The sequence below is a fragment of the Oncorhynchus keta genome, chromosome 5, assembly GCF_023373465.1.
Source record: "Oncorhynchus keta strain PuntledgeMale-10-30-2019 chromosome 5, Oket_V2, whole genome shotgun sequence".
In the NCBI taxonomy this organism is placed as follows: Eukaryota; Metazoa; Chordata; class Actinopteri; order Salmoniformes; family Salmonidae; genus Oncorhynchus; species Oncorhynchus keta.
Window position 1 is genome coordinate 12,701,640 of NC_068425.1, and position 247,849 is coordinate 12,949,488.

At 42.2% G+C, this 247,849-nt stretch overlaps 5 protein-coding genes across 5 annotated transcripts; 3 read left to right on the forward strand and 2 right to left on the reverse strand.

Annotated features, from left to right (window-relative positions):
• The first annotated feature begins 32,343 nt into the window (after positions 1 to 32,343).
• Positions 32,344 to 40,222, forward strand: LOC118365292 (beta-1,3-N-acetylglucosaminyltransferase lunatic fringe-like). Its single transcript, XM_052518740.1, has 7 exons — positions 32,344 to 32,894; positions 37,183 to 37,231; positions 37,543 to 37,645; positions 37,762 to 37,915; positions 38,058 to 38,309; positions 38,422 to 38,507; positions 38,651 to 40,222. The coding sequence occupies exons 1-7, from the start codon at positions 32,463 to 32,465 to the stop codon at positions 38,715 to 38,717; spliced, it is 1,143 nt and encodes a 380-aa protein (XP_052374700.1). The 5' UTR covers positions 32,344 to 32,462; the 3' UTR covers positions 38,718 to 40,222.
• A 7,913-nt stretch (positions 40,223 to 48,135) lies between these two features.
• Positions 48,136 to 115,359, reverse strand: LOC118365782 (protein tweety homolog 3-like). The gene is made up of 14 exons (XM_052518741.1): positions 114,310 to 115,359; positions 93,925 to 94,094; positions 79,066 to 79,177; positions 78,615 to 78,835; positions 77,709 to 77,804; positions 73,765 to 73,837; positions 73,086 to 73,161; positions 69,509 to 69,564; positions 68,177 to 68,269; positions 67,116 to 67,208; positions 60,118 to 60,254; positions 57,931 to 58,107; positions 57,178 to 57,256; positions 48,136 to 51,825 (listed from the first exon to the last, which is right to left on the reverse strand). The coding sequence occupies exons 1-14, from the start codon at positions 114,433 to 114,435 to the stop codon at positions 51,655 to 51,657; spliced, it is 1,680 nt and encodes a 559-aa protein (XP_052374701.1). The 5' UTR covers positions 114,436 to 115,359; the 3' UTR covers positions 48,136 to 51,654.
• Positions 115,360 to 116,214: 855 nt separating this feature from the next.
• Positions 116,215 to 133,154, forward strand: LOC118365293 (sorting nexin-8-like). Its single transcript, XM_035747391.2, has 13 exons — positions 116,215 to 116,495; positions 121,878 to 122,005; positions 122,701 to 122,830; positions 126,203 to 126,393; positions 126,909 to 127,029; positions 128,680 to 128,816; positions 128,952 to 129,032; positions 129,129 to 129,289; positions 129,538 to 129,667; positions 129,753 to 129,821; positions 130,135 to 130,284; positions 130,789 to 130,938; positions 131,125 to 133,154. The coding sequence occupies exons 1-13, from the start codon at positions 116,474 to 116,476 to the stop codon at positions 131,212 to 131,214; spliced, it is 1,560 nt and encodes a 519-aa protein (XP_035603284.1). The 5' UTR covers positions 116,215 to 116,473; the 3' UTR covers positions 131,215 to 133,154.
• Positions 133,155 to 133,381: 227 nt separating this feature from the next.
• LOC118365295 (oxidized purine nucleoside triphosphate hydrolase-like) lies at positions 133,382 to 138,341 on the reverse strand. Its single transcript, XM_052518742.1, is given in 5 exon segments — positions 133,382 to 137,807; positions 137,989 to 138,050; positions 138,052 to 138,075; positions 138,077 to 138,128; positions 138,194 to 138,341. Coding segments are annotated over 5 exon segments (456 nt in total). The 3' UTR covers positions 133,382 to 137,637.
• Positions 138,342 to 139,202: 861 nt separating this feature from the next.
• On the forward strand, positions 139,203 to 146,906 carry LOC118365294 (rRNA methyltransferase 2, mitochondrial). The gene is made up of 2 exons (XM_035747392.2): positions 139,203 to 139,610; positions 146,468 to 146,906. The coding sequence occupies exons 1-2, from the start codon at positions 139,310 to 139,312 to the stop codon at positions 146,899 to 146,901; spliced, it is 735 nt and encodes a 244-aa protein (XP_035603285.1). The 5' UTR covers positions 139,203 to 139,309; the 3' UTR covers positions 146,902 to 146,906.
• Positions 146,907 to 247,849: the final 100,943 nt, after the last annotated feature.

A 247,849-nucleotide genomic window follows, 5' to 3' on the forward strand; every position in this document is an offset into this window, starting at 1 on the left:
GTGTAATGATCATGCTGTTTAATCAGCTTCTTGATATGCTACACCTGTCAGGTGGATGGATTATCTTGGCAAAGGAGAAATTCTCACTAACAGGGATGTAAATAAATGTGTGCACAACATTTGAGAGAAATACGCTTTTTGTGCATATGGAAAATGTCTTGGATCTTTTATTGAAGCTCATGAGACACGGGACCAACACTTTACATGTCGCGTTTATATTTTGGTTCAGTTTATTTTCCTAGGCATGTTCTGGACTACGCCAACATGACAGAGCAAGACGTCTTAAAATGAGCTGCAGTGCTGGATCCTAAAATAACCATGGCTTTAAAACCCCGTTGTCATAGCAATACAGTGGTGAAGAATAACCTCTAAGTTGCTCCTCTCTATTGTAATACTTTAGTCTGTATTGTAATGACACAGTAGGAAACAAACCCTGGCGAAAGACTGTTGTCAGTTTGTCTGTGAGGAAGGTCATATCTCAGAGGTGAGAACCAGAAACTGCTGTAGGGTTTGTGGTTGTGGTAGAAAACGTGAAAGTCGGACAACAAAAAAAACAGGTACTGTAGATGCCTGTTTTAAAAGTCTTCATTTAGACGTGAAGAAACCCAGCTCTATTTGCAAAAGCCATCAACATAGTCTGTTTGTTTTAACTTTGTGGCAATGTGCCTTATATTTTAGCCTATTTTCTATAAGATGTTTTTGGTGGTTACTGAGAGCTGAAAGTGATATGTATATACATTCTATAGAAATTGTAATGGTTTTCTGGTGAAAGAGAGGCGGACCAAAATGCAGCGTGGTTATTTTTGTAGATGAAAATACAACAATCTACAAAACAAGAACCGTGAAAAAACCTAACCAATCCTATCTGGTGCCACAAACACAGGAACACCCACAAAACCCAACACAAAACAGGCTACCTAAATATGGCTCCCAATCAGAGACAATGACTAACACCTGCCTCTGATTGAGAACCATATCAGGCCAGACATAGAAATAGACAAACAAGACATCCAACATAGAATGCCCACTCAGATCACACCCTGACCAAACAAAACATAGAACATACAAAGCAAACTATGGTCAGAGTGTGACAGAAAGAGCTAGCAGAGCTACAGAGTAAGTTGCTGCAGCAATTAACTGGGAGATGAATTCCCCTTCCAGCAGGACAATAACCTAAAACACAAGACCAAATCTACACTGGAGTTGCTTACCAAGAAGACAGTGAATGTTCCCGAGTGGCCGAGTTACAGTTTTGCCTTAAATCTACTTGAAAATGTATGGCAATACCTGAAAATGGTTATCTTGCAATGATCAACAACCAAATTGACAGAGCTTGAATAATTTTGAAAATAATAATATGCAAATGTTACATAATCCAGGTAAGAAAGCTCTTAAAGACTTACCCAGAAAAAAGACAGCTGTAATCACTGGCAAAGATGCTCTTTAAAGTATTGACTCAGTGGTGTGCAAACAAATGTAAATGAGATATTTCTGTATTTCATCTTCAATGCATTTGCACACAAAAAAATATAACATATTTTCACTTTGTCATTATGGGGTATTGTGTGCAGATGGGTGAGAAAACCCCCCTCTATTTAATGTAGCAAAAACATGTGAAAGAAATCAAGGGGTATGAATACTTTCTATATATTTGAAATCAATTTCTTGTTCATTAAATGTATTTGTATCTATCTATTTGGCTACTGTCAAATGTATTGCCTCAATATATATCATGATATTGAGCCTTACATGTGCTCAATGATGTGTCAAATCTTGTTTTAGTGCAATGTTATAGGGTAAGCATTAGAATAAGCCGCCTCAATATTTGCAGCCATAGGTTTAATATATTTCAAGGAGCTGATCTGTCGTCAGCATTGTGGAATAATTATATTGTTAAGGTAAGGCTTTAATGGAGAAAGCTGGCCCGAGAGCTGCCTTTCTTTCCATCCTATCTGTATCGACACATACATTTTTTAAATTTAACTAGGCAAGTCAGTTAAGAACAAATTCTTATTTACAATGATGGCCTACCGGGGAACTGTGGGTTAACTGCCTTGTTCAGGGGCAGAACGACAGATTTTTACCTTGTCAGCTCAGAGATTCGCTCCAGCAACCTTTCGGTTACTGTCCCAATGCTTTAACCACCACTACGCACTACGTCCATACAATTGTACTACTTTTGTCAATGCAAAAGGTAAATAAATAAAGTGGTTACAATTAGAAGAAGAAAATGGTAGACCTCATATTGTACAAACTGTACATCATCCCTATAGGTTTGGAAGGGGCTTTCTTTGGTGACCTTCTGCAGACCTTTAGCAGCAGCTGCAGCCCGATATCTCTCCGTGGGAGATGATGACCATGGCTTTTGGGGCAAAACTTTTAAAGCAATAATCTTTAGATCGTTTCAAAGACTTGATCGCCGAGCTAAAGCCAAGATGCGTGTCTAAGGGTTGTTTGACCTGTGCTTTCTTTCTGATGGCTGAAGTTCACGATTTATCCTCAGGCCTGGCCTTGGCTCTTTCTTTTCCCTGGGTCACTTTGACCCCAGGCTGTGAACCCAGTAATGTTATACAAATGTCATGCGTCATTGGACTGACATCTCCCATACAAGGAACCAGCGTTTACCCTCCGAACATTGTCCTGGAGGCCGAGAGGAGCAGAGACCCCTGGAAAAATGAACAAAGATATTTTATAGACAAGGTCATGTTGAAAAAGGAAAAAACACACTAGCACAGTGAGTCGATGTTTTCTACTCACAGCAGCTTCCTTTTAGAACTGCTTCCTAAGACTTTTCTCCTCGGTTCCTGCCCGATTACCATTTATTCTTAAGAGGTTGCCTGTTCTCCCTCCATTTCCCCTTGAGCAATTCATGTGAAAAACTCCCAGTAAAATTCAATGCAACAAAAACAGGTCAGCACGGAGAAAAGTCAATGCAAGGTCTGCCCACAGATTTGTCTGAGTGAAAAGTCATCCTGTATCACTCACTGGGGAGTGCTGAACAGCTACAGTTTCTCCATGTATTATCCCCCATGTCTTTCATGTATCTTTCATCATTGTATTGTTTTGGTTTCATGACCTTCCACGCACCTTCCATTCCAATCACCCTCATCAATCTTGGGCTCCGAGGGGCACAGAGGTCTAAGGCACTGCATCTCAGTGCTAGAGGTGTCACTACAGAGTTTGATTCCAGGCTGTATCACAACCGGCTATGATTGGGAGTTCCATAGGGCGGTGCGCAATTGGCCCAGTGTTGTCCGGGGGTAGGCCGTCATTGTAAAGAAGAATTTGTTCTAACTGACTTGCCTAGTTAAATATAGGTACAAAAAATATGTCACTTCCAAGATCATTTTATGGTGGCCAAGCTGGAGAAACTAGATCTAGACTGGCTGCAGAGACTTTCTCCTGTCCATGAAGCTTTACAACAGTAATGATGCAATGTTCTTGTGTGCATTACTACTCAATTGGAAAGAGCTGTCAGCGATTGAAGTGACTGGTTTACTGCCCATTTGTTGTGTACTATGACCTGATTAGGCCGTGAATTGATCAAAGACAGTGGCAGACTCTCACATTCCTCTGCAGCAGCCATCTCCTTAAAGGAAACGACCCAAGCGCAGTAAACAGACAGGACAACAAGCTGTGCTGTCTGCTACACCCCACTGCTTTGAAGCTTTAGCAATTCCATGTTGGAATTGTCCCCAGACACAGTGCATTCCTCAGACACTCTGTCCATGTGCGTTGGCCAGGATTCAAGATGGAGTCTATTACAACTATAGGACCTGGGCCTGTTTTCATAATTTGGCTGATCTAGGAACAGGTCCCCCCTTGTCCATATAAGCATATGATCTAAAAGTAGAGGTCGACCGATTATGATTTTTCAACGCCAATAGCGATACCGATTATTGGAGGACCAAAAAAAGGCAGATATCGATTAATCTGCCAATTTTTTTTGAACATTTGTAATAATGACAATTACAACAATACTGAATGAACACTTATTTTAACTTAATATAATACATCAATAAAATCAATTTAGCCTCAAATAAATAATGAAACATGTTCAATTTGGTTTAAATAATGCAAAAACAAAGTTTTGGAGAAGAAAGTAAAAGTGCAATATGTGCAATGTAAGAAAGCTAACGTTTAAGTTCCTTGCTCAGAACATGAGAACATATAAAAGCTGGTGGTTCATTTTAACATGAGTCTTCAATATTCCCAGGTAAGAATTTTTAGGTTGTAGTTATTATAGGAATCATAGGACTATTTCTCTCTATACGATTTGTATTTCATATACCTTTGACTATTGGATGTTCTTATAGGCACTTTAGTATTGCCAGTGTAACAGTATAGCTTCCGTCCTTCTCCTCGCTCCTACCTGGGCTCGAACCAGGAACACATCGACAACAGCCACCCTCGAAGCAGCGTTAGCCATCGCTCCACAAAAGCCGCGGCCCTTGCAGAGCAAAGGGAACAACTACTCCAAGTCTCAGAGCGAGTGACGTTTGAAACGCTATTAGTGCGTTAGCCATTTCTCATCGGTTACACCAGCCTAATCTCGGGAGTTGATTGGCTTGAAATCATAAACAGCACAATGCTTGAAGCATTGTGAAGAGCTGCTGGCAAAACGCACGAAAGTGCTGTTTGAATGAATGCTTACGAGCCTGCTGGTGCCTACCATCGCTCAGTCAGACTGCTCTATCAAATATCAAATCATAGACTTAATTATTACATAATAACACAGAAATTGCGAGCCTTAGGTCATTAATATGGTCGAATCCGGAAACTATCATCTGGAAAACAAAACGTTTATTCTTTCAGTGAAATACGGAACCATTCCGTATTTTATCTAACGGGTGGCAGCCATAAGTCTAAATATTCCTGTTACATTGCACAACCTTCAATGTTATGTCATAATTACGTAAAATTCTGGAAAATTAGTTCGCAACGAGCCAGGCGGCCCAAACTGTTGCATATACCCTGACTCTGCGTGCAATGAATGCAAGAGATGTGACACAATTTCACCTGGTTAATATTGCCTGCTAACCTGGATTTGTTTTAGCTAAATATGCAGGTTTAAAAATATATACTTCTGTGTATTGATTTTAAGAAAGGCATTGATGTTTATGGTTAGGTACAGTCGTGCAACGATTGTGCTTTTTTCACAAATGCGCTTTTGTTAAATGACCCCCCGTTTGGCGAAGTTGGCTGTCTTTGTTAGGAAGAAATAGTCTTCACAGAGTTCGCAACGAGCCAAACTGCTGCATATACCCTAACTGTTGCAAGAGAAGTGACACATTTTCCCTAGTTAAAATAAATTCATGTTAGCAGGCAATATTAACTAAATATGCAGGTTTAAAAATATATATTGTGTATTTATTTTAAGAAAGGCATTGATGTTTATGGTTAGTTACACGTTGGAGCAACGACAGTCCTTTTTCGCAAATGCGCACCGCATCGATTATATGCAATGCAGGACACGCTAGATAAACTAGTAATATCATAAACCATGTGTAGTTAACTAGTGATTATGATTGATTGTTTTTTATAAGATAAGTTTAATGCTAGCTAGTAACTTACCTTGGCTTCTTACTGCATTCGCATAACAGGCAGTCTCCTCGTGGACTGCAATGTAAAGGTGGTTAGAGCGTTGGACTAGTTAAAAGCTAAGGTAAAAATCTGTCGTTCTGCCCCTGAACAAGGCAGTTAACCCACTGTTCCTAGGCCGTCATTGAACATAAGAATGTGTTCTTAACTGACTTGCCTCGTTAAATAAAGTTGTAAAAAAAAAGAAATCCAAAAATACCGATTTCCGATTGTTATGAAAACTTGAAATCGGCCCCAATTAATCAGCCACTCTGATTAATCGGTCGACCTCTATCTAAAAGGCTAAACTGATCCTAGATCAGCACTCCACTCTTAGATGCTTTATGAACAGGGGCCCAGGAACCTCCAGAACACAGACTCTCTGACTGCCCAGTGGACACAAAACTGTTTGTTTGTCAGAGACGGTTCAAATGCAACCGATCTTCTTTCATCATCCCACATAATGGAAATGATTCTACAATTGTGGCACAGTTAACCATATTGTGCAACCTCCATTTTGGTTTTATACAAATGAGTGGTGCAGGCATAATCTATTCATGAAGTCACATGCAAACAGATGGTGAGAGAGATGATGAAACCATATGGCTTCAACATTGCTCTATGTGAAGTGTTATCTGGTTCATCATGCTGACTTCACAATTTACAAAAACATTGTGGGTTTTGACCGTATCAAGGGCGTTGAGTGAGACGATAAGCAGATACATTTTGTGCGATTCTAACTAGAACAGACATGGTTGTATGATGGCAGTAGTGGAATAAAGGCATATTTTGTTTTTGGGGATCCCGGATCCCAGGGCATAATTAATGTCACAGTGAACACACGGGTCTTAGTACTGCTGCCAGAGCAACAAGCTGCCATGGAAACCTGGAGCTTGTGTGTTGTGTGGCTGCTTGTGTCAGAGATCTGCCTTATTGTTCTGCCCTCCCCTCTTTAGTGACGGCACACTTTCCCTGGACGTTTTCACATACAACATCTGTCCTGTGCAGGCCCCTCCTCCCCCACCACTGACCCGCCCCCTCTAGGAAAGGCCAGAGGGGGCGCCTCTCTCAATAAAGCCTGACCACACACACCTGCTGAGAGGGTCAGGGGTCGCCGACCAAGGCATGCGCACATTACCCACAACACAGCAGGACTCCAGCCTCCTGTCAACCAATGGCGGGCCTGGGGTTTCCCTCTCTCCCAATGTTCAGGAGAAAGTCATACACTCTAGTTCCTGACTGTGTCTTTTACAGTCAATAAAACATATTTTGGACGATTATCAACCAATAAAGTCATATGTCAAATTGATCAATCAATCAATCAAATGTATTTATAAAGCCCTTCTTACAACAGCCGACATCACAAAGTGCTATACAGAAACCCAGCCTAAAACCCCAAACAGTAAGCAATGCAGATGTAGAAGCACGGTAGCTAGGAAAAACTCCCTAGAAAGGCAGGAACCTAGGAAGAAACCTAGAGAGGAACCAGGCTCTTTGTTATCGACTAAGGTTCCCGAAAGGTCACTCACAAAACAAAAAAAACACACCGATCAAAAACATGTTTCACAGAGAATGACCGTGCACTGCTGGAAAGATCTGCTGTCGGGCATTAACAGGGTTTATAACAAGGAATTCACTTTGAAACTTATGATGGGTTCAACCATTCTACATGTAAGAGGATTAATTCTCTTAAACTACTTTCATCTATCAACTTTGAGAAATTGCTCAATTTCAATGGGTATTACGAACTACATTTACAAACCACAAAGCATCTGCTTAATCTCTTGTGGTATGTCCACAATGTTCCACTGAAGTGGAAAATGACCATTGAGAGCACTGATAACCTTGGTTTTATGTAGGCTAACTTCACATTAAGTACATTCCCTCTATATTTACAGAGCACAGAAAGCCCTGCTGCTGAATCCTCCTGTGATTGGTGGATGTGTGTGTGGACAGGGACAGGGAGAGGGAGGGAGCCAGGGTTTGCTCCCTCTGGTGTGCTCTGTGGTGTGCCCTGTGGTGTGCTCTGTGGTGTGCCCTGTGCATGGTGTTCTCTCTGTGCTGTCTGCTGCCTCGGAGAACCATGAAGGAATCACCCTCATCAATCTGGCCACACATTCCACAATGACTGACAATGGGACTCCACTCTTTCCATGGCAGATGGCTTGCCTTGGGCAGTCCACGCCAAGCTCCCATTGTTAACCCCTGGGTTTAAGGTCCCGGCTACAGCGCCAAAGAAGGGACATTTAAATGTTGAAGACGAAATATAGGAGTTTGTTTTTTCTCGAACACCCGGTTGAATGTTTAGGGATATGATTAGCTTTTTTTGAAGATGAGATTTGAATTTAAAGAAAGTTAAAGATTGACACAACACAGGGAGTGTTGCTTTGTGTGGTTGGATTTACATTGTGGAGTAGGCTGCATTCCCACATGGATAGTGCTAAACCTTTATTCCCACGGGAGTCTCTGACACAGTAGGAGCCAGGCTAGGCTCCAGCACTAACATGGCTTCAGGCTGTACGTAGCACCATAGTAAAACATGTGATCCTGACTACACAATGTGTCTGTCCCCAGACTACAACAGCTCAATATAATGCTACGTGTGAAAATGAGGATAACAATCTATTGATTTTAAGATTCTATACTAGGTTTATAGATTTAACAGATGGAAAAACAGGACAGTATGGTGTGCACTACTTTTACTGAATGAAATGGATACCAAGAAATGGAGGGAAGAGACAGCTACTCTTTTTGCTTTGTGTCATGGGAGTCCTCGGATGTGCTCACCAAAGGCATCAGAGATGAACCAGCTTTGAGCAACTCTATTCAGCAATTAGCATAAAGCTGCCCCTCTTAAAGGACACAGAAGTCCCCCTTCTGAACTCTTGTCAGAGGGTTCACTGTGTTTAACACATCTGTTGTGTCCCATGTCTGTGCAGCCCATGGACAGGTCTGTCTAAAGCGGACCCTTTAGTCTTCTGTGAAAAGAGCTATACGGGCCCCTGATTGCCTTCATTTCAATGAAAATGGCAGCCCCCAGTGAAAGAGAATAATGGAGAACCACCACTTCAGACCCCCCACACACACACACACACACAACATAAGCCCCTAAAGCTCCCTTTAAAACGCTCCTCTTAAACAGTCTGATACGGAGCATAATCACGTAGAGAAAAGAAACCATGTCTGACCAAGTTTTATGTTCTCCTTTTAAAAGCTGGCCCCTTTTTTTTGCGTGAACATGTCAGCAACCTCAAAGACAACCGTTATGGCGTAGGACATGGGTATCTAAACCCAAGCGGTGCAATGAACAGCGATAACATTAAAAGAGAAAAACATGTCAATGATAAGTGTAAACAAAGCGTAAAGATATACATTTAAAGCCAAAGTTGGTTGTTTGGAGGCTGAGGTTTATTTGTAAAACACAACAAGCGATGGATGAGGTTTGACAGGATGATGCCATGTTTATTTCACTTAACTGACCACACGATGAAAAGTGATGTCAAGCAACTGATGTTCTAGGACATTGTTTTCATAAGTGCCAGTTACAATTAGTTGCTTCAAGCTGTCCCACCAGGAGAGTGACCAAACAAAACCAAACCATGAAACAGTCCAGCACTGTAAACTTTCCTTGAAGTTTTTCCCAAACACATTCAATCATGTGGACTACTGTTGTCCATGGTTACGCCCAAACATGTTAATAACAAATATTATTTCACTACACATCAGATAGGAATAGCTCTGGTCATAATCCCAGCTTTATTTTCATACGACAAAGAAGACACTTAGTTTGACAGTTCATTTGACCATATCTTCATGATGAAATCCCCGTTGAGACAAAAAGGACTCTCATCATCCATGTCAGTGGTAATAGGTCAGTTAGATCGGTTCGCAGGATGTTTACCGGAGAATGGCAGAGACGTGAGCATTAAGGGTGAGGACAGTACCCGGATGGGAACACAATGGACAAAACATATTTTTGTGTGTGTGTGGGTTAGTGCCATTAATAAACCAACTGAAGCCATAGGTCAAACAACATGAGACAAGGCTTTAGCACAACAGTTGAAAGTGAATATTTATATTCAATTGATTTTAAGGCATGGCTCCCACATTCTGTTTGTATGTCTTTGCTACGCTGAATTAAAGACCAATTCAAAAGAGTGTTTTACTGTGAGCGTTTCTTGTCTTAGGGTAACCTGAGCGTTCCACTCTTGCTAGAGACAGTGTAGACCTACTGCTATCAGAGAGGAAACCCAGGCCGGAATCCTGTCCTGTCTCTCCCCGCATCCATTTGTCACAGTTAGCCCTTGTTGTGACATTCACTTGAGCCCGTTACATCAGTTCTAAGTAGAATCCATCTTGTCACAACAACAACAGACTGACTAAAGGGACCCCCTTCAATAAGGCCAGACTCCAGTCAATAGCCTGCTGATATGTTTACTTTATTTCAGTAAGCTTCGGAGAGCATCACGTATGCATCAACGACAAGTATAACTTTTGTTCTTCTGAGTGACAATTTTTTTTCCCAGAATAGAAGACTGTCATTCATAATGTTTCCTGGACAAACATTAGAAAAGAAGGATATGAGTCATTTGACATAACAAATCCGAAACGTTGAAGCAGAGTGCTCTTTTGATTTTCTGATGCCGTGAAGTCCTGTCCCAATAGTGTACTGGTGTATTGGGAACAAATATAGTCCCTCTGTATTGTCTATCTGCTGGAAAGAGCCACTCTAAATCAAAATGGACAGTTCTGCACCAAGACAATGGGTGCCATTGTTTCCTGCAGAAAGGAGAGCATGTGCTTTGCTTAATGCCGCACTTGCAGCAGCCAACCTCCGGGACAACTTCTACATTCAGTCTTTGATTAAGGAGCACAGTTAGCCATGGATGACTTCCTCCAAGGTGCCTGGAGGTTGTGGGAAAGGCCCAGTGAGCGAGTGTGGCCTCGATTGGGGCTGGCACTGGTCACAGTGAATGGCTCTGTGGAGGTTAACGGTATTGGGGGGTGTCCAACAGAACCAATGGGCTCAGTGTGGGGAGATGACATCATCACAGTCTCGGTCACAACTTGTCTTGGGGACAAAAGTGTTCGTGTGTTTGGGTTACTGTGTTTGCATGTGTGTTTGCTAATGAGGCCTTAGTGAGGGAGCTTTAGCGATCGTGCCCTCCCCCAACACATCACCAGGTCATATGAGCACAGATGTTACCTGATCTCTCGCCCTCTCCTTGGTCCCCAGATAGAGCTGCCTTAAATAAATATGCATTGAGGGGAAAATGACAGTGTTTGATGGGATATTTTACGTTGACAAACTTAAGCTGATATAGTTAAATGTTCTGTCAAAAAGGAAGAACCAAAATGTGGGGAAATGACAGTTGAAGATACAGAGGTATGCATGCTGTAGGCCTATATCCCAGTTGAGGCTAATGTTGCTCCCCATGATCCATGCCAAGGGGGTGTTAGCTAAACACAGGCTAACCCAGGCTCTACAGCCTAGCCCATACCCAGACTTCTGGGCTGGCCTGGGCCGGGGTGTTTATGTTCAGTCTGATCTCAGGCACATCTGTGTTGGGCCGTGTGGCTGGCAGGCAGGGCTGTGACTGTGATTAGCATGGCGCCCGTATGGAGCAGTCTGGGGGGGGGTCACTGCCTTGTGAAGGAGATTATTATACAAGCATAGGGAGGGAGGGGCACCTGCTGCTCTTCTACTCTACAGACTAGCCTACCAGAGACACAGGCTCTCCTAAAAACACCCGGCGTCTCCATAAACGAACACTTTCTAATCTGGCTTTGGGACTGTAGTCTCCCCATGCAATGCTGCAAGTCTGGCTCACATACTATTTCATCACAATACATTGCATCTAATTACCCGCGAGGAATTCTTAGTTGACAATTGTGCAATGTCATAGTATAACAAACTAATATATTATAACATCGTTGTGATGGTAGTCTGTGGTTATTAGTGTTTATTCTAGAGAAATTATTATTTTTCTCATTTGACTGACCTGCTCCATGGGATCTTGCCTAATGGTAATTTGATCCGTTCTGTCCAGTCATATAATGGACCATATAGTTGCATCAGGATCTTGACCAAACCTGGTCCTCATTGATGCTCCCTGAGGGAAATCAAAATGCTTGTAACTTGCAATAATCCTACAGTTTCCCACGGTTTCTATGGGGGTTTAAGCAGGTCTGATTCCCCACAGGGGTCAGATATGCAGTATGTTTTCCTAATACCACGTAGGTAATGAGTCGGAACCATAGCCAAATGTAAAAGCACAAAATACAAACAATACAACAATTCATAATCTATTTACTACTTTCAATTAATAACAGGAATTTTGCATATAATATGAATCATATGCATTCATTTCATATATTTCTTTATGTTATAAAGGGTCAACTTAGATAAGCCCCTGTTGCATTCAGTAAAGGCTGACAGTCAAACAACATTTAACATTTACATTTGAGTCATTTAGAAGACGCTCTTACCCAGAGCGACTTACAGTTAGATCATTCATCTTAACTATAACTAGGTGGGACAATCACACATCACAGTCATAGTAAGTCCATTTTTTCTTCAATAAAGTAGTCATCAGCAAAGTGAGTAAACTTAGACATGCCCCTGTTGTATTCATTAAAGGCTGACAGTTAAACAAGGCCTTGGATAATCCACTTATTACGAGAGGATCAGCTCTGTTAGACCCTCCACAACGGGTAGACTGCTGCCTCGTGTGATGGCGACACGGAGGTGCTATTGTTTTCCCTCGATGGAGCCGTGCCAGGAATGAACCTCCCCCAGCAGCAAATAGAGCAGAAGATTCCCTCAGCTGACTAGGATGAACAGTCTGGGGAGCAGAAGGCTGTGTGTGTGTCTGTCTCTCTGTGTTTGTGTGTTTTTGGGGGTTTTACTATCCTTGCGGGGACCAGAAATCCTCACCAGGATAGTATAAAACATGGTGCCCACGAGGACAAAGGCTATTTTAGGCTTAGGTGTTAGGTTTAGGTTTTGGGTTTACAATCAGGGTTTATCGTTAGAATTAGGATTAGGGGTTAGGTTTAGGGTTAGGGATAAGGGAAAATATAATTATGAATGGAAATAAATAGTAGGTTCCCACAAGGATAGTAAAACATATGCGTGTGTATGTGTTTGTGTGTGTGGGTGTATGTGTGTATGAGTGTCGGTGAATTCACTTGAGTGCAGACGTGTGTGTGTGGGGGACACCTCGTTATCATTCTGCTCTGCTGATATTCCAGACTGAGGGACAGACTGGCATTTCTGCTGAGCAGGTTGTACCCTCAGCATGTAGCATGTGGCCAGGCCGGCTCTACCCCAGTCACACAGACGGCCAAGCATGACTGCAGTAAGCCTTGTTTACGTGTAGTCCTTGATAGTTGAATTATTAATGAAGAATGGCTAATCAGTATTGAGCCATATGCATGTCTTGCATTAAATTATGCATCACAAGATGGCAGTGGAATAAAACAAGTTTGGCATAACAACAACCACAAATATTTATGTGATTATGTTGGACTCAATTTGCTAATGGAGGAGCCAAGAAGTGGTTTGTGTCATTTATCACAAGGATAAATGGGAGTAACTTGACATAAATTATATGTGGGTTCCAACAGGAAATGCAGTCTTAGTATCCCATGGCAGTTCAATTACCAGTTAGTCCTTAGTAATTAGCTAGTCCTCTTTGTGTCGTCTCTCACTGGTTTTCACAAGGCAGTAAAGTCATTTAACAACCTTACAATCACATCTGCTTTACATTGTCGGCTGGTAATTCCCCTGGCTTCCCATCGTGCTATCCATTAAACCCTGCTCTCTGCTCAGCGTCTCTGCTAGGACATGATAGAGGGATGCTACTCTCCAGATTGGGCTCCCGAGTGGCGCAGCGGTCTAAGGCACTGCATCTTAGTGCTAGAGACGTCACTTTCGACCCTGGTTCTGATTCCAGGCTGTATCACATCCGTGATTGGGAGTCCCATAGGGCGGCGCACAATTGGCCCGGCGTTGTCTGGGTTAGGGTTTGGCCAGGGTAGGCCGTCATCGTAAATAAGAATTTGTTCTTAACTGACTTACATAGTAAAATAAAAAATACCTTACAAGACACAAGCCAGACGGTTATCGATCAGGAACTGCTTGATAAACAACATCAATGAAATAATATTTTAGTCATTAAGCAGATGCTCTTACAAGTTAGTGCATTCATCTTAAGGTAGCTAGGTGAGACAACCACATATCACAGTCAAGTACATTTATCCTCCATAAAGTAGTTATCCGCAAAGACAGTGCTAGTAGGAAAAGACAAGTGCGAGTGTTGTTGTTTTTGTATGAAATTAACAATCCTTTTTTTAAGCCTGAGTATAATGAAAAAATTAAGTAGACTCCCAAAATGATGAGTGTGTAACGGACACTGTGGAGATGTATTAAAAGTATCTTTGAAGCTCTAAATAGAGTACAGATGTAGTATAATATCACTGATTGTGGTGATAATTGACCCAGAGAACCTGGCCCATCCGTCATTGTTCTCTGTGGCGTATTATGAAGGACATAATGATAGAGCTCTGGCAGGGCGAAGGCCCTCGGCATCACACACGTTACAGACAGGGCCTCTGTTGATGTAGACAGTGTCTCCCCTCTGCCTGCTGGGAGCCCCAGGGCCCCTGAGGGTAGGCAAGTTAGGGACTCACACAGAGTTGGTCATTTCCAAACAGATCATGTATCAGTCCCTTCTGAAGAGTGAGACTCGAGGGAAGATTTTTTTTACCTGTGGTCGGAAGGAGACTGGTAGGAAGACAAGTTACACGATTCAACGAAGAATCGGGGGAGGGGGCGCGGTAGCCCAACAAGTTTCATTGCTAGTCTGAACCGAAACCACCTCAGATAAATTGTTAATACTAATCCAACATGTAGTTGTTCCCATTTCATTTAACATTTACATGTTAGTCATTTAGCAGGTACTCATATCCAGAGTGACTTACAGTTAGTGCATTCATAATAAGGTAGATACAGTCATAGTAGGCAAAGTTTCCCTCAATAAAGCAGCTATTAACAAAGTCAGTGAGTGCAAGAAAGTCAAAGGTGTTAGTGTTTTTATAGATTTTTTTCAAGGGGGGGGTGCTATGGAATTAAAACTAATTTCCATTTGGGATGATGTAATTCACACAATATACATATCCACCCACACCTAACCTCAGTAGTGTCCCATCTGAATCTCTCCCAGGCCAGCTCAGCAGTCAGTCCCGTGAGATTCTCACACATTGGCATGCCTGGTCGTTTATACAGTATCAGTTCCCAGAGCTCCATTCTTCCACCCTAATACACAGGCAGACCGGGTCCCCAGCCTGCATCTCTTCAGATTGCACATCATACAAAACACAAAGCCCTCCCAGGAACATGGGTGACAATTGAAAACAATCAAAACAAATTCAAGACTTGACACTCAGTGGTCCCCTCCAGCATCCATAATTAGAACTGTCCAACTAAAGACAGTTGAAGTTCTCACTATTTTCCTATGTCCCTCCCCCTCCCCCAGAACCCTATAGTCTTATGAAGGGTAGACTAGATCTCTCCCAGTGTAACCTGTCAATCAGCAGTGGTTCCCAGGACAACATGGGGTTAGACAAAGGGAAAGTTATGGGAAGCGCTAGTTAGGTTGATAGAGTGGAAGTAGGGCAGGGACAGGGGGGGGACGACGACGACGACAGTGGGAGTCTGAACAGTTATGCAAATGGTCTGTGTACTTCTATAGTTGTGGAAGAGAAGAGGAGGGTTGAGGAGAGAAGCGCTCACTCTATATAATACACCGGGGACAGGAAGCTCGACTTGCTCTGCGGCTGCTCTGTTATCAGGACCAGCTGGGGGTCCTGGGTGGACACAGCTCCTGATTTCACCCCTTGAAAAGATGTGGATTCTGACGTCAGAGCATCGATACAGTGCTTTTCATCTTGCTGACATTGTTTTTAACGCAAGTAATAGTAGACCACCCCTAGGACAATCACCATACTAAAGAGACAACCTAGGATGGTCATAATGTAGTGGATAGCTGTTGCATGGTTCTGTAACCGCTAACCACTTCAAGAGAATAGCATACAAGTATAATTCACTCTAAGAGCATTGCTTATAGAAGCGACACAGTACGTGTATTCAGTATGGGGTTTCAGCTTTTTAAGTTCAACGTCCTCATTCTGAATTTTGAGGTTTTGAGTATCAGTGTAAACGCTGTTATTGTAGAAACCCAGGCTGTACATCCTCTTGAAGTGATGGGGAATCTGAACAGTGATGTTAGCCCATGTTTCAGAGACTTGTCTCAGCCTCATACTGGGCCAATCAAGGAGTCTGGACTCTGGTGGGAGGGTGGTGTTCTCAGGAGGCACAGGTATGTACGGTGTCAGATAGTAGTCTGTACACACAGTGGAGAGCATATGGAGAGGAGGAGGCGGCAGTGGAGCTATTGTTCTGGTGGCATTTGTGGAAGGGTGGGTAAGCTCTGCACAAGGAGATAGCTGGAGCTTGGCATCATCGCTGTTGGGCTTGGCGGTGGTTTGATGCTGGTGCTCATCACTCTCCTTCTCCTTTGTTTTGGTACTTTGACGTAGCCAATTTCTGAACTCCATTATGGCAGATTAGCCGGTTTCGAGCTAGCTAAATAGGCTAAGGGTAATAGCAGTCTTGCTTTTTACAGATAGCTAGCTAAGAGTGAAGCAGCTTCAATGGTAAACTTGACCCCGCCTTTAAAAATCTAGGTGTATCACGTTATTCACTTAGCCAAACACAAAGAAGAGAGAGGAGAAGCATTTTCCCACTCTTTTTATGGATAGGTGATACACACACACCACAGTGCACCCTGTCCATTATATAGAGACATAAAACTAAAAGTGAGGGTGCTAAAGTTTGACTGAAGGGGCTAAGCGCCCTTTAGCCCCCTCGTCGGGCTGAACCGGTCATAGTAGATTGTAGTTCAAACCGTTCTACTTTTACAGACATTTCCGTGAGAACAACTGCTCTCACACACACCGCTCTTGCGCAGACCCCCTCATTCCAGACACTGTCTGCGATTCAGTAACCTTTTGTAAGACAAATGAATGGTTGAAATTCCCCAAAACAAACATGTATTTTTTTTTTAAATCACACATTTATGTTAAAATTAGATGTTTAGAAATAGACAGGTTTTCGTGTTTTTAACAGTTATTTTGATCAATTTCATCCATTGCAACTTCTAATGAAAATGTTTCTGTTATTCATTTAAAGTGCTGTGTTTCTGTCATACTCAGAGGAAGAGTAATTGGCAATTGAGCTTATCTGACAGCCTACTGCAGGGTCATGGACAGACCTTCTAGGGCAACAGGTGCTAAAAACAGGGCCTTGCATGGCCACCGTATGCAAGTCAGATGACTGTGCACTTGTGGTGGGGGGTATTTTCTGAGATTCAAGAGCTCATGAAATTAGCTATTTTGATGTGCAATTCGTTACATTAAAAATAAAAATCCTAAGGTACTCAAAATGACTAAATAATTCATAAAATTACACAAATCCACCGAGCTGAGAGGGCACTTTTTCATAGGGGGGCACAAGGGCAGGTGCTCGGGCACTGGTTGAGCCCTATCTGTGCACGTGCCTGGCCTACTGGTATGACCGAAGATGGTTGCCTTTATTGGATATTTGGCTGCCAGTGCCATATACGACTTTTAGCTCTAACTTTCAACTCAGTTTCAATTGCTTCATCTGAGTTTCATCTGAATAATGACATTCTCAACTTGGTATAGAGCAATTGATAAAATGTTGTATTTATAAGGGTAAATATGTGTTTATTTTTCAGATATAGTGGCAAACTATGGGTACTATAATTTGACAAAGAATGTGCCCAAAATAGGGTACAAATTGAAGCATTTTAATCAGTGTCTCTTGAGAAATACAGTCTATCCTCTAGGGCAGGATAATTAAAATCTTACCCTATGAGGTCCAGACTACTGATGGTTTTCTGTTCTACCTGATAATTGTGTCCCAGTTATAAATCAGTCCATGAGAGAGTGTAAAAAAGGAGTGGAACTAGCTTCAGGGTCCATTTTTGAATTTAAGGGCTCTAGGGGTTTAGTGGAACCTCTACTACATAGGCATCTCCTTTAGAAGGGGAGCCAGAGGACTGTTGGTGCCTGAGGGCTATTGAATGCAATGACAGTGGGCTACGACAACGAAACAAAAATCTAGCTATCGGAGTCAGATTTACTCTATAGCTAGACTTTGCTCTCCCCATAAATCTATCTCTGTGACATATACCAAATATCTCTGTGACATATACCAAATATCTCTGTGACATATACCAAATATCTCTGTGACATATACCAAATATCTCTGTGACATATACCAAATATCTCTGTGACATATTTGGTGCCTTTCTCTCAAAATAGTCCTCCTCAATTGTCCAACAATGTTACCATAGAAAAACAGCTGCCCAGGGGCCAAATCCAGGGTGGTTCTTTATTTCTACCTCTTTTCATTCCTCCATATTTACACAGAAATCATTTTTACTTAACTAGGCAAGTCATTTAAGAACAAATTCTTATTTTCAATGACAGCCTAGGAACAGTGGGTTAACTGCCTGTTCAGGGGCAGAACGACAGATTTGTACCTTATCAGCTCAGGGGTTTGAACTTGCAACCTTCCGGTTACGAGTCCAACGCTCTAACAACTAGGCTACGCTGCCGCCCCATAGCAAATTGTGGGGGGTTTGTTAGTAACTACTTACTTGACAAAGACCTACCAGTTTAGAAGGATAAAATAAAAGGCTTTAAAAATTATTACGTTTTTAAGTTGGCACTTTTATGGTTAAAGAGATAGTTCAACCAAATGACAAAATGACATATTGGTTTCCTTACCCTGTAAGCAGTCCATGGACAAGGTGTGACATCAAAATGACATATTGGTTTCCTTACCCTGTAAGCAGTCTATGGACAAGGTGTGACATCAAAATTACATATTGGTTTCCTTACCCTGTAAGCAGTCTATGGACAAGGTGTGACATCAAAATGACATATTGGTTTCCTTACCCTGTAAGCAGTCTATGGACAAGGTGTGACATCAAAATGACATATTGGTTTCCTTACCCTGTAAGCAGTCTATGGACAAGGTGTGACATCAAAATGACATATTGGTTTCCTTACCCTGTAAGCAGTCTATTGACAAGGTGTGACATCAAAATGACATATTGGTTTCCTTACCCTGTAAGCAGTCTATTGACAAGGTGTGACATCAAAATGACATATTGGTTTCCTTACCCTGTAAGCAGTCTATTGACAAGGTGTGACATCAAAATGACATATTGGTTTCCTTACCCTGTAAGCAGTCTATGGACAAGGTAGGACATCAAAATGACATATTGGTTTCCTTACCCTGTAAGCAGTCTATTGACAAGGTGTGACATCAAAATGACATATTGGTTTCCTTACCCTGTAAGCAGTCCATGGACAAGGTGTGACATCAAAATGACATATTGGTTTCCTTACCCTGTAAGCAGTCTATGGACAAGGTGTGACATCAAAATGACATATTGGTTTCCTTACCCTGTAAGCAGTCCATGGACAAGGTGTGACATCAAAAGGACATATTGGTTTCCTTACCCTGTAAGCAGTCTATGGACAAGGTGTGACATCAAAATTACATATTGGTTTCCTTACCCTGTAAGCAGTCCATGGACAAGGTGTGACATCAAAATGACATATTGGTTTCCTTACCCTGTAAGCAGTCTATGGACAAGGTGTGACATCAAAATGACATATTGGTTTCCTTACCCTGTAAGCAGTCTATGGACAAGGTGTGACATCAAAATGACATATTGGTTTCCTTACCCTGTAAGCAGTCTATGGACAAGGTGTGACATCAAAATGACATATTGGTTTCAAAGCAGTCTATGGACAAGGTGTGACATCAAAATTACATATTGGTTTCCTTACCCTGTAAGCAGTCTATGGACAAGGTAGGACATCAAATGACATATTGGTTTCCTGTGTAAGCAGTCCATGGACAAGGTGTGACATCAAAAGGACATATTGGTTTCCTTACCCTGTAAGCAGTCTATGGACAAGGTGTGACATCAAAATTACATATTGGTTTCCTTACCCTGTAAGCAGTCCATGGACAAGGTGTGACATCAAAATGACATATTGGTTTCCTTACCCTGTAAGCAGTCTATGGACAAGGTGTGACATCAAAATGACATATTGGTTTCCTTACCCTGTAAGCAGTCTATGGACAAGGTGTGACATCAAAATGACATATTGGTTTCCTTACCCTGTAAGCAGTCTATGGACAAGGTGTGACATCAAAATGACATATTGGTTTCCTTACCCTGTAAGCAGTCCATGGACAAGGTGTGACATCAAAATGACATATTGGTTTCCTTACCCTGTAAGCAGTCTATGGATAAGGTGTGACATAAAAATGACATATTGGTTTCCTTACCCTGTAAGCAGTCCATGGACAAGGTGTGACATCAAAATGACATATTGGTTTCCTTACCCTGTAAGCAGTCCATGGACAAGGTGTGACATCAAATGACATATTGGTTTCCTTACCCTGTAAGCAGTCTATGGACAAGGTGTGACATCAAAATGACATATTGGTTTCCTTACCCTGTAAGCAGTCTATGGACAAGGTGTGACATCAAAATGACATATTGGTTTCCCACCCTGTAAGCAGTCTATGGACAAGGTGTGACATCAAAATGACATATTGGTTTCCTTACCCTGTAAGCAGTCTATGGACAAGGTGTGACATCAAAATGACATATTGGTTTCCTTACCCTGTAAGCAGTCTATGGACAAGGTGTGACATCAAAATGACATATTGGTTTCCTTACCCTGTAAGCAGTCTATGGACAAGGTAGGACATCAAAATGACATATTGGTTTCCTTACCCTGTAAGCAGTCTATGGACAAGGTGTGACATCAAAATGACATATTGGTTTCCTTACCCTGTAAGCAGTCTATGGACAAGGTGTGACATCAAAATGACATATTGGTTTCCTTACCCTGTAAGCAGTCCATGGACAAGGTGTGACATCAAAATGACATATTGGTTTCCTTACCCTGTAAGCAGTCTATGGACAAGGTGTGACATCAAAATGACATATTGGTTTCCTTACCCTGTAAGCAGTCTATGGACAAGGTGTGACATCAAAATGACATATTGGTTTCCTTACCCTGTAAGCAGTCTATTGACAAGGTGTGACATCAAAATGACATATTGGTTTCCTTACCCTGTAAGCAGTCTATGGACAAGGTGTGACATCAAAATGACATATTGGTTTCCTTACCCTGTAAGCAGTCTATGGACAAGGTGTGACATCAAAATGACATATTGGTTTCCTTACCCTGTAAGCAGTCCATGGACAAGGTGTGACATCAAAAGGACATATTGGTTTCCTTACCCTGTAAGCAGTCTATGGACAAGGTGTGACATCAAAATTACATATTGGTTTCCTTACCCTGTAAGCAGTCCATGGACAAGGTGTGACATCAAAATGTCATATTGGTTTCCTTACCCTGTAAGCAGTCTATGGACAAGGTGTGACATCAAAATGACATATTGGTTTCCTTACCCTGTAAGCAGTCTATGGACAAGGTGTGACATCAAAATGACATATTGGTTTCCTTACCCTGTAAGCAGTCTATGGACAAGGTGTGACATCAAAATGACATATTGGTTTCCTTACCCTGTAAGCAGTCTATGGACAAGGTGTGACATCAAAATTACATATTGGTTTCCTTACCCTGTAAGCAGTCTATGGACAAGGTAGGACATCAAAATGACATATTGGTTTCCTTACCCTGTAAGCAGTCCATGGACAAGGTGTGACATCAAAAGGACATATTGGTTTCCTTACCCTGTAAGCAGTCTATGGACAAGGTGTGACATCAAAATTACATATTGGTTTCCTTACCCTGTAAGCAGTCCATGGACAAGGTGTGACATCAAAATGACATATTGGTTTCCTTACCCTGTAAGCAGTCTATGGACAAGGTGTGACATCAAAATGACATATTGGTTTCCTTACCCTGTAAGCAGTCTATGGACAAGGTGTGACATCAAAATGACATATTGGTTTCCTTACCCTGTAAGCAGTCTATGGACAAGGTGTGACATCAAAATGACATATTGGTTTCCTTACCCTGTAAGCAGTCCATGGACAAGGTGTGACATCAAAATGACATATTGGTTTCCTTACCCTGTAAGCAGTCTATGGATAAGGTGTGACATAAAAATGACATATTGGTTTCCTTACCCTGTAAGCAGTCCATGGACAAGGTGTGACATCAAAATGACATATTGGTTTCCTTACCCTGTAAGCAGTCCATGGACAAGGTGTGACATCAAAATGACATATTGGTTTCCTTACCCTGTAAGCAGTCTATGGACAAGGTGTGACATCAAAATGACATATTGGTTTCCTTACCCTGTAAGCAGTCTATGGACAAGGTGTGACATCAAAATGACATATTGGTTTCCTTACCCTGTAAGCAGTCTATGGACAAGGTGTGACATCAAAATGACATATTGGTTTCCTTACCCTGTAAGCAGTCTATGGACAAGGTGTGACATCAAAATGACATATTGGTTTCCTTACCCTGTAAGCAGTCTATGGACAAGGTGTGACATCAAAATGACATATTGGTTTCCTTACCCTGTAAGCAGTCTATGGACAAGGTAGGACATCAAAATGACATATTGGTTTCCTTACCCTGTAAGCAGTCTATGGACAAGGTGTGACATCAAAATGACATATTGGTTTCCTTACCCTGTAAGCAGTCTATGGACAAGGTGTGACATCAAAATGACATATTGGTTTCCTTACCCTGTAAGCAGTCCATGGACAAGGTGTGACATCAAAATGACATATTGGTTTCCTTACCCTGTAAGCAGTCTATGGACAAGGTGTGACATCAAAATGACATATTGGTTTCCTTACCCTGTAAGCAGTCTATGGACAAGGTGTGACATCAAAATGACATATTGGTTTCCTTACCCTGTAAGCAGTCTATGGACAAGGTGTGACATCAAAATGACATATTGGTTTCCTTACCCTGTAAGCAGTCTATGGACAAGGTGTGACATCAAAATGACATATTGGTTTCCTTACCCTGTAAGCAGTCTATGGACAAGGTGTGACATCAAAATGACATATTGGTTTCCTTACCCTGTAAGCAGTCTATGGACAAGGTAGGACATCAAAATGACATATTGGTTTCCTTTACCCTGTAAGCAGTCTATGGACAAGGTGTGACATCAAAATGACATATTGGTTTCCTTACCCTGTAAGCAGTCTATGGACAAGGTAGGACATCAAAATGACATGTTGGTTTCCTTACCCTGTAAGCAGTCCATGGACAAGGTGTGACATCAAAATGACATATTGGTTTCCTTACCCTGTAAGCAGTCTATGGACAAGGTGTGATATCAAAATGACATATTGGTTTCCTTACCCTGTAAGCAGTCTATGGACAAGGTGTGATATCAAAATGACATATTGGTTTCCTTACCCTGTAAGCAGTCTATGGACAAGGTGTGACATCAAAATGACATATTGGTTTCCTTACCCTGTAAGCAGTCTATGGACAAGGTGTGACATCAAAATGACATATTGGTTTCCTTACCCTGTAAGCAGTCTATGGACAAGGTGTGACATCAAAATTACATATTGGTTTCCTTACCCTGTAAGCAGTCTATGGACAAGGTAGGACATCAAAATGACATATTGGTTTCCTTACCCTGTAAGCAGTCTATGGACAAGGTGTGACATCAAAATGACATATTGGTTTCCTTACCCTGTAAGCAGTCTATGGACAAGGTGTGATATCAAAATGACATATTGGTTTCCTTACCCTGTAAGCAGTCTATGGACAAGGTGTGATATCAAAATGACATATTGGTTTCCTTACCCTGTAAGCAGTCTATGGACAAGGTGTGACATCAAAATGACATATTGGTTTCTTACCCTGTAAGCAGTCCATGGACAAGGTGTGACATCAACATGACATATTGGTTTCCTTACCCTGTAAGCAGTCTATGGACAAGGTGTGACATCAAAATGACATATTGGTTTCCTTACCCTGTAAGCAGTCTATGGACAAGGTGTGACATCAAAATTACATATTGGTTTCCTTACCCTGTAAGCAGTCTATGGACAAGGTAGGACATCAAAATGACATATTGGTTTCCTTACCCTGTAAGCAGTCTATGGACAAGGTGTGACATCAAAATGACATATTGGTTTCCTTACCCTGTAAGCAGTCTATGGACAAGGTGTGATATCAAAATGACATATTGGTTTCCTTACCCTGTAAGCAGTCTATGGACAAGGTGTGACATCAAAATGACATATTGGTTTCCTTACCCTGTAAGCAGTCTATGGACAAGGTGTGACATCAAAATGACATATTGGTTTCCTTGGTCTATGGACAAGGTGTGACATCAAAATGACATATTGGTTTCCTTACCCTGTAAGCAGTCTATGGACAAGGTGTGACATCAAAATGACATATTGGTTTCCTTACCCTGTAAGCAGTCCATGGACAAGGTGTGACATCAAAATGACATTTTGGTTTCCTTACCCTGTAAGCAGTCTATGGACAAGGTGTGACATCAAAATGACATATTGGTTTCCTTACCCTGTAAGCAGTCTATGGATAAGGTAGGACAGCAATCCATATTTTGGTTTTGTTTACTTGGCCACTGTTACAAATGCTAACTTTTAACACATCATTTGTAGCGATCAGAGTACCAAATGCTCCAGGATCCGGATCATACAGGGTATATGTGCCCTGGGCCTCCAGAGTGCTAGCTGCTAGTGCTAGCTGTGCCACTATAGATCCTGGTTCGAATGCCGCAGCCGGCCGCAACCGGGAGACCCATGGGTCGGTGCACAATCGGCCCAGCGTTTTCTGGGTTAGGGGAGGGTTTGGCCAGCAGGGATATTCTTTTCCCATCGTGCACTAGTGACTCCTGTGGCGGGGAGGGCACAGTGCATGCTGACACCGTCACCAGGTGTACGGTGTTTCCTCCAACACATTGGTGCGGCTGGCTTCCGGGTTAAGCAGGCATTGTCTCAAGAAGCAGTGCGGCTTGGCTGGGTTGTGTGGCTCTCGACCTTCGCCTCTCCCGAGTCCGTACGGGAGTTGCAGCGATGGGAGAAGACTGTGACTACCAATTGGATACCACAACATTGGGGGGAAAAACAATAAAAATACAAATGCATTTTTAAATGGACGGTTCATTTTTATTACAACAAAGTCTTTCAAGTGGCTTGGGGAGGGGTCAAAAAGCTTCCAAATAGAGCTCCCCGACAGTGAGAATGATCATAAAGTAGTCTAATGTTAGATCATCAATGTAAATAGTTACGATCATCTATTTCATGTTTGAAGACATAAATCACCCAAGGATTACAACATGCCTTACTTGATGGCTGTAATAGATCAGACTGGAAAAACCATCCACCCAAAAAAATATATATATATTTTTTTTTAACTCTAAAGTCTAAACACACCTTTCGACTGCTATACAGTAGTTGGCCCTGGTTCCCACATAGGCATGCAGCATTGGGACATTTGAATGAGAATAGGCCTGATGAGAGCACTGGGCAGTAACACTTGAGTACTTAATGGAATCCAGTCATCCCAGTGACATGTTGCATTATCCTCTGGATCTTCCATTGTGAAGACCCAGCAAGGTAGCTAGTGGCCGGCTGGGGACAAAACGACACTGTACAGGTTGAAGAAAAGCAATTAATTCCAACAGAGACCACTTGTCTTCAGGCCCTAGCTGCCACAGCCAGCACCCGCACAGTTCAAATGAATCATTTCCAACTTTCTCATCACTTATAGTTCCATGAGCATAAAATATAAATTACATTTGTCAACAGGTATTGGAAGTTCTGACCATTACAGAACAATTAAAACTATGGATGCTGTAATAAATCTCTTTATTCTCACTTTTCTCCCTCTTTCTAACGCTTTCCAAATATCACAATAATTGTAGCAGTAATGCAGCAGTAACTTCTGGAAGAAGGCTGTTTGGGGTGTAATTGAGTCGACAAAATGTTTTCACTCTGCCCGACATGGGTACCATAGCAATATGTTAGTGTTGCAAGCTGAATAGAAGAGTTTCACCCAGGCCTTTATGGCAGAACAAGATGGAGTCAGTTGAACATGCCTGGACATGTCCGAGTGTAACCTGACCTGGAGCTGTAGTAGATCCACTGTCATAGTACTGTAATCAATTAGATTAGCTGGAAATATAGCACAAGCCGCACACAACAACTGCAACTGGCAACCACACAAGGCACCCACTGCCAACGCATGCAGAAAATGACTTCCAAAAATCTAGAAATATTCCGTCATGTCCAAAGAATTCAATGTATAAATCAAACTTGTTTTAAAACAAAAATAATTCACATCTGCATAATAGTCTGCATGCAAGTTTAAGAGAAAGTTGAGAAAGTGGAAGATACACAATATATACAAAAGTATGTGGACACACATTCAACTTAGTGGATTTGGCTATTTCAGCTTCACCGGTTGCTGACAAGTGTATAAGATCAAGCACACAGCTATGCAATCTCCATAGACAAACATTGGCAGTAGAATGGCCTCACTGATGAGTTCAGAGACTTTCAACGTGGCACCGTCATAGGATGCCACCTTTTTAACCAGTCAGTTAGAGCCACCCCGGACAACTGTAAGTGCTGTTATTGGGGGGAAAGGGGATACCTAGTCAGTTGTTCAACTGAATGCATTCAACTGAAATGTGTCTTCCGCATTTATCCCAACCCCTCTGAATCAGAGAGGTGCGGGGGGCTGCCATAATCAACATCTACGTCTTCGGCACCCGGGGAACAGTGGGTTAACTGCCTTTCTCAGGGGCAGAAAGACAGATTTTTACCTTGTCAGCTCTGAGATTCGATCCAGCAACCTGCCCGAATGCATAGTGCCAACAGTGATGGTCTGGAGCTGTTGTTCATGGTTCGGGCACTTATTTCCAGTGAAGGGAAATCTTAACTCTACAGTACACAATGACATTCTAGACGATTCTGTGCTTTCAACTTCGTGGCAACAGTTTGGGGAAGGCCCTTTCATGTTTCAGCATGACAATGCCCCAGTGCACAAAGCAAGGTCCATGCAGAAATGGTTTGTCGAGATCAGTGTGGAAGAACTTGACTGGCCTGCACAGAGTCCTGACCTCAACCGCATCGAACACCTTTGGGATGAATTGGATTGCCGACGGCGAGCCAGGCCTAATCGCCCAACATCAATGCCCGACATCACTAATGCTCTTGTGACTGAATGTACGCAAGCCCCCACAGCAATGTTCCAACATCTAGTGGAATTCTTTCCCAGAAGAGTGGAGACTGTTATAGCAGCAAAGGGGGGACCAACTCCATATTAATATCCATGATTTTTGAATGGCATGATCAACGAGCAAGTTTCCGCATATTTTTGATCATGTAGTGTATCTTAGACTTATAACTGCAAAAAAGTAAATATGCTATCTTTTAGAATAGTAGTTATACACTGAGTGTCCAAAACATTAACAACACCTGCTCTTTCCATGACATAGACTGACCAGGTGAATCCAGGTGAAAGCTATGATCTCTTATTGATGTTAAATCCACTTAAATCAGTGTAGAAAAAGGGGAGAAGACAGGTTAAAGAAATATTTTTAAGCCTTAAAACAATTGAGACATGGGACTGTGTGTGTGTGTGCCATTCAGAGGGTGTATGGGCCAGACAAAAGATGTAAATGCCTTTGAACGGGGTATGGTAGTAGGTGCCAGGCACACCGATTTGAGTGTGTCAGATCTGCAACGCTGCTTGGTTTTTCATGCTTAACAGTTTCCCAGGTCCACCACCCAAAGGACATCCAACCAACTTGACACAACTGTGGGAAGCATTGAGTCAACATGTCCCAGCATCCCCGTGGAACACTTTCGACACATTGTGGAGTCCATGCCCCAACGAACTGAAGTTGTTCTGAGGGCAAAAAGGCAACTCAATATTAATGTTTAGTACGTTCAGTCTAGTATGCCTATAAAATATGTGACAGTGAACGGTTGTATCTCTCTCTCAGAGAAGGCATGTGGGCCTGGGCCAGAGAACCAGTACATGACAAACGGGCAGTAGGAGAAGCCCCTGCCTCTGCTTATTCTCCCAGCATGGACACACTAGCAGTGATAGGATTACAGGTCACACCAGAAGTGAGAGCCAGGGGACGGGTCGGCCCCTCAGAAGAGGGTTTCAATTTCCTTGTCCCCCATGCAACATTAGAAGATGCTCTCCGCAGGATCATAAGAGGCAGAATGGCTCACTGCTTGACAGACAAATAAATAGAGCCTGTTTTTCTATATCGGTCCACAATACACAGATAGATTTACCATTAAGTTGAATAGAAATGCTCCAAAGAGACATACATGGGTTGGATTTCTCTGTAAAGTAGGCCATAAGTCAGGTCTGGGTCTGGGACACTCCCTCTGTGGGATAGTAGTGTTTTCCTGCTCACCCAGCAGAGAACAGAAAGACACTCTATCAGCAGGGTGTATGAGCAGGTCTGTGTCAAGAAACAATGAATCAAAGGCAGGAAAATATGGATTTTATCACTGTGGCTACTACCACTAATCCATTTTTCAAAGAGACCGAAAGAGAGAAGATGACAAGAAGACAGAAGAGTGGCTTGAGAAGGTCTTCCTGTCAGACTCAGAGCTGTGTTCATTTCCGCTTATTGGTACCATATTCAGGAACAACAGCACGACCGTGCCTCAAGGCTTACAGGAGGCTCAACGTTTTCCAGACCTCACAGAGAATCCAGAGGTACAGAGAGCTCATAAAATACTCAAATACAGCACACAGTTCATTCAATAAAAGGCAAGGATGCATTCAATTGTGGTCAACTACAACACTGGTATAGTTATATTCACACAAGACATATTCAGTTGTCAGTTCTTTTCGAAGTGTGCGATCCCTTTGACTAATGAGTTGAAGTCTTTGGCCAAGTCTAAGCATGTGATTGATAGATGATCTCCTCAGAGAAACATTATCATTACTGTATGTTTCCGTTACTGTAGAGAGCGTTCTGAAAGTATTCAGACCCCATTTTGTTATGTTACAGGCTTAATCCAAAATAGATGAAATAAGTCAAAATCCTCAGCAATCTACACACAAAAGCCCATGAAGACAAAGCAAAAACAGGTTGTTAGAATGTTTTGCAAATTTAAAAACAGAAATACCTTATTTACATATGTATTCAGACCCTTTGCTATGAGACTCGAAGTTGAGCTCAGATGCATCCGGTTTCCATTGATCACCCTTGAGATGTTTCTACAACTTGATTGGAGTCCACCAATCATTGATTGTCCGTAGAGCTCTGAGACAGGATTCTGTCGAGGCACAGATCTGGAGAAGGGTACCTAAAAATGTCAGGATCGAGGGAAATATGAACAGAGCAAAGTACAGAGAGATCCTTGATGAAAACCTGCTCCAGAGCACTTAAAACTTCAGACTGTGGTGAAGATGCACCTTCCAACAGGACAACGACCCTAAGAACACGGCCAAGACAATGCAGGAGTGGCTTCAGGACAAGTCTCTGTAATCAATTTTAGAATAAGGCTGTAACGTAACAACATGTGTACAAATCAAGGGGTCTGAATACTTCCCGAAGGCACTGTATGTGTCTGTTCATAGTCAAGAGCAGCACATTTTGTCAAATGCTGAAGGGGATGTGAAGCGAAGATGTAAATGAAATAAATAGAAAACGTATGAGTACAGGAATTGCCCAGAGCGATATGCAGCCTCTTTACCATGTACAGATGCTTCCTATGACGCACAGAGCAAGGTGAAACTGTATGTAGTCCGTTTCAACAGTGAGTGTGCAATCTTTCAGCGCTGAGTGGATGTGTTTTGTAAGTTTCAGTGGTGAGAACAAGGCCGTAACAATAAGTGGTCTGACAGAGACATTTTTGTGGCTAGATACAAACATAGAAAACAACAGTAATATTTCTGAAACTGACCTCAGAACTGACGTGAATGCTTTACCTCCCCTTTGTGCATCCATCCGACAGTAAATGAGGAATATAAATAGCACCCTTCTAATCATAACCACCCCACTCAGGCCCCCCAGGCCCTCTCTATTCAGATCCCCAGAGATGTTCAGAGAGAGATCAAGCGCTGTTGTGTTTATTGGTGGGTCTGTGGGCACTCTCTGGTGGAAGTGGGATACTCTTTACAAAGGGGATTTCATTTCATTGGAATTCAGCGGTAACATCGTTAGAAGGGCTCAGGGATGGAATGGGGTGCCGTTTAGTGTGGTGGGTAGTTTAAAGGGGAAAGAAGGTTTTATGTTTCTGTTGTTGCTGTCAGTGGAGGGAAGATAGGAGCAGAAAGGGGGATGGCTGGCATAAAGCTGGTATAGAAGAAGGACTTTCACTGAGTACATTTCACCCGCCATTTTAACAACTGTCATTGTCCCAGAAGTCTGACCAAAAGCCTTTTTAGAGGTTGGACGAATCTCCTGCAGAACCAGGAGAAAGAGCCTGTTGATCCAAGAAGAATGGGGGCCAGGGAGACAACCCCCTATCCCTGGTTATATTTGTTTTTTTTATCTGCCTTTTGGTGAGCAGTTTTAAAAGATGCACAAAATAACTTGTCCATAGGAACAAATCGAAGTGAAAGGATAACTTCTCAGCAACGTTTTGTGATTTATGTTTGATAAAAAGCCAACCTTTCAGTTTGTTTTATAGGGGTATTTAAGGAGAAAGGCTTATTGGTTCTTCTCCTCCATTTTACAGTGTGTTCTCTTACTGGTTCTTCTCCTCCATCTCACAGTGTGTTCTCTTACTGGTTCTTCTCCATCTCACAGTGTGTTCTCTTACTGGTTCTTCTCCTCCATCTCACAGTGTGTTCTCTTACTGGTTCTTCTCCTCCATCTCACAGTGTGTTCTCTTACTGGTTCTTCTCCTCCATCTCACAGTGTGTTCTCTTACTGGTTCTTCTCCTCCATCTCACAGTGTGTTCTCTTACTGGTTCTTCTCCTCCATCTCACAGTGTGTTCTCTAACTGGTTCTTCTCCTCCATCTCACAGTGTGTTTGTTCTCTTACTGGTTCTTCTCCTCCATCTCACAGTGTGTTCTCTAACTGGTTCTTCTCCTCCATTTTACAGTGCGTTCTCTTTTGTCTCAACCAGTCCTTGTGATGTCAGGTAAAAAAAGAGGACAAGAAGTATAAAGATTGTATCCATACAAATTTACTCTGGTTTACTTAGCTCAACAATAGAAGTGGTGGGGTAGGGCTTTAGCTAGACGACTTTGCAAATAAGGACAGTGCGTGTTGGACTATTCTCCATATGACTTTCACATGATTCACATGCTTTTTCACATCAAACTGTTTTTTAAAAATGTATTGAGAAACATGAGATTATAATTCTCATCCAATAGTTTGATTGGTCCATTGGCCATTCTCTGGTCTGAGACTGAGACTGGTGGGAGTGAGTGTGGGTATTCAGACCTGTCATTGCCAGCTGCATGGCAGTCGGTATGCTGGAACTCATGTCACGTCCAGGGGTCAGCCACCCCACTGGTTGAGAGACAGAATTTAAATAATAAGGGCTGAGGAATTGCCAACTGTTTAAAGCCCTTAAAAGGTCAATGCAGAATAATTGCATTTGCTTGGCTGGTGAACAAGCTGTCCACACTTGGCAGAATTTGAATAAATTCACAAAGAATTTCAATGAGGAGTCCAACTTTTTATATCTGAGAGACATTTGTAAGACGTGGAACGTAGCCAAATGCTACAGAATCCACCGGTCCTAAATGGAAGTTTCCAATGGTAGGCCTAATCAATCATTGTAAACTCAGAAGCCTGCTCTGTAACCAAACAAACAAAACATCACAAGGATGTATGTATAAGTAGCCTAAATATAATCAAGATTTATTCAATTAGGCACCATCTCTTGTAGATTGTGAGGCTCTGATGACAATCACAAACAGGCCAACTAAAGACAGATAGGGTTGTTAATTATTCAAGCCTAACTTGAAAAAATGCTACTTTTCACCACCACCTGCTGCAGACAGAGTGCTAACTGAAAACATGAACAATGTCCACCTGCTGCTTTCTTAAAGAAAATCTTTCCCTCTTATCTGTAGCTGCCATGGGACTTCCCTGATAAGGAAAACCATAGGATCTGATGCCATCCTTAATCTCCTCCAGATAACAATACTTCTTTATTCAAACTTCTATGTCACATGCTCACACAGCAACATATTTTTATGTTATATCTACCAAATGACTATAAAGGCCTAACTATGTTAGATTCAAGAACAAGCAAAGTACCTAAAGAAAATAGTTAAGGCAGAATGTGAAAAGGCAGAATGTGAAAACTTTGGCGGGCAAGGAAATCAAAAGTAACAACGGGCTTACAAAAATTAATTTCACACACACACACACACACGCACGCACGCACGCACGCACGCACGCACGCACACACACACACACACACACACACACACACACACACACACACACACACACACACACACACACACGCGCGCCCTCCAAACGTGGGCGTGTCTACGTGGTAGAGCCCGCCCGGGGGAAGAGTCTTTTCTCAGCGTCCCCACAATAGAGCGCAATGGCACATCACAGACCGCCCATGAGGCGTGGCTAGCTTGGCGGGTAGGTTATAAAGTTGGGTTAGAACAAAATTGCATTGTATTATAATAATGCAGACGCACGGGACGGCTGTTTGATTTCTTTGTTCATTCTGGAGAGAATTACTATATGGACTTTCAATATACGTGATTCTCAGTATACAACTACATGTTGTAGTTTTGAAATATATCAACATGTCGAAAAGTTCTGGTAAGAAAACGGTTATCTCTATAACCAGTGCAGGATTCACCTGCCTTCTGTTGCTCTTGGTGGTCGCGCAGCATCAAAGAGTTCAGGTAGATGAGGTTCCAAACCAGAGAGAGATGGGGACGCGCTCACTCCAGAGCACGGACACCTTGGCTACGGACGGAGTGAAGGCTGCTCAGCAACAGGTCAACTCGGAGGCGCAGGCAAAAAAAGGATTCTCTGCGTATTTTTCCAAGTTGACCCGGGGACGGAGAGAGGCGGACAAGCCTGCAGGGTCCGCTCAGTCAGCGACAGATGCGTCCCCCGCAGAGGACATCAGTGCAGATGACATCTTCATCGCTGTCAAGACCACAAAGAAGTTCCATCAGTCTCGACTGAATCTCCTTCTGGATACCTGGATCTCTAGAAACATGCAGCAGGTAAGCCAACACTACTACATTATTATCAGAAGAATACTGTTAATTTGAAATCTTCCATGGATAAAGTCTAGAATAAAACAATCACATATTTTCACTGGGTTTCCTTTTAGTAGGCTTAGGCTAGGCAATTTACCATAGCACACAATGCTTTTACAAAAATGGGCAAAAGGCCTCATTTTCTCCCATCAAAGATGCTTTACAACAACCCACCAATGAGAGTTAAGTGTTACTGCTGACCCACTGAAACATCTGTCCCACTCATGTCAGGTGAGGTAACTGTTTGTTTCCGAACTGTCCATATTACCCTCTTAATTATTCAGAGTTCCTTAGGCTCTGTCACTTTGTATTTTGCCTTGAGTGATGCCCCTGAGAACACAGGGAGCAATTTCAGGACTCTGCACCCCCTCCTTTTCCCCCTCTCTCTATTATCCCACTCTTTTTGGGTGTCCCTGTGAATGCCCTGGTGCAATGTATGTCTCACAGCAGCAGTTCCAGTGCTGTCCCCTTTCCAGGGTCTAACAAAGCGTCTTTCTGAGGGGGAGAAAAGCTTTCCCAGCCCCCTTGTCTCAGCCGCTCCATGGGAACGTGGGAGCTGAGTCTGGGTCAAGCAGCCAAGGGATGGGAGAACGGGGGCTTCGTTAAGGGGATGCTTGGGACAAAGGGGTGCATCTATAGGGAGGTTTGTGCTGGGAGTAGCACGCTGAGTTTGAACATTCAGTCCTGAGAACCAAGCTCTTTTAGACTGGTGCACAAAGGCAGTCACAGCCATCGCCGAGAGGAAACCGAGGCTAGTCAAAGTGATTTTATCCACTACCCAGAGTTGTCACGCATGTTTTTCAAAAGTCAATGAAATTCTCCTCGGGCACAATCACACATTCTTCATCCACCTTCTTTTGGGTACTCTTCTCTCCATCCCAAGCCAAACCCCACTCTGTGTCGGGCGTTTTGAAAATGGCAAGGTTAGTCATGGCAACACTGTCCCTCTCTCTGTATGCAGAGGAAGTGGAGTGAGTTGAGCCTGTTGCCATGAAAATGGAACTTTGAACACATAAGATGCATCACATTATCAAATACATTACAAAATCAAATACATTATCAAATATATACCCCATTGAGTGTGTTGTGCTTACCGTAGTGGATGATGTAAGTGAACTCTCTCGCTCTGAGATGGGTTAACAGCAGGGTTTAATCAGGCAGCTGGTGGGAGCCAGTGCAGGAATAAAGGCCAGCCTGGGCCCACAATACAAATGGGAGTTCCTGGAGGAAGGCTGACAGGTGGCCAGAAGTTAGAGAACAAAAGATGGTTCTAATGCCAGTCATAGGAATCCGGTCTCAGCACATATGGACATCTGCACCCAGGTTAAATGATAATGCTCAACTGACGAACACCTGTGGAGCTCAGCTGACTGCATCCAGTTGATCATGTCTGTAGCTGGTAGAGAGATCATGGCATTCTGCCAGCAGGTGAGGCCTGACTAGAACTGTGCACTGGTTCACTGGGCAGATCAGAGCCCTGATGAGTATTTCCACACTTTCTGTTTCCTTAAGCCAACGGACTTGCTATCAGATCATGTTTATATGTAAATAGAGAGGGTAGATCCAATCTGTTATTACCATGATAGAATTGTGCCTGTGGCTTACTGTCTGGCAGAATAATACATCTGATTTAGTATTATGGTCAGAAGTTAGTTTTTTTATTACACCAAATTAATAAGTAAGTTATTGTGTGGGGGGGGGATTATTTGGTTCAGAGAATCGCTGTAGTGAAAGGCCCAATTTTTTTTTTTCATGAGTCATAAGTTAGTGAGTAAGCAAAAGTACTGTGACATAACATGATAAATACAATGTTTTTTTTATTTTTTACAACTTGCTATTATGCACGGGTTGTTCAAATAGTAGGCCCTTGTTTCCGGTGTTTCAGCAGATTTCCCCCTGGAACAATGCAGCTTCCCTAGTGAGTGAGCCTCAAAACAATGAGAGAACAAACTGGGCAGCAACAGCATTCTCTGGCTTGTAGTACTCTGGGCTCTGCAGTATATAACTAGCAACCAAAGACAGGTTGAAATCTAGCTCTAAACGACACATCAATGGGCATTATAAAGGTATTGACTTTGATTGTGTCTGGACAGGACAGCTGGTAGCCTGGCACTGGCAGTGACATCATAGTGGTTTGATATGCATTCCATTTTTAATTGAGATTATATTAATTCGCCAGCACTCCCAAAACGAGCGTCTGTACGTCTGGTAGTTTGGAGAAGACTTGGCTCCATTGTTGAGTTAATCAAATAGCCCTGCACAGTATGAAGGAATGAGTGTGTGAATATCCAGCTGGTCAGAGTGGGAAAGTGTCATTCTGTGTCTGTAGGTGGCCTGTTCTCTGTCCTGTACTGTAGTCCACACTCCAGTGACTTTAGTGCTGTGCTAAAGGGAAGGGAGAAAGCGGCCGGCATGGTTGAGTGAGGGGAGGGGTGGGGTGGGGGGGGGTGTAGGTGGTTGTTGGAGGGAGATGAGTGGAGGGGGTGTAGTCCGTGCCCTTCCTTCCCGGGGATCTTGAGACAGCCAGCCAGGCACCATGCTCAGACTGGGCCGTGCCAGGCCTTTCCTTAGTGGGGAGGAGTGCACTAACCCCCCATCTGTGGTTCAGACAGTCATCATAATTTTAATCTCCTCACGGGACAGGATTCATCAAACTACGGGGGTAAATGAATTAGTATTCCGTTTGAGTGACTACTTTTCTTTAATGTTTCAGTTAAGACAAAAGCCATTTAGCCCTTTGGAGACTTCTCTTTTAGTTAACTGCTGCAGCTGTATGCAAATACAAGCAAACATAGTTAGAATTTACCCAGTGGAGGACTTTAACCAGCATGAAAACACCCGGCATTGTTCTATTGAAGAGGGCCAGCGTATGGGGTGGTGAGAACGGGGGATGGGTAGGGGCTTGAAGTGGGGGTGAATGACCACACACAGATTTCGATTTTACTAATCAGCAGTGAGACCCCCCCCCCTCCATCAGCCCCTCTCGACCCCTTTCTGTCAGTACCCGGGCCGCTCTGGCAGCTGCCTCAGTGATTAGGCTGTCCATTCAGAAGGAACTTAAAGCAAGCAGCGCCAGCCTCTGATCCCTTTACCAGTGAAACCACCACCCTTCCTTAAACAAACACAGGCCCAGGGCCTTGCAGCATCCATCGCACAACATCTGCTCCCAGTTTGTTGTGCAAACCAATCAGATAAAGCTTTGGCACCGATGGCAGATAGTACTGAAGTGTAGAAATGGGAGGGGAGTTATTAGAAAAGTGAATGTCTTTGCCTTATCGCCCTCTGGCATGAACTTAGCCAGCCCCACGGTTTAGATACACATCTCAGATGGCTGTTGCTGCTCAACAGTCAGAGGCAGCAATCAATTAGTGGGAATGTGGGGTTGGTTCAGTTGTCATTAGCTGTTGGGAGGTCGCGAGCAGCGAGAAAGGGAAGGAGTGAGTGGGCCTGAGTGCGCGCTGCTACCTGGCGTGTTGGGGCACGCGGCGGAGATAAGGCAGGTGCTGTCTCACAAGAGGGGAAAAGTAAACGGGCAACGGGCAGACACACACACACGCACACAAACAGGCAACGGCAGACACAAACAGGCCATGGGGGCCCTTTCATCAGCCCTGTCTGCCTGGGGGAGGGCTGCCTAGCACCTGCTAAGCCCAACCCACCATAAAACAAGTCCTAATCCCTACCTGCTCTTTTAAGTGTGCCACTGAGGCTGCCTTTTGTTGTTAACTAAACACCAGCCTGCAGGGTTCTAACCTTGACAGTTTTATTCTTTGGCTGCCAAGACCTTTTACTGTGTGTCACACAGGTGGTGCTGAAATGATCATTGGTGATGTCCCCATTGATATCTGTATGATGGCCATCGATTTCTACTTCTAGTCAACATGTTGGAGCTAGGGAGTGGGTACAGATCCAGAATGGTGTTGGGTCTTAAGGGTGTTGAGGGTCCGTGGGGGTTGCCTCCCTCTCTGTTCTGTCTGGGATATTTTTGGGGGGTCTGCACAGTTGCTATGGAGAGAGGGGAACATTGCATAAGAGGCCTTTATTAGAATGGGGCTTGTTTAACGCCATGTGTTTTCCACGTGCATAAAAGACTGAATTCACACTGAGTTCGCTGTATGGTGAATAAGGACATCAGACATACTGTAGTTTGGAATCCAACTGACTCTTGTGCCACCACTTGTTCTGTGAGGGCTTTGATTTCACGGATTTCCACTCTCACAATGTGATCTGATGTATTTTCCCTCCTTTTCAGACATACATCTTCACAGATGGAGAAGATGAGGAGTTGAAGAAGAAAATGGGTGAGTTTTGGATTTTTTAAAAAAGAAATATTTTAGTTATCATTTTACATTTGTCTTAACCTGAACAGTAGCTGGGATTAGTTCACCATTAAATGTCCAGATTTGATAGTGAGAAACCAAGCCCCTATTTTAATCCCCATGGAATTTGTTGCTTTGAGCTCCTGGGGCATGTAGTCTTAGTGGCAGATGGGGTTAAGGCTCTAACAGCGCTATAGTTACAATTACTTGCATTAGCTAGCTTGTAAGGCACTTGTTTGTAACTCACTATCACCTCACTCACTATTAACTCACCTCCCTCATTGTTCCTACAGGGAGTCACGCCATCAACACCAACTGTTCAGCAGCACACAGCCGCCAAGCTCTATCCTGCAAGATGGCTGTGGAGTACGACAAGTTCATAGAGTCTGGGAAAAAGTAAGTGTCTATTTAAAGTGCCGCATTTACCCAGGCTGTATGTCATTCTAGATTTGACAGTGATTATTGTTCTAATTGAAATATTAGAACGCTTTAACAGTGTTTTCCCCTCTTAGGTGGTTCTGTCACGTGGATGATGATAACTACGTTAACACGAGGACTCTGGTGAAGCTGCTGTCCCACTACCCCCACACCCAGGACATGTACATTGGCAAGCCCAGCCTGGACCGGCCCATCGAGGCCACAGAGAGGCTAGGAGACAACAAGATGGTAGGTGGACTTAGCCCTCCTGGCTTATAACAACTTATAACAACTTTTCAATTGGTTATTAGAAGTTTGAGATGCTTCAGTAGGGTTGCATAACAACAACTTAACATGCTCGTTGCCTTTTTTCTTCTTTATTTCTCTCCAGCGACCAGTAAACTTCTGGTTTGCTACTGGGGGAGCCGGCTTCTGTGTGAGTCGAGGCCTGGCTTTGAAGATGAGCCCATGGGCCAGTGGCGGCCATTTTATGAACACGGCAGAGAAGATTCGTCTGCCTGACGACTGCACCATCGGCTACATCATCGAGTCGGTGCTGGGGGTGCCTCTGACCCGCAGCAACTTCTTCCACTCCCATCTGGAGAACCTGCAGCAGGTGTCCAGATCTGAACTTCACAAACAGGTGAGATGGGCACGTGTGTCCGTCTGTTGTTTCCGTGAGAATAGAGTTTCAGCATTTATCTGAACTTATTGGGCAGGGGTGCTAATTTCTTTCTTGTATTTGCTTATTCCAGATCACATTGAGTTATGGAATGTTTGAGAACAAGAGGAACATCATCAATATGAAAGGGGCTTTCCCAGTGGAGGAAGACCCATCAAGGTGAGACATGACCTCTGCATGACAACTAATACACACATGGCGATCCTACTCTACTTGCACTATCTTGACTGTAAAGAGGGTATATATATATATTTTTTTCTCTGTTAATCTAACCTCCATGTCTCTCGCTCCTTGTGTTCCAGGTTTAAGTCTGTGCACTGTTTGCTGTACCCAGACACCCCTTGGTGTCCGCTTCAGGTTGCCTACTAGGTGACCGGTTCCTTTGGTATCCTCGTCCCCGCCGTGCCTCGGTATCTGAAAGGCTGGTGGGGACCCGTGTTTGGTATCGGACTGTGATGTCACTGTATTTTTGTTTCAGTGGCACACGGACTCTGATAGTTTTACTGGGCTGCTGTGCGGCCCGTCTTGGGACATTTCCTTCCTGTGTGGTGTCTTGGCTTCCTCCCCTGGCATAGGGGCAGAGGAGCCAGGCAGGCACTTAGTGGGAAGGAGCTTTCAGCATTATGGCTTTGCAGGCAATCAGTGCTTTGTTTTAAATGTTGCTTGTAAATGTATTTGCAATTCTTATAGAATATACTACCTATATATCCAAGCCTTTTGCCAGCTTTACATGATTCATTTGTTGAATTTCCGCGGAATAATTTCCCTTGTTGTTCAATTTCTTTTTGTTTCTTCTGGGTTTTGGAAGCCATTCAAGACAATCCTTTTAGGTTCTATAGAAATAATCATACGGTCAGCATTTCTGAGATTGTGGAGGAAATGGTTTTCATTTTGGGATTTTTGGTTGTAGTTTTATTTTTTTGTTCATCTCAGACTCCGGACAAAAACAATAATATGAAGATATTTTGGTGCTTTTTGTTAATGATTTGTCCGTGTTATTACTAATATGATTTGAGCTGGCAGAAGGCAGTTTTCCGAATGTGCCGTCAGGTTATAAAACCTGAGGTATATCAGGAACAAGCACTTTCTCCCTTATTGATAGTTTTAAATGAATGAATTGACGTCCTCATGTTTCACAGCTGTGTCAAAAACAACAGATGTAATGATATAAGCCCCAAAATATCAATATCTCTAGATTTGATTGTATTTAAGAACATTCCTTGCATTTGATAGAATCAGGGAAAATAATATATAGCAAAGACATCGATTTTTTTTTCTGTTACAATCAACTGTTGATTTGTTTGAAGATGGTCTTGTTTAAAAATTGCACAGCTGGGTTTCAAATGAACTTTTGCTTGCTCTTGTGAAGTAGCTAAATTACCTCCAACTCTTCCACTGAGAGTTTATTTACTTTTTAGATTACCATCTACACATGTAATACTCCGATACTTTTTTGCACAAAATGGATTGACGGAGAGCCATGTACACTAGTCTAGCTTATTCCTCAGTGAGTATGCCAGTTGGTTTGGTATTGAGCTTTGCAAGAGCAACACTAGTGTTTACACACACAGAGGTGTTCTTCCTCTGTAAATGACCCATATTGGGTCGGCTTGTATATGTTGATTAAAAAGCAGTACTTGTGTACTGTGGCTTTTTCTGTTGAAATGCTAAATGTGTATATTGCGGATTAGAATGTAAATGATTTTGACGACCTGGACCTGTTTTTTTTTTTTTACTGCTTGTTGTAACTGCGCTAAAGGGCTGTTATTTATCCTCCAGTGTCTGGATGGTTCTGTTTGCTTCTCAGGGAAGCCACCACTGTGGTGCCTGAACACGACGCTTTGAAATAAAGTTGGATAACCACTGAGAAACAATTTTTGTTTCGTATTTTGTTTTCATTCATAGCATGAGATTACAGATCGACTTCTACATGAAAGGTTAGAATTGTATTTGTGTGTGTGTGTGTGTGTGTGTGACCAAGATCAGCCTATTCAATCACGTCATTATTTAGAAGAGATGAAATAGGGTGTCGTACCTTGCTATGGTTTTGTATGTAACCGTCTGTTAGAAGGCACACCCAGGCATGATGATTAAAAACTATCATTGTAAACTCAGTCATCTCTCACAACCATGCCATAGAAAAAGGCTGTGTAGAAATGGCAATGCGCAAATTCTTATGTACTCTAAAGCTCTGTGCTTGTCTCGCTAAATAAAGCATTTGGGCAAACAACCTCTCCCAGTGAGTCTGAATGTTGGCAGAGGCCCAGCGTGTAAATTACACTTAAAAGCCACAACGCAGACTTTATTTATTAGTCTACAACACTGGGTATGGGAAAGGACATTGTTGCGGTCGAAAATGATTGCGAGGAAATAAACAGACCCACAGTGTGGAACCACCGTTCTCCATGTGTCACAATCCTAATTCCACTGGTTGTGATCAGACGTGACATTCCTGTGTTTCTGACAGACTGAGCCACTGCTTTTCTTCAGACATTAGAATTCTATGCAAAAGATGGAGGAAATCATTCATCACACAGTGTGGGAAAACTGTTTGGCAACGAGGAATTGTGGGTAATGCATTGTACCCCTCTTACAGTACATAAACAGCCCTGCCTGATCTGAAAGGTATTAGACCCAACGTCCATCACTCAACCAATGCAGTCTCACCTATAGCGCAGAAAAGCTTCTCAGAAGTTTCCATCTCTCTAGGTTTAGAAACGACTGACCAAGGTAACATTTCTGTAACCCTGTGAGTCAGACCAGACTTTGGAGCCCAGAAGCTGTAGGAAATCACATTACTCTTCAATTAAGGATTTGTTATTCATGTAAAACCTGTTTTTCGAAGTGAAAGATCAAACCGCTCTCGGTGCCGAAGAAGACGTGTTATTACGAGGACACATCCGCGACTTACCCCTTAATTGTACAAGAGTTCATATAATTTAGCCATTTTGATGCTGTTCACATGGGTCCAGTGCCAGTAAAGGAACCCGTTCCTTCTTCTGGGTTAGTCTGGATAAAGTTTTACCCAGCTAATAGCCACTGGTTAAATGGATACAGTTACTAGTGATGGCTTATGTCATATAATACATTTCACACCTCCATAAAGATTGGGGGTGGGGGGGCAGTTATCATTTCATGTGTCACTGGAAAGGAGAGAACAGAGAGAGCTTGATGACAGATGTCTGTTTGAAACTGAGCTTCAGACACATTAAGGGCCTGTAACTTTTCCCACTACATAATCACCAAGCCAAGCTACGATTATGGCTTCGTGGTCTGGATGTTTTCTCTGGTAATTTGTCTCACATGCTCAGCTTCACTGACGGGTCCTTCATCCCTTCACATGAAATGTTTTCTAAATGGACAAATGACTGTAAATGTGGGTGAGTCAAAAGATTACAATATGCTTTGAGAGAGAGGACTTCCATTCAGTGGGACTGTAGCCTGATTGTAAGAGACAGACGTGTAGTTACAGACACAACAGAAGGTGACGGATGACAAACAGAAAGACATGTAACTGGTGAGAGGATTATCAAAGAGCAACAACAGGATGCTTACAGCCCTGTAAACCTCATCTCTTCTGGTGACGAGACATCATGTTGAAATAGAACCAGGGGTGTTGTGTCACATCCTGTTATCACTGATAAAGGCTTTGGGAACCAAACCAGTCCTCTATCCAAATTCCGTTTTTAAATGATGAATTATCTGCATTGTTGTTGTTTCCCCACACACTGATGCCAGTTGACACTCGATCTCCAGTCATCCTTGTGTTAGCTTCTCCAGAATCGTGTCAGTCAAACTGTCCGCTCTCACCCTCGCCGTACTTGTGGCTTTAACCCTGGGCGTCAGTCATCATGAATAGCTGATGTATCTAGACTGTCTGTCTGTCTGCTCTGCCACCCTTTTAACGATAGTTAGTCCTGAGAATTCCCATGTGGCAGTTGACATGAATTCATAAGTACTTTAAACACACATGGACTTAAAGGTTTGTTTTGACTGGTCCCCTCCACTTCAGACGCTACAGACGGTCTGAGTTCCGCCTTTTCCCAGACGGTCCATTTAATGGGTGCTTCCTGTCTAAAAAAAGCTCATAACCTACTTGAGAATGTGTAGGCCAATAATAGAGCGAGTAGGGTTCCAAATATTACAACTATAACTATATTTAAATCATGAAACCCCCCCCCCCGACAAATGTGCAATGTAAAGGCCAGAACAACTGGTGCCTTGATAATGAAATGTGAAAGCAAACCTGTTAAACACTCTTGAGGTAAGGTAGTTGCATGTTGATTCACTCAGACTCATTTGGTGGACACATTCATCAGTTAACCCAACGATCATTTTATCTACAGAGAAGTGTCAGAGATGGCTATAGACGGTGAAGATCTGGAACTGTCTGTATCCTGCTGACAAGACACTTTAACACCTCGGAGAATCTATAGCCTCATAGGTGTTACATCTCGCACCTCCCTGCTTGCCGTTGGTTCAGATGTGTCAAAGCACACACAAATAGTATGTTTTATTAGGGAGGTCTGCCTCGTTTTCATTCATACCCACTGGGCACACACTGGTTGAATCAACGCCGTTTCCACATCATTTCAATTCCATTTTTTTAAAAGTATTTTTTGAATTGAACCTTTATTTCACCAGGCAAGTCGGTTAAGAACAAAATCTTATTTATAATGACGGCATACACTGGCCAAACCCGGACGACGCAGGGCCAACGGTGGGGCAGTGGTAATAATAATAATAATATAATAATAATAATATAAGTGGTGGTGGTGGTGTGGATTAGGAAACTCCTGCAGTGATGTTCATGGTGAATCCTGGCACAAGGCTCAAATCTGGCGAGGTATGGGAGGCGTCCAACATGGGAACAACTGCCAGGGGACAAACATTCCACAGCGTGTCCCGGGGATTGCGGAGACGCTGGTGACTCGCACGCTGTCACCGTGGCTTTCCCCTGCAGATCACCCACCCAGACAGTCTCCAATTAACAGCCCACAGTGTCTGTGGGATTAGGAGCGGCTGGAGTGGCAGGACAGTTCTGTATAGCCCCACTGGGAGGGAGCACTCACAGCAACTGGCTGCGGGCTTAATCCGCATTCTCAACATATACTCAAAAGCTGGGAAGGCTGTCTTTACCATAATCCAGGTGTCACATATCTCTAGAAGTGAAGGCTCGCTTGAACTTCAGAGTGGCTATTACTTGTGAAGACAGTGTCCTTGAACAGACTATAGTGAAGATCCAGCCTCAGTTCCTGCGTGTTCAGCCAATAGCTTGATCCCCCCCATCCATCCCACATTGACTCGGAAAGGCTGTGCCTGTAACTCATGTTTATAGAATTATTTGATCTGAGTGCTGGGCAATTCATTCCTGTTGGCACAAGCTGTAATTGAATTATCCACCAACAGTCTTAAGAGAGTGACAATGATAATGTACTCAAACACTTTCCATGACATTGTCCTAATTGAATCATTTGAATGATCTGAAAACATCCACTTATTTCATCAAAGATATGAAAGGCTGCCCCGCCCATTCCTCACTCATATACCATCGCTGCCCAAGGCCCAAAGTACTTTCCTACACTTAAAGAAACATACACAGAGTACACAAAACATGAGGAACATCTTCTCTTTCCATGACATAGACTGACCAGGTGAATCCAGGTGAAAGCTACGATCCCTTATTAATGTCACTTGTTAAATCCACTTCAATCACTGTAGAGGAATGGGAGGATGTACTAAATGTATCACTAGTCACTTTAAACAATGCCACTTTATATAATATTTACATACCCTACATTAATCATCTCATATGTATATACTGTACTCTATATACCATTACTGCATCTTGCCTATGCTGTTCGGCCATCGCTCATCCATATATTTATATGTACACATTCTTATTCATTCCTTTACACCTGGGTGTATAAGGTAGTTGTTGTGAAATTGTTAGGTTAGATTACTTGTTAGATATTACGGCACGGTGGGAGCTAGAAGCACAAGCATTTCGCTACACTCGCATTAACATCTGCTAACCATGTGTATGTGACCAATACATTTTGATTTGATAGGTTAAAGAAGGATTGCGTCATTCAGAGGGTGAATGGGCAAGACAAAGGATTTAAGTGCCTTAGAACGGGGTATGGCTGTAGGTGCCAGGCGCATCAGTTTGTGTCAAGAACTGCAACGCTGCTGTGTTTTTACCACGCTCAACAGTTTCTCATGTGTATCATGAATGGTCCACCACCCCAAAAGGACATCCAGCAAACTTGGCACAACTGTGGGAAGCATTGGAGTCAACATGGGCCAGCATCCACTTTGGAACGCTTGACACCTTGTAGAGTCCATTCACCGACGAAATTGAGGCTGTTCTGAGGGCAAAGGGGGAGGGGGTACAACTCAAGGTGTTCCTAATGTCTGGTATACTCCATGTACAAGGGAGCTCCACTGTGAGGCAGGAACACGAACTCCATTCTACTTGGGGAACAAGGATCATCTCGTACTGTATGCCCTGGGGTCTAATACTCTTCCCAGTCCAGTGATCTACAGTGACAACATTGGCACCTGCAGGGCTGTTGAGTGACACGTGGGCCCACACCCTCAGCGTTAACATCATAACAGTAGCACCAGAGGAGATCAGCATTTCAATATTGATGCTACTCTCAGATATGCAAATATCACCGTCAGCTCTTACACCCCAGGTCGTGTCGCGTAAAAGACATGCTAGATGTCGGAGAGATGAAGACCCATCAGCTTTACCAGTTGGACACTATAGGTTGACACGCCTAAAGTCATTTGACCCCCATGACAACACATTCTGGAAATGTACACAAGGAAGAAGGCCCCGTTCTTACTGTGGAACACCAAAGAGATCTTCAGCAGAGATATGCAGGAAAGGTTCATTTGATAGTGGATGCAACAAAATAGAACATTTCCTGAAAACATTTAGGGAAAGAACAGCCCTAACTTAGGGACTCAAGCACATATCGAACTGAAGAAATAGTTTTTTTCTTGTGTGAGTGTCTCAGGGGTGTGCGAGACACCAAGCTTTTGCATGGAATGCAAATCAGGAGGCACATTTATTCTCCGGACAGACAGGACCTTCTCCAGGCCTCTGCCCCGGCAGACACTCGAGAGATATGACTCCAAGCTACGAGTGTTGACTGAAGCTTGATTACTGCCATGTATGCCTCGTAGCCACCTGTCCGGAGATTTTCAGTTAAATACAGTATATTACAGCTATTGCATAATGATGTTTATTCATAACCTACTGTATACCAAATCCAACTAATGAATCTGTGATCTAGGATTACTGTTATGGGTGTGCCCACACTTCAAATGGGGCTCAGTTCAATCATTCCATTGCAGTATTAGGCCTAAGAGCCAACCAGCAACCAACCAGCAACCAACCAGTAACAAGACAATCGTCATCACAGAGGAAGACCAGTTCTTTGTAGCGATATACAAGTCACCCTGCCTTCTAACACAATAGCTCATTCTGTAAATGCCATTTCCAGCCATTGTTGCTTCTACAGGAGGAATGTGGCCACATTCACGGCAAGTGTGGCAAACTAATGTGAAAATGTACCTGTTAAACCGGAGGTGGTGGAAAAACATTGGTTCGAGACAGTAGTTTTGCCCAGGAGGCAAGACTCTCCTAAAAAAGCCTAGGAACGAAGATGGATACGGTTTAGATCAATGTAAAAAGTAGGACAGTGAGAGGGAGGAGGAGATTTGCTTGAGAAGATAACTACCCTGCACCAATACCAATGCTTGCTTTTCAAAATGACTGGCTTTGAGCACAGCATTGGAATAAAAGGTTAGGGAGGGGGCAACAGGGTAGCTCTAGCGATCCCTCATTCCCCCTCCTAGTGTGTGGGGGATGTGTGTAAAAGAGCTGCTGGGATGTGAGTAACACAGACAACCCCCCCCAGGATACAGCTGCCTCTCTCTTTTGAGTCCAGCCACAAAGGAGGGACAAGCAACAGACCCCATCTCCTTGACTCCCAGGCCCTCCCATGACTCCAACTACAATGTGCCTGGTAGGACGTCCCTCCAGTCAGATGCCTGGGACCTGCATTCACTGCTCTCTGCCTGGCTCAGTCCCACAGGACACTACTGTACATTGTGAATCAGAATACAGAGACATCCTCTAGAATTAGACCTTTCTAATTCAAGCTAAAATGGATGAAAATTTAGAGAGGCATCTACACTAACAGGCTTCTTCTGTCTGGTCTGTCATGCAGCTGCTCTGAGTCCTAGAGAGATAGCTGAGGTTAGAATCCTCCAGAGGAGAGAGAGCTGTGCTAGTGTAGGAGCATCTGGCTGCGCGCCCAGGTCTGACTCAGGAAGTATCTGTTAGGGGTCAGAGGGCCCTGGCACCATCTCGCCCAGCTCCGCCATTCAGCCCTCCACCTCAATGCATTAGCAATGCATTCCTCCAATTCAACAATGGGGAGTAATTCAATTTCCTCAAGAGTAAGACTGTGTGAAATTTCATTAGCGCGCTCCTTCTCGCTGAATACATTTCCGGTTCATTTGCGAAAAACTTGGCTGCCTCTTCAGGAGAAACAAGACTATTTAAACACCGTTCTGCTTTGTTTCTTTACTTCTCCGTCAAACTGAAACGTTTGAGAAGCAGGAAAGGAAAGGGGGTAGATGTGATCGCTACATATTCAGACAAGAATTAGAAAAAGTAATTTTGAAATATTATCGAATATCGTAAGCATCATTAACCATTTACATGTAAGACCAAAATAAGATAATCTGATATGCATTGTTGTCTCCATGCATACTTAACGTATACCCTAAAGAGTTACCAAAGTTCACATCTGGAGCGAGATACTAAATGGACCTTCCAAACTGATGACAGTGCAGTGAGTGGCCAGAAGGAATGGACAGCTGCTGAGTTCATCTACTTCTCCAGCTGTTCACTTATCATCATCCTACAATCCAGGAAGAAGTGTTGACCAGTTTTCTTTGTTCATACTATGTTGGAAGAACACGTGACAAAACCGATTTGATTTAAAAGGATTTGTTGGACATTTCTGGCATGTTTGTTAAATTCATGTATCGTAAAGGCTGAGTCCCTAACGTCACATTTGTAGTAAAATGGTATGAACAAAATACTAGGATTAAAGTACTTAGGCTCATGATCATTCAGGATTGAGGGACCATTCACTCATCCATCCCCGTTCCCATCCCTCCAACCCCCCTTAGACGAGACAGGACACCAGTCTTGGAGAGACAGCAGCTGCCTGACGTTCTGCCCTACAGGAAGGAGACAATGCTGGACGCCTGTCCTGTTTGTGACACTGGCCTCTCGCCTGCCGTCGGCCCAGTGAGGTTACACAGACAACACAGCCTTTCTCCTCCAGTCAACAGGACATCCAGGCCTATAGCCTTTCAATCTGCACACTACAGAGAACAATAGCACAGCCCAGAAATACATTTCAGCTATATTACTGCCTGTAACAAAGCCTGCTGTGTTGAATATCAAAATACTTGTATCAAACAACCATCACCTCAGATTACTATAGCGCAGATATATTTACTGAGACACTGTGCAGTTCTGCTGCTGCCTAGTGCTACTAGTCACAATGTCAGCCAAGTGGAGCAAGAAATCTTATCTTTGTTCACCATTGGTAGCTGCCCATAGGCTACATTATTTTACAGTGGAAGCCTGAGTTAAAATCAAACTCTCATATAAATCATGCATTTCTGTCCATTTGAAAACAGTTATAATCAACATGGTCTATTCTTCACTACATGTAAAGACAAGTCAGGGTTCAACAGTTAAGGTTGGTTTAATTTCAAAACACTGAGTTCAAGCTCAATAAAATCACAGGTTTAACATGTACAATATTTTAGTAATTGCTTTAAAATAATATGAAAACAAATGAGTAAATCAACAGGGAAATGTTATCAAAACAAAGCAATGAAAGACAAAAACTATATCGTATTCCCATTAAAAGCAACAAAAATGTTCCGCTTGCTACACATTGTAATATATGCAATGAACACTAAAAATAATCAATGGTAAATTACTTTTTTTTTTAATGCAGCAAAAAAGATTTCATCACAACGACAAAAAGGAAATGTCAACTTCACCAGCTCATTTAGCAAACATGTTTTAAAGGGATACTACAGCATTTTTGTAATCAATCCCTTTATCTACTGCCCCATAGTCCGATGCACTGGTATATTCATTTTGTTTGTCTCTGCGTGCAGTTTGAAGGAAGTTTCTAACTAGCATTAGTGCATTTGCTAGTAGATACCATACACTTCCACTCATTCAGCTATCGCTAGTTAGCATTGGCTCGCAGATCTACCTCCAACTCATACTGGATGCAGAGACGGTGGTCTATTAGTCCTTCTGACTCTGGGGAAGTAGATAAAGGGCTTAATAGCCAAAATCCCGAAGTATCCCTTTAAAGTCTGTACATTGGTCTAGCATTACAACATTAACAAAGAGAATATGACTACTCTAAAAACAGTAAAAATGCATCGTTACTATAATAAATGGTCTTTCACACAGAGAATAAAACAATTAATTTTCAGTTCAAAATGTAGGGCTCATTCTCCTCGTTTGGTTGCTCAGGCAACCGCAGTGCTGTGAACTGTACAAACAGGCCTACGTGAGACATTGAAAAAGATCCTCGTCAAGGTAAGGTGTTGTGTTTGGTTATTGGCACAGTCTGAAGAAAGGACCACACCTCTCATATTGATTACAACGCAGAACGAAGGGGCGCCAAGAGAAGCGTCGGTAGCAACAGCGTGCAACAATATTTCACTCTACGTTTTGAAGGGGCACCATGCTTTAAGAGTCCACAGGAAAGCAGGATGTTCTTGCTGAAAAGGTAAATGGTACAAGGGAACCCGTGTCACCACAGCATTCCTTCAATTCACCCATTGTGAAACAACTACCGCAGTTGTATTTTTTTCTCTCTCTCCAAAATCATTCTTTATGCTAAAACACATCTTTGTGACCATGAAATGCTGGTGCATTAGGACGTCCATTTTGCAGTTGTCTTGGCTGTTGTAACATGCATAACTGTATACTAGAACACATGAATTCTACACCTCTTTAGAAGAAATACATACTAATACATGTACACAGCCTTACTGGTTGTAAGGTGATGTTACAGTCTGTGACTATATCCATAGGGTTCAGCAGAGGAGAACTGTGCGAGGCGGTCAGAGATCTGTTGGGAGGACAGGAGACTGGCAAGCAAACACACCGACCACTGTACGCAGACGAACACCAACACCAGCACAAGATACCTGGCTAATAGAAGAGCACTGCAAATGATCTTTTAAATGAGTCTTATAATGGTGGAGGAAAACTCCTCTTTTGTTTGGTCTCTCAGCAACCTGGAACCAGTCCTCATATCTGTGTGTTGAACAAAAAAAAAGCTTGTGCTTCTGTTAGTTTCAAAATGTTTCCTCTCCTGGTCTGAAGTCTCCCGGTTTGGGAACAAAACCTTCCCATAGAAGTGTGAACCTTTTATTAAGCATATCCTCAATTGACCAAACTCTTGGATGTAATGAGAATTACAGTTCTGATAACAGCGGTCTGTGGTATTGATGAGAGGACAGCGGGTCCCGCCGTTCACAGCTCCTCGTCTTCAGTGAGCTTCATCTGTCTTTTCAGTTCACGTCATCCAAGAGCAGACGCTGGAATCGAAAATAAACTTGATTTTTTTCCACAGCAAAACTCTCCAGTTCAAAATCCATATAGCTTCAGTCATTTTTCAGGAATAGTGGCATACTGTATCACTCCCCCTGGGGGAGGGGAACGGGGACGGGACAACAGCCACAAACATGCAGGTCAGGACTAATGTAAGAGTTAAGAGAGCCCAGTCTTTTCCAGTCATAGACCTACTACTAAGACATTATGAAACGAGATAACTGGTCCCACTCACAGTCTGAGACAAATGCAATAACAAGCTGATGTCTACGTGGATAAGAAATCAGCGGTCTCAGCTGGTTAGACGGTAGTAATGATATATCAGTGTGATCTCGTCAGACACGTGGATTGAGAGAACGGATAATAACACTGATGTTAATGCCCTTTCCTCGATCCGGCGTTCTACTGGTCGTGTTGCCAGTCCTCCAGATAACAGGATTACATGAGGAACTGAGATGTTTCACTATGATGAAGAACACTCACACGGAATGCTTGAGAAACACTGGTCTTTGTCTTTCAGACATATCATGGCCATAGTATTGTTGAGGTACATCCGGCCGTTGAGGAACCGTGCCTGGATCCCAACTTGCTATGACAGAGGCCTAGTTCTGTAAAAGGGTGTGAGAGAACAGTAGTTTCTAGGCCTTTCCACAGCTCTCTGTGTAAGGCATTGCTCAACATCTCCTACAGCAATGAGAGAGAGAGAGAGGGAGAACAGTACGTAGCAACATATTGAACAAAATCACTATCAATAGTCATCAGTGCTAGATATTCCCATAACTGTCTCAGTCCTCACCAAAGCAATGGCAGTTTAGTTTCATTATCTCGTCAGGTGTTCTCTCCTTCACAGCACCATAACCAGTGGTTTTTGCAGTGGTTAACATGGAGACCATTTGATGGTGGATGTCTCTTTCATACAATATCAAATACAGGAAGACTCCACAAGTGGCAGACAAATAAAACCAAAAGATGTTGTATATCCTCACGTAAGACAATATCACTCCGTTCAAGATTATATTTGGTGGACTGAGCAGACGGAGGAGTGGAAAAGGAGCAGAGATTGTTCACGAAGAGCTGGAGGCCAGTTGCCTCATTAGTCTGTATTGTCCCTGGGCCCCGAGGGTGGCCCAGCACTGAGGCGAGGCGGTGGCAGGGGAACAAGGGCCACCACTCAGTCAGTCCACTAGCAGCCCATGAAGAAGATGACAGAGATCACACAATGCTGGAAATAACCTCCCATGCAAGGTTATCACCCTGCACTGGCTAGCTGCTCCGCTGTGGCCCAGCTCAGACTGGCCATCTGGAAACATCATGAAAGGGCCTACGGAAAACATTGTAATGACGACAGAACTATTTACACGATGCGTCTGCTTTGCGCGTTCCTTTCTTTGCTCTGCCATCAAGCACACTTCAAATGACATATTTGGCTCAGATGTTTGAAGTTGTTGCTGGGGGAGAGGGCTAATAAGAGCGAAGAGGAAAGGAGATGGGGACTGTAGCCTGGATGAGGATGGCGATGACGTCACAGAGATGTTGAGGGGCATTGGAGAAGAGTTTCCAGAGACTAGGTGGTTCCACACTGGCGTGTCTGTTGGTCGGTCACGCCCCCGGTGTTGTCTAGAGCTGCGCCGCTGGGTGATGTGGTGGGCGGTGTGGAGTGTGCTGTCGTGAGTGGTGTGCCGATTCGTGTTCTTGGTGCTGTGATGGGTGCTGTGGAGGTACGGGGGTGGAGGTACTGGGACCCGGTCCGCTGTTGGCCAGGTACTTGGCCCTCATGCTGGAGGTGTACTGTTGAGAGAAAGAGACATGCAGGCGTAACAAAACAGCATGTGATGACCCGTGTATTCACAGATAAAACATTTTCATTCAATAGAGAACTACACAAAAATTGAAAAGTCATGAAAGGGCCTCTGGAAAACATTGTAATGAAGACAGAAGTCTTTACATGCTGCCTCAGGGGTGTATATTTGATATGTTCTATGTTTGAAAGTGCACATCTTTTCCCTGACATCAAAAAAGCATGACTAATGTAACAAGCTGAGAACAACAGGTCACCTTAACAAATCAATAGAGAGTGTTTGGCTGTGAGGGCTGGAGAATGAACAAGCTCCACACATCACAACACCAACAGAGAAAAAATTCAGTGTCCATTAATTCATTTTAAATTGAGTCACTGAGCAGAGTCCATTCGCGATACAGCACCGGGGCTTTGCATTGTGGGAATGTCACCCTGGGAGTCATTTGGACAGCCTATTGTGGACACCTAGGATCAGCAATATGTTCAGAATATCTCAGATTCCCCTACCCTCAGATTTGGCTCTGAACAGTCTGTGTGTGAGATCAGAAATCTACCTACAGTATCAACCTATATACTATAGGTAGAACCTGTAGGTAGATACTAGTGGTAAATACTGTAGGTAGATACTAGTGGTAAATACTGTAGGTAGATACTAGTGGTAGATACTGTAGGTAGATACTAGTGGTAAATACTGTAGGTAGATACTAGTGGTAAATACTGTAGGTAGATACTAGTGGTAGATACTGTAGGTAGATACTGTAGGTAGACACTAGTGGTAGATACTAGTGGTATATACTAGAGGTAGATACGAGTGGTAGACACTAGTGGTAGACACTAGTGGTAGACACTAGTGGCAGATAGTAGTGGTCGATACTAGCGGTCGATACTAGCGGTAGATACTGGCGGTAGATACTGGCGGTAGATACTGGTGGTAGATACTGGTGGTAGATACTGTAGGTAGATACTGTATGTAGATACTGTATGTAGATACTGTAGGTAGATACTAGAGGTAGATACTGTATGTAGATACTGTATACTAGGTAGATACTGTAGGTAGATACTGTAGGTAGATACTGTATGTAGATACTGTAGGTAGATACTAGAGGTAGATATTGTATGTAGACACTAGTGGTAGACACTAGTGGCAGATAGTAGTGGTAGACACTAGTGGTAGACACTAGTGGTAGACACTAGTGGCAGATAGTAGTGGTCGATACTAGCGGTCGATACTAGCGGTAGATACTGGCGGTAGATACTGGTGGTAGATACTGGTGGTAGATACTAGCGGTAGATACTAGCGGTAGATACTAGCGGTAGATACTAGCGGTAGATACTAGAGGTAGATACTAGAGGTAGATACTGTAGGTAGATACTGTAGGTAGATACTGGAGGTAGATACTAGAGGTAGATACTAGAGGTAGATACTGTATGTAGATACTGTATGTAGATACTGTAGGTAGATACTAGAGGTAGATATTGTATGTAGACACTAGTGGTAGACACTAGTGGCAGATAGTAGTGGTCGATACTAGCGGTCGATACTAGCGGTAGATACTGGCGGTAGATACTAGCGGTAGATACTGGTGGTAGATACTGGCGGTAGATACTAGAGGTAGATACTAGAGGTAGATACTGTAGGTAGATACTGTAGGTAGATACTGTAGGTAGATACTAGAGGTAGATACTGTAGGTAGATGCTGTATGTAGATACTAGAGGTAGATACTGTAGGTAGATACTGTATGTAGATACTGTAGGTAGATACTAGAGGTAGATATTGTATGTAGATACTAGTGGTCGATACTAGTGGTCGATACTAGTGGTCGATACTAGAGGTAGATACTGTAGGTAGATACTGTAGGTAGATACTAGCTGTAGATACTAGCGGTAGATACTAGAGGTAGATACTGTATGTAGATACTAGTGGTAGATAATATAGGTAGGTACTAGTGGTAGATACTGTATGTAGATACTAATGGTAGATACTAGTGGTAGATACTGTAGGTAGATACTAGTGGTAGATACTGTAGGTAGATACATTTAAACTAAATTCCTGACATTTAATCCTGGTAAAAATTCCCTGTCTTAGGTCAGTTAGGATCACCACTTTATTTTAAGAATGTGAGATGTCAGAATAATAGTAGAGAGAATGATTGATTTCAGCATGTATTTCTTTCATCACATTCCCAGGGGGTCAGAAGTTTACATGCACTCAATTAGTATTTCGTAGCATTGCCTTTAAATTGTTTGACATGGGTCAAACGTTTCGGGTAGCCTTCCACAAGCTTCCCACAATAAGTTGGGTGAATTTTGGCCCATTCCTCCTGACAGAGTTGGTGTAACTGAGTCAGGTTTGTAGGCCTCCTTGCTCGCACAAGCTTTTTCAGTTCTGCCCACAAATGTTCTATAGGATTGAGGTCAGGGCTTTGTGATGGCCACTCCAATAACTTGACTTTGTTGTACTTAAGCCATTTTGCCACAAATTTGGAAGTATGCTTGTTGTCATTGTCCATTTGGAAGACCCATTTGTGACCAAGCTTTAACTTCCTGACTGATGTCTTGAGATGTTGCTTCAATATATCCACGTAGTTTTCCTTCCTCAATATGCCATATTTTTTTGTGAAGTGCACCAGTCCCTCCTGTAGCAAAGCACCCCCCAAACATGCTGCCGACACCCCTGTGCTTCACGGTTGGGATGGTGTATTTTGGCTTGCAAGTCTCCCCCTTCTTCCTCCAAACATAACGATGGTCATTATCGCCAAACAGTTCTATTTTTGTTTCATCAGACCAGAGGACATTTCTCCAAAAAGTACAATCTTTGTCCCCATGTGCAGTTGCAAACCATAGTCTGGCTTTTTTATGGCTGTTTTGGAGCAGTGGCTTCTTCCTTGCTGAGCGGCCTTTCAGGTTCTGTCGATATAGGACGCGTTTTACTGTGGATATAGATACTTTTGTACGCGTTTCCTCCAGCATCTTCACCAGGTTCCTTTGCTGTTGTTCTGGGATTGATTTGCACTTTTCGCACAAAAGTACATTCATCTCTAGGAGACAGAACGAATCTCCTTCCCGATATGACGGTATGATGGTACCATGGTGATTATACTTGCATACTATTGTTTATACAGATGAACGTGGTACCTTCAGGTGTTTGGAAATTGCTCCCAGTTCTACAATTTTTTGGCTGATTTATTTGGATTTTCCCATGATGTCAAGCAAAGAGGCACTGAGTTTGTATTTCAAGGCCTACTTTCATCGACAGGTACACCTCCAATTGACTCAAATGACGTCAATTAGACTATCAGAAGCTTCTAAAGCCATGGCATCATTTTCTGGAATTTACCAAGCTGTTTAAAGGCACAGTCAACTTAGTGTATGTAAACTTCTGACCCACTGGAATTATGATACAGTGAATTATAAGTGAAATAATCCGTCTGTAAACAATTGTTGGAAAAATTACTTGTGTCATGCACAAAGTAGATGTCCTTACCGACTTGCCAAAATAATAGTTTGTTAACAAGAAATTTGTGGAGTGGTTGAAAAACGAGTTTGAATGATTCTAACCTAAGTGTATGTAAACTTCCGACTTCAACTGTACCTATCTACCGTACCTACCTACCCATCCATCTATCCAGTGTATATATAGTATGTTTCTACATGGGAAAGTAAGGGCTTATCATACTGTACTTAGAGATAATAAACCATACTGGAATTGGGTTGGGTTGTCACATCTGTGTACATTACAATGTATTTATTGAAAAGGAAGGAGCAGACACAAAACCAGGTGCACTTGCAGTACATACTCTGTGAAAGGAAGTGACAGGTTTACAGAACAAACAGGACTTATTCCACTTGCCTATAACTCCTATAGAATATACATGCCATTCAGCTTTTATCCAGAGCGACTTGCAGTCATGCGTGCACCTATGATCATCAGCGTTGCCAGCGCCATGCTCGGCCAACTGGATATAACCAGACGTTATATCCTGCACACGGTTGTACTGAAAAGTGGCCTTGCCAGCTCATCATGACTTTCAATGGGAGTCTCTTAGACTTAGAGGTAAAGTGAGGTGGAGATCATCCCACTCCACACTCAGTAGCCATTCTACCCTTTATTGTGTTCATCTATGAGCTCTGAAGGCCAGGAGAGAGACGGAGACATAGGTGGAACAACCTGACAATAGCAGAAAGATGTTCTGGCTCACAGAAGAACTCAAGACTTCCAAAATGAACCAGTACAAGTCCTGGACCAGGGGAATCTCCTGGCAACAAACTGGATAAAGTTGTTCTCTTCTATAGTAATAAACTCGTTACTTTTTCAAAACCCGTCAATCCCTAAAAAAGTCCACTCAGTCATTCACAGTGTCCACTCCTTACCAGACCCTCCCTGGTTCAGGTGGAAAGGGGAATGCAACAGTCTGAAGGGCTCGGCAGACTGCAACGCAGTTACGTGAATGCCGTTTCCTGTCGGACGTCGGCTTAAATGTTCCTGAAAGAAAGGCCATGGTGGGCCTGGAGGCAGGACAAGAACGTGACGTGTACCACCTAAAACAGCTGCAGTGCTGGGGGATAGGAAGGTATGCTGCCCAAGGCCACAGTCGTTAGGTGAGGGGTCATACTAGCAAGACACAGGAGGGCAGTGGGGTGGCAGGTAACTCTGGATAGGGCGTGGGTGGTTGGGGTTGGGGTAGGGGGGGTAGACTTGGTTTGGGGGGAACACAGGCCAGTAAGTGAAGGTGGGTGGGTGGGTGGGAGGGGTGGGCATTCTCTGTACCTGTTAGCATAGTGGTGGTTACCAAAACGATCTCTCACTCGCCGAGGGCTTTAACTGCCAGCTGTTGCGGCTGTAACTGTCCATGTCGGCAGTCAAATACAACTGTGTGGGTTTGCAGGAAAGAAAACAACAGCGACAAGACAGTATAGAGAAGATGCACAGCGCAGAGTCTAGGCCCAAGCAGACACACTGACACCAAGGAGGGGCTCAGCCTCCAGGACAGGAGGGCGACCGGCCAGGGAGGACCAGGGACCACTGACAGAGGGATTCAGGTTGACTTACAACACACAACCTGTGGAGACTGGTAGCTAGGATCGTCATGTTGACTCTAGCTCTTACTGTGAGCCAAACTTGAATATGTCAAAATAAGAGGCAAAAACAAAACGCCGACTACACCGAGACATCAGTTCCAAGACCAGACCCCGTTGGCAGACTGTTTACTTTAAAACAAGATCTCGTCTGAAAGATCTTTCATTATCATCATTATCGTGTCCTACACAATGGCTGCCAAATGACCCAGTCAGTGGAGGTGTTCTGTCCATCAGTGTATAACGTAGACATTGGGACACTTACCGAGGGAGGAGGGGACTCTCTCTCTATCAGTGGGGTGTTCTCACACCGCGGGTTCTGGAAGGCATTGGCATTCTGGGTCCTGTGTAACAGAACAAACACACACTCCCAAGGTTAAACACAGGCGGGGACGGAACTACAGCTGCAGGACCTGCGCGCACACACACACACACACACACACACACACACACACACACACACACACACACACACACACACACACACACACACACACACAACTAACTGACCCTCAAAATATACTTTCCATGCCACAGAAGCACATACCCACATATACAAATAGTTCATGATACCATTTAAACCCCTACAGGCACCACAGACACAGAACCCCACAGAACATCCATGGCTGTACTGTACTGTACAATCCACCAAAACCAGAGTACCACCAAATCCCCTCCCCCAGGCCCCATCCTAAATCCTAAGAGGTCCATTCATAAGGCTGTTGGGTTTCAAAGAACCACAGCTGGAGAGCAACAGCTGCATCACTCATGGCCGCCAGAATGTGACCCTCTACGGGGGAGCAGAGCACCGCTCCTCTCTTTCTCAGCAGTGCCCTAAACGTGGAGACTGTGTTAGTACAGCCCTGGGTCACATGGTATCTCACATTCCTCAACCCTCAACACCACAGCCTGCTTTGAACCTTTCAACACTGAGAAAGTGGAGGGGAAGTGCACCCACCGCTGCCCAACGATTCTCTTTGAGACGAGTGTTTCCCGGGACTGGTGTTACTGTACTCACATGTACTCTGTGACGGGGGCGTTGCTGACGGTGTGTGCTGCAGCAGGGATGCTGGTCTCGCTGCCGTAGCTGCTGCCACAGCTGTACAGGCTGGGCATGTGGACGCGGTACAGGTTGTCATGGTTCTGCAGTCTGCCTCCGTGGGACACGGACTCCTCCTCGCTGTCCGCATCGTTCCTATAGAGACACAGAGAGAGACACTGCTGAGTCACACATCCACCAGGACACATACTACCAGGGTTGGCGTCAATTCCATTTCAATTCAGGAATAAAACAGAAATTCCAATCTGACTTCCACATTTTCTCATAGAAAATCATTGAGGAAAAGGCAACAGAAAACATGTCATACCCTAAGGATGCAGCACCCCCTGCTTGGACCAATTGGGATATTACATGTGACTAACACATTTCAGTTAATTACTAGAGTGCATGCCTTGGGCAAATCACTGTCATTTTGTAAGATCTCAGATCTCTATGGAAAGACGCATCATTCACCCAAATTGTCAAACTCGGGCTATTGCATGTGACGAACGTACAAACAGACAAGGACACATCCACAGTCCCATTCTCAATTTCATCGTGGGGGACAAAAATTGGAATGACAGTTTATTTCCAAAATGAAATGGAATTGACTACAACCCTGCAGAGTGACAAACGGCCACAAGGTGGAGCCCCTCTCCCACTGACGGGGAGAGCAGCAGCAGCAGCACAAAAACAGGCACATTCACAGTCACGTTTTGCATTCATCCACGGCCACGTTTCTCGTCAATTTCTTCACTGCCCAATGGGAGACGAAAGTGTGTTCTCTTTGAGAAAGGGAAATGAGCAAATCGCCACTGAGCTTAAGGAATAAAACCACGCTCCACTAAGATAAACATGTATTCAGTTTTCCACACAAATATTACAGATTGATCTGCTACAATACGGATTTGGTTTACTTTCTGTTCAAACAGGAGCTGTGATCGTGACTAGTGCAAGGGCACCACTGAAAGCCCACATCGTCACATTTCCCCCTGTAGCACAACGGTCAAGGTATAAAACATGGACCACAAAAGAAGACAAAAAAATAGCCCTTGTAGCGCTGCAGTGAATAGCGCTGATGATGATGATGATGACATGGTGGTGCTTGTCTCCCTCTAGTGTTCAACACACCACCCACAGCGTTCTCCTCCACACAGCTAATTAATGACATCATCCCATTCAGGGCAGCACGCATTCACCCATACAGAACATTACAAAGACAGAGTATGTAGTAGGGAGGGGAGGGTATAACTCATTTCCAACATTACCGTGTTCATATATAAAAACATACCAACGGAATGTTTTATGGCATTAAAAGCAGTAAAGCTTAATGTTGGGTTATTAAGAACTACATGCGTCATTAAAACAATGAGTTATTACTCAAACTGTCATTTAGAAGATGCATTCCTACGCAAAACCCTTTGCTGTATAACAGGAACAGCGAGCTGAGATCAAACTGCAGCACATAACATATTCGCCAGTATCCTCAGAACTCTGCTAATTACATAGTGGAGTTAAACTGGAGGCGTGGCCTGGGACAGCTAACTCTCATCTCTCTTACAAGGCATTATGATTCATCCTATCCATCTGCTGCTGATAGGGGCACCCAGCGGAGGGAAATCAGACGGATTTCATAAAGTACAACGTCAACCTCCAAAATTACACCACTCAAAGCTTTGCACGATTAGGGAGAGGGGGATAACAGGAAGTGATATTTCTGGGGAAGCAGCTGGGCCCTCCTGGCCAGGTCTGATGGAACACGCTGCCAGTGTTCTACACACTAGCAACGGAAGACTTAAAGCAGCTAACACATTTAGTCAGGGGTTTAGAAACTCTTCAGGAAAAAAACCCAGATTAAATTCTATAATAGTATTGTCTCTGTCTGTCTACAGGCAAATCATTATCATTTGAGTCATTTCTGTGTAATGTAAAAATGGGACTCAAGAGGCTACAGTTTGTGGTTCAGGCAAAAGCTCTATTAACTAATGTATGAGTTCTATTGGAAGCAATTCTAGATGGTTTCTCTAACCCTGAAATACTTAAAACAGTTTATTTTCTGAACCATTTTCCTCAGACATGGAACACTAAACAGAAATAGCATCGAGGTCCAATTGGACTGTATGTGGTACTGGAGGATAGTGGTGTGTACGGGAGAAGGGTTCTGACCTCTTGTTGTTCCAGGTGTGAGGTAGGCTGCAGACGATGGAGCTGAACATGAGAGCCGTGACGAAGGAGAAGAGCACCAGGTAGATCAGGCCCTCCAGTCCATCATAACACAAGCCTGTTATAGCCTGGACATAGTCCTGGAACACAACACAGCAACACAGTTAATAACACAAGCCTGTTAAAGCCTGGACATAGTCCTGGAACACAACACAAGCCTGTTATAGCCTGGACATAGTCCTGGAACACAACACAGCAACACAGTTAATAACACAAGCCTGTTAAAGCCTGGACATAGTCCTGGAACACAACACAAGCCTGTTATAGCTTGGACATAGTCCTGGAACACAACACAAGTTATAGCCTGGACATAGTCCTGGATAACACAAACCTGTTATAGCCTGGACATAGTCCTGGAACACAACACAGGAACACAGTTAATAACACAAGCCTGTTAAAGCCTGGACATAGTCCTGGAACACAACACAGCAACACAGTTAATAACACAAGCCTGTTAAAGCCTGGACATAGTCCTGGAACACAACACAAGCCTGTTATAAGCCTGGACATAGTCCTGGAACACAACACAAGCCTGTTATAGCCTGGACATAGTCCTGGAACACAACACAAGCCTGTTATAGCCTGGACATAGTCCTGGAACACAACACAGGAACACAGTTAATAACACAAGCCTGTTAAAGCCTGGACATAGTCCTGGAACACAACACAGCAACACAGTTAATAACACAAGCCTGTTAAAGCATGGACATAGTCCTGGAACACAACACAAGCCTGTTAAAGCCTGGACATAGTCCTGGAACACAACACAAGCCTGTTATAGCCTGGACATAGTCCTGGAACACAACACAAGCCTGTTATAGCCTGGACATAGTCCTGGAACACAACACAAGCCTGTTATAGCCTGGACATAGTCCTGGAACACAACACAGCACTGTTAACACACAACACAAGCCTGTTATAGTTAACAACACAAGCACAAGCCACAAGCCTGTTATAGCCTGGACATAGTCCTGGAACACAACACAAGCCTGTTAAGCACATAGTCCTGGAACAAAGCACAAGCCTGTTATAGCCTGGACATAGTCCTGGAACACAACACAAGCCTGTTATAGCCTGGACATAGTCCTGGAACACAACACACAAGCCTGTTAAAGCCTGGACATAGTCCTGGAACACAACACAAACACAGTTAATAACACAAGCCTGTTATAGCCTGGACATAGTCCTGGAACACAACACAAGCCTGTTATAGCCTGGACATAGTCCTGGAACACAACACAAGCCTGTTATAGCCTGGACATAGTCCTGGAACACAACACAAGCCTGTTATAGCCTGGACATAGTCCTGGAACACAACACAGCAACACAGTTAATAACACAAGCCTGTTAAAGCTGGACATAGTCCTGGAACACAACACAAGCCTGTTAAAGCCTGGACATAGTCCTGGAACACAACACAAGCCTCCTGGACATAGTCCTGGAACACAACACAAGCCTGTTATAGCCTGGACATAGTCCTGGAACACAACACAAGTTAATAACCTGTTAAAGCCTGGACATAGTCCTGGAACACAACACAAGCCTGTTATAGCCTGGACATAGTCCTGGAACACAACACAAGCCTGTCCTAACACAACACAAGCCTGTTAGCCTGGACATAGTCCTGGAACACAACACAGCAACACAGTTAATAACACAAGCCTGTTAAAGCCTGGACATAGTCCTGGAACACAACACAAGCCTGTTATAGCAACAGCCTGTTAAAGCCTGCCTTATAGCCTGGACATAGTCCTGGAACACAACACAAGCCTGTTATAGCCTGGACATAGTCCTGGAACACAACACAGCAACACAGTTAATAACACAAGCCTGTTAAAGCCTGGACATAGTCCTGGAACACAACACAAGCCTGTTATAGCCTGGACATAGTCCTGGAACACAACACAAGCCTGTTATAGCCTGGACATAGTCCTGGAACACAACACAAGCCTGTTATAGCCTGGACATAGTCCTGGAACACAACACAAGCCTGTTAAAGCCTGGACATAGTCCTGGAACACAACACAAGCCTGTTATAGCCTGGACATAGTCCTGGAACACAACACAAGCCTGTTATAGCCTGGACATAGTCCTGGAACACAACACAAGCCAGTTAAGCCTGGACATAGTCCTGGAACACAACACAAGCCTGTTATAGCCTGGACATAGTCCTGGAACACAACACAGCAACACAGTTAATAAAACAAGCCTGTTAAAGCCTGGACATAGTCCTGGAACACAACACAAGCACAGTTAATAACACAAGCCTGTTAGCCTGGACATAGTCCTGGAACACAACACAAGCCTGTTAAAGCCTGGATAGTCCTGGAACACAACACAAGCCTGTTATAGCCTGGACATAGTCCTGGAACACAACACAAGCACAGTCCTAATAAACACAAGCCTGTTATAGCCTGGACATAGTCCTGGAACACAACACAGCAACACAGTTAATAACACAAGCCTGTTACACAAGTCCTGGAACACAACACAAACCTGTTAAAGCCTGGACATAGTCCTGGAACACAACACAAGCCTGTTATAGCCTGGACATAGTCCTGGACATAGTCCTAACACAACACAAGCCTGTTAAAGCCTGGACATAGTCCTGGAACACAACACAAGCCTGTTATAGCCTGGACATAGTCCTGGAACACAACACAAGCCTGTTATAGCCTGGACATAGTCCTGGAACACAACACAGCAACACAGTTAATAACACAAGCCTGTTAAAGCCTGGACATAGTCCTGGAACACAACACAAGCCTGTTATAGCCTGGACATAGTCCTGGAACACAACACAAGCCTGTTATAGCCTGGACATAGTCCTGGAACACAACACAGCAACACAGTTAATAACACAAGCCTGTTAAAGCCTGGACATAGTCCTGGAACACAACACAAGCCTGTTATAGCCTGGACATAGTCCTGGAACACAACACAAGCAATAGCCTGGAGTCCTGGAACACAACACAAGCCTGTTATAGCCTGGACATAGTCCTGGAACACAACACAAGCCTGTTATAGCCTGGACATAGTCCTGGAACACAACAGCAACACAGTTAATAACACAAGCCTGTTAAAGCCTGGACATAGTCCTGGAACACAACACAAGCCTGTTAAAGCCTGGAACACAACACAAGCCTGTTATAGCCTGGACATAGTCCTGGAACACAACACAAGCCTGTTATAGCCTGGACATAGTCCTGGAACACAACACAAGCCTGTTATAGCCTGGACATAGTCCTGGAACACAACACAGCAACACAGTTAATAACACAAGCCTGTTAAAGCCTGGACATAGTCCTGGAACACAACACAAGCCTGTTATAGTGGACATAGTCCTGGAACACAACACAAACCTGTTAAACAAGCCTGTTAAAGCCTGGACATAGTCCTGGAACACAACACAAGCCTGTTATAGCCTGGACATAGTCCTGGAACACAACACAGTTAATAACACAAGCCTGTTATAGCCTGGACATAGTCCTGGAACACAACACAAGCAAGCCTGGACAGTTAACACAACACAAGCCTGTAGTCCTGGAACACAACACAAGCCTGTTATAGCCTGGACATAGTCCTGGAACACAACACAAGCCTGTTATAGCCTGGACATAGTCCTGGAACACAACACAAGCACAAAGCAACACAGTCCTAACAAACACAAGCCTGTTAAAGCCTGGACATAGTCCTGGAACACAACACAAGCCTGTTATAGCCTGGACATAGTCCTGGAACACAACACAAGCCTGTTATAGCCTGGACATAGTCCTGGAACACAACACAAGCCTGTTATAGCCTGGACATAGTCCTGGAACACAACACAGCAACACAGTTAATAAAACAACCCTGTTATAGCCTGGACATAGTCCTGGAACACAACACAGCAACACAGTTAATAACACAACCCTGTTATAGCCTGGACATAGTCCTGGAACACAGCAACAGACAAGTCATTTATAATGGTACCTGACATTATTTATGATCACAGTATGCACAGGGTGGTACAGTGCATCAGTCTCTTCAATTACGTGACGGTGCATGACGTTAGATCATTAGTAGATGTCATACAAACAGACATGTTGAAGTCTGAAGTTTACATACACTTTAATCAAATACATTTAAACTCAGTTTTTCACAATTCCTGACATTTAATCCTAGTAAATATTCCCTGTTTTACGTCAGTTGGGATCACCACTTTATTTTAAGAATGTGAAATGTCAGAATAATAGTAGAGAGAATAATTTATTTCAGCTTGTATTTCTTTCATCACATTCCCAGTGGGTCAGAAGTGTACATACCCTCAATTAGTATTTGGTAGCATTGCCTTTAAATTGTTTAACTTGGGTCAAAGGTTTCGGGTAGCCTTCCACAAGCTTCTCACAATAAGTTGGGTGAATTTTGGTCCATTCCTCCTGACAGAGTTGGTGTAACTGAGTCAGGTTTGTAGGCCTCCTTGCTCGCACAAGCTTTTTCAGTTCTGCCCACAAATCTTCGATAGGTGTGGGGTCAGGGCTTTGTGATGGCCACTCCAATACCTTGACTTTTGTTGTCCTTAAGCCATTTTGACACAACTCTGGAAGTATGCTTGGGGTCATTGTCCATTTGGAAGACCCATTTGTGACCAAGCTTTAACTTCCTGACATGTCTTGAGATGTTGCTTCAATATATCCACATTATTTTCCTTCCTCATGACGCCTTGTCAGGAAATGTGAAAAAATGAGTTGAAATGTATTTGGCTAAGGTGTATATAAACTTCCGGCTTCAACTGTATGTACAGATTAATGAAAACATTCTTGGCAAATGCTTTCGCTCTCGTCCGTCTTGGGCCGGTCCAAGAAGAACCTCTAGCGGCACAACACGAATGCGAATATATACACATTTTCCTTCCTCATGACGCCTTGTCAGGAATTGTGAGTCAGAAAAAATTAGTTGAAATGTACATACATACATACATACATACATACATACATACATACATACATACATACATACATACATACATACATACATACATACATACATACATACATACATACATACATACATACATACATACACACAGTAGGCCTGTATGACAGGACAGTGATGCAAATGTGAAGTTTTGCAATGCCTGCATACAATACCACTAAAATGGTCACAGATCTGTCTGCACATAGTTCAACTCCACTGTCTAGTAGGGCGTTACTTAGGTGCCAATACGGTTCTCACAATTCTATTATGTACTGCGGTTCGATACTGTGACGTTATTGCGAGTCGATCATTCAAAAATATTGCTGCTGCAGAGGGACAAGACAGAGCCATGAGAAAATGAATTGATCAAGTCACTTAAAAAAGTTGAAAACAAAATGGGCTCTCTATTTAAAAAGAAGATGGAGAACAAGCTATACTGGAGTTTTGGTGCAGGTACAGCCAACTAGCTCAAAAATAATATTGCGATATTGTGAAAACTATGAGCTATACCTTCAAAAAATAATAACCCGATATGTAACGGCATGGAACTTTCCTCTCATCACTGCAGTCTGGTTGCCATGTCATATACATGTATCTATGACAACTAGTGCACAGGCTAGAGGTTCACATCACGTCATAGAAACACAACTAACCTACCAAACAGATGCTACAATTTGCCTGTCTGCTACACAGGGTTACTGTACACAGCGCCCTATCTGACACACATGCTGGGGGGAGGGAGGTTAGACATGACTATTTAATGATACATCGCGTGGAGGAGTGAGAAAGCAGGCCAAGACGGTGCTGCTTCAGAGCCAAGCAAAGTACAGTCATTATCGAGAGGAAGTAGCGTGACAACATTTACATTTACATAACATGCGCAATACCCGGGAGTGCTATTCAACATGACCAAAGCAGAGTAAGTTGGGAATAATATTGGCCAGCTTTTAATGAAAACACTTCATGACGACCACTTCTGCTTCCTGCATTTGCACTGAGAGACGTCTTGGTTGTTCCCCCTAGGTACAGCATGTTTACATGTGATGTAGAGGCAGGCGCGTTACACCATCCTCCTGGGTCACGCTCAGCATGTTCAGAAAGAAATATACGATGCAGAACAAACATCCCTCTCTGTAGAAGAACAAACCACGTCAGCTCTATTCACGTCATGACATTTCTATCTGCTACTGAAAGTGGCCCTGGTTTAGGCCGAATGTAAGCTCCTGGGCTACTGCTTGATTGGCTCAGGAGTGGTGGGGATGAGAGTGGGAGTGACAGTAGGAACAGTGAGACCCAGACAGGGCACCGGCCACATAGGGGTTAACATGGGGGGACGTGAAGAGCTATCAGGGACGGCTGCTACTACAGATCAGAGAGATATGCAGCTCAGCCCAGGGCCCTTGCCACATAGGGGTTAACAGGGGGGGACGTGAAGAGCTGTCAGGGAGGGCTGCTACTACAGATCAGAGAGATATGCAGCTCAGCCCAGGGCACCGGCCACATAGGGGTTAACAGGGGGGGACGTGAAGAGCTGTCAGGGAGGGCTGCTACTACAGATCAGAGAGATATGCAGCTCAGCCCAGGGCGGCGGATGCACTGCAGGCAGAGAGGAGCATGTCTGAATACAGGGTTGAACCAAGAGCAGTGGAGCAGAGTTGAGCTCAGCTGAGCGGAGCACAGACGCACGTGCACAGGAGTGTGAACCGTGAACGTGGTCCTCTCCATCACACAGGCAGAGGGAAAGCCAACTGCGGGTCACACAACGACTCACTGGACCGCTTAGACACAGCTTGCAAACACATCTGCCAACATCATCGGACTGGACATGCACCGAATGGACCGTACATGCTAACAACCACATCCCAGAGAGGGATATGTACACATGTAGACCGTGACCACGCAACACAGAGACCATACGGCATCCCCTGTGGAGTAAGGACGTTAGCCATGGTCCCCCTGGTGTCCCAGGCAGGAAGGCAGCTCACCATGTGCAGGCTTCGGCAGTCCACCAGGGCAGTGAGCTGATGCAGGCCGATCTCTGTGGTGTTCAGCACCCCCTGGATCTGTTCTAGATTCCCCTGCAAGACACACACAAGCACACAAACGCTTTAAAACAGGGCCACGTCGACATTTAACACAGCAAATTAGGCCAGACCACTGTCTCAGTGAGTGTGTGCGCGAGTGTATGAGAGAGATACTGGCAGTACTTAATTTTGGTGTCCTACTTAAACTAGTAAAGAAGGTTGGTATGACGTTAACAAAAGTAGAGAGTCGGCGAAACTTTGAGGAAACACGCAAACCAGAACAGAGTCAGCAACCCTGACGCCTTGTGCAGACAGACTCCATGTTTTTAATGGTGCGCACCACATTCCATTGAAATGAGGGTACTTCCTCCGAAACCTCAAACTTAGGCTATACCGCCGTCTGTCTGCACGAGGTGTAATAACAAACCACGTCCGGATTCTCCTATGGACTGTAACGGCCGGCAGAGAACAGCGTCTGTCCAGAGCTCTATTTTAAATGACTAAATGGGACACGAGGGCTGGAGTTCTCAATCTCTGGTAGCCCAACAGTACATGAAATGTTCCCATGAACTCAGCATTTTCTCTCTTCACTCTGCCACTGAAGTTGGCCTGCCTTGCCTCTCTCGATTTTCCAACACGTCCCAAATGTCAGGCCTCATTTGTTGCTCTGTGCACACAGCGGAAAGATCAGCGCTGGACAATACAACACAGGGCTGTGCACAGAGGACGGCAGTGAAAGTAACATGAGCATAACGCAAAGGTGAAGTGCCAGCAGACCTTTTGTGGCCAGGTGCACTCGTCTCCTCCCTCTCTCTGCCTCTTGGTCCACTGGTTCCATTCAGTGGACTGTTCAACCCTTAGAACTGCTACAATGGTACAGCCGGTGTATTCAGACCAGGGGGAAAAGGCTGGGTGTGTTTGTGTGGCGTGACTGAGCCAGCAGGTTATACAGTAGTATCAGTGCTCTGGCAGGTGGCGTTCACAGAAGTAAAGTGATGGATGTCAGGAGTCAGGACGCTCACCTTAGTTTGGGGGTACTCTCTGGTGGCCGAGCGGAGCAGCTCAGACACGTCGTCTTGCATCTCCACTAAGGCTTTGTGGCTCCCAGACAACTTCTACAACACAAGAGGGGAAACACGACCGCCTGTATCAGACATGGCACCGAGTACTGCGCTACTTGTTCAATGTCTTCGGTAAGAAAAACTCCTGACCCGAACACAGAAAATGTAAAAAAACAACCCTGCTAACAAACTCTAGTCCTTTCTGATAGTCAAATATGTCCCTTTACGCTCAACCCAATGTCGGCACATTCACACCCTGGTACCGGTCAGATATGTTACATTCATTATGTATCAACCCTTTTTCTTAACAGACGTGCCTGTGATAGCTAGGCTGGGCTTGTGCTGCACTGAGAAGAGGAAAGAAATACTACAGTCCATTAAAAGCAGGTCACGGATAGGCTCTTATGGGCAGGGTCTTCAAATCACGTTAATATTTGACACTGGCAATGGCCTTAGTGGCCGTTTCGCAGTTGTACATTTAAACCTCCAGGAAAAGCTGACATTTGGCCTAAAAGATGAAAGGCACAGAGAGCGTGTTCTCTCTCTCTCTCCCAATAAGACTCCTCTCTAGTTGGACTGGTACAGTGAGTGTATGTCATATTACGATTTTTGTGACCCCCCCCAAAAAACAGTCTTGCAGCCTTGACCAGTATTCTTTGGACAAAAAGCTTTTCTGGGAGATATGTTTATTCACTAAGATCTATGTTTTGCGACACTTTAATTAGCCAATAAAAAGCTACAAAGTCTAAGTGGAAAGACAATATTTTCCCTCTGAAGTAGCGGTTGTTGACTAGTCTTACTCCTCTTAAGACTGTATTTTCAGCCAGAACAGGTTCTAATGACGTCATTTCCACCAACTTCGCCCGCTGGGTCCGAGGTGTTGGTGTGAAATGCTAATCTGGGACGGAAGTCCACAGAGGAATCTATAAAGGCTGCGCATGATCACCATCTCCCTTCCTTTCATCCAATGGGATCGCCTCATTTACACGCAGAGGTCATTCGGAGGTCATAGATGAGAGAGAAGATAAGTGCATACATTATACAAATGTACGTACGTGGGGAGACACATCAGCTAGATGAGTCACCTCACGGTTCAGCCTCATTAGATCGGATAAATTATAACCTGCATCAAAGGTACAGACTAGCCTGAATCACGCATATACTGTATACTGAAAAAGATATGAATACTAAACATGTTACAAAACCAACACATCCCTGGTGTCTGTGAGGCCTATATCAAAGCGCTTCGCTAAAATATGATGGCCAGTAAAACATCTGTTTGAAGTAGCCTACCTGTTGGAATGGGTTGGTTTGGCCCACACTGCATGTCATGTAGTACTGCAAAATGTCTGTGGAAAAACACACACAACAGGCCTGGATCAGATGATGTGAGCAGTACCGCAGACAACCTCAGTCTAGTTAGTTCTTGTAGTACGGTGACAGTCACTGCTACAAGGTGAATTGCATGAACACATTCTCACAGAGGCCATTATGTTTTCTCTCCAACCATTTCCCCTGTGAAAGCAGGTCCTTTAGAAGCTGCAGTATGTGGGAGCGGTCATTCACCACCATGGTGACTTACTGGATGGTATTTCTATTCCCTGACCTTGACATCCCATAGCCTTTAATATGCCACTGCCTGAAGCAGTGCCCAGCCTACTGAATGTCAGCTGGTGAACCCCATAACCTACAGTGATGTATGTAAATGTAAATGTATCATCTCAGGTCAGCTTCCCCAGAGACAGAGAGAGACTGGGTTATTTTTTGGGGTTGCTTTTCTGAAGGAGGGTGAATAAATTATCTTTGGGAGGGCATGCAGAGTAATCAATGGCTTCTGATTAGCTGGTGGCTTGTTTCGAAGAGGAGACCGGGGGCTCGTGAGGAGACCGGGGGCTCGTGAGGAGAGGAGACCGGGGGCTCGTGAGGAGACCGGGGGCTCGTGAGGAGAGGAGACCGGCGGCTCGTGAGGAGAGGAGACCGGCGGCTCGTGAGGAGAGGAGACCGGCGGCTCGTGAGGAGAGGAGACCGGCGGCTCGTGAGGAGAGGAGACCGGCGGCTCGTGAGGAGAGGAGACCTGCGGCTCGTGAGGAGAGGAGACCTGCGGCTCGTGAGGAGAGGAGACCTGCGGCTCGTGAGGAGAGGAGACCTGCGGCTCGTGAGGAGAGGAGACCGGCGGCTTGTGAGGAGAGGAGATTGGGGTTGCATCTCTAATGGCACCCTACCCTTCACCCTGGTCAATAGTAGTAGAGCACTATATAGGGAATAGGGTGCCATTTGGGACAGAACCTGGGTCGATGGGGCCAGTTCAGAGCTCCATAAACAATGCTAATGGGTTAGCTAGCAGCACGCTCAGGCACACTGTACCAGTAGGATTAACAGTATCCTGCTTTAGGGAACTCAATCTGGGACGGTGTGAGAAGGAGACATGTATTCTCACTCATGCAGTTTAATAAATAATGATATTTGGGAGTGTGTGACTCAAACACAGCACGGCAGAGGTTTGAATCAGAGTGGCTCTCCTTCTGGTCCCCAGTATTAATCACAGAGAATAGCACCAGCACCACCAACATAACACATGGCATCCTATTTCTGATGCCACACTGGCCTGTGACGTTCACTGATTACCACACAGTCAAGTGGGCACACACAGAGTGGTAGAGAGAAGAACAAGTCTGCTCTGGTTATGGATGCGCCAGCTATCTGCCATAGCTCCTCTAAACTCATAAACAGTGTAATTATGGCACTGACGAAGGAAATTAACTGCTCGTTCAATGATATCCTTGAGATGGCCAGATACAACAGGCTGAATAGAAGACCTCTCATTTTACGGCTGGTAATAGTGTATAAAGCAGCCAGTCAGAGATGACTGCAATAATTAGGTTTGGGATTTTACTACCACAACGGCAGAGTGATGTAAAAGAGAAACAACGGGCTAAAACATTCAGCAGAAAGCGGGAGAATAGAACAGCCTTTCTGTTGGGGCTCGGAAGGGCAGTAAAGACAGACATATTACAGCCAGCGAAGAACAACAGATAAGATGAAGAATGGAACCAGAGCTGCTGCAGAGTGAAGTATAACCTGTAGGGTTCATTTACGCGTGCAGTAATAAAACCAATGGCTTGTCCAGGACGGACACCTTCAGGTTTGAATTAAGGACAGAACGGAATAAAGGTAACGTAAAGGGGGACCTTTTCAAAGGCTGCCGTTTGCGAATTGAGAACAACAACCTTAGGGGCGGAAGGCAAGGTCATTCTTAGGGGTCACAAACATGTACTGGGCACCATGTTGAAGAGAGAGAGAGACAATTTAAAATCTCACAATGCCATGTAAATGTTCAGCTCCCTCCTCTATTATTCCTATTGAGAGTAGACAGAGAGGCATTCACAATGACAGGGTAGAGAGCTCTATTCTCTCCAGCAAGGACTTGACAATTGACTGGTGATTTAGAAAGAGGATGACACTAACTGGACACTAGTGTCTGGGGAAAAACTTTGTTAATCGATACAGTTACATATCAGGGTATTTTTGACCATGTATCGTTTTGACAATATGGCAAATATTATTTTTGTGCTAGTTGGCTGTACCTGCACCAAAACTACAGTATTTTTCCTTCATAGCTTCTTATATGAAAAATGTAGCCAATTTGTTTTCAGCACATTTTATTTCCATGACTGATAAAAACTTGTTTTCTCATGGCTCCCTTGTGAGAATCGCAAGGCACCTAAGTATCGTGATTATATCGTCCCTGGCAATTCCCAGCCCTACTGGTGACCGTGTTAAATTACGCAGTACTTATCCACAGATACCGTCAACTGCAGTAGAAACACACACACACACACACAGACACACACACAGCCTGCCGGCCTTCTTCTCGCACCATAACATGTCTCTCCTCACCCCCCTCCCCCACTGGTCTTACCTCATTCACACACAAACTACCCCACTGGTCAGTCATGTGTGCATACATTCTACGTATGGGTGGTCCCGGGGATCGAACCCACTACCCTGGCGTTACAAGCACCATGCTCTACCAACTGAGCTACAGAAGGACTTCACACACCCGTGGCTCCATCTCTCTCTCCTCATCATGGGACCAGATTGGCCAATTACGCCACGGGCCGTATTAGTCACTTAAAACGCAGCGCAGCCCGTCCCCCCTGGCTTGTCTGCCCGGCCACAGATGCTCTGGGGGTAATTTATTGAGTCCTATTACATGTTTGAGGAGGTAGCTCATGCACCCCAGCCCTGGTCCATAAATCTGAAAGCAATACATTTCACCAGTGGCCAGAGAATAGAAACAGGTTTATCTCTCTCCCCAGGGTGGGATGGGGGATTGATTGAGCATCACAGTGATTGGGCTTGTCTGGCACATATTAAAGCGCTTTTGGCATTTGTGTCGTTGCTCTGTCATTATTTCCGCATCATATCCCAGTGTGTATGCTGCTGAAGGGAATGAATCTAATCATTTGTTAGAGCTATCAAAAACATCCAGATGACAGTACCCCACGACAAAAGAAACACTTATATTTTATCACAGACAGACAGTGTTAAGAGCCAGACTTGTCATTGGTGTTATGCATTTCCCCCTACAACGATTTTCTACAACTGCTGTAGTGTTCTGTCAAGTTGAAGAGAGAACGCAATTCATAGTCAGCAGACGGTTCTCCTCCAAAACAAACAGGATATGAAAGCTTGTGACCGAGAAATTTAACAAACACTTGCCTCTCAGCGTTCTTGCAACAAACAACTTAAAAAGTAGCGTAAGATGTGAATCTCACAGAGAGCAGTGTCTGTATTTCACTTTATGATCGATCTCACAATAAACGCGACAAATCTCAGACACTGGCGATTCCTCTTAATGAATCTTCACCTTTATTGAGCACTCCATACTGTTCGGTCATTTGGGTGACGAACATGTCAGGGGCAACGCAGAAGTCACTGGAGGTCTGCAGAGAGGGAGTAAAACACATTCACACGCTGGGAAAAACCAAACAGTCACAAAGCACAACAGGACATTTCCCAACAACACAGTAGTTAGAATAATGAGAATGCTCAGTTTTGTAGGATAATCAGTCTCACTGGAGGATTCCATCAGGAGATGATAAAGATCACATGCACCATCGTGTCCCGGAAGGAAGACGAGGCAGGGGGTCATCTCTGATTCATATGCAGGGGAGGGAATTATCCATTTGAAATGGTGTGGGAGGGGGATTTGCATAAAGACAGATCCCACTGGGTCCTAAATATTTGATAAAGGCATGCCGCGCACAATGAACGGCACACTGTACCAGCTATAAATTGTAGTAGCTAGTCTGCCTCGCAATTGTCCCCAGATAAACTTGGCAAGTGTTAACAAACCTAACTCCATGAATCATACTGATAATAGTACCTCATGCCAAACATTATTTTTTGTTCAGTGTCAGCTGGCCCACTGCAGTGATTCAGGTATAAGATTGTACAGGTTCTAACTCCCACACTACTTGGACTGAGCTCTGGGTTACGAGCATCAACATAGAGATATAGAGCCATGTTCCCATGGAGACACTCACGGCAGACACAGCCAACTCCAGGCCCAGGGAGGCCCAGCTGATAACCAGAGCCAGGATGCCCAGAAGACACACTCTGGGGAAGGAGACAGAGAGAGGGAGGACAGAGGTTAGAACAGGACTGCTGCCCAGAAGACATAACAGCCCGCACAGAGGCACACGAGATGGAACTTCACTCAACTTTACGACAGAATCACCCGGTTAGTTTACACTTGCAACGTTTCCCTCTACTGTGGGAATTGTGATCGAATCAACATAATATTTGTCCCTTTCAATGCAACATACCAGGAAAAAAAGTGAGATTTTGTTATAGGCAGAGCGCATCGGAGGAGGATTCTATATTGCATTGACAGGCACCAGCGACCTCAAGTCGATGCACTTTTGAGATGCAAAGTGAAGAATCGCATGTATCCGCATTCACATTTTAGGGATTTCTTTCGTTTTTATTTATCATCATTGTCTACAAGACATCGGTCTGATTGGCACCTGTCTGTGTGGACTAATCCATTGTGGAAGCAGTTGGGGATGGCACAGTCCATCACTAAGACGTGCTACTGAAATTGTATATGGTTATATTACCTAAGAACAATGGTGCAACACTAATAAAAATAATATTACTTTACAACAAATGCACTTTCTCCCGCGTTGGATAGTGGTCGCTGTCCGTGGTTCTGAAATATCAGTACGCTGTTGAATTGGTGCTTTTCCTAAACCTTGTTGCTATGTGCATAATAGCAAAGCCAGCATATGTGGGAGGCAGCAGCAGAGTTTGGAGACGAGAAAACAGCTCTTGCCTTAATTGACTAAGAAAAGTGAGAAGAAACTTAATTAGGTCTATAATCAATAGCCCTAAATGTTAAATGTGATTGGCCTTATATATATATATATATATGTGGATGATTTATATCTACATAAATAAGACAGATCCTGTTTCTGTTGCCTGTTTGAGTGTTTGCTTAATAGCCTACTGAGTCCGTGAGCACCAAGCCTCACGCAACCACAACAAGTCAGATAAACAATTTCACAGATCCGGCTGTTTTTTAATCTTTGCTATGCTGTAATAAAGTCTTTGCATATTTTTTTTCGTTAGAACAGCCTCTCTGGTATTATTTATCATTTATTTAGTGTTTACACAGTTCCAAATTGTCAGGAAAATCACATTCAACCCTCCCTTTTCTTGATCTCCTTGTTATTATTACTATTATGATCATCATTATAATAATAATAATAATAAGTAATGTCATTAGAATGCTTGCCTAAGAGCACCTCCTGTTTAGTCTTAATACTGTAACTTAGTTAGGACTATATTTCAATAGTTAAATAGGCTACAGTACTGTATCAATCAATCAATCATTCAGCTGTGCATGTCATCGCACAGCATATAGGTCATTAATTATTTGAAATGCAATCAAGCATTTTAGTTAAAAAATAAAATAAAGCACTCAGTGCTTGCTCCTTACCTTCTTTTTCTTGATCTCTAGTATTTTCCACAACTAGTCACATTTATTCCACACATCTGACTTCCCCTTTACCTCCCGAGCAACCAGTAAACATTCCTGTTTCAAGTTTATTTGTCACGTCCTCTGCATCCCTTTTGCTGTCATGTGTTACGGTGTTCAGAGTTTGTTATAACTAATTGATTGATGTAATTATGATATGCTATAGGTTAGGCACTATTGGTCACATGCATCCGATGCATACACGTGTCACGTTAAGAGCAAGGGTCAAGCAAGTAGGTAATGTTTTTCCTAAACAAATTAGGGATTTAGGTAACAGAACTTTTCAGTCAGAAATGGTTGTAATTATGTTGCATCTTCAACAACACGGACAGATCGATAAACTCTGTTGATGTTAGAGCAGCAAGTCTGGCACAATGCATATCGTTGATTTGATTAACACACATAGGACGTGTCTATTTATGAAAAATACATGTTTAAAAATCCTGACCAATAGATTGGTCGAAAGAACAGGCAACTCTCGAGTGACAAATTTATTATAATCCCCCCCCCGTCGTCGTCGGGGATAGCTCTAGCACATTTGTTCATAGGCCTATACTTTGATAGTGAGTTTTTTTGCCAAATAATACTGTAGCACATTTTTGGTAAGCAATGAAGGAGTGATTGTTTCCTACAAGAGCACAAAACTATTGATGGGGGGGGAAAAAATAGATAGTTACATATCCGATATATTATTTATGATATTTCGTATCGTTTTGACAATCGCAATTATTATTTTTGCGCTAGTTGGCTGTACCTGCACAACTCCAGTACTTATCCTTCATAGCTGATTCTCCATCTTCTTTATTAACAGGGAGCCCATTTGTTTTATGCACTTTTATTTCCATGACTGTTCAAAACTCATTTTCTCATGGCTCTCCCTTGTGAGCAATATGTTCTGAATGCAATAAAATGACAATATCGAATCACTAATACATATAGAATCGTGAGAATCGCAATACATATCATATTGGCACCTAACCATGAAACATTGTATTGTGAGGTCCTTGGCAATTCCCAGCCTTCACAAAATGTGTACATTTCTAGCACTCTTTGAAAAGCGAGTCAGGTAAAGATCTATTTTTTTTTATGGCTTCAATATTGTATTTTAAGACAGGCTTGAATAAGCTAAGTAGGCAATATTGCAAAGGGTAGCATACATTTTTGTCTAATCCATTTTATTTTGTAAAGTGGCCTTTTGCATCAAACATAATACAACAACAGTTCCAGTCACCTCCTTGTCTGAAGGACAAGTAGCCAAAACAGGTTAATGGCAAGCCCTGCATGTTTTCAAAAGTCTCATGGAATGTAGGCCTGTATGATAGAACAGGTATTTCAATTGTTATTCCCATGCTAAAATGTTATGGGATGCATTTTCTCCATTGTTTTTTTAATGGTAGGCCACTCTGGTAGGCCAACATTATGATCAAACAGCCACAGTAGGCCACAAGTAGCCCACTTGGCCACAAGTAGCCCACTTGGCCACTGTTAAAATTAACCAAAAAACTGGGTACAGCCTCAGTTCACACAGTAAAAACGCACTGGAAGTTGCACAGAATTTTCAAAACATTCAAGTTTGCACCAAGGAGACAAAAATGTTCTCAATGCTGCAAAGAAAATGAGGGAACATTGCCTTGGACTGGGAGTTGCTTAGCCTTAACCCCAAACGAAGGCTATTACACATTTTGACTGATCTAAATAAAATGCTGGTGGGTTTAATGTTGAGCTATAAAAAAGGAAACCTTGATTTCAACCCTGAACACCCACAGGGACTTGGGATAATGTTTCCCTCATCTCACAAGGAGAGTTAGGTTTAATTATGTCAGAGGAAGTACCCCTTCATTGGTCTCTGGGCAGGGCTTGAGGATGACCTGGGTCTGATTCACTGAGGATGTGTGAGATGAAAGGACATAGGAGGGATAGGAGAGGGGGACCTGGGGGAACCATGAAGCCCAATGCTCTGGAACTGACTCACATGACAATGAGCCACCCAAACTGACCCCACTGTATCCACAGACACAGATCATTAAATGAAATAGAAGGGGAGGGACTGAAGAGGAGGGCAGGCAGCGCTGAGCTTGTGTCCTTGATGCCTTTTAAAAAGGATCTAACATACGGTCCTGCAGAGTTGTCAAGAGTTGAGACAGAGGAATTTTCTGAGAGGTTAGTTTTAAAGCCCGTGCCAAATGGACTGTGACTGGCTGACACTTTGTGAAGCGTGAATTCGTCTCACATAATCGCAATGACAAGGTTATTCAGCGTACAGTCAAACGTAATTTGCAACGGGCGTACAAAGTGATACATGAGATAAAACCTCTGACACAATGGAGGCTTTCATTTGATTTAAATATTTCAATAGCATGACAATTGCTATAAATATATGGCCCAGCAGAATATGGTCCCGCTCCCCACAGTTCTTTTTGGTTCACTCCCTCACATGGTAGGACTCACCCAATAAGTGTTCCCTTGGAGTTGCGAATGAGGCCAAACAGCACCAGCAGGCAGATGAGGATGTTGAAAAGCAGCAGGCCTAAGTAGCCCAGCCACCTGAGGTGGAAAAACAACAACAGTCACAAAACCAACACTCAACCACAAACACAACAGAACTATAGACAGACTGACTGAAGAAACCCAAACACCTGCTGACAAACGCAGCACAGTACAGCAAGAAAAAAAACGAGAAGTTATCTATGACCAGTGTACAAATGACATCGGTACTGCTAAAGAAATCAAAAGGATACAAACATGGGGATGGCTTCAAACATACATCAAACAAAAATATGTGATCTGAAGACCACTTCCCCTGCGAGATGCTGAGGGAGGAAGTGTTTGAGATGTCGAGAGGAAGTAGCAGGTAGGGCCGGCTGCTGGATCAGACTGATTTAACTGTAAAGGTGTTTCCACTGTTGAGTATCAACTGAGATGATTCTTTCTCTAAAAGGCCTGGCAGTAGAATTATGCAGCACGACACCAGCATAAACATACATCTACGAGGGATGACGTACTGGTCGCGTAAATTGCTAATCCTGTAGTGCAGGATTCCTGTTAGAGTGGAAGCTGTGTAGTTCTGTTCACACTCCATTAAACCCAGGTTGCTGTGAGCTCCTGTATGTAAATGAGGCAGCAGCAAAAGTAGCAACGGTAATAATAAAAACTCCCTCATCCCCAACTTGAAATACAAGCAATGAAAAATACAATAAGACAGGAAAACAAACACCCAACTACATTCACCTACAATAGACAAAAAATGTACTAAAACAAACAGGCCTCAGTTCTGGTAACGGTTTTGGTGAACAATAGACATTTTATGTCCTGAGATGTCATATATTGAGCCTCCCAAGTCTGTCCATCTCTCACCTGTACCAGTCGTAGAGCTCGATGTTGACGGCCAGCTCCTCCAGGGAGATGTCTCTGTTTCCCCAGAAGGGGATCTCCACCATCTGCCTCACCAGCTCATCCAGCTGGCCCTGCAGCTTCTGAATGATAGACAGATAGTCTGTGTGCTTGGCGTACTGGCCCTCCAGCTGCCCCAGACTACCATCCACCGTCTGCTTCAGGGAGCCCGTGCCGTCTGATACCTAGGTAGTAGGCACAGGGAGGGACATCACAAACAACCCACTCCTTAGGGGGATAGACAAAATCAATAGTGTTTATTATATCGTATCTACGTGGGGTTAGCAGGGGAATCACTGCTCCTTATAGTGACCAACAGTATGATGACTGAATGGTGGACCCAGCCCATGTTATGGCTGTGACAGTAGAGATTTTGCTGGGGTGTCATTGTTTCAATCAGAGTTCTGAGCATTACCAGTTTCTGCACTCCTGCCACCGTGCGGTTGGCGTGGCGCAGGGAGTACGTCAGCCTGTTCACTCCGTCACAGGTCTCTCCGTTCCCATAGAAACCAACAGCAATGCCGGCGCTGAAGGGAGACAAAGGGGAGGAGAGGAAGCGGTTAGGAGGAGGAAGAGAGGTCGGCATAGCACGGCAGACAGACAGACGAAGCGGGTAGGCATGTGAACCCTGCGTCAACTCCTGCCAGGGATAGATGCCACTGAACAGGCAGCATTGAGCTCCAGCAGAAAGCCTCTCTATACAGAATCCATAGCAACCAAGAGGAATGGGTCAGCAATGCCCAGAGCCCCGCCATAGAGCTGACAAAGGCTGCACTGACACAGGAGATCAACCCTTGCCCATTCATGGAGGCCGGAGATTATAGGGGGAGCCGCCCTGGCAATCACAAAGACCTACTGCCTCCCAGCTAGTGCTAGACCAGTGGTTCCCAACCAGGATTACCAGGAGCTCTGGGGGTACTTGGTCTATCCACAGGGGGTACTTGAGAAGACTCGTGAGACCATAGGTCTACTGGTAAAATGCACATTAGGGGATACTTCAGGGCAGAGCAAAATTCAGATGGTGGTACCGTAGCCAAAAAAGGTTGGAAACCACTGGTCAAGACAGGCATGGGGACCAATGAACTAACCTATAAACAAGTGGAATCAAATGCATTAGAGGTGGCAATATCCAACGCTGAATATCTAATTACTTACATTAACATTCCAAATATTAGCTACCTAGTAAAAACTACTACCAGCTGGCTTTTAGAAGTCTGTGTTGTCCTTTAGATTAGAATGCAATTGAATGTTGCTCAACAGTGAAACCCAAGAAACTCGTAAGGAACTGAAGACCTGGTGAGAGTGAGACTGTTGCTCAATACGTGTGTGTGTGTGTGTGGGGGGGGTAATTATTTGAATCAACAATGAGAATGATATCAGGGGGTATCCTTGTCTAAGGAGGAGTTGTCACTACTTTGAACCTCTTTCCCCTTTGGGAAACAAATACCTCACCACCAGGGGTCACTATATCTCTCTCAATTCAATTTGCTTTATCGGCATGACGTAAAAATGCACATATTGCCAAAGCTTACTTTGGAGATTTACAATAATAACATAATTAAAATAATAATCAATATTCTCTAATTCCGTCCCCTTGTGAGCAGTTGAATAGGCGTCACAATCACTGCCTCCCTGCTAACTGAGAGACTGCCGAGCCACACAGCCAGCCCAAACAATAGCCTATTGACCATATGGCCACTCTCAGCTGAACACATGCAAACTGGAGGAGCGTTCCATGTGAAGGACAGTCCATTTACAGTTCACACACGTGACATCAGATGGAGGACAGGCTCCATACAGAGAGTCCTTCAGCGCTATAAACTAAAGCAAATAGGCCAATATCATGATACGGCAGTTGGAGGGACTGTACAAGCAAGATGGAAGGTCTGAGGGCAGTGTATCAAAAGAGACGTTCTGGTCAAACAGACTGGCTTTTAACATTGTATTGCAGGATTTCAAAGCTTCACTGTAGATTATCCTACAGTATGTTAACAGCAGGTACGTTCAGTTGATCTTCCTAAGGCTATGGTTACATGGTTTCCTGCAGCCGTAGCAGAGTTCCCATCATTCCTGCAAGGCAGTACATCTGCCAGGATGATCTGTATAGGGTGTGAGTCTGGGGTAAGGCCAAACAAAGGGTTCCTCTGGCATTGATTAACATCTAGCTTGTTCAGCACCAATGGAGCCAAGACCAGGCCATTGCAGTAGTCGTAAACAAAACCTTGAACATTTCAAAAGAGAAGTTTGCGTGTCATGCATTTAAGGCTGCAGCAATAACTAGACTACATCAACAGACACTAGGCTTACTCAACATAATGTCTCAGTTGAAGTAGAGAATCTTCAAGGACAGATCAGGAGAATATCTCTAAACACAGAGTCGAACTGAATTCTACGATTCAGCCACAGCAACAGTGATATCACATTGACGCACCATCAATGACTTATGACATTGCCATGGCAACCACTTTTGAGCAAAGTTAAAGCTGTACAATACGACAATTACCTCAGGGAGGAGAGAAAGAAGCAGAGTCAATCATTATAGACATAAGGCAAGGTAAACTACCTCAGAACAAACCTGGAGAAAGACTTTCAATCACCCCCTGCATAAAATCACCCCCCTTCATGCCTGTGACATAACATCCCCAGTCCCTCTCCCCAGTCCTCTTTACACAAGAGCATCTGACGTCAGAGGGGATTAAATCAAATGGCATGTTGACAAGGGAAACATCTCCTGTTAAAATGGGAGCCAGTCCGCTCCTCTTCACCCTGCATCCAATGAGTGGATGGGATTGGCAATTTCCTGATCTGTTGCTAACTAGGGCAATCTCTTCCTCTCATACTCTGAAGGATGGAAAGGTGAGCTGGAGCTATTGGTTTGTGATCAGGGCAAACAAAGCACATCTCCCTCTGGGGACTGGTAAACTGTGGTGGAAACTTCGAACAGAAAAACCAGACAGGGATTAAATACACAACAGCCCCACTAGTTTGTTGGTTTAGTGTTCTCTTCGACATCCCTGATTAGAGGTCGACCGATTAAGATTTTTCAACGCCTATACCGATTATCGGACGACCAAAAAAAATCTGACACCGATTAAATCGGCCATTTTTTATTATTTATTTGTAATAATGACAATTACAACAATACTGAATGAACACTTATTTTAACTTAATATAATACATCAATAAAATCAATTTAGCCTCAAATAAATAATGAAACATGTTCAATTTGGTTTAAATAATGCAAAAACAAAAGTTTTGGAGAAAAAAGTAAAAGTGCAGTATGTGCCATGTAAGAAAGCTAATGTTTAAGTTCCTTGCTCAGAACATGAGAACATATGAAAGCTGGTGGTTCCTTTTAACATGAGTCTTCAATATTCCCAGGTAAGAAGTTTTCGGTTGTAGTTATTATAGGACTATTTCCCTCTATACCATTTGTATTTCATTAACCTGTTGGTACTAGGGGGCAGTATTTTCATTTTTGGAAAAATAACGTTCCCAAATTAAACAGGATATTTTGTCAGGACAAGATGCTAGAATATGCATATAATTGACAGCTTAGGATAGAGAACACTAAAGTTTCCAAAACTGTAAAAATATTGTCTGTGAGTATAACAGAACTGATGTTACAGCCGAAAGCCTGAGAAAAATCCAATCCGGAAGTGACTCATCTTTTGAAAGCCCTGCGTTCCGATGCATCCCTATTGAGCTGTGAATGCCCTATCAACCAGATTACGCTTTCTACGTATTCCCCAAGGTGTCTACAGCATTGTGACGTAGTTTTACGCATTTATGTTGAAGAATACCCGTAGGCGGCTTCATTGCGCAAGTGGTCGTCTGATGCTCCCAGAGAAATTCTTGCGTAAAATACAGAGGTAGCCATTATTCCAACCGCTTCTACTGAGAAACCAATTGTCCCGGTTGATATATTATCGAATAAATATTTGAAAAAGACCTTGAGGATTGATTATAAACAACGTTTGCCATGTTTCTGTCGATATTATGGAGCTAATTTGGAATCTTTTTTGGCGTTGTCGTGACCGCAATTTCCAGTCGATTTCTCAGCCAAACGTGAAGAACAAACAAAGCTATTTCGCCTACAAAAATAATCTTTGGCTATCTACCTGGGAGTCTCGTGAGTGAAAACATCCGAAGTTCAAAGGTAAACGATTTAATTGGATTGCTTTTCTGATTTTCGTGACAAGGTTGCCTGCTGCTAGCAAGGCATAATGCTATGCTAGGCTATTGATAAACGTACACAAATGCTTGTCTAGCTTTGGCTGAGCTGTGTTCCAATATATTTCACTTGTGATTTTCATGAATAGGAATATTTTCTAGGAAGATTTATGTCCGTTGCGTTATGCTAATTAGTGTCAGATGATGACAACGGTCCCGTTCACGGGATGGGGTGTCACTAGAGGTTAACCTTTGACTATTGGATGTTCTTATAGGCACTTTAGTATTGCCAGGGTAACAGTATAGCTTCCGTCCCTCTCCTCACTCCTCACTGGGCTCGAACCAGGAACACAACGACAACAGCCAACCTCGAAGCAGTGTTACCCATGCAGAGCAAGGGGAACAACCACTCCCAAGTCTCAGAGCGAGTGACGGTTGAAACGCTATTAGCGTGCAACACACTAACTAGCTAGCCATTTCACATTGGCTACACCAGCCTCATCTCGGGAGTTGATAGGCTTGAAGTCATAAACAGCGCAATGCTTGACGCACAGCGAAGAGCTGCTGGCAAAACGCACGAAGGTGCTGTTTGAATGAATGCTTACGATCCTGCTGCTGCATACCACCGCTCAGTCAGATACTTGTATGCTCAGTCAGATTATATGCAAAGCAGGACACGCTAGATAATATCTAGTAATATCATCAACCATGTGTAGTTAACTATTGATTGATTGTTTTTTTATAAGATAAGTTTAATGCTAGCTAGCAACTTACCTTGGCTTACTGCATTCGTGTAACAGGCAGTCTCCTCGTGGAGTGCAACGAGAGGCAGGTGGTTATAGCATTGGACTAGTTAACTGTAAGGTTGCAAGATTGGATCCCATGAGCTGACAAGGTGAAAATCTGTCGTTCTGTCCCTGAACATGGCAGTTAACCCACCGTCCCTAGGCCGTCATTGAAAATAAGAATGTGTTCTTAACTGACTTGCCTAGTTAAATACATTTTAAATAAAGGTGTAAAAAAATAGAATTAGGCCAAATCAGTGTCCAAAAATACCGATCTCCGATTGTTATGAAAACTTGAAATCGTCCCTAATTAATTGGCCATTCCGATTAATCGGTCGACCTCTAGCCCTGATAGTTTGAGTTTGTAACATGACTTTTTAAGTGCTTTACGTTTGGGTGTTCAAAAAGACAATGCCAGAAATGACAGACCTGAGTTCCATCTCCCTGTCATCGACCAGCACAGTGCATTTACAGCAGGCTGAAGACAAACCAGAGAGATGTTATTGCATACTCAATGTCAAGCCTAAAAACGGATTTACATGAAAGGCAGTTCTGCTTCCTAGGTTATTGCGTGGGATTTCCATCATCTTAAATTAGGCAAGCAGCAACAACTCCTTTAATCTCGACATCCTCAAGTTACGCAGCCAAAACGTAACAGGAGTGAGAGAGGATGGGCATGTGACTGTGAGGACTCCCTCAAATCATGAGCTTTGTGCAAGACTTCAGAAAAAAAGAGAAAAAAATGCATCAAGATTCTCTCAAGTTTCATGACAGTTGGACAATAAACTTATACTGCCTGTCATTCATGTCAATTCAGTTTAATGCAACATACCGCACAGGGCATTTTTACTCACTGCTCTAATCCCACTTTGCTTGCGCTCTCACCACACACACACAACGACGACACAGTCGACGACACACAGGGAGAGAGTAATTGTCATGCAGCCCACATGCTCATCAAGTCTCCATGCTTTTGTGCGCCGCTCTGCAGTGATTTCAGCTGAATCCAACAAGATGGCTCTGAACTGATCCAACTCAGGGGAAGTGAAAACAGTCGGCGAAGCCCAGTGTTACAGTGACAAAAACAGGAAGATTCCTCAATTGAGTCAGCAAAGAAGCTCATGCTTGGATTTCACAAGCTCTCCCATATAAATTAACTCTTTATTGGGGATATGGAATCTTTTAATGTCTCTCTCTCTTGGGCATCCTCCATTTGTAAAGACATTTTTCAGTTTTCTGTATGCGTGGGAGTTCTTCGCTCTGCTCTCATGTGGTTCTTCCCTTTCTCATGACTCCTCTGAGACTGCATGCTTATACAAGTATCTGGCCTAACAGTCAAATTCCAGAGGATTACTTAAATAGTAATTATTATAGATATTTTTTTATTTATTTAACTAGGCAAGTCAGTTAAGAAGAAATTCTTATTTACAATGATGGTCTCATCTATACATGAGAGAATAGGCTTTGTTTCCAGGCAGATTTGTAGTGGATTTTCTTTTTTTTAAGGCTGTGTTTTCACACCTCCACAATGCTGAACATAAACTGCACAAAGCAGATGGTTGGATTCTTAAAGGTGTCCTTGAACGCAGTGCAATACATTAAACAGACTTATTGCATTTATTTGGGTGGATCCGTGAAGAGCCGAGGCCTCTTTTTCCATGTGGTCAACAGGCCGACAGGAAAACACTGACTAAGATCATGAGCAGAAGATATCGGCCCTTTTTAATATCTCTCCGTCTGTCTGTCCGTCCTTCTTTCTCCTGCCACGAGGCCATTTTTCTCTGCGTTTGCGGCTGCTTTCCTATTTCCGCTTTGATCATCTATGTACGAGCTACAGACAGTGACTGTCTACAGTTTGCTGTCTGTGTGTGTGTCCGTCTGTGCGTCCCTAGATGAGCAGAACGACTTCCATTTCAGCGCCTTGAGACTCCTGGCTGGGCCTCTGTGTAGACAATGATGCCATGACCTGAGAAGTACTAAACAAATAGAGGAAACAGACTAAATTGTTTACTTGATTGGGTGGTCTGGGGGCTGAACCCACAACACAAAGCTCTTCTAAATTAAAGCTGAAGGAGCAGTTTCCTCATCCTCTCAAATTTTTATTGGCAGATTATTAAACACACAACACAAAGTGCATATGACAGTTAAGATTCACTTTGGCTCCACAGTGGGTCTCTGTTACAAAACCACCCACTACTTTGGTTACTGTTTCTATCATTAATGGAAGAATGGATTTGTTTTCTCCCCTTCCAAAAAGGCTTCCATGTACACAGACTAGGGATGGGCATTTTAAATATTTTCACTATTCAAATAATATAATATATGTACAGTGGGGCAAAAAAAGTATTTAGTCAGCCACCAATTGTGCAAGTTCTCCCACTTAAAAAGATGAGAGGCCTGTAATTTCCATTAAAGGTACACTTCAACTATGACAGACAAAATAAGAAAAACAAAAAAATCAGAAAATCACATTGTAGGATTTTTAATGAATTTATTTGCAAAATATGGTGGAAAATAAGTATTTGGTCAATAACAAAAGTTTCTCAATACTTTGTTATATACCCTTTGTTGGCAATGACAGAGGTCAAACATTTTCTGTAAGTCTTCACAAGGTTTTCACACACTGTTGCTGGTATTTTGCCCCATTCCTCCATGCAGATCTCCTCTAGAGCAGTGATGTTTTGGGGCTGTTGCTGGGCAACACGGACTTTCAACTCCCTCCAAAGATTTTCTATGGGGTTGAGATCTGGAGACTGGCTAGGCCACTCCAGGACCTTGAATTGCTTCTTACGAAGCCACTCCTTCTTTGCCCGGGCGGTGTGTTTGGGATCATTGTCATGCTGAAAGACCCAGCCACGTTTCATGTTCAATGCCCTTGCTGATGGAAGGAGGTTTTCACTCAAAATCTCACGATACATGGCCCCATTCATTCTTTCCTTTACACGGATCAGTCGTCCTGGTCCCTTTGCAGAAAAACAGCCCCAAAGCCTGATGTTTCCACCTCCATGCTTCATAGTAGGTATGGTGTTCTTTGGATGCAACTCAGCATTCTTTGTCCTCCAAACACGACAAGTTGAGTTTTTACCAAAAAGTTATATTTTGGTTTCACCTGACCATATGACATTCTCCCAATCTTCTTCTAGATCATCCAAATGCTCTCTAGCAAGCTTCAGACGGGCCTGGACATGTACTGACTTAAGCAGGGGGACACGTCTGGCACTGCAGGATTTGAGTCCCTGGCGGCGAAGTGCGTTACTGATGGTAGGCTTTGTTACTTTGGTCCCAGCTCTCTGCAGGTCATTCACTAGGTCCCCCCGTGTGGTTCTGGGATTTTTGCTCACCGTTCTTGTGATCATTTTGACCCCACGGGGTGAGATCTTGTGTGGAGCCCCAGATCGAGGGAGATTATCAGTAGTCTTGTATGTCTTCCATTTCCTAATAATTGCTCCCACAGTTGATTTCTTCAAACCAAGCTGTTTACCTATTGCAGATTCAGTCTCCCCAGCCTGGTGCAGGTCTACAATTTTGTTTCTGGTGTCCTTTGACAGCTCTTTGGTCTTGGCCATAGTGGAGTTTGGAGTGTGACTGTTTGAGGTTGTGGACATGTGTCTTCTATACTGAAAACAAGTTCAAACAGGTGCCATTAATGCAGGTAACGAGTGGAGGACAGAGGAGCCTCTTAAAGAAGGTCTGCGAGAGCCAAGTCTGTGAGAGCCAGAAATCTTGCTTGTTTGTAGGTGACCAAATACTTATTTTACACCATAATTTGCAAATAAATTCATTAAAAATCCTACAATGTGATTATCTGGATTTTTTTCCTTCTTGTTTTGTCTGTCATAGTTGAAGTGTACCTATGATGAAAATTACAGGCCTCTCATCTTTTTAAGTGGGAGAACTTGCACAATTGGTGGCTGACTAAATACTGGTGGCTGACTAAACAAGTGTAGACTTTACCGTGAAATCGCTGTATGCTTTCTGTGACTAGTTGCTGACCTAACATAATGATATGTTTCGCTTTTTTGAAATCGGACACTGTTGTTGGATTAAGGAGAATTGCATCTTTAAAATGGTGTCTAATACTTGTATGTTTGAGAAATTTGAATTATGAGATGTAGGTTTGAGAAATTTGAATTATGAGATTTCTGTTGATTGAATTTGGCGCCCTGCAATTTCATTGGCTGTTGGCGAGGGGTTCCGCTAGCGGAACGGGGTACACGTCCTGGTAATCCGTCTGGCCCAGCAGCTTTGTGAATGTTGACCTGTTTAAAAGGTTTTGTTCATATCGGCTACCGATTTACACGCGTGAAATGTGTGCATGCTACCGGTGTTTCTTTTTTTATAGTGCACACATCATAAAAACTATATTCAAAAGTTTGTTTTATTAAATGAAGAATGTCACGGTATATACTTGTATGTAGGAATGTCACATCATGGATCATTTGAGTTAATTCAGGCAAAGCCTTTTCAATGTTAAAATAGGCCTATACCTTTTTTTATGGCTTGTGCTCCTTCCCAATGGGGAGAGACCCTCTCAGCCTGTGAAAGGATGGCAGGGCGAAGTGAGTTTTCGGTGAATCTCTTCTCCTTACAAGCATAGATGGGAGTCGATAAGAAATATTTTCAGCTGCCTGGGCTTGCAGAGACTTGCATCATGTGGATGGTTTCGTTTTCACAGGAGGGGCAGGGCCAGAGAGGCAGGCAGAGAGACTCCAGAAGCTCACTGTTATGGCAGCAGCAGGTGCAGACTGTCATTACTCACTGGGGGTTCAGGGAGGCGAGATATCCATCATTCAGATTCAGCCAGAGATGCAATTACAGTTCAGGGAGAGGTACCATCCTCCATCTGGGTCCCATCGCCTTGAAACAGAAGGCTGGGAAGTGCCTATCCCAGACGGATGGAGACTGAGGTGAGAAGACGAAAAACCCTTCATCAGTCATAAATACAGGGAGTGGCCACTCTAGAGTAGCTTTGTCTTCAGAGATCACTCACAAAGGGGCTGCATAATCAAAAAAGGAAGGTTTTTCTAGGAATTCTAGATCCATTATTTTGACAGACAGCACTGTTCATTCACTTATCTGTCACTGCCACTCAGAACATGACCCTTTGTGAGACCCAGGGATTCCAAAGCTTGTCTGTGCGACTGCGGGTGGACTCGCCTGTCGTTCTTCCAGACAGCCGTGTAAATCATTGGTTGGGAGGGACTCTGGAAGGAAGGACTCGGAAACAGACAACAGTTTGGTCTGGTTTCCCACTGTACTAGACACAGAGCTACTATTTTGATAGTGACAGGGCATACTGTCCTTAGCATTTAGCCCAATGTGATACTTTGCCATCCCATTGAAGTATACTGTACAAAAATATAAAATGCAACATTTCAAAGATTTTACTGGGTTACAGTTCATAGAAGGAAATCAGTCAATTGAAATAAATAAATAATCGTAGATTTCACATGACTGGGCAGGGGCGCAGCCATGGGAGCCATGCTCAGCCAATCAGAATGAGTTTTCCCCCACAAAAGGGCTTTATTACAGACATAAATACTCCTCAGCACAGTACTGACAAATTCTATAAAATGTTGGAGGTGGCTTGTGGTAGAGAAATTAACATTACATTTTCCTGCAACAGCTCCGTTGGACATTCCTGCAGTCAGCATGCCAATTGCATGCTCCATCAAAACTTTAGACATCGGTGGCATTGTGTTGTGTGACAACACTGCACATTTTATTGTCCTCAGCACAAGGCGCATCTGTGTAATGATCATGCCGTTTAATCAGCTTCTTGACATGACAAAGGAGAAATGCTCACTAACAGGGATGTACACAAATTTTTGAGAGAAATAAGCGTTTTGTGCGTATGGAAAATGTCTGGGATCTTGAATACTATATAGTAGGCCATCTAGTGTGATTAGCTCTGCAAGATTGACACTTTTGCAGAATTCTTGGGGTAGCCTAATTCCTGAAAATACACCACCATTTTATTGTCATTCAAAGGGTTCTAACTCCAAACGACCTGAGTCCTTGAGTATCCCTCTGCCTGCTCTGAGCCAGTCCTCTGGGTCTTCTTCTGTGTCCTGAGTTGGCCTCTGAGAGAATGTTGCCATGGAAACTACGTGGGGGCTCATTTGCCACATGATTTCAGTTTGAATGTGGGAAATCCTTTGTTTTCCTAACTTTTTCATGACTTTCCAGTACATTGCTTGAGGACTGACTACCTGCAGAGACGAGGCCTCACAAGCTCACGGCTATCATGTCTATCCCAGAGCATAGGGACGTTGGCATGGTGTTTGGTAAGGAACAAACATTTCAGACAGAGACGCTGAAAACGGGCATGATTCTATGGCAATTTTGACTGCAGTGCAGCACAGGAACTTGCGTATACCAATGACGCAAACTAAAGCCTAAATATGGATGGCTGGCCATTAAAACAAGTTGTGGTTCAGTCTAGAGCTGTTCAACAGTTGACTTGCCTAGTTAAATCAAATAAATAAAAATAACAGCTGAGACCCATCACATGACCACAAAAAATGTTCTGTGAACTCTTCACTGTTCATAATCATACAGATTACATGACACAACAATGCCTCTCCAAATTCCTCGTTCCACTTATTCAGTGTTCTGTGGCATCAACTTACTCCATAAATAGAATCAAATATGTCCTCATCTTCATAACAGCGTCTCTCAGTCAGACAACAACCACTTCATCAGCTTTAAACAAATATCCCACTATAATTAATCCACATATGTTAATCCAGGAAGTCACAAGAAACTCCTTGAGAATCCCAGAAAGACCTGGCTTATCCTTGATTAGGCCTAGTTAGACTAAACATATGTGATTTTATTGCAGCGTTGTCTGTTGATATATAATAGAAGTATAACCGTTAGATAACCTAGACTAAGAAAGGAAAGCTAATAGCCTAGACATAAAAAAAGTATCCGTGACTGAGGGTTATTTCATTTGAGGCAAACTGCAGAAAGTACCTAGAGGGATTTGTGGTTTCAAGCCTTTTAACCCTGTGCACCTCTCATTCTCTGCTTCAGCAGATTTTACAGCTGCAAGATTGTTTAACAAAATGCGAACACCAGATAAGGAAGGGGTTAAAGAAAAGCAGCAAGTGCCCAAGTACCCTCCAATTGAGAGCTCCAATGAAGTAAGGAGAATACCATCTCACCACAGTAGTTAGACACTAAACCAACAGCTTTCAGACGCTACACTCTACCACAAACTTAAACACTACATCCCTTCCACTGCAGAGAAGTTGTTTGCCTACACAAAGACAGAATCATTTCTCAACGGGATTAAGTTTACAGGTCAAAGTTCAGAAGAATTGTGTGGGTCCTGTCTGTCATCCCCAGACCACAGCATGCAACCCATGGTTTGTGAAGTTCAATGTCAAATGAAGGTCTGCTCTTGTATACTCAGTTCAGAAGGGTAGAGGTGTAAAAAAACAATAAAAGCAGCATCAGACTGTGTGTGTGTCAAATACCTCCTGTGTCCATTATGAGCTAGGAGACAGGTCACAGCTCTGCTCTCCTTAGAGCTCAGCCTTCGGCAGAGTAAACTATCCATAAATTCTAGGGGTCTAACGGTCCCCCAAACCCACGGTTCGGTACGTATTGAGGTTTTGGAGTCACATTTAAGTTTGGTTTCGGTACAGCGGGAACAGTAAATGCTATTCACAATGTTCAGCATTCACAATGTTCCAACTACTAATTACCAGTTGGAGCGCCCTTCAAGTGGATTTTTCCCAGTAAATATAAAATGTACCGTGATAGTTGCTCGATCATTTTTTAAGAGGGGCTGAAACCCCCCATTCTCAACCACCGTAAATGGGCGCATGTCCGGGTTTATAATCCGAAGACGGCAAAAAATAAAACAGTCTACCAATCGTTCTTTGAATTTCTTTGGCTAGGTCAGAATCAGCTGCCAAAGAATGCTTGAATGCAGAGGGGAGACTGTTGTTGTTGTTATTTCTTAGCGTTTCTGTCTTGCTCCGGTATACTGGGGTGTCAACATGAGGTGTTGGCAGCTGCATAGGCTATTCTCCTTGAGCAGAATGACATACTGTTCAGCATTTATCCACAACTCTCTGTCCATCGGCACTGGAATCTACTGGGAAGCCAAAATGTTCCCAAACTGGAGATTTAAACGATGAATGAAGATCCTCCAATTCTGGTTAATCAACCCCACCATACAAAAATAATTAACTTAAGCGCCTCACAAAAGGACAGTTCGATATGCGCCAATTAAAATTAAAATGTTGATTAACACGTGAGCAAAGGCTCTAGCTGTTTTAACGGAATAGCCTGAAATGTACTCAAGAGACTGTGTTTTTAAAGGTTTGGTACGAATACATGTACCGTTAAACCCTTAATAAATTCCCTTCAGCAGTCTATGCGTGAGGTCTTAAAACCAGTCACGTATGACACTGTGGGTGGTGCTCATTCATCTCAGAGCAAGTCTGCTGGCAATGTGTTAGATAAAGGCACCAAGGAGATTAAAAAGGCACAAACTGCTCCATCATGCATGAAATACGCTTACAGGGCCAATCGAGGAGGTTAAGGGGGAATGGTGAACATGGCTAATCCGAGGAGGTTAAGGGGTAATGGTGAACATGGCTAATCCGAACAGGGTTAAGGGGTAATGGTGAACATGGCTAATCCGAACAGGGTTAAGGGGTAATGGTGAACATGGCTAATCCGAACAGGGTTAAGGGGTAATGGTGAACATGGCTAATCCGAGGAGGTTAAGGGGTAATGGTGAGCATGGCTAATCCGAGGAGGTTAAGGCGTGCTGGTGAACATGGCTAATCCGAGGAGGTTAAGGGGTAATGGTGAACATGGCTAATCCGAGGAGGTTAAGGCGTAATGGTGAACATGGCTAATCCGAGGAGGTTAAGGCGTGCTGGTGAACATGGCTAATCCGAGGAGGTTAAGGGTTACCGGTGAACATGGCTAATCCGAGGAGGTTAAGGGGTGCTGGAGAACATGGCTAATCCGAGGAGGTTAAGGGGTAATGGTGAACATGGCTAATCCGAGGAGGTTAAGGGGTGCTGGAGAACATGGCTAATCCGAGGAGGTTAAGGGGTAATGGTGAACATGGCTAATCCGAGGAGGTTAAGGGGTAATGGTGAACATGGCTAATCCGAGGAGGTTAAGGGGTAATGGAGAACATGGCTAATCCGAGGAGGTTAAGGGGTGCTGGTGAACATGGCTAATCCGAGGAGGTTAAGGGGTGCTGGCGAACATGGCTAATCCGAGGAGATTAAGGGGTAATGGCGAACATGGCTAATCCGAGGAGGTTAAGGGGTGATGGTGAACATATGGCTAATCCGAGGAGGTTAAGGGGTGCTGGTGAACATGGCTAATCCGAGGAGGTTAAGGGGTGCTGGTGAACATGGCTAATCCGAGGAGGTTAAGGGGTGCTGGCGACCATGGCTAATCCGAGGAGGTTAAGGGGTAATGGAGAACATGGCTAATCCGAGGAGGTTAAGGGGTGCTGGTGAACATGGCTAATCCGAGGAGCTTAAGGGGTGCTGGCGAACATGGCTAATCCGAGGAGATTAAGGGTTAATGGCGAACATGGCTAATCCGAGGAGGTTAAGGGGTGCTGGTGAACATGGCTAATCCGAGGAGGTTAAGGGGTGCTGGCGAACATGGCTAATCCGAGGAGGTTAAGGGGTAATGGCGAACATGGCTAATCCGAGGATGTTAAGGGGTGATGGCGAACATGGCTAATCCGAGGAGGTTAAGGGGTAATGGCGAACATGGCTAATCCGAGGATGTTAAGGGGTGATGGCGAACATGGCTAATCCGAGGAGGTTAAGGGGTGCTGGCGAACATGGCTAATCCGAGGATGTTAAGGGGTGATGGCGAACATGGCTAATCCGAGGAGGTTAAGGGGTAATGGTGAACATGGCTAATCCGAGGAGGTTAAGGGGTAATGGCGAACATGGCTAATCCGAGGATGTTAAGGGGTAATGGTGAACATGGCTAATCCGAGGATGTTAAGGGGTGATGGCGAAGATGGCTAATCCGAGGAGGTTAAGGGGTAATGGTGAACATGGCTAATCCGAGGAGGTTAAGGGGTAATGGTGAACATGGCTAATCCAAGGAGGTTAAGGGGTAATGGAGAACATGGCTAATCCGAGGAGGTTAAGGGGTGCTGGTGAACATGGCTAATCCTTGCATTGTTATCTGCAGTCCCAGGCTTTACATGTTGAAATTAGAGATGACCCACCTCATTACAGCGAGGCCTGTATTTTGGGTAGTGAACCAATGAGTGATCAGAGCCTTACGTCTTTCCACGCGGGACTCACCTGCAGACAAGCGTGGCGATGATGACACACCAGGCGGTGCAGCAGCAGTCGGCGTTGGGCTGCTCCTCGCTCTTCTTCCGCCGGCAGCACAGCCAGAAGGAGTAGAAGAGCAGGAAGAGGAGGTCCAGGGCCAGGCAGGCTAGAGCCACGCCTCCCAGCAGCAGGATGGACTGAGGGGGGAACAAGAGGGCGATGAGACGTCACCTCACACACATAATGACTCATAGCAACAAAACGCTTTGCTGTTATTACACACATACAACCGCTGTTGTATGCGTGTAAGCTTTCAGAGAGACTATGTAGAATGTAGAGATACAGGAGCCAAGCATCCAGGATCCATTTTGTGGTCCGAGAACTAATTTAGACTATTTTATTATTATTATTTTTACTGCATAGCTGTTGCCTGTTGGAATGATATTGGGGGAAAGGGCATACCTAGTCGTGCTATAAATTCACAGACAACACAAAGATTCCTTGATGTCCTTCCAGATTCCCTCTGTCTACCTAAGGATGCCAGAGGACAAAAATCAGTTAACCACTTAACTGAGGAACTCAATTTAACCTTGCGCAATGCCCTAGATGCAGTTGCACCCCTAAAAACTAAAAACATTTCTCATAAGAAACTAGCTCCCTGGTACACAGAAAATACCCGAGCTCTGAAGCAAGCTTCCAGAAAATTGGAACGGAAATGGCGCCACACCAAACTGGAAGTCTTCCGACTAGCTTGGAAAGACAGTACCGTGCAGTACCGAAGAGCCCTTACTGCTGCTCGATCATCCTATTTTTCCAACTTAATTGAGGAAAATAAGAACAATCCGAAATTCCTTTTTGATACTGTCGCAAAGCTAACTAAAAAGCAGCATTCCCCAAGAGAGGATGACTTTCACTTTAGCAGTGATAAATTCATGAACTTCTTTGAGGAAAAGATTATGATTATTAGAAAGCAAATTACAGACTCCTCTTTAAATCTGCATCGGGGCGGCAGGGTAGCCTAGTGGTTAGAGCGTTGGACTAGTAACCGGAAGGTTGCAAGTTCAAATCCCCGAGCTGACAAGGTACAAATCTGTCGTTCTGCCCCTGAACAGGCAGTTAACCCACTGTTCCTAGGCAGTCATTGAAAATAAGAATTTGTTCTTAACTGACTTGCCTAGTAAAATAAAGGTAAAATTTAAAAAATAAATAATAATAATTAAATATTCCTTCAAAGCTCAGTTGTCCTGAGTCTGCACAACTCTGCCAGGACCTAGGATCAAGAGACGCTCAAGTGTTTTAGTACTATATCTCGACACAATGATGAAAATAATCATGGCCTCTAAACCTTCAAGCTGCATACTGGACCCTATTCCAACTAAACCACTGAAAGAGCTGCTTCCTGTGCTTGGCCCTCCTATGTTGAACATAATAAACGGCTCTCTATCCACTGGATGTGTACCAAACTCACTAAGTGGCAGTAATAAAGCCTCTTTTGAAAAAGCCAAACCTTGACCCATAAAATATTTAAAAAAACTAATCGGCCTATATCGAATCTTCCATTCCTTCAGGTGTTCGTCAAGGTTCCGTTTTAGGACCACTATTGTTTTCACTATATATTTTACCTCTTGGGGATGTTATTCGAAAACATAATGTTAACTTTCACTGCTATGCGGATGACACACAGCTGTACATTTCAATGAAACATGGTGAAGCCCCAAAATTGCCCTTGCTAGAAGCATGCGTTTCAGACATAAGGAAGTGGATGGCTGCAAACTTTCTACTTTTAAACTTGGACAAAACAGAGATGCTTGTTCTAGGTCCCAAGAAACAAAGAGATCTTCTGTTGAATCTGACAATTAATCTTAATGGTTGTACAGTCGTCTCAAATAAAACTGTGAAGGATTTCGGCGTTACTCTGGACCCTGATCTCTCTTTTGAAGAACATAAAGACCATTTCAAGGACAGCTTTTTTCCTACTACGTAACATTGCAAAAATCAGAAACTTTCTGTCCAAAAATGATGCAGAAAAATTAATCCATGCTTTTGTCACTTCTAGGTTAGACTACTGCAATGCTCTACTTTCCGGCTACCCGGATAAAGCACTAAATAAACTTCAGTTAGTGCTAAATACGGCTGCTAGAATCCTGACTAGAACCAAAAAATGTGATCATATTACCCCTGTGCTAGCCTCTCTACACTGGCTTCCTGTCAAAGCAAGGACTGATTTCAAGGTTTTACTGTTAACCTACAAAGCATTACATGGGCTTGCTCCTACCTATCTCTCTGATTTGGTCCTGCCGTACATACCTACACGTACGCTACGGTCACAAGACGCAGGCCTCCTAATTGTCCCTAGAATTTCTAAGCAAACAGCTGGAGGCAGGGCTTTCTACTATAAAGCTAAATTTTTATGGAACGGTCTGCCTACCCATATCAGAGACGCAAACTCGGTCTCAACCTTTAAGTCTTTACTGAAGACTCATCTCTTCAGTGGGTCATATGATTGAGTGTAGTCTGGCCCAGGAGCGGGAAGGTGAACGGAAAGGCTCTGGAGCAACGAACCGCCCTTGCTGTCTCTGCCTGGCCGGTTCCCCTCTTTCCACTGGGATTCTCTGCCCCTCACCCTATTACAGGGGCTGAGTCACTGGCTTACTGGGGCTCTCTCATGCCGTCCCTGGAAGGGGTGCGTCACCTGAGTGGGTTGATTCACTGATGTGGTCATCCTGTCTGGGTTGGCGCCCCCCTTGGGTTGTGCAGTGGCGGAGATCTTTGTGGGCTATACTCAGCCTTGTCTCAGGATGGTAAGTTGGTGGTTGAAGATATCCCTCTAGTGGTGTGGGGGCTGTGTTTTGGCAAAGTGGGTGGGGTTATATCCTTCCTGTTTGGCCCTGTCCGGGGGTGTCCTCGGATGGGGCCACAGTGTCTCCTGACCCCTCCTGTCTCAGCCTCCAGTATTTATGCTGCAGTAGTTTGTGTCGGGGGGCTAGGGTCAGTTTGTTATATCTGGAGTACTTCTCCTGTCCTATTCGGTGTCCTGTGTGAATCTAAGTGTGCGTTCTCTAATTCTCTCCTTCTCTCTTTCTTTCTCTCTCTCGGAGGACCTGAGCCCTAGGACCATGCCCCAGGACTACCTGACATGACTCCTCCTTGCTGTCCCCAGTCCACCTGGCTGTGCTGCAGCTCCAGTTTCAACTGTTCTGCCTTATTATTATTCGACCATGCTGGTCATTTATGAACATTTGAACATCTTGGCCATGTTCTGTTATAATTTCCACCCGGCACAGCCAGAAGAGGACTGGCCACCCCACATAGCCTGGTTCCTCTCTAGGTTTCTTCCTAGGTTTTGGCCTTTCTAGGGAGTTTTTCCTAGCCACCGTGCTTCTACACCTGCATTGCTTGCTGTTTGGGGTTTTAGGCTGGGTTTCTGTACAGCACTTTGAGATATCAGCTGATGTACAAAGGGCTATATAAATAAATTTGATTTGACCTAGTCAGTTGCACAACAATGCATTCAACCGAAATGTGTCTTCCGATTTAACGCAACCCCTATGAATCAGAGAGGTGCGGGGGATGTCCACATCATCAGAGCCCGGGGAGCATTTGTTGTTGGGGATTAACTGCCTTGATCAAAGGCAACACGGCAGATTTTTCCACCTTGCTGACTCGGGGCTTCAAACCAGCAACCTTTTGGTTACTGGCACAACTCTCTAACCACTAGGCTATCTTGCGCATCCTGTCTGCAAGGAATGAGAGGCTATTAAAGCAGATACACACTGACCACCCGGAGGAATCACATGGTAATGAGATGGTCTCTCTGTTTATTAGCTATGCCCTTTGGCTCGTCATAGCTCATTTACACCAGATCACAGTTAATTAAGGGTTATCGTCATAACTTTGAGAATAACGTAGAAGGCAGAGGAGAAAAACCTCAAGCCTCATTAAAACTCCCCACCATGAACAAGCACAAACACACCACCACAAGACGCATACTCTTGACAAAGCTTACTGAAACGCCTAGAAACCATATAATTCTAGTCCCGAACATCATCACACATGAATAAAGTGTGTGTTTCCCTGGCCTCATTTTGAAGTTTCACTTAAAGCCAGTTCTCATAATATAGGGGAAGCCCAAATTTCATACAGGATATATCCATTACGATGAATCATGAAAACAGAAGTTACTGTAAAGCAGATTATGCTCCCAATCTGTCTGCTGTACAGTAACTTCAGTCTCCTGATTCATCGGAATGGATATATCCTGTACGAAATTTGGGCTCGATATCAAATAACTAGATTTTTTGTGGACCCAGTGAACTCCTGTTTTCATGTGAGCACTTCAAAATGACTGGAATCTTTTGACGCTCACAAGCTGCCATCGTTTCCCTTGCAGTATGTGCAAAGTTAGTCTCACCTACTCTGTGTGGGCATACAGTACGGGGTGCTGGAGAGAGCATTGTGTCGGCTCAGGCCAGATCAGAGAGCTTGTGACTTTATAGCAAGTGGGGTAAAAGAGTCAGGGTTCGTGTGAGGAGGCAGAGTACTTCTCCACCAGAGGGAAGAGAGAAATGTCTGGAGTGGAGTGACACAGTCAAAGTCTTGAGTGACCAGGGCCCTGGTGTGACTGAGGGGAAAGCCACTGTTGTTTGGGCTTAGCACCGCTTACTCGCTCTTTATTGCTGTCAGATGTACATTTGCAGCGAATCGCCCATTGCAATACTGTATATGATTAAAATGCCCAGATAGCAGTGGTAATTATTTGGCTTCACTACTCATGGATATCAAGTTGAGAACAAATGTGCATATAGGAAATGGTCTTTTGGATTGTTCTTCTCCACCTTTTCCTGTTGTTGTGTAACGCCTTAAAATGAGAATTAATCCAGTATTACCGCACGTTCCCTCAACAACAGCCGCTCTGAGCTCCTTTGAGATAGGACATTATTTCCAAAATGCAAGACAGCCCAGCTCCTTTGGGCAAATGCTAAATAAGGATCTAATTTTAGGCGCTGCCTGGGCTCCAGTCTGCTGTTCATGCGTGCGGACAGTGAAAAGCGAACAAAAAAAGCATTCTCCCTAAAATGGAACAGTAGATAAAGGGAAATGAAGGCTCTCGAAATAAATCCATTAAAACTTCTTAACTTTAATGAGTTTTTAGATGCATTTACTTATCTAGCAAATGTCAGGCAAAAGGGCATTAATTCTTGCACAGGAAAAACAAAATAGACTTTATACTGCCAACTGTATGCCAAGTAAAGATGGTTTGGAAAACAAATAATTCACTGTCCTTAAATGAAAAAGGATATTCACAGAAGCTGGTAACTATCAGTTTTTATAAACTGGGTGGTTTGAGCCCTGAATGCTGATTGGCTGGCACAGCCATCAGCCGTGGTATATTGGCCATATACCACACCCCCCTGTGCCTTGCTGCTTAAATTAACAAATGATTTTAGATGGTGTTAAATGAGTGTCGGGTCACGGTTTATTATCTATCCGGCTGCCTAGTCACTTTACCCATACATATATGTACATATCTACCTCAGTTACATCGTACCCCTGCACATTCACCCAGTGTATACAACCAAGTTTTCCTATGTCTCTTTTTACTTTCTCTGCGTTGTTGGCAAGGACCCGTATGTAAGCATTTCACGCTTGTTTAAGAAGAAGCATGTGACAAATAAAGTTAGATTTGATAATTGTAACCAACTGAGCAGAGCTAGTTATGAGCTTTATAAAGCATGAATCAACCATCAAGACATGATTTGGAGTGTGCTAGTGGCAAATTAACCTCTCTCACGTCGCCTCATCTCAGAACAAGGAAAAGAAAACAAGGTTCTATGTGGAAACTGCCAACTGGTTTAAAAGTAAGGCAAAAGTGAACGGGAAACGGAAAGCTGCAACTGAGCAGGAATGCAGCTAAAACAAGCCAATCTGGGAGCACGGCCAGTGTCAATGAAGATATGCCTGCTCTCCTGATCTAGCCTAATGTCGAAAGAATAGCAAGAGCTTGTCTTCTCTATTGGCAGTGTAGCCTTCTCAACTCGGAGTGTAAAATCATATCAGCAAGACAATTAATGTAGGAGTAGGACACTTTATTCACCCACAGGTAAAGTGGATCAAAATGATAAGTAAGTGGGTTCAATACTGACATAAAGTCCTGGCTAGGCTGCAAGGTAGATGTCATATGGTCTGGGATCAGATCTTACGATAGAGCTTTGATGTGAAAAGGCACCCATCTGCTGAACCTTGGAAGTCTTAGGGTGAACGTGTGTGTGTGTGTGTGTGTTTCAAAGAGATTTATTTTCCCTTTTGTACTTTAACCATTTGTACATCGTTACAATACTGTATATATACACATAGCATGACATTTGTAATGTCTTTATTCTTTTGGAACTTCTGTGAATATAATGTTTACTGTTAATTTTTATTGTTTATTTCACTTTTGTATATTATTTACTTCACTTACTTTGGCAATGTTAACATGCGTTTTCCATGCCAATGAAGCCTCTCGAATTGAATTGTTTTATTTGACCTTTATTTAACTAGACAGGCCAGTTAAGAACAAGTTCTTATTTCCAATGACGGCCTAGGAACAGTGAGGTTAACTGCCAGGTTCATAACGGCAGATTTTTACCTTGTCAGCTCGTCCAACGCTCTAACCACTAGGCTAGAAAGAAAGAAAAAGAAAGAAAGAGAGAGGAAGAGAGAGCACGAGCAAGCGAAAATGTGAGGTGTTTAAGTAATGAAAAGGCGTGTCAGTGAGTGAACGAGTGAACTAACAAACTGAATAGCTTAAGTGACCCAGCTTAGGCTAAATATGATCAAACAGAAACAGCATAACACCTATTATCAAATGCATCTCATGGCCTGTTAGGTATTGTGCTAAAGAAACAGGTCTATTGCTGAGTACTGTAGGTCCAGCACCAGTCCCATACTTCAGCCTGCAGCACATAGGGAGAGGGCAGGCACTTCATATGTCGTTCACACAGGCTGGGAGTTCATTGTAATTACACAGATTTCAATCCAGACCGTTTTTCTTCCCCTAGTAGCGGATATATTAAAACAGGAAAATACCGGCACTCTGGTTCTCTAAACAGATGCATTTTTCAGTAAGATCAGCCTAACAGGCTGCCCCTGGGCTCTTGGTGAATAGAGGCCTCTCCATTGAAGCGCTTTATCGAGACCGTTTCCCCACCCTGGAGAAACAATATCTGAACTCAAATTACAGTATCTCACTGAGCCACCTACTTCATGGATACACTGTGCAAACATTTTAAAATTGTACATATGCTGAAATGCAAGTATGGAAAATTCATACAGTGAGTGGTTAAATAAATGGAAAATAGGCAATGTCACTGTCTGACTAAGTGAAGTTCAAAGGGGCTGGAGAGGAGCTGTACCATCCTGTGAACAGGATGCTGGCATTATTACAACCCCTTCTCATCTTCCCAGCTTCTGAGCCAAGACAATGGGAATTCAATGCTGACTAATAATGACCTAAAATTTAAAAAGTCCCTCTCTACCTTTTAGATTTCTTTAATTTTCACTCCCCATTGTCAAGAAAAGGAAATGGTCCTTGTTTTATGTTGCGATTCAAATATCAGGTATGGGAGTTCCGTTTTTCACATACCGGTAGTCAAAAGAGCAAATCGTGGTACATATGTGTTCCATTAAAGGGCACTTAAGTGTGGCTTTGAATTAGACATATTGCCATGAAAGAATAGCAGACCCAAATCACAAGACAAGAAGGGAAGAGAGGAAGTAACACATGCTGACTCAACTGTCCACTTTGTCCTTTACAACCAGGTTTCACTTCCAGGTCAAATTCCCCACATTCAAAATGAACTGCTTGATAAACATATAATTTTTGGCTAATGTGCAACACACTCCACCACACCAGGTACATGAAATTGGTTCTCTCGTACACCTATATCTCTCTGTGCTATCGGCAGTGTGGATGTCAACATATTTGCCCTGAACAAAGTAGCATACTTTAAAAAATATATTTATGGCTAAGTATGGTCTACATCTGAAGAATATATATTTTCCCACTCCTCAGGCTAGCCTGGGCTCTCTCCTGGTTCTCTGACCCAGGTAGGAGGCTGAAAACATGCTGGCTCTGTCAACTCTCCTCACTCATCTGCCCACACCCAAACAAACCCAGCTCCAGTCCCACTCCCATCCATCACAATGGCAACAGACTGCCTCTCTTCTTCTTCCACCTCGCCAACCCTGGCTCTGGTCCACAACTTACAAAAGCTGCCCCTTGACAACCCCCCTCTATGTTGTCCTTCTGACGAGAAGGAATTTGTCAAGACAGCGATCTTCACTCGTTTCTCACGATTGCCAAAACGTTTCAAACTCCTTTATAAAGCACCAATGAAGAAACTGGATGACTGTGTGTCATCATTAAGACATCATTGGATATCAGAATGAAAGGTGTGATTACTGTATGTATGCCTCAGGACAAATGTTGCATATATGCCTGGTTAGGCCTATAGATCTCCTTTGTGGGCCAAATCAGAGGTTAAGGGGAGAATTGCCGTAGGCCTACTCAAAATTTGTGGACACTTGAAGGGGGGGGGGGGTAAACAAATCCTGGCTTTTGTCGTACCCTGTCGACAGACTCGCAATTATCTCTCATTTTGAAATCCACTTAAACACTAAATTCTTAGCACTTGCCGTTAAAAAGAGTAAATGGGAAAAAGTTCACTGATCAGTGCATCAAGGACACAGTGGATTTTACTTCAGGGACGGTTGAGTGAAACCCTCAACTAAATGAGCTTGAGAATATCCATTAATTCTGACCTTCTGAACAAGTGCCATGCTGCAGAGTGCAGGAAGGGATCTCCCCTCCCCAATCTTCAGCTGTGCAGCTTGCTTGCACTGGGCTGCTGCACTCACTCATCTTCTACTACACACTCATAGGCTTAACCTCTAAATCTATGGTAGTGGAACTTGGTGATGGGAAATAGCCAGGGCAGTTTGTGCATGCAAATGACCTTAGGGTAAATCCATATAAATGCAATAACTTTTTGACAGCATCTCTTTTGATTCAAAACAAAAAAACTTTCCATACATGTTTGCCCATGGAAGAAGTGGTCAGAAAGTGACGTTTTGGACCTGAAGGCCAACACATCCAGGAGATCGAGGTACGTTTTGCATACCCCACCATATCATGAGATCCATGTCTTCATCACTGGAAAATTTGAATATTTTGATATTGTTTAAAAGCTTACAATTAAGGTTTGTCAAACTTTCAGAAATTCTAGATTTGCTATTTGTTGAATAACAAAACGGGTAAAGTCAGATTTAAAAAAAATATTTGCATACATTTTTGGCTTGAACTCTACTTTAGATTCTCTGAAGTTTTAGTGTTGTGCCGGTCATCGGTTGAGACAACATGCTCTTGAATACAGGGTGGGTGTCATTTCAATCGTAGAAATTGAATTCATAGAATGGACCTATCCCTTCAGACCACTGCAACACCTTTGACATTTTAAGTGAATTGCAATTTTAACATCTAATTAGTGCCACAAAGATGGACATCGGTCCACCCACTGTGCAATGACAATTTAAATGATCATGCCTATTGTAGTATCTATATTTCTATGATTTCCTACAGAGGATATATATATTTATTATATCCATTCAAGTAAACATTCTCTGATGTGTGGATCTCCAATAAGCTATGTGGTGACATTTGAAAGTCGAAAATGTAAATTATATTCCTATTAGTACATTTATCAACTAAAACATTACACCCACCCTGCATTCAACAAAAATCTGGATTTACCCGTTACAGTAGTATGCCTCGTTGCCATTACTTTGCTTGAACCAGACAGAGCTCTGCAGGTGCAGAAATTAGGTAGGATACTGATGGTCATATACTGTATATTTAAATCGCATTTACAGTAGCCAGGTGTGAGGTATGGCATATGTAGGTATAGATAAGAGTTGGCTTGGAGAGTAGAAGATGGGTAGAATATTTTTAGGAGGCGTCAAGAAAGACTGGAGAGAAGGATGTTGGAGAGGGTAAGACCTTAGTCACCAGGGACAGCAAGAATGTCAGCAGCAATAATCTGTCCGACTGTCTAATTATTCCCTGACATACTTGGCCCAAGACAAAAGCTGTCCCATAACCCTGAAAGACATTTGAAGACTGAAAGTACATTTTAGCCTAGTGAAGAGTGTGCTGGACAGCATAAAGCCAGGCCTGCTAACACTGTCTAACATCCAGTGGTGTAAAGCACATAAGTAAAAATCCTTTAAGCACTACTTGAGTTGTTTTTGGGGATATCTGTACTTTACAATAATGAACAAAAATGTAAATGCAACATGTAAAGCTAATTTCTCAAAAATGTTGTGCACATCCCCGTTAGTGAGCATTTCTCCTTTGCCAAGATAATCCATCCACCTGACAGGTGTGGCATATCAAGAAGCTGATTAAACAGCATGATCATTACACAGGTGCACCTTGTGCGGACGACACTCAACTACTTTTTTCCTTACCCCCTTCTGACACCCAGGTGGCAACACGCGTCTCTTCATGCCTGACAGATATCTCAACGTGGATGTCCCCCCTCTCAGAGTGCAAATAACCTTGGTGTGACCCTGGACACTGTTCTCTGCAAATAACCAACCAGTAACTTGCTCCTGCATGCTCTACAGCATCCATAGAGTACGACCTCATCTTATACAGAACGCTGCAGCCTGCCTAGTGGTCAACCTTGGAAAGTTCTCCCATGTCACCCCGCTCCTCTGCACACCCCACTGGCTTTTAGTCAAAGATCACATCCACTACAAGACCATGACACTTGCTTAGGGAGCAGCAAGGGAAACTGCCCCTCACTTCCTTCAGGCTATGCTCAAACCCTACACCCCAACCCGAGCACTCCGTCCTGCCACCTCTGGTTCCGTGGCCCTCCCACGCTTACCGGAAGGCAGCTCCCGCTCAGCCCAGTACAAGTTACCACACCAGAAATGTACTTTCTGAGCTTGATTCTGGAGTTTCAATGTGTCTAGAAAATATGAACTCCAAAAACACCCAAATAATCCTTTCATAAAGGGTAAAGCTCCCAGTATCATGATGCAAGGTCTTTAGATGTTGCACACAAAGTTGTCATGCCAATGTTATACATAACGTTATAATCCATTTTGTTAAACTCGAGAGCTAATTTTGCATATTGGCTTGCATTTGTGTACTTCCTTGCTCCTCTCGCCATTGCGGGCGTGTAAGTAGGGGGCGTGCTACCAGCACAGGTACTAGGTAGCTAGCTAGCTACGTTTTCAGTTAGTCACTCAAGAACAGCCAGGCGACGACAAGGAGACTGAAGTAGTTTTTGTTAGGTTATTTACTGAATATTGTTGAAAAAGTTTTGCAGATGTGCAATCCCCACATGCGACAAAGCAATGAAAAAAATTGTGTATATGTAGCTATCAGATCACTGCTTATCAAAACAGTTACCAAAAATGATTTCGCTTATAAACTCAGCAACAAAAAGAAATCATTTTTTAGGACCCTGTCTTTCAAAGATAATTTGTAAAAATAAAAATAACTTTACAGATCTTCATTGTAAAGGGTTTAAACACTGTTTCCCATGCTTATTCAATGAACCATAAACAATTAAATGAACATGTACCTGTGGAACAGTCGTTAACCTCTCATCTGGCCAACATCCAGTGAGATTGCAGAGTGCCAAATTCAAATAGAGAAATACTCACTATAAAAATTCAGAAAATAAGAACTTCTTGTGAATCCAACCACGGTGTCAGATTTCAAAAATGCTTTACGGCGAAAGCATACCGTACGATTATTTGAGATCCTAGCCCAGCAGACAAACCATTACAAACAGTAACCAGCCAAGTAGAAGAGTTACACAAGTCAGAAATAGAGATAAAATTAATCACTTACCTTTGATGATCTTCATATGGTTGCCCTCAGAAGACATTAATTTATTCAATAAATGTTCCTTTTTTTCGATAAAGTCTCTCTTTATATCCAAAAACCTCAAGTTTTGTTCACACGTTTTCTTCATTAATCCACAGCCTCAAACGCAGTCACAACAGGCAGACAAAAATCCTAATTGTATCCGTAAAGTTCATAGAAACATGTCAAACGATGTTTATATTAAATCCTCAGGTTGTTTTAGCCTAAATAATCGATAACATTTCAACCGGACAATAACGTCATCAATATAAAGGTAAACCAGAAATGCACTCTCGGTCACGCGTTTGAAAAAACTCTGACACGGCAGGGTCCACTCATTCAGACTGCTCTTACCCCTTCATTTTTCAGAATACAAGCCTGAATCAATTTCTAAAGACTGTTGACATTTAGTTGAAGGCATAGGAAATGCAATTTGAGTCCTAAGTCAATGGATACTGTAAATGGCATTGAATAGAAAACTACAAACAAAAGAAATCCTACATCCTGAATGGATTTTTCTCAGGTTTTTGCCTGCCAAATTAGTTCTGTTATACTCACAGACATTATTTTAACACTTGAGTGTTTTCTATCCAAATATACTAATTATAAATCATATCATATCTCCTAAGTAGAAGGCAGTTTAATTTGGGCACACTTTTCATCCAAAATTCCAAATGCTGCCCCCTACCCTAGAGAAGTTAAGACACTAACAGCTTACAGACAGTAGGCAATTAAGGTCACAGTTATGAAAACTTAGGACACTAAAGAGGCCTTTCTACTGACTGTGAAAAACACCAACAGGAAGATGCCCAGGGTCCCTGCTCATCTGCATGAACGTGCCTTAGGCATGCTGCAAGGAGGCATGAGGACTGCAGATGTGGCCAGGGCAATAAATTGCAATGTCCGTACTGTGAGACGCCCAAGACAGCGCTACAGGGAAACAGGACGGACAGCTGATCGTCCTTACAATGGCAGACCACGTGTAACAACACCTGCACAGGATCGGTACATCCGAACATCACACCTGCGGGACAGGTACAGGATGGCAACAACTACCCACCCGAGTTACACCAGGAACGCACAATCCCTCCATCAGTGCTCAGACTGTCCGCAATAGGCTGAGAGAGTTGTAAGGCAGGTCCTCACCAGACATCACCGGCAACAACGTCACCTATGGGCACAAGCCCAACGCCGCTGGACCAGACAGGACAGGCAAAAAGTGCTCTTCACTGACAAGTCGCGGTTTTGTCTCACCAGGGGTGATGGTCGGATTCGCGTTTATCGTCGAAGGAATGAGCGTTACACCGAGGCCTGTACTCTGGAGAGTGATCGATTTGGAGGTGGAGGGTTCGTCATGGTCTGGGGCAGTGTGTCCCAGCATCATCGGACTGAGCTTGTCGTCATTGCAGGCAATCTCAACGCTGTGCTTACAGGGAAGACATCCTCCTCCCTTATGTGGTACCCTTCCTGAAGGCTCATCCTGACATGACCCTCCAGTATGACGTGATTTCCTGCAAGACAGGAAAGTCAATGTTCTGCCATGGCGAGCAAAGAGCCTGGATCTCAATCCCATTGAGCACGTTTGGGACCTGTTGGATCGGAGGGTGAGGGCTAGGGCCATTCCCCCCAGAAATGTCCGGGAACTTGCAGGTGCCTTGGTGGAAGAGTAGGGTAACATTCCACAGCAAGAACTGGCAAATCTGGTGCAGTCCATGAGGAGGAGATGCATTGCAGTACTTAATGTTACTTTTAATTTGGACCCCCCCTTTGTTCAGGGACACAGTATTCAATTTCTGTTAGTCACATGTCTGTGGAACTTGTTCAGTTTGTCTCAGTTTTTTAATCTTGTTATCTTCATTCAAATATTTACACATGAAAAAGTTTATTTTCAGCAAACACAGTTGACAGTGAGAGGACGTTTCTTTTTTTGCTGAGTTTATGTATAAAACACTGATTTGGCATTGTTGTCTTGTTGCTTATGGGGGGTTTTATGTCACAGGAAACTTCAAGTTTATTGACCACTGCTCCATGTCATCCATAACCAACCCATTAAGTTACACCACAAGTCAGTGGATTACACTGTACTCTCACAAGCTTTTTGGATTTTAACACGTGTTCTAATTTGCACCTTACATCAATGTTTCCCCAACTCTGGTCACACGTAACCCCCCAAACCACACATTTTTAATGCAGCCCCAGACAAAAACACCTGACAGGTAACCACTGCTGCAGGTAAAATGTGATGCTTTTTCAATGGACAGGTCATGGATTCTGTAATGGAGAGGTCATGGATTCTATACAGGGCTATGGTCACTGGAGACACGGTCTAGGGTTAGGGAGAAGCTAATCACATCGTCATTGTTTTCATGTCTTTGTAGACTTGAAAGTTACACAATGTCACTCTTTCCAGTAATGCTTGTTACTGTCAATGTGCATACTTTATAATCTTATTTTCAGGAAATTACACACCAGGCAGACTAGTGTGTAAATCTTATGTGGAAGCGGGAAAATGTATCCTCAGGCAGACCCAGGTACAGTATGGTTCTCCCCCCCAAAAAACAAAGCATGGGTTGCTCAACATTTACGAGCCAACAAAACAAACCTTCCGGATGGACCTGGTAGAGCTGTGCCACAAGACAAATGGTGTCCAAGGTCCCACTTTCAAATGTACAACTTCCAAAACAACCACCCAAGAACATAGCTAGTGTTCCAAAACCAGACAAGGCCCAGATTGTAGCGGATTCTAACTCCTGCCCCTTACCACTGTCGCTCCAAAAGGACAAAATGAATATTCCCACTCTGGTGCCGACTCAGCCACCACACCAATTGTAATCAAAAAAGGGGAGGTAACAATTGTTTGTAAACTTGATGCATCTTAATAAAAACCAAATTGAAACTTTGTTATTATCATGTCATTTAATTATTATTTCAGGCTATTACTTAGAAATATTAAATCAACAAATTAAGAAATGCCAGGTTGGAGAGGACATTGACACAACATTAACAAGTCAAAATAAACATCTATGCCTGCCTTGTCTGTTGGTTTTACAAACGGTATGCTACACGGACAATCATAAAAGTGAATTGCAGGCCGACAGTATAGCCTAGGCTAATATTCTACTTTGCTGGGATAGGAGGGAGGTATTTTTTTGTTGCTGTTCCGCCTAGGGCGACATATCGGCCAGGACTGGGCCTGACCACCGTTGATTAGTCTAGAAATTAAGAAAATATTCCGTATCAAACTTCACCATGCCAAATTGGAGAGGATTGGTGCATTCTTTGTCCATTTGACACAACGTTAGGCACATGTTGGAGCAGCGTTGAGGGCAGTCAGTAGCAGGATCAAGTGCAAAAGTGTCCAGTTTTGTAACAGTGACAGGTCATTTCCGGTGAATGACGAAATGCAATGAAAATGTACATAACCTACAAAAGACATTTACAAAGTGAACAGAATCAAAATACAGTTTTGAATATGAATCAAAAACCTAAGCCACAAATCAGGCCTACCCTGTCAAACCAACTATAGCAGGTTGGGGGTATATGGACAGCCTCCCCACACAGCTCACATAGCAGAGCTACAACATAACTGAAGCTCACAGGTGAAATAGGTACCGTTACACCTATGGCCCCTCCTATGAACCTTACCATTAACCCAAATATGGCATATTAAATCATGTAACAGACATCCTCATTATACCTACATCAAAATAATCTAAATAATATGCAGGAATAATGTCCATTAATGAATACACAATTCATAACAATAGTTCTGCAGGCCAACAGGAGGCAAAACATTACTTAAGGAGTTACACTCCCATTATGCATGGAGAAAACCATCAAGACATGGAGTTCCGAGACACGCATAACTTCAAAACACGGGACACATTGATATGGAGATAAACAAACTTCTTTCTCGCCAGCGTAGCAAGTGTTCATGGGCACCTGAACATCGCATCCACTGGGAGGATTGCAAAATGGTTAACAACTGCATTTAAATATGAAACGAGTCACAATGCAACTCGACCAAACATTTCCTCGACACATAATTAGCCTTGCACATGGTAAATACCACGACACTGGCAAAAGAGGAAACAGTATATACATTTCGAATAAATTAATTACTAGATATACGTGGAAACATGAACTCCCTAAACAATTTATAAGGGGAAATAAATGATACTCGTTCGTGATGAGAGCTACTAAGTCAGCTTCGCCACAACACATTAGACAACATTAAGCCTCAGAGCCAGAACAACCTTGTTAACTGCTGTCAAATAATGAATTACACACATATAACCCTTTTTTTAAAGACTGATTTATATAAATTATTAGCAAGCAATGAAAACATGAATTGTATAAAAGAAAGTCCACACATGAAACATGATTTTTACTAATGCCATAGCCTAAAGCGCTCTACACTCCCGCGCATCTAGCAATTAGCTGCTCCAGCACATAAGGACATTTAGACAGAGATGTATACTGAACACAAATATAAAAGCAACATGTAACAATTTCTAAGATTTTCATGAATTACAGTACATAAAGAAACCAGTCAATTGAAATAAATCAGAATCAGAAAACCAGTCAGTATCTGGTGTGACTACCTTTTGCCTCATGCAGCGTGACACATCTCCTTTCACATAGAGTTGATCAGGCTGTTGATTGTGGCCTGTGGAATGCTGTCCCACTCCTCTTCAATGGGTTGCTGGATATTGGCGTGAACTGGAACACGATGTCGTACACCTCGATCCAGAACATTGCAATGGGTGACATGTCTGGTGAGTATGCAGGCCATAGAAGAACTGGAATTGTGTACAAATCCTTTCGACATGGGACCGTGCACTATCATGCGGAAACATGAGGTGATGGCGGCAGATGAATGGCAGGACAATGGGCCTCAGGATCCCGTCAAGGTGCACCTGTGTAATGATCATGCTGTTTAATCAGCTTCTTGATATGCCACACCTGTCAGGTCAGATGGATGATCTTGGCAAAGGAGAAATGCCAACTAACAGGAATGTAATTTGAGAGAAATAAGCTTTTTGTGCATATGAAAAATGTAACAGGTGCCCCTTGTGCTGGGGAAAATAAAAGGCCACTCTAAAATGTGCAGTTTTGTCACACAACGCAACGTCTCAGGTATTGAGGGAGGGTGCAATTGGCATGCTGACTGCAGTAATGTCCACCAGAGCTGTTGCCAGAAAATGTCATGTTTATTTCTCTACCATAAGCTACCCCCAACATAATTTTAGAGAATTTGTCCAACTGGCCTCACAACCGCAGACCACGTGTAACCACGCCAGCCCAGGACCTCCACATCCAACTTCTTTACCTGCGGGATCATCTGAGACCAGCCACCCAGACAGCTGATGAAACTGATTAAACTGAGGAGTGTTTCTGTCTTTAATTAAGTCCCTTTGTGGGGAAAAATTCATTCTGATTGGCTGGGTCTGGCACCCCAGTGGGTGGGCATATGCCCTTCCAGGCCCAACCATGGCTGTGCCCCTGCCCAGTCATGTGAAATCCATAGATTAGGGCCTAATTAACTTGTTTCAATTGACTGATTCCCTCATATGAACTGTAATGCAAATTGTTGCGTTTATATTGTTGTTCAGTATAGATTTTCCAAAGCTGGTATAAGCAGGTCCAACTCCACGCAGCAAAGACACTTGTCTTCAGTGAGCATCGCTTGGCATTGCCCACAGGTATACCACCAGTTTCCAGAGGCCCTGAGTCGCATCTCAGCTGCTGCTTGAATATCTGCCTGAGCCCCTGCCTGCTCCGTCCCGCCCTCTCCGTTCTCGGTCATCCTCCATCTGTTGAAGATCGTCTGTGTATGCTGGTTCAAGTAAATAAGGCTCACCTGAAAATTCAAACATTTCCTCCTCGTATTTTCTAGTCAGACATGTTGGTAGTATAAAAAAATAAAACAATAATTAGCTTGCTTGGTAGATTAGTGACCGGCAGCTAGCTAGCAGCTCTGCGTTTACAGTGGACACGTTGTTGTGGACTGGCTAGTGTGTTTATGAAACACGCGCGCCCCCGCCCCAAGTTATACGCACACAGTAGTCACTGAGGTATAGGCAGAAGCAAGAGGAACAAGGAAGTAGACGCATGCACGCCAATATTGCACACTAGAAATTATGGCTTGAGTTAAAAAATATATTATAAAGCTGTGGATAAGGTTCGGTATGATAAAAAAATGTAATGTGTACAACATCTAAAAACCTGCATCAGGATAATGAGAGCTTTGCAGTTTGTAAAATGACATATTTGGAGCATCAGTTCATGTTTTCTGGATGCCTGGTAAACCCAGAAGGCTCAGGAAGTCAATTGCTGGTGGGATAAGTTTCTCAAAATCAAGTGAAATTGCAAATAAAACTGTCTGGAACCTAAAAATACAGATTAGGGTCCTAAATAGTGAAATTCCCCTTTAAGATGAATGCACTAATTTTAAGTCACTCTGGATAAGAGTGCCTGCTTAGTGACTAAAATGTCAAATCAGCTAGCCAGACGACCTTGGGGTCACAACCTCAGGTCAAAGGTCTTAATGACATATTGGTGCTGGGCTCTGTCACCCGAGGAACAGAGTTACAGTATGACAAGAATGCAGAAAAAAATGCAAATAAGGCCTAACATACTAATCATCAGCTAACACATGGCACATTACAGACATAACTGAGTCTCATTCACACTGACATGGCCCACAGCTTGCTTTGGTCAGGACAGAGTTATCCCGTAAATTTGAGAAATAACTATGTAGGTCAGGGATAGTACATTAAATTCCTTCAGCATGACTTAATCTGGGGTTATCTTGAGATGTGTCGGCTGGATGAAGTGTCGGCTGGATGAAGCGTTTGGACTGCAGGCCCATGCATGGCCCAATATTAAGTCTGATAACAGACAGGTTATCTTGGTGCTAGAAGCTGTGAATGAGCAGCTCTGGCAATCTCCCTTTCCCTTCTGCCTGAGCACTCAACTGACAGTCACAACCAGTGCCAGAAAATACAGCCCTCTTTTTAGAGCCTGTTGAGACAACTGTCGTCGTGATACCCACAGCAGCTGACAGGGAAGGGGAAGCCATCTGTTAATCCTGTCCTCCTCCATACACTTTGGAAGTAGACAAGTTCATTTTGGAAATCCCCATCTCCTGTGATTAGCTTACTTAAAAATGTCCATAGTTTCTGTTTGCTGTTGCACAGGCCAAAGCCATAACGGCTACACAGTAAATGGGCATTATGCTGCCCCTCACACGCAATTAGGAGAACCCGGAAAACAGGCCTAGATGAATACCTATGATTATGTGGCAATTTATGACATATGGAATCCCTGTTATGACTCGATTTAAAGACCACTGTCTTTAGTCCATCTCCACCCATCCCTGGAATCCATACATGTCATGTCTTGTCAGAAGGTAACAGTGGCTGTTTCTGCAATGGGAACTCAACATGATAACAGTTTGAGAAATATAGCCTGCAAGAGTAGTTATCCGTCACCCCCAGTCTCAGTAGGGTCTAGGTCTATGTACTGTACACCGCCTAGGGAACCACAGTTAATAAGGAGTCTTAAATACTCTTACAAAGGCTCTGCACCAAACAAGTTTAATAGGCATTGCCAGTGCACGGGGGTATAACATTGCATTGTCAGTGCACAGGGGTATAACATTGCATTGTCAGTGCACAGGGGTATAACATTGCATTGTCAGTGCACAGGGGTATAACATTGCATTGTCAGTGCACGGGGGTATAACATTGCATTGTCAGTGCACGGGGGTATAACATTGCATTGCCAGTGCACGGGGGTATAACATTGCATTGTCAGTGCACAGGGGTATAACATTGCATTGTCAGTGCACAGGGGTATAACATTGCATTGTCAGTGCACGGGGTATAACATTGCATTGCCAGTGCACGGGGGTATAACATTGCATTGTCAGTGCACAGGGGTATAACATTGCATTGCCAGTGCACGGGGTATAACATTGCATTGTCAGTGCACGGGGTATAACATTGCATTGCCAGTGCACGGGGGTATAACATTGCATTGCCAGTGCACAGGGGTATAACATTGCATTGTCAGTGCACAGGGGTATAACATTGCATTGTCAGTGCACAGGGGTATAACATTGCATTGTCAGTGCACGGGGGTATAACATTGCATTGTCAGTGCACGGGGGTATAACATTGCATTGCCAGTGCACGGGGGTATAACATTGCATTGTCAGTGCACAGGGGTATAACATTGCATTGTCAGTGCACAGGGGTATAACATTGCATTGTCAGTGCACAGGGGTATAACATTGCATTGGTCTGTGCTGATGCCCGTCCCAAAATACTCAATCAATTGCATCACCCCAGAATATTATCATACCTCAAACACCAGCAACCCACTGGCAACTCCCTTGTTTACAAACGTATAATGTTTGACAGCCATTTATGGTTTCTGATTCACAAGGCACAGTTCAAGTAAGTGTATGTCATAAAAGTTACCTGTTGATAGGACGAGTCCTCCGGGCGAAAATCGCTGCTTGTTTGTTCGAATTGAAGGTTGAAATGAGGGAGTCGGTGTAGCAGGTTGACCCACCACGGCGGTGAGTAGTTGACAACCGCTGCCATGGTATGAGGGCTGTGGACGCTTTAGGGAAACGGTGACCTGTGCGGTCAGTCAAAAATGAAATAATGGACTGAGCCCGCGTCATAAAGTTCTTGTTAGCAAGCGGTCCAGCAAAACCAGAGAGAGTCCTATGTCCGAAAGCAGAACGTCAGACCTAATGCATTGTGGTCCACCGTTAAACTGTACCAGAGACATCGGTTGTCACTTAACTATATCCATTGTCCTATAACACTCCCATGTTCACTTCTGTCATGTGTAATACTAAACTGTGTCGAAAAAAGCCGAAGGAGGAATAATGGGCTGCCCAGTCAACTGACGTTAACTTCACGAACACCCCCACGCAGATGACAGACTACAACCTTGTAGTTGCCTGACCGTCTAGTTCTTAACTACTGTACAGATGACGTAACGTTATTTGGCTAACGGGATAGCTTCCAAACTCAACATGCAAGTAACCTTAGCTAGCCAGCCGGCTAACTATTGTTGTTGAGCAATTCTACAGAACGCATCCAATCCATTAAAATACTTTCGTAAGAATAAATGCGTAGCTAAAACATTTGATTTGATTCTCAATAATTCATTCTGGATTACAATTTGACTGTCCTTTCCTTGTTATCAGTCATAGCCAGTTGATTGTTACTCGTGTCCCAATGTATCAAGTTAGCAGCGGGCTAGTTGGCTTGCTAACGAGTTTAGCGGATATATCCGTGGTTGCTCCAGTTCCATTTGCGCCCTTTGTCTTTTCTTCAATTTTCCTTAATGCTTTGATGACTACCAAGTCTTTTACTGTATTGCTAAATTGTTTAAAGTAAACTATTCCTGTTCATTCACTAAAGATGAACAACAATCCGGTGAAGTGTTCAGGGGACTACGACGCTGCAACCTCCACACAATCCGATGCAGATTGCAGTCCCGCTCGCACCCACAACAACCCCACTCCTTACGCAGCGCCGCTATCTCGTTTGCAAATGATTTGTGTCTAGTGGCCTCTGGTGGCAAGATGGTGAAGCTGCACACACCCAGGCATATTTTGAGTAAGAGCGAGTTGTCGAGTCGACCTGCTTCGTAAAGGGATAAATGAACAAACTATTGGGCTCTATCCAGGAAATCATTATGACACACACACTGTACAATAACAACATGTGTGTAATTATCAATGTAGGGTCCTTGACTGTTACTTGACTGTTTTTTCTCTCCTTCAGGATCTATTGGAGGAGACAAATCACCCTTCAAACCTTTAGACCTTCTGAACCCATTGAACGAACAAGTTAAAATTGGTTATAATATAATCATATACACATTTGTATATCAATATCCAATAAACATATTTGGTGCACTAGTCCTCAAAGAGATGTTCTTTGATTTATTTGGCTAGTTTGTTTTTCAAATCAAGTTATGGTTAGGCAGAGGTGGAAAAAGTCCTCGATTGTAAAAGTAAAGCTACCTTAATATAAAATGTATCAAGTAAAAGTGAATGTAACCCAGTAAAATACTACTTGAGTAAAAGTACAAAGTAAAAGTAAATGTCACTGATGTGATCTTCCTGTCTGGGTTTTCTTTCGGAATGTAGTGAAGTAAAAGTAAAAGTAGTCAACAATATAAATAGTACAGTAAAGAACAGATACCCCCAAAAAAAAAAAAAAAACTACTTAAGTAGTACTAAAAATTATTTTTATAAAGTATTTTACACCACTGCGGTTAGGCTATGTCATAATTGTTCGGTTTCCAAAGTTGGACTGAGAGTGGGAAAGCAATTTTTTCGAGGGCAGAGGCATATTTGAGATTTTTCAATCCTTTGTGGGGGAGGATCCATATACAATAACACTTGTTCACCTATGCTCCTATGTTCTGGATTCCTAATATCCAGTTTGCAGTAATCCAGGTCTTGTTTAGTGCCTACAATAATGTTTGGACAGGTCTGAAATCTGGAAAATGTCCAAAGTTCACTACAACTTTAAGAAATAGTTCATTCTTCGGGTTTTTTTTTTCCATCAGGAAATCACATGGAGGTGCTGTCGTGCTCACATGACAATCTGAACTATGGCAGGCGAGCTCAATGAAGGTAATTTGCTAAATACATGTTATGTTCCACATCTTTATGTTGTAATTAAGAATGTGTTTTCGACTTTTTGTAAACGTTCTACGTGGCGACAGGGGAAATAATGATTTTTTTGGGGGGGGTTATGTTTGTGATTGAATTCAGAGAACGCGGTGTGAAGTGTTCAGAGCTAAATAGTGTAGCCTACGATTCGTGATGTAACTACAAAACCTGTCAACTTTAACATAAACAGTAATATAGTTGGTTTACTACTCATCTGAGCATTAGATTACACGTTTAGCAAGGGTGTTTAAGTTATTAGGATCCCTATTAGCTACTGCACATGCAGCAGCTACTCTTCCTGGGGTTCACATAAAATCTACAAATACATAGAAGTACAGAACCGTAATAGACAAGAACATAAGATAGGTGTAATTAAGGGTGATTTGACATAACTGTAGGGGTATTTTATACAGTAGGGTAGGCTGCTGTACTCTGCTCATTGTCATGTTCTCATCTGTTGTGGATGTTACCTGTCCCATAGATTTACAATCTAGATTATATTTCTATGACCTGTCCAAATCACGAATTCAACGTTCCATAGCATAAGACTAGGCTGGTTGTCTTCTGTTTAGCTATTATATTCCACGATTTGCCTAAGAGACTTTAGGAAATCTTCATGTGAACATTCTATCGTTAATATTTCATCCTGATTCGATAACCCTCACAGTTATCATCCAATCACAATATTTATGCAAATTAGACTGATAGAAAAACATTAATTTAATTCATACATTTGATTAGAAGCATTCAAACATTGGGTATGCTGACGTAATACATGTCATTGTAAACATAACATTGGGTGTGGGGAGAGCAGAGGATTACGTTTAGCTTTTTATTTTATTTTTACCAGCGTCTTGGCAAACAAATGACAGGAGTGGAAAGTTAGTTGGTAACGTTACCCAGACTACCATAGGAAAATTGTCGCTAGTTTATTTTTTATTTTCTTTCATTATGAAAATGACATATGATTAAGTTTACTTTGTAAACATGTTTGCCAAAATACATACATTTATTATTTTAAGCACTGGTTTGCCCATACTTGTAACTGCCATAATAATGGAAATGAGGGATACAAAGTATATTGAAAGCAGGTGGTTCCTGAGTTAATTAGGCAATTCCTTTCATGCTTAGGGTCATGTATAACAATGCTGGGCAGGCCATTATTTTGGCTACCGTGGCTATGCTATGGATTACAATGCCCCTATCCCACAGGGCACGAGTGGCCACTGATTGGTTTGATGAGCATGAAAACGATGTAAACCATATGCCATGGTTGAACAATTGTACACTTATGGGAGATTCTGGAGTGGTGTCTGAGACGGTGTTTTCCACCACCATCAACAAAATATCAAATGGAATTTCTTGCAAACTAATGGTGTCTGTCGCATTCCTCCAGTAGAGTTCCAGATGAGTGTAGAATCTAAGCCAAGATGCAGTAAAGCTGGCCTGGATCGTGGTGCCCCAGCACCCTATTAAGACACTTTATGTTGGCATTTCCTTTATTTTGACAGTTACCTGTATGTACAGTGCCTTCAGAAAGTATTCACACCCCTTGACTTTTTCCACAATTTGTTGTGTTACAAGTTGGGATTAAAATGCATTTAATTGTCAACGATCTACACAAAATACTCTGTCAAAGTGGAAGAAAAATTCTAACATTTGGTAAAGAATTTATGTATAAAATAAAACAATAATATATCTTGATTAAAAGTATTCAACCCCCTGACACAATTACATGTGAGAATCACCTTTGGCAGTGATTACAGCTGTGAGTCTTTCTGGGTAAGTATCTAAGAGCACACCTGGATTGTACAATATTTTCACATTATTCTTGAAAAAATTCTTCAAGCTCAGTAAAGTTGGTTGTTGATCATTGCTAGATAGCCATTTTCTTGGCATAGGTTTTCAAGCCAATTTAAGTCAAAACTGTAACTAAGCCACTCAGGAACATTCACTAGCAATGTTTCCATTAGCTTGTCCAGTGATTAATTTTTGTTGGTCAACATTTAGAAAATATGTGACAATTACCTGCTAGAGTGCGTTTCCATTGAACTATCTCGTTTCAATAAAAACACCTGGATGTAATGACATCACACACACAAAAAATGAGAGTGTCGATGTAAAAATGTAGTGGATGAAGTGTTTCCATTACCCATTTAAGCAAATTTTTGGCGACAAGCTGTATGCCCTCCCACCTATCTGTTGCATGTCTCAGGTATCCCACAAAAGCCAACATGTGTAGAATGCAATCATTTACTCATATTTGCCATATTCTAATAAGTCACATGTGCCAGCGTATCGCTGCAGTCAGTGCCATGGTAAAACTTGCACCCCTGTAGACCTGAAAGAATTTAATGGTGAAACTTGCCAACCAGACAAGCAAGGCGAAGCAATTCATGCATTCTTGAAAGTCAGGACAGTCCTTGTTCTGCAAAGAAACATAATATATATATTTTTTTTGTGTGGAAGCAATAGGCATTTAGAATTAAACCTGGAGTTGAGCTTTATAATTATACAGTGACATCACATGCCGTGTTTACCTTCAAAATGATTAGGAAATCATAATTTATTCTAAAAACACAGTTTCAATCATCATTTGTCAAAATACAGAAAGTTGAACAAAATAAAAATCCACCCGTCGAACAAAAAAATGTTGTCGATCTTGAGAAAGTTTCTCCTATATCTGCCGTTTCCATGACACATGTCGCAAGGATTCTTTTTGTTGCAACATTGCTTTGCTGTTGGAAAGCAGACTGAACCAGGTTTTCCTCTAGGATTTTGCCTGTGCTTACTGTAGCTATATTGTGTTTTCTATTATCCTAAGAAACTCCCTAGTCCTTGCTGATGACAAGCATACCCTTAACATGATGCAGCCAACATCATGCTTGATAATATGAAGAGTTGTACTCGGTGATCTGTTGTGTTGGATTTGTCCCAAACATTGTTTTGTATTCAGGACATACAGTGTTTCTTTGACACATTCTTTGCAGTTCTTAGTTCTTAGTGCCTTATTGCAAACAGGATGCATATTTTTGAATATTTTATTCGGTACAGGCTTCCTTCTTTTAACTCTCATTTAGGTTAGTATTGTGGAGTAACAGCATTGTTGTTGATTCATCCTTAGTTTTGTCTTATCACAGCCATTAAACTCTTTAACTGTTTAAAAATCACCATTGGGCTCATGGTGAAATCCCTGAGCTGTTTCCTTCCTCCCTGGCAACTGAGTTAGGAAGGACGCCTGTATCTTTGTGGTGACTGGGTGTATTGAGTGTAATTAATAACTTCACCATGCTCAAAGGGATATTCAATGTCTGTTTTGTTTTTTTACCCATCTACCAATAGGTGCTCTTCTTTGAGAAACATTGGAAAATCTCCCTGGTCTTTGTGGTGGAATCTGAGTTTGAAATTAAGTGCTCGACTGAGGGACTTTAGAGTGTGTGGGGTACAGAGATAGTCATTAAAAACTCATGTTAAACACTATTATTGCACACAGAGGGAGTCCGTGCAACTTATTATGTGACTTGTTAAGAAAATCTTTACTACTGAACCTATTTAGGCTTGCAATAACAGAGGTTGAATACTTATTCACTCAAGACATTTCATCTTTTCATTTTTAATTAGTTAACATTTCTAAAAACATCATTCCAATTTGACATTATGGGGTTCTGTGTGTGTGTGTGGACAAGTGACACAAAATCTCAATTTAATACATGTTAAATTAAGGCTGTAACACAACAAAATGCACTGTACATCCAAGTTAGCTAGACTTTAAATATATAGATTAGCTGGCTACTCACTAGCAGGTGGGCTTGTGCTTGAGATTGTTTGAGATCTGTGTTAAAGATGCACTATGCAGAAATCGCTCCGCCATTTACTGGCTACTAAAATGTGAATAGTTTGCCTAATTTCAGTTTGTGACAAAACAAGCAAATATAGTGTAGAGCATCATTGTATCATCTAAACCACTGAAATATATTTTCCATTAGAAAAATATAGTATTTTCAGCTGTTTGAAGCTGATGTACAAAACCGAAAGTAAAAAACACAAAAACAAAACTTAAGTACAGGAAGCATAGAAATAGCACAAATAAAACAGATCTACAACTTCTTAGACTTGCTTTCAGTGAGAATGACAGATCTATAACACACATTTCTATGTGAATATGCTTGGTCGCCCAAAAAGTTAAATTTTACACCTTTAATTTTCTATAATGCCTGTTACCAGAAGTTGGTCATTATTATAAAATAATTATAATTAGTGACTCTTATGCTGAAGGCTTATTTTTAGCCTAGGTATAATTTTACAAGCCCTGAATACAGCCCTACCTGCACCTTAGAGACTGCTGACCTGTGTACATAGTCATTGAACACTGGCCACTTTGATTATATTTACATACTGTTTTACCCACTTTGTATGTATATACTCTATCCTAGTCAAGGCTTATCCTATATAACTACTGCTGTACACACATTTTATATTTATATACTGTCCATATTTTCACAACCATTATATGCATATACACTGAGTATACCAAACATTAGGAACACCTTCCTAATATTTAGTTGAACTCTCTCCCCCTCCCCCCCTCCAATTTTGCCGTCAGAACAGCCTCAATTTGACGGGGAATGGACGGGTGTCGAAAGGGATGCTGGCCCTTCTTGACTCCAATGCTTCACATAGTTGTGTCAAGTTGACTGGATGTCCTTTGGGTGGTGGACCATTCTTGATACACACACAAACGGTTCAGTGTGAAAAACCCAGTAGCGTTGCAGTTCTTGACACAAACCGGTGTGCCTGACACCTACTACCATACCCTGTTCAAAGCCACTTAACTCTTTTGTCTTGCTCATTATTCACCCTCTGAATGGCACACACACACAATCCATATCTCAATTGTCTCAAGGCTTGGAAATCCTTCTTTAAGCTGTCTCCTCCCCTTCATCGACACTGATTTTAAGTGGATTTAACAAGTGACATCAATAAGGGATCATAGATTTCACATGGATTCACCTGGTCAGTCTGTCATGGATAGAACAGGTGTTCTTAATGTTTTGTACACTGTGTAAAATATCTATGTATCTGCACTCTGACATTGCTCATTCTGATATTTCTTTATTTCTGTGTTTGTGTATTTCTGTATTGTTAGGTATTACTGCACTGTTGGAGCTAGAAACCTGCGATAACATTTACAAAATATGTGTACGCGACCAATACATTTGATTTGTTTCGGTTAAATGAAACACAGGTTTTGCCATGATGTTTAACCACAAATCATGCAATTTAATAGAAATGTCTTCATCCACATAAATCCATGCCTAATGGTTTGTGCACCTCCTCTCTCAGGATCAGTGCCTCCATACTACAGGGAGGTGTATGAGGCCATCCGGAGTAAGATAGAGGAACGAGTGCAGGTGGAGGTCTTCCAGAGGTTGCTCAGCAGAACAGATCTTCCCACTGCTGTGCAGGGCCAGGTGAACACCAACTTGTTCTTTACTTGTTGTCACATCTATGATCTAGAATGCCTGCCAAATGTGGAAAGGAAGTTCTGGCTGTTTGTGGGGGTTTTTTTAGGCTCAAGTTTTTGTTGTTATGAAACAGAAGCACAGGCTGGTTTGTTATGTATTAGACCTATGGGTTTTCTATCCTCTTCCCTTCTTGGAAGAAATTCTGCAGAATAGGAAGTAGACACTTAACAGAAAAGACTTGAAAAACATCTAGCGCTCTTTGATACAAACTATTCAAAGACCCTCTCAAGCCTATATTTGTTTTACCACTAAGTACTAAGGGGGTAATTACAATACTAGTTCCAGCACCAGTTATTAGAAAGGGTGGTTCCTGGAAACTATCTCCTTGCTGCCATTTAATTAGTGGTATTTGCTTCAGTAAAGCTTACTCAAAAGTGATGGTATTTGAGGGGATGGCATTTAAAAGTTGTGTTATTCAAGAGCACATGGGACATGAAAAATACAACGTGTTACATCAATGAAGCGTTTCCATGGATAATGTGTATTTCAGCTTAGACCTCATGGTTCAGTTTGATGTTTCTTACTGTATTAGATCATTACTAAAGTGTTCTCTGCATTTTCTTGTCAACCACGGCTGAAATTAGGCCTTGGATTGAGCAATGACCTGTTAAGAGAGTCCTGTAATGTCCTGTCTTTTTCAGATTGCTGAGCATGTTGACTACACTGATGGATTCTTAAGCAAGTTATCCCTGTATAAAGCACTGGCGTTGATCGCCCTTGCTCAGCAAGGAAAGCAACCAAGCCCGAAACTCTTAGAGAACTGCATACAAGGTAAGCCTTTTAACGAGTTGTTTTCAAGTAAGGACACAGCAGTAAATGTGCATCTTAATCAGTGGCTTGACTGTTAAGTATCTAAGGTCAAAAACCTTTGTGACCCCTATGAACAGCTTGTGTGAGAAAGTTCACTTCGCTATATATTGTGTGAAGTTGAATATGCATGTGACAAGCATTTGCACACAAAACAAGCAGGTGTGCTGTGCTAAAAAGCTAAAAGGCTAGTTTTATCAGAGTGTGTTGTATTTGTTGGCCGGTTTCCTCTAACCTCTGGGCATTGCGTCCGGGAATACACCAGCTCCCTTCCCATGTCTCTGTAAAATACACACAACCTTTCCCTGCCCTTTTTTTCCTCTGGAACAGCTCTGTGAAAATCATAATGAAAGTTACAGGAAGAACTCTTCCCTCTCTCTTAAGTACACTTGTTTTTCTTGATTATATGAATCAGTTTACTTTCACATTCTGTGGCTAGGTTTTTGTGAAGAAAAGCACGAGTGTTAAAGTGTACAGTACCATTAAGTTGGAGAGGAGTCGTCGTCTTTGGTTTTTCAGAGGTAGCCATTACTCCAAACACAGCCCTGAGTTAGAGCTCTGTTCCAAAGCTCATATGATTATTTAGGGCCCTCTGTGTTATTTCAGTGCTGCCAATATGGCAGCTGACTGCTTTCTGTGAAACTGATGTCACGTTTTCTCTGCTGAGCTATGGTAGAGCTGGTTTCCTGGTTGTTGTAGGAGGACGATTAACTCATATCTCTGTGGAATGTCAAGGAGGGTTACATTCAGGATCACATGAATCACACCATCATAATTGTTTGAAAGACTTAAGAGACATTTGAGTTTAGAGAGAGTTATGTGAGCTTTCTAATGGTGTCAAGTCTAGTTTCCTCAAAATTACAAAAGGTGTACTGCAGGGGTTGGTATTGGGACCTGTGCTCTTTACTATTTATATACAGTGCCGTGAAAAAGTATTTGCCCCCTTTCTAATTGTTTCCACTTTTACATATTTTTAATACTGAATGCTATCAGATCTTCAAACAAATCCTAATATTAAATAAAGGGAAACTGAGTGAGCAAATAACACAACAATTACATACTTAATACATTTATTTAATAAATAAAGTTATGCCACACCCAATGCTCCTGTGTGAAAAAGTAGTTGCCAACTTACACTCAATAACTGGTTGTGCCACCTTTAGCTGCAATGACTCAAACTAAACACTTCCTGTAGTTGTTTATCAGTCTCACGTCAATGTGGAGGAATTTTTTACCACTCTTTCATGAACAGTTAAAACTCCGCAACATCTGTGGGTTTTCAAGCATGAGCTGCTTGTTTCATGTCCTGCCACAACATCTTTTCATGTAGACTTGAATGTGTGTTTTTGATCATTGTCTTGTTGCACGACAAAGCTGTGCTTCAGCTTCAGCTCACAGACGGATGGCCTAACATTCTCCTGTAGATTTATCTGATGCAGAATTCATGGTTCCTTCTATTAAGACAAGTCGTCCAGGCCCTGAGGCAAACCATCACACTACCACCACCATGCTTGTCTGTTGGTAATGAGGTTCTTACTGTGAAATGCAGCATTTGGTTTTCGTCAGGCATAATGGGACCCATGTCATCCAAAAAGTTATACGTTTGAATCAATCATAGAACGTTCTTCCAAGAGTCTGCATTCCACAGTTAGAACCTCATGACAACAGTCAAGCATGGTGATGGTTTGGGGATGCTTTGCTGCCTCAGGCGATGTGAGATACTGATCAACAACTACAGGAAGCATTTGGTTGCAGTCATTGCAGCTGAAGTTGGCACAACCAGTTATTGAGTGTACGGGGCAATTAATTTTTCACACAGTGGAATTGGGTGTTGCATAACTGTGTGAATTCAATTAAATACGTTTTTTAAAAAAATATTTGTAAACTCAGGTTCCCTTGATCTAATATTAGGTTTTGGTTGAAGATCTGATAACATTCATTATCAAAAAATATGCAAAACAAATAGCAGAATCTGAAAGGGGGAAAATACTTTTACCAGACTGCAGCAAGCCACTACTCTTAAACTGTGGGAAGCCATCTACCCAGCAAGCCACTACTCTTAAACTGTTGGAAGCCATCTACCCAGCAAGCCACTACTCTTAAACTGTTGGAAGCCATCTACCCAGCAAGCCACTACTCTTAAACTGTTGGAAGCCATCTACCCAGCAAGCCACTACTCTTAAACTGTGGGAAGCCATCTACCCAGCAAGCCACTACTCTTAAACTGTTGGAAGCCATCTACCCAGCAAGCCACTACTCTTAAACTGTGGGAAGCCATCTACCCAGCAAGCCACTACTCTTAAACTGTTGGAAGCCATCTACCCAGCAAGCCACTACTCGTAAACTGTGGGAAGCCATCTACCCAGCAAGCCACTACTCTTAAACTGTTGGAAGCCATCTACCCAGCAAGCCACTACTCTTAAACTGTTGGAAGCCATCTACCCAGCAAGCCACTACTCTTAAACTGTTGGAAGCCATCTACCCAGCAAGCCACTACTCTTAAACTGTGGGAAGCCATCTACCATAGTGCACTTCACTGACAGTTTTAGTACTCATCACTGCATCATGTATCAGAAGGTTGGCTGGACCTCACTAAAATCCTGTAGATTATTTTATTACTCCTTGTTTACAAAGCTCTGCTCCACAATATTCCAATATGCCTCGCTTCCCTGTTGAAATATTTCAATATGAGATACCAATCCCGCTCCGAGGTTTTCTTAACTCTTGAGGTCCCGGTTGTCTCCACCAAGTTTGGTAAATTTGCCTTTCGTTTTAACGCACCACAGTTCTGGAATACCTTACGATCAATTTCCACCTGGATTCCCTGGTGTCGATAGGGCAGTTTAAAACTGTTGGTAAATGAGTTCACGGAAGTGTGCAATTGTTTCAATTGACTATTATAACTTGTTATAATGTATTTATAGCTGAATTGTAGTTTATTTTTTATATTTTGTTGTATTGATGCCGTTTTTGTCCTCAGGGCACCATTGCAAATGAGACACTGGTCTCAATTGGGCTCACTTGATTAAATAAAAGTAGGCAAAAAAATGTGAATGGGAGAATTCAAGTGTCTGAAGGATCAGAGGGCCACTAAGGGAGGTGAAATGTCAAATGTACACTGGAACATGATTGCTTTTCCCACACAACATGGATGTGTGTAGGAAAATGTTTTATATTCAAACCCGCACTACAGGAAATCACAAATGATGTCTATTAGTTCAAAAGAGCTGGATGTTTACACTTTGTCTGTGAGCATAGATGTGCTGATTGCCTTCTAGATAAATGAGTGGATGAGAGCATTGTTATCTCATGTTTGACTTTGTGTTTGTTTGACAGAGTTCCCTAAGCCCCAACTTGGTGAGTTCAAGGACCTCCAGACTCTGAGGATGCAGCCAACTCAGGAGAGCCCCCTCACGGTGCCCCAGACCCTGGGCAAGCTGCTTGCCAGGGATACAGTCCAGGTGGAGCTAATTCCTGAAAAGAAGGGTCTGTTCCTCAAACACGTGGAGTACCAGATCACCAGCCAGGTGAAGGCTGCATTTAATTACATATGATTGTAACATAAATGGGCTTTGTTAGATGAACAGTTAAGGAAGTTATTAATAGGAAAGGTAAGGCACATACTTTACCATGCATTTACCTTTTTACTTCAAATAGGTCACTTTTGTGCATTACAAGCAACATTTATTAATAGGAATTTTGATCATAACTCCAAAAATTATGTAATTCCCTCTGGCTCTATTCCTGGCTTCTCAATTATTTCTGCATTTTTGGCTTGGTGAAACGAATGGCTTTAATGCTTGTCCATCTAAGAATGAATGTATGCATACAGTACATTGCATCATTTACACTGGATGCCTAAGCTGAACAGAGCTGGTGTTGTTTCTGTGCCGTGAGCATTCACAATTAGTATGAACTAAAGCCAACACATGACAAACGCATCCATTGTCAATATATTTGTTGAATTCACAACCCCAAAGCATTATGTTATTTTGCACATCTCGGTTATTCACAGATGTAATATTTGTTTGAACCTTTTCAGCATTTTAAGATATCTGTTTACCGGCGGTACAGTGACTTCGATGTCTTCCACGAGCTCTTGCTGCAGAGGTTTGCCTACAGAATGGTGCCTGCGTTGCCACCTAAGAGAATGCTGAAAGGAGGTATATGGAGGATGTCAGTCAGAACGTTTGATTATTAGGAGGAGAGTGAGGCTTCGATCTGTAAATAAGTGTTCCACTCTGCATCAGAGCTGGGGTCCTGCTGATCCAGAGGAACTCAAATTGTATTAATCCAACTTCACCCGTGTTCTCACATCCAGACATGAGCTCTGTCTTTATATTACCATTATTAGATACCAATGTTATTACTTTATTCAGGGTTGGGCGGATAACTTGAAAAATGTCATCCGTTACTGATTACAGTTACATGATAAATAATCTTTTGGATTACTCCAAATAAGTATCTGATTACATTTGGATTACTTTTGCATTACTTTAACTTCTAGCACTCAGACATATGTGAAAATGCTTAAAAATTTTGATTTAATATAGATTTTTTTTCATTTAGTAACATTATTATTTCCAAATGGGGTGAGAGCCCAAATATCCTATAATTCATGTTATGTTCTATGTGTAAGAGCATAATCACAGGGCTCCATACTAGCATTTTTACTTGTTGGCACCAGCCCATGATTTGGTTACAACACAATTGCTGTGGGGTCACACAATAGGAAAAAAATGGTAGTCTTATCATCTTATAAAGTAATTCAACATTTTTATTCAGAGGTGTACTAGACTACTAACATGGTATGATTCAAGAAATGCATGGTTTATTCTAACATCATGTTCAAGTACAACTGCATGATTCCAGCTATTTTGAATTGCAACCTAAACCGGTGATTGTCATGGACTTGGGGTTTGGCAACGAGGCAATTGTTATTATTTCACTATGAAAATAAGCTTACAGAATTTTTATATATTTTTTGATCAACAGATATTCATTTGTCGACATCTTTTTGGGCACTAATTTATATTTTGAGGCTAATTTATTTGGGGCTAATTCACCAGATGAGGAAGTGGTTAGCTAGATTTCTAACTCAAAGTATAGCCTATTACTGATAGTTAGCCGTGAAATGTATATCTAACAGTACATTTAATATATATGCCTATGCACCTACCTTTAATGCTCAACGTGGGTGCCCTTTGTTGGATATTAAAACACAATTTCAGACCAGAAAGCTTAGACCCTTTTCTCTTACACAGTAACCACATTGGTTGCATTCAGTAGTGTTTTCCCCATGATTAGGCCTACATTTTGAAATATTGTGCATTCTAAAAGCATTTCACGAAGGAAAGAGAGATTAAAACTGCACTGCTTCAAAGCAGCAAGCAGGAACTCTGTAGTCCAGATGATTTGCATTGGCCAGTGAGCCAGGTGTCAATGTTTTGGAAGCTTTACCAATTCATTCATCCACAAAAGAAGCCATCCACCCTAAATGGGCAATCAGCAGAATAATATAATCTCTGAGAACATGTGAGAAGTGCTGATGGTGCGCTAAATGACAGCAATGATGTCAAAGTTTTATCAAGCCGAAGTATAGATAGATAAAGTAATCCCGAAAGTAATTAGCTGTTTTTAAGAATGTAAGTAATCCGATTACACTTTTTTTTTTTTTTTTTTTAGTAATCCAGGTTGATTAGTTAGTTCAAGGGCCAACCCTGACTGTATTACATAAAATGGTATGATCTCTTCTGTTTTACGGAAGCAGAACAACTGAATATGCTGGCTCTTTAACTGACCTCTGTCTACAGTCCTGACCTCCATGTCTGAGAGGGACTTTATAGAGGGAAGGCGGCGTGCTCTGGGCCGGTTCATCAACCTAGTGGCACGACACCCCTTCTTCTCCGAGGACGATCTGGTCAAGACCTTTCTCACCTTCAACGGCTCGGTACGTCTCTGCTACTGAAAAGACCACCTTTCTCCATCTCTGCTAGTCGTCTACGCCAAGATCACATTGTTCTTTGGCTTGCCATGGATAATGACTGTACTGCTCACACAACTTTACTCTCTCGCTTACTCTCAGGACGTTCAGGTGAAAATGCGTGATGCTTGCAAGAAAGTGGGAGATGAATTCATGACTAATACAATGGCAACTCTGGCAAAGGTTTGTATTGTTTCTGTTATGAAATGGTACATCAAATGACTATTTGAAATCCTACTGAGACGCAGCAGTGTGAGTCTTGTTACATCTGTGCTGTAGGATTATCTCCCAGCTGATATCCAGGCCCAGTTTTCATCAAGCAGGGAAGTGATCAGGAATATCCACAACAGCTTTCACAAGCTGCGGGACCGGGCAGAGAAGATGGCCGAGCGCTCCAAGGAAAACGCCACTGATTTGCTAATGTTTGGAAGGGAGCTCAGGTACAGAACTCAGCATTTACAGGGCATAAAACTCTCTTTCTCTATCGCCCCTCTCTACACAAGTGTTTTAGCCCAAGGAAACGTATTATGCTAGCTACCCCACCCATACAACAGTTTTGGGGAAGAAAATGTTGGCAATTGTAAAGGATTTGTTTTCTTTTCCTTTTCAGGGTTTTCACTTCAAATTGTTTTTTGTAAGCCAAGACACCGTACTGGTCCAGCTTCTCTAGTTATGCTTTCTGTTGCAGTACACTGGGCTCTGATGGTTCACCCATTCCCTCTCTGGCTTCATCCCAAAGCACCTGGGGCATTCTCCGTCAGTCTCTGAAAGGCCTTTCCGTGGAGTTTGCTCTGCTAGCAGACAAAGGTGCTCAGCAGGTACAATCCAGCTCACCGTATACGTACCACCTGCTCTCCTGTGGTATTGCCAAACTCATAATCGTTTATTCATTGATATCTTAAGGGGAGGAGAGAAGAGGATGATGTCGTGGAAAAACTGAATCTATTCTTGGATTTGCTGCAATCGTACAGAGTGAGTTTGAGAAATGTAAAAAATATATTTACTGAAGAACTCTGTATCAAGTTAATGCAATGTTACTAGTGTTACTACAAATGCACTACACTGGTATAACAGCAACTTCATTTCGAGTGTTAACAATATATCTTTGACCCGTGTGGCTCACTTGGTAGAGCATGGTGCTTGCAACGCCAGGGTTGTGGGTTTCCCACGTGGGACCAGTACAAATAAGTACTACTTACTGTAAGTGGTTCTGGACAAGTGTCTGCTAAATACTATAATGTAAAAATAGGGTAGTTATTTCTTACCGTGTGGTTGTGTCCCATAGGATCTGTGTGAGCGGCATGAGAAGGGAGTATTGCACGAGCACCAGAGAGCGCTGCAGAAGTACGGTATGATGAAGAGGCAGATGATGAGTGCCACAGTGCAGCCCAAAGAGCAGGTGTCAGTGGAGCAACTGGAGTCTCGCATTGTGCAGGTTCTCTTTCTCATTCATTCCATCTCCTTCTCTCCCCCCTCGCTCTCTCTCTGTGCTTGAAAAGCGCTCTTCTTTCCTCATTTACTCAGGGTTGTCACACGTCAAATCAACACTGTTGTCAGGATAATGAAGATGAAATAATGTCATCACAGACCAACCCACCCTCCCTCGGAGAGACTGTGTCCTCTCTGACATTGAGAGGAAGGAGGGAACAGCATTTTCCTAGATGCCATCATTTGGGAGTTGATTGATACCCTGGTATAAGGATTGATATCCTTGTAGGTCCTACAGCATTTCTCATACTAAACCGTCTTAGGAAGATATTGCATTTGACAGTTGGGAATTTCAGCCTTTAGAATGGATCTCATATGTCATGTCTTTCAACACTGACTCCTACAGACAAGGCCATGACAGCATGGTCTTGTGATCAATGAGGTTGTTCCTCTTGATAACCATCATATGGTTGTGGTTTGTGAAGCAATGGTTTGTATCCTCCCCCAACAGCAGGAGAACGCCATTCAGACCATGGAACTGCGGAACTACTTCTCCCTGTTCTGCCTTCACCAGGAGACTCAGCTCATCTTCACATACCTGCCCATCACCTCTCACATCCTGGGAGCCTTCGTCAACTCACAGGTCCAAGGTCACCAAGAGGTGAGACTCACCTGGAAATATACAGTGTCAGGATTGAGTTGAAGTAGTGGAGCACACAGTTCATTAGGTTGATGTGTGTTGATTCTAATCTTTAATAGATAATACAATTATAAGATGATCGTCTATAGAATTTTGGCCAGAGGATGCTTTCACTGTAACAGACTACTTTGTTTGTTTGATAACTAGATGGGTGCAGTGTGGAATGATCTCCAGGAGAAGCTTGGGTGTCTCTTTGGTGTCGATGAAATGCAATCCCCTCCTCTTACACCCAAGTAGACACCCATGTCCCCTTCTCTCTCAACAAGCGATGAATATGCTGCTTTGCAAGCCAAGAAGACAGTCACTCTCAGAAGGGACTGATGGTGAACTGTTTTCATAAAACCTTGAAAAACACTACAAACTGTGCCTTTAAGTATAAATCAGTGGTGAGTAAATGCAGTTTACTCAACCTTTTTTTTCATTTTCTTTGTGGGACAGTTCATCCACCTTTTGTGGAAAAATGCATTGAAGTATAGGGAGCACTACTTTTTTTCTCTGCTACTCCGCGAACAGTTTACCCACTTTTTATTTTTTTTACCACTACATCACTGATTTCAATGAATGGATGTGGTCTGCAGCTCGAGATATATTATACCGTACGTACATCATCACTAGGGATGTCAGAGGTTGATCAAAGGTGCTCATTGGGAAGTGGAAGAGTGCTTTGAAGAATGTGTACTGCTGCCTTGCTGTATGAGAAGAGGAAAATATGGATTTCATAATTGATATATAGGGAACATTTTGTTGAAAAGCTGGACACTTTCTGTGTTATTTTGTAGCTCAATGCCTTTACCATATGAGGGACTTCTTACCTACACTTCTTGGAGGATCATTCGCCTATGTCGAGGTATAATGTAGTGTCTTATTGCAGGCAGACACATGTAAGAATGTATTTGCGTGTAAGAATACACTAATTAAGCTGATTGAAGATGTTGCCACACAGGGAAGATACGTTTCCTTGCCGCAGCCAGGTTGTGGCAACATAACCTTTGTGTTTAAAATGACTAGTGTAAATGTTTAAGATGTTTAGAAAGATTCTAATCAGGGCACGGGCTCATTTCTGAAAAAAGACAGGCAAACCAATATGTATTAAAGTAAATGTAGTAGCAGCATGCTATTCAATGGTTTGTTGTGAAGTGCAACATAAGTATTAATCATCCTACTGACCACACTTGTGCAACTGGGCTTTCTAGCTTGTGTTGATATTTGGGCAAAGGCCTTCAGATTCCTTGCTTCAATTGAATCTTCGTTGCAATACTGTGAAAAGCTGCTTCAGTTTCTACTCCTGAGCCCGAGCAAGCTATCAAGAGGAAGAAGTTTGAAGTAAGTTTGAAGAAGTTTTAAAATAATTTATGATTTATGGCTGATATAACACTCCACGTGACCAATGGTGAACATACCAAAGAAACATGCTACAATGCCACAGTCATTAGTGCAATTAAGTAGTAATTATCCTGTAATATCTTATTTCAGGTAGAAATTAAATGTGCTCTGTGTTAATGCTATTGACCTGTTTGCAATGTTTGTTTCAATTAAGATGCAATAATGGTGGTTCAGTGTTTACTTAATGTAGATTTGAAGAAAACTATATGGAATATTTTTCTGTGAATGCAATATTCAAGAATATTCTCCGATTGATCTTTTTCAAGAATATACCCAATGATTTATTGTCCTCTTATTCAACAGTATACATTTATTTAATGTCTAAAGCATAAGATTATGTTGATAAAGTTTCTCATTATTTGATCTGATGAAAAATGTATTTTTTCACTCACAATTGAAGGTTTACGTAACCTGTTCTTGCGAAATTCAGCCTCTTCTTGCAGGATGTGCAAATTGCATGTGTTTTACATGTAATTAAAGTACAGGAATGAGGCTGTGTAATAAAATGTTGTCTCAATTAGAACTGAGTAATATTAGATGTTTTATTCAATGCAGTATTGTCTCTTCTCTGTGGAACTGTTAATTGGTTCCTCACAAGTTATTATTGTGTCAACATGAGATATTGTCATAACCTTATTTTTTTTGTCAAGTCTTAAAAATTTTGAGTAACAAATGCTTTATGATCTTTGAGAAAGAACATTTGAATTGGGTGAAGGATGTAGATACAGGAACATTTAACTATTGTACAGTTTTATGTTGAATCTCACTTCATGTTAAATAAAAAGTATCAGATACCCGTCTCATTGTTGGGCTCCCGAGTGGCACAGCGGTCTAAGGCACTGCTTCTCAGTGCAAGAGGTACCTGGTTAAAATCCAGGCTGTATCACATCCGACTGTGATTGAGCAGCGCACCATTGTCCCAGTGTCGTCCGGAGCAGGCCGTCATTGTAAATAAAAATGTATTAACTGACTTACCTAGTGAAAGGTTAAAGAAATATAAAAAGTTGAACAATCAAAATCATTGTCATTCCACCTTTTTTTTTATTTCACCTTTATTTAACCAGGTAGGCAAGTTGAGAACAAGTTCTCATTTACAATTGCGACCTGGCCAAGATAAAGCAAAGCAGTAGTAAAACAAATATACAGTCAATAATACAGTATAAACAAGACTATATACACGATGTGAGCAAATGAGGTGAGAAGGGAGAAAAAGGCCATGGTGGCAAAGTAAATACAATATAGCAAGTAAAACACTGGAATGGTAGATTTGCAGTGGAAGAATGTGCAAAGTAGAAATAAAAATAATGGGGTGCAAAGGAGCAAAATAAATCAATTAAATAAATACAGGGAAAGAGGTAGTTGTTTGGGCTAAATTATAGGTGGGCTATGTACAGGTTCAGTAATCTGTGAGCTGGTCTGACAGTTGGTGCTTAAAGCTAGTGAGGGAGATAAGTGTTTCCAGTTTCAGAGATTGTTGTAGTTCATTCAGCCATTGGCAGCAGAGAACTGGAAGGAGAGGCGGCCAAAGAAAGAATTGGTTTTGGGGGTGACCAGAGAGATATACCTGCTGGAGCGCGTGCTACAGGTGGGTGATGCTATGGTGACCAGCGAGCTGAGATAAGGGGGGACTTTACCTAGCAGGGTCTTGTAGATGACATGGAGCCAGTGGGTTTGGCGACGAGTATGAAGTGAGGGCCAGCTAACGAGAGCGTACAGGTCGCAATGGTGGGTAGTATATGGGGCTTTTGTGACAAAACGGATTGCATTGTGATAGACTGCATCCAATTTGTTGAGTAGGGTATTGGAGGCTATTTTGTAAATGACATCGCCAAAGTTGAGGATTGGTAGGATGGTCAGTTTTACAAGGGTATGTTTGGCAGCATGAGTAAAGGATGCTTTGTTGCGAAAGCCGATTCTAGATTTAACTTTGGATTGGAGATGTTTAATGTGGGTCTGGAAGGAGAGTTTACAGTCTAACCAGACACCTAGGTATTTGTAGTTGTCCACGTATTCTAAGTCAGAGCCGTCCAGAGTAGTGATGTTGGACAGGCGGGCAAGTGCAGGCAGTGATCGGTTGAAGAGCATGCATTTAGTTTTACTTGTATTTAAGAGCAATTGGAGGCCACGGAAGGAGAGTTGTATGGCATTGAAGCTTGTCTGGAGGGTTGTTAACACAGTGTCCAAAGAAGGGCCAGAAGTATACAGAATGGTGTCGTCTGCGTAGAGGTGGATCAGAGACTCACCAGCAGCAAGAGCGACATCTTTGATGTATACAGAGAAGAGAGTCGGTCCAAGAATTGAACCCTGTGGCACCCCCATAGAGACTGCCAGAGGTCCGGACAGCAGACCCTCCGATTTGACACACTGAACTCTATCAGAGAAGTAGTTGGTGAACCAGGCGAGGCAATCATTTGAGAAACCAAGGCTGTCGAGTCTGCCGATGAGGATGTGGTGATTGACAGAGTCGAAAACCTTGGCCAGATCAATAAATACAGCTGCACAGTAATGTTTCTTATCGATGGCGGTTAAGATATCGTTTAGGACCTTGAGCGTGGCTGAGGTGCACCCATGACCAGCTCTGAAACCAGATTGCATAGCAGAGAAGATATGGTGAGATTCGAAATGGTCGGTAATCTGTTTGTTGACTTGGCTTTCGAAAACCTTAGAAAGGCAGGGTAGGATAGATATAGATAGGTCTGTAGCAGTTTGGGTCAAGAGTGTCCCCCCCTTTGAACAGGGGGATGACCTCAGCTGCTTTCCAATCTTTGGGAATCTCAGACAACACAAAAGAGAGGTTGAACAGGCTAGTAATAGGGGTGGCAACAATTTCGGCAGATCATTTTAGAAAGAAGGAGTCCAGATTGTCTAGCCCGGCTGATTTGTAGGGGTCCAGATTTTGCAGCTCTTTCAGAACATCAGCTGACTGGATTTGGGAGGAGAAATGGGGAAGGCTTGGGCGAGTTGCTGTGGGGGGTGCAGTGCTGTTGACCGGGGTAGGAGTAGCCAGGTGGAAAGCATGGCCAGCCGTAGAAAAATGCTTATTGAAATTCTCAATTATAGTGGATTTATCAGTGGTGATAGTATTTCCTATCTTCAGTGCAGTGGGCAGCTGGGAGGAGGTGTTCTTATTCTCCATGGACTTTACAGTGTCCCAGAACTTTTTCGAGTTAGTATTGCAGGAAGCAAATTTCTGCTTGAAAAAGCTAGCCTTGGCTTTTCTAACTGCCTGTGTATAATGGTTTCTAGCTTCCCTGAACAGCTGCATATCACGGGGGCTGTTCGATGCTAATGCAGAACGCCATAGGATGTTTTTGTGTTGGTTAAGGGCAGTCAGGTCTGGGGAGAACCAAGGGCTATATCTGTTCCTGGTTCTAAATTTCTTGAATGGGGCATGCTTATTTAAGATGGTTAGGAAGGCATTTAAAAAAATAACCAGGCATCCTCTACTGACGGGATGAGATCAATATCCTTCCAGGATACCCCGGCCAGGTCAATTAGAAAGGCCTGCTCGCTGAAGTGTTTCAGGAAGCGTTTGACAGTGATGAGTGGAGGTCGTTTGACCACTGACCCATTACGGATGCAGGCAATGAGGCAGTGATCGCTGAGATCTTGGTTGAAGACAGCAGAGGTGTATTTAGAGGGCAAGTTGGTTAGGATGATATCTATGAGGGTGCCTGTGTTTAAGGCTTTGGGGAGGTACCTAGTAGGTTCATTGATAATTTGTGTGAGATTGAGGGCATCAAGCTTAGATTGTAGGATGGCTGGGGTGTTAAGCATGTTCCAGTTTAGGTCGCCTAGCAGCACGAGCTCTGAAGATAGATGGGGAGCAATCAGTTCACATATGGTGTCCAGAGCACAGCTGGGGGCAGAGGGTGGTCTATAGCAGGCGGCAACGGTGAGAGACTTGTTTTTAGAGAGGTGGATTTTTAAAAGTAGAAGTTCAAATTGTTTGGGTACAGACCTGGATAGTAGGACAGAACTCTGCAGGCTATCTTTGCAGTAGATTGCAACACCGCCCCTTTTGGCAGTTCTATCTTGTCTGAAAATGTTGTAGTTTGGGATGAACATTTCAGAATTTTTGGTGGTCTTCCTAAGCCAGGATTCAGACACAGCTAGAACATCCGGGTTGGCAGAGTGTGCTAAAGCAGTGAATAAAAAAAAATTTGGGAGGAGGCTTCTAATGTTAACATGCATGAAACCAAGGCTATTACGGTTACAGAAGTCATCAAAAGACAGCGCCTGGGGAATAGGAGTGGAGCTAGGCACTGCAGGGCCTGGATTTACCTCTACACCGCCAGAGGAACAGAGGAGGAGTAGGATAAGGGTACGGCTAAAAGCAATAAGAATTGGTCATCTAGAACGTCTGGAACAGAGAGTAAAAGGAGGTTTCTGGGGGCGATAAAATAGCTTCAAGGTATAATGTACAGACAAAGGTATGGTAGGATGTGAATACAGTGTAGGTAAACCTAGGTATTGAGTGATGATGAGAGAGATATTGTCTCTAGAAACATCATTGAAACCAGGAGATGTCATTGCATGTGTGGGTGGTGGAACTAATAGGTTGGATAAGGTATAGATAGTGAGCAGGACTAGAGGCTCTACAGTGAAATAAGCCAATAAACACTAACCAGAACAGCAATGGACAAGGCATATTGACATTAAGGAGAGGCATGCTTAGTCGAGTGATCAAAAGGGTCCAGTGAGTAGTGAGGTTGGTTAGGGTCACGGCAATTCAGACAGCTACCCGGGCCATCGGTAGCAAGCTAGCATAGGATGGAGGTCTGTTTTTAGCCACCTCGCGTTTCCGTCGGTAGGATTAGTGGGGTTCCGTGTGGTAGGGGGGGGATCAATCCAATTCGCAAAAAAAAACCAATAGATATAGTATAGAGGCCCAAGAAAAAATAATTAAGTAACAAAAAATGAAGTAACAAAAAAGAGGTGCATACTTTACTAAAGAGCACACTGCATTCGCACATACTTTAGAAATGTAATATAAACACAGTGGAATGGGATACATGTGTCAGCAACATTTACACATCCAGTATTTAGGTTTTGGCTCAGTGGGAATTAATTTGACTGATTCACAGGCATATGGTCACTGGCAACAAAGGGTTTGTAAATCTACAAAGACCTGGGGATTTCTTGGCACTGAATATGAACAAGGGTAGCTGGAATCAGTAGGAACTCTGCAGTATTTCTCCAGGGATGTTTCAGGTAGACAACATGTGGGAATGCTCTTTGATACAGTATGAATGAGTCCGAGGTCAGTAGTCGGTCTTAAAGCTTTTCTACCTCCTCTAACTTGTGATCGATGATCAAGTCATGACCATAAAACTTGAAGTAGCCAAAGAACTTATTTTGAAGCATCAGTGGAAACCACAGAATATCGTCAACCCACATTTGACCAAAGGGTATCTTGTCCGAGTCGAACCACTGCGGCCTCATCTCTATAAGAGAAAAGGTATAAGTTAGTGAACTTCGTCAGACATCAGTCTAAAATGTCCATAAAAAGGAAAGTAGTATAGGGCAGCAGTTTTTTCAAGGAAATTGATTATAGCCTATTGGGCTGAGTTTATCCTGGTCACAAACCAGGCCCTAAATAGAATGCATGAGATTGAGAATGAATACCATCTGACTCTGTTGGCTCCCCGTTGTAGTTGTCAGCTCGGAAAACATGCACATCAAGCAGCTGTTTCTCCGATGAATTCAAATGTTATTTCCAATCTTATCAAGTGCATCCACTGTGAGGCCACTTTCCTCCTGCAGTTCTCTGGAAGAAACAAACCGTTTGTAAATAGAGAGAAAGCAGCAGGATAGTGTGTCGCTTTCAGACCAGAGTAGGAAAAAAAATAGATAGTAGGCCTCAGATTGCCACCAAACCCATTCCACTTCCCTGCTCCGAACCATCTCTTCTTCATGCCCAGCAGCATCCGTCCAGGCTGCACCACCAGCACCAGGGTCAGCAGCTTGTTGGTAAACATTGTACCTGTAATATACATAATCGGTGTGTAATAATCAGTAGACCACAATCCATGGATGACCTCACTCTCTTGGTTGCATCGAAGCTACAGTATCTCTAGAGATGATACATTGCAGATTATTGAGAAGCATTCTGTAAAGTTATTTTCTGACAAAACACCATTGTAAAAGTTATGGTATGCAAGACATCACAGCAGTGCACAGCAGCAAAATTGAACTAGTAGCCTTTTAATGCATTCTTCAAGTAGACTAGAAGTAAAACTCCATGCAAGTAATGCAAGTAACTTGCCTTTATAGCAATTTGTAGGTTGTCAATCTAGTCCTTAAATGGTTTTCATAGATTAGAGTTATCCAGAATGAATAACGAATTTCTCCAGTCTCGCGTTGACAGTGGCAAGGCCTGCCATGTGATCGTATTCCATGTCTCGGGCACTGACCTGTAACATTCGACATGGGTAAAGGATCAAATTGGTCGTTTTAGTTAAAGATCTGTGAAAATGTGTTACCCTCAAATATTGTCGACTGGAAACAGAAGTATAATGCCAAACCATTAAAAAAAGCCATAGCTGGTGATAGCAGTTGCTGTAGTATTACGGTAACATATTTCATTACGCATCCTCATATAATTTAACATGTTTGAAAACAAAATAATTGCCACGCGTTATAACTTCTCCACAACAAGTAGATCTGCGCAGATTATGTGCATTATTGACGTTCTCGGACAGATGAATTAGTTGCGATCAATTTAGCTCGCACAGCGCGCCGGGTTGGCGGATCACGTATGATTCTAATGTCGCCCTGCAGGACTACCGGGAGCCCTAAATTGCGGAATCGGTTGTCTTTGACTAAATCGAGCGTGTCCAACACATTCACGTGATCAGGAAGTGCAACTACAAATTCGAACGAAATGCTGTCTGCCAGCAGCATTAGCACAGATTAGAACATCTTTGCCATCACGTTTAGCTAAATAATGTGGTACTCGGTGTTACAAAAATCATATCTACATACCTCTGTACATGTCCTAAAAAAGGCTGCGCATAATCTGAAAGGAAAGAGTACTGCCGATCAGCGTTGGATAGTTCGGCAGCTTAATGACCCCTTTGTGAAGGCTGCCCATGTGCACAACTACCGGTGTAGAAGCGCCTTCAAACTGCTGGAGATTGATGACAAATACAAACTTTTAAAACCCGGATTCAACGTAATAGATTGTGGTGCTGCACCGGGTGCTTGGAGCCAGATAGCTGTTCACAGGGTCAACTCAACTGGGGATAGTGAGTACGTCTTGTATTTACCCAACTGGCAGATTAGCACATGACATGCTGTTATAATTAATCGACCAGTCAGGCCAAATATATATTTTCCTGCATCTGACATTGTTCTGACTGCCATGTTTATTTACATTTATTGATCTAACCTTTATTTTGTCAGGGAGTCATACTGAGACCGACGTCTCTTTTAGAGATGAGCCCTGAAAATACGCGCAATAGAAATAAAACAAATGCAAGCGGAAAGAACGATATGGTTATAACAAAACAAACCCATTCATCAGTAATACGGTCCCCAGTCAGCTTTCTGAATTGCCCTAGAGGCACCAGAACATCACATTTAAGAACATTTTGAAGATTGTTCCACAAATAAGGTGCAAGAAAGGTAAATCACCATTTAGTTAACTTTGAGTTACTTTCCAGAGTTAACCATCCCTGAGATCGGGTGTGGTAACTCATGTCTAAAGTTTAGTCAAGATGTTAGGTACAGTGGGACTTTTTGTAAAAGGGCTTTATAAATGAAAACATAGCAATGTGACATCAGAGGGACAAACAACTTTCTGATAGAGAATGAAGTGATGAGTACTAAAATTGTCGCCGGTAATAAAGCATAGTACGCTAAATTAAACTGTGTCTAATGCCTTTAATGAAGTGGCAGCTGCGTTCATATAGATGTCGCCATAGTCTAGGACCGATAGGAACGTCAACTGAATAATCTGCTTTCTACTATTTAGCGAGAGGCAGGACCCATTTCTATAGAAGAAGCCCGTTATATTTCTATAGAAGAAGCTTCTTACCAACTCATCAATATGCTTTTTAAAGACAGTTTTCACATGTCCCTGTAAGCAGGGACAAGATCAATGTGAACACCATCCCAAGGACATATGCTTAAACCATCAGTTATTGTTATGTGCTCTAGAGAACAACATGTACTTAGTTTTACCTGTATTCAGTAGGCTACTAATTTCATCGCTGCCCGCACCTGCCCACCCGTCCAGCATCACTACTCTGGACGGTTCTGACTTAGAATATGTGGACAACTACAAATACCTAGGTGATTGGTTAGACTGTAAACTCTCCTTCCAGACTCACATTAAACATCTCCAATCCAAAATTAAATCTAGAATCTGCTTCCTATTTCGCAACAAAGCATCCTTTACTCATGCTGCCAAACATACCCTTGTAAAACTGACCATCTTACCGATCCTCGACTTCGGCGACGTCATTTACAAAATAGCCTCCAACACTCTACTCAACAAATTGGATGCAGTCTATCACAGTGCCATCCGTTTTGTCACTAAAGCCCCATATACTACCCACTACTGTGACCTGTACGCTCTCGTTGGCTGGCCCTTGCTTCATACTCGTCGCCAAACCCAATGGCTCCAGGTCATCTACAAGTCTCTGCTAGGTAAAGCCCCATCTTATCTCAGCTCTCTGGTCACCATAGCAGCACCCACCCGTAGCACACGCTCCAGCAGGTATATCTCACTAGTCACCCCCAAAGCCAATTCTTCCTTTGGCCGCCTCTTCCTTCCAGTTCTCTGCTGCCAATTACTGGAATGAACTGCAAAAATCACTGAAGCTGGAGACTCTCTGGCTCCCTCACTAGCTTTAAGCACCAGTTGTCAGAGCTGCTCACATATCACTGCACCTGTACATGGCTCATCTGTAAATAGCCCATCCAATCTACCTAATCCCCATACTGTATTTATTTATTTATCTTTGCACCCCAGTATCTCTACTTGCACATTCATCTTCTGCACATTCTACCATTCCAGTGTTTAATCGCCACCATGGCCTATTTATTGCCTTACCTCTCTTATCCTACCTCATTTGCACATGCCATATATAGATTTTTCTACTGTATTATTAATTGTATGTTTATTTATTCCATGTGTAACTCTGTGTTGTTGTATGTGTCGAACTGCTTTGCTTCATCTTGGCCAGGTCCCTGTTGCAAATGAGAACTTGTTCTCAACTAGCCTACCTGGTTAACTAAAGGTGAAAAAAAAGAGACTGTAGCTCAGATAGAGCCTTGTCACCCATGGGGGCAATGGCATACACAACAGTATCATCGGTGTACAAGTGCAGGTAAAATATTTTTTTACAGACAAGTCGATATTGTTAATGTAAAAAGTACAGGACCCAGAATCGACCCCTGTGGGACACCTTTCATAGTATCCAGGAAACCTGATTTAACACCATCAGTAGATACACATTGAGTTCAATCTGTCAAGTCATTTTTAAACCAGTTACATTCAGCCTGGTCTAGACCAATTGAGGAAAGCCTCTGAATTAGCAGTGAATTATAAACAGTATCAAAAGGTCAATGTAGAGAGCAGCTCAATGTTGCCTTTTATCCATACAGTTAACCACATAATTTATAACTAGAGATGCAGCAGAGATAGTGCTATGACCTGGTCTAAAACCCGACTGATGCACATTTAGAATACATTTCAAGGATTCTTAGCTGAGAATTAATCAAGGATTGTAATATTTTTGCAAGGCAAGAAAGTTTTTAGAAATAGGCTGATAATTATTTAGGTCACAAGGGTCACCACCTTGGTGAAGGGGGGAGTACATGGGCTGCCTTCCAAACCTTGGGGATAGCAGCAGATCTAATCATCAGGTTAAACAAATGGGTTAATGATTTAGCAATCAGGGGGGCAGAGAGCTGCAGCAAAAATATATCAAGCATATCAGCCCAATCTTTGGCAAGGCATCTAGCACATCACAGATAGTGCATTTTAAAATGTAAAACAAAGATTCACTAGGGGTGCGTTCATAAATTAATTCTGGATTGCTAGACAGAGCTCAGACAGCGCTCTGGGCGTTCATAAGTTAATTCTGGATTGCCAGACAGAGCTCAGACTGCGCTCTGGGCGTTCATAAATTAATTCTGGATTGCCAGACAGAGCTCAGACTGCGCTCTGGGCGTTCATAAATTAATTCTGGATTGCCAGACAGAGCTCAGACTGCGCTCTGGGCGTTCATAAATTAATTCTGGATTGCCAGAGAGAGCTCAGACTGCGCTCTGGGCGTTCATAAATTAATTCTGGATTGCCAGACAGAGCTCAGACTGCGCTCTGGGCGTTCATAAATTAATTCTGGATTGCCAGACAGAGCTCAGACTGCGCTCTGGGCGTTCATAAATTAATTCTGGATTGCCAGACAGAGCTCAGACTGCGCTCTGGGCGTTCATAAATTAATTCTGGATTGCCAGACAGAGCTCAGACTGCGCTCTGGGCGTTCATAAATTAATTCTGGATTGCCAGACAGAGCTCAGACTGCGCTCTGGGCGTTCATAAATTAATTCTGGATTGCCAGACAGAGCTCAGACTGCGCTCTGGGCGTTCATAAATTAATTCTGGATTGCCAGACAGAGCTCAGACTGCGCTCTGGGCGTTCATAAATTAATTCTGGATTGCCAGACAGAGCTCAGACTGCGCTCTGGGCGTTCATAAATTAATTCTGGATTGCCAGACAGAGCTCAGACTGCGCTCTGGGCGTTCATAAATTAATTCTGGATTGCCAGACAGAGCTCAGACTGCGCTCTGGGCGTTCATAAATTAATTCTGGATTGCCAGACAGAGCTCAGACTGCGCTCTGGGCGTTCATAAATTAATTCTGGATTGCCAGACAGAGCTCAGACTGCGCTGTGGGCGTTCATAAATTCAGAGCGTTGTCCGTTTGTAAATTCTGAGCATTCGGAGTGCACACTGGACGCTCTGGCTGAGGAGTAGGGTTGATCTGAGTGTTCTGACCTCACAACGGCAGTCAAGCACCCAAGCTCACTGGTTAAGTTAGCTAGCAGGCTAGCTACTTCCAGGCATAAATGAAAGAACCTCACTCTGACCATTATTCTCGCCCTAGCAGAGCTGGTTATTCAGAGGGTTGGTGACTGTAACTGTGCTGCTGGCAACAATTTTAAATACAACTTTTTGCTGAGGTTTACTGACACCTGCCATATTCAACGGGTGTTGAGTGTTTGAAAATTCATCAGTTATTCTGTGCTCTGGCACACTCAGACAAGTGTGCTCTGAAATTGCAGTAGATAGAGGCTAAATCAGAGTAGAACGTCATTTAAAAACCCTCAAGGAGAAAATGTTTTAATGTTCTTAATTAAACACCGATTAGTATTTTGCTGTTTTGTATCTCTAATACATACTATGGAACAATTTTCACTGAGCTCATACGCAAATACTAAAATATATATTTTCGGGGTTATTAGTGAGAATTCAATTAATAAATGAGGAGTTATTAACAGGGTTTTTCACATTTAGTCGTGTGGGTTTTGAGATCAATCGAGTCCGATTTTAATCTATGTATATGCTCTTAAATTGATTTGAGGCCGGGGATAGCCAATCCAGATTAAAATCTCCTAAAATGACCAACTCTGAGGACAAAAAAGGTGTTAAACTCTCAGATATAACACCGATAACATCCTCCATGGAAGCAGTAAATCCCAGAAACAAATAAGTGTGTATTCTGGTTTATGGGCACATCTACTACCAGGAGCTAAAATGTATTGGGAATATAAATATTTAAAGATTGTGACACCATACAATTAGTTTTGACATATTTGGCCACTCCTCCCCCTTTCTGTAGTCTGTCACATCTAAATACATTATAATAATTTACTTCAATGTCTTTATCAGATACAGAACCATTTAACCATGTTTCCTAGAGAACCAGAATGTCAGGACACGAGTCCTGCACCCAAATGTTAATTGTGTCCATTTAAAAAAAAAAAAAAAAATCATACATCTCACAATAAGGTGCATCATCCCAAGACCCTTGGTATTTAAAGGGAGGGCGTATTCAGCTCCGTCCCATAAGAGCTAACAGGCACAGGGTCATCTGCAGCTATTTGTTGAGTGAGCTGAGACTTAGCCACGGTCTCTGGCCAACCCACACGAGAGCAGAGTAGACAGCATTTGACGGACTGCATTTGTTGGCAGAGCTCAGTCCACCCTGATGAAGCTCCCGCCAAAGGAGGTGTGGACAGGAGGCTGGGTGTGCTGGGTGTGCACATTCTGGGTGTGCACAGGAGGCCTTGGTGTGGCTCCTCTTGCAGGGCTGGAGCTGCTATGGGGGATAGGAGTGTCCCAGACCTGTCCCGGGGATGGGAGTAGGGAGTGTAACCAAAACTAGCCTGGGAGGGAGGTTGGTGGGGAATTGAGGAGGGTGGTATGGAGGACAGTGTGGCTGATTATGTGAATGATACATGGTGTGGACTGCATCATGTGGTGCACTACCCTCAACAGTGTTTTGCCAGACCCTAGGGTAGTGGTCGGTGCAGTGTAGCGCTGAGTTGAGGTGGGCCTGGTCTGGTAGAGCTGTGCTGTAATGGGCCAGATCTGGTAGAGCTGTGATGGGTCTGGTTGAGCTGTGCTGAGGCGGGCCTGGTCTGGTACCATGGGAGGGAGATTGAAGAGGGTGGTGTGGAGGGCAGTGTGGCCGGCGACGCTCCAAACGCTGCATGGGGCCTCTTTGACTGCGTACGGCTTGGGCATAGCTCAGTGTATCTGTATGCAGTTCCTTGGAGAGAAGTGGTAGAGGGTGGTGTTTGCGAAGGCAGTGTTGCTGGCTGTTTTCCAATCTCTGTGAGGTGCCACCAGATGCAGGTCTAATGGAACGTCTGACGTTGGGCCTTAGCACACAGTCCTGAGAGAGGCTGGCATTTACCCTCTGGATGGTGGCAGGGTGGAAATCTCTCTTCTGGAGCAGGGTAGATATTACTATAGTCACGAAGGGGAAGATGGTGGAGGCCCTTTCTATCACTCAATGACCTGTGTGATGTGGTCACCCCCTCCTGTTGGAGACACAGGTCATTGGTCCCCGTGTAAATGATGATATGGCTGGGGGAGACAAAGCTGGGCCACACTCATTATCTCCAAAGTTCTCTCTGTTGTGGGGCACCATAACTTTGACACGTCTTTATTTGGGAAAAGTGTTTTCTCATATAAATTTTCCATTTGAGTCCATGATTAATATAATGTTTGGTTTTTGTCAGGTCTGTGAAGGATGGCAGGAGTGATTGGAGAATTACAGGCTGTGAGTTTGGGATGGAGTGGTCAGTTGGGTTGGTGGGTTCTGATTCAGCTGTTGTCCTGGTTTTTGTCGGACTCTTTGTAGAGTGGATGGTTGTGGCTGAGAAATTCCTGCCTTAGCTCATGTAGCTCCTTCTGCAGGTCGTGCATGTGGCTGGTGTTGACTGTGCTGGACAGTTCCTCTCTAAGTCTACACACTTCCATCCTGAGAGCCTGGTTTTCCTCCTCATCATTATTCATTGCACACTGCGGCTCCCAAACCTCATCCCGATGGTGAAGCACCAGGCTGATCTCCTCCTCTAGAAGATGCTGTGGTACTGCTGGTGTCACGCGTCAGAGATTCATGCTCAGGGCTGTGTCTGCTGCAGGCGAGGGAGGAACAGCGACACTGGGGACTACATACTAGGGCACAGAGGGAGTGGAGGCTGTTGTCGGTAGTGACAGTGTAGAGGTTTTAAGTTTAGCAACAAGAGGTTTTATTTGATCGAAGTAGTGGACAAATTGATCCAAACTGGCCACCGAACCTTGAACCGTCTCAGTACCGTTATAGTAAATATGAATGTTACTTTTGGAGGTGGAATCAATGTACAGTTGCCTCATTGTTCTCTTTTCTGACATTTTAAGTTCATTGCTGGTCTTGTGGAGAGCTGTGTGACAAGCATTCGGATCATCTGTAGAACATCAGTGAAATTAATTGTCAAGGCTCGACAGTGTTATCCAATGTCCTTTTAGCACAAGAAGCTGTGAAAACGAGTTATGAGAGTAGTTCCACACTTCATGACCTCTTGCATGTTTTGTTTCTTCCAGATGGAGAATTCCCCCGTGGCACTGTGGTTGGAATTGACCTTCTGCGTATAGCACCTCTAGATGGAGCTCACTTCCTGTCCAATCATGACATCACCGACCCAGTCACACATGCCAAGCTGCTTGAACTTCTCCCTGGTGCCCAGGCTCATGTCATCATGAGTGATATGGCACCCAATGCCAGTGGTTTCAAGGAGATGGACCATGAAAAACTCATCACAATGTCATTGTCATTGATTGACTTGGCTGCGAAGGTGTTGCAGACCGGTGGCTCTCTCATTTGTAAGTATTGGGACGGGGCATTGGCGCACCAGCTTCAGCAGAAGCTTTCTGCTGTGTTCCGTGACGTCAGGACAGTCAAACCAAAAGCCAGCCGAAAGGATTCGTCCGAGTTGTTTTTCCTTGCCCGGTCGTACAGAGAAAATAAAATGGTGTGACTGTATATTTGAATGCGTGTCGTAAGCTTTGTTCACCTGCAAAGAACGGCTTGAGGTGCTAAAGCACTTGAGGAGCCCCATCTATTTCTCCTTCCTGAATGTACTTTTTGTTAAAAAAAATCTATAGTGTGCTGTGATATCTTTACCCAACTCATTAAAATCGATGGATATTCTACAATGATTAACATTAGTCAACATCTACAATTCTTGAAACCTTCCCTAAAATATTTTAGACATACTTTATAAGTACACGTCACATCCATGCCACATCTGTAAATCCAACAAGACATTTGGATCAAGCATGCTTCATTCATTTCTCACTCGAGCTGAAATATTTAGCCTACCAGAAGATGGCATCCTTGAGGTATCAATAAGCTGTGCATTTGCAGGCCAACAATTTCTCCGTTACTGGCTGTTTTCATCTTTGCCCACAGACAAGGAGATATCAACATCTACGGGCCAGAATGTATTGTATGTATCAAGCCCTTGTCATCAGAGCCACCGTGTGCACAGAAATTTACTTGAGGAACGTCAGAACAATTATTTTTCCTTTGTCAGGCATGTCTGAAGTAGTACAAAGTACATTTGGTATTTGTGAGATAATAAGTATTCCAGTTTTCCATTCGTAATGCTTATAATCTGTTTTGCCAGCCATGTAGTAACATGTAATCATTCTCTCATTTAGGGCTTATAAAGGGAAAACAGGCTGGATGAAAGAGCCACGGACAGCATGACTAATGAAATGGCTGATGCCACTGAAGCCGTGCATTATAAATAGTGTTGGTCTTCACTCTCAGAGAGCGGGGATGTGCTCTTCAATACATCATCAGGCTGGCATTTGAATGCTCTGCTTGAAATGATGTGGTTTTGAATTATTTTTGCCAAGTGGACTGCCACTGATTGAGATTTCCCTCAGATACAGAGCTAAATACCTTGGGATGAAGGCCCACAGTAGTGTTGATTTGGCACTATTTACTTTGCCTGTTTGTCTCTCTTGTCACTGACTACTTTCTGTAATTATGTGGCTCTCAGGGTTTGAAAGTACTCTGCTGATTTGACCAGGAACAAAGAAACAAGTGTATCAGAACTGTGCAATAGACTGAGAACACAATTAAATGCGATGGGGAAAGGAGAAACGGATACAAATGTTTCTTAAAATAGAGAATATGATGAAAATAACCTCACCATAAAGAAGCACATGGAAGGTTTCATATATTTGATACCAAACATTGGTGGAGGGGCCCTGTCTCCATGACGCTATTATAAACCTTCATACAATTAGCCAGTGAGCTGTGACTTTCAAGCCATCGATACCTCCCTGTTATCTCCTCAGTTATATAAGTGATCGGCAGCTAGATTGTAAAGGGTTCATTGTTGGCGTATTGAGTTCCACATGACTTGTGTTACACAGCACATAGAATGAATAGTAATGTGGACATCTGAGCCTGCACAAAAATATTAGGTACGTGCGTGACAAATCAGCCTCATTTTAAACGTTGTCTACATGGTATCGACCACTGAACTCTTCATTGAATTATGTTTTTCAAATGCCTCGACTTTTCACAAATCATTGAAGACCAAAGAAACAAATATTGCCCAGTTAAATGTCTTGGAACCGACTGAATGAGCAAGGCATTTCTATTCAATACTCCTTTAACCTCACTGCCATAAATGGGACTAGCACCGGCTATACAAGTTCCACCATAGAGTGGTTTGGAGCCAGTCACCTTCACCATCAAGCATTGTGTGTAGGTAGGCGGGGGACATAATAGATTACGTTGCACACTGTGTGAGCTGATCCAGATTTCTTTCCACCGCCGTGGTAACCTCAAGTTCGATTTGTTATTGCTGCTGACGCGGAGGTCATTGTGGTACGATTAACCACAGCACGTGTGAAGGTTTCACCTGCTCCAGCAGGAAAGTGTGCAAGGAACTTCTGAAGTAAACTAGACATGTTTAGAGGTGAAAGGTAGAGGCCTAACACAATCGTGAATAAATGCATTGTTTTGGCATTCAGTGTTCCAATATTGGTGCATTGCCTTGGTAAGAAGATCCAGATCTTTCTCCTAGTCTCCATGTAGTTTAGGCTACCTTGTGTCTAATCATTTGCCCTTCCATTCTTGTCTTTGAAGAGTCCTCAATTTCCAGCTTCAGGGACATGCTGCGTTTCACTAGTTTCTGTAATGTAGTGTAAATGAAGTGCCTGGAGTTTCACCAGAGCGCTGATAGGGTTCTGGTAAATTGACCTGGCCAGGGTATCCTGGAATGACATTGACCTCATCCCGTCAGTAGAGGATGCCTGGTTGTTCTTTAAAAGCGTCTTCCTCACCACAAGCATGCTCCATTCAAAAAATGTAGAACCAGGAACAGATCTAGCCCTTGGTTCACTCCAGACCTGTCTGCCCTTGACCAGCACAAAAACATCCTGTGGCGTTCTGAATTAGCATCGAATAGCCCCTGTGATATGCAACTGTTCAGGGATGTTAGGAACCAATATACACTGTCAGTTAGGAAAGCCAAGGCTAGCTTTTTTCAAACAGAAATTTGCATCCTGTAGTACAAACTCAAAGTTCTGGGACACTAAAGTCCATGGAGAATAAGAGCACCTCCTCCCAACTGCCCACTGCACTGAGGCTAGGAAACACTCACTACCGATAAATCCACAATAATTGAGAATTTCAATAAGTATTTTTCTACGGCTGGCCATGCTTTCCACCTGGCTACCCCTACCCTGGTCAACAGCCCTGCGCTCCCCACAGCAACTCGTCCAAACCTCCCCCACTTCTCCTTCACCCAAATCCAGATAGCTGATGTTCTGAAAGAGCTGCAAAATCTGGACCCTCTACAAATCAACCGGGCTAGACAATCTGGACCCTCTCTTTCTAAAATTATCTGCTGAAATTGTTGCAATCCCTATTACTAGCCTGTTCAACCTCTCTTTCGTATCATCTGAGATTCCAATAGATTGGAAAGCTGCCGCGGTCATCCCCCTCTTCAAAGTGGGAGACACTCTAGACCCAAACTGCTACAGACCTATATCTATTCTACCCTGCCTTTCTAAGGTCTTTAAAAGTCAAGTTAACAAACATATTACTGACCATTTCGAATCTCACTGTATCTTCTCCGCTATTCAATCTGGTTTCAGAGCTGGTTATGGGTGCACCTCAGCCACGCTCAAGGTCCTAAACGATATCATAACCGCAATCGATAAGAGACATTACTGTGCAGCCGTATTCATCGATCTGGCCTTCAACTTTGTCAATCACAACATTCTTATTGGCAGACTCAACAGCCTTGGTTTCTTAAATGATTGCCTCGCTTGGTTCACCAACTACTTCTCCGATAGAGTTCAGTATGTCAAATCGGAGGGCCTGTTGTCCGGACCTCTGGCAGTCTCTATGGGGGTGCCACAGGGTTCAATTCTCAGAACCACACGGGGGGACCTAGTGAATGACCTGCAGAGAGCTGGGACCAAAGTAACAAAGCCTACCATCAGTAACACACTACACCGCCAGGGACTCAAATCCTGCAGTGTCCCCCTGCTTAAGCCTGTACTTGTCCAGGCCCGTCTGAAGTTTGCTAGAGAGCATTTGGATGATCCAGAAGAAGATTGGGAGAATGTAATGTGGTCAAATGAAACCAAACTAGAACCTTTTGGTAAAAACTAAAGTCGTCATGTTTGGAGGACAACGAATGCTGAGTTTCATCCAAAGAACACCATACCTACTGTGAAGCATGGGAGTGGAAACATCATGCTTTGGGGCTGTTTTTCTGCAAAGGGACCAGGACGACTGATCCGTGTAAAGGAAAGAATGAATGGGGCCATGTATCGTGAGATTTTGAGTGAAAACCTCCTTCCATCAGCAAGGGCATTGAAGATGAAACGTGGCTGGGTCTTTTAGCATGACAATGATCCCAAACACACCGCCCGGGCAACGAAGGAGTGGCTTCGTAAGAAGCATTTCAAGGTCCTGGAGTGGCCTAGCCAGTCTCCAGATCTCAACCCCATAGAAAATCTTTGGAGGGAGTTGAAAGTCTGTGTTGCCCAGCGACAGCCCCAATACATCACTGCTCTAGAGGAGATCAGCATGGAGGAATGGGCCAAAATACCAGCAACAGTGTGTGAAAACCTTGTGAAGACTAACAGAAAACGTTTGACCTCTGCCATTGCCAACAAAGGGTATATAACAAACTATTGAGAAAATGTTGTTATTGACCAAATACTTATTTTCCACCATAATTTGCAAATAAATTCATTAAAAATCCTACAATGTGATTTTCTGGATTTTTCTTCTTCTAATTTTGTCTGTCATAGTTGAAGTGTACCTATGATGAAAATTACAGGCCTCTCTCATCTTTTTAAGTGGGAGAACTTGCACAATTGGTGGCTGACTAAATACCTTTTTGCCCCACTGTATATGGCCAGTATACCATGGCTAAGGGCTGTTCTTAATAAAAGTTGGACAGTTTTATCTCAATCTCTTCATTCAAAGACTCAATCATGGACACTGCCTGACAGTAGTCTGCTTTGTGTGATGTATTATTGTCTTTACCTTCTTGCCCTTTGTCCTGTTGTCTGTGCCCAATCATGTTTGTACTATGTTTTGTGCTGCTACCATGTGTCTCTACCACGTTGTGTTGCTATCATGCTGTGTTGTCATGTGTTGCTTCCTTGCTATGTTGTTGTCTTAGGTCTCTCTTTATGTAGTGTTGTTGTGATGTGTGTTTTGTCCTATATTTTAATTTTTAATCCCAATTATAAAATTATGCACGATGCATTGACACAACCCTTAGCCGTGCTATATTGGCCATATACCACAGACACCCGAGGTGCCTTATTGCTATTATAAACTGGTTACCAACATAATTAGATCAGTAAAAATAAATGGTTTGTCATACCCGTGGTATACGATCTGATATACCACAGCTGTCAGCCAATCAGCATTCAGAGCTCAAACCTCACAGTTTATAAATGGGCATTTTGCTATCTTTATAAACCCTGATTTAAAGAGAGTCCTGCTATTCAATAGATACACGACATGACTTCTGATGCCAGCTTTTGTGTTCAGCCATCCCCAAGTATGTCTACCAGTTGCTTTTCAGAATTATACAGCCTTTACAAGTTGCAAAAGAATGAGATATATAAGTATTTTATGGGTCACAACAGTAGATAACATCTTAAATTCCTATTCTTTTCAAATTATTTGAAAAATCAGACATTTTACTTTCAATTGGGGTTGTTCATACTAAATTGGTGAAACAAAACATCTTTCTTTTAGCATAGTGCCTAACAGTGTTTTAACATTTCTACTGAATAAAAGCTCTCAACGGTTTAATTTTATTTAATTAATCAACTGCTCTCAGGCTTAGGCTGAATATACTCTACATGAATAAATGCCCTTCAAATTACCACCGAGTTAATATCCTTGTTGAAATCTGATTAATACCTAAAATGGAGTTTTTTGAAGTCTGATTATCCCATGAAATGGAATTTTTAAACCTAATTATGACTTGATTTGCATGTATTTATGGCACCAATGAAATAGATAGTTCACGTTAATGTATTAATTACATCTGCTTATTTTGGTTTCCTTTAGGCAACATGTCACTTTTTCTTTAGGAGTGATGACTGAGTATACTTTGTTGAACACATTTCTGGCCATGCTGAAATGACCTTAATAAAGAAGAAACCTTCTTCAATCCCAATGGTTTCTTCCGTTGACGGAGAGAAATGTGAAAAGCTGACCCATTTTTGTTTTCTCCTCCATTACTTGTTGATCATCCACTTCTTTTGGTATTCAGATCACATTTTAATAGTATTCCCTAAATACTGTGTGCTGCTGACACGTATTTAGATGCAATCCTACAATCCCTTTGCACTTGTTACTGCTGTTGCTGAAAGGGCCAGGCATAATGCCTTGCGGGTTAATTTACCTTTGTGGAGACAGCTGGTGGCTTGTATGTAAATAGTAGCCAATTTAGCAAAACAAAAATAAGAATCATTTGGAGGCACTATAAATTCCTTCAAATTCAATTATGGAAATGAGATCACCTCTTTAATCATCTGGCTTATGAACTAACTTTCCACTGCTTTAGAGGAACTGTTTTTGAAGTTAACTTTCTAATGTGTTTCCTTTCTTTCAGCCAGCACTAAGAATTTTCAATAAACTTTCTCATGGATTGTGGTGGAAATGTATTCCCACAGGGATTGTTAATAGATGTGGCTACCTGGCTCCGTCAGCAATGAGTTAATTTGCTTTTATGCTAAAAGCCTGTATCCGGGAGATTAGGAGTCTCTCTTTTAGTGGTTAAATCCAGGAAGTGGCTTGGGCCTGAATGTAAAGTGATGTTGTCTGCAGTCATTTGAGTTCAGAGTTGGACGACACATGAGAAATCGGTGCTTGTCAAGTTAGGATTGGGCCTTTAGAGAAGGACGAAGAAAGTTGCCAACCAAGCATTGCATGCAGATCCTGACACTTGGCTATTATTTGTTAAAGGATTACCTTTGCTTAACAAAATGTGAAACTTCTGATGTGCAAACAGTAAAAAGTAAAAAAAAAAATATATATATATATATACAAAATCTGGAAAAAGTATTTATTTTCTAGTCACCTAGTCATCTTTCTAGTCATCTTTAGAGCATTGATTCACAGTGCTCACATCTGTATGACATCAAAGAAAGCATAAGATCAAATGTGACTGCATTAGAGCAACACAGTTGACTCAATCAGTTCACTGCATCAGGACGCTGCATTCGCTTCTTGGAAGAAGAAATGGATGAAGTTAAACGACATTACCAACACACACCCCCTAGCTTGTTGAATAGACTTTTAGCCCATTATCCACTTATCCAATTTTGTAAGCAAGCACAAATTATGGTTGACTGGCCTAGCATTCATAACTGCACTGACAGTTAAATTAACTTGAATTGACATTTTACACATTTATCAGATGCTCTTATCCAAAAATCTCTTGATGTATGTTTCTCTTTCTTTGTGTTATCAATGACACAGTTCATAGTTTTGATGGTTCAGCTACACCATTTGGGCACGGACACACTGAGAGACTTGTCTGCAAACATCTAGGTGCAGGCCCTCCTGAAGGATGCGGGAGGGTACAATGAGGCATGCAATTGAATATTCATACCTGTTCAGGCATTAGGTTGCCAATATACAACAGTAGGTGCTTAAGTAGCATTCTCTATACCATGAAGTCTTGAAATCAGGCAAAAGACTTCAGACAGGTGTCCAGACTTCACTCTTCAATTAGACATTTCTCTTCCTAGCATAAATGTTCACAATTACACCCGTCCGGGAGTACTCAAGGGTTAGCTTTCCTCATCAGCTAGTCTAAGGCAGATCAATTGAATTCCATCTTTGGAGAGAGGGAGGAGATGGGGGGCAGTTTCTTCTTTAATTCAGGTAGTGTCTGAAACCCCATATGTTCTTACTGTATAAAGTACCTATACGCCACATGGGGCGGCAGTGTAGCCTAGTGGTTAGAGCGTTGGACTAGTAACCGGAAGGTTGCGAGTTCAAACCCCCGAGCTGACAAGGTACAAATCTGTCGTCCTGCCCCTGAACAGGCAGTTAACCCACAGGCCGTCATTGAAAATAAGAATGTGTTCTTAACTGACTTGCCTGGTTAAATAAAGGTAAAAATAAAAAAAATTAAATGGACTTCCATACAGTCCCCATTAGAAGTTTCTCTTTTAATTGCATGACAGTTTGACAGAGCTATTAGGATCCTCTGCCATGGACCAATTATTCCTTTCATTTAATTAACTTGTCAAGGGACAGGTGTGTAACTGGTTTCTGGGGTTGCAGGGCTGGATCGCAGGCTGGTGGACAGTGTAAATGAGAAGTTACTGCTGGAATGGAGCGTGTGGTGAGACAGATGGTGCAAGGGCTAGTTCTGGGGCATCTTGCTTCGTTATCTGTCAGACAGGGGAAATTAGTTTGGTCCCACTACAAGGAAAACATGGGAGGTGTTGATGATTTATTCACAAAAACGGACCAAGTACATTTATTATCTGCACTTTCTAACTATCTCCTACAAATTAGCCCATGACATGTCATTTGAACATGATATAGAACAGACCTCTCAGGGCAAGAAAAATATTTGAACATATTATTTACTCTAACCCTGACTGATTTGTAAGTAAGTGTACAGTTGAAAATATTCCTGTTTAAAATTCACTGGTGGTTAAGAGAACTTATATTCCCCCCCCCCAAATAATATTATTGACAAATCACTGAAGCGTACAAATGTTCATCCCCTTCAGACCTTCATGCCAAGTCTTAATTGCTTTAAATGATCCCTGCCTATCAAATCCAAACCCTTTTGAAGAGAAATTCCCTCACTTTGCGTCTCTGGTTATAGCTGAATGCTCTACTGGATTACTTTGGAACTCACAGTGTAAACTAGGGAGTATTTTGGACTACATGTAGCCATTCATCTCTCTAAGGATGCTGAAGGCAGAGCTTGACACACAGCACTACAGTACATTCCACTATATGGCCCGAATCAGTACAGAGAAGTGTAACAGCCTCCCCTGTGTTTATGGAGGGGTGTTGGTTGCTAAACCATTCTGACTGGCTGTCTAGAGAACCAGAGAGTTCCCACGGTGCTCTGCTGGTCATTCCTGTTGACTCACCTTTGGTGATAGTTCTCAGGCTAGCAGCAGGAGACAAGACTTTTTGTTAAGACATCTAACATTTCTTTCAGAAGGGAAAGCAGTGGGAGGTCTACAAATGAAGGGGGGAAACGACTCTTGCTGTTACACAAGAGCTTTGAATTATACATGTGACCTGTTTTAAATGACACTTTGGTCTTGTTTAGCTATGATTTTTTTTATTTTTAAGATTTGCATTTGTGAGGTACAGCACTTCACTTGAATCAGAATTGAATTTAAACATGGCATGACCGATTTTTCTTCAGAATCAGAATGTGTCAGAATGTGCCAACACCATAGGATATGCAGTACCAGTTTGTCATCACACTGCATATGGCTCAATATGAAGAAGTTGCACATTGCTACTTTATTCACCCGATGTTTAACCAAATGGAGCATTTAATTCAACTTAATCTGTCTTTTGCATTGCCTCTGCCAAGGATATTTTGATTCATTTGCAAAGAGGAAAAGGGGATAACTGCAAATTATTACGTAATCTTAATGTATATATGCAGTAAAATCAATAAAACATGCAGAGAAATTCAATTTCAAAGCCGTTTTATCCTGGGGAAAATAATCAACTGGTGTTTAAGATATTCTGAAAGTGTGTGTATACAGAGTGGCATAAACATGATTTGCTCAGGGATGTTTCTTGTTTTGTCTAATTGCCACAGGAACTTACAAAAAAAGGCATTCGGGTTTGGCTTTGAAGTTCACTTGCTAACAATCTAAGGCATGATCTTAATGTTCATGAAATCTTTGAAAACTTTTTCATCCCATAAAAATCATATATCTGCTCTACAGCATCCAGCACCATACTGCAGCATCCAGCACCATACTGCAGCATCCAGCACCGTATATTTGTTTATTGCTGCCAATCAAATAGCGAGAAGAAGGGGTTTAAAATTACAGGATAAACAGACACTGACTGTCTTTTCAATGGAAATTGGCTGATTAGCCTTCTTTCCATTCCAGCCATGCAGAGTTCATAGCTTTGAAGATAGTTGACATTGAATTGTTATCGCGTGCCACTGGGAGTATAGAAATCAAGAGGCCACGGTAGGTGTATCATGTAATTGATTCCCTCAAAGCAACTCTTTCATTTAGACAGCTCTGATGAGTGTTCAATCCCACATCTATTTGACAAGGGACTATCTGGGGGGGGTTGGGGGAATCGGAAAAGTGTGTTACTTTTTATAACAAAACAAGTTGAGTGGACAAATGACCGTTTCCTTTTATCCTACATTAGTGAGAATGACGCATGCATTCACTCAGGAAAGGTTGTCTGAGATGGCACATTCTTCCATTAGGGTTAAGATGCACTATTATTCTCAGCTCAAACGTTAAGAATGATTACTAATTACATTGAACTTTAAAGTTTAAGACGTAATCGATTGTCAAGAGAAATTATGGATGGGTGACAGGCATAAGGGGCTGCCAAACACTCAGAAATGCCAGGAATGAGCTGGATGAGAATCAAACCAGTCTCTCACTGAAGGGAATCACCCTGAAGCCCTTACTGAGGAATCCAGATACCTCCTAAAGGCACAATCTGTTATTTCAACAGGTTGATCCTGCTGATATATATATATATATCATTAAGTTGCCATTGAACAGTGGGCAATCTTACAGATTGGGCCTTTAAATCACAGCTTAACAGAACACTGTTGGTGATAGTCGATGACAACTGGCAAGTCAAATGAGCTTGCCTTTGTGTCGCACATGAGAGTTATAAAGTTGTGAACATTATTAACATTCAGGGCATTAACCATATTGCTGCATTATTTACGAGGCAAGTTATTCATTAATGCGTATGGATATGAACCTACGGATGATATAGAGTGATGTAAATCTGAGGTATAACAAACAACAGGACAATATAGGAATGCGGTTGAATCATATTACACAGGCTCCGATGCCCACGGCATGTGGCAGGGGCTAAAGCTAATAGGGATTACAAACTAAAACCCAACTGTGATCTGCCTAACGATGCCTCTCTACCAGACCAACACAGTGCATGTTATGCATGCTTTGACAACGATGGCATCGTGCTGGGTGTGAGGGCCGTCGCCGACCCAGAGGATTGGGGTGATCTCGCTCTCCGAGGCCGATGTGAGAAAGGTCTCTAATCAGGTCAACAGCCGCAAGGCCGCGGGGCCTGACGGTGTTCCAGGGTGCGATCTCAGAGCATGCGCAGAACAGCTGACAGACATATTCACGGTCATTTTCCATTTTCTTCTTGTCCCAGTCTGTAATCCCCATGTTTTAAGATGATCTCCATCATTCCTGTGCCCAAGAACTCTAAGACTTCATGCTACAATGACTACTGGCCTCACTTCTGTATTCATGTAATCAAGTGCTTTGAGAGGCTGGTTATGGTACACATTAACTCCACCATCACAAACACCCTAGACACACTCCAATTTGCATCATGCCCCGACAGATCCATAGATGACGCAATCTCAATTGCTCTCCACACTGCCCTCTCCCACCTGGACAAGAGGAACACCTATGTGAGAATGATGTGCATTGACTAAAGCTTAGCATTCAACACTACTGTCCCCTCCAAGCTCATTACCAAGCTTAGGACTCAGGGTCTGAAAACCTCCCTCTGCAACTGGATCCTAGACTTCCTGACGGGCCTACCCCAGGTGGTGAGGGTCGGCAACATCACCTCCACCACGCTGACTCTCAACTCAGGGGCCCTACAGGGCTGTGTGCTTAGTCCCCATCTGTTCGCCCAGGACTGATTGGCCACGCACGACTCCAACACCATTATCAAGTTTGCTGACGACACGACGGTGGTAGGCCTGATCACTGGAGATGATGAGTCAGCCGATAGGGAGGGGGTCAGTGGCCTGGCAGTGTGGTGCCAGAACAACAACCTCTCCCTCAATGTCAGTAAGACCAATTAGCTGATCGTGGACTACATCGATGGGGCAACTGTACCTTTGAGAGCATTTGGCTGCATCACTGCCTGGTATGGCAATAGCACCGCACTTGATTGCACGGCGATACAGAGGGTGATGCAGACAGCCCAGTACATCACAGGGCTGTGCTCCCTGCCATCCAGGACATCTATATCAGGCGGTGTGGTAGGAAGGCCCGGAAAATCGTTAAAGACTCCAACCACCAAGCCATAGACTATTCTCTATGCTTCCGCACGGCAAGCAGTTACAGGCTCCTGAACAGCTTCTATCCCCAAGTAGTAAGACTGATACATAGCTAACAAAATAGATACACAGACTGAGTTAACCTTGTATCCTTATTGACCTTTTATTTTTGCACTGTCTCTATACACACTCACAGGGCCCTACACACTCACAGGGCCCTACCCGCTCACAGCCCCCCCTCCACCCCACACACACACACACACACACACTATCATCTGCTCACTAACACATACATTTATGCTGACTCTATACACACACGCACCCACACACACACAAGCTGCTGTTACTCTGTTTATCTTATATTCTGTTGGCTAGTCACCTTACCCTTACATATCTACCTCTATCACTCCAGTATCCCTGCACATTGTAAATATGGTACTGGAACTGACCCTGTATATAGTATGCTTACTTACTTACTTATTGTCTTCTTCATATTTCTTCTTATTTCTCATGTGTTTTTTCTAGTATTACATTATTATTGCGTTTTGGGGTTTGCAAGAAAGGCATTTCACTGTACTTGTGCATGTGACATTAAAACTTGAAACTAATGTTTTTAGTTATGTCACTATTTGTCTGAGTCCAGGGGGAACAATTAGTATGTATGTTCTGATGCCAGAAAGCCATCGCTTTGTTTTCCTCCATTGTGAGAGGTGTCGTTAGGTCGACTTTTTGATTAGACAAAGATTTTGGCTCCAGCAACTGACATTGAGGTCGCTGCGTACTTCACTCCACCTGGAAGGATGAGCAAAGTCAATCTGTTGTTCGGACTTCAATTTGACCCCACAGACGTGTTACACTCTGCGCTGTGCAATGCACACTGCTAACTGGTGGTAAGAGACTAAAAAGCTCCACTGTAATTCTACTGCTGTGAAACAACAAGTGAAAGCCTCTACAGGCAATGAGTACCGCTGGGAATGGTGTTTGATATTTCCCCTTCATTAAGGAGAAGTTTGCTGAGTCCTCGAGGGGGGGTAAACTGCCAATACTTTCCACACAATAAATGGTTTACACAAGCTGCCTCACACTCCGGTGAAAAGCTCCCTAACTCTTTGGATCCAGCACCATGTCTATCAAAGACACATGTGATGAAGAAAGTGGGCTTGGAGAATCTCTCGTTTCAGCAGTATTCTCAAAGACGTTGGGTTCTGAGATAATTCTGTTTTATTGTTGTCCTTTGTGATTCTAAACTGTTAGAGCTGTAATTGAATTGTATTCCCTTAATGAATTTGAGCAAAAGGAAAAACATTTATGAAAATGACTTGACAGAAATAAATAATTGTTAATGCATTATTTTTTAATGAAATAAGCCAGTTATTATTTTGTTCTATTCTTCTTCAGTTCCATTTACTTTAATGTGCAAGGTTTCTCTATGATAGCCTGTTTCAATTCATATCCTGCCCTTCTCGGAACTTAATTATCTACTATATACTCTCATTATCTTGACACAATTATCCAAATGATGTGGCAAAGTTGGATACAATGAATGTGTAATGTACATAATTTGAACAGTTCTGTCTCAAAGATATGACATGTCAATTTATTTCAAATTCACATATTGAGGTGAATTCACTTAACTGGACTTGGCACATTGTACTCATGAGAGTCTTCATAAAATGGCCTCCAAATTATGCAAAGAACACAGCCATTCTTCTCTATTCTTATTCTATTCTTGCATTTGCTGTCTGCATCAGTTTGTGGTTCCTCCTTTACCAGCCAGGGGTGCCATGGTAACAACAGCTGAGCTGACAGTCAGATGACTTGGGAAAAGCTTGCACCTTCTAATGTAAAAGACCCAGGCTCTACTGGCCAAGTCATCATGATACATTCAGTTCCACAGAATATATGCCTGTTAATTATACAAGACCATCTTCATTGAATAAAAAACGATTTGCATGGTTACGATGGCAAACACACCACGTTAGGAGCAAAGCAACATTAAACATATAAGAACATTATGTGAGCATCAATGTCTAGAGGCCTCAACACATTTACAATGAAACAACAGCAAGAGAGAGCGAGGGACGGAAAAACGTTTTTGATACAAGCAAAGTATGTTGAATTTGTATAAGTGTTGTGTTTTTAAGATGAGTGCTGAATAGATATAGACTTATAGTGTCGTTATGTAGATGGGATTTTGTTTGTACAATTTTATAAAGCATTTTTGTCAAATCTGCCGTTCAATAGTTTGGGGTCACTTAGAAATGTCCTTGTGTTTGAAAGAAAAACACATATTTGGTCCATTAAAATAACATCAAATTGATCCGAAATACAGTGTAGACATTGTTAATGTTGTAAATGACTATTGTAGCTGGAAACTGCTCATTTTTGATGGAATATCTCCATAGGCGTAGAGAGGCCCATTATCAGCAACCATCACTCCTGTATTCCAATGGCACGTTGTGTTAGCTAATCCAAGTACCCACAAAACACCAGTCTCAACATCAACAGTGAAGAGGCGCCTCCGGGTTGAATCTGTGTTTGAAATTCACTGCTTGACTGAAGGACCTTACAGATAATTGTATGTGTGGGTTACAGAGATGAGGTAGTCATTCAAAAAATCATGTTAAACACTATTATTGCACAAAGAGTGAGTCCATGCAACTTATTATGTGATTTATTTAAACTTGCCATAACAAAGGGGTTGAATATTTATTGACTCAAGACATTTCAACTTTTCATTTTAAATTAATTTGTAAAAATGTGTACAAACACAATTCCACTTTGACATTATGGGGTATTGGGTGTAGGCCAGTGACACAACATCTCAATTGAATCCATTTTCAATTCAGGCAGTAACACAACAAAATGTGGAAAAAGTGAAGGGGTATGAATACTTTCTGAAGGCACTGTAGTTATCAGAGGACTAGTCATGGCTGTTGATGTAGTTTCTGACACGGCACAGGGAGTTTTGTAGAGATGAATAATGCATACTGTTGCCTCTTGATAGGCCGAGCTTGACAAGAGTTGAGCAAGTAATTCAAAGGCTCTCTCCCTGTCGATGCATGAAAGTAAAAGATAATTTGTCTTGCATAAACGTGATAAAGTTAAACAAGGAGACAGGAATTCTCATTGAAAAATCCCCCAAAATATTCCATAAGCGACAATATTGACATATTGCTTTTTCACCAGGCCTAGACTTTGAAGTGGTTCAGTCTGCAAGTCCAGGGGATCAATAAAGTAGGTACCCATGTCAAAGGTAGCTATTTTAATGATGAGAACGTCTCTTAGTAATTACTCTATTTTGCTTCAGAGGATCCTCCCTCTTATCGACAAGGAGTCATTAGGGTTGCCTCTGTAAAGAGAAGATTGAAGGTCTATTACGTTCTCTACTTTCTGAGTAAGGAGACATTTTGCTTTATACTTTCATTGGTTCTGTTATTGAAGTTACCCTTGAAACTGCCATTGTAATGTCGTTGCCCTTGTTGGTCGTCTGGCCCAACAACATCAGGCATTGTGAGTTCAAGAAGAATAACAAATGGTTCAAACGTTTTGTATGAAATTGTTTCATATTTTTATGAGATTTGTTTCTCATAAATGCCTACAATAAGTTAATGATGTGCATTATGTAGCTCTAACCGATGCCATTGCAAAAGTGATTATTACGGGCAAAGCCACAAATAGCCAGCTTGCAGTGCATTCTGAAGCTGGGGTTGGAGGGCAAGCCCCAGAGAGATGATCCAAATGAAGTGAGTTAATCAACGGGCCAAGTTGCAGACAGAACGTCCATATTATCGATGTTCCATAAATAAGAGGCATATATTTTACATTTTGACAGGGCACCCCTGTTTTCACAGGGTAGTAGTTTCCACTATTAGCCTATGGTGCTATTGTTCAAGGAGTAGTTCACTATTTTACAACTTGATGTTAGATGATTCCTCACCCTGAACGTAGTCTATGTATAACCAGGAAGCAGGTGAGTTTAATAATGAAAGGCTAAACAAGAACAAACATAAGAAGTGTACAGAACGTGAGAGAGAACAATACCAACTGAGGGCTAAATAAAGGGGGAGTAATCAAGGAGATAATTATGAGAAGGTGTGCGTAGTGATGGGAGCAGGTGTGCGGCAATGATAGATGCCAGGTGTGTGCAATGTGGGTTGCCAGGACCGGTGGTTAGTAGACAGGCGACGTCAAGCACTGGAGGGAGGGAGCGGGAGTAACTGTAATCCAGGGTACAGTTTTCTTTATATTACAAACTCAAGTTAACTTTAGCCAGCATTAACTAACAATCAATGGAAGTGATGAGAGGCTTGTGAGCATGTTGTTGTTTGTTTATGGCCAAATCAACTTTAATTAAGTAACATCAAACCGAATATGGAATTGATTTGAGCGTTGTTTTTCTAAACATGCTCATATACCCCCATCACTTCCATAGATTTTTAGCGGTGGCTAAAGTTCGCAATGGCTGTTTAAAGATAACTTAACCATGGATGACAGTTTCTCCTGGTCCATAGACTACTTTCAGGTTAAGGAACCATCTAACATCAAATTGTAAAATAGTGAACTAGTCCTTTAACAGGATCTGGTCATTTGGTTGTTCGTTTTTCCTCTCTTAGTAGAAAATTATTGTACCTAAAGCTCAAGATCGAATGGGCAACGAGACAAAGACATACCGTTCTTAATTTATGTCTTTCAATAACCTCTTGATTAGCTATATTAGCTCTACACTGTACAGAACTGGACAATGTTTGTTTGAGCTGAATTATGTAGCTGGACTCAAGGGTCTGTTTTACGTGATAACATGGAGGCAATTATATTCCTTTTGCTCTAAGTTATTGATTTGACTTTAAAACGCCTATTATTGATATCTAAGGGATCCGGAGAGAGCCAAGGCACTTTATCGTGATCTATTAATACATGGTGGAGGGGAGACATGTAGGTACAAGAAGAGAGCGGTTTTCCTCAAATGATAACCGCTGGGCCTTTGTCCATATTAGGCCTCAGTTATAAATATACATTTTATACAATCAAAAATAAAAAGCCTCCAGTTTTGGTTGCCAATATTGTGAGTTATTGGCTAATATTACATTTTCTTATCAGGCACAACACCTGCTCTATTAGGTAGATATACATGGGAAACAATTGATGGTGCTGCTTATTTACCATGACATATATCTGTGTCAGTTGGTATGTGCTTCCATATACAGTAGAGTATGTGCTTGCCGTACTGTACATTAGTAATTATGTCAATAGGTTGACACCTGTTCCCCATCGTTATGCACACCTGTTCCCCATCGTTATGCACACCTGGAATTCATCATTACCTTGATTACTTCCCCTTTATTTAGCCCTCAGTTTTACATCAGTATTGCTTTTGTTCACGTTCAATATGCGTCTCCTGGTTTGTTTAGCTGCTTATACTCATTATTAAATGAGTCCTAGTGTATACGTTACAGTGTCCTTATTATCTTGTTTTAGCTACAAGACAGGCATTGAGCATTTATCTGTGTGTGTAAGGCAGTGTATTGCTCTTCCTTCTTGTCAGGGCGTCTGCATTATTCCAAGTCATTCAGGTTCGTTTCAGGAGAAGTTGTTAGTTCAGATGTATTGATTTATGCGTACACAGAGGCCTTGGCTTTCTCAGACAAGAAGCACAGCAAATCTGTCTGCAAGGCATGGCTGCATCAGTCCTTATCGAAACCATGATTCTACATATTCATCCAAACATGGCCCATAAAGCTGAGGGTGGTTTCTCATTCTGGTCTCTAGAACCAGATAGCGTTGCAAAATCTATTCCAAATTCCTGCTTGCTGTGTCAAAAATGCACCAATGGTACTCAGTTGTCAGCTAGTGACACACGCATATGCACAAAGACCCAAGATATGGATTTTTACGACACAATGATCCTGTCTGTGCTCTTTATTGTACTGTGCACATTTGTTTAGTTACACAGAAACATTGCAATTGCAAGTCATCTACAGAACCGAAATGAAATGTCAATGTTAATCAGTATAATCTTGGGTAATGATGGAGATACATTTAGAGAATAGCTGGTGCTGAATGTGAATTTAACGTCCTATAATTGATGCTGAGATTGAGTCAAATGCACTTCCAAAGCATTGAGAGTTATCCTGTGTTTTCTGCGTTTGTTTTTAAATGCCCTGTCAGGGATGATATTATGAAGGTAGTTTGATGGATGTTTTGTTGTGATTCAGCGGCAGAAATTGAAGTAGCATTATCCATGACAAAAATTGAAATGAGCTCAGTCTATATTGTCGCACAGGATGTGCAATCACAGTGGAAATGGATGAATAACGAATCATCAGGATGCTGGTTTAAAATAGACAGTCAAACACAAACAAATCCCTTCTGGTTGGATGACTTGCATATAGCTGGATATAGCTACTTTTCTATACTATGGCTGAAAACCGTCTTGTGGCTGATATCCTGATTTGCATTTAAACGTGTATAAAAGATATTTCACTTTGCGAATTGTAAGCTGTACTTCCTCATTGTTGTAAAATACCCATGTTTCTGAGAAGAGTATGCAGTAAATGTGAGAAGTGTTTGTTGGCCTTCACATTGAATTTGGTCAGATGCAGCATGTGGCATGGGAGTTCATTTTCACTTCCTTCACTCAATCTGGACACATTTCCCTTCTGTCAATATGTATCCATCTGATTTTCCTGAGGAGGAAGTGATGTTTGACTGCGTGAATTGCATGCGCTTCGCAGCACGCTCGCTTTGTTCTTCTGTAACTGTAGCCCTGTGCGTCAATGCCTAAGGGTGTGTGAGAAAAAGAAATGTCAATATTCCTGAAACAATTGTCAATATCTGATTTTGAACATAGCACGTGAATGAATGTGGTGTCAGATTTGAGAGGAAACAATGAGTGAATAATGTTCTGTTGCTGTGAATATAAATACAGCAGGTTGTTTATAATGAATGCCTGCATCGCCCTGCGTATGTATCATCCAGGAACTACATCTCAGAATCCACAGCCATGCACTTTGTTCGGGGCTCAGAGGACCAAGTGGGCCAACAAGCACTGCACTCTTCACCCTGTCAAAGTAGAGGTTGTGGTCACCTTTGTCCTAAAATAAAGCACACAGACACTGCGACAGTAGTTGACCTAAAAACCATACTTATTACAGCGATGGCACACAAGAGAGTGGTTGAAACAAACAATGGCCTGCAGGCACTGATGATGATGATGATGATGTTTAGTCTGTAGAATGCAAAAAGGAAACGGGGATGGAATATTTTATTTAAAAAATGTTTTAATTTTATTTGAATGTGTTGGGTTTGTGAACCCAACCATGTTTTCTCAAACCAAATGAAACTTGGGCAGACTTACAGGCCCTCTTTATTGCCTTTGCTAAATTCTAATTATGTCTAACAGTCAACGACACTAGTGTCATCTAGGTGCTACGGGGCTTTCACAGTCTGTAATTAGGAGCTAGGCATTTCTACACACCTTCACCTCTAACAGAACCCTATATGATTAAATATCAATATGGCTTTGAGAAGGTCCATGTCCTGGGTACTTTCAAATGCCACAAACAACAGTCTTTTGAGTGCCAGTGTTAAAAATATTATGAAGACAAAATAGCAGCCAGTGTCTCTGTCAACAACAGCTAATTGCAAACATTTTGTGTTTCAGAAGTGTTATGTACGAACAATCATCAGTGGAACTCAATGTTGCCAAGGTAGTATTATATATGGTGCAATCTTGAACATCCTGCTATTGTTCTCATTAAGCCTAGGACCTGGTTATTGCAGACTCCACACCACAGATACGAAGGGTGAACAAGTTGCCCATGTTTACAATTTGTACGCAGCTTTCTGTGTTGTATGAATCATGCTCAAATCATTGTTGAAATGTGCAGGTTGCTGTGCCTAGCTTGTATGCTGGATGTACCAACCAGACTTGGGGAACAGATTGGCGAGCAGGTCTAAAGCGGATTAGAGTTAATTACAGGGACGTTCCTGCTTGTCAATATCCTTGGATCCTCTCACTATTTCCATACTAATGCTGAGGCATTGACTGAGAGGGGCCTGAGGGTGATACAGTACCTCCAATGGATCGCAGTTATAGTCAAATGTGAAACATGGAACTGTATTAAAATCGTGTGTCATATTCTCATTTACTACAGTATGTGAAATTGCATGCTTATTGTAAAACTATTCTCATTAAGTGTTCCAGCATAACTTGATGAGTTGGATTGCAGCTGTATTTGTTTCTTATTCTTTCGAGATTGAGAACCACAGGTTTAAAGTTGATCATACACATTTAGAGTTTTGGACACACCTTCACTTTTCACTTAAGGAGTAAATACAGAGTGAATACCGAGGCGTCGTAACTAAAATGTGGGATCAACATAGAAAAGTCCAGTCGAGGGAGTCTGAAACAGAAATGGCGATAGACACCTCTGAAGATCGCTGCAGAAAGAACTGACATGCTACTATTATCATATTCCAACACCACAGAGTAGTCAATTAGTGGTGTTTTGAAGAGAATGAACACTTTGATTTTAAGTTGCCTCCCCATAATGTGGAATATAATTCCACATAACAAACTGCCCTTTCCCCATAACAAGGCCTGAGTGGGACTTGGCTCACTGTTTACTTTAATTGTCAACCAATTTCACAGATTTAATTTCATCACTTTTCAGACTCCACTCCTCTGGTGCTTTCGGGTTTAATTTCCCTGCAATGAAACCCTGTTATTAAAGTCCAATTGGCTCCGAATGAAAGCCAAAAATGAAAAACAATGTGATCCATTGGACACTCAATACTCTCCTGCCAATGCCATCTCGTTCCCTGTGCTTGCTGTCTTGGTGTTAATTGGGTACTGTTGTTCATGTTGGCATCGATATAGGAGTTCGTCGCCAAAAGGGAGCTCGTATTAGTAATCATATAGTATGATACGCCTCACTTTTGTTTTTGTTCTGTTTATTTCACAGTGGAGGAACACTGCACACATTAACTGGCTTTAAGCCACAAAAGCGCCTCCAATTTACTTGCATGAATTGAAATGATGACTGACTTATCACAAAGTCTTCAAGCTAAAGCCAATTTTTTTTTTCGACACACAACCCTGTGACTAATAGATCCAAGAGTGCAGTATGACACAGAAATACTGTACATTTGCTGAAGAAAAAAACTTCCTCGGGGGGGAATTGTTCCCTTAATTGCCAGCCAATTAATGAGCTGACCGATACAATGTGTCCTACAGCAGTTTACGCTGCTTTTGTTCCGAAATTAGGACCACATTCGTTCATGTCTCAACTCAAATGTAACATGTCCTTTGGAAGATTAACTTTAGGGAAAATGTTTATAGCTGATGGCACATTGTTGCCTGTTTTCTTATGGTGTGATGTAACCCGTAATAAATGACATATTGTTTATGAGATAAGGCGTCAGACAGGGACAGATTCTTCTTTACGCATAAAGAGGAATGCAGACGTAAAAGATGACAAAAGTGAAAAAAATGGCATTCCTAGAACATTAGGATAAATGTTTGTTATATTGTCAACTTTATGAAGGAACACTAAATACTGCATCTTCCAGATGCACTGCCATTGTTTTAAGAGGATGTAGTTACGTGGTTTCAAAATGAAAAACACCAATCTTAATGAAAATGTCTCACCTCTACAGTATATTTTGGTCACAAGCTGTAGTTTATCTTCATCCTTTCCCCCATTACTTTGGCTGTGCAAGCTACTCCTCCTCTGAGATAAGAATATATCCAAGTTCCTCTTTGAGAGTAGTTGGAGACACTTTGACCTCAATTTTAAAGTTTATATTCCTTTATGCTTTAGGATATCACACAGAATAAACTAGACCACTGGTGGCCTGACATTTAGGTTACTGGGGAACGTTCTCATCTAACATTTGACTGTCTGTTCTAGGATGGATTAATGTCTCGAGGGGTGGGGGGAGTACACAGAGAGAAACAAAACATATTTAATAAATAACTGTCAATAATTGTGCGGATAAAATCGGTGAGATTTTGTCAGGGTAGTATCCTAGACCCTTTACCAAAGCCTAGTTCTCCCTGTGGCTGGTAAGAGCAAAAGGGCTGCATACCCTGCTGGGAACAATCTGTCTCTCGGTCTAGGTGATGAAACAGTACTTTCCCATCCAAGACAATCACAGTTGTGCAGTGAGGTGCCACGCAATTGAAAGTGACATAGCGAACTTGAAAACTATTATGATTCAGTTGTCAAGGTTGACATCATCTAATACTATACAGCGTCTATTATGCCAGCCCCCATAGGTCATTTAGGCTACCATGAACCAAATCCAAAATGTTCATTTTGAAGAGTCTTTAGTTGAGACTGAGCAACGATGAAGATGACCAACCCATAAAATAGTATAGAGCTTTGTATGCACCTGTGCTACCTTCTAACAAGACAAAACAAAAAGTGTCAAAAAAGGTGGAATGAGGAGTTTGTACTGAACTACAATATACCAAAGCTATTATTAATTTAAACGGGGTCTCTACCCTTTGAATATGGTGACCTATTCTTTAACGAAATGAAAAACAAGTTCAAAAAAGGTCATTCACAAATAGGGGGTGGAAAATAGTCGGGCATATATACATCTCTTCTATATTCATCATGCTTACTGCACCCTTTGATTTTCTATTCAGCATATGCATACGCACAAGCAAATATTCAGTCAGATATTTCCCATTTCAAATTGAAGTTAAGCATTTCTGCATCAAATTATATCAATGTTACCATTTTGACCTTCGGTCTAATTTTCAAATGTTATTCCTCAGAATTTTGCAGCTATATTTTCAATGCATTATTTATGACTTTTAATAGGCACAGCTCATGCAGAACATTCATATATGAAGATTGAAGTTGCTTTGATTGACCCTTCCCCAGAGAATCTAAGAAAATCAGAAAAACTCACTATGAGAGACATGGTTTATAAAAAATTAACTGTTCCAGCTATTGCTGTTTTTTTTTAAACACCTATTAGACCATTTACAAATACTCATGTGCGTCTTAGCCAAAACACTTCATTTTACGACGGGCATTATGGTGCACTGACATCTACCATATTCCAAATAATAAATACACACACACACCCACAGGAAACCTGTATCCGTAACACCGACACTAACAGAATCCGTTTAAGTTTCTAATTGATCTTGAAGTCTAACATTAGCAGCAAATTGACATTTGCTAAGATCCCTCTGAGTATCTACTCAACTAACGACAAAGCTTAAAGGCCCAGTTCAGTCAAAAACGTGATTTCCCTGTATTTTATATACAGTTGAAGTTGGAAGTTTACATACACATAAGTTGTCTATTAAAACTAATTTTTCAACAACTCCACAAATTTCTTGTTAAAACTTCTTAAGGATCGACAGTTGTAAATCATGCAGCGCGTTGTCAAGATTGCAGATTTTTAGAGAAATAACAAATGTCGGTACATATAAGTGTCTTATATCGGCTGAAAGCTTAAACTCTTGTTAATATAACTGCACTGTCCAATTTACAGGAGCTATTACTGCGGAAAAAAATGCCATGCTATTGTTTGAGGAGAGCTCTTAACAAAATACTTTTTCATCGCGATAGGTTTGATAAATTCACATCTGAAGGTGAAATGTGTGCTTACATTCTGAAATCTTGCTCTTATTTATCACCCAAAGGGTCCCAGAGATAACATGTAGTGTAATTTTGTGAGATAAGATCATTTTTCATATCCTAAAAAAGGTCCATATAGCATGCATTATCGATTTTGTATTTCCACTCGTTCAATTTGCAAAGAAAGGAATCTGTGAAAATCTCACCTTAAAATGTAGCTACTAACCTTGTACAACTTTTCATTTTGGACAAAAATTATAAGGAAATTCAGAGTTATAAAAGAGAACTGGATATTTTGCAAATTATTTTACACCATAATTTGCAAATAAATTCATAAAAAATCCTACAATGTGATTTTATGGATTTTTCCCCCTTATTTTGTCTGTCATAGTTGAAGTGTACCTATGATGAAAATTACAGGCCTCTCTCATCTTTTTAAGTGGGAGAACTTGCACAATTGGTGACTGACTAAATACTTTTTTGCCCCACTGTACTTCCAAAGTTGTGGCAAAATGGCTTAAGGACAACAAAGTCAAGGTATTGTATGGCCATTGCAAAACCCTGACCTCAATCCTATAGAAAATATGTGTTTAGAACTGAAAAAGCGTGTGCGAGCAAGGAGGCCTACAAACCTGTCTCAGTTACACCAGCTCTGTCAGGAGGAATTGGCCAAAAATCTTTCAACTTATTGCGGGAAGCTTGTTCAAGGCTACCTGAAACATTTGTGGTGGCAGGGTAGCCTAGTGGTTAGAGCGTTGGACTAGTAACTGAAAGGTTGCAAGTTCAAATCCCCGAGCTGACAAGGTACAAATCTGTTGTTCTGCCCCTGAACAGGCAGTTAACCCACTGTTCCTAGGCCATCATTGAAAATAAGAATTTGCTCTTAACTGACTTGCCTAGTAAAATAAAAAATTTGACCCAAGTCAAACAATTTAAAGGCAATTCTACCAAATACTAATTGAGTTTATGTAAACTTCTGACCCACTGGGAATGTGATGAAAGAAATAAAAGCTGAAATAAATCATTCTCTACTATTATTCTGACATTTCACATTCTTAAAATAAAGTGGTGATCCTAACTGGCCTAAAACGGAATTTTTACAAGGATTAAATGTCAGGAATTGTGAAAACCTGAGATTAAACGTATTTGGCTAAAGTGTATGTAAATGTACGACTTCAATTCTACATTTGCACACTAGGTTGGAATAATAACGTGAAAATTATGATAATGCCCTTTTAGTGTGAGAGCTGTTTGAAAAAACACCTGAAATTTCAGCCTGTTGTGGTGGGATGGAGTTTGTCTGCCTGGTGACATCACCGAGCGATAAATTAGTTAATAGACCAATAAGAAGCGTACCAAACCTCCCTGTCAATAACAGCTAGTTTTCAGATTCCCACTCAGACCACTTCCATACAGTCCTAGCTAAATTATTATTATTATTTCAATTTTACCCCCTTTTCTCCCTAATTTCATGGTATCCAATTGTTAGTAGTTACTATCTTGTCTCATTGCTACCACTCCCGTACTGGCTCGGGAGAGATGAAGGTCGAAAGCCATGCGTCCTCCGAAACACAACCCAACCAAGCTGCACTGCTTCTTAACACAGTGCGCATCCAACCCGGAAGCCAGCTGCACCAATGTGTCGGAGGAAACATCTGGCGAACTGGTTAGCGTGCACTGCACCCGGCCCGCCATAGGAGTCGCTAGTGTGCGATGAGACAAGGATATCCCTACCGGCCAAACCCTCGCTAACCCGGAAAACTCTAGGCCAATTGTGCGTCGCCCCATGGACCTTCCGGTGGCGGCTGGCTGCGACAGAGCCTGGGCTCGACCCCAGAATCTCTGGTGGCACAGCATGTGACATCAGTTACATTACATTACATTTAAGTCATTTAGCAGACGCTCTTATCCAGAACGACTTACAAATTGGTTAGACCATTGCGCCACCCGGAAGGCCCCCTCTAGCTAAATTATTGCTTGATAAATTGCTATTTTTCTTTATTTTTGACCATTTTAATTGAAAACAATCACATTAAGATACTTAATCGTTACCCCGAAATGATTTGATATTCAGATGAAAACAGCTGCTTTGGACCTTTAATAACATGAGACAACTCTTAATTATCTGTCAGGATTTCAAGGTGAACCTCAAGTTATATTATCTGTATATTGGCTGTGAAGCTCAGTTGTATGTTGCAATGTATGTTCCAGTCTGTTCCAATAAGACTTCTATTAATTCGTTAGGAACATCTAAGTCAGGTAAGTCTATTTCTATAAATGTGATTAATATCTGACAGCAAAAAGCATTTAGCTACATACCTGTAAACGTATAATATGTGATTGGAATTTTGTGTATATTGAAAAGGTATTGACATCCTTATTTGCATGAGTGAAAATGAAGAGTTGCAATGCAAAACCACACAAAGGTCATACTTCATAAAACACATTTGAAGTCACGTCACTTGACATTCTACCATGCTACATCTGGCATAGAATCTAGCATGAGGATGCCTCGTCACACAATTTATAACTGATGTCACATGCCTGGCAAAGCTGCCCGGTGACTGACAGAGCTAACAGAGAGAGCCACTGGTCAATACTGTGAAAGTACTGCTCTCCAGGCTATCTGCTGGGCTTGTCTGCGGTGTAATCCCTCTGTCAGTGGAAGTGTATCCATTGAATTGCATATATTATATTTGTGCTCCACTGCCGCCAGTGTGCACAGGGTTTAAGGGTTCTTACTCGCACGACCATTTATATCTTCTGACAACCGCCCACCACCGGCACAGCCCACATCTTTCCCATGCCTCTTCCTACGTGGTGTGTCTTCCATTCCAATCAGATGGGTTTGTGCTAATACACCTCGGAAGCAACCAGACACCACTGACTTCTGTTTGTATATATTTTCTCTGTCGTTCCTCTTCTGAACATGTACACAGAGAAATGAAAGGGAAGGTACAGACTGTGGAATAAAACATGAATTAGCACTTGAAATGTACATGTGGACAGAGCACAGTGGACATTTCTAAGTTGGGGCTGCTGAGTGACGCGGTGGTCCAAGGCACTGCATCTCAGTGCTAGGGGCATCACTACAGACCCTGGTTCAATTCCAGGCTGTATCACATCCGGCCGTGATTGGGAATCCCTTGGGGCAGTGCACAATTGGCCCAGTGTCATCTGAGTTAGGGTTTGGACGGGGTAGGACGTCATTGTAAATAAGAATTTGTTCTTTAACTGACTTTCCTAGTTAAATAAAGGTTACATTTTTAAAAAGTGCACACCTTTTTTTCAGTATGAAAATGCATCTTGTATTTCATGAAACATATTTCTTAAAAAATATATTTTTAGAAAATTGCACACTGTATTTAACTATTATAATTTTAGCTGAATATAGTTTGAGAATGCAGCAACTATTGCCCAATCGCTGTCGATTCCAAATGGTCCAGTACTAACTAGGTGTAAAAAGAGGTTTAGTACCTAGAAGGTGTTAATAGACAGTGTGTCAGCACAAGAATTTAGGCTGTTGGCCTGGTGTATAATGTTCCCACCTTGCATGTTATTGTTGTTGGCAGGATAATGCATTAACAAGTATGTTGTGCTGTGCCTGTGAGAAAGCTACAGAATAGAAAATAGATTCTATGCCTCAAAGAAGGATGTACAGAAGCCAGAATGTTAATATGGATGCATTTTAACACCACCAATCCCCTCTGTTACATGGCTATTGAACCATCTGTAAAACTGTCTATGCCTTTCCTTCAGGGTTGGAGATATTGTCATGTTCCTGGAAACATTAAGGAAATGTGTTTTACAGAATAATAATGTGTTACAGAGAAATTAGGTCTGTATTTGTCCATTATTTTGTACAGGTTGATGAGAGAGCTGTTGTGGTCGGGGAACGTGTAGTTACTGAGAGAGGTCAACACTTAGTACATGTTGTTACTGAGAGAGGTCAACACTTAGTACATGTTGTTACTGAGAGAGGTCAACACTTAGTACATGTTGTTACTGAGAGAGGTCAACACTTAGTACATGTTGTTACTGAGAGAGGTCAACACTTAGTACATGTTGTTACTGAGAGAGGTCAACACTTAGTACATGTTGTTACTGAGAGAGGTCAACACTTAGTACTTGGCTCCCTTTATTCTTATGCCAGAGTGACATCATGGCGGATGGAGGACATGAGGATGTCAGTTAAGGATTCATCCCCACATCTGCTCCCTATAAACATAATAATGTATTCAGTTATAAAACTCATTTCATAAACCACTAATACTTTCTCAATGTCTTTCCATTGCTTAAAAGCTCATCATGTTCTTCTGGTGGAAAATATTTTCCATACATATTGCATTGAGCACTTAAGTTCTTCAAGAGGTGGTTGTCTGTCATATTGCTGCAATGCTTGATGGGTTTTAATTTACCACTCCTGTCCTGAAGTATGACGCATGACAGACATATGTGTTATATAATCATTATTCTGACACCAAAATTCAGATTGGTCCTTTATTTACACCTGCCTAAAATACAAATATGATCGTTTGTTATGCACAACTCAAAACCAATGTTCAAGGCCTGCTTTGTGGAGACCTGGGAAAAGTAACAGTGATTTGAGTAGATCTTATGTAAGCAAAAGCAGCCCCATTGTCATGCCATTATGGTGTGTCAGTGTCCTGATGACTTGAACAGAAGACTGGCATGATGTACAATACAAAGACACCTGGTGCATCTTAAACTGAAATGACATGAGAATCAGCTACATGCAGACACCCATAGAAATCTTCAGAATTGTGTCAAATGATTCTCCGTTGCTGCAGACTCCACAAAAGAACACATTGAAATGCAATGCAAAAAACCACAATAGTAATCAGGTAGAATTGTTGATTGATAGAGAACCCTGGGATGGAAATGACTCTGCTCTTGATTGCTGTGTTCACGCAGAATAGACTTCCTGAGCTGCTAAAGACATAGGAGTAATTTCAGGGCCCCAGCTGTAGGTGCCATGAAAAAAGGGTGACAGAGGGCTCAAGAGTTACATCTCCTCAAGTTTAAGTTCAATGATGGAAGTGAGATCACATGCGACTTTCCTCCCATGAAATAAGTTATTGCTTCGGCAGGCAATTGTTCTCAGGTCTTGATAAGACACTTTTATGTATCGTGTAATAATTTCCCTGTCACTCACCATGACAAAGCCGTAGTGGAAGGACAGCCAAAGGGGAGCAATACAAGTCCTTCGATTAGAAGATACAAAAGCCTCCAAACCATCTCCAAACCATTTCAAACAGATTATTCTTGACATTTAAAGCAGATCTCAATGCTTGCCCTATAATGCTGGTACGTTGGGCTTTCATTTTACTTAGGAAGGAAATGAGAGATGTCCTCCGGATCCTGTTTTGTTGTCCACTCTGTGTTGTATTTTAAACAAAAATGCAGTTTGAAATGTCCCTAGGAGATGTGTGAACACTCCCTCCCCTTTGACTGGTGGAAAGGGTGACCTTGCTTAGGTGAGCTAACCCACTGGGCACACACTGGTTGAATCAATGTTGTTTCCATGTCATTTCAATGAAATTACGATGAACCAACGTGGAATAGATGTTGAAATGACGTCTGTGCCCATTGGGAAAGTTGCCCCACCATCATCGCATTACCTTGAATGTATTTCTGCTTAATATTTGTAATAGGCACTAGAAGGGCTTTATGTCTCACCAAAAAAAAAAACTACTCAAATGTAATGTCTACAACATGCGGGGCTGATTGTTGTGTAATCAAATATGCTGGTTAATTTGCTGAGGACTACAGATGTATTTTGTTCATCAAATGCACACAAAAAGACAGCAATGCTTTCTGAGTTCCAAGCACAGCTGTAAAACAAGGTGTCCTCGTGCCAGCTGCTGTAACGCTGTTTGAATGGTGACAGCAAGTTGCAGATGCTGGGACATAATCATTTTTCAATTGACTGAGCTCTCAGCGAATTGCTCAAGTATTAAACGCCCCTCTGTTCACCGTCCCCAGGGAACTCAGCCAGGTGGCATTCGATGGCACCAGGTAACAACATTCATCTCATGTGCACAATGGTGAGACCAACAGTTGAGAATGTTGTCAGTGTTTAAGACTGCGCCAAGTCAACACAAAGGTTACCAGACAACATGACAACCAGAACTTTTAAATCATTCACGTCAATTTTGAACGGGTGGATCAAGTCAGTTGTTCATGCGTCTGAAAGTTTTCCTGCTTTAAGTGACATTGCATCTATTCTCGAAGAATGTAACTCACAAATGCTGTGTGGCCGAAGAACTGAGACTAATTTCGCTTCAGTTGAGATACCGCCGAGGGACGGGACCTGAGCCCTTTTGGAACCCGTCTGTGTTCATCTGAGAATAATGTAAACATCTGTTGCAACCTACCGAGCTGCTATGAAATATTGCTCGAAATATTGGTGGGTGGAGTGTTCAATATGCAGGGCTGTCATGAAGGATACCTTTGTGTAGCACAACACTGATTTATTTATGCAATTTCAGAGGCAGGTTTTTACATCTCAGATAAAGTAGGCAGGGAAACATTTTCCTTGTTTGTTTTACTCACTTATCTGCTGGATTCACTTGCACCTCAACCGGCAATGTCATTTTCCACCGTATTGTTGCAACACACACCATTAAGAGCGGTATCAGTGATCTCTGTTTGCCTATTAAACAATTCATTGATTTGTACTGACTGCAGCCTGGAGGTTCAATTAGGTCTGTTTTCCTATCTAAATGAAAAGTAACAGTAAGATGGAGGTTAACGGGAGGTTGGTACATCCTCATACATTAGATGAGAAGCTGCTGTCTAGAGTTAAATGAGCCCAGACTGCCCACGGGGTTTCACGTGGGAGTTTAGCAGATCTGTTCGGACTCCTTCAAATCAGGTAAAAGTGTTGTTTTCCTGTCTCAATAGGCAGAGTTGTACATTCACATCCCTTTTGTTTATAGGATGGTGTACTCTAACATGCCCGTTGATTGAAGTAAGGGAAATATGCAGCGGAATTCCTTCACAAACCAACCGGTTGTGTTCGTCAAAATTCAAATAGAGGGCCAATTCTCTCTGTTAGCAAATAGCAAATTTAACAGTGGCAGCAAAATTAGCATTCAGCCAGTTGATTCCAATGTCTGTTGTCTGGAATTTGTAGTCGAATAGAGAGGAGTCGAGAGCAGGACACAATTTACAGCAGGTTTTGTTTTGAATGTGGGCGTGGGAGCAAATAGCTTTTTTAAACTGTAGATCGTGTACAAGCTCTGAGTTTTTTTGTTGCTGTTAACTGGATTTTCGCAGACAATGTGAGGTGAGGTGGAATCTGCTCGGCCCCACTGTGAAATGTGTTCCACCGTGGGAGGAGCCTTTGGCTGACAGCAGGGGTCTTGAGCTTTGACTAGTAGGCAGCAGCTGAAGGCAACTGTGGTTATTGCAATAAACCGCAGTATCCTGTAATTCCAGCAGATGGAATTACAGTAAAACAACAGTGACTATGAGGACAAAGCACAGACCAACCTCACTTCACCAACTTCAAAACGGAAGATTAATCATGGCCCTTTTTATTTGCTTGTGTACTGCAAAGATTCATCACCAGGACACATGTTGTTGAATGTTGTCTTGTGAAGGATGAGGCAGGAGCATTGCAGGTGAAGCGGTTGCATGCAGGCATCCTGAAGGCCCACTGGATTGCCTTGTCGCTCAACTAAATGCAGCATTGTGTTCTGATGATTCATGGTTCAGTACCAGGCATCTTCCCAACATTGGGAGCCAGTTTATGCCACTCAGATTGATCTTTCCCCTCTCCAAACCTCTTATCTGCTTCAACAACAAGTGGAGCGATAGACGCAACGTTTCATCACCACAGTAAGAAATGCTAGTGTCACACAGTCCAGGCTTCTCCATGAGTCTTATTAATTCAAATGAATTGTGGGGATCTAATTGTATTTGACAGTGGGTTGGTTTCCAGCATGAAGCGAGCTAAACTATTAGATGACTCATTGTATGAACAACGACAACAACTCTGCTAACATCATACAAAATGAAAGCCTTATTGGAGAGATTCCAACATATTGCTGGGTTTATTTACCAGCTATGCTATACATTCCTTTTCTCTATACCTCCCTGAATGTAAAAATACAATTTTAGATCAAGTTTCCACACAGTGTGTCTATACACAACTTGTTGACCAAACCAAACGTTCTTATCATATGTTAGGACTAACAAGTCCCACATGTTCACAACAAGATTACACAAAGATGTGTTGCTTTTACAGTGGGTTGTATCTTATAAACAGGGTCATTTGGGAATGAATGGCTGTATTGTGAACATTTAAGATGGGGTAAGGGGTGAGTTGAAGGTGCGACATTGTGGGGAATAGACATTGTTTTACTGGGGAACATATTGTGAATACTAATGTAGTGTCTCTAATTCAAATTGTCTTCCTTTATAATCAGGAAGACTGACAACAGGAAACTCTAGCTCCAGAGGACTGGGGAAAGAAATCTATTAACACAATATGCTGTTTTGCTTGTTAAAATAATGGAAAAGCTTTAGGGGGAGGCTGACCTGGGTAGGTGCATTGTTCTCCTCGCTGTCGCTTGAGTTAATTGCAAATTTGAACCCCTAAAAGCCTTATGGAAGTTTGTGCAGTTTGACAAGCTTCAACTCAGATATGAACTCCAAACTCCCATAAATTATTCCTCTGGATAATCCTAATTGAACATGCATTGGCCAGGCAGCTTATGTTGTTTTGGCTCTTATTAATAGACCATCAAAGGCTATTTTTAATGGTGTCAGGGAAGCAAGAATTGACAATGGAGATAAACACAGTCCAGGAGATCTCTTTTTCCTCTGTGGAGCCCAGTAATGCAGGACCTGTCACTAAAGCTGCCCTAATTGGGCCCTGGCTGTGGATATGATGGGGGTTTGGGACTGTTACTAGGGCATCTGGTAGTTTTCACATCTTTCCTTATTAAGCAATTCACTGGTCATATACTGGAGGCAAGATCTGAACGCTTGGGAGTTCGATTTATGTTGTTGTTTTACGCAGCTAAAGCACAATTTCAACAGTACACCTGAATCAATCATTACTGTATGTGTCAGTGAAATCTATGGTTTAGTGTCAAATACATACTATAACAGACACATATTCTGGCAAAACCATTTGTAGACAGGTAAACATAGGTGAATGAAAATTAAATGGTGCACCCTGTTTATCAGTTTCCATGGTAAGGTTTTCTCATCATCACACCAAAATAATGGCTGATGCCAGCCAGGTGGTGAGCTATAGAGGTGTCAACTTTCTGAAAATAGCCAAAAGAGAGAACACGACATCTTGTGAAAACGATGGAATGTATGCATATTAAAGGCTGGTGTAAATGGAAGAGAGACATTTGTGAGTTGGAGCCTGTGTGCCCAGTACTTGTGACAGGCTGTTCACAGGGCATCCCGGGGGAGGCGTGCAGGGAGTCATCACCAGGCAACGTTATCCTTATCCTCTCAGTAGAGCTCGTCGGACAGCAGATAGCGGCAGCCTCCAGGGAGGTCCGCTCACTCCGCTTTACGGACGACCATCCTTCAGGCAGATTCTGTCAGACACGTCCTTCTACCAGAACATCCCAACTTTTAAACTGCTTCCTTACTTTATTACTTCCCCTGCGTGGTTTGAGGGACAGTTGCTATGAATCAAAGTTTCAAAAAGTTATTTGTCTCGTTAGTGAAACGCTTTCCGGATTTAGGTAATTACGTTGCTGAGTGATCATTTACAAAGTGTCTGTTAGCAGAAAAGACAGCAGGAGCACTCGTGGGAGTTCAGTGAGTGATGGGTTTATTTGTGCATAAAAGCCAACCGTACCCAAACAAAATCATATTTGAATCAATAATGAACATTTTAATTGATGTGCATTTCAAGATTCCCAAACGCAGGGATTTGGACAAACACAAAAGGTATTTACCCAGCTTATTTGGTAGAAAACTCAGGTAGGGCGTCTGCTACTTCCTGTATGATGCATTTTGTCTGCCTCCACTTGTACACTGTCCATATCAAAGTGTCTGTCAGGATGTCGCTCTCCTCAAAAGATAAAAAGTAGGAAAATGCATCTGTAAATGTTAGCCTGAACCTACATCCAGTATCGGTTAAAGACTCCTTCACATTGGCCATCAACCACAAAGTGATTGAAATGTGCCTCAGAGGACGCAACAACGCATTCTGAAATTGAGCAGCAGTATGACTTGGCATGTGAAGACGTATTGTAGGCCCAGAGATAGATCTGAATCACTCAAAAGACTAAGTAACTTTGTTATCTGATGCCAATCAGATGATCGCTAATAGGCAATCGTGCCAAAACCAATTAGGTTCAAGTGAATCTGTCTGTCAAGCACTCCCCACATAAAAATTGGAAGAACTCTTTGGAGACACCATCAGGACTGCAGAGTTAATTAAACCTTGCAATCAGAGGTCAATGAAATAAGAGTTGAGCGTTGCACCTCCCAAGACAGCTGTTAACAAAGCAGTTTGTGCTGATTAGTCCAGTGCAAAGTGCTGATGTGACAGTTGAAACTCTGGACCTCATCACAAAGTTTGAAATCTCAACCTCATTGAGGCAGCCAGTGGTGGATTTACCTGTGCTTGTTGTTGTTCTGTGCTCCATTGATTGGCCTGGGCTACTCTATCAAGCTGAACCAGAATTTAAAAAAACACCTACTTATCAAGTGGTCGAAGCTCCATGGGTCCCTCTCTGCACGTGGGGTTGTTTTTGGCCCTGGCTTCTTTATCCCTGACAATACCTTGATCGATTGGAGTTGTTTATTCTTCATAGCTGAATCTTTCCTCTGCACAACAGTATCACTTGCGTTGTGTTGGATGTTACAATTACTATGCCCGGGTGAGCTCTGCAATGTTTCAAACACAGTTCTAATGAAATACACTCATTCCATGTCCTTACCTAGTCTTTCACAAAAGCTCCGAATTTTGCATCAGTCAGAGTACCCCATCGAAGGCATTCATTGTCTCCAGGCTTGCCCATAGGTTGAGTTCACTATTTGTGAACCTGTGTATATTTGTAAATAACAGCTGGTGCACGAAATCTAAGGAAGTCTCTAGATTTTTCTTGCCTGATGTAGAGTTTTTGCTTGCCTAATGTTATCTCATGATAAGCTGTAAAGCTGTTTATTTACCACCAGAGACTGATGCTGGCACTGAGACCACACTCAGTCAGCTGTATAAGGAAATAGGCAAACAGGAAACCGCTCCCCAAGAGGTGGTGCTCCTAGTGGCCGGGGACTTTAATGCAGGGAAACTAAAATCAGTTTTACCTCATTTCTATCAGCATGTTAAATGCGAAACCAGAGGGAAAAAACTTCTAGATTACCTTTACTCCACACACAGAGACAAGTACAAAGCTCGCCCTCGCCCTCCATTTGGCAAATCTGATCCTAATTCCATCCCCCTGATTCCTGCTTACAAGCAAAAATTAAAGCAGGAAGCACCAGTGACTCGGCCTATAAAAAAGTGGTCAGATGAAGCAGCTGATAAACTACAAGACTGTTTTGCTATCACAGACTGGAACATGTTCTGGGATTCTTCCGATGGCATTGAGGAGTACACCACATCCGTCACATCGCTTTATCAATTAGTGCATCGAGAAAGTCCCCACAGTGACTGTACGTACATACCACAACCAGAAGCCATGGATTACAGGCAACATTCGCACTGAGCTAAAGGGTAGAGCTGCCGCTTTCAAGGTGCGGGACTCTAACCCGGAAGCTAATAAGAAATCCTGCTATGCACTCAGACAAACCATCAAACAAGCAAAGCTCCAATACAGAGCTAAGATTGAATCGTACTACACCACCTATGACGCTCGTCGGATATGGCAGGGCCTGTAAACTGTTACAGACTACAAAGAGAAGCACAGCCGCGAGCTGCCCAGTGACACGGGACTACCAGACGAGCTAAATCACTTCTATGCTGGCTTCGAGACAAGCAACACTGAGGCATGCATGAGAGTATCAGCTGTTCCGGACGACTGTGTGATCATGTTCTCCGTAGCCGAAGTAAGTAAGACCTTTAAACAGGTCAACATTCACATGGCTGCTAGGCCAGACGGATTACCAGGACGTGTGCTCCGGGCATGTGCTGACCAACTGTCAGGTGTCTTCACTGACATTTTCACTGACATTTTCAACCCTGATTGAGTCTGTAATACCAACATGCTTCAAGCAGACCACCATAGAACCTCTGGCCAAGAGCATTAAGGTAACCTGCCTAAATGACTACAGACCCGTAAGCACTCACATTAACACTATTATCCAAGAAACCCTAGACCCACTCGAATTTGCATACCGCTGTCAGAGTCTATCTAGAGGATAGCGAAGGAGTCAGGCGCAGGACACAGGTAAGAGTAAAAACCACTGTATTTACTCCATCTGAGAACGGAACAAAAATCCCATAATAAAACAAATACAAAACAGGATACGAACTCCAACACACAAAAGACAATCACGCACAAAACAGAAAGGGAAACCAGAGGGTTAAATAAGGAACATAATCATGAGATGGGAACCAGGTGTGTAAAACAGACAAAACAAATGGAAAACTGAAACATGGATCGGTGGCAGCTAGAAAGCCGGTGACGTCGACCGCGGGAACGCCGCCCGAACAAGGAGAGGGAACAACTTCGGTGGAAGTCGTGACAACCGCTCAAAAAGATCCACAGATGATGCAATCTCTATTGCACTCCACACTGCCCTTTCCCACCTGGATAAAAGGAACACCTACGTGAGAATGCTATTCATTGACTACAGCTCAGCGTTCAACACCATAGTGCCCTCAAAGCTCATCACTAAGCTAAGGACACTGGGACTAAACATCTCCCCCTTAAACTGGATCCTAGACTTCCTGACAGGTGGTGAGGGTAGGTAGCAACACATCTGTCTGCTGATCCTCAACACAGGAGCCACTCAGGGGTGTGTGCTCAGTCCCCTCTTGTGCTCCCTGTTCACTCATGACTGCATGGCCAGGCATGGCTCCAACACCATTAAGTTTGCAGATGACACAACAGCCTGATCAGTATTTATGCTGAAAAAGTTTGTTTAATTTAGTTTGTGTCAGGGGGTTAGGGTCAGTCTGTTATATCTGGATTATTTCTCCTCTCTTATCCGGTGTCCTGTGTGAATTCTCTCTCGCTCTTTCTCTACTGTAGTGGAGCAGGTTGAGAGCTTCAAGTTCCTTGGTGTCCACATCAGCAACAAACTAGAATGATCCAAACACACCAAGACAGTCGTGTCAACAAAACCTATTCCCCCTCAGGAGACTGAACAGATTTGGCATGGGTCCTCAGATCCTCAAAAGGTTATACAGCTTCAACATCGAGAGCATCACTGCCTGGTACGGCAACTGCTCAGCCTCCTACCGCAAGGCACTACAGAGGGTAGTGTGTACGGCCCAGGACATCACTGGGGCTAAGCTGTCTGCCATCCAGGACCTCTACACCTGGTGGTGTCAGAGGAAGGCCCTAAAAATTGTCAAAGACCCCAGCAAACCCAGTCATAGACTGTTCTCTCCGCTATCGCATGGAAAGTTGTTCCGGAGCGCCAAGTCTAGGACCAAAAGTCTTCTCAACAGCTTTTACCCCCAAGCCATAAGACTCTTGAACAGGAAATCAAATGGTTACCCAAACTATTTGCATTTTGTCCCGCCTCCCAACCCACCAACACCTCTTTTACGCTGATGCTACTCTGTGTTTATCATCTATGCATAGTCACTTTAACTATACCTACATGTACAGTCGTGACACAAATATTAATTTCCACAAAGTTTACTGCTTCAGTGTCTTTAGATATTTTTGTCAGATGTCACTATGGAATACTGAAGTATAATTACAAGCATTTCATAAGTGTCAAAGGCTTTTATTGACAATTACATGAAGTTGATGCAAAGAGTCAATATTTGCAGTGTTGACCCTTCTTTTTCAAGACCTCTGCAATCCACCCTGAAATGATGTCAATTAACTTCTGGGCCACATCCTGACTGATGGTAAGCCCATTCTTGCATAATCAATGCTTGGAATTTGTCAGAATTTGTTGGTTTTCGTTTGTCCACCTGCCTCTTGAGGATTGACCACAAGTTCTCAATGGGATTAAGGTCTAGGGAGTTTATTGGCCATGGACCCAAAATATCGATGTTTTGTTCCCGGAACCACCTTATGGCAAGGTGCTCCATCATGCTGGAAAATGAATTATTCATCACCAAACTGTTCCTGGATGGATGGGAGAAGTTGCTCTCTGAGGATGTGTTGGTACCATTCTTTCTTCATGGCTGTTTTTTTAGACAAAATATGTATTTGAGCCCACTCCCTTGGCTGAGAAGCAACCCTTCAAATGAATGGTCTCAGGATGCTTTACTGTTGGCATGACACAGGACTGATGGTAGCGCTCACCTTGTCTTCTCCGGACAAGCTTTTTTTCCGGATGCCCCAAACAATCAGAAAGGGGATTCATCAGAGAAAATGACTTTACCTCAGTCCTCAGCAGTCCAATCCCTGTAATGTAGTGGACATGTTTTTGGGGGATTCAGTTCATTTGCATGGCAAAGAGGGACTTTGCAATTAATTGCAATTCATCTGATCACTCTTTATAATATTCTGGAGTATATGCAAATTACCATCATACAAACGGAAGCAGCAGACTTTGTGAAAATGTATATTTGTGTCATTCTCAAAACTTTTGGCCACGACTGTACATATTAACTTAATTAGCCCGACTAACCGGTGTATATAGCCTCGCTACTGTTATTTTCACCGTCATTTTGCAGTTTAAAAAAAAAATCTTTACTTATCTGTTGTTTACCTAATACCTATTTTAACTTAAAAATGGCACTGTTGGTTAGGGCTTGTAAGTAAGCATTTCACTGTTGTATTCGGGGCACACGTGACAAATAAACTTTGATTTGATTTTCCAATGCCTCGCTAAGAAGGGCACCTATTGGTAGATGGGTAAAAATAAAAAAGCAGACATTGAATATCCCTTTGAGCATGGTTAAGCTATTAATTACACTTTGGATGGTGTATCAATACACCCAGTCACTGCAACGATACAGAGCGTCCTTCCTAACTTAGTTGCCGGAGAGAGGAAGGAAACCACTCAAGAATTTCACCATGAGGCCAACTGTGACAGTGTAGTTTAATGGCTGGGATAGGAGAACTGAGAATGGATTGACAACATTGTAGTTACTCCACAATGCCAACCTAATTGACAGAGTGAAAAGAAAGAAGCCTGTACAGAATAAAAAATATTCCAAAATATACAATGCTTGCAAAAAGGTACTGAAGTAAAACTGCAAAAAATGTGACAAAGAAATGTACTTTATGTCCTGAATACAAATCGAACACAACACATCACTGAGTACCACTCTTCATGTTTTCATGAATGGTGGTGGCTGTATCATGTTATGGGTATGGTTGTCATCGGCTACAGAAAAGAGCTGAGCACAGGCAAAATCCGAGACAAAAATCTGGTTGTGTGCTTTTCAACAGACACTGGGAGACAAATTCACCTTTCAGCAGGACAAACTCTTAAAATACAATCCCAAATACACATTGGAGTCGCTTACTAAGACGACGTTGAATGTTCCTGGGTGGCATAGTTACAGTTGTGACCTAAATCACCTTGAAAATCTAGCAATGATCAACTTGACAGAGCTTGAAGAACTTTTTGATTAATAATGCGCACCTTCTGTACAATCCAGCTGTGCAAAGCACTTAGAGACTTACCCAGAAAGACTCACAGCTGTAATCGCTGCCAAAGGTGATTCTAACATGTATTGACTCAGGGGTGTGAATACTTATGTAAATGAGATATTTCTGTATTTAATTTGCAATACATTTTCAAACATTTCTAAAAACATGTTTTCACTTTCACATTTTTTTTTTTATGTAAGCCATTCTGCATTCAGGCTGTAACACAACAGAATGTGGAATAAGTCAAGGGGTATGAATGCTAGCCACAGCACAGCTGTACACAACTTTGTTGTAAATGAAGACATGGTGCTTTATAGTCCCCATGAAGATCATTACAAAGCTCCTGCAGATTGTATTTAGTATCCAGCTCCCACAAGGCCATGCTTTTCACCTATCAGCAGGCGGACTATTATTCTACGGATAATGAGAGGGAGGGAAGGTGTTCTTTACACACTTTGAGGCAAAAACAAAAGCCGAAAGAGGAAGAAACGACAGCGATAAGCACTTCCTTTACTACAGGGACACATTGTTTAAAACATATGGGAATTTAAAGACTCAGTACTCTCACTGGATACAAGTATAGATTTATTAAGTTTGAGGCACGCAGTTGGAGCGTGGATGAGGAGAATGGAGAGTACAAAGGAAAGGCCTTGGGGATGTGTTCATGTATCTGACTGTTGTGATACTAAAGAAGAAAGTCCATTCGTCTGTAAGCCTCGATGCCAGAAACGCACAGCCTTGGATTTCAGCCTGGGTTGAGCCACAAGTCCAGGCAAATAATGCTACAGTTCAGTCATCTATGTGTAGGGGTACTTATTGCCAGTGATAGTTAGTTTTTTATTACTAACTCTCATTGCATGATTGCAACACCGTGTCCCCATTCACAACAAGGACTACAAAGCAATTCCCAGCGTATAGCGAGGCTCTGGCATGCAACGATAATTAGCCATAGCGATTGTTTTTCTCACTAACTTATTCATGACATTTCACATTTGGTAGGCACTGTGAGGCGACCGCTGTGTGTGCACCTTTACAAAGCGAGGTCTCTTATTAATATCATACAACGTTTTAATGAGCACAACCGTCAGGTTAAATCTCTAGGGTATAAGATATACAGTATATTATTGTATTTATATAAAAACATGTATTTATATATATATCTTCAATTGATTGTTGGGAGAACTTTATTCCCTCAACAGACATTTGAAAAGCAAGACTGGTTGTTGGTTCTTATACACCGACAGAGAGTTTCATTGAACCCCAAAGGAGAGAGGAAACGATAACTGATCAATCTAACCAAATGCCAGAGAGATATTCCAACCTATACTATAAATAGGTCTGGGAAGCCTGTGGCCCCATATGATGCATGATGCCTGCCAGCTCCTAAGATGTTCATTGATCTACTACCATCCACCATTTCCACTGACACCATCAAGCCAAGAGCTCTCTTGGCATTATCCTCGAGGGACAATTGTAAACATGTTATTCAACCCATTCCATCTAAAATATCTGAATCCCTGTAGGGCAGGGCTATTCAAATCTGGCCCTTGAAGCCAGTTCCATTGCTGAATTTAATTCTAGTCCTATAATCAGGGACTAATTTAGACCTGGGACACCAGTTGAATGCAATTAACCAGTTAGAATAGAGAACCAGCAGTACTCCGGCCCTCCAGGCTGGGATTTGATTACCCCTTCCGTGTCTGGATGTCCTCAGATCTCGACTCTTGGTTTCCCCCTTATTACTATTACTGTCACTTTACTTTTTTAAAAGATGCTTTGTTTATGTTATGCTAAGTGTTATGTGTAGTAACATATTAGACACATACAGAAATGAGATATGATTTGGTTGTGAGCATTTTCTATTAAATACAGCCCTGACAAGAAACATCTCTACACACTGTTTTACTTTAGATTAGATTGAAGACCCAGGTGCAAGCCACCTATGCTCCCTCCCTACAGGCAAAAGATAAGATGATATACTCTGACAGGACCACTCGGCTGTTCTTGGCTCTACAGCACCCCAGCCCAGTCTCCGTAGGGATGCAGATTGCTGTAGGACTTAAAGACAGGTTGTTTTCTAGAAGGGATGTCAAGGGAAGGGAAGGCAAGCCAAGCTCTGCTGAAAGTTGATTGGAGAAGGTTCAGTGAGGTCTCTGCCTCTGCTCTAGCCACTGATCTCACGAGTTTATCTGTCATAAGCCGCACCTAATTGCTGGATTGCTCCTTCACCCTCAAATCACGGCACTAAGTGAATCCACATTAATCCGCTTTACAGGTTTAGCAATTTAGATATTGCTCCAAACGCTCCCAATTTCAAACCAGCATAAGGCGGCAGCATTTTTCATATATTATTCCAGTGCACATTGTAATAGATTTTGCAATATGTTTTAGATTAGCATGAAATGCCGGACATTGAAACGTATTCAGGGGGTTAAATGGGTTAAATGTGGAAGGCACATTTTGGTTGAAATCATTCTGTTGTGCAACCGACTAGGTATATCCCCCTTTCCCAATGAACACTGCTCTGTTCTTCAGAGATCATCACATGGATAGGAAACTGGGATCTAACCCAAAAAAGTGTATTACCCAAAAGCAATTGGTATGGCTCCTGTGTGACTGAGTCCGGCTTGTCTCTTTGCATCATTTTGCATCGATCTGGTGTATTCGACCAGGACTATTTCATACGGACGAAAATGCATCTTTTTAAAGCAGTAGACAGGCTGCTCTCATTTTCAAATGATTTTGAAGGCCACACTCTTCAAAGTCGAAGCAGTTTATATTCAAGTGAATGCCTAAAATGTGGGATCTCCCTTAGAGTTTGCCATATTTAATCAATAGTTAGGAAACACCTATTTAATATAACCCATTGCTAATTCATAAGATTATGTTCATATGCTGCCCATGTTCCTATTGGTCTAAAAGCAGAGGAAAAGCAACCAGGATGGATGAATTTGTTTCAAAATATGCATAGGCATTACCTCTGCCAGGGTTGTATGTGTGTTTAGGGCAATTACCCCTGCTCTGTGATTTCTATAAAATTGCTGTCAAAATGATTTGGTATGCTTGTGAATGTCTTATGTGAATGTCTTATACACTACAGAATATGGGTATTTGTAATCCTATATACACTCCGTTGCCAGTTTATTAGGTTCACCACCCCATTCACGGAAATGGTTTGCGTGGTCGTGGCTTGCTATATAAAGCAAGCAGACAGGCATTGAGGCATTCAGTCACTGTTCGATTGAACATTAGAATGGGCAAAACTAGTGATCTAAGCGACTTTGAGCGTGGTATGATCGTCGGTGCCAAACGTGCTGGTTCCAGTATCTCACAAACAGCCCGACTCCTGGGCTTTTCACGCAAGGCAGTGTCTAGGGTTTACCGAGAATGGTGCAACAAACAAAAAACATCCTGTCAGCGGCAGTCCTGTGGGCGAAAACAGCTGATGAGAGAGGTCGAAGGAGAATGTTAAAAATTGTGCAAGCTAATCCTGGTTCCAATTGCGAACCGGTTCCTATTGTGTCACACCGATTGCAGAGTCAGGCTTTGGCGTAAGCAACATGAGTCCATGGCCCCATCCTGCCTGGTGTCAGCGGTACAGGCTGGTAGCGGTGGTGTAATGGTGTGGGGAATGTTTCTTGGCACATGTGAAGTCCATGCCTTGAAGAATTCAGGCTGTTCTGGAGGCAAAGGGGGGTCCAACCCGGTACTAGATGGGTGTAACTAATAAACTGGCCTCTGAGTATATATATAAATATATATATATATTTGTGTATATATTAGCTATTCCCACATTTTCTAACATAGACATTTTTAAATTGTGACTATCAGAACCGTAGAAACATTTTACCTATCAGTTTTTTATTGGAATGGGGAACATTTAGTTCTTTTTAAGAACAACAGTTGTTCTGAACTTGACTCGGTCAAGGGAGCTGAAACAACAAATCCACTGTGAACTTATAACTTTCAGTGCTGTTAAATTTGAATTATTAAATGAATTTCCAATGTACTCTCTATTGGTAATACAACTTGAGCACGGGCGCCTGAATTTGTCTAAAAATGGGGGTGCAAAAGCCTGGGAGGGGAGGGGGTCTTTACTTTTTTTGGCACCTTTGTTTGAAGTGCTGTCACCATGAAAATGTTTCAAATTAACTTGACTCTGCAGCATAAATACTTGACGCAGAGCGGGTAGAAATAGTTTATTTGTTACTTACCAAGCCAAGCAGAGAGACCCGGCGACAGGATAAAGTGACTAAGGGGGCAGTTGAAATCAGTGAGGGGCACAATTCTGGGGGGGGTTCTTGCATTGGAATTATATTGAATTATGATTATATCACGCTATACCACAATAAACCATGTTAAAATGCTGAAACTCTGAGGCCATTGAGTGCTTTTGAAGTGACAGGTTAGCGCAAAATCAGTATCCCATCTCGGCTGCGCTGTATCAGCACAGTGGACAGTGCCCTATACTCTAAAGCAGTGGTCACCAACCGGTCTATCACGATCAAGCAAATAAAGTGTACCTAAAAGGCCTACCGCTGGTCAATCAGATGGCTCAGATCACCATGTCTGCACAATTTCCTCGAGCCATAAACTGTCAAATTAAGCATCGAATGCACAGCAGTTGATACTGTGAGATTTCAAAACTTTTTAAACCGCGACTACAGAGACTCAACGAATACAGCAAAGAGCTGCTGGTTTTATGAGTAAGTTCATGTTTATGTTCATTAATCACTGTCAACACTTTGATCAACGGCTTTATAAGCCATCAAATGTGCATTCTCCCTACTCCCTTCCACACGCTACAACCAGCACTGCAGCGGCAATGGATGAGTATAGCAACATTTTCCAATAAGCTGCATTGTTATTATTAGAGTCTAGTGTCTTTTTAAAAAATTTATAACGATGAATATTTCACTTTCTCTGGTTATAGGAGTCACATGAATTGGTACATGAGGCAGAAATAATGCAGTGCGACTCGAGTTTCGCCATCAGCTGGAAGACTGTGTCCCCTTTTCTCAGCGGAGAGAGGAGGGACGGTGAGTGAGGTGAGAGGCAAGCCTCATCACTGCTCCCTCCCTCCCCTTAGTCTGGCCATCAGTCCAGTAAAAAATATTATGCTCACTTAGCTGTGCCTCACAAGTAATACAACTAATTATCTAATACCAGTGTGAGCATATACCTAATTAAAAAATATTGAATTTCAAAATGGTCTCGGAGGAACAACATTGGCAGGGCAATTCAAGCATAGCCAATATGCAGTGATAATTTATTGGTCCTATAATCTACTGCACAAACCTCATTTTTAGTTGGTTGCAAAGGCTTACGTTTGTCACACCCTGATCTGTTTCAACTGTCTTGTGCTTGTCTCCACCCCCCACCAAGTGCTTGTCTCCACCCCCCACCAAGTGCTTGTCTCCAAGTGCTTGTCTCCACCCCCCACCAAGTGCTTGTCTCCACCCCCCACCAAGTGCTTGTCTCCACCCCCCCACCAAGTGCTTGTCTCCACCCCCACCAAGTGCTTGTCTCCACCCCCCCAAGTGCTTGTCTCCACCCCCACCAAGTGCTTGTCTCCACCCCCCACCAGGTGCTTGTCTCCACCCCCCACCAAGTGCTTGTCTCCACCCCCACCAAGTGCTTGTCTCCACCCCCACCAAGTGCTTGTCTCACCCCCCACCAAGTGCTTGTCTCCACCCCCACCAAGTGCTTGTCTCCCACCCCCACCAAGTGCTTGTCTCCACCCCCACCAAGTGCTTGTCTCCACCCCCCACCAAGTGCTTGTCTCCACCCCTTGTCTCCACCACCAAGTGCTTGTCTCCACCCCCACCAAGTGTGCTTGTCTCCACCCCCACCAAGTGCTTGTCTCCACCCCCCACCACCCCCCACCAAGTGCTTGTCTCCACCCCCACCAGGTGCTTGTCTCCACCCCCCCCACCAGGTGCTTGTCTCCACCCCCCACCAAGTGCTTGTCTCCACCCCCCCACCAGGTGTTTCCCATTTCTTCTCATTATCTCCTGTGTATTTATACCTGCGATTTCTGTTTGTCAGTTGCCAGTTCATCTTGTCCCGTCAAGTCCAACCAGTGTATTTCCTGTGCTCTAGTTTTTGTTTTCCCTAGTCTTCTCAGTTTTTACCATTCTCCCTGCCCTGACACGTAGCCTGCCTGCCGTTCTGTACCTTTCTGACACTGCCCTGGAATACTGACCTCTGCCTGCCCCTGACCTGTCATTTGCCTGCCCCCTGTTTTGTATAGTCGTGGCGGAACGGAGGCCTATCACATAATTCACGTAGCCTACTATGTTATTCACGTAGCCTACCACAGATGAGCAGCGCTTTTTATTGAAACCCAAAAGAGTCATACTGTACCTAGCAGTCTGGATAATTCTCACAAAACTGGCACTTTACAAAGAAGAAACACATTTCCCACCATAATTCCTTTTGGATCACTAAGATTAGGATCTGTATTAATCTATTTCATAATTCATATTGTTTATTGATCAGATGTTATCCATTTGACCATGGGGCGGCAGGTTGCGAGTTCAAACCCCCGAGCTGACAAGGTACAAATCTGTCGTTCTGCCCCTGAACAGGCAGTTAACCCACTGTTCCCAGGCCGTCATTGAAAATAAGAATATGTTCTTAACTGACTTGCCTAGTTAAATAAAGGTAAAATAAAAAAATATATATATGTTCAACAACTACAATGCAAAAATGGTCATTACCACATTTTTCGAAGTTTCAAAAAGGTTCAAATATTTTTTTTAAACATTGCTCACCTGAGTTAAACATGACACTGAAAACAAATGTTTAAAATAAAATAAATAATCTCATTGTATACATTATATTTTTATGTACACATATTTAGATAAAGAACCAAAAGCACACTATCAGATTAAGCCAAAATTACTAACTTTTTATTTTTTGTAATATTTCCTAAATATTGGTGCATTATGGTAATGATAATCAGGTTTCGGAGATGAGAATGCATGTTTTGGTCATGAGTGTTTAATAGTTTCCCAATGAAAAACTGCCCTTTTAGAAAAAAAAGGTGCTATCTCGAACCTAAAAGTTTTTTTTGGCTGTCCCCCATAGGAGAACAATTTGAACAGGTAGAACCCATTCCACAGAGGGTTCTACAATGAACCCAAAAGGTTTCTAACTGAAATTAAAAAGGGCTTTCCTAAGGGATCAGCCAAAGATCCATTTTGGAACCCTTTTTTCTATAAGATTGTGTACTGAGCACAATTAGAGATTCAGTAACCAAATGCATCATCGAACTGTGTACTTTGTTACTCCCAAATGATTTGCATAACACTAAAAATTACTGATCTTAATGCATTTGACTAAATACCCATTATTTTAGCATAAGTATAAGCACTGTCATTATGTGCATGTATTTTCCAAAGTCAAAGTGTATTTAAGCATAATAAAGTGACTTTATAGGTAATATTGGTGAGTTAGGACATGGATATATGTGGTTGTAAGGTATTTTAGATGTATTTCTAGATTGAATGGGATCCTATGGGAAAATGGCATAACATGATATGCCTACAGTATAAAGTATTTCAATATGTGGGATATGGACCAAAATCTGTCTTGGGATATCAAAACAACATTATAGGTAAGTGCTAAACCAGGTACACATGTCAAAATGGGGAATGCCCACCTTTCAGTGGAGGGTTGATCTTTGCAGAAACAGATTGTGGCTTTAAGTTAATTAAATGGGGTTTATACACCCATATGTCTTGACAACCCCTACTTAATCAAATAAAAGGCATAAGGATTAGTCCAAGTAAAAAATGTAACTTACCAGCACTGCACACCCATTGACTATAAATTAGAATGAGCTTATTATCAATGCCGAATTAGGGATCTCATTACCGAAGTGGACTTAAAAATGTGGTAATGAGAAATGTGAATTTCGGTAATGAGAGACTCTTAACTCAATTTGCAAGTAATAAGAGACAACCATTATGAATCAGCAAACAATTGACCACATCACTAAAGACCATTCATGCCTCTATGTTGGAAAGTTAATGATTCTTGAAGTTTTTCCCAATTTGAGCTTCTTTGTCATTTCAATAATGAGAAGGTCAAGTGTCATAAAGGGGGTGTTTGAGAATAAGATGTTCCTTCTGAAGGCATATAAGTGGACATTAAATGAATTTGTGCTCATCCAAGGACTGCTCCTCTAGATGATACATCATGGGTGAAAAGAACTTTACATTTCTTTCAATTTTTTTTTACAGCAACTTGAAAAGGCGTTACTGTAATATTAATTCATATAAACTTCAACTGTTATCCCATATTGATGATTGATGAACAAACTACAGCAACATATTTTGTGTTTTATTTAAATAAGTTAGGTTTTTCTAAAGTAACATTTTAGAAAATGACCTGAGAATTTGGGGTCAAAATTTACAAAATTCAGGTGAACATGCTAAATGTATTTCAAATTAAACAAGTGCCATAAACTAGGCATCTTAGTCTTCAGAATGATAGAAAACCATGATGCATCTGCAACAATCAACTAACTCAATTTGCTACTGCCATGGTAAAACTGTTTTCATGAGAATCATCCTCCCAGTAGCTTTCCATAGCTCCCCTACACACAAACGCACACACTCCCTAGGGCGCTCTGTCCAAGGTGCTGAAACAGCACAGGTAAGATACCGATTTCACGCAAACCTGTCACTCAATCATTTGAACTTTATTGCTATTTTTTTATAGAGACAAAACTAAAACTAAGGTGGCACAATTTCAACTGAGGGGGCTAAGCCCCCTTTTGACCCCTCATGGATCGGGCTAGCAAGCAGAGCTGTTTTATCACAAATATCCTGTGCTTTTTCATTTGGTGCATCGGTGAATGCAGACAGAGCTTGGCTACACAGTAACCGCGATGCGGCCATGGCGCTCAGACACGGAGCTCAGCCAGGACTGTTACATTTGTAACTAAATGAAAACATTTTAACAATGTAATTTAAACAATTGAAGATGGGAAATAGATGGCAAAAATGTAGAAGGGTGTTAAATGCCTCTAAACTGCTTGGGGAGAAATTATTTCACAGATTTAATCATGAACTATTAGACCTACTGATTATTTCTCACCTTCTACTTGCCAGCTACTCGTTGACAGCCCACGAGCTACCTGACATGCAGATTTATGCTCAGGTGCAACCCTTGGTAGGCTGATGGAAGGCTACTCAAAGTCAGTCTGCGCAGCGATGCCTAATCAGACATGTCCATCATGAAATGATACAATGAATTTGTACCATCGGACATGAAACAACAACAATACAAATGTAACAACAGCACAACGAAATAGATCAACATGTTTAATTTTCAGGTGCCTTTTAATTTAAAACATTGGTGGTGCAACCAGTGCGATCTAAATAAATTAACCAAAACAGTGCGTGCGGGAGCGAAGCACAACTTTAGAGTAGTTCAAATCATTCATCTCGAGGTGACGGGTGTAGGAATGAAAATACAATCTGTTAATTGTAATATCATATATAAAATGAACATCGAGTATATATTTGAATAGAGACTAGCTCAAAACATTGTTAATCATTGAAAAAAAGTGGGGTGCAAAAACATACGTTTGCACCCGATTTTGAAAGTGGCTCCATTCCCTCCATTGTTCAGGCGTCTTATGAACTTGTGAATTACAAGTTGCTCTGTCACTCTGAAGACAGGCAGCATTTTGTTGTGGTGGTGAAACAGTCATAATCAACACACAGTTGCTCTGAGGCAGCTGCCTTATTAAGAGTTTGACATTGTAATGGTGCTTGATTAATCTCAGATGATGATTATTCTGAACATCCTGCACTGTCCTCAATATGAGTTGTGTTCCATTGATTTTTACATTTAGTTTTGAAATATCTATACTGAATAAAAATATAAAACGCAACATGGAACAATTTCAAAGATTATACTGAGTTACAGTTCAGACAAGGGAATCAGTCAATTGAAATAAATAAATTAGGCCCTAATCTATGGATTTCACATGACTGTGCAGGGGTGCAGCCATGGGTGGGCATAGGTCCATCCACTTGGCAGCCAGGCCCACCCACTGGGAAGCCAGGCCCAGCCAATCAGAATAAGTTTTTCCCCACAAAAGGGCTTTATTACAGACAGAAATAGTTCACTTTCATAGCAGCCACTTTGGTATTCCTTCTCGCATCTATGCGCTCTCCTCCTCTCACCTGTTCCCTTCGCTTGTGGACTTCAATGCACAACACATCAGCTGTATGTGATCAGGTGAAAATATTTTACAAGCCAAACCATATCATAACCGCTACACACAGCCTACATCGATGTCACCATATTAGCTAAAGTAACGGCATAGTCAACATAGCTGTTTACATTTGAGTGATTAATTGCCAAGACATGTCAGTTCCTCTGTATAGTTACTTATAATTGACTGATATTATTTCCCCGTGACCTGTTTGCACTCACTAAATGAAATAGCAATAAAGGAAATGTGTTAAGAAGTTCATTGCACAGCGTCTGGAGTCATGATTTCTGGACTGTCATGATAACCAGCAGAGCTTATTTTTGGGGGACGACCTTCACAAGTGATTATCCAGGGCCTTACATTAATGGGTGCCCAGGGCAACCGACTGTAATATTCAAATCGGACTATACCTACGTCTCTGTTTCCAGTTCCATGGCAAATCGAAAACAACTAAGAAACAACCAGGCTAGTTCGTGCTAGTGGAATTGCGCCATTAGTGGGCTGGCCTCGTGAATCTGCTTACTTCCAGGATCCACACAATTATGTTTATCCGAAATCTTTCTGCCTTGCAGATAAACAAAGACTGTTGGTCAGTAGGTGTAGTTTGCTGATTGGGTGAAAACAGAACTTGATTTTCAAATGAATGCTTATCCAGGAGGCTTGGCAGTAGTACAACTAGCTTAGACAATTCAGTGAAGATGTTGACCAACTTCAGTGGGGAAAGTTATCAGTACAAAACCATTGCATTCTCCAAAGTAGTATTAAAAGGATCATAATATAGACTTTTCGTTTATATATAAATCTTCACCTTTTGTTCAGTAAATAGTCAACAACTATGTGGAAGAAGAAGAACCACACAGGACAAACATCTAAACAACAGGGGTATATACCCCTGTTGTTTAGATGTTTGTCCTGTGTGGTTCTTGAATCAACTGTGTGTTGTTGTTCGCTATGAGTAAGAAAGCATTCAACTGCTTGCCCCTGGACAGACAGAGGATCCCAAAGGAAGGTTCTCTACAGACAACTTCAGAGCAAAGTCACATAGCTAACCTTGTGAGGCAAGCACTAATGTGGGAACTAATGTGGGAACGTTTGCAAGAGCAGAGCAGAGCAGAGCAGAGCAGTGCTCCACTATTTCATTAGACCTAATGATTTCCATTAATTGTGCTTAAGGATTGCTAAATTACCTGCCGGAGAGCAGATTTCTCCATTTTCAACCTTTTCACAAATAGTGTTTGGAGGACCTAATTTCCCCTGGTAGAACAGAACCAGACAGAATTTGTGTGATGGTCCTGTGACGATAATCAAACATCAAATTAACCACAAGTGTGAAATTCGAGCTAATTAAATATCATGTTATCTTTATCTATACTTCATTTAATCACAGCAATAATAATGTAATTTCAAACCTGGCAATAGTATAACAATCAATATTGGATACTGTGTAAATCACTCATTTAATACTATATGACCAACTGAAAAGCTTATAAATCACATTGAAAATGTAAGTTACTAAACAATGACTCATGAGTCACGACCAATTTCCTTATCTTACAACATTAAAAAGGAACACATCATCATGGTCTCTCCCACTACACACTGCCATACAGTGCCTTCAGAAAGTATTCATACCCTTTGACTTATTCCACATGTTGTTGTGCTACAGCCTCAATAAAACATGTATTAAATAGACTGTTTTTGTCACCCATCTACACACAATACCCCATTAATGACGCAGTGAAAACAGGTTTTAAAAATGATTGCAAATTTCTTGAAAATAAAATACCAAAATATCTCATTGACATAAGTATTCACACCTGCGAGTCAATACTTTGTAGAAGCACCTATGGCAGCTATTACAGCTGTGAGTTGTTCTGGGTAAGTCTCTAAGCTCTTTTCACACCTGGATTGTGCAACATTTGTCTATTATTCTTCAAGCTCTGTCAAATTGGTTGTTGATCATTGCGAGACAATTTTCAGGTCATCAGTGTTTGTATGCGTGGAGGCCTGAAGATGCTAAACATGTTTATTAATGGTCAGTTACCTTGAGACTGGCAGTCTTTTGCATGACAGTAACCAGCAGACCACATTTCATGACCACCACAGCCCTAGTTCAAAGTTCCAAATATCTAATGCATGGCACTGGCACATATTGCGTTTCGTACCCCAACAGTATAGATTTCACAGCAAAAGCCAGTGGTAGAAGTATATATTTTGCTGAACAGTGTAGAATTATCTGACAGATCTGGGTTTAGAAGGGTTTACTTCTTTAGCCTCAGTCTGCCATTGTACATGAGCTAGGGAGGAAGGCAGATATTTTGTCATTTCTGGCAGTGTTCCAGGTGAGAACGACTGGGTATTCTCAATAGACATCAATATACAGAGCAGAGGAGATTTTCCTGTGCAGTTTGCAGGTGGAAAAATAAATGTAGTCTGGGTAAAAGGCCATTACTTTGGATCAAACTCAGGACCCAGCCAAAGCCCCTAAAGAGACAAATTACACAGACCAGTCACCCCCAACACATCAGTCAATTTTCCCCTCTTTGGTTAATACAACAATTATCCCCTCCATTTTTGGCTCTGGTTTGCACAAGGTGACTTTTGTTGTCAATCCTGTTTATTCAGGGGTAAAATTCCATCATGGAAACATTATCCCCCTTCCCCACTTTGTCTGCTCTTGTGGTTCCATATTTCTAAGTGAGTTTTTCTTCTAAATAAGCCCAGTTTGCGCGTCACACATACTTTGAATCACACAGAAGCAAAATAATAGACAGAAACACAAGTGAAAGCTAACCCAGCCAAACCAGAAGTTTGCACCACACATGATATTTATTGAGATGTAGGCCTTTATGATCCCCTACTGGACCATTTGAGCCTTACTGTTAATTTCCCTCTACTGTCAAGGCAACTGTAATATGCTTGGAAAGTGGAGATTTCACAAGCTGCAATAATGTGAACAAAACTAGAGTCACCTTGTCAGTTTTGGAGACAACATTCATTTGCTAGCAATTATAAATAATTGTTTCACCCCACAGTTAGCCAATATGTTTATTTTTTTATTTTTTTTTACTGTTTAACAACCACTCCTACACTCTTTTGCTAGCTACAGTAGCGCTGTGGTGTCAAACTGTCAACAACAAAAAAACGTAGCGATTACATTTAGCGATTGTGACACAACTTCCATGCATATTCACTTTCCATGTGTACTGAAGAATAGGACTGAAAAACAACAACTTATTTGCTACTACAGAGGGCTTTTGATATAGCATACCCATTGCTGGAAATGGAAGAGGGCTGTAGCTCTTGACCTGAACTTAAGTTCCAGTGTTTACAACAACACACAAAATGGTGTAATTATCAGCAGACTGTCCACATTAATAAAGCATATGTGGCTTGTATTCCCAGTCTGCTTTACAGCCTTTGCTTTTGTTCTGCCAAGTATGCAGGTCAGAGGGACACAGCCATTAAGAACTGCCTGCAGCATTTGTTTCTTCTATACTGTGTGATGTGCTCCAGTAGGTGCAGTATGGTTGATTGTTTAGCTTCACTTCAACATCTTCAGAATATTGTGTGACTAGAGAAGCAGACCAGGCATCTTTTCCTGCATCCGATGGAACTTTAGCCTTTACCAAGGTTTTAACAATGCGTTGTTCCTAGTGTATAATTTCCAGAAACACCACACAGAGAAAATGCTGTTGGCTAGTGGATGTCTCTATTTGTATGGTCCTGAACCATGCACAGTACATTAATGGCTATATATTATGTACAATCAAATGTACGTTGTACATAGACCTATAATGATGTACTGCGAGATTCTGGAAACTAGCATTAGCACAATCACTGGAAGTCTACAAATACAGTAGCATACTCTAGTGTACCTGTTGACATCCAGTTATTGAGCTAACGCTAGTTAGCATTGGTTCTCTAATCTACCTCTAACTTCCTTCATACTGCACGTAGGGACATACAAATGGTATCCACGAGTTCATCTGACTCTTGGTAAGTAGAAAATGTATACTACTGGGTAAGTAGTAATTTCCAGAATCTCCCGGTATTCCTTTAAGAAATACATGTTTTCAACCATTGTGCGTCCCACATTTGAGGATTCTGTCAAGGTCTGTTCTTCCAGGGGAAACTAGGTCCTACAAAACACTATTTGTGAAAAGATAAAACGTTTGAATCTGCTCTCCGAATTCATGGTCTTTGAGTAAAGACGGTGATATTTGCATCCCTTCCTTGAACAACGTTTTTCCACCAATTTTCTCACCGGGTGAGATATTTCTGATGGAAATCCGTCTGTGCGGATTGCATCCATACGAGGCAGTGTAACACTGGGTCTATGCTGGACTTCTCATAGCGGTGTGTCTTTGATCAGTGTTAGTCAGATCCACTGAGATAAAGGTGGCCTGGAGTGTGTGCACCTGTAACCTGGCTGGAGAGATTGTTCTGTAACATCAATGTTCATCAACCCAGGCCCCTTTAAATCAGCATGGCCCCCGAGCTCTGTGTGACCCGCTCTCTACAGGGGATTGGGCCGCAACTCATTTAGATGCATTCTTTCACATTGGTATATATATATATATCTGTTTGCCAATTCTCCTATAACACACCAGCTGAATAATGATATTGCTTGTTGTTGTTTTTTACTCCTCTTAGCACATCAAGAGCTTCACGTTAATGCAGATAATTCACTGTCTCTAAACTGAGGTGAGATGAGCACTCAGTAGTTATCATGCGTCACCTAGAAAGTTGCAGGAAATTGGTACTTTTGACTCAACCCTTTGTCAGTTTATTGTGGAATATACTGTATGACAGAGACACGTTACAGCGGTATTATTACTGTGAAATTACTTCTGTAAGTACAGTGTAAAAAGTATTGTTCAAATCAGAATGGTAGATCATGTATTTGATGATACTCTCAGCTCCACATTCTGGTGTAGTCATTGGAAACAGAGATATCGTGAGTAAAACAACATCCTGTCTGGTGAAGCAATAAGGCCTTTATGTGCCTTGCTGTTGAAGGCATAAACTGTCTGGCCAAGGTCTAGCTGTTTATTGAGGTCAGCGGTTTAACTTCAAATGGGCTCAACTGCTAGAGCAGAGCTCTCTCAGGGATACAATACATTTCAAGACATTGATCCATGTCTTTGGTAGACAGTCATAAAAGTCATAAATAAAAACAAAAATGTTAGAGAAGGGTATGGGAAGAAATAGTGTTGAATTGAGGTAATGGTACTGTATTGACATTAGTAAAGAAGTGAGTCAAATGTTGACATTGAATAATAACTATTTAAAAAGCAGAAATCATAGTACTAGGCTTGTGGAAATTACTCACACCAGTAGATATTTCTACTTTCTATGATGATAGATTGTCACGCCCGGGCCACAGAGAGGCTTTTATTCTCTATTTTGGTTAGGCCAGGGTGTGACTAGGGTTTATCATTCTAGTTTCTTTATTTCTATGTTTTCTGTTTCTATGTTTTGGCCGGGTATGGTTCTCAATCAGGGACTGCTGTCTATCGTTGTCTCTGATTGGGAATCATACTAAGGCAGCCTGTTTTTCCACCTTAGTTGTGGGTAGTTATCTTTGTTAGTGGCCTGTATAGCCCTAGTAAGCGACACATTTGTTTTGTTGTTTCTTGTTTTTGTTGGCGACATTCAAAATAAAAAAGAAATGTACGCTCACCACGCTGCACCTCGGTCCGGTCTTTTCCCTGACGACGTTCGTGACATAGATAACTGGCTATTCATTAACATTTTGATGCCATTTATCTTATAAAAGTTTAATTTAAAAGTTTAGTCAGACATTTAGCAGGCCTGAGTTGATGGCCACTCATTACATCTTGAAAGATGTGAAAAGCTATTCTGTGAAAGAGCTGGGTTCTTTGAAAAACATATAATCTTCTAGGTATCACCTTTCAGCAAGCCAATATCAAAATCATATCTAAATCAAAGTAGTTAGTGTGAAAGCAGCTAACCTTGAATAAATATCTGTCTTGGGAACTGATCATCCGAAGATGAGCTGGCAAATTGCTGTCTTAACCATAAAGTGCTCAGTTTATGTAACTGGTTTAGCACCAACTTCAGATAACCTTTCCCCCCCAAAATGATCCAGTAACTAAATTGCAGTGACTCTGGTGTGAATTAGTGATGGGCATTCCGAGTCTTTTCGGTGAGACGGATCTTTTGGCTCCGTTCAACGAAAAGAGCCGTTAATGTGCCTACCAAACAGCTCTTCATTCAATAGTGCTTAAAACTGACATGTAACCATAAAACATGTCACATTCCTAAAGTAAAACCTGAAATTAGTTCAAATACATTTTGCGGCAGGTAGATTAGCAGTTAAGACTGTTGGGCCAGTAACCAAACGTCGCTGTTTTGAATACCCGATCTGGCAAGGTGGAAAAATCCTCCATTCTGCCCTTGACCACGGCAGTTAACCCCCAACGTCAAACGCTCCCCAGGCACCGATGACTCCGATTAAGGCAGCCCCCTGCACCTTTCTGATTCAGCCGGGTTGGGTTAAATATGGAAGGCACATTTCAGTTGAATGCGTTCAGTTGTACAACTGACTAGGTGTCCTCCTTTCCCATTTTACCTGACAAAATGATTAGATTGCCTGCGAAGATTGCCTCACTACTTATTGCTCATGTATTGTTCATGCAGTGAGGAATTACCATCTTCAGAGTATGTTTTTTTATAACTTATCTACAGTTAATGGTTGTCTCAAAAAATGGTATTAGCAGTATGTAAAAAAATGCCTCTTTTACCAAAGCAATTCGGTTCCCAGATGTTCACCAAAAAGAGCAGTTAAAAAAAGGGCAGCTCGTTCACCAACAACCCATCACTAGTGTGAATGAATGTATGCATCTCACCACTCCCTCACAGTTCCACTCTATTCTCCATTCTGGTTGGATGAGGAGTACGCTTGACTGAGATTTAGTCAAATGGTAGTCATAGATAGAGTACATGTGCCACCTCAACCCTAACTGTTTCATTTCCTCCCGCTCTCAGCTCATTATAAACCACTCCACTGTCATTTATATCCTCTTCCTGTCACCTGAAAGTGTGACAAAATATGCTGGATCTTCTTGTACATTATGGATGACACTGTTAGACTTGAATCATATTCCCTCAATCACAGGTTCATGAATTGACAGTTTAAACAGTGTGATCCCTCTGCATGACATATTGTAGAGAGCCTTATATCATGCATCATAGTTTTCTTCTCTCAAGTATGACTGAGTTGCATATTGGCTATCAGTCTTTACCCCGTGTCCTCTCACCCCATCACACAACAATATCATACAATGGCACATTTTCAAATACAGATATTCCACGTTGCAGCTTTACTACATGAGTCCTCTTGCCAAATGCAGTAAACATCCCCAGGTTGTAATCTTGATGTTGTGGTCTGAACCTTGGGAGCTACAATAACAGTTCTTTAACGTCAAAATGGCAAAGCACATTGTATTCTCTGCTGCTTTAATGTAGCTTTGCGACATACAGTACAATGGATATACACAACCAATAACTGTAATGTCAACAAGAGTAATGGTGTTATTAAATGCTTATAAATATATAAAGAGATGTTTGCCTTTGATTTATTCCATTAATTGTGTTGAGCGACTCCATACGTCTTCACATTATATGTAGCGGACGTAAAAGGACGGTTTCAGAGATGGCCAGGGTCCTTAAGGAGTCTAGTTCTGAATACTTAATAGAAAGCAGAGTAAATATTGGTTTGTGGGAACAGTCTTACTTTACTGATACATAAAATGCTTAATTTCACATGCATTATGTAGTGAGGGAAGGAATGAGAGCATTGCACCGTAAGTCTGCCTTGCGCTCTGTCCGGTCAGTGACCCCAGAGACTTGCTACTGCCGACAGAACCAAGCAGGAGACAGCCATCGCCTGCTGGCTGTGTTTGCGGTTGGCTCTTAAACTCATGTGAAATTGATGCGAAGTAGACATTGATCCGTGTTGAAATGGGACGCCAGAAACAAATGGCAAAATCATTTCTTATCCTATGCAACACACCCCGGCTGTGTCCCCAGTGTCGTGTCCCGAGCGAGTACGGCAGCTCAAACATGCTTATTGAAGGTGCGTACCACGGAGTGAAGGGTCTCCAAATAAGTGCTCTCCACCGGGCTTCATGGGGCTAAGGTAAGCTAAGCATGGAGGTGAAGGGGGTTAGCTGTGTGCACTCACTGGTCTGATTCTACCTCCCCTCAAGGGATCTCTGGCATGAGCAGAGATGTTCTGCCCTGTCACTCCTTCCATCAGGCACCTTTCGTCCCACATGGCAGACTGGTCTCAGACTAGACATAACATAGTAAATATAAATCCGAGACACTCAAATCAGTATGATATGTTATGTTTGGTATGGTTACATAAGGTAGAATGTTACTTAAGGCAAAATCGAAAGAAGGGTGGTTGGTCAGGATGGATGGGTAGGCGCATAACGTGAACGTCTAGCAACCCAAAGGTTGTGTGTTCGAAACTCATCACATACAACTTTAGCTTTTTAGCTAATTAGCAACTACTTAGTATGTTAGCTAACCATTCCACTAACTCTAACATTTCAAATGAACTCCTAACCTTAACCCCTAGCCAAGCTAACGTTATCCAGCTAGTTAACATTAGTGTTAGCCACCTAGCCACCCAGCTAACGTTATCCAGCTAGTTATTATTAGTTTTAGCCACCTAGCCACCCAGCTAACGTTAGCCACAACAAATTGGAATTCATACATTTCATACTTTCTGCAAACATATACGAAGTGGATGATGGACATTCACAAATGAATACAAACCATATGAAATGTAACATATCATACTAAATGGAGTGTCTCTGATTTACATACAGAATAATACGAAATACTCTGAGACCACGTTGCACATGGACAAGCAAGCAGCTGTAGAGACGAACATATAGCTCACATTCAGTTTTTTGTCCTCATTTAATCTGAGATGTTTTTTACTTTTATGCCATAAAACTCCCAGAAAAGAGTGATAATCATGTGTATGGATTTGACATTCAATTCCATTGTCGCTATATTTGATATATTCACTATAGACCAATGATCCAATAAACCATGTTCTGTCATCCATATTCCTATCCAGTACCCTGTAAGATTCCAAGAACCGGTATATTTTCTTGATCGTTTGTCCATTGTAGTGTACACTTTTATCTGAAATGTGGCATTGCTGAAAAGAGCCAGGCCATTGTGTTTACGCTCACATGGGGAGGACGTCATGCAACAGAGACCACAACAACTGGAGTCTTACGACAACACATCACGCCCCTGCCAACATGTACTGTAGAGCGCTGTGTAGAAGCATTAACAGAGGCTATCACCGTGTATGGCCGACCTCTCCGACGGAGCCTCCATTGCCAGAGAGCAATGATGCGACTTGCTTGAAAATGAGTGTTTATGTGATGAGCCCTGTATCAGCAGGCAGTAGATGATAATCTCGCCGAGTCGACACTGGAAAGGATAATCAACCCGCTTATGGCTATCATGAGAGAGGACAACGTAACGTGAAGGGGAGGCAGAGCCTCTTTAATTATTAACATGCTGGCTCTGGTCTCCTCTGTGTAGGCAGCATTAACCTGCTGCTGGGCCATTCACAGATGGATAGGTAGAGTGCCATGCCCCTAATGGTCTCGGCAGAGTGGCAGCTAGCACTCAGGCCACAGAGAGAACCCATTTTCATGATCATTATTACAGAAGTACCTTCCGGATGTAAATGGTACATTCAAGCAGGGAGAGATTTGCCAGTCTGGCCATCTTTAAACTGGACATTGCATCTCCCCTCTCGTTACAAGAGCACGGCTCTTTGTTTTTCGAAGACGTTAAAAAGTAGTAGGATCTGGCCATCCCGTTTTCTCATTTGACCTAATGCCTCTTTTATTGGATTTTGTAGCACTTTTCAGTGGCACTCCTCACATAGGTCTTATTGAATACAGTTGTGGACCAAGAATATTCACGTAAAAAAACAAAAACAAAGACCAAACCTCTGAGGTAAATGAATAAATAACCTAGCTGAAATGTTGAAGAATATATTGCCTATGATTGTATCTTCTCCAAATACCTCTACATCCTACTATCAATGTTGGAGTGTGTCATATTTTGCTATTGTGTGGAAACTTAACAATATGATTTATCACCTCTGTTCGCTACATGGTGTGCGCTTGCTTGGTCTGTGAAGAAGGCAGATAGCAATTGACCAGAACGTCTCAAGATAATAGCAGATGCTGAGAACAATAATTGAGTTGCTTTTGCCAGTTGCACTGCAATGACCTGCTATTGCTACATACCGAATGTTACAACACAAATGCTTGTGTTTATAACACGGCACACACTGAATAGGTTATATTTACTGACAACGTTATGTTCAAAAGGGATACTGTGTTGTCATACGAGGAAACGCAACCTCTGATAGAACACTTATGGCTGGCTGAATAGAGGTTCCTCTTGTACAGTTGACACAACACAAAGGTCTAACGTAATTAAACACCACGGAGGGCTTTTATAATCAAATGAGAGCATGAAAAGGCAAGACAACTGTTTCCATATGTTAAAGAAACGCATTCAAGTGATTTTGAAAATAACAGACAGGATGTAGAACACGTGTATTTACCCTGTGTGAATGAATGAATGAGGGATGAGTAAAAAAATCCAAGAAGAAAGCAAAATAAGTGCTGCTCTACTTGAATATATAGTCCTAATGATCTTATCCCTGCATGCAGTGCTTCCCACTGACCCATTATATGGTGAAGAATAATTAGACCATTAGGGATTTCAGCAACAAGTTCTAAGATTGTAAAGGTAAGCTATACAGTACCTGGTGGTACCTGTATCACTGACTTAAGAGTAAGTGAGCACATAACCTTCCTGACATCACTAGGGGCCCAGCCATAGGCTCTACACTAGCGCTATAGGGCAGCAGCAGAAGAGGCTGATTGATGGGAGGAGATATAGAAGGGCAGGCTCATTGCAATAATATATAATAATATAATAATATATGCCATTTAGCAGACGCTTTTATCCAAAGTGACTTACAGTCATGTGTGCATACATTCTACGTATGGGTGGTCCCGGGAATCGAACCCACTACCCTGGCGTTACAAGCGCCATGCTCTACCAACTGAGCTACAGAAGGACCACGATGGCTGGAATGGAATCAATGGAACGGAGTCAAACACGTTGTTTCCATGTGTTTGGTACCATTCTATTGATTCCTTTCCAGCCATTACAATGAGCCCGTCCTCCTACAGCTCCTCCCGCCAGCCTCCTCTGGGCAGCAGGTGGTCTCTCCTCTCCCCAGAGATGAATCAGTCTGGACATGGGGATGGCAGTGGTCTATCACATGCTCAGAGCAGCAGCAGCAGTAGATAGCGTGGCCCTGTCTGCATGTCTCTGTCTATCAGTCAGAGTATTGACATAAATAGCAGTCAGGAGGTCCCTTGTTGCAAATGGTGGCAAGTAAAATACAATGAAAATCCCCAAAGTAAGAAACAAGGCGAAGTGGAGAAACATGAAACCCCCAGCGACAGCTCAATTATCTACACATCAATCAGCAGGGATGGGATTGGTTGGTAGACCGACGGATGTGCAGGGAAGTTTTGTGTTGGATCGATGGCCCAGCAGACAGTTTTCAGACAATCAACTCTACCATCAACACCGATTCCACTTCCCAGTGTTCTGCGTGTGTAATGTTGTGTTACTTAACATGCCGCTGAGTGCAATGTCAAGTCGTATGGCCTTCCAGACGCAGTGCCCTATCACGACAAAATAACACATTTACAAAAGGAGCCCCCGTATTGTTATTAATTCAGCTCTGTTCAAAAGGCAATGACTTCCCCCATAATAACCTAATGTCAAAATTACTGACCAAAATGTCCATTCAATTATCTTGTCCTTGTTTTATTTTTTCAATACAATCCTATAATTTAACCTTTTCAAAAAGTACCGTACAAGATGTGAATAGTAAGAACTGTCACTGGTTCACCAAATCATTGCCATATTGTTCTACAGGTTTCTTTGTAACACATCATATTGATGCATACTTCCAGACAGTGTGTGGGGCACATAAATAGAATGATTCCATTTCTATGGTGTGGGGTTCCATATTCATTGTAGAATTTAGCTGACATCAACAATGGAAGGCATTTTACCAGGAACAGTACTCTAATTATTTGAGTACTTGTACACAACTATTCAAATATCATTACCAAGTTGTGATAGGTCCATCCGTTCGGACTAAACCACGATTGGTCGAGCTACATTTCACCATGATTACAGATCAGTTCATGGACATTAAAACCAGTAGATAGGAATATGTGGATGATGTCAGCACTATGGGAAAACTCCCGATGGCGCATGAAGCCAGAAGTATTTTAATTTGAAGTACGCCAAATTGCTGAATGGGGCTGAATGGCACCAACATTTTTTGCTAAGGATCATGGTCGATGTAGTCATTTTCATACTGCCTGAGAGAGTCAACCAGGAGCCTCCTCGTAGTCTGCCGGCACATGATTGGTTTGTGTCAGCACGTGGTCCTGTGTGACAACAAATGTAGTAGTCAGAATGAATCACTATTTAATTAAATATCTAGACTTGAAGTGAAGTTTATTTATATATTTTTTGTCCGTTCTGGCGATCGTAATTTGCATAGGCTTTCTAGGGCAGACCAGGGCTTTTGGCACCACAAGGTTGCTATGCTGTAGTTGACCAGCAGAACTCTTGGCCGAACACTGGGGGCCTGGATCAGTTACATCAGAACAGGTTTAAAAGTAATTAACCCAAAAATGGTTTGGTTGTTGGGGCTTGGTTCATTGAAGTCTTCAGTTACAGTACTGCATGTCTAGGAACAGAGATTTCACATCAAGTCTCCAATGTTATTAACACCCCAGTGACCCTCGATTTGAAAACATCAGTCTCAAGTCGCTCCCTTTTGTACATCACAGAATAGACACGGGTGCTTTTAAGCATGAGTAATTTTCCGTGTGCAGCATTTTATCATGGTCTCTGTTTGCTGCGACCTCGGGCATCTCAACCTCTGTCATCACAGTTGTCTTTCCGTTCATGATTATTTCTGATATGGGGAGCTCCATTTTAATTTCAAATTGAACAAATATCCCATGTCTCTATGCATTAGTCACCATCGACACATCGTTTCTGACTTATTATTAGTCAACCTTACTCATGCAGGAAGATCCTTCCGTCTACTGTGGTTAGGAGAGGAAGTGTTTAGGAGATGGCACCATTATTATTCACAACCAGCACAGCCGTTATCAAAAGCCCATCTCAGCCAATTTGAAGTCCCCAAGATGTTTCCTGCCTCCTTCATCAAGGGAAAAATGCCAGGCTGCTGTGGCTCGTGTTGATGATGAAGAGCAAGATAAGGGTAGAGCGAGACGACACTGGAAAGAAGGGTACAAGGGATAAACTGGAAGGCCTGAAGGGAAGGCCTGGAGGAGAGAATGCAAGAAATTACTGCAACTCAAGTTGCGTTTGTGTTGATGATGGGGGTGATTTAAACTCTGTAAACTTTGATTCATTTTGCACCCCGTAGTCCTGTCAATTCTTGCATGATTTTTTTTCAGTAGGATATTTAGCTGTGCCCCATGTGTTTTTTATCTCCATTATAAATCGTAGTGACCTGAATCAATTGTTCTAGTAAATAAAGACAATTGGATTGGTCTAAACGGTGGAGGATTAGAGGAGCAGCAATGAGTACACCTTTTGAGATAAATACCCTCTTAAGAATGAGATCAATCTGCCTGCCACATGGGTAAAGTCTTCCCTATAAAGTTCTTACAGTTAACATTCAAGGTGTCCTGTTTGGAATGTTGTTCTGCACTCTGCACATAATCAAGAACAGCAGGTGGTGATGGAAATACGTATCTCAACATCAGTAGCAATCATCTCCGTTGACACGTCCTAATCAGTCATCAGGCTAAATGGTGCTAATAAATGCTTACCGGAATCAGGAAGAACCATGATTACTCATGCTGTAAGGTCTTGGGGGATATTAATGGTTCAGACATTTGTTGTTTGTAACTTGATTTTAAGGTCACGGTTCAGTTTCTATCTCTGATGATAAAGATGATAACTACATACCTGTATGATATGCTAAGGAGACACAAATGGCTTGCTCTTGCCATCTGGATACTGCTTTCAAGAAATAAGCAGGTGAATTGTTGGTCCATGTCTTCATGCACTTCTAAACCAGTGGGGGCTCCTCAGGGGAGGATGGGGAGGACCATCCTCCTCAGTGAATTTCATAAAAATAAATTAAACATTTAAAACGTTAACATGTCCCAAAACAATTGATTAAAACACACTGAAGGTCTCCAGTAACCTCAGCAGCACTCTGTAGTGTAACACCATGGTATAGCCGGAGGACAGCTGGTTTCTATACTACTCTGGGTACATTGACTTTAATACAAAACCTAGGAGAATCATGGTTCTCACCCCATCACATAGACTTACACAGTAGTTATGGCAACTGCATTAGTGATGTCCTCCAATCAGAGCTCTTGCAGCATGAATTGACATGTTGTCCATCCAATCAAAGGATCAGAGAATGTATCTAGTACTGAAAGCATAAGCTACAGCTAGCTAGCACTGCAGTGCATTACAGCCGAACATCACACCTGCGGGACAGGTACAGGATGGCAATAACAACTGCCCGACAGTGCTCAGACTGTCCGCAATAGGCTGAGAGAGACTGGACTGAGGGATTGTAGGCCTGTTGTATGTAAGGCAGGTCCTCACAAGACATTGTTTCCTTACTGGCAACAATGTCGCCTATGGGCACAAACCCACCGTTTCTGGACCAGACAGGATTGGCAAAAAGTGCTCTTCACTGACGAGTCGCGGTTTTCTCTCACCGGGGGTGATGGTCGGATTTGCGTTTATCGTCGAAGGAATGAGCGTTAGGTCGAGGCCTGTACCATGGAGCGAGATCGATTTGGAGGTGGAGGGTCCGTCATGGTCTGGGGCGGTGTGTAACAGTATCATCGGACTAAGCTTGATGTCATTGCATGCAATCTCAACGCTGTGCGTTACAGGGAAACACATCCTCCTCCCTCATATGGTACCCTTCCTGCAGGCTCATCCTGACATGAGCCTCCAGCATGACAATGCCACCAGCCATATTGCTTGTTCTGTGTGTGATTTCCTGCAAGACAGGAATGTCAGTGTTCTGCCATGGCCAGCGAAGAGCCCGGATCTCAATCCCATTGAGCATGTCTGGGACTTGTTGGATTCGGAGGGTGAGGGCTAGGGACATTCCCCTCAGAAATGTCCGGGAACTTGCAGGTGCCTTGGTGGAAGAGTAGGGTAACATCTAACAGCAAGAACTGGCAAATTTGGTGCAGTCCATGAGGTGGAGATGCACTGCAGTACTTAATGCAGCTGGTGGTCACACCAGATACTGACTGTTACTTTTGTTCAGGGACACATTGTTCAGGGACACATTACTCAATTTATGTTAGTCACATGTCTGTGGGACTTGTTCAGTTTGTCTCAGTTGTTGAATCTTATGTTCATACAAATATGTACACATGTTAAGTTTACTGAAAAAAAAACAGTTGACAGTGAGAGGACATTTATTTTAGTTTAGTTTTAGTTTCCCTAACACTGATAATTTTCTCTTTGTCTTCCTAAGGTTAACAATGATGAAAATAATGTCATTTAGGCTGTAATGATCTCCAAAATTCTAATCATTAGGTTATCAGACTGTTAATATAGCAACATACACCAGTAGTTTATCAAATCCCACTGTAAAGTAGAGGGGGACACTATTTGGCATGACAGGCCCACCAGGGTAACTGCACTGCATGATTATAGCGGGTTTACTAACACATTAGTTCTAGTAGCTATGTTGACTATGACATTAATGATGTAGGCTGTGCTGATTTTTATTTAACTAGGCAAGTCAGTTAAGAACAAATTCTTATTTACAATCACAGTCTACCCTGGTCAAACCTGGGCCAATTGTGCACCACCCAATCACAGCCAGATGTGATGCAGCCTGGATTTGAACCAGGGACTACAGTGATACCGCTTGCACTGAAATGCAGTGCCTTAGACCGCTGCGCCACTCAGGAGCCCTGATATGAAGGTTTGGTTTGGAAAGGTTTTTTCGCCTGGTAACAGACAGCTGATGTGGTGTGCACTGAAGTCCACAAGCGAAGGGAAAAGGTAAGAGTAGGAGAGCATGTGGATGTGAGAAGTAATTATACAGCGATCAAAGGGTTCATGCTGTTTGTATGTGGCTGCTATGAAAGGGAACTGTGTTTGCGTGTGATCAGGGGTGTAATCATTCCGCCGATTCTGTTGAAAAACGTTTCTTAAAACGGAAGCAAACTGTACCAAAAGGGGATAAACATACCCGAATTTGTCCAATAGAAACTATTATTTTCAACTGTGGGACTAATGATTACACCCTAGATCAGCTAGATGCATGCAAGAGTGTGGCGGTATTGAATGTGTCAATGCCTGTCACCTTGATTACTAAAATGTATCTCGACCTGTGCACCTAAGTTGTAAAGTTTCATTCATAGGCTAGGTTGTAGCAACCTCATGATGGGGATAGGGAAAATAAGAGTATCATGTAGTAGCCTAAACCTCCCGATGTTACATTGAGCTGGGGGAATGGAATATGAATGACAGTCATCCAATATGCTGTAATAGAAATTTGGCCGTGCTAAAAAATAATAATCGCCCTCCCTCATCTTAAACAGCTCTACGCACTACACAGCATATAATAGGGCAGGGTTACATTCATCTCCCTATGAATTCAGATATCTAAGAAAGGGATGCAGAATGTTTGCTAGTAGTGTTTCACTGATTGAACATTGATAAACAAGACAACCATGATTATAGACACCATAGTCCATTATTATTGGTGAGCTCCTCACTAAACGGTAAACCATTCATTCTTCTGCACAGTGTTGGAATGGCAGGAGCCATGATGAAATGCCCTGGAATTCTGCGTATCCTGTGAGGAAGAGGCTGTTGTCATATGTGTTTGAATTTCATTGACGATTGCACAGAGCAGCTCTCTGGATCTGGCCTTGGAGCACAGCCATGTGCTGGTGATGTACAGCCAATTCAGACTGGCCGTCTGCTCCGAGGCTCTGGGGGCTACACGCACCTGTGTCTCTGTGAAAAGGTCTGGAGCCCATTCAAATGACATGTTGTGGGATGACCAGAGGGTAATGTTTTCCTGCTCTTGAGGTCTGTAGCGCTGTGGCAAGGTGTGGTTTGGAAATGTAGACCCGTTACTATGAGACATTATTCCTAATATTGATTCATATAAGATGCTGTATATAGCCACTGTATACAGTATGCATAGAAAAATGGTGATATATAAATAGGGGGCACAACCCATAATGCAACCTCTGTCTAGCTGTATTGATGTCACTGAACATATTGGAATGAATGGCATTTCAATATCCTAAAACCCTTGTAGTGTTAAATGCTATTTAACAATCTACATTTGATGAACCTGACTGACTTTATTTAATATGATATTAAAACCATGTGCAAATCAAGTATTACGTGTTTAGCTGTCTAAGATCAAGAAATACTATATTTGATTTTGTCCGACCGTGATTTGATTTGAAATGGTTATGAGAGGCGAATGAAAGAAAAGCAAGTGTTATTTAATAACTTTGTAAAATATATGAAATCCCATACAACTCATACAGTTTAAAGGGGAATTTCACCCTGGAGGAATCAGGGCTTGTTTTCATCATGTTGGAGGCATTTCTAGGTCAGTGAGATGTGTTTCACACATAATTGTGACATAATTCACACATAATTGGAAGGCAGGTCTGGGCTTCCGCACTGAATGATACACTCTATGACGGCTTCCGGTGTATTCACCCTTTCATGCAGCGAGTTCCAAATATCTCTAACGGTCGCCCCAGCATGAGTTTTTTTATGCACGTGATGTTAGAATGTTTCTAACTCTTCTCAGCCAAGAGTTAGAAAATATGACAGCTTGTGTTGCGTCAATCTTTCCTCAGTTAGCGCTAGGACAAATGTAGCCTACATTTTTCCAGTTAGAATGATTGTGTTATGCTATAGAGACTTCTGTGAATATTGGAACATTGCAACCAAAATTAAACTGCTCACATTCTGGACATGACTTTGTAAGGACTGCGTTTGTGTAAATAGTTTCCGGAAAAAAAACTGGCCGTTCTAAATAAGAGCTCTAACTGAGCGTTCTAATCACACGGTTGTGATCGTAGCTTCAGGGACCACTGTAGAATGATCACACCCATGTGATGGTACATGTGACAGGGTTAATGGGGTGATGGGGGTGATGTCTGAAAATAAATGTAGTCCTGCTTCGTTGTTATAGGCTATTTTTTTTATTTATTTAACCTTTATTTAACCAGGTAAGCTAGTTGAGAACAAGTTCTCATTTACAACTGCGACCTGGCCAAGATAAAGCAAAGCAGTGCGACAGAAACAACAACACAAGAGTTACATTTGGAGTAAACAAGTGTACAGTCAAAAAACACGAGCAACTGGTTGCAATGCATCCACTGCCATATCTTACCTCAACTCTCTTTACCGCCCCCAATTAGTAGATCCGCTGCACAGACCTGATCCTTGACACCTCAACCTCCTTCACCCTAACAGGGCCCTCAAGGAAGTCTGGAGTATGATCCCCACCACAGTTGCAACATTTTAAATTCACAGATTCTTCAATATCATACTTCTGTCTGCAAACATTTGACACGTGACCATATACTTTACAATTTCCACACTAATGGTTTGGACACAAATGCTCTCACCGCATACCTCACCGCATACCTCACATATCCAAGAGTCTCCTCAAACAATAACATCGGCAGGATTTTCTCTTTCCAACCATTTACCATACAGGTCAGGCGACATGCACTGACCACTCCTGGGATTTTCTGACTAAGGTACTCATCTGTGAACGACCGCCTTTATTCGGTCTTATGTAGCAAAATTTGAAAGTGTTTTTAACATTGGATAAAAGCAGAGACAGAGCTACAAACTGGTATTTCATACCCTGCATTTGAGTCACAATAGGAAAGTAATTCTGCTTTGGAAGTTGATAAACTTGTAACCTCACTTTTGAGAAAATGGCCCTCGAATGTTTTGGTACCTATTGGAGAGCTCTTCCTCTGCACCCATTCAGCATCGTTCACACCCTCTTAAGCTTTAACTAGACCAATCTCTTTACGGGTTGATCCGAGCGTTCTGTCCTAACAGCAGTCAAGCACTCAAGCTAACTGGCTAACAGTTGTCACAGTGACATTCTATTAAAATGGACACTTGCATAGTGAAGTCTTTTGTTAAGACATGTAGCTAGCTAAACAATGAACCATAATCACAATTCATGACATTACTACCGTGCATGAATCTGCAGCAATGTTAGCTAGCTAACATTAGGCTATAACAAGCAAAGCAAATAGCTCTGAGATACGAATAATAAGATCTGCTTCTAAGCAACTTGATTGAATCCACCTTTCCCACTTTCTTCACAGTCCTCGATATTACAAAAGGATTTCCCAAATTAATCTCCTTGTTCAAAGAAATGCAGTTGAATAAGAAATGCATTATTGGACCGGTCCTTGCAACTTTTGTTCATTTTGTTCCATTCTTTTCCATTAGCACAGTCGCCATTTCCTCCTACCTATCTGGAGTCATTCCACAGTGCCCTGATGAAAAATACCCCAAAGTGTTTTGGGTACACAAGCACAGGCAGCTCAATTCTGATCTTTTTTTTCACTAATTGGTCTTTTGACCAGTCAGATCAGTTCTGAAAAATATCTGACTTGACTAAGACCAATTAGTTGGAAAAATATCAGAATTGGGCTGCCTGTGTAAACACAGTCAGTGAGGCTCAGCCTACAACCATGTAGAACACACAGGAGGCTGCTGACGGGAGGACAATTCATAATAATGGCTGGAACAGATGGAATGGCATCCAACAAATGGAAACCATGTGTTTGATATCATTCCACTCATTACAACAAGGCCGTCTGTCACGCCCTGGTCGAAGTATTTTGTGTTTTTCTTTATGTATTTGGTCAGGCCAGGGTGTGACATGGGTTTTTGTATGTGGTGTGTAGCTTAGTGGGATTGTAGCTTAGTGGGGTGTTCTAGGAGAGTCTATGGCTGTCTGAAGTGGTTCTCAATCAGAGGCAGGTGTTTATCGTTGTCTCTGATTGGGAGCCATATTTAGGCAGCCATATTCTTTGGTTGTATTGTGGGTGATTGTCCTGAGTGTCTTGATGTCCTTGTTTGATGTTAGTTGACACATGTATAGGCTGTTTTCGGTTTTTGGTTCGTTTATTGTTTTGTAGTGTTAGTGTTTTGTCGTGTTTATGTTTGTTTAAATAAACATGGATCGCAATCGACACGCTGCAGTTTGGTCCGACTCTCCTTCACCATTAGAAAACCGTGACACCGTCCTCCCCAATTAAGATGCCACAAACCTCCTGTGGTAGAACAGGGGTCTGCAACCCTGTCCCTGGTTAGCTACCCGTCTGTAGGTTATTTAGCTTCAACCTGTTTTAACTAACCTGGTTTCGCTTATCAACCAGCTGTGCAAGATTAGGGTTGGAGTGAACCTACGGGACAGCAGCTATCCAGGAACAGGGTTGGAGAGCCCTGATTTAGAACCACCATAAAATAAATATGGATATTTTCCATCAATCTTTGAAATTTGTCTGCCCTTATGGATTCACAGAATACGTGTATACGCTGTACAGGGCTCTGTAGCATCAAACAGATGCTAGGTATTCAGATATCCAAAGAATGTTTGTTTTATTTGTCTAATTCTAAAATACAGGGGAATGTTCACTATTTAACGCTAACTCAAGAGAACTGGGTATTCAACAAGAATGTTATATGGTAAAAGTGACATGCACATAAAATAGTATGAACAGTGTAGTTCAGTGTGTCTCTGGTGTAGACACACAAGTACAGAGAACTGTAGCTACAGATTGTTACACCAGATAATGTGATTCACCCAAGATTTTTGACATGTCCATTTCAAGTCTTCTCTCCTCGATCGAGACCGGTGGGTGTCCACCCCAAAGTGCTCCATGTCATGATGACAGAGACCTGTCTCGATCAATGAGTGAGAAGACGAAATAAACACGATAGCAGCACACATTGTTGGATTACTTTACGGAGCAAAACAATTATTTATTACAATAGCAGAGCATTTTCTAAATTACAACTGACCCCCTGCAACTGGACACGGACATTTTATGCGACTCCCCGAATCGAGGACGAAGACAGCATCGCCAAGGTTAGTCCAAAAAACGATCTGTGCAACACAAAACAGCACCAATCCTGTAACTCCCAGTAATGAGAACTGGTCATGAGGAAATTTCCATTCCAAAGAAACATACAGTAAGTTCAGGGAATACTTGTAAAGTTGTGGGAGGAGTGTTGTCATGATCTAACTGCCATTCAGCTTCTCATGAATCATCTGCTTGAAATCCAGCATAATGTCTAATCCCTCAAGAGGGATACAGTTCTGCTACAATGACACACGCAGGCAAAATACATTCTGTTTCTGTATTTAGGATTCACTCCAGGAAGAAACCCAGACACCACATGTGTTTTTCTTCTGTGAGACAAAAAAAAAAAAAAAAAAAAATGATACAGTTTGAAAGCGTGCCAGCATGACATTAGGGTAGACTAGTTGAACATGCATACATGTGTACAGACACAGATATTACATATACAACAACATCTTGCCTAATAGAAAGAAATATGGCATAACCCTCAACCTTTGAGTGACCAGACCATACAACTGAGTGGAGGTAGGAAGATAGTATCTACCTCCAGCCATCTCTATCAGGCATGCTTAGGCAAGTATTTTTTGTAGTTAAAACCAGCTTCAGGTTGTGAGATTTACAACAGTAAATGGTTGTATTATTGTTTCTCCTTACAGTTTCCTACTAAACTTTGCCAGCTAGGCAATACTTGTTATTGACATCTGATTGGAATACTATATTGCATCATGCCTATAATTTTGTGAGATTGAAATGCATCCACGGTAATTACATAGCTAGCAAGTAAAGGGTGACATGAGGATCTACTGCTCCACGAGGGGTTAGTTAGGGTATCACGTGGACAGTGTGTAAGTATTCCTATTGTTTTATGACAGAATGTATTTTTGTTTTTCATGCAAGATGTCATTTTGTTTATGGACATCTTGTACCCAGATAGTATAACAAGTAAGCAGGCGCCAGGTTAACTAGCTAGCCAAATCCAGTCATGTGCTAATGTCTGCTGGTAAACCCAGCTTTATGTAGCCTGGCGAAAGTAAACACAGCACAGGACAAACTATTTTGGGATGGTTTATTCTGTCAAAGCCTACATTTAAAATAGGATAATGTAGAAGGGAAATCACCGCAAGTCACAAAATCACAATCAAAGGAAATAAATCTGTTAGTAAAGTGCATAAAAACAATAAGTACAAAGAGAAATGCATAAACGGTAGTGGCTCTGTTTTCTATAGAAGCATGACCATCTGGCATAAATATTACAAAACAAACTCTTAGAGTAAGATAAAGAGTGTTATTTTACCCACCTAAAGTAACGTTGGACCCACGAAGGAGTTCAACAGCTCTCCAGTGGAATTGCTTGCTCTCACACACTGTGCATGCGCAATCCCATAACTGTTTGCACACCTCATTTATGAATCTCTGAAAGGGACAGTGCCACTAAGTGGATATTGTAACGACCCAGGGTCATTACAATATAAATGAATACAGCTACGCGCTTTTACCACCTGGCTACATTTAGGTGGCTAGTAACTAGCCATATCTATGACTAAAAAGAGAAGAGATCTCAGATTGTAAAAGCTCTTTTTAGTCATAGATATGGCTACCGGTAATTGTTAGCTAAATTTCCCCCCACTGTAACACATGTATGTTAGCCAGTGATACACAATATGGGTTGCAGTAGATAAACTAAAGTTAGCTAGGTGGCTTGCAGGAAAAATAACTTACTGGAGCTAGGCACCATGTTTGTCATCTGCTCTCTTGGTGGTGGCATTGTCTGTAGCTGAGATTCTAACTTGCCCTGCTTCTAACGCGCAAAGCCCTGACCTGCCTTCCTCCTGGGCATGTATGTGTGGAACACATCTCACTGTCCTAGAAATGCCTCAGACATGATGAAAACAAGCCCAGATTCCCTCAGGGTGAAATGACCCTTTAATATAGTAATGACTATATGCAGAGTCAGGGTGAAATTTCCCTTTAAGTTATAAGGCAATTCTGACATAGCATTCACAATCTAGGCATACAGATCCGAAGCCAGTTTGGAATTCAATAGTGACTGTTGCAACCGAGGACAGACGATTTTTTACTGATAAGCACGTCAGCCCTCTGCGGTCCCCTTCTGTGAGCTTGTGTGGCCTATTACTTTGCAGCTGAGCCGTTGTTGCTCCTAGACATTTCCACTCCACAATACTAGCACTTACAGTTGACACGGGCAGCTTTAGCGGGGCAGAAATTTCACGAACTGACGGTGCCACATCGAAAGTCACTGAGCTCTTCAGTAAGGCCATTCTACTGCCAATGTTTGTCTATGGAGATTGCATGGCTGTCACGTATACTCCCTCTCCGGCTTCTAGGTCATCGGGCTGCTGATTATCCCCCACACCTGTCACCATTGCTCGCGCTCCTGCACCTCATGACACTCACCTGGACTCTATCACCTCCTTCACCTCCTCCATCTTCCCTATATCTTTCATTCCCCTTGGTTCTTTCCTCAGGTGTTATTGACTCCATTGTTTGTGTTTCGTGTTAATTCATTAAAGCCCTTACTCCCTGTACTTGCTTCCTGACTTTCAGCGCAATTGTTACACTGGCTGTGTTTTCGATTTTATACATCTTTCAGCAACAGGTTTGGTTGAAATAGCCGGATCAACCAATTTGAAGGGATGTCCACATACTTTTGTGTATATAGTGTATAATGTTTAAGAGTCGAGAGATGGTGGACTTAACTCCCAGATCAATTCATATTCAATTATGTCAAAAAAATACACTTTCCTCTAAGGATAGACAAGCTTATCTGGAACAGAAATTAATGTTTGAACAGTTGTTGACTGAGTGAGCCACACAATCTCTCTCCTCCGTATTTGGTTTGGCAGTGTGCAAAAACATCAGTCAATTGGGACATTTTACATATGGTGATACAAGATGTATTTTAGAGTGCTTCCAAAGCCATTTTCATTAACCAAGTCACCCCAGCCCTTAGATCTTAATATCCGAGCCTACTACCTTATAGGCTTTTGATTTCTTCTATATGGTCTGAAAATACATTGCAATTTGTGACCCTGTTACTGCCTCTTGCTATTCACATTCATACCACATCAGCTCTGTAGATGCTTGAGGACTGCTCCTACAATAGCTAGCTGCAGACTTAAGACTTCCACGCTTGTGGCAAACTGTTCAACTTTTATGCCCATCACTTCTGATCGAGACAGAATGCTGCAGCTCCCTCAGTCTAATTGATGTATTGGTGAGCAATGACTTACAGTGGAGAGTTTTGGAGACAGGTCCCTGAAGGGAATATCAAGGAGAACTAATCAATATCGATAGCAACTGCCCAAATTAGAGGAGAAGACTGTAGGGGCTCCCTGCTTAACAGTCTGGAGGCATCAGCCTATTTTGGTTGGTAGGTAGCAGTGGGATTTTTAATAACACTGAATCCATAAGCAGTGCCTGCAAACCTTGTCGAGTAAAGTTATTAATTGGGTATGAACAATGCCAAGCTGCCATGTGTAGGGTTGTGGGGCACTGGCAATTTAAACAGGGCCCAGCCATTTCCCCTGGCAGAAATCCCTGTCCACATTGTTTTAATGCTCAACAGTATTTATCCAGTCTATTGTCTGTCTGAACACACTGACTCTGGTTAACACCCATTGCTGGTACAAATATTTGCTGGTACATCAAATGGAAAAGTCAGATGATACTGCACCTCGATTCTGTGAATTAGTGCTATGAATAACCAAACCTGGAGCTTAACATCTCTTTCGAGAGCTCAGTATTATGGTGAGTGCAGTCTGGATTGCAGCAATTAGAAGGCTTATTTCAGCTGCTCGTTATGTAAGGCCAGGATGTTTCTGATAGCCTTGTTAACTGTTGTCAGAGTCCAGGTTTGATCCACCTCATATCCCTTCCTATTCATTTGGAACACTGTTTGAATTCTGGTCTTCTACAAAGAAGCCATTGCGGTTGTTAGTCATTTGGGATTCTCAGTTGAATTCACACACAGGACTTGGTGTTTTGCAGACAGACATGCTGGCTGTGTTAGTGTGTTGGTGTTGGCTATGTTTTGTTTCCTCCCTGGCTGGCTACAACACAAGGCAGGCAGGGTGCCTCCCCACAGTTGACCCATTAATCTTCCTGAGGGTGGTAATGATCGCTGTCTAGCTCCCCTCACAGCCTCGCTCTCACACTCAACACTTCCTGTTTGATGTTCAAATAATTAGAGGGGGACTCATCCTAAAGTCTTGTTAGAGTCATCATATTGAGGGAATGGGGACCAATGTAGATCAGGTCTGTGAAAGCTGCAGTCTTATACAATCAGCCCTACAATAAGGCCTCAAACCTCAGACAATTCTACTTTGTTGAGGTGAAGAGACTGAGAACCACTAAAACAAGTTATATCGATGAGTGGGGTTGATGATGTTGCGCACTGACTGAAGTCAAGTTTATGTCGGGGTTTCCATTTGAGATCTGGCCAGAATGAATGCTTCTGTGCTTGAGGGTTTATTGTTTCTGTATCTGCTCAAAAAGGTCACTGCTCAAAAAGCTGGGCTAGCAATGGTGAGACATCCTAGCAAGTTTTTACCGCGATGCACTCAATTCAGCTGAACACTTGAACATACCACTTGCTTCCCAGCTAACAACAAATGTTCCCACAACGTTCCCGTAACACTCAGAAAACTGGACACATGGATGTTCTTGTAACATTGCCATGAAACGTGTCTGGAACATACATTTAAGGATATTCTGATTATGTGGTCACCATGATCTGGTTAAGTTCTGTTTGACTTTAAGGGAATGTTCTCCTAACTCTATTGCCAAAACATGCTAAATAGGTTCTCATACATAGAATGAAAAACTGGACACTCAAACATCAGGGGAACATTACAGGTATCATTACAAAAACATTCTCTTTCCCTAGAATTATTAGCTAGGACTTTTTCTACACTCAGCCAACCTTAATATATTTGACAGAATTTACAAAGACCAAATACCAAAATACTAGGTCTCACGACTCCCGCCGAAGTCGGCTCCTCTCCTTGTTCGGGCGGGGCTCGGCGGTCGACGTCACCGGTCTTCTAGCCATCGCCGCTCTTCTAGCCATCGCCGCTCCACCTTTCATTTTCCATTTGTTTTGTCTTGTTTTTCCCCCACACCCTCATCACTCTATGTGTATATTATTTTCTGTTCCCCCCCATGTCTGTGTGTGTAATTGTTTGTTACGTGTCATGTGTAGACTGTTTAGACTGTAAACTCTCCTTCCAGACCCATATCAAACATCTCCAATCCAAAGTTAAATCTAGAATTGGCTTCCTATTTCGCAACAAAGCATCCTTCACTCATGCTGCCAAACATACCCTTGTAAAACTGACCATCCTACCAATCCTCGACTTTGGCGATGTCATTTACAAAATAGCCTCCAATACCTTACTCAACAAATTGGATGCAGTCTATCACAGTGCAATCCGTTTTGTCACCAAAGCCCCATATACTACCCACCATTGCGACCTGTACGCTCTCGTTGGCTGGCCCTCGCTTCATACTCGTCGCCAAACCCACTGGCTCAATGTCATCTTCAAGACCCTGCTAGGTAAAGTCCCCCCTTATCTCAGCTCGCTGGTCACCATAACATCTCCCACCTGTAGCACACGCTCCAGCAGGTATATCTCTCTAGTCACCCCCAAAACCAATTCTTTCTTTGGCCGCCTCTCCTTCCAGTTCTCTGCTGCCAATGACTGGAACGAACTACAAAAATCTCTGAAACTGGAAACACTTATCTCCCTCACTAGCTTTAAGCACCAACTGTCAGAGCAGTTCACAGATTACTGCACCTGTACATAGCCCACCTATAATTTAGCCCAAACAACTACCTCTTTCCCAACTGTATTTAATTTATTTATTTTGCTCCTTTGCACCCCATTATTTTTAGCTCTACTTTGCACATTCTTCCATTGCAAAACTACCATTCCAGTGTTTTACTTGCTATATTGTATTTACTTTGCCACCATGGCCTTTTTTGCCTTTACCTCCCTTCTCACCTCAATTGCTCACATTTTAAAAAATGAAAAAAAATGTAACCTTTATTTTACTAGGCAAGTCAGTTAAGAACAAATTCTTATTTTCAATGACGGCCTAGGAACAGTGGGTTAACTGCCTGTTCAGGCAACCTTTCGGTTACTAGTCCAACACTCTAACAACTAGGCTACCCTGCCGCCCCTATTGTATATAGACTTGTTTATACTGTATTATTGACTGTATGTTTGTTTTACTCCATGTGTAACTCTGTGTCGTTGTATCTGTCGAACTGCTTTGCTTTATCTTGGCCAGGTCGCAATTGTAAATGAGAACTTGTTCTCAACTGGCCTACCTGGTTAAATAAAGGTGAAATAAATAAATAAATAATGTGTGAGGCTTCATGCTGTTTTTTCGCCAGGTCTTGTTTGGAACCCGTGGTATTGTACGCTGTACATTATTTGTGTGACTAGTGCGCTCTTCGCTTTTGCCGGGAATGTCGTTACGCAGTTGTGTCCGACTGTTTTCCTTCTGCCAAATAAAGTGACTGTTCACTCATCTCTGCTTTCCTGCACCCGACTTCAGTTAACCAGTTGCGCACACTGTTGGCACTAGGTTTTACGTCATCATTAATATTAGTCTACATTATCACAACCACATCTTGCTCTGAGCAATAGTGCAGATACCATTATGTATCTAAATGTGGAGGCAGAGAGCAGTGGAGCCCAGGAGAGGTAATTGAGGCTAAATCTCAACCCCCTCATAAACATGAGGCCTTATTAAGCCCCATCTTCAGACAAGAAAACTATTGCACACTTTTCCTTTGGTTTACTCAACAACAATATGGCTCATGACAACAGTTTGCACACAACAATATTCTAAAAACTGCTCAAATACTATTTCAGTTCATCAAAATGGCTTAGCCATGTGTACTATTTATCATTGCTTTGAGAAGAAGATGTGTTTTTTTGTATTACTAAAGATGTGTTTCTGTTTTCTAGTGGTATTTTCCCCATAACAGCCATGGAGAGAACAGCGTCAGAGGTAGGCTGTTACAAAAACATGCCTTTGTTTGGGACATTATCACCAAATGTGTAATTTTGTAAGTAATTATGGTACATGATCAGTTCCCTTTTAGACTAAGAAGTATACAGGACCCCACAACGCCATATTGATTTTGCATGGGACTTATTTGCTGGCTGAATTAATGTGCAGCGTTGCCTTCCTGACTTATGACCTTTTTGTTTGTATCTTTTTAATTGCCCGTCAAGGGAGGGATGACAGTTATAGACACAGGGAAAATTGAAATGTATTATTCCCTGGTCTCACACAAATTGTTCACAAGGTCTGAGCTGCAGAATGGTTCACTGTAATTCTTTATTATAGCAGTACTACGGGACAAATCACAGAGTAAGCCACACCTCTTTTATTAGTGCAAAGTAACAGATCCATGTGTATCCCTGACTGTTAATACTACCACATTCTGTATTACTTCACTTTAGAGATAGTTTTGAATGTCTTTACTTTGGAGGTAATGTAAAGATAATCATATTTGCAAAAGTTCTACAGCTGCACCTTCGAGAGCATCCTGACCGGTTGCATCACCACCTAGTATGGCAACTGCTCGGTATCTGACCGTAAGGCGCTACAGAGGGTAGTGCGCACGGACCAGTACCATCACTGGGGCCAAGCTTCCTGCCATCCAGGACCTATATAATAGGTGGTGTCAGAGGAAAGACCGAAAAATTGTCAGAGACTCCAGTCACCCATATCATAGACTGTTTTCTCTGCTCCCGCACGGCAAGCGGTACCGGAGCGCCAAGTCTAGGACGAAAAGGCTCCTCAACAGCTTCTACACCCAAGCCATAAGACTGCTGAACAATTAATCAAATGGCCACCGGACTATTTACATTGACCCTCCCATTTGTTTTGTACACTGCTGCTACTCGCTGTTTATTATCTATGCATAGTCATTTCACCCCTACCTACATGTACAAATTACCTCAACTAACCTGTACCCCCACACACTGACTCGGTACCAGTACCCCTGTATATAACCTTGTTATTGGTATGTTATTGTGTTACTTTTTTACTTTCGTTTATTCTGTAAATATCTTCTTAACTCTTCTTGAACTGCACTGTTGGTTAAGGGCGTGTAAGTAAGCATTTCATGGTAAGGTCTACATTTGTTCTATTTGGCTCATGTGACAAATACATTTTTGATTTGATTTGATCACAATACATTGTATTGATTAATAGGAGCGTCATGCAACCATTATTTTAGATGGGGCACGAAGTAGGTGAGGACGGAGGAGTGGTCAAATCAACGTTTTCTGGCCGAGTACACAGTTTTGCAGATGTTATCGCAGGTGCAGCGAAATGCTTATATTTCTAGCGCCAACATTGCAGCAATATCTAGCAATACAATAACAATACACACATAATCCAAAAGTAAAACAAGAAAAAAACAACAAGAAATGAAGACACATCAGAACAAGAAATATCAGAAAGAGCAATATCAGAGTCCGTAATATAAATAAATATATACAGTACCAGTCAAATGTTTGGGCACACCTACTCATTGCGTGGTTTTTCTTTATTTTTACTATTTTCTACATCGTAGCATAATAGTGAAGACATAAAACTATGAAATAACACATATGGAATCATGTAGTAACCAAAACAGTGTTAAACAAATCAAAATGTATTTTATATTTGAGATTCTTCAAAGTAGCCACCCTTTGTGTGTCTTGTGGTCCTTCTGTGGCTCAGTTGGTAGAGCATGGCGCTTGTAACGCCAGGGTAGTGGGTTCGATTCCCGGGACCACCCATACGTAGAATGTATGCACACATGACTGTAAGTCGCTTTGGATAAAAGCGTCAGCTAAATGGCATATATTATTATTATATTATTATTGTTAAAAGTTCATTTGTGAAATGTCTTTCCTTCTTAATGTGTTTGAGACAATCAGATGTGTTGTGACAAGGTAGGGGTGGTATAAAGAGGATAACCCTATTTGGTAAAAGACCAAGTCCATATTATGGCGAGAACAGCTCATATAAGCAAAGAGAAATGACAGTCCTTTGAAAGTTTCTTCAAAGTCAGTCGCAAAAAAACATCAAGCGCTATGATGAAACTGGCTCTCATGAGGACCGCCACAGAAAAGTAAGACCCAGAGTTACCTCTGTTTCAGCCCAAATAAATGCTTCAAGTAACAGACACATCTCAACATCAACTGTTCAGAGCAGTTCATGGTTGAATTTTTGAAAGAAACCACTACTAAAGGACACCAATAATAAGAAGAGACATGCTTGGGCCAAGAAACACGAGTAATGGACATTAGACCGGTGGAAATCTGTCCTTTGGTCTGATGAGTCCAAATGTGAGATTTTTGGTTCCAAATACCGTGTCTTTGTGAGACACAGAGTAGATGAACGGATGATCTTCACATGTGTGGTTCCCACCATGATGCATGGAGGAGGAGGTGGGATGATGTGGGGGTGCTTTGCTGGTGACACTGTCAGTGATTTATTTATAATTCAAGGCACAGCATGGCTACCACAGCATTCTGCGGTGATACCCCATCCCATCTGGTTTGCGCTTAGTGGGACTATCATTTGTTTTTCAATAGGACAATGACCCAAAGCACACCTCCAGGCTGTGTAAGGGCTATTTGACCAAGAATGAGAGTGATGGAGTGCTGCATCAGATGACCTGGCCTCCACAATCACCCGACCTCAACCCAATTCAGATGGTTTGAGTCACGATCGTCGTATGGAGTAGAAGGTGAGGACCAAAACGCAGCATGGTTAGTATACATTCTTCTTTATTGAAGAAAGAACATGAAGTAAACTGAACCAAAACAATAAACGAATAACAACCGTGAAGCTAAAATAAGAAAACTGTGCTGACACAAGCAACTAACATAGACATAGATAATCAGCCACAAAGTACCCACAGAATATGGCTGCCTAAATATGGTGCCCAATCAGAGACAACGATAGACAGCTGCCTCTAATTGAGAACCAATCTAGGCAACCATAGACATACAATTTACATATAAAGGAAACAACCCCATAAACATACAAAACCCCTAGACAAGACAAAAAACACATACATCACCCATGTCACACCCTGACCTAACCAAAATAACAAGGAAAACAAAGAATACTAAGGTCAGGGTGTGACCGTTTGGGATGAGTTGGACCACAGAGTGGAGGAAAAGCATCTAACAAGTGCTCAGTATATGTGGGAACTCCTTCAAGACTTAGAAAATCATTCCTCATGAAGCTGGTTGAGAGAATGCCAAGTGTGCAAAGCTGTCATGAAGGCAAATGGTGGCTAATTTGAAGAATCTTTGGTTCACGCCTTTTTGGTTATTTCATAGTTTTGATGTCTTCACTATTATTCTACAATGTAGAACATAAAATAAAAAAATAAAAACCTTGGATGGGTAGGTGTTCCCAAACTTTTGACTGTGTGAATGTTCTGCGAAGACAGAATTGACAGTATATGAATAGAAAAAGGTGTGGACAGCAGCAGTTATATAGGATGGGCCTTCTAGAATACGGTACATACATATAAAGTGACCAGTCTGTCACTTTATATTATTAAAGTGACCAGTGTTCAATGACTCTATGTATAAAGGGCAGCAGTCTCTAAGGTGCAGGGTATACTGGGTGGTATACTGGTTGGTAGCCCGACTGTCACCTTTATTCAGATGTACTACTCGTTACGCTAGATTCTGTAGATCTGCTGAATGCCTACAATCGATTGCCAAATCCTTATAGTCACGTGACGACTCGGTGACAAAGGTTCTGCATTTGAATTTGTTTAAGCTGTTTTCTAGTGACATTTATTTGGATTCATCATAACAATGAGCTAATTATGCACAATTTCTCTCATCAGGACACTGTTGTTCAGAGGAGCTAGCCAACAACACAGTTAACACAATAACTTCAAATCGAAGCTGGAAAGACCGCAAAGCAGCTGCACTTCCTTTAGTTTGACCTTTTTTCTACTGATTTATTTGTACATATCCATAGAAATTATGATTCATGATTTCGACTGGCTGAGAAAAGCTGCCTGCGTCTCATCTCGACTCCCGACATGTTCATTACTATGCGACAGCTGGAGATCGAATTTGAATACTGAAACAATGTTGCAAATGTCGGAGAGACAGACAGCAAGGTTTATGCAAATCTCCGCTGTTGAAAACAACATTTTTGTAAAAAGGAAATGTGAGATAATGTCTAGGGGATTTTTATAGTGGAGATCAAGTTTATAAATTGCGTGGCTGGACTGATGAGACAGTGGATTTTACAGTCAGATGGAACAGAGTAAATAGTCATTTAACCACACTTAAGGCATTGGCTGGAATGCGGTTTTAACCAATCAGCATTCACAATTAGACACACCCGTTGTATGAAGTGGTAATAAAAACATTAGTGAACCAACAATTATTACAATATACATACAAATACATATACAAATACACAGTTCAGCAGAATAAACTTGATAAATAACATTTAGGAATCATGATGACATATGAAATATGAGAAATGTTTGGTGCATTTAGTTGCTTCCTATTGCACAGCAACGCCTACAAAAATAGATGTTTGGGGGTATAAAAAAACGACATCTGGATAGAAAGATTGTAATTGAATGTAGGAAAATATACATACACTGTACAGAAGTATTCAAAATACAGCACAGCCATATCATCTACAAAAAAGGTCTGAATGAGAAATAATCATTTAGTCCTCGAGGATTTTTAATCTATCAACCCAAAACATCTCTCGTTGTGAGAGCATTTTAGGGAGGTTACCACCTCTAATAGATGGCATGTGTTCCAGGCTCACAAAGCACAAAGAAGACAATGGGCCGTGTTTCACTTCTAATAAGTGTTTTGCCATAGCATATTCAATATGGTCCAGATACTTTTATTTTTAAACATCTTTTTGTTTGGCCCGCATAGGCTTTACCACACGGTCACGTAAGCATATACACACCACTGGCAGAGTTACAATTGATGAAATGCCTCTGGTAGATCTTTCGGCCTGTAAGAGGGAGTGTAAAGTATTTACAGTTTACCGTAAATGTTGTCCCTTGTAACCCGTTTTAATTGTCAGACCTTTGGAAAGAATGAACCGGTGTGTCCCTGATCGTGCGTGCAGGTCTGTATGAGAAAAGAGGGGGATTATCCACCAGAGGCTGGAGAATTTGTTTGTAGAAAAGGCCAGTGTTTTAAGATTGCACTTTTAATATTGTTCAAGCAATGATTGATGTCCTTTACCAAAGCACAGGCTTGGCGTGCCGTCCTTTTGGGGCTTCTGAGCTAGAAGTGACGGTCTGGGCTTGTCTCGAGCCCAGACGTGGGCACGCTGGATAATTGGACTAGAATATCCTCTAGGTAGCAAACCTATGTGTCATGTCTTTTGCCTGAGCATCAAACTTTTTGAGTGTAGAGCAGCTCTGGCGTAAAAACTGTCCAGTAGGGATTTTGGTTTTGAGGTGTTGCGGATGATTACTGTTGAAGTGGAGGACAGTATTCCTCTCTGTTGGTTTCCGATAGATGTTAGTTTGTATTTTGTTAGCATCATCCCTGAATATTTTGAGATCCAGCCAGTATGGCAATGGAACATTTAGAATGAACAACTGGGTCGCATCCATAGATACAGAACAAACATACTTAATGACTGGTTTGCGTCTGTGGCAACCGAACCGATAGAATGAATGGTCAGCCGGCTTGGTTAGCAACCCTAGATTACTATCTTCCAAATCAAATCAAATTTTATTTATATAGCCCTTCGTACATCAGCTGATATCTCAAAGTGCTGTACAGAAACCCAGCCTAAAACCCCAAACAGCAAGCAATGCAGGTGTAGAAGCACGGTGGCTAGGAAAAACTCCCTAGAAAGGCCAAAACCTAGGAAGAAACCTAGAGAGGAACCAGGCTATGTGGGGTGGCCAGTCCTCTTCTGGCTGTGCCGGGTGGAGATTATAACAGAACATGGCCAAGATGTTCAAATGTTCATAAATGACTAGCATGGTCGAATAATAACAAGGCAGAACAGTTGAAACTGGAGCAGCAGCACAGTCAGGTGGACTGGGGACAACAAGGAGTCATCATGTCAGGTCGTCCTGGGGCACGGTCCTTGGGCTCAGGTCCTCCGAGAGAGAGAAAGAAAGAGAGAATTAGAGAGAGCATATGTGGGGTGGCCAGTCCTCTTCTGGCTGTGCCGGGTGGAGATTATAACAGAACATGGCCAAGATGTTCAAATGTTCATAAATGACCAGCATGGTCAAATAATAGTAAGGCAGAACAGTTGAAACTGGAGCAGCAGCATGGCCAGGTGGACTGGGGACAGCAAGGAGTCATCATGTCAGGTAGTCCTGGGGCATGGTCCTAGGGCTCAGGTCAGTTGAAACTGGAGCAGCAGCATGGCCAGGTGGACTGGGGACAGCAAGGAGTCATCATGTCAGGTAGTCCTGGGGCATGGTCCTAGGGCTCAGGTCCTCCGAGAGAGAGAAAGAAAGAAGGAGAGAATTAGAGAACGCACACTTAGATTCACACAGGACACCGAATAGGACAGGAGAAGTACTCCAGATATAACAAACTGACCCTAGCCCCCCGACACAAACTACTGCAGCATAAATACTGGAGGCTGAGACAGGAGGGGACAGGACTATTTCCTGTGGAAGGATGAAATAGTATGAATAAATTAATCAAAATAAAGTTTTTAATTAAAATATGTAAATCATTATTTGAATATGTTGGTAAACCATTGTATAAAAGCGATAATGCCCTCAAAGCCAGTGTTTGGAGGATATGTTGGCATGGTTTGCCTCAACTTCGTTTTGGGTCGAACAACACCTGTGTCAATATATCCTCTGCTCTGAGGACGTGGCTTGGGATGCGGTCTGGGCCGACAACCTTGCGAGGGTTAACACGCATGAATGTCTTACTCACGTCAGCCATGGAGATTGTGAGCACACAATCCTTGTCAGCGGCGGGGGCCACGTCGGTGGCTTTGTGTTGTTTTGCTTGATGCAGGGGAAGAAGGTGTTTAGCTCGTCCGGGAGTGAGGCGTCGGTTTCTGCAATGCGGCTGGCTTTCCCTTTATAATCCGTGATTGTCTGGAGTCAGCTGCCACGTGCGTCTTGTGACTGAGCCGTTGAATTGCGACTCCACTTTGTCCCTGCACTGTCATTTTGACTCTTTGATTGCCTTTGATTTGATTGCCTCTTTGATTGCCTTATGGATAACTGGTCTGTTTAAACACATCTATATTTCCAGTCACCTTACAGTGGTTAAATGCGGTGGTTCGTGTTTTTAAGTTTTGTGCAAATCTATCCATGGTTTTTGATTTGGATAAGTTCTAATCATCACATTAGGAACACAATCCTCTATGCACTTCCTGATGAATCCATCTCACAGAGTCAGTGTATACGTATATACTATTCTCAGATACAAACCCGGAAAATGTCCAAGTCCACATAATAATAACAGTCTTGCAGCATAGAATCCCAATTGGTCAGACCAATATTGAACATTCCTTACCACAAATGCTTCCTGCTTAAGATTTAGTCTATAGGCGTTGAGGAGCAGGATGGAGGCGTGGTCTGATTTCCCGAAGGCAGGGCGGTGGTGGGCCTTGTAGCTATCCCTGAAAGGAAAGTAACAATGGTCAAGCATGTTCTCTACGTGTGCAGCACAGGGGACGTGTTGTTAGAATGTCCGGAGCGTTTTCATCAGATTTCCTACATTAAAGTTCCCAGCTACAATGAATGGGTATGTGTCAGGATATGCGGTTTCCAGTGGAGTTCCTTGAGAGCCGTCGCAGTGTAGGCTTTGGGGGAATATACACGGCAGTGACAATACCCAAAGAGAATTCTCTCTGGAGGTAATACTGTCGATGGTGAGGTATTCCAGATTGGGAGAAAAAGGACTTGAGTTCCTGTTCATTACCACAATCACACCATGAGTTGTTAATCATGAGACATACCACTCCACCTTTTTTTCTCCCAGAGAGTTCTTTCTTCATGTCCGCGTTCTTTCCACTGGCTCTATGGACGGGGACAATATATCCTGAGAGAACCATGATCGCGTAAAACAGAGTATGTTACAGTCCCCTGTGTCTCTCTGAAAGGAGATCCTTGCCCTGAGCTCGTCTACTTTGTTGTCCAGGAACTGAATTTTAGCGAGTAACATACTCGGAAGCGGTGGATGGTCTGTTTGCTGCCTGAGCCTAAATAGGACCCCACTTCTCGGGCGTCAACGTTTTGGTGTAGCACCCGGGATAAAAATACTACAAAGTTAGCTAGGAGCTAGAAAAAAGATGACCATGTCTGTCAGTGCCATCTTGTTGGCCCTGAGGGGGCTGGTGAATTTGAAATGTTTTTTTTTTCTCTGAAACATATTTTTTCTGCAATCTAGAGTCATAATCATTATGCCTAATTCTATGTCTATTTTAAAATGTGTCTATTTCTCTGCATAGGGTATCTAAGCATACCTCTTAACCTGTTCAATTGTAATTTTAATGAATGATGCACATTCATTCTTTAAGAACTTTTACGATGCCTCTTGTTGATTACAGTTTATTGGAAAGGGGAGGTGTTTATAGGTATCATTATAGCTTATTGGGAAATAATTATAATAATCAATAGTTTCAACCCCCTAAAACTTGGATTTGGGTGATCTGCAGTATTTGAATACTCTAAAACTAGCCTCCAACACAAATAACTATCTTCTACACTGTTGCACATTGATTAATGGGGCCTGAAAGATATGGGCAAACAGCTGTCCCTGATGACGGATAGTCAAAGATCAGGCCTCACATCATAAATAGGGGTGGTAAATTCAGGTGGTAAGTACAATAATGGGCACAGTGATGGTGCCAGATTCACACACTGATTTTTATGTCTGACATATAATAAGGGCCATTACTTGCAGACAATAGGCTATGAACCTGTTGTTAATGGAATCTGTATGTGTTGAGTCAACATCCAATGATGTATGATGCTGTCCTAATATGGACACCGTACAACACAGCATCATACATCATTAGATGAGGAAACCTGGTGTATGGTGCCGGCACTAGTGGTACCGGGCTGAAGACACGCACCTCAGGGCGAGTGCGAGGAGGAGGCACAGGACGTACTGGACTCTGGAGGCGCACTGGAGGCCTTGTGCGTGGTGCCGGCACTGGTGGTACCGGGCTGGAGACACGCACCTCAGGGCGAGTGCGGGGAGGAGGCACAGGACGTACTGGACTCTGGAGGCCCACTGGAGGCCTGGGGTATGGTGCCGGCACTGGTGGTACCGGGCTGGTGACATACAGCTCAGGGCGAGTGCGGCAAGGAGGCACAGGATGTACTGGACTCTGGAGGCGCACTGGAGGCCTGGTGCCGGCACTGGTGATAACAGGAGACACGCACCCCAGGGTGAGTGCGGGGATGAGACACAGGATGTACTGGACCGTGGAGGCACACTGGTGATCTGTAACGTAGAGCGGGCTCAATGCGTCCTGGCTGAAATTTTTTTTTTTATTGGGGCTGCCTCTCGTGCTTGCCTCGTTTGTATTTCTCCTCGTAATATCGCCGTTCCGCTTTCGCTGCCTCTATTTCTTCCTTCGGAAGGCGATACTCCCCGCCTGCGTCCAGGGTCCTGCTCCATCCAGTATCTCCTCCCAGATCCATTCCTCCTGAACATGCTCCTTGGTCCTTTTATGGTGGGTTCTTCTGTCACGTTCGTTGTAAGGTGGAGACCAAGGTGCAGCGTGGTATGCGTACATTCTTCTTTATTTAAGCTAATATGAGTAGTGCAGACAGGCAACTAAACATAGAACAAGAACCCACAAACACAAAAGGGAAAATGGCCACCTAAATATAATCCCCAATCAGAGACAACGATAAACAGCTGCCTCTGATTGGGAACCATATCAGGCCACCATAGACATATCAATACCTAGACCTACAAAACCCTAGACATACAAAAACCCTAGACAATACAAAAACTAGCATACCCATCCTCGTCACACCCTGACCTAACCTAAACCTAGAGAAAACAGTGATATTAAAGGTCAGAGCGTGACAGTAGAACCCTTTTTGGTTCTAGGTAGAACTCTTTTGGGTTCCATTTAGAACTCTCTGGGGAAAGGGTTCTACATGGAACCCACTAGGGTTATACCTGGAACCAAAAGGTTTCTTCAAAGGGTTATCCTATGTGGACAGCTGAAGAACTCCTTTAGATTCTAGATAGCACCTTTTTTTCAAAGAGTGTACTTGAAGGTGACTGGGAGCAAAATGGGGTCTCATTTGCAAGTGTCATACAAAGTGTTTATGTTCCATTAACTGTCCAACTGTTGAACTCATAGTGAGAGGGATTCCGGGCTACATCGTTGATATGCCTGCCTTAGTATGCACATGGAGTGCTGCAGAGAGAATTGAGACTGCCAAATGGCTTGAATATGGCCCAGTATGTGGGGATTACTAATGATTTGCAAATGAAAATACTATTTAAGGTTTGTTTTCATGTCATCCTTCTGTGGATTCATTCTTGTATCCCATTGCTTTTTGCTTTCTCTCATGTTGTTTTTGTTTACCTTTTTGTCCCCTGCCTCATAGATTAAAGGTTGACTCAAAATCATAGTTTGCATTTCAAATTAATCTAATTCATAGCTAGCTCTACACGAGAGCACACCTTTTGATTTCAACTATGAAATTGAGTGAATGCTACTGTCATTTTTGGTTCTGATTTAAAAAGTGAATGTCACCCACTGCTAGCTCTACCTTTGTCACTCATTCAATGAGTCAACAAAAATATATTATAACACAAACTGTGTTGGTTGCTCTGGCTCCTGTAACTCCACAGCTAACAGCTAGAAGTGCCTAGGTAGACTACAGCAACAATGCTAAAAGCAAAGTTAAGCTAAGGTATGTATAAATCCCCAGTGGATTAGTGGATGACTCAATTCACTTAATTGCAAGCCAACACACATGTATAAGCTACTTTGAATGATTTCAACCCCACACAGTATGAAGGCCATACCCCTCATTTGAATATTATTTACGTTCAACCGTTGAGGTCCAATTATCAGATTGGAAGTATATCATTTTCACATAGTCCCGATTAATTAGACTGTTGTGGAATATTCTTTCAATTATGCTTCTTTACCTGGCTGATGGAATAGTAATGATTTTTGTTCTTCGATGAGGACTTTCTGGCGCCAACTTTCCTGTATAATGCTCCTACTGTAGCAAGACGTTCACAATGGACAATCCTTTGCTAAATGTCATCTTTTCATTTTCCACAAAGAGCCTAAACAAAGATATTTCAGTTTTTAATGTGTAGGAACCACCTGTTTGATTACAAGTCAACCATTTTGTGCCAGAACGCTCACCATACATAGGGAATCTCATTAGAGAAGTGAGGAATGAGAAATTGTGCCAATCCATTCTCCCTCAATAAAATGCCATGGGATCTTAAAAGTGACTAGACAGCACCCTTTGCAGGACATTGTTGTGGAACATTGATTTTCCAAGTAGCGAATAGGCCCCATCGTACTTAGCTTTCAAAGAAAAGTATATGCACAGTTGTACAGTACAGCTGCTGGCCATGTTGTGAGTGCAGCTTCTCACAACAGTGTATCTGTGATATTCCCCAGATAGTGGCAGGCTTGTTTCAAGGCAATTACTGTGGAAGAAAAGCTGTCTGACACACATCTGCCCACCAACAGTGAACGAAGCCTTATCTCATCAAGCTCTTTCTCTCTACCCCAAATCATAAATGTAGCCCAGGTCTTAAAGTCTGACTCACAGTTGTTGACAGTTGTTGATGTAGTTTCTGTTTTTCACTGAAAAATATTTTTTAAATGGTTTGTTTTTGACTGCAGCATGTCTGGATTCTGACATAAAAGTGCAGGGAAACAAAACACAACAAAACAACACAATTATTTGTTGTTGTTTTGTTGTGTTTGATTTTCCTGCACTTTTATGTCGATGATGTTGTTACATGTATCAAGGAGGAATGTTAGTGAGTCAGAGAGTCTAATGCCTCCTGACAATTGTACAAAAACATCATGCATCTGCAATACCATAACTTCAATATGTGGGCTCGACTAATCTTATGGCAAAAAGAATGTGAAATATTCCCTTTTGGCTAATGATCATGATCTTTTCCTCAAAGAAGTTCATGAATTTATTACTGCTGAAGTGAAAGCCATCCTCACTTGGGGAATGCTGCTTTTTAGTTAGCTTTGCGACAGTATCAAAAATAAATTTTGTATTGTTCTTATTTTCCTCAATTAAGTTGGAAAAATAGGATGATCGAGCAGCAGTAAGGGCTCTTCGGTACTGCACGGTACTGTCTTTCCAAGCTAGTCGGAAGACTTCCAGTTTAGTGTGGCGCCATTTCCGTTCCAATTTTCTGGAAGCTTGCTTCAGAGCTCGGGTATTTTCTGTATACCAGGGAGCTTGATTCCTATGACAAAGGTTTTTAGTTTTTAGGGGTGAAACTGCATCTAGGGTATTGTGCAAGGTTAAATTGAGTTCCTCAGTTAGGTGGTTAACTGATTTTTGTCCTCTGACATCCTTGGGTAGGCAGAGGGAGTCTGGAAGAGCATCAAGGAATCTTTGTGTTGTCTGAGAATTTATAGCACAACTTTTGATGCTCCTTTGTTGGGGTCTGAGCAGATTATTATTTGTTGCGATTGCAAACGTAATAAAATGGTGGTCCGATAGTCCAGGATTACGAGGAAAAACATTAAGATCCACAACATTTATTCCACGAGACAAAACTAGGTCCAGAGTATGACTGTGACAGTGCAGAGACATTACATCTCATACGGTAGTCTAATGACCCAACAAACATATATATATATTGATTTCTATCAACAGTAATGTATCTGTTATATTACATTAATTAGTATGTGTACCGTTGGATGTTAAATGAGTCAGGATAATGAGTATGTTTTCAGCTATTGCATTTGTACAGCACATGCATGGTATGACAAATATTCAGACAAAACCAGTGTAAATAGCTGGTGTTAGGGCAGTATGAAAGATCACCTAAATACAAAATATGACATACACCACAATGGAAAGGATACGCATAGCAACGCTAGTATCTGTATAGTCCATGATGTTGTTACATGTGTCAAGGAGGGCTGTTAGTGAAGCAGAGAGTCTAATGTCTCCTGACAACGTATCCAACTACTCTTCATTTGCTTTAGTGTTGAGCATATGTCAGCTGTCCAATTGGGCCTGTGGCTAAGAATCCTTGCAAGGGCTTCTTTTCATTTGTTCCAATGTATATTGATGTTAAAAACATCTTAAGAAATCCACAATGTACCATGTAAGCATATGAGGAGTTAATCTGACAACAAATACGGAGGGAGTCAAAGGCTATATAAAGGTTCACTAAGTGCAGAGTTATGTGTTTACAGTGACAGAGCAGAATGGTGTATTGAGGGAAAGCATGGGAGTATTGTAGTCAGCAATGTATACTTAAGCAATAAGGCCCGGGGGGGTGTGTCTATTTAAGCAATAAGGTCATCGGAGGTGTGGTTTATGGCCAATATACCATGGCTAAGGGCTGTTCTTAAGCACGAAGCAACGCGGGCGTCGTGCTTAAGAACAGCCCTTAGCCTTGGTATATTGGCCATATATCACAAACACCTGAGGTGCCTTATCGCTATTTTAAACTGGTTACCAACGTAATTAGAGCAGTAAAAATGCATGTTTTGTCAATATACCACGACTAAGGGTTGTATCAAGGCAATCCACGCTGCGTTGTGCATAAGAAAAGCCCTTTAGCAGTGGTATATTTGCCCTATACCACACCTTATTGTGTCTTATTTGCTTAATTACATACCGGATAGTTCAGTCAACCCTTCCAAGTCTGCATAATTCTCTAACTTTTTCAAATGCAGTGGTGACTGTATATTTACAGATAGGAATATAAACAAAATTGTAATAATATGGGTTTAATTCAAGGCAACTTACCACATGAGACATATAATGTGTATTACTATAAACTGGTTGATCCCTAAATGCTGATTGGCTGAAAGCCGTTGTTAACCAGTTTATAATTGCATTAAGGCACCTTGGGGGTCAGTGATATATGGCCATAACACGGCTAAGGGCTTTTCTTAGGCACGACGTAATGCGGATTGCCTGAATGCAACCCTTAGCCATTGTCACGAACGTTGTTATAAGAATCGGACCAAAATGCAGCGTGGTTTGGGTTCATCATCTTTTATTATGAAAACCGGCACAAAAACAATAAAGAGCAAAGAAACGAACGTGCAGCTTTGTCGTGCGCTAATCCAAAAACAAGATCCCACAACCAACAGGTGGGAAAAAGCTGCCTAAGTATGATCCCCAATCAGAGACAACATTAGACAGCTGCCTCTGATTGGGAACCATACCAGGCCAACTTAGAAATAAAGAAACTAGAATGCCCACCCTATTCACACCCCGACCTAACCCAAAATAGAGAATAAAGGATCTCTAAGGTCAAGGCGTGAGTGACAGCCATGGTATATTGGCCAAATATCACTAACCCACAAGGTGTCTTGATGCAATTATAAACAGGTTAACAATGTAATTAGAACAAACAGTACACAAGCAATTTTGTGTCATATCCGTGGTATACGGTCTGATATACCACAGCTTTCAGCCAATCAGCATTCAGGGATTGAACAGTTTATAATAATATACATGATACAGTATGTCTCATGTGGTAAGTTGCCTTGAAGTAAACCCATATTATTACAATTTTGTTTATATTCCTATCTGTAAACATACAGTCGCCGCTGCGCTTGAAAAAGTTTGTGAATTATGCAGAGTTGGTAGGGTTGACTGAACAAGTTAGATTAGCTACTGGGGAAAACTCTTGAAATGCCGCAAGCCGAAGGAGGTCATTGAAGAATTTGCAAAGCCTGGTGTAAGACTGATGATCCTCTGTCCTGAGTGCAGCCACTGTGAAGTAGTCTGACAGTGCATTAATATCTACATGGGTCGGATCTGTTCTCACAATTGCCCAGGAGCACAGTGGTATGTGATGAGGCAGAGGGTAGAGCGGCTGGCCCAAACATTCAGTGGTAGAGGTTAGCTATGACAAATGTTTAATAGCCAAGAAATAATGATTGCTCCATCAACACTTTGAAGCACTTAACTTGTTATTCCCTAGAAAGAGCAGATTTTCCCCAAGAGCCACATCCCTGTATTTTGAACTATGAATGACCCCAAAATGACTGGCCACCAAATGTGAGTTGTGTCTGTCTCTAAGGTAACTGAGTAAAATAGCAAACACAAAATAATATCAATGAGCAGTGGGAAAAAACGATTATTATGTAGGTGTTGGAACTGGTTGCCAAGTATAATCAGAAATCTATTTTATTCCTGTATGTTGTCTCCCTAAAGTGGGGGAACTCTTGTTCCTTTTAACCACAGACAATATGTGAGTATCTACCTTCTTATTCAGGGAAAAGAAAGGCAGTTTGACATTCTACAATACAGCATCCTACGAAGACGTGAGGGAAATCCCAAAGAGCTGTTTCATCCTTTGTATTCATCCCATTTTCTTGCACAGTGTATACTAGGTGATATTAGAGTGCTTTATTTCAGTCAACCTTCATGGGTATAAGGAATTTGCTGCAGCAGATGGCCACAGAGAAATACTGGTATTTTACAAGGCAAGCCCTGCACTCCGCTAAGGAGGTGCAATCAGGCTTAAATGAGTCTACACCTACTCTGGGTCTTCCAGGAAGACATCAAAACTATGAAACCAAAAAAAGTGTTGAACAAATCAAAATATATTTTATATTTGAGATTCTTCAAATAGCCACCCTTTGCCTTAATGACAGCTTTGCACACTCTTGGCATTCTCTCAACCAGCTTCACCTTGAATGCTTTTACAACAGTCTTGAAGGAGTTCCCACATATGCTGAGCATTTGTTAGCTGCTTTTCCTTCACTCTGTGGTCCGACTCATCCCAAACCATCTCAATTTGGTTGAGGTCGGGGGATTGTGGAGGCCAGGTCATCTGATGCAGCACTCCATCACTCTTCTTCTTGGTAAAATAGCCCTTACACAGCTTGGAGGTTTGTTGGGTCATTTTCCTGTTGAAAAACAAATGATAGTCCCACTAAGCCAAAACCAGATGGGATGGTATATCGCTGCAGAGTGCTGTGGTAGCCATTCTGGTTAAGTGTGCCTTGAATTCTAAATAAATCACAGACAGTGTCACCAGCAAAGCAACCCCACACCATAACACCTCCTCCTCCATGCTTTACAGTGGGAAATATGCATGCAGAGATCTTCCGTTCATCCACACCTTGTCTCACAAAGACACGGTGGGTTGAAACCAAAAATCTCAAATTTGGACTCCAGACCAAAGGACAAATTTCCACCGGTCTAATGTCCATTGCTTGTGTTTCTTGGCCCAAACATGTTTCTTCTTCTTATTGGTGTCCTTTAGTAGTGGTTTCTTTGCAGAAATTCGACCATGAAGGACTAATTCACACAGTCTCCTCTGAACAGTTGATGTTGAGATGCGTCTGTTACTTGGACTCTGTGAAGCATTTATTTGGGCTGAAATTTCTGAGGCTGGTAACTCTTTCTGAGGCTGAACTTATCGTCTGCAGCAGAGGTAACTCTGGGTCTTCCATTCCTGTGGCGGGCCTCATGAGAGCCAGTTTCATCATAGCGCTTGATGGTTTTTGCGACTGCACTTGAAGAAACTTTAAAAGTTCCGTATTGACTGACCTTCATGTCTTAAAGTAATGATGGACTGTCATTTCTCTTTGCTTATTCTAGCTGTTCTCGCCATAATATGGACTTGATCTTTTACCAAATAGGGCTATCTTCTTTATACCCCCCATACCTTGTCACAACACAACTGATTGGCTCAAACGCATTCAAACACATTAAGAAGAAAATACATTTCACAAATGTACTTTTAAGAAGACACACCTGTTAATTGAAATGCATTCCAAGTGGAATCGAGGGCAAAGACAATATCACCAAACTAACCATGAAGCTGGTTGAGAAAATGCCAAGAGTGTGTAAAGCTATCATCCAGGCAAAGGGTGGCTATTTGAATAACCTCAAATATAAACACTTTTTTTGGTTACTATGTGATTCCATGTGTGTTATTTCATAGTTTCGATGTCTTCACTATTATTCTACAATGTAGAAAATAGTAAAAGAATAAAGAAAAACCCTTGAATGAGAAGTTGTTCTAAAACTTTTGACCGGTAGTGTCACACATGTAAGGAAACAAATGAGTAATTTTGTAATTTGGGAGAACTATCTCTTTCAAACTACTCTGTCCAGTGACAAATAAAACTACACTAGTATTGTGACAATTAATATACTGCAGGCAAATGTTCTATTGATGTCCCTCCGATCCTCCATATCATTCCAACCCCACAGCAGTTCTATTGCCAGACTCTGATGTCAGATTTCCATATAAAAATGAAGGGGAGAACTGAGAGGAAGAGGAATGGTACTTATCGCTATGGAGAGGCAGCTTTATGGTAACATTTATTTGCACAGAGGGAGCTGTGTCACTTAAGAGGATACAACCGTTTCAAAGATGAGAGTTTTAAGCAGTGAAATGCACAGTATTCTCATTTCCTGAGTGACTCAAACTGCTGTCTTTGTTGACAAGCTCTCTCCATTTTGCTTCTTATTATATGATGATGGTGTGAGCAGATTTCCGTAGCAAATAGAGAGAATAGAGAATCAGGGTTGACGTAAAGTAGGCACTGTAGACTAAAGAGGGAAATTTTGAGATGTCCCTCAACTGTACATAAGATCCTGGAGATGGCCCAGGCAGTCATTAGTCTTTATTGTGTGTTGCAATTTCAGCATGGATTGCAATCAACTCAAACCCCAGAGTGTCTTCCTCTTTGCTTGAATCTTATTCGCACCACAAAAAGTGTATTTACTATGTAAATAGCAACAAAATGTATTCACATTTGGTTGGATATGTTCATTCGTGCTTTCGTTCTATACAGTACCATAGATATCTCAGTTGGATACCTACCCCGAGTCACAGTGAATTGCATTCCTCATTGCACAAATACGGTATATTATTCAATAGGAAGCCCTTTCTGAGCTGCAGGATGCTTCAGAGATAGCTAGCTGCCATACAAACCAAAGATCTGTCTGTTCTAAGATGTCAAAGTCATCCTCCATTTTCCCTCGCATAAGGAAGAAAATATCGTGACCAACAATGAAGATGGGGATTTACCAAGACAATGACGTTGCTAGCATTGCTGAATGCATACGTAGTAATGATAGCTATGTAATGTGTGATTTCCTAGTCCCAAACAGTAACACTCAAACTAGTTCAATTTTGACTACTGGTCTCACGGCAATTCACATTGTTCTGTATGGAAATCTGTGACACTCCATTTGTTGGATAAGTTTCATTACATACATTATGAACGGAATAGCAGTTATACAATATCATACATATTAGAGGACGTATCGTATCATGCCTCTTACCTGGTCATACAATAGCATACGAATTGGATGATGTAACTTTCCGTCTTGAAGGATTTTAACAACGAAGGACAATTACAGCGAGAATTTACTTTGATGGTTAGGTGAACTAACGACAAAGGTTAGGATCATTTATGTGGAAAGTTAGGGGAACTAAAACGACAGAGGTTAGGGGAATTGACTTAGCAGATTAGGTGAATTGGGTTTAGAATAAGGGTTAAATAAAAGGTTACACTTGTCCCCGACGAGACTCTGACACACAACCTTTGGATTGTTAGATGGTTGCGTATTACGCCCACCCATCCTCCCCGACCAATCTCCCTACTTTCGTTTCTTTCTAAAGTAACTACACCATTAGTAGGTATCATATGTCTTGGAGGTGCTCAGACATACGTATAGTATGTTTCGTATGTCTCTGAGGCCAGGCTGGTATATCCAACATACATTTAGAGTGAATTAATAGTTATCGTGATCCTCCTCAAAAAGGTATAATTTCTTCCAATCACCACACTGTCTGCGTTGCAATCAGTGACAGCTTCTGGACACCCAGTCGGTGTGTCTGATTGTTGGACCGATTTGAAGAGTAGATTTTGGCATTTGCATCAGAGAGGCTTCAGCCAAGGAAGGAAAGAACAAGTGCCTCAGAAATCACAAATGAACTCCTGCAGGGTCCAAATCAAGTCTATGATTGCAGTGTTTGATATATTATCACTTACACACCACAACAATAAAAGGTCTCCTTTCAGGAGGGTGCTCAACAACCCATTGGTTTAAGTCAACCATACAATTATGATTATAACAACAGAGAATGAGAACATTTGCCTTCGGTTTTTATATTTTGACAATGTTTCTGTTTATGGCATTAAGCACCATCTCAGACTCATAATTGCAGGTGTATCGATTGAGAGTCGATAGAGAGGTTGTCTTGATCGTGGAGAGATTCTGCGTTGAGGAAGTGTTATCAACCTTTAAGCACCATCTCAGACTCATAATTGCAGGTGTATCGATTGAGAGTCGATAGAGAGGTTGTCTTGATCGTGGAGATATTCTGCATTGAGGAAGTGTTTTCAACCTGCCTGCTAGACAGTAGATTGAATAGTTTCCTTGCTATGTTTACCAACGTGTCAGCCGTTGCATTTTTTTTCCCCTGGGGATAGTCCTTTACATTCATAGAACTTTAACTGTGAACACTTGCATTTACTGTAATTTGCACTTGCATTTACTGACCCACTCGTTGTAAGTGGGTCAGATATTATACAATGTAATTCATTTCCTGATTTCCCAAAGAGAAGTGTGATGCTTAGTGTTTAGTTTTTGTGTAGTAGCCTACAGTACATGGTCTGTGCATATCTTCGGGCACGTTGTTAGAACATGAATGTACTGACCTGAGTTATCCCTAATATACTGTACTGTTTAATGTCTTTTTTGAAAGGAAAAGCATTTCATCTATCGTAAGTATTTGCAGGGGAGCCCTCACCTCTGAATTGAGTTGTAAGCAAATTAATAAAGCGACAAGGGGGACATAATTAAAGCCTAAAAGCTGTTTATCTTCCTCAAGAATGGAGCCATTGATTCCCCCCCACCCCAGCTTCCTCTCCTTTGTACTCATCTATGATCAGAAGCGTCTTTGTTTCGAGAATAAAATAAATGAGGACCGAGATGTGGAGAGGAGACCGGCGTGCTCATTATCACCAGAAGCAAAAGTTCCTGGAACAAAAAGTCATGTGACCTGTGTGGGTTATTCTTCTTATGTTCTCCTGTCTGCGGTGTGAAGGCTCTTTGATTTGCTCACTCTTTTATATCTTAATGAGCAATATGGTTTAATCCTGCTCCAACATATGGCGCGCTCAGCGATTCCCCTTCTTTCTACCCGCCACTTGTGTTGACTGGCGGTCCCTGTGACCTGCCTTTGCACAGCGCTCATTTGATGGTTGGCTCACTCGCTCTCCCTGCTTGTCATTGGGGCTGCACTCTGGTTGCAGTGCCTTGTATTAATGAGCAGGTCCTGGCTCCTTTTGCAACATCCATCAACATCCATCTTCTTTAACTAGAGTGGAGGGATTCAACCCAACAAGATCGAGACACTCGTACATCACAGGCCAAGACGCCCCATTGATAATAATAACCTAATAGACTTGCTCATGGATAGATACCTTTGCATAAGGCAGCAAATGCATCGAGATTGACTGATTTACTTTAGGACGGTTGTGTTTTTTGCTTCATATGAAGTGAAAGGGATTTTCCAATTCATTTAGACCTGATCTTGACTCAAGCACATCCAATCAAATTAGCTATAACCAAATCTATGAAGTGCAAACATCATATCACACAGTGGAATTTGATATTTTCGAAAAGCTTTTTAAGTGAGGCTGTATAGCTAGCTATACTGTTTGTAATCTTCTGAATATCATCAGATCCTTCATCAGTTAGCTTTTATTCTTCTCTTAAGAGCTTTATATGGACACGACCTAGTAATTATACCATCCATTTGAGCTTTGAGCTTTGCCAGTGGAGATCTCATTTGGAAGTGCACTGTAGATCCTGTATACTCTGTACTTGATCACCCATATCCTATTAAACATGAGCTACATCTCTGAAGAGTGGAGAGGAACTTTTGGTGTTTTCTCTCTTTTTCCACTTTTCATAACTTCTCCTCTCTGAGCCTTAGTCACGCTCTGTCTACAGCTGATTAATGCTCTCTCCACCATGTCCAGGGGAAACTCGTTGGCTTCCATCTCTTAACTTTGGTGGGGGATGACGGAGAGGCTGGCTGGGAGAAAATAACCATATCTTCCCTTGTGGGGAAGGATTTGACGAGACAAAATGAACGTTTGTTTTAGCCCATTGCAGCCTTAATGCAACTTATATATTCCAATTCGTTTTTTCCCATTAAAATAACCTTGTGAATTCAAATGAATGATGATCAGACCGGCCTATGATGCACAGCCATTGTACAGCCTAGTTGGCATATCCCCACTTTGAGACTCACAATTCAAAAGAAGTGACTCAGCTCTGCACCAACCAGCTCTTTACTATTTGACAATGGATAATGTGAGGGTTGTAAGTGCTTAAGAGATTTTGAAACAAGTTTGACAGTGTACAGTAGTGCACACACAGTGCTTCTCCTCGCACAACTAGCTGTCGACGCGTAATAGTAGTTAATTAATAAGACATTTAGTGCTTAGAGACATGGGCCACATCATTTAAACGACCTCTGGAAAGTTTTGCCAGTAAAAACCTCATTCATTTCCCTGGATGTGGTGTGGCGGAAGAAAGGCATATGCTGACTAATTACTGAACTGTGTGAAGTTTCACTTTATCAATGATTCATATAGCATAAGGTTAAAAGCAGTAAAACACAATGAATAGAAATCTGAATTGGCCATATATCTTAGACCAAACTATTTATTTAGACTTCCTTGTTAAATATCTGTACATATACTACTACTGGCAAGGTACATTTCATACTGTAAATTACTGCAAAAAAAGACTTATTTACTGAATTAATTTGGGCGAACCCTAAGGTTGGGAATGTGCTCTCTCCCTGACAGTGCACTTTCAAATCAGATATTCCTTTAAAAAACTGGAGCCTGGCTAGATTAAAGGCAGGGTGAAGCTGATGCTTGGATGCTTTCAAAGAGGGCCTGGTTTATCTTATTTTCCATAAAGCCCTAAAGCAATGGTTCCATACTTATCAGTTCTTTCCAGAATAATCTCCGATGACACTACCCATCCCATTATTTCTGCTGTCAAAAGTACCATACCTTCCTGGAGATATGAGTCCCTAGTTTTAGATGCATTGGATGACGATTGATATTGACAGGGGATTTACAGAGGAGTACAAGGGAGTCCGTTAACAGTATCACACTGAGGAAATATGTTAACTACTCATAAGTGTTATTTGTCAAATTCATTCAATTCCTCCAACAGCAAAATGCTTATCAATTCAATATAATTAGCCCTTGACTAAGCAATCAAAGAAGACCTTCATGTTAGACTCAGATTTCTGATACAAATTGCCTCTAATAACATTGGCTAATCGCAACAATTAGGAGCAGGCCGAAGCCCCGGAATGATACTTCCAATAATTACCTTCTTCGAAAAACATTTACGGTGCCTTCAGAAGGTATTCACACCCCTTGACTTATTCCGCATTTTGTTGTGTTACAGCGTGAATTCAACATGGATTACATTCATTCTTTTTGTAACCCATCTATGCACAATATCCCATAATGACAAAGTGAAAACATTTTTTGCACATTCATTGAAAATTAAATACAGACATATCTCATTTACATAAGTATTCACACCCGAGTCAATACTTTGTCGAACCACCTTAGGCAGTGATTACAGCTGTGACTCTTTGTAGGTACGTCTCTAAGAGCTTTACACACCTGGATTGTGCAACATTTGCCTTTTGTTATTTAAAGAATTATTCAAGGCCTGTCATATTGGTTGTTGATCATTAGACAAACATTTTCAGGTCGTGCCATAGATTCCAAGTAGATTTAAGTCAAAACTGTAACTCGGCCACGCATGAACATTCACTGTCTTCTTGGTAAGCAACTTCAGTGTAGATTTGGCCTGTGTTTTTGGTTATTGTCCTGCTGGAAGGTGAATTCATCTCCCAGTGTCTGGTGGAAAGCAGGCTGAACTAGGTTTTCCTCTAGTATTTGGCCTGTGCTTAGCTCTATTCCATTTCCTTTTTATCCTGAATAACTCCCCAGTCCTTAACGATTACA

Bases quoted from the DNA above. Each gene is read 5' to 3' on its own strand.
- LOC118365292 (XM_052518740.1), top strand. From the start codon at position 32,463: ATGTCGAAAAGTTCTGGTAAGAAAACGGTTATCTCTATAACCAGTGCA. The intron at 32,895-37,182 runs GTAAGCCAACAC...CCTCCTTTTCAG, and splicing joins TCTCTAGAAACATGCAGCAG to ACATACATCTTCACAGATGG. The intron at 38,310-38,421 runs GTGAGATGGGCA...TGCTTATTCCAG, and splicing joins GATCTGAACTTCACAAACAG to ATCACATTGAGTTATGGAAT.
- LOC118365782 (XM_052518741.1), bottom strand. From the start codon at position 114,435: ATGGCAGCGGTTGTCAACTACTCACCGCCGTGGTGGGTCAACCTGCTA. The intron at 78,836-79,065 runs GTAATGCTCAGA...CCTACTACCTAG, and splicing joins TGGCAGGAGTGCAGAAACTG to GTATCAGACGGCACGGGCTC. The intron at 57,257-57,930 runs GTGAGTACAGTA...TCTGTTACACAG, and splicing joins GCCCCCGTCACAGAGTACAT to GACCCAGAATGCCAATGCCT.
- LOC118365293 (XM_035747391.2), top strand. From the start codon at position 116,474: ATGGCAGGCGAGCTCAATGAAG. The intron at 126,394-126,908 runs GTGAAGGCTGCA...GAACCTTTTCAG, and splicing joins AGTACCAGATCACCAGCCAG to CATTTTAAGATATCTGTTTA. The intron at 130,939-131,124 runs GTGAGACTCACC...TTTGATAACTAG, and splicing joins AGGTCCAAGGTCACCAAGAG to ATGGGTGCAGTGTGGAATGA.
- LOC118365294 (XM_035747392.2), top strand. From the start codon at position 139,310: ATGTGGTACTCGGTGTTACAAAAATCATATCTACATACCTCTGTACAT. The intron at 139,611-146,467 runs GTGAGTACGTCT...TGTTTCTTCCAG, and splicing joins GGTCAACTCAACTGGGGATA to ATGGAGAATTCCCCCGTGGC.